Source organism: Pinus tabuliformis, chromosome 7 (genome assembly GCF_031772625.1).
Source record: "Pinus tabuliformis cultivar Carrire ecotype Pingquan chromosome 7, CPIR1, whole genome shotgun sequence".
NCBI classification, from domain to species: domain Eukaryota; kingdom Viridiplantae; phylum Streptophyta; class Pinopsida; order Pinales; family Pinaceae; genus Pinus; species Pinus tabuliformis.
The window spans coordinates 825,992,366-826,280,723 of record NC_142293.1 but is presented as its reverse complement, the minus strand read 5'-3'; the positions used below and the strand labels follow the sequence as shown (position 1 = coordinate 826,280,723).

The 288,358-nt window shown below is 38.9% G+C and overlaps 1 protein-coding gene and 1 non-coding gene across 2 annotated transcripts; both read left to right on the top strand.

Annotated features, from left to right (window-relative positions):
- The first annotated feature begins 57,783 nt into the window (after window positions 1-57,783).
- On the top strand, window positions 57,784-224,270 carry LOC149250164 (uncharacterized). Its single transcript, XM_089456403.1, is given in 14 exon segments — window positions 57,784-58,314; window positions 60,478-60,613; window positions 60,722-60,858; window positions 142,504-142,705; window positions 142,792-143,030; window positions 143,212-143,323; window positions 143,480-143,624; window positions 143,768-143,910; window positions 144,092-144,264; window positions 144,511-144,870; window positions 145,008-145,063; window positions 222,009-222,226; window positions 222,556-222,948; window positions 222,951-224,270. Coding segments are annotated over 14 exon segments (3,390 nt in total). The 5' UTR covers window positions 57,784-58,122; the 3' UTR covers window positions 223,835-224,270.
- Window positions 135,357-135,441, top strand: LOC149250165 (small nucleolar RNA U36a). Its single transcript, XR_016267816.1, has one exon. It is a non-coding gene; the product is annotated as a small nucleolar RNA U36a (small nucleolar RNA).
- Window positions 224,271-288,358: the final 64,088 nt, after the last annotated feature.

Below are 288,358 nucleotides of genomic sequence, written 5' to 3'. Positions count from 1 at the left end.
AGAAACTCAAGATTTCATAGACTTCTTAATTTGGCAATTAAGTCAACTCATTCTTGACTATGTAAACTAATATCTTAGAAAAAAATTAGACTATTCTATACTTTTTAAAACACTTCATACTAAACTAGTTTTGAAAACAAATATTTCTGATTGGAAATAAAATTGGCTCATATAACTTCCACGTATATAATTAAAATTATAAATACAATTGCTAAAAGCATTTATATATAATGAAAATTTTCTTACAATTGTTAATATATATCTATTTAGGACAAAGTTATAAAAATCCCCAAGGGCTAGCTCAATTGGTTGAGTTCTTGTCATTAAAGCACCTTGTTAATGGGAGGTCACATGGTCTATTCTCATCTATGCTCTTTAGGTTAAGCTCTGCTAATGAGCCAGTGGGAAGTGATCCCTTCAAGTGGATATGCTCGAATAGTTTTTGTGGAAGTAGTGGCCACGGATCTCCGATGTTTGTGAACCACATTAAAAAAAGGACAAAGTTATAAATATAATTCATGTAATCCTCTACATATATAATGAAAATTGTTACTATAATTGTTATCAAGCTTATGTATGAAAGTGATTTTTTACGTCGAAGTGAGTTTGTTTAAATCTTTCCTACCATATACAATTTTTATTTTTATATACAAAAATCATTTTTTTTTATTGTAAAGTTTATAGATAGTTCACACACACACACACATATATATATTGTCAATTGGGTTTATCTTAGGTGGCTGAGAGGAATCATTGTTATACTCACCACCTAAGTTCAATTTCCATGAGTGACATGTCGAGCTCAATTGGGTTTACCATGAGTAGTTGGGAGGAAAGATTGGTATCCTCCTTACCCAAGTTCAATTCCTACAAGTGACATGTTGAGCTCATATTGAGTATATTGTTGTAATGGCGTCGAGGCTTGAGCCCTAAAGAATATATTACCCTTGCCTATGGGTTGGATGGTGGGGTGCTTTGTTACACAGAAAAAGAGAAAAACAATTTATATGTAGTGTCATCATCCTAATCTTATTACCTTATATTAAGTTATTAACCTACTTGCTAAATGATTGACTTTTATGACTGACTCTTATAACTATTATTAGTATATGTATGAGGTATGTGTATAGTAGCTACATACCCACACCTCACACAAACACGCTAGTATCTTGTATCCTATTATGCTAGATGATTAATTAACGACTAAGCTTCATTAGTGAACAAGCTATAATTAACCTTGATTATGGTTAGCCTTAAGCTTGCTTAATGGTTAAACTTATTTATTATTTTTTTAACCCTTAAGCCTAACTTATAATTAATAAATATATTTTAACATGATTATTTAATATTTAAATTGATAATAATCTTGTGAATCCATGAGATTGACTAACATGGTAAAATATTAATATTTTATTGTTAATGTTTTATTGTTATTATTATTTTATTATTTAACCCTTCAACGCCCTGACATGGTAGTTCCCTTTAATTAATTTGAGGATAAGAGAAAAGTGGGAGGGGCTTAAGGGGAGGGATGGCGGGGGGGAGTTGGTGACATAATGGGGGTGGGTGGAATTTATTCTAAGAGAGGCATAAGTGCAAGCAGAGTTTGGGAAGAATGGGACTTATCATTTTCACAAGGAACTTGAGGAGGGGGGAGAATTTAAAAATTGGGGGGTTTCTTATGAGAGGTTTGGATGGAGAACTTGCAGGAAAGGCTTTGGAGTGGGACAGAGAGTGAGGAATTGATTTGGACACAGTATAGTTGTGTTTGGACTTAGGCTCAAAGGGATAGGGAACCTATGGAGGTTCTCTAGGCTAAGAAGTCGAATAGACTTTCCTGGTTGACAGAGAAGGAGCACCAAAAACCGAGCCACTGTAGAGAGGTATTTTTTTATTAGTTCTCATTGTCAAGATTTTTGTTAGTTTTCATTGTAAAATTAGTTGAATCGCATTGATATTAAAATTGAAATGAAAGGAAAGAAACAATAGCAGTCACAATAAAAATGTGTGTGTTTTTTTAATCCTTGCTTAGTAGTTCTTTATACAAACTCAATACCCCCATTGAGATGTGGGCCTTTACACTATAGAATAATCGAACACAATACTTGAACTATTAACAGTATAAACAACCTAATCAATTTCTCATTCCAACATAATGTTGATTCATGTATTGATTCAACAAACACACCAATACTTAGAAAATATATTTGTAAGAATTACTATAATTAGTTTTTTGGTTCATTGATTCTTAAATTGCTAGTGTAACTCCTTGCAACAACTTGTTGATCCTTTTAATAACCCACCAGTTAACCATCCTACCAACTCCAACGTGTACTCTTCTTCTCCAAAGACCCTTGAGTTACACTGGGGTTGTATAGAATGTACTTATCTATTAATAAGAGAAGAGTGAAACCACATATTTAGAAAGAAAATTCCCTCTTCAAAGCACTATTCAATTAACCAAGTTTCAATAATCATAAATAGAAAGTTCTCAAAAGTGTTTTCCCGTTAATTCAAACTTTCCTTTTATAAATTATGTGCTTCATACCACTTCTCCAAATCATATAAATATTTAATTTACTAAATTATTATTTTATATTATTCACCATCTCATGTGACACTCATATACACAAGTACACAAATACTTATTTATTTAAAAATATAAAATAATAGATTAATTTGACCCTTTGATATCCTCCTCATGTCCTATTTGAGTGGATGCACATGGAGTTACCACTAATTATTTATTAATTCTCATTGACTTGTGCCGACTCATTCTTCATTTATCACACTTTATTTGATTTGAATTCTTCTTTCTCTTTCTTCTCCTTAATTTGTGGATGTAATAGTAATCAAGTTGACTTAGTTAATAATTATTTTATTTTCATTTATTCTACAATCTTATAATGTATTATTTTTATTAATAAATTTTGATTAATTATATTATTATTTTAATTATATAAAGTACTATTTTATTTATATGGTAATTTATACTACTAACATTTAATTAATTTTTTTTGTTTTTGCTAAAATGCATAAACTATATTATCATTTTCCTTGTATTAATTAGCATATGCATACTAATGCAAGTATTTTTATATTTTTTATACATATTTTACTATATATTTGGTAATATATAATTTATACCAAGGATGTCATGCTTCGTGATGTAGGAGCATCATTTTAATTTGTATTTTCTTAAGTTTGTAATTTCTAGAGATTTATATTTTTTATACATATTTCACTATATATTTGGTAATTTATAATTTATACCAAGGATGTCATGCTTCGTGATGTAGGAGCATCATTTTAATTTGTATTTTCTTAAGTTTGTAATTTCTAGAGATTTTTAGTGTGTTTATGAAGAGAGAAGTTGGTTTCTCTAATTGCCATGTGATATAATAAAATATCACTGTTTGAGTATGTAGTTTGAAGAATTGGGAAATTTTAGGGATAGATAAGAGATTTTATCTATTTTATCTATATTTGGAGGATATGAATCGATCATCCTAGGATTTGAGTCAATTCTTAGATATTTGTATAAATAAACCCTTTTTAGGCTAAAAAATCTAATAAGGAGAAGGTTGAGGAGATTGAGAGTAAGAAAGAGTGTGTATATAGAGGATATTTTTAAGGTGTTAATGAATACAATTTATGATTTCTAGCTCTTTTTTTGTGTGAAAATTGTCCTTCCTAGTTTCATTTGCATACCATTCTTGTACAGATAGTGTGGATTGTCTTTGTGTGTCTTTCAACATGAATCCCTTTGAAATTGTCCTAAAATGTGTATATTTTAGTGAATTCACTGATTGAAGTTGCAAATGAATTGGGTTAATTAGGTTTTTATGGTGAAAGATTGGAAATTGATTAAGTAGGTCAAGAATGGATTGAAGGAAATATTCTGAATTGTGTAGGCGTTATGTCCCATATATTCATAATTTTGTCAGTCATCTTTTCCAAATAAAATAGTTAAGTGATGTTTCTGGATTTTGGATCCTATATATTTGCTCCCTCAAGCATCTAGCTATTCATCCTTGTCCATGAGTAGATCCATGCATAAAATCAAGATTTAATCAAGACAATTGATTATTTTGATATCAACAACTACTACCTCTCTAAAGAAAAATGAACATCAGGCATATAAATTAGTTTTTATGATACCTATAATCATTAAGATTCCATCATATAAATCCAAACCTTTTCTAATTCACAAAGAAAATAATTCCCAAATTTGGAATCCTCTGGACATCTAGATGCAATAAAAAAATAAGAAAAGAACTTGACAAAGGACAAAAAGGGTGAAAGTTTGGAGAGTTGTGTGGTTTCATTGGCATGTTTAACACTCTATATTCAATCTATTGACAGGAAAAGGATAGTAACAAAGGAAAAGGTGTAGGGTGAAGAAAAAGTGTTATTTAACAAATTCGCAAGTTTTGAAGATACATAGTGATAATGGATTCCAATGGCATAAATTCATATTAGGTTATTGTCAATTTTGGTATCATAGTAGAAAAACAATGCATTATCCCAATAGAATTACGAAAAATGTATTTGAAAAATGGCATCCAATGCCAAAGGAAGAGGAGAAAGTTGAGGAGGAAGACCAATTATAATGCATCTTTCTCAAAGAAATGACAAATATTCGAGCACGTATGGAAGCCATGGATACTGAATAGAGAAGAGGTTCTAACACTAGATATGTCAATGATGAAGATAGATAACCTAAAACATAAGAGGAAGTTGAAGAAGTAGAGTCAGAAGAAGATGTTGAAGAACCATTGATCAAAGTAGTCATGGAAGCAAGTTCTAGAGCAAAGATGGAAGTGCCAATGTATGAAGGAAATTTGAATGATAAAGAGTTTGTTGATTGTATTAGTGCTTTAAAAAAAAATTGATTATGAGAATGTGGAAGATGATAAGAAGGTCAAGTTTGTAGTGACCAAATTAAAGCGCCATCCATTGTTCTAGTGGCATTGAGTACAAGCAGAGAAAAAGAAACAAAGGAAAAGTAAAGATCAAAATATGGGACAAAATGGAAGCAACACTGAAAGGTAAGTTTATAACTAAACACTACCAACTTCTTTTTAAACAAATGAAAATCTTAAACCAATGATGATGTCAAAAAAGAATACATGGAGGAATTCTATAAGATAAACATTAGAGCTAGACATGTAGAAGAAGATCCAGAGAAAATAGCTAGATATATTAATGGGTTATTATATGATATTCAAGATTAAATTAAAATATTGCCTCTAAGGAAATTTGAAGAACCATACCATGTTTCTCTTAAGGAAAAAGAGAAGTTTGCTAGGAAGCGAAATCAATGATGAAGAGGTTGAAGTTCAACAAGAGGCAAAGGGAAACATAGTAACAAAGGAATATTTCAAGCATATAGAATGACTCCAACAAAGAATGAGGAGATTAGAAATCATGTGCAATAGTTGTTGGATAAGGGTTTGATCAAAGAAATTCTAAGTCTATGTGTTTTCCTATAGTGCTAAGTCCAAAGAAAGATGATGGAGAAAGTGTATGAACTTCAGGGCCATAAATGAAACTACATTCAAGTAGAGATTTTCCTTACCCTATATGGATAATTTAATGGATTTCTTGAGTGGTGCTAACTATTTTTCCAAAAGAGACTTGAAGAGTGGGAATCATAAAATAAGGATAAAAGAAGAAGATGAATAGAAAACCGCATTCAAAACAAATAATGGACATTATGAATGGCTAGTAATTCCATTTGGGTTAACAAATGGCAAGAGCGATTTTATCAGGTTAAATAATGAAGTGTTAAAAGATTTTATATGAAACTTTATTATTGTTTGCAGTGATGATATATTCATTTATAGTCATTCAAAGGAGGAACATCTCAAACACCTAATATTGGTTTTGAGTCGATTGCAAAAGGAGAAACTCTTATCTAAAGAAATGTACATTTTTGAAGTCAAAATTAGTTTATTTGGGTATTGTGATATCATGAGAGGGTTTGAAAATGGATATGGAGGAGTAAAAGCCATAATAGAATGTCTTACTCCTCAAAGAGTATATGAGGTCAAGAGTTTCCATGGGTTAGCTAGTTTTTACAAGAAGTTTATTAGAAATTTCAATGAAATATGTGCTCCAATCATATAAACCATAAATAGAAACAAGCAACCCTTCCATTAGATAATTCCAATGATACGAGTTTTAAATAGTTGAAACAAAAAAATACAAATCATCCTCTCTTAGCATTATCATATTTTAATAAGTTGTTTCAAATTGAGTGTGATGCCAATGGTACTTCCAGAAGAGTTGTTTTAAGTCAAGATGGGTACTTCCATAAGAGTTGTTTTAAGTCAAGAAGGGAAACCAGTTGCTTATTTTAGTGAAAAAATAAATGATTCTAAACAAAAATATTCCTCATATGATAAGGAATTGTATCCTATTGTTCAAGCATTGAAAAAATGGAGACATTATTTAATGTTTGAAGAGTTTGTCTTATATATTGATAACCATGCTTGTAGATTATTAGTAGTTAATCAAAATTAAATCAAAGGCATGTGAAATGGATTAAGTTTTTACAAAATTTTAATTTTATTATCAAGCATATAAATGGGTGTTCCAATAGAGTTATAGATGTATGAAGCATGGAAAATATGACTTTGCATGAATTTCAAGTTAATAGATTTAATGCTTTGAAGGAAATGTATAATGAAGATATAGATTTCAAATAAGCTTATGCAACTTGTCAAAATCCAGTGAGTAGAGATAGAATTCAATGGATATATCATATAATATAGTGAGGATTATTGTTTGAAGGTAGCCAATTATGCATTCCAAAATGTTCAATGAGGAAAAACTTGTTGAACGAGAAGTATGGTGGAGGCTAAGTAAGACATTTGGGAAGGATAAAACATGTGTTCAGTTAAATGCATATTATTTTTTGTCATGTATGCATGTCAATGTAAATAGGTTTGTTGAAATATGTAGGGTATGTTTACATCCAAAAGGAAGGATCTTGAATACGAGATTGTATTAGTCATACCAATTCCAAGTATACCATGAGATTCAGTGAGTATGGACTTTCTATTAGGATTGTATAAAACTCAAAAAGGGAATGACTCAATTTTTGTTGTGGTTTATAGATTCTCTAAAATGGTGCATTTTATATCATGTAGTAAGAAAAACAATGCAACTAACATTGCAAACTTGTTTTTCAAAGAAATAGTCATATTACATGGATTTACAAGAAGTATTGTTTTGACAGAGCCTATGAGTTTGTTGGTCATTATCAAATTACCCTATGGAAAAGGTTGTGAACCAATTTCATATTTCAGTGCAACATACTATCCTCAGATTAATGAACAAATAGAGGTGGTGAACAAGAGTCTTGGAAATATCTTAAGAATTTTAGTAAGTGAAAATCCCAAGAAGTGAGGTCAGGTACTTGCATGGACTATATTTGCATAAAATTATTCATCTGATAGAAGCACAAGTTTCAGTCCATTCCAAAATATCTACGGAATGCATCCCAAAGGAGTTTATGAGTTGACAAATTTCAGAAAATAAGACATGAGAAATGCAGATGGTGAGGATTTTGTAGCAGCTATGTAAGAATTACATGAGAAAGTCATTAAGATCTTCATGAAAGTAGTAGCAAGTACAAATAGAGAGTAGACTTTAAGCGAATAGAGCTGAGTTTTGGCATTGGATATTTGGTATTGACACACCTAAGGGAAGACATGTTTCCTAATGGGGAGTACAATAAATTAAGACTTAAAAATATTGGACCATATAAAACCTTAAGGAAGTTTTCCTTGAATGCATATGAAATATAGCTTACAAGTGATATTGGAATGTCTCCAATTTTTAATGTTTCATATGTCTACCCTTATAAGGAAGCAAAGGAAATTTCAAAAGATTCACTTGAAAGTGATGAATTTGGACTATAGAATGGGAGAAACAACTACCTAAAGAATCTCAAAGGTGGATTGAATCAATCTTAAATAAAAAGGTAGTAAAGAAGGCAACAATAAAAGAGTACTCTCAATACTCAATCAAGTGGAAGGATCAACCACTTGAAGTTGCCATGTGGATGATAGAAGAAGAAAAATTCTAAATATGGCAGTGGTATTAAAGAACTCATGAGCAAGATCCCATAAACAAGTCTTGTATCCCTAGTAATATAAAGTGGAGCATTATTTTAATTTGTATTTTCCTAATTTTGTGATAGTTATAAAGGTTTTTAGTGTGTTTACGAAGAGAGAAGTTGATTTCTCTCATTGCCATGTAAAATAACCAAATATGATTATTTGAGTATGTGGTAGGAAGAATTGAGTGATTTTAGTGATAGATAGGAGATTTGTTTCTATTTTATTATGAATCAATCATCCTAGGTGTTGAGTCAACTCGACATATTTGTATAAATAAATCCTATTTAGATTGAAAATGTTGATAAGGGGAAGGTTAAGGAGATTGAGAGTAAGAAAAAGTGTGTGTGAAGAGGAGATGTTTTTAGAGTGTTAATGAATACGTGTGTATGAAAAGGAGATACTTTTAGAGTGTTAATGAATACAATATATGACTGTAGACTCCTTTTCTAAGTGAAAGTTCTCCTTTATAATTAAATTTATATATAATTCTTATATAGACAACATTGGTTGTATCTATGTGTGTTTTTGCATGAATCCCTTTGAAATTTTCCTAAAATGTGTATATTTGGGAAAATTCACTAACTTGTAGGTGGATGAGTCAATTAAGTTTTTGTGGAGAAAGAGGGGTGATTAATAGATAAAATTGAATAATAGATTTAAGGAAACATTACAAATTGTGTGGGCATTAAGTCCCATATATATGGAAACATGTCAATCAATTTTTCCAAATAAAAGACTTAAGTGAAGTTTCTAGACTCCAAATTTTGGATATACGCTCCCTTCAACATCCAGTTATCTATCCTTATCCACTAGCAGATCAATGCATAAAATCAATAGTTAATTGAGATCGTCAATTTTCTTGAGATCAATGGTTGCTAACCTACCAGAGAAAGTCAAACATTAGGTATCTGGATTAGTTTTTTCAATATCCAATATTCTCAAAGTTATGACATATGAACTGAAAGTTTTACTAATTCATAGAGAAAATAATTCCCAGTTTCTAAATCCTTCAGACATATGGACTCTATAAAAAAATGGGAAAAGAACTCGACAAAGGATGAAAAGGGTGAAAGTTTGGAGAGTTATGTATTTCCATTAATGGATCTGAACCTTCAAAAATTGTTTATTGACAAGAAAAGGATAATAACAAAGGAAAATATACAACATGAAGAAAATTTGTTATTTAATGAATTTGTAGGCCACACTCAGGAAAGAAGATATAGAGTGATAAGAGGTTTCAAATTGGCATTAGTTTGGATCAGGTTGTTGTCACTTCTTTATGCCCTTAAGAGTTATCTTTAAATATATTACAAGGGTGCCATGTTTTTGCATGCCCTTTACGCATCTAACTTTCTTAGTGGGGTAAATGGTGCAACTACTAAGATTGTTAACTCAATATTTGTTTCCCTTGTTGTGATACTGATGGTAACTAATGAATAAGGTTACCACCTTATTGCATTCCCTTATCAAAACCTTGTAAGTGATTGAATCCCCAGCTTACCCTCACAACAACATACAACCTCTAAGTAAAAGCGTCACTTAGATTTTCAACCTAAGTCATGAAAAATGAGTGTTAATAGGTGGAAAAATTAATGTTGTTCCTCCTCTCTTGATGGTACCTCATACACTTGTATACAACCCCATTACCCATAATTGAATCGATAAACAAAGTTGTTCCTTATGCCTGCAGATACTAATATCAATGCATTAAATAGTTCCATAAAAAGATCAATTCATAAATTTAATCATATAAAATATTATGGTACCCTAAATTAATCCAAATTCCAATATATGTTGACGCAATCCCACAACAATATACGCTTATAGTTTCTTGTCACATTAGGTAAACTATGAGTAGTATCTACAAATTAAAGTATCAAACATTTTCATTTTTAATATTTTATAACCATATGAATCGACAACATTAGTTACATCATATTGATGCAAATATAATTCATTTGCATCACCATATAACATTTAAATAATCGCTTTGAAAATCATAATTTAAAACCATTTAAATAATTAGAGGTTTGAGTTCCGTCATTAAAATATAAGTCGATAAACTAGTCATTTATAAAAAAAAAAATGCCCTCAAATAATAAGATTGAGTATGTCAAACAAGTTGAGCACACCCAACCCCCTAAGTCGCCTTAAGGAGGTGAGGTTATAAAAAAATCCTCTTCTTTAAACCACCTTAAATATTCATTTTTTAAATTATAATTTTCTTATGCTCATCAAGAACTTTTCAACAATGTAAATTTCATCCAAATGTGAGTTCTAGACACAATGTTATGGATTCTTGAATATTTAATCTTCAAATCCCCATGTTAGCATCCAGAAAATACAACATCAACATTATGTGGTTGACACATGGAAGTTCATGACCACATGTCTTCACTTAGTGGACCACGTCCTGATCGAACACATTAGTGCCCCCTTGGATCTTAAACTAGGATTCTTAATAAATTCTCATTAGAATATTTTTTTGGATTCTAGGTCTTTTGAATCACTATAGAACATGAGATAACCATTCCCATCACTAATATATCCTTAATACCCATCATCTTATAAGTTTTTCAATCAACCACCAAGACAACACTCCATTAGGAGATCTTAAAAATGATCTTTGAACCCTTTCCCAATATAGTTAATGGATATCAATTGACAAACATATCTCCATCAAATGGTGGTGATCTAGATTAGAATGAATATGGAAAAACTAAAAAGGTCCATTTCCAAAATATCTACATTTTCATATTTTTGCTAACTGAAAAATCTTCTAATCCACAACACTGCCATAAGGTTGTTGTTGAAAGTGCAACAAGAAAATCCTAATTTAATTTTTTCCTTGAATTAAATTAGGAAAAAAATTGTAATTCCACATCACATGATAACCTTATTAGTTAAATAAGTTAATTTGACTTAGTTGGATCAGTTAATTTGAGTTGAGGGTCTAAGTAGAGTCATGTAGAGTGTCTCCTACATTATAGGAGCCTTGGTTGAGTTTATTTTGAGTTGTAATTAATTAATTCAGTTTAAGTGAGTTAAAGTCAGTTAAACTAGTTTCAACTAATGGAGGAACTAGTAGGAGGTCAGATTGTGGGGAGTTGCTTCATGTGTTCAACCAGTTAACTGATGATTCACTCATAAATAACTCATGCATTTCAGATCTAAGAGTTACCCAGTTGAGATTGGAGTTCAGGGACGGTGTACTATCAGTTGTATAATCATTTGAATTGTACAGGTGGTGCATGCAGTTAGAGGAAGGCCTATTAGGATTGTGCAATTCAAATTGAGGAATTTACCTAATTAATAGGGGCTAATTCCCAAAGAAAAAGCGCAAGGAAATAAGGACTTGGGAAAGCGAGAAATTGGTTAAGTATCAGCCTAGGATTGTCTGGGAAGTTGTGAGACAGATAGAGATAGTGCAAAGGTTTCTCGGGCTTGAGAAACGCATTGTAATCTTCTCATATTTTCTGACTAATGCAATATACAGATAGCAAGGGTTTTAGTTGTGGCTTTCCCCAAGAAATCATTGTGTAATGTGTTGATTGAATTCTTTCTCTTTTATGCTTCGTGATTTCTCGATTGATTAATTGTTTCCATTGATGAGTAGAGTAGATTCATGTATTTTGTTTTAGAAAATCACATAAGCAGTTTGAATCTACAAGGAATTTCTACATGGTATCGGAGCATAAATCACTCTAGAAGAGGAGAATACGAGTTTTTATTTTACAAGTGAAATCAAATTTGTTGTATCATTCTTTAGAGTCAGCAGGATGTCGTTCTATAGATTGAGACTCGAAGATTCCCTTAAGGGTAGTTTGAACTATATTTCTTGGAAGGACATGATGGAGGTAGTTTTGGAAGATAACAGCCTGAAGGAATTCATAAACACTGATATTCCTAAGCCAACAAATGCTTAAGACCTCGAAGAGTGGAGGAAATGTGTTGCAAAGGTGAGAAGGATCATACTAGAATGAGTTTGATATCATATTGTCTCGATCCTCCACGAGAAGGAGACTCCATATGCAAAGTGGAATGCCTTAACAGACCTGTTCCAAAAAAACAATGACCACAGGAAGTTTGCACTGAAGGACAAGCTCAGAAAAATCAAGATGGAGAAGGGTGACACAATACCAAAGTACCTGACCAAGTTCACCCAATGCCAGGATGAGCTTGGAAATGTTGGTGTTACAGTTGTTGAAGATGATCTAGTCAGCCTGGCACTTCTAGGCCTTCCCAAGAGGTGGCACAGCTACCAAGATTTAGTAAATGGGAGGGAGAAGCTAACAAAGTGGAGCGTTTATGGTCTGAATTGGTGCAAGAAGAGATTCAATGAAACACCAGAGATGGATCCTCATCCAAGCATGATGATGAGGAGAATTGTGCCTTACATGGAAAGACAAATAAAGGGAAAGGGAAGTCATCCCATTCCAAATTAGATTCTAGTCAGGGCGGAAAGAAGAAGGACTTGTCAAAGATTAAATTGTTTCACTGTCATGAGTTGGGACACTATGCCATGAAGTGTCCACACAAGAAGGCTGACAAGAAGCCCTCAGGAGGAGTGGCAGGTGAATCTCTTGCTTCACAATTCAAGTTGGATTTCACCCTCATTTCTTGCATGGTGACATCAATGATGGGCAGTGTGTGCTATGTGGATAGTGGAGCCTCATTCCATATGAGTGGCAAAAAATAATTCTTAAGCAACTTGGAGGAGAAACAACTCCACATGCACATCAAAATGGGATATGATGGAAGGTATAACGCGACTGGAATTTTTACTGTTACTTTTCAAAGGGATTTTGGTTCTCCTCTCACATTAAAACATGTCATGTATGTCCTGGGTTTGAAAAAGAATTTTGTTTCAGTTGCTATGTTGGAGGACGTGTGGCTACGATGTGATATTTAACAAAGGAAAGGCTTTACTTCGTCACATAGCCTTAGGACAAGTGAAGTGGATCGAGGTTCGGGTGAAGAACCTCTACAAATTGGATGTAGAAGATTGTGCAACATTGAGAACAAAAGTAGAGAAGGTGCAAAGCCGAGACATTGGTGAATTGTGGCACAGAAGATTGGATCACTTGCACCATGGATCTGTGAAGATCATGCAGCAGATTTATATAGGACTTCCCAAGGGTACACTAGAATAGAGAGACACATGCAAAGGGTGTACATTGGGGAAGTACACCAAAGCCACCTTTCATGATAAGGATAGTTGAGCACAAGCAATCCTTGAAAGAGTTCACTCAAATGTGTGTGGACCATTCTCGACAACCTCCATAGCCAAGCACAGGTATTATGTAATATTTTTAGATGATTCCTCACGTAAGTGTTGGATTTTCTTCATGCAGAAGGAAGATCAGATGTTCTCTAAATTTTTTGAATTTAAAGATCTTGTTGAGAAAGACATTGTTAGGAAAGTGAAGGCTCTCAGGAGCGATAATAGTAGATAATATGTGTCGAATGAATTCAATAAATTTTGTGCATCTGAAGGCATTCGTTGGGAATTAATAGCACCCCATAACCAACAGAATGGGGTGGATGAAAGGAAGAACATAAGTATTGTGGGAGTTTCATGGGTGAGTTACATGATCAGGGCCTACCATTGCACTTATGGGATAAAGCATGCAACACATTTGTATATGTGCATTTCAGGAGTCCTCATCGGATTCTTGGGATGAGTATACCAGAAGAATATTTTTCAAGCAAGAAACCAGATGTGGCACACTTCAGGATATTTGGTTCTCAGTTTATTGTCATGTTACCAAGGATGCAAGGAAAAAGCTAGAGCCAACAAAAGAGTTAGGCATATTTTTGGGGTACGCTAATACACCTCACAACTATCAAGTGTACCTTCCATCTCATGGGATGACAGTGGTTCGTAGAGATGTGAATTTCGATGAAGATAATGCCAGGAGACGCTCCCTTGAGAGGGAGCTTTAGTTACATGCAGATGAGGAGATTTTAGCTCCAAAGGAAGAACCTCATGATGATGTGGAGCAACCACATGCAGAGGATCAGAGAGTGGAAGAACCCACTCATGTAGATACATCCAGAGATGGAAGGAAGTGCACCAGAGAAGCTGACATATTGATGCATGATGCTAGAGAGAATGTGGGAGCACCCACATCACAGTGCAGGTAAAGGAGGTCACCAGATCAGTACACTATCTACATGGATCTGATGAGCGAGAGTGTAGAGATTGAGCCATCCTCATTCGAGGAAACAGTGCAACAACCAGTATGGGTTGATGCCATGGTAGAGGTGTATGACTCCATTATCAGAAACATTTTTTAGGAAGTGGTCCCAAGACTAGCAGACAAGTCAGTGGTGAGTTCTAGATGAATTTATAAAGTAAAGAAAGTAGTAGATGGGAGTGTAGAGAAACACAAGGCCATTTTTGTGGCCATAAGGTTCTCTCGAGTGGAGGGAATTGATTACGAGGAGACCTTTGCTCCAGTAGAAAGGTACTCTTCAATTAGATCTATTCTAGCACTTGCAGCGCATATGGGATGGAAGATACATCAGATGGATGTGAATACATCCTTCCTCAATGGAGTGATTGAGGAAGAGGTGTACATAGAGAAGACGGAAGGATTTGAGTCCTTAAAAAGAGAGTCACATGTGTGCAGACTCAAGCAATCGTTATATGGATTGAAACAAGCACCCTGTGCTTGGTACACCAGGATTGACAATTATTTCACCAGGTTGGGCTTCACCAAAAGTGAAGCAGATGCAAACCTTTACCATATTGTGGTTGAAGGTAAATTTTTTATTATAGTATTATATGTCAATGATTTAATTCTAACAGGTGATGAGAAGTTGGTAAAATCTTGCAAAGAGGATCTTGCAAGAGAATTCGAAATGAAGGACCTGGGGCTCATGCATTATTTCCTCGGTATGGAAGTATGGCAAGGAGATGAGTAATTGTTTGTCTCTTAGGGAAAGTATGTCAATGAGATACTGAAGAAGTTCCACATGGAGAGTAGAAAACCCATGGATACTCCTCTAATAGGGAATTGGAGGAAGGAAGATGATACTTCAGGTGAAGTAGTGGAGGCTACTATTTACAGGAAGCTTGTGGGTTCACTTATATATTTATTGAACACACGACCAGACATATGTTTTGCAAGAACCAACTTAGTCAAGCAATGGTTAATCCAACCAAAATTTATTGGAAGGCATCTAACCATGTGTTGAGATACCTCATAGGAATCACTCAGTTTGGTCTTTGGTACAGACAGATAGAGGGAGTGAAGCTGCAAGGCTTCACAGATGCAGATTGGGTAGGGATTCCATGCAACAGGAAGATCACATCAAGGGAAATCTTCAGTATTGGATCTGCAATAGTTTCTTGGTACGATAGGAAGCAGAGATCAGTTGCACTCAGTTTGGTAGAAGCAAAGTACATGGCTTCTAGTCAAGAAGCTTGTGAGGCTATCTAGATGAGGAAGATCATTCTTGGGTTATTTGGTCAGCAAATAGATCCTACAGTGATTTACTGTGACAATCAGAGTTGTATCAAACTCTCTAAGAATTTAGTGTTTCATGATTGGTCCAAGCATGTCGACATCCGGTATCACCATCTACGGGATTGTGTGCAGAGGAGAATCGTGTTGTTGGAGTACATTCCTACAGAGAAACAAGATGCAGACATCTTAACTAAGGCACTTTCAAGAGGAAAATTCGAGTTCCATAGAGGCAGGATCAGGGTAGCAGATAATCCATTTTCTTGTTGAGTGGGAGTGTCAAAAATGAAATAAGAAATCCTAATTTAAATTTGTCCTTGAATTAAATTAGGAATAAAATTGTAATTCCACATCATATGACAACTTGTATTAGTTAACTAAGTTAATTTGACTTAGTTGGATCAATTAATTTGAGTTGAGGGTCTAGATATAGTCATGTAGAGTGTATCCTATATTATATGAGCCCTGGTTGAGTTTATTTTGAGTTGTAATTAATTAATTCAGTTTAACTGAGTTAAAGTCAATTAAACTAGTTCCAACTGATGTAGGAACTAGTAGGAGGTCATACAGTGGGGTGTTGCTTCATGTGTTCAACCAGTTAACTAATGATTCACTCATAAATAACTCATGCATTTCAGATCTGAGAGTTACCCAGTTGATATTGGAGTTCAAGGATAGTGTACTATCAGTTGTATAATCATCTGAATTGTACAGGTGGTGCATGCAGTTAGAGGAAGGCCTATGAGGATTACGCAATTCCAATTGAGGAATTTCCCTAATTAATAAGGGCTAATTCCCAAGGAAACAACGCAAGGAAATAGGGACTTGGCAAGAGATAAATTGGTTAAGTATTGGCCTAGGCTTGTCTGGGAAGTTGTGATATAGATAGAGATAGTGCAGAGGTTGATCAAGCTTGAGCAAATCATTGTAATATTCTCATGTTTTCTGACTAATGCAATATACAAATAGTAGGGGTTTTCAGTTGTGGCTTTCCCCATGAAATCATTGTGTAATGTGTTGATTGAATTCTTTCTCTTGTATGATTTGTGATTTCTCGATCAATTAATTGTTTCCGCTGATGAGTAGATTAGATTCAAGTCTTTTGTTTTAGCAAATCACATAAGTAGTTTGAATCTACAAAGGATTTGTACAGTTGTCACCTAGGTCTTCACCTCAACACCACTATGCCTCTAATCCATTTCACCTTGCCACATTGCAGGCCACATCAGTGACACCTTAATATGTCATGTCGACACTCATTCACCTATAGAATTGGGAATGCTCATGTGGGCTTCATGTGACTTCCACGTGGTTGGCTACTCTAGTATCAGGTATCTAGGTATTCCATCAAGGCCAATTTACAAGAATTTTTGGATTTCTAGATATCTAGATCTTGATAAACTCTAGATGTGTTGTCCTATCACATGACAAATCTCATTAGCACCCATTAACATTTCTTATCAGTCTCTAATTCTCATCCTTCTCCTCGATTCAACGAATGGTCTACCAGGCCATCTAGGGTTCTTCACCACGTGGTTTCTAATATAGGCTAGTCCAGTTGACGAGCCATCAACTAATAAAGATATCTCTCTATGGTAGATGATATATCTATCAACTATGCCACTCCTCCATTGGCCACTAGGGATAACTAAAAGAGTCTTTAACAGATCTCGCTTGGTATGGTTGATAAACGATTAGCTGTAATAAATCCACTTTTTCCACCAACATACTTTCCCATTAACTAAGTCACCAAGCCACCAAGATACACAATCATCTCCCGTCTGATTTGGGTGTAGTCTAGTAAATGGATCATTAAATAATGGACCCATCTTCGATCATTTGGAATTCCTATTAACCGGAAAATTGGGAGAATTGAGCATTGTCCCATATACCTTGTGGCTAGTGTGGTGCCCTCTGCCCTTGATCCCTCTTGTGGATTTCTCCTAATCATAGCCTCCCACTGGCCCATGTGACTGAGGGATAAGGCTAAAAGCTCCAATCACCAAATTTAAAATTCAATCTCCAAATATTCCAAGGGAAATTAGGCTTCCAGAGACAATTTCTCATCTTGTCCTAAGGACAAAAAGGATTTTTAATGGGAAATGAACTACCAAAAATCTTCTAAAGCTAGAGAGGTTTTTTCCAACCATGAAGGCCTCCAAAATCCTACATCTCATTGTCATATACTAGGCCCTTCTTCAAGTCAAAGAGGCCATTGTTCACAATTTCCCCCTGTTTAAGGCCTTCAAGCCTTCTTCTCCCAAACAGGTATACCTTTTAGTTAAATAGAAATCAAGCAAGGATACAATATGGTTGTTTAATCCCTTCGCTAACCTAGTAAATACTCAACACAATCACTAAAAGGAAACACAGTCCCACTTCAAGTTCTTCAAAATACTTTCCACCAGTTCAACAATTCTTCTGTGAAATCTTTAACATGACATCAAATCTTCTATGGAGACTCTATATTCTAAGATCTCACTTCACAATCAAGGCTTTAATTATGCATTTGGATCCACATCATTATTAGGACCCTCTAATTAAAACAATGAGATTTAGGGCTTCTCTAGTCTATCTAGAGTAGACCAATCTTGATTGGTTGAGACTCACTAAGAGTCTTTCATAACCAACCAACCATCATGGTTATCTAAGAGGTTTAGGAGGCTAACATCCCATATCTTCTTAACAAAATTTACAAAAGGCCTCATACAACCATAAATATCAACAATAAATAGGTATAAATATCTATCAATCCCATGCTTGATTATGAAAACACATCATAAGAGCACATTGAGATCAACAAGCAGACATATGAATGTTTAAGAGCCATCATAGACAAATTTACTATTTCATAGCATAAGCATGTATCACATAGAAAAAAATGTCCATTTAGCAAGCGTGCACATAATTTATAAACATTTTATCTATTTCATTGAAAATATTATTTCAATTACAAAATTAAGTCCATAAGGGAACTTATATGATCAAGGTCAAATGTTTCCCACATTTGATGAAGGGTGTGTCATGTTCCACCCCACCATATGCTCAATTATCTTCTCTTTCCTTTGTAGTTGGCCACTTCCAAGCCAGAACATGAAGCCATGAGGGAAATTCTCACTCAATCATTTATAGAGTGGAGTCATGAAGGCCATTCTCCTTCATAAATTCAAACTCGTTAGTTTATATCAAAATCCCACTTACCCTATATTATTCCCAACTTTATGGGTGGTTTCTCAACTATTTAGCACAACAAGCACCCAAAGGCTATTATCTCTTAGGCTATCAATGGCATTAGAATGAGGCCATTCTCCCTAATCTACATAAAATTAGTGGTTTCCCCTCAAGTCCAAAGACCTAAGAGCCTAAACATATTTATGGGTGGTTTTTTAGTTGCCTTGAATAACATAAAGGAAACCCCTTCACTTTCCATCAGCCCCTCTATGGCCTTCCCTTTCTCAGTGCTAATTTTCCTAACCAACAAGCACCTAGAACACAACTCTACAATAGCTCAAGTTTGGGACTCTTGCCCTCAAAATTCTGAGGCTGGGATTAGATCCATCCAATCCCTAATTTCATTTCTATGTCTTGAGAACCATTTTTCTCTATTCTTCTCCATTTCTCCATACCTTTAACACACATGGGTACTCATCTAAATTATTTCCTCCCCCAACTTTCCTTCATTATTTTTATTCTTTGACGGATTACCTATCCTATCTTCCCATCGTGGTTAGATCAAAAGCTTCTAGTTTGACCCCAAAAGTATGTGAATGGTACTCTGCCCATACTTTGGATGGGAAAGTTGGGGTACAATCCAACCACTTCCATAAATATGGAAGTTATTACCACATCCTTCCCATTAGATATTTTCTTAGAGAAAATTGTAAATCTTATACTTTATGAATATTTGGTTCAACTAATATTTTATTGGCAAGTGCTAATTCAATTAACCACTTAAGCTAGTTTCCCTCCCTTCTCATGGCTTCTCATGACCAGTACCAAGGATCCACCTCTTCATTAGTTGCTATTAGAATATAACTACAATTATTCTATGTATTTTAACTCATTTACATGTACATGCCCTTACATGCATCACTAACATAATTAATTACAATTACAATATCTACGGGGTATTAAAGATTGTGGGTGTCACACAAGTAGGAACAAACGAGGCACTACAAAAGATGTTCCTATTCAAGGAATTCACTAATAATGGGTTATTTTTAAATTATGTGAATTTGTGTTTGATCACATCATGTGTATTTTCTCACACATCATGTGAAATACATTATGGGCATAAACCATCTACTTCAATGGTTACATTGGAATTTCAAATTCATGTGACGGGTTCTTATGAATGATTAGATATGGTCTTAGGATAGGTTTTTGAGTTCTTAGGATATCTTATTATGTTGTTTTCATGCTTTAATAGCTTTCTTATATATATATATATATATATATATATATATATATATATATATATATATATAACAAGAAAACCCTTATTTAATTTTGTCCTTGAATTAAATTAGGAATAAAATTGTAATTCCACATCACATGACAACTTGTATTAGTTAACTAAGTTAATTTGACGTAGTTGGTTCAGTTAATTTGAGTTGAGGGTCTAACTTGAGTCATGTAGAGTGTCTCCTACATTATAGGATCCCTAGTTGAGTTTATTTTGAGTTGTAATTAATTAATTCAGTTTAACTGAGTTAAAGTCAGTTAAACTAGTACCAACTGATGGAGGAACTAGTGGGAGGTCTAGGAGTAGGGTGTTGTCTACAGTGATCAACCAGTTAACTGATGATTCACTCATAAATAACTCATTCATGTTAGATGTGAGAGTTACCCAGTTAAGATTGGAGTTTAGGGATAGTGTTCTATCAGTTGTATAATCATTTGAGTTGTACAGATGGTGTGTGCAGTCAGAGGAAGGCCTATGATGGATTGCGCAATTCCAATTGAGGAATTTCCCTAATTAATAGGGGATAATTCCCAAGGAAAGAACGCAAGGAAATAGGGACTCAGGCAAGCAATAAATTGGTTAAGTATTGGCCTAGGCTTGTCTAATAAGTTGTGAGACATATAGAGATAATGCAGAGGTTGCTCAAGCTTGAGTAAAGCATTGTAATCTTCTCATATTTTTTTACTAATGCAATATATAGATAACAGAGGTTTTTAGCTTTGGATTTCCCCAAGAAATCGTTGTGTAATGTGTTGATTGAATTATTTCTCTTGTATACTTTGTGATTTCACGATCATTTAATTGTTTCCGCTTATGAGTAAAGTAGATTCAAGTCTATTGTTTTAGTAAATTACAATTAGCAGTTTGAATATACAAGGAATCTCTCTCTCTCTCTCTCTCTCTCTCTCTCTCTCTCTCTCGATATATATATATATATATCACTTTTTAGGGTAGTTTTCCTTTGAGTTTATTTCATATTGTAGAATAAATTGCTTACATTTCTTTCCAGTTTACATTTTCATTTTACGTTTCATTCTTTCATGAATATTATCTTATAATGCATTGGATGATGTCATAGTTTCCTTTAAATGTAGCTCTATATTTATAAATTCTAGGCATTTACCTCATATTTACAATATTACACATAAGGCACAGTCACGAATACTTTGCATGGTTTTTAGTTGGCTATGGATTTGAAGGAATTAATAAATTTCAAATGTATCATGAATGATGTAGTGATTAGACCAAAATCCTTCCAAGTGAAGCTTGACCATCCATGTATTCTATATTGGGTGACAAGTTTGGTATGCTGGATGGATCCATCCATATAATAAAGAGGATTATCTTGTGAAAGGTGAAATTGAAGAGTTTAAAGACATAAAGCAAAAAGGGGATTTCTTTAATAACCAAATACTATACAATCCCAACAAAAGGAAATCAACCCTACTTAGCATGTAAAGAGTAATCACTTTCCTCGTCCTTAAACATATAGAGTGATATATCAATTGTACAAAGTAAAGAACTTGTAAAGTAAGCAAAAGCGCAATAAGATAATGTAGATAATATCTACCATGGCTATAAATACCTAACTAGTAATGGAGCAAGGATTGTGATATCATAATCACACAATTAGGACTGTGATTCCTCATGGGTAGTGGAACAACACTCTTATAACCTAGGTAAAATATTCTCACCCATAAATATGATGAGGTTTTGGCAAAGAAACTAGCATGGATCTTTGATTCATGTTATAAATAATCTTCACTATATTCTCCTTCTAGTACAATAGATGAGCTACCCAATTTTTCATGTAGGAATGATCATTGCCTCTCTCATGAAGAAAGATTTCATAAGACTCAATACATATCAAGGTTAGAATTTGCACAAGAGATACAAGTATATCGTCTTCTCTTCTTGATCATAGTTAGCAATTATTAGCATAGATTCATGGCTTCATCCATTGTGTTTATATTTGTTAAGACTTAAACTAAACCTGAGTCTTTAGACTTAGGGACCACCATAATTTTTTATGCATGCCTCAAAAATGGACTTTTCCCTCCATTTGGTTTGTCCTTTAATGCTTGATTGGTAATTATGATTTAGAAGAATGTTTAATGTTGGATATGTTCAATCCTTAATAATTTTTGGGTTTGCGTCAAGTTATATTGTGAAGTTGGCTTATATTTCAAGCATGTCTCCATTTTCATTTCTTTCAATATTTAATTTGTTGTGACTTACTGAATTCATTTATTAACTTGTTTGGTCTTTATTCTCATTATGTAAGGTTTTCCTCCTACGACTAGGAGTAAAATCCTCACCTTATTTTTGCTTGACCAAGGAGATACTCCTCACCATCCGTGTCATCACTAGTTGATGTTCTTTTCAATTAAATTTTTGTGATTTATGCAATTTTCCTATGGCCTCTTTCATTAATCATAACAACTATGATATTTCTATCACCATGGTCTAATCATCCCTTTCTTTGGCCATGCTTTCTTGGTTTAAGTCATCATTTCCATTATTGCATGCAAGTGAAATCTTGAGATTTATTGCAACTAAATTCAATATCCTAGTTTCAAATTGGTTATTAATTATAGGTGTAAAAGAGTTTTTGTGATCAAAATTAATGGTATCACCCATGAATTTTAATTATCAATGAAAATACTTCATAGTTAGCATTGGCATCCACAAAGAAATGATTAAAGTTCATTCATGAGCCAATCACTCTAACTTTATTTCATGTGACTTCAAGTAAGGTACTAAGCATCCATTGACACACCATCATCCTATCACCCTCTTCCATCACAAAATAGTTACATTGCTCTAGCTAGAAAATGCAAGCAAGTGAATTCAATAGTGTGGTCTTTTTTATATCCATGAAATATTCATCTCATTCCCATCATGTTAGTTTCCCATAAGGATAGATAAGTTCCCAAATTGGTGATGGTTCAACCATCACTCATATATATGAGAAGGATGAATAACCATGGCTTCAAGTAAGTGATAATGATGGTTAAACATACAAATGATATAAAAGCCATAAAGAGAAGTGTTTGAGTTTTGTCACCCTCACATTCACAAAAACTGAAGATCTTCACCTTCTAGCAATAGTTCACAAGGGGGAGTTATAAACAAGTTCTCATCACTCTCGTATTCACTAAAGGAAAAACCTTTTCACCTTCAATCTTGTGACCATAAGGAAAATTATTTCATGTTTCCATGTGTGCTTGAAGGAATCATCATTAAGTATTCACCTTGAGGTCTTACTAATCATAGTCAAGTTAGAAAATTGAACCGTCAGTTAACCATGTGATACAAAAATAAGTATTGCATTCAAATTAGGTGGTGATTACTCACTCCTTCATATGTGAAAGTTTTCTACTCTATAGATTTGCATTTAAGCCACAACAAAGGGTCATAAGAGTTCATTTCTCCTTCATCCATGAAGAGCTAAACCTCTCTATCATTCAAGCTAGTAATTATGGAAACAACATCAAGCCATTGTGAACTTGCAAAGGGTGAACCTTTGCCGTTAAACTCTTGAACTCATAAAATGTTAATCCAAATACAATTCATTTCCTCTCCATGGAAATGTTATAAAAAAAATTATTATCATTATCAAGCCCACAAGAATCTTGTATGCTTTATGCATGCCTAAGGTGAGAAAGCATATATCACTCAAGCCCAATGAGGAGATTTGTATTAGTTGTTCGTGAAGCTCAAATTAATTAACTTCCCTTGGTCAACATTAATGTTTTTAAAGATGCATTGCAATCCATCATCCAAGTGATATATTAAGTTGAGTGTCTAGGCCAAGCATATTCCTTACTCTCACAAGAGGCATACTTTGTTACTATTCTGTGTGGGATTCTAATTGTGATTGATATGTGTTAAAGAAGTATTTGTGTTGCTAGCATAATCTATTGGATTTTGATTCTACCAACATGAGTAAGGATACAATGTCAATTAGCCAATCTTGCCATTTTGCATGCATTGAACAAAGGTAAGCTGGGAATAATGTTCGATAGCCTATATTTAAAGTTGATAAATTAATATCACATTGTTATTAATAGTGTACTTTCTTTTGTAGTGATACAATCGCTTCCATGGTATAATATTGTTGTTTGCGCATTTTCATCTTAGGTGGTGTGATTTGGATAGTCATCAATTGTGTTTAAAATAAGAACTATTGGATACATTTTTAGCAATGCATTAAAATAAGGTTTCGTGGGAATACATACCCTTGATGGTCTTATTTATAATCCACCAAAGGATTGTGTTAAATGTTGAACTTTTTATTGATTATAAAGCTAAATTTCATTATCATTTTTTGCTAAATTGCATTACCAGTTGGGTACACTCAAATTATCAAGATAGTATTTTGAACTAACAAGTTAACATGGAATTGTTTGATTATTTGCAAGCATGGTTTTGAAATATAACATCTAAGAAGGAAAACGAGAAAGGAGGTATAAAATATGGTAGAAATAGAACTTGGTTCTATGTATTAACGCAAATCCAAGCATATAAGTCCTATATAACTGCACCTTCAGCAATATATCTGCGACATATTAGAGGGAAGCTCTGCCAATTGATTTATCTATCACCACTTCCAATAATGAGGCCACCAATTACATGGTACATGTATCACTTCTACACAAAGTTGGAGCTAAGGTAGAGATTTTTTTTTTTTAATTTTACCTAATAGAATAGTTAGAATCAAGCTAATATGAATGAATGGAATATTTACTCTAATAGTGGAAATAGTATTGGCTCATATACTTCCTTTAATTTAAAACATTATGTGAGTTTTGTTCTCCGCATACCTTGTTGGATGAGCAATTACTGAAAAAATGTGTCATCAAGCACAAGCTAGTTAAACTAATCAACAAATTTTGGATGTTGAGAATACATTTTGCAAACATTAAAACATCATGGACCATCTAAAAGAACAAATAAAGGATGTGGTAATTCTAGTCATGAAATTGAATGGAGAAAATAATTACTCCTACATAAGTAATGGGTTCCTGTCATAAATTATTTCATCATTAAAGGGGCCCTATTTAATTGGACATAAATTATCTTGAGTAACATCAACAATTCCATAATAAATGCTTGGAAATCCTTGAAGATTAATCTCCCTAGTTTCATATGGCTACATTCTTATTGGATGCAATGTATGCAATGAACGAAATTTTGAAGCTATGTCAGATGTAGTATCCATTGGTCTTACCACTTTCAATCAAATATTAGAAAATATGAAGTACGAGTACTCAAATCATTAATTGTGCAATGTATCTTGTCTCCACTCTATGAATTTGTGGTCATCGAGTGTTGTGCAATATTTTTAGAAGAATACTAATAGGTAGTTGAACCCATAATTTATTAGTACATAGAATGAAATGGAATTACTTGTGAACATACATATGCATATCAATGCATTATATTCTCCCAAAACACATCCCAAAAAAAATGGGTGCTCATGAGAAGTACATACCAAACTGATAATTTGGAGATAACCTGACATTTAAGGAGAACCAAAAGTGCATGCTCCCTTCTTATCCTCTTAACATCTTCACACACATTGATTTTGTTGCAATCTATCATGGGTAGAGGAAATGAGTTTCTTCAAGTTGATAATGGGAAAATCCAAAGTTCATTTCCCTTACGGCAAGGTTGGTTATCACTTCAAATGACAATTAATAACTTCATCAAACCATCATCAAGAATTCCTAAAGGAAGAAAGATGCAAGCATGTTAAGGATTATACTTAGTTTAGGCTAAGAAGCAAGATGTAGTGGATGAAGAAATGATCAAGCTCATTATAGAGACTCATGTAAATGTCATTCAATGGTGTACTTGACCTTTGATAGTCATATGCATAGGAAAATAAAATGTATATAACCTAGGTTTATAGTGTGGAAAACCCTACAAGAAAAGTAGCCATCTGAAAACCAACATCAATTCAAAAGGTCATATTTAGATTATTGTAAAAAATACATGAACTATGAAGATTAATGAACCTGGGAACAGTTATAGAATGAGCAAAGGTCAAGAAAAAAGTGACTAGAGGCACATTTTTCCCCATGACAACATCATGGTTGGATGACTAATCAAAGAAAATGTCTGAGAGCTATGGTGATGATGACCCTCTTGTCATTTTTGGAAACTTTTGAATGATAGGAATTTAAATGCCATTAATCAGTAAACTAAGCATGATAGAGTGGGTGAAAATCAATAGTGATTTTGTAACCACATATATCATCATTATAGACCATCATTTGACGATACCAATTGCATTGGACACTACCAATATTATTATATCTCATGGATCAAGAGAAGCTACTTTCAATATGGTGGAGGAAAATAGGTATATTAAAGAGCATTGTTAACTTAGAAAATTGGGTGGACTATTATAAGGAAAGGAAATATATATTGGTTTTTATTGTAGCTTTTGAGCACTTGTGAGAGGATCAATCAATTCAATACATGATAATTATGTGTGCATAGACTTATTACCTAGCATGCAAGTAGTTAAGTAGCGATTATAGTGGCAATGGGTAGGTCTAGAATAAGAAGTTATAGTTAAATGAGATCACTAAGTGGAAAGTTAAGTACAAGCACATTCTGGTTCTGATAAGACTAGTTTCCCATAGTGAAACAACTCTAATAGCTTCTAGCATGAAATAGGTAAGAACCATTCTTCATGTTGCAATATAAGACTTGGATGTTATGTCACAAGATAATAAGGAATATTTGGAAATGGTAGAATCACACACAATTATGATGTTATAGAATGAGTACATAACCTTACCCATGTGATCTTGTAGAATTGATGTGGTGGTACATAGGGGAGAAGAAGTGAGAATCCTTGCTATTTATGAGGATACACAATTGAGAGTTCGTTACTTTTTTAAAGGAATCAAATACAACTAGGGAGTTCATAATTGATTAGGCACAAAGAATTTGTTTAATTTATAATTGCATTAAATACAACTTTGGCTTTCTTAGCAGGAAATCCAAATATAATTATTAATATCCCTTTGAATTACAGTCAACGTATGAAAGGATTAACGGGTATGTGGAAAACCAAGAAGAAAGGTGAAGAGACATAGTTTATAACTATTTTCTTGATCCGGCCCTATTTATCCTTATTTTGAACATTTTGTAAGGATCTTCTTTTTAATATAGTGAGTTGTTTTCATATGTTAATAAATAGGCCTTTGTTAATAAAAATTTTTATACTCTTACAAATCCAGGTTTGGTTGTGGACTATTCCCATCTTCCCTATTCTCTTGGTGCTTGTGGATTTAAACCTTGTAGCATCCAGCTATTGTCTTACTAGTTGGTTTATTACTTGCTTATATTTTTCTTGCAAGCATATTATTCGAAGCTTGGATTCTTTAAGTATTTTGTAGACAATTCTTAGGTGCTCACTAGGTTTTGTTATTCGCTTTCATTTAGTAGTAGACTATTCTTGATTATGCTATGCAACTAACCAATTTCATTTCAAATTGTTGGTTCCATGGTCATGGAGAATTTTTCCCAACAGTCAAGCCCTTTTGTCATCATGAGGTGAATGTGGTGGAGGGGCGGGGTGGGAGAATATTTGACTCAAGTTTTTTCCTAATGATCATAGTGGACTTTTCCCCTGATTATCGATTATATCACTAGTTTTAGCTATTGTTCCTAGCTAATATTAATTAGATGCATTTCATATTGCACTTTTGCATTTCTATTGCATTTTTATTGTATACCTTAGATTTGAAAATTCTATCACTTATGATATATCCAATAATAAGCTAGAGAATATCTTTTACTTTATTAATATCAAAACCTTTAAGGTAGAGAAACACCTTATAATTGATCCCTTTATGGAAGGAATCCACTCTTGTTCACTTGCCTCTTCAAGGGGGAAACCTCTTAATGAGTTAAGCTCCTAACACAATATTATTTCACACATATCATAAGAAGGACTCCATTATTTATATTTAATCAAGACAACCCTAATTATATAAACCTCTTAACTACTTATTGGACTTTTTTTAATGAGGCTCCGTTACATTTATTCAATACTAAATACCAGAGTGGGCCTTATTTAACAATATAGTGGACCTAGTCCACCTTACATTGAATGGCCTCCACTATTATTAATATACTATAGGTCCTTTGACCACTTATTACACCCCTATGGATGATCCCAACAATCAAGCCCTTTTTTCCACACGAGGAAAATGGTGGGGAGGGGCGCAGGGTGGATGGATTTGGCTCTGGTTCATTTATGATGACAATGAAAAAATTTCCCCTTGTTATCAATTACATTACTAGTTTTATTTTTTCTTGTGGACAATATTAATTAAATATATTTCATATTGCACTTTTACATTTCATAGTAGTTGCATGACATATTTTTATACCCCAAAATTACAATAGTTGGGTCATAATCAGAGGGTTCTTCATTTCAATAAAGGAAGTTCTAATTGAGAATTTTCGTTGGGTACTAAACCTATGAGGTTAACAATGAGACATTTTCCCAATAAATGAAATGAAATGTAATGTTGCATAGAGTGCCCAATGTATCTGTCTTAGTTTAAGACACAAAGTTCATGAACTTTTACCAAATATTTTAATTCAAGTGATCGACACACCACAAAATTTTAGCACAACCTCTATGGATGTGTAGAAAAAAAGAGTGAACTTGGTCATTATTAAAATGTTGTGTATGTGTGAGATGGAGCACCAAGTTTTCCAGCTGATTAGTTGTATTTAGTGATTTTTCATACGATAATAATTAACATCTTGTATAATTGGGAATAAGTCAATTTGAAGCTTTGTATGGAAAAAGATGAAACACAATAATGATTTAGGACAATAAATTAACATGGTTACACTCAAGTTATATATGCCTAGGAAAAGTAATGTAAACAAGAAGAAAAGTGATGAAGAGTTTACAATTGTTGATCCTGTATTTCTTGGAGTGAATTCAAGGAAATCCTTTTGAAGTTGGAAAGTTGTTTAAAGTCCTAAATATTGGCTTTATATAGACTTTCATTGCCTAATAACATTAGATCAAATAATGTATTTCATGTTTCTTTACTTTATAAATATGTAAATGATCAAAAAGTGTGCCTAATTAGATATCATTTTTGTGGAACTAAATCGTAAATTCCAAATAAAGCCCTTTTGCATCCTTGATAGCAAGGTAACCTATAGGTAATTTCCCTTCAAACAGTAATAGGAACCCTTTCCCAATCATTCAAACAAGCATGGAAAATTGGAACATGCAGGTGATATTTCTAACGGGTGCCCCTAACAATTAGACATCTAAGTTGGGAAAACATTTAACTTGGAAAGAGTTAAAGTGTTTCCTTATATAGAGACTTCAAATGACTTGGGCAGTTTGCACATTTTGAGGTGAACACCTAATTGGTTGAATGTTCCTTTCCTTATGGCCATGGAGGATTTTGAGGAGGTACTTGCGACCACCAAACACCTTGAGAGAGGTGATTACTTTTTTTGGGACTACTGTTGGAATCACAATTGTCATTACATTGAAACCCGCAAGTGTCAATAAATGGACGCATCGCTAGAGTTAATGAATCATTGAGAAGTGGTTAAGCACATGTCCCAAAACACACATGGAGCATTGGATTATCCAATGCCCGACAATCTTCCCCCCCCCCCCCCCCAGCACGAGCCAGAGGTGTTTCAAACTCGATATTTTTGGCCCTGATACCACTTGTTGGAATCACTATTTTCATTACACCAAAACCTGCAAGTGTTAGTAAACATACCCACTACTAGAGTTAATGGATCCTTGAGAGGCGGTTAAGCACATATCGTGAAACACATGGGGAGCATTGGATTATCCATTGCCCAATAACCACTTCACATCTAGTATGGTGAAAAGTTCCTTGAAAGGGGGGAAATAATTAAGGGACCTCCCTTGTAAGAGGATGGTGCAAGCATTGTGCATTGGTGCAAGCAAAGTGTTCTATTTTGAAGATGTAGTAAGTTTAGGTTTCAACACAGTAAGCAACTTGGACATTAGTGTTGTAGCTCAAATTGATCCTCCTTGAAACAATTTTTTTGTATTCCCCATATTTCATCAGCTAGTGAATTGATCTTGGCAACGTGACAAAATATCCTTCAGATTTACTTTTTTTCTTTCTTTTTGAATATGTCTGGCCACCATCTTTCAATTAAATTCAAATATTACATTCCTTACTCTTGAAATATAATCTAGGACTTCAAAATTTGTCCCTTACCATGAATGTGTCATTATCAAGCAAATTTCATGATAATTCAATCTATAAATTTCATGATAATTCAATCTATAAATTACTATAAAATTTTTGTAACACATGTAACCATTTTATCCCTAAACTTGCACTATCTATTTATTACCTCATCAAGAAAAATCCTTAATTATAAAATAACTTTTGCAGGCGTTCAATTATCCGATCATAAATTCTTTTATATATATTATATTATATAACTAACATTATAAAACAATAAGTGTATACAAATAATCTTTAAAGGTCTTTCAAACTTTCCTTTGAAATTAGATCATGAATTATTTAGATCTCCTCGATTTCTATAGCCCACATTGCACACGTGAAATTCCAAATTACCTTGGTTAATACACACCTAAATGACCCACATCATAAAAGAGTCAAAGTGCTTTCACCTTGGTATCTAAGATTTACTTTTAACCGTCAATTACGAGAAGCAATCACCATTCAATAACGAGAAGCCACCACCACATGTCCAAGACAAACATTAAATTCTAGTCGTTGATCTGTTTTAATCACAACTGTTTGATCTCACCGGACTCTAGTTATGAGTTAAAACTTGTGCATCTCCAAATATGCTATTAAACATCGGTCGTTGATTGGTTTTAGTCACAACCATCTGATCTCATTGGATATAATTATGAGTTAAATCTTGGGCATCTCTAACTAGACCTTGATCAAGACAAATTTCAAACCTTTGATTATTTTATAACTATTTTCACAATCTTCTTAAATTTTGACCTCTTGGCAATTTGCTTTGGTTCAATCCAATCAACTTGGAAACAATCTTTCTTATTTAAGTGAAATACTTAAAAGTGTCCAAGTAAATTATCTTGAATAATTTTACTTTGTTCTAATTTGGGAAAAACAAAAATTAACAAGTTTAAAAAAATAATTTATACAAAGATAATAAAATTGAACTTTATTTTGGATTAAAAAAGCATAATATAACTTCCCAGTAAAAAAATAAATTCTCATTTAAATAATAATAATAATAATTTTATATGATCCATGATGTTAATTGGAGATGTTTTTTTCTTTTCTTACTAAGTGGAAATAGTTTAACCATATCATTAAAATGGTGGAAATAGAGCTTTAATACTTTATAATTTGATAAAAGAAATTATGAGCTTCAATTTTTTGCAAAAGGTTTTAAACCCAATGATTATTTAATACAGGCAGTTATATAACTGCAAAAAAGAACTAAATCATGGAAAATATAAAAGGTAGCTACAAAGTCATCAAAAGAGGGAGAGGTAGCTACAAAGTCATCAAAAGAGTGAGTTCTTTTGCGGGTACAAGAGACCAACACTCAGAGGGCTTGTTGGAAACTAAAGGAACGCTGAGAGGGGGGGTGAATCAATATTTAGTAACTTTTTACAATTATCTATTCAATCAATCACGTTCAACAATATAGCCATGCACCAATCACATAAAGTTTGAACACAAGATATTTACATGGAAACCCATATAGGAGAAAACCACAAATTCCTTGTTGGAAACCATAGAAATGCTGAGGGGGGGGTGGTGAATCAGTTTTTAGTAACTTTTTACAGTTATCTACTCAATCACTCACGTTCAACAATATAACCATGCACCAATCACATAAAGTTTGAACACGGGATATTTACATGGAAACCCATATAGGAGAAAACCACAAAAAAAATTATTATAATGTATACATGCCAAATTCATAACCCCTTTTTCCTTGCAAGCACCAACTACCAACATTTTTAGGCATCAACTTGCTAGAGTCACAAACTCCTGCTAGAGTCACAAACTCCCTGATATTTACAGGCACTAACCTGAAAGAATCACCAACTCCCTTAAGTTTACAAGCACCAACCTGAAAGAAGCACCCACTTCATGATATGCAGGCCCCAACCTGCTCTTCCTAGTAGATCCATTTTTCATCTCATTTTCAAACTTAGATCCACTTACTCTTTTATTAAGATATTATTGAACCAAATATTTAAATCTTAGATCTATCATCTAAACTTCACCTCTGGCCCTACTCTGATCACAACATTCACTTCTGCTCAACATCTCTTCTCCTCAGACTCCAAATCCGACTTCAGCATACATATCTACTCTCTTTTCATTTATTTTTCTACAACAATATCTTCTTCTCACATTAGCGTTAAAATATTACCAGATAGAAAATAAATTTACCAAGAGAATTAATAATAAACCAACAACAAAACTCAAACATAAACACACTGCACACGATGTTTATCTTGAGAAAACCCCTACTCTGGTGAAAAACCAACCAAATGGAATTTCATTAGTCCCTTGGCCAAAACCAATCCAATCCAACCAAGTGAGCCTCCACTGCTCACCTCCCTGGTGTTGGGTTGTGTTATATTCTTTCCACAACTAGCCCACGCACAGGGGGGGGTTATAGGGAGAGCGGTATCTCCCCCTGAACGTTGCACGGGGCAATGTTGGGGGGTGGCTACCCCCCCTATTGGGGGTATGCAAGGGGGCAGTAGCCCCCTTGCACGAGGTCCGGGGCAGCGCCTCGAGAAAAAAAAAAATGGACCCTATATTAGGTGGGTGGACCTACCTATGGTTTTGTGCATTGATTTCGCACATGGTTTTGGGCGCGATGATTTTCAGTCCATGGTATTTCGTAGATCTGGTCAAGGGAACTACGGTTATGTTCTAATCCAGGGTTAATGGATTGGGTTTATGGATGCTTCGACATGTATATATATGTATTGTAACATTGAAAGGAACATAATGAAAAATCAATCTAGTAGTCCTGATTTTGGGATCCAGGGGAAAATCTTTGTGTATATTTGTTTTATGTGTTATGCTCTCGCCATTGTTTATTTTCTATTTTTTAGAATTTGTATGTAGGTAATTTCTGTATGGAGTTAAAACCTACATTTGTTATCGGAGTTGTTTTGGCTTCAAGGGGACGCCTTTGCTACTCAGGGGTTTTACTCGGGCCTGTGGTAGACCTTGTTCAGTGGGAGATCTGCAGGATCAATTCTTGTGGTGAAAGAAGATGGCGAGTGGTGGAAAGATAGAAATCAAGAAATTTAATGGTCAGAGTTTTGAGTTGTGGAAACTCAAGATGGAGGATCTGCTAGTGCATAAAGATTAGTGGATCGCGGTAGATCTAGGTACTAAACCAACAACAATGTCTGATGAAGAATGGAAGAAGTTGAATCGAAAGGCAAAAAGCACAATATGATTGTGTGTCAAAGATTCAGTATTGTTGAATGTATTAGGGGAAGCTACGACGAAGGCTTTGTGGGACAAGTTAGGGACTTTGTACCAATCTAAGTCTCTGGTGAATAAATTATTCCTACGGAAAAAGTTGTATAACCTAAGGATGAAATATGGAGACTTAGTGACAGAGCATCTGAACGCATTTAATACTGTGATAAACCAGTTATTATCTGTTGATATTAAAATTTCAGATGAAAATAAGTGCATTAGTTTCTTGTGTTCTCTACCAGATTCGTGGGATAGTCTGGTTGTTGCAATGGGTAGCAATGCAACTGCTTTGCAGTTTGATGAAATAGTCTCATCCTTGCTGACGGAAAAATATGGAGAGCTAGAATGGTGATGTCTTGTCTGTATGAGGACCATCCCATAACAGAAACAAAAATAAGTCCTCCAGTGGGAGATCTAAATCTATAGGGAGATCTAGATCTCCAGGAAAACCTGTAAAGGTGTGTTGGAAATGCGGAAAGGAAGGGCACTACAAAAAGGACTGTAAATCTAAAGCTCCAGAGAAAGGAAATGGATCTGATGATGCTCCTTCTGCAGAGGCGAAAACCACCTCAGACAAAGGTGGGGATGTGTACTTGAATTCTTCTTCAAGTACACATGTAGATCATGAGGCATGGTTGATTGACTCAGGTGCATCCTTTCACTTCAGTCCCCATAAAGATTGGTTCTGCGAGTATGAGAAATATGATGGTGGTGATGTCTTCTTAGGGGATAACAGGAAGGCTAGAACCATTGGTCGCAGAAAAGTCAAGTTGAAGTTGCAAGGTGGAAGGATTAGAACACTTCTTGGTGTTCTACATATTCCTGCATTAGCCAGAAATTTGATTGTTGTAATCAAGTTGGATGATACAGGTGTAAAAACAATATTCGAGAAAGATACTTGCAAGATGGTTCGGGGAGCACTCGTATTGATGCAGGGAATTCGGATTGGAACTCTGTACAAGCTGCAAGGTAGCACTGTTATTGATGGGTGCAACAGTTTTGTGGTTCCTGAAAGTGGAGCAGAAAATCTAGTGGTCTCTGGAGAAAAGACCATGCTACGGCATCACAGGCTTGGACATATTAGAGAGAAGGGCCTTCGAATACTTCATGGTAAAGGTATGTCTAATAGCTCTCTGGATTTTTATTTTTGTGAAAATTGTGTATATGGGAAGCAGAATCGGGTGAGTTTCCCCTCTGGTGGTAAGAGGGTGAAACAGATATTAGAGCTTGTGCACAATGATGTGTTTGGACCTGTGTCGGTTCCATCACTGGGTAAGTTTGTGTACTATGTATCATTTATAGATGACTTCTCAACAAATACATGGATATATTTCCTCAAGAAGAAATCTGAAGTCTTTGACAAGTTTAAATAATTTAAGGCTCTGGTGGAAAACCAGACAGAGAAGAAGATAAAGGTGTTGAAGATAGATAACAGTGGAGAGTTTTGCAAGAAGGAATTTGAAGAGTTTTGTAAGAAGTGTGGTATAGCATGATAGAAGACTACTCCATACACACCTGAGAAAAATGTAGTTGCAGAAAGAATGAATAAGACATTGATGGAAAGGGCAAGAAGCATGCTCAGTGTTGTCGGGTTAGGACAGGAATTCTGGGCAGTGGTGTTCGAGATTGCATGTTACCTGGTCAACAGATCACCTTCATCAGCATTGGAGGATAAGACTCCACAAGAGGTATGGATTGGTAAGAAACCTTCTCTTTCACATTTGAGGGTATTTGGATGTGATGCATATGTACATGTTCTAAAGGAGAAAAGAACAAAGTTGGATAGTAAATCTGAAAAGTGCATCTTTATTTGGTATAAGGATGGTTTAAAAGGTTATAAGCTTTGAAACCCAGTAACAAGGAAGGTTGTGTACAACCGAGATGTGGTGTTTAGAGAGGTGAAAGATGTTATTATTCATGAAGTCCTACCCAAGGAACCTGAGAAGATAGAGATTGAGCTAAAGGAGGAAGAATCGGACTCTACAACAGAAGAGGAATTAGAAGATGAAGAACCACAAACTCTAGTTGTTAGAAGATTAGTTTGAGAAAGAAGGCAGCCAGAAAGGTATATTCCATCTGCTTTCTATTCAAATTTTGTTTTATCTATTACTGAGGATGATCCCAAAACTGTGAAGGAAGTAGTAGATTCAAAGGATGTCAAACTATGGAAAGAGGTCATGGTTGTTGAAATGGCATCTTTACACAAAAATGAGGCTTGGGATCTGGTGGAGTTGCTAGCTGGAAGGAAACCCATTGGCAGAAAATTGGTGTTCAAGAAGAAGATGAATGAAGAAGGAAAGGTGGGGAAATACAAAGCTCAGTTGGTAGAAAAAAGTTATTCCTAGGTGCCGGGAATTGATTTTGGCAATATTTTTTCTCCTATTGCCAAGGTAGCTTCTATTAGATTACTTTTATCCGTTGTTGTTGCTTTTAATTTTGAGGTAGAACAGATGGATGTGAAGACAACATTTCTTCACGTGATCTGGAAGAAGAGATCTACATGAAGCAACCTGAAGGCTTTGTGGTGAAGGGTAAGAAAGAACTAGTATGCAAGTTAAAAAAGTCTTTGTATGGGTTAAAATAGTCACCAAGGACGTGGTATCAGAAATTTGATACATTTTTATGGTGACTTGGCTTCACCAGAAGAAAAGCAGATCATTGTGTGTATTTCAAATTAATTGGTGACTGTGTTATTTATCTGGTCTTATATGTGGATGATATGTTGCTGGTTGGAAATGAAAAAGAAATTATCCAGGATTTGAAGACCAAATTGTCCTCCAAATTCAACATGAAAGATCTTGGTGCTGTGAACTATATTTTGGGCATGGAAATTAAATGAGATCAGGCAAAGAGGAAGCTCTAGTTAAACCAGAGGAAGTATGGAAGTATGTCGAGACAATATTGCATAGGTTTAATATGCAGGATAGTAAACTGGTGAAGGTTCCTATTCCTATATGTGTAAAGTTATCTGCTAAATAGTGTCCCAAAACACAAGAAGAGGAAGAGGACATGTCTCGTGTTCCATATGAAAGTGCAATCGGTAGCATGATGTATGCGATGGTCTGTACTAGACCATACATTGCACATGCAGTGGGAGTATTGAGCAAGTTTATGTCAAAACCAGGGAAGGAGCATTGGACAATAGTGAAGCAAGTTTTCATGTATTTGTGCGACGCTAGTGATTATGGTTTGTGCTACCAAGGAAGACTAGGATTGGACAGATTTTTGTACATCCGTGGCTTTGTTGATGCATACTGGGCTGGAGATCTGGATCAGAGAAGATCTACAAGTGGATATGTGTTTAACCTGTTTGGAGGTGCAGTGAGTTGGATGAGTAAGAGACAATCTGTAGTGGCACTTTCAACTATAGAGGTAGAATACATGGCAACCACTCATGCAACCAAGGAAGCAGTTTGGTTGCAGAGATTGTGTTCAAGTATGGGGTTAGTACCACGAGCTATAAGGATAGGCTATGACAACCAAAGTGAAATTTTCTTGGCAAAGAACCCTGCTTATCATTCAAAGACAAACCACATTGATGTTCAGTATCACTTTGTGAGGGATATGGTAGAAGAAAAAAAGTTGTTGCTGGTAAATGTGGACACTTTGAAGAATATTGTTGATGCATTAACAACGTTTGTGAGAATTGAGAAGTTCTCTTGGTGTAGAGAAACAATGGGCGTTGCAGGGTTGGATCAATGACTAAGCTCTCCTGTGGAAAGAAAAAAACCAGTGGGAGAATGTTGGGTTGTGTTATATTCTTTCCATGACTAGCCCATGTGCGGGGGGGTTACAGGGGGGGCGGTATGCACCCCTGTACGTTGCGCCGAGGGGTCACAGGGGGGGTGGCTACCCTCCTTGTTGGGGGGTATGCAAGGGAGTGGTAGCCCCCCTACACATGGTCCAGGGCAGCACTCCAGGAAAAAAAAATTAGACCCTATATTAGGTGGGCGGACCTACTTATGGTTTTGTGCATGGATTTCGCACATGGTTTTGGGTGCAATGGTTTTCGGTCCATGGTATTTTTTAGATCCGGTCAAGGGAACTACGATTATGTTCTAATCCAGGGTTAATGGATTGGGTTTATGGATGCTTTGGCATGTATATATATGTATTGTAACATTGAAAGAAACATAATTGAAAATCAATCTGGTAGTCTAGGTTTTGTGATCTAGGGGAAATCTCTGTGTATATTTGTTTTGGGTGTTATGTTCTTGCCATTGTTTATTTTTTGGTTTTTATAATTCGTATGCTGGTAATTTCTGTACAGGGTTAAAACCTACACCTGGCCGATTACAACGAAGTCTTCTAAGTCTTTTAAAGGCTTCATTACATGTAATCCATGGGAACAAAACTATGGACCCAAAACCACTACTAATGATTCAGTCAACTTTGATTTTTTCCCTGAGTCAAGTTTACCTAATAATCCTCCCTTAAATCTTGACTTGGGGTTCCCTTGACCAAATCCAGCCAAACTATCCAAGTGAGTCAACATTGTCCACTCTAGCCCTTCCCCCCTCAAAGTTTATACCCAGGGTTAACTCGACATGCCCCTATCATCTAGGTCTAACATAAGGGTTTGCTTCCATTCTCTCACTTTAGCATTACTCTAACTTAATTGAGTTCATTAATAATCTATGTGCTTGTCATACTCACATATAGTCATGCTAGTATTCTCTCGAGGCTTGCAACATTACCAACTTTCCTTTCCAACATATTCCTTTTGCAAGCAATGAGTATTATTTATAACCCCATCTACACCACGAGCAGTGAGCATTGCATGGGATCAAGCCACTGAATTTTCTATTACTACCCACCATATATCTAGTGCACAGAGCCAAAACCTCAATCATATATGAAATTTACAGTTTCCTCCATGCCGCCAATGAAAACTTCTATATATCTTCCTACAACAAAAAACAAGCAACTCTTGATCAAGCATCATTGGAAACCTCATACCCGAGAGCATTACACCCATGTAATCCTATCGATTTTACCACCTCTAGAGCCACAAACATTACTTTTTTTTGTTCCAGAAATCTTAGTCATGGGCCCTTCCAAATACTTCAAAGATCTAATCACCTCATTTCTCCCACCTAGAGAGAGCTTTTGCTTGTAATTTTAGGCTTGCAATTTTAGATATTAGGGAACATATCACACTATTCGATGCCCTAGTTCTCCACATCCATAGCCTCTTTAAAATTGAGTATGACCACCTGAAACTCTATGACTGAACTTGAAAATCCCACTTATGATTTGTAGATCCCAACCTCTGTCGCACAACAAGAAATCACTCTTTAAACTTTTTCACAGCTAGTATTTCTTTGAAGCTTTGCCATTTTTGTTGTGGCTCTGGGCGTGCTCCACCTAGTAGTCATTTATGGTAAGTCCCACAATATTGGCACCCGAGTACGTTGTGATGGCCCACACATGCCACACTGGAATCCCAGTCCCTGGGCTTTATTCTCAGCGGATTTGTGATGTGCTCCTCATGCAGGCACGTCTCCTCCTTGTGGGATTTCCCGAAAAATGTAGGTGACACCACACCATGCTTCAAGCATGGGTTGCCTCCATCTCCTCCAACGATGAAAAACCAGTGATGGAAATGAACCAACAACAACACTTTCAAGACACTATGTTACTTGTCTTTAACGTCTTGTCCATCATAACTGAAAAGTGATAGCCCATCCATGTTGATGTCCCATTCTTAGTGAACATCCACTAGCCCCTCCACAGCCTCGATGTGGTAGGCCCATGTGATGCCTCATATTCATTCTCTAACTTCGATGCATAAATTAAATAAACCTATCTCACAAATCATAATCCCTGGTCCACAACTTCAACCTCAGAGCCATTATTAATCCACTCTCATTAGAGATTCCAAGTTAACCTTGGCCACAAAGGCGTCCCTCTAAAGCCAAAACCTGGACCAAGGCTCTGATGCCAAATGTTAAAATATTACTAGAGAGAAAATAAGAAATTTTGAGAATTAATAATAAACTAGCAACAAAACTCAAACATAAACAAAATGCACATAATGTTTACCGTGAGAAAACCCCAACTCCGGGAAAAACCCAACCAATGGAATTTTATTAGTTTGTTGGCCAAAACCAAGCCAAGATTCCCAAGTGAGCCTCCATTGCTCACCTCCCTGGGGCATTACAATGAAGTCTACCAAACCTTTTAAAGACTTTATTACATGCAAACCACATGCACAAAACCATGGGAAACCAAAAAGGCATGGGCCCAAAACCACTATTAATGACCCGATCAACTTTAACTCTTTCTCTGAGTCAAGTTTACTTAAAAATTAGAACTTTACAAGTATTCCTCATTCGAACCAACACTGCCTCTATTATGATACCCAACCATTGTGCAACATGGCACTTATTTTCTATCTTTGATATTTTGTATCAGACACACATTTCATTCTATTTTCATAGCATAGCTCTTCAATAACAAATCTATTTTACAATTTAGATATGTTCTTTTAATTAGATATCTTCATCTACAGAGACCACTCTAGATCTTACATATCTTCACTCTCTACAACATTTAATCACCAACTTTGTTTCATATTTGCAATTGAACTTTCTACTACTCATCTCCTAGATTTCTCATCATTCTCTTCGAGCTTCCTGTGCATCTTTGTGTTCACTACAACTATAGTTATTTAAATGCATGGAAACTCTACTTTATCACGTTGTTCTCCTTCTATTTATAGACACACACCCTATGACCTATCCAATTTTAGACTTTAATTGTTCTTTCCATAAAACAAAATTTAATGCCTGTTGCCACCAAATTTTTAATTGTGGCCCTTTCTGACTAGCTCCTACGACCTGGAGTTGCGACCATGCTCTACTCCTTCATCAACCTACTACTTCGCCATTGTTTTGTCTTAGTATACACCCACTATGCTCTAACTGCTAACGATCGATAGGCCACCGAACGTTTTCTTGTCTAACATCCACGACTGCGAGTTATGACTAGTGCCTAATAGTTCACCGCTCGTCATTGAGTCTCGATTCTCTTCCTCCACATACTACCCCGAGGCCTTGATACTGAGACATATTTTCAGTAGACGGGGATATTCCCAATACTTGCTACCATTAGTAGATGAGACCGCCCACTGCTCACTACTTTGTCGCTAATAGTATTTGATGCTTGTTCTTGTGCCAATGGGTGATGAGTGGTGGCCCATGGCCCCACATTCATAGAAATATGAAAAACACCAAAAATATTTAACACTAAATCCTTTGAAAAACTAGTCCCAGACGTAGATCCCAAGGTTTTTCCACATCACCTACCATGTCACAGTCTACCATGTGTTAATCCATGTCAACCAATTAGAGCATGCCATGTGTTATCTTCTGACATGTACCTTCCACATTCCAACTATTTATTCAGTTGTCCAAAAACAACAAATTCACCTGCCATGTCCCGCACTCACATGCTACCACATCATCATCTATGCCACCTGTCGCACCACCTGGAACTTACTTGGAGACAACACTTGTCCTTCCATGTGTGTCATCCACTGCTCACAACTCATTACAATGTTGAGTGCAACTTAATTTTCGCCTAACAGGCTGATAAGCACCTTGGGGCTTAGGTCGAGCACCCTATAACCATGGGCTATGACCGAGGGCTTTGCCACCCTGTCACCTATCACTCACCACTTTCTACCTTATTTTTTTTTGTGATTTGATAGGACGATATGGTCCAACAAGAACCTAGGCACTTTAGCTTAGCTCCCTGTGATCAGGGGTTGGGATCGATGGGTCACTGCTATGCCACCTGTCGTTCTTCCTCCTAAGATTTGTTCTATAGTTTGGCACCGATCTGGTGAGGAAGGGCCCATGCTGGAACCATGAACCTTGGAACCTTGCTAAAACTTCAAAGAGTGATAACTTCTTGTCCCTTAGGAGTTATACCATTGGAAATATCTCTAAGAGAACTATCCAACTAAGCATTTCTCTTGTGCTTTAGAGCACATCACCTGATGATCAAATTTCCTGACATCAATGACAACCAATTGTCACCTACTCAACAATCTCCCCCTTTGATATTGATGGAAATGCCACCAAACATTAGTGGTAACTGATGGAAACACCATCACTTAGAAACTCTCCGCTGCTAAAGAGATTGTTTCTCACTCCCCATTGTTGTTGTTTACTCACTCTCCCCTTTTTCTTCTAAGAATCCAATGGTTGATCACTCTCACCCTTTCTCACTAACCATCTTCAAAATATTTGTACACATTTCCAATGTTTGCTCACTCACCCTCTTTGACATCAATGGTAAAGGGTGTTGGCTGCTAGAACTATATTGTCTATGCACTTTTCCTTGTGATACCTCACTATTGCATGGGATTTGAGATGCTAATGTATGATTAATCTTCCCCTTTGATCATTATCACCCCTAAAAGGGTTTTAGTCATAACAAACTACTAATATTAGTTGTTGCTCAACATACTTGGTGTTGCCACTAAAATCAAGTGACACCAATTGAAAACAAATAGAGACAGACTTAGGAAACATGCAAACTTTCCATTTCATAATGAACTATAATACACTTTTCTCCTCCTAAACTTGTGCTTCTCTTGTTGATCTAAGTCTTCTACTAAAGGACCATTTAAATGAGTAGTACTACTATACCAATCCACACTTAAATTTGTTCCAAAAATCAAACAACTATTGCACCAATGGTCGATCCAAATACCAAGAGCTCTCCCTTTTTATACCAATTGACTAAGTTGTATTCCTATTGTTGCACACATGTGGCTATTCAAAGAGCCAAATTTTTACGTTGCCTTAACATGACAAGATGCATATATTCATGATTGTTGAACCTAATTGTTCCAGCCACTTATACAAATGAAATAAGATAAAACATATAAGATTTGGAATATTTTCATTTCATGTTCCTCTTGAGTAATCAACTCCTCCTGAACACTGCTACTGCTGATTTTGCAGCTCCCCCTAAGCTTATTCTATTTTCTTCTCTCTGGATTCTTGACATACAATAACTACCTTCTTTCCTTTTGCCTAGTTGATATTCCTGTGGGTCTTTTTTTACTTCACTTCACTTATTCATATTGCTTTCTAGCCAAATGAACTTCATTTTACAGCTCATAACACTTAGCCAATGGTCTTTTCAACTCATCATTCTTCTCTCGTAGCTCACCCTCAATGATTTCTATCCTCTTGATGTGACTAGAGGTTTTGTTGTCCCTCACTTTTCTTATAATAATAAGCAAAGACGGTTAGTACTTCCTTAATGCATTCTTTTGATTTGCCTTTATTAAGGATATGCATTATTTTAGGTCTTGGTTGATGTTGCTACTAGTCTACTAGTTTCTTCTTCCCTTATTTTATAGCCTTTAGAAGAGAATAGGACCTCATGTCTGTTATCAACCATTAGACTTACACTTACGATATTATACTTTAAACGTTCAACCAATAGGACATCTTTAGCCTTAGCCTCTTTATTGTCAAGGCCAACTAATCATTTTCCCATTATTATGGCTTGTGTATTATTTTCAAGAATTACACTGCTACCTTTGACTTCCTTTAGAGAAATGAATTTGTTTTTGTCTCCAGTCATATGATTTGAACATCAACAATCTATATACCACTAGTCATCTTTATCTTGACCACACAAGGCTAAATTGCATTTTTCTTTTGTTTCCTCTTTCTTTTTCCATGTCATTGTGCTTCCTTCTTACTTGTTTTGATTCAAAGGATTAATTTTACTGTTGTTATGATCACTTGCTTGGAGTCCATGACTGTTATATTTGAAACCTTTACATTGATTGGCTTTATCAAATATTGGATGATTGATTGTTCCAATTAACATGCTTCATTTGGTGCTTATATGAATGAATATGTGTTGGTCCTTATCTTGATTTGTTCCTCTGTCTGCATCATTATTATCTCTTTTCATCTTCGTCAAATGACCATTCTCAATATTCCATGGGTTTCTTTGACTTTGAGCATAATGTGAAAATCCACACTCTTCTATTTCTTTATGCCTTTTTTACTTCAATGTCCGAGTTCCTTCTTTTGTTTTCTTATTTTGAAAGGGAGGTATGATATTTCCATATTTACACTCGGCTACTTTGTGCCCATAATTCTTTCAATTATAACGCTCCACATGATTAAGCAAAGGAGCAACAAAATTGTTGGTTCAGGGGTTGTTCCTTTGTGAATTTGTGGACATGATAGCTCACTCCTTGGGATTTGATATAGACCTTTACTTCTATTTCTAATATGTTCATTTTAACATAAGCTCTACAATTAACATCCTTACAAAAAAAAATGGTAGAAGAATAAAAATAGCCATAGAATTGTTTTTGATACCTAGGAAAAAACGACCTTTGAGGGAAAAATATTCTGATTCTTTCTTGGTTGTCTCTTTGGGATTGATGGGGCTTCTGTTGTTTTTTGACTTCATCTGTGTCACTGTTTGGATTGCTACCATTAACCTCCCTTTGTTGTTGTTAATTTTTATCATTTCCTCTGATTGCTTTGATGTTAGATCCCTTGACCTTCTCAGCATAGGACTTAAGCTCTTTATCTTCAGCTTTCCTAGTGCTTGATTCTCTTTCATAACCAAAACAATAGACGAACATAGTGGCTCTGAAATGTTGACAATAAAACTCATATATGTGAATCTTCCTGTATCAACAAACAACTCCATTCACAGAAACTTGAACACTGCAAGACTAGTCTTGATGAGAGGAGATCTTTGATTGTTGATGATATCATCTAAAATTTTGGTACTCTTAGAAAACTTCTAATATTTATTTAGTTGGTCACTAGACTTTTCTAGATCATTTAACAATGAAACAATATTAGCTTCTAATTTCTCATAATGACTTTCTCTCTCAATCAGTTGGCTAGTCATCACTTCTTTCATTCTTTTGGCTTCTTCTAACTTTGTTTTCATAATAATTAATGATGAATCTATACATTTGTGTCCTTGTTTATCATGCTCCTTAGATAGCTCCTTTCTTAGTAATGCATTATCATCTTATAGTCTTTCATAACTCTTTTTCTTGTTCTTCAATGTATCTGATGGAATTTCTTCAATTCTTTTTGCTTCTTTTAGCTTAACCTTTTGAAGATACATGGATTCTTTATGAAAATAATGACTTCCTTTTTCAACATTTCACAGTCCTTCCTTCAATCTTATGTTCTCTTTTTTTTCCTTCTATAATTCATCCAGGGCACTGGTCAACTCTCCTCGAAGATATACTTCAACTTCTTCTTCATCTATCTCATCTGGAAAACTAGCAAGTTCACATCCAAGGTCTATTTCAAATTCAACTCCTTATACTTCTAAATCTCATATCTCATTCTGATTGGCTTTAATTTCTTGAACAACATTCTAATCTTCTATTTCTATGAATATAGGTCCTTCTTCATTACTACTAGGCGTATATATGTCTCTTTCTTCTGAAATTGCATTTGAACATCTAGAATATAGATGACCTATTCTTCTACAATTACAACAGAATAGTATCTTACTTGGTGATTGCACTTCATTAACATCTTCTTCATCTCCAACTTCATTCTCTTAATGACGATCAATAGCTTGGGCATTTGTTGAAAGGGAATCCTCCTAATGATATGATTCATTATTTAACCAGTCATGGTATTCTTTCTTCTTTGAATCTTTTGTACTTTTTCCTTCTTAGAGGAATTCTTAACTTCATATGTAGTGTGAGCATATTCGTCATAGATGCATTGCAACTTATCCCATGTCTCTTTTGTAGTCTCAAAACAAATTACCTTGTTAAAATTTGATTTAGACAACCCACTCAAGATTGCGTTCATAACTTTTGTATCATACTTATTATTCTTCTTTCCATAATCTACATATAACCATACATCCAAGTCAAGAGACATTAACTAAACTTCCAATCTTACCTTCCAGGTTGCATAATCTGATCCATTTAAGAATGGTACTCCATCCAGGGAAATCTAATGCTCGTTAACCATGGTCCTTGACATCTACCTTCCAGTGGTTAAATTGTTCCTGAAGGAACTTGCTTTGATACCAATTGTTGGAAACTAAGGAAATACTGAGAGGAATAGGGGTGAATCAATATTTTATAAATTTTTACAATTATTTACTTAATCAATCACATTAAAAAATATAGTCATGCACATTTGAACACAAGAGATTTATGTGGAAACCCATATGGGAGAAAACCACAAATTATTTTTTATTATGATGTAAATGCAAGCACCAACTTCATATTACATCAAGTTGTGTATGCTACAACCTATTGGAGGCTCCAAACCCCTTTAATATTAATCATTTTCTTTGTTAGTATTAATCTCCATTTAACCAAAATCCTATTATTTTATTATTTATTCAATTTGACCAAAATTAAATTAAATATTATTAATTTATTGTCACTTTGACCAAATCTTTTGATTTAATTCTTTATTAATCTTAGTAATTTTCTTCTTATAATTAATTTTATTTATTCTAATTTCACCTTCCCATCTAGTATTAATAATTATTAATAGATTGTTTTAATGTTCATTATCATTTAGATTCCCTTTACATCCCCTTAAGGCCATTTACTAATTTATTAGATTCCTAATATAATACTTTGTTAATTTAATTCTATTAATTCTATTTTTATAATTGATCTAACTTATTCTAATTTGTCCTTCCCCTCTAAAATTAATAACTATTAATAGATTGTTCTTAATATTTTTAATGTTCATTATCGTTCACATTCTCCTTACATCCAGATCCCCTAACAGTAAAATTCTTTATCAATTTATTCGTGGTCTAGCATTCTTCGTATCAATAATATAGTTTTTTTCCCTGAAGATGGGTGAATATTTTATCTGAAATGTAGGACACGTTTGTGATACTACATTGTATTCCAGAAGAATCTCTCAACATCAACATAATTATGATTGTGAAAACCTACATGCTAAAAGCACCAACTTCCAATATTTGTAGGCACCAAACCACTGGAAGCACCAAACCCTAATATTTATAGGCACCAACCTGAATGAAGCACCCACTCCCTAATATGAAGGAACCAACTTGCTTTAGCTAGAAGACCCCTTTTTCATCTCATTTTCAAACTCAAATCCACTAGCTCTTTTATTAAGATGTTACTGAACCAAATATTTAAATCTCAGATTTGTTTATCTTCCTTGATTTGCTTCAGACATGAACTTCAGCTCTGGCCCTAATGTGATAACAACATTCAGATATGCTCAACATCTCTTCTCATTAGACTCCATATATGACTTTAGCATACGTATCTACTCTCTTTTCTTTTCTTTTTCTACAACAATCTCTTCTTCTCACATTAGATCTTTGCAAGTATTCCTCATTCGAGCTAGCACTACCTCTATATTCATACTTAGCCTTTGCGTAGCATGGCACTTTCTTCTCTATCTCTGATTTGTTACATCAAACACACATTTCATTTTATTTCACAGTGCAACTCTTCACTAACAAATCTGTTCTCACATTCAAACTTTTTCTTTTAATTAGATATCCTCATCACAACCTCCTCATCTACATAGGGCGGTCCAAATATTAACAGATTTGAACTCTCCACAACATTTAATCACCATATCTATTTTGGATCTGCAATTGATATTTATGCCTCTCAGCGCCTAGATTTCTTGTCGCTCTTCGGGTTTCTTGTACGTCTTCATGTTCATTACAATTACAACTATTTGAATGCATGGGAAATCTAATTTATCACGCCATTCTCCTTCTATTTATAGACACATACCCTATGACCTATTTAATTTTGTACTTTAACATTCCAACTGTAGAACAAAACTTGGCACCCATCACCGCCCAATTTCCAATTGTAGCCCTTGCTAACTAGCTCCTACAACTAGGAGTTATGACCATGCTCTACTCCTTCATTGGCCTACCACTTTGCCACTCGTCGACTTTCGTCTACATCCACTATCATTTTAATATCAATGATCGATAGGCCCCTGGGTGCTTTCCCATCTAACCTTCACAACCGAGGGTTTGACCACTACTCCACAATTCATCACTCGCCAATAAGTCTTAAGTCTCTGCCTCCACAAACTCCCTCAAGGTACCGATACCAGGACATATTTTCAATAGATGGGGATATTCTCATTCCTCCCTGCTGTCAGGAGATGATACTACCCGTCGCTCGCTTATCTTCCATTGGTAGAGTCTTTGATGATTTTGCCCATGCAGATGGGGGTGGGTCCAACTTCATAGAAATACGAAAAAAACAAAAAATATTTAACACTAAAATCCTTTGCAAAACTTGTCCTAGGCGCAAATATCGAGGTTTTCCCACATCACATTCCACACCATAGTCTTCCATTTGTCAATCACTTCATCCAATCAAATCATGCCACGTGTTTTCTATCGACATATACCTTCCTTCCATTGTACTGTCATGTGTCACTTTCTAACTATTCATTCAACTGCCCAAAAACACCAAATTACCTGCCATGTGTCGCACTCACATGTCATCACGTCATCATCTCTGACACCTATCATGCCACCTAGAAATTACATGGAGACACCACTTTTCCTTTCATTTGTGCCAACCAACACTCGTTTCTCATTATAATGTTGAGCGTAGTTTAGTTTTTTCCTAGCGGGCCAATAAGCACCTTGGTGCTTAGGTCGAGCACCTTGTAACTAGGGGCTATGACCGGGGGCTTTGCCACCCTATCGCCTGTTTCTCACTGCTTTTCACCTCGTTATTATTTGTGCTTTGACATGAACCGACAGTCTGACAAGTGCTTAAGATCTTTAGACTAGCTCCTTGTGATTAGGGTTTGGGATCGACGACTTACTGCTCTACTGCCCATCATTTGTCATTCTTCCTCCTGAGCTTTGTTCTATAGTTTGGCATTGATCCGGTGAGTAAGATCCCACGTTCGAACCGTGAACATTGGAACCCTGCTGAAACTTCAAAGCATGGTAACTCATTATCCCTTAGGAGTTATATCAAGTTCCACATACCATTGGAAAGCTCTTTGAGAGAAATATCCAACTAAGAATTTCTCACATGCTTTAGAGCACATCACCTAATGAGAAAATTACCTAAAATTAATGACTACACTTGATGTCAACGATAACCAACTATCAATTTGCTGAACAAGGCCAAATTAAAGGTAGATTGAGACCAAAAAGTGAAGTTTCCTCCACTTCATAGATTCAATCCAACTTTATTTCATGATTGTAAATTCTTCTTATGTATTTAAAATATTTTCTTATTTCTATATTACTGCAAGTTTTTTAACTATTGATTACAAATGCTGATGGAGCTTCATTACTTTTGGTTTATGATTATCCTCAACCATTTAGTGAATGAATAATAGTTTTTTAAGAAATTAATTCTTCCCAAACTTTTATATGACTATGATATACACTATCGCTTGTTAGTCGTGAAAGTTGTGTTTTTTAAAGAATGAATATTATAAAGACTTAATGATTTAAGGTTTTAAGAAATGATCTCTTATGGAACTTTTATATGAGAAAGGTATATATTATCGCTCATCAATCATTAAGAATTTGTTTATTAGAGGATCAATAATATAAAGATCTACATTTTAATCTATGGTTTTCACGCATGCCATAAGTTTATTCATGCCAACTTAATACATTTTCCTCTTAATAAATTACTAAGGCAAATAAACATTATTACTTAATATTTGATATATTTGTGTTCCTCTATGCGGGTGAATACTTATATTATTCATTAGACACATTTTTCCTCAAAAGATTTCATGTATTAACTTTTAAGTATTTGTGTGGTAGAAATAAAAGTGATCATTGGAGAGGCCTTAATTCGTAGAATTTATTTTGAGTGATTTATCATATCCACTCTGTTGTAATCCTTCACCTTTGATTTTATCTAGCAACATAAACCTAGAAATCTAAAAGTTTAAATAAATTGTTCCGAGTTAATTCATAATGATTATCTTTTGTGACATATTGAGGGTTACCCCCCGGTCCAAGGGCCAACTTGTGACCTAAATTTTGGAGGTCTTATTGACTTCCATTGGGTGCCTTGGCATTGGCCCTTAATGGGGTCAAGTTGAGGAACAACAACTAGCAGCCTAGTTTGTTGAAGAATGGGACCTATATGAGGCATGACCATGGGTGCTTTAGGGGTTGGTTTGTGCAAGGAGATTGTCAGTAAATTAGTGGTTCCTTATTCTATTTGAACTATTACAAAAAGAGTTGCATGCATTGGTCATACTCCTATATTAACTTTTTTGTAACATTATTCATTAATAAAATATAAGCATCCATCCTTGATGTTGCCTTAACATCTTGTGTTGTTGGTTCTTTGTCTTTTGGATGTTACAATTCCATGGATGTGTTAATTGGCTAAGTGTTAAGTATATTGCTTTGAATGTTTTAATGTCACAGTTGTATGTCAGACCTTGTGTTAGTGAACTTCATTGAAGTGCTCACAACTATATCTTAGAATTAGGTATGGGAAATTTCTAAGTGAAGAGGAATAGTCTAGTTGTAAGTATACACAAGTTGGTTAAGCCCTTGTGGTTGAAGAAAAGCAATATTATAGGATAGAGGATGCTAAAACATAAAATTATAGACAAGATCCATACGAACATGACAAGTGGTATTAAATCCTTAAGACCACTACTTGGTAGAGATGATTATCTAAAAGATGAGTTAATTGTAGACATAATGATTGTTGGAACAACAATACTTCTTAGAATCATCCATAGCAAATCTAGAGATAATTTTAGTCTCGAAGGAATTGAAACATCCTAGAGTTAGATGAACAAGGTTAAGGATGGGAATAAAATTTTATTACAAATCACAACCTACTTGGCTAAAATGTTATCAAGAATTGCACCACAACATAGGGTATCCTTTATTTGTGCAAAGATGTTGGTAGTGCCAATCAAGAAAGTGCTTTAGATAATTTCATCATTAAGTGAAGGTTATCCTAGGTGTTTCCCCACAAAATGAACATACATTCTCGAGATGGAATTACAAGGCACCCAAGGGAAACTTGCCTCAAGAAAAAGTGAGAATTTTGTTTATTCTTGTTGCAAGTTGGTTCAGTTAACAAGTTGTGTGCAATTGAAGTTTTTGGTGATGATAAGGGTGCAACCATGCTTGAAGAGGTGTTTACAAAGAGTAGATGCCTTAGCTAGAAACCAGGGATAAAGCCTAAATAAAATTTGTTATCTGGATCTTATTGTGAAGAAAATAATGGTCAAGGCATTAACGGAAATTGATGCCTCCCACAATTTATTGAAAAATGAATCAGTAGGTGAACTTAAACTTAGGATTGGATCATGTAGTCCTTTTGCTGAGGTGGTTAATTCTGAGGAAAAAAGAAATTAATATCAAGTGTTGCATTTGGAGTTCATATCTAGTTGGGAAGATGGAAGGGTCACGTTGACATTATAGTGGTAAAATTAGATGAATTTAAAGTCATCCTCGAGTTGGACTTTCTAAGAAGAACCAATGTAGTTCTTGTGCCATTTGTGGACAAGTTCATGACATTTTATGGATGGAAGCCTTGTGTTGTGTGCACAATAGCAAAGAATCTTGATGAAAAAGTGTGGTTGGTTCCTGCACTTAGCATGAAGAGAGCACTTTTTCGAACCAAGTTTTTTAGTTCTATATTTTTGCATTGATAGGAAAGGTGGACAAGGGCATAATGAGTACTCTTGTGCTACCTACACTTGTATATCTGTTGAATGAGTTTGTAGACTAAATGACAAATACTTTTCAAAAAGTGCTCCCAGGTAGGTTCACCATTGATCATTTTATTGAGGTTGAACTAGGGTCTAAACCTCAAGTGAAGGATCCATATACGCATTTTGGAATAGACTTTAAAGAATCAAGGAAGTAGATGAGTGAGTTAATTTATTTATGCTTCATTAGACATTCATTGTCCCCTTATGGCACATCTATCTTAGAGGAAGAAGGATACATTAGAGTTGAGGATCTGCTTAGAATACCATGCATTGAACAATCAAACAATCAAGAATAGATGTCCCTTACCTTTAGTCATGAAATATTTTGAAAATTTTGCTAAGATGAAGGTTTTCTGAAACTCACACTCGAGATAGGGATGCTATCAAGTAAGGATTACAGAAGTAAATGTTGTAAAGATAACTTGTGTGACATGGAATAAAAGTTTTGAATATCTTGTTATGCCTCTTAGTTTGTACAATTCTCCTAATAACTTTTTCACATTTATGAATGGTGTGTTCAAACCTTTCTTGTACAAATTTGTGTTGTCTATTTAGACAACATTGTGGTGTTCAATTAGAACATTGAACACCATAACAAGTATTTAAGGCACCAAGAGAGAATTAGTTTTACTTAAAGAAGTCTAAGTGTGTCTTTGGCCAAGTCTAAATTCCATTCTTGGGTCATTAGACTACACAAGTATGCATCTGCATCAATCTCACAAATATAATGGTGACTTAAAATTGGGAGGATTTGATAATAATCTATGACATAAGAAGTTCCCTTGGTTTGGATAGCCATTGCTATAGGTTTATTGAAGTTTATTGTAATATTTTTACACTTCTTAGTGATTTGTTAAAGAAAGGAAGACCTTGGAGTTGGTTTTACAAGTGTTGCACAATGTTTTGTGAACTAAATCACAAACCTGTGAAAATACTTGTGTTGAAGCTATGAAACTTTGATTGATCATTTGAAGTAGAAACAAATACTTTAGAATTTTACACCAAAGAATTTTTGATGTAGGAAGGTCATCTAACAACTTAAGAAAGCATAAAATTTTGGGATCATGAACAAAGGTACTATACTTATAAAATAGAGATGATAACAATTATGCATTTCATAAAAGAATGGAGGCATTACTTATTAGGTAAGCCAACTATTTTGAAGACAGACAATGTGGCACCAAGTTCGTTTACACCTCAATGGAAGTTGTCACCCAAGTAAGTGGAAAGAATTATTATCTTAATTTGGCATGGCTATTAAGTATCAACCAAGAAAGTTAAACATTATGGTGGATGCCTTGTGTAGAAAGGCACATATTATAACAGTAGAGGGGGTTGATGAACCCTTATTGATTCCTTTAGAATTTAAGGGCAAGTCATCTAAAACTTATGGGAAAATATCAATGACAAATTGAAGAATGATCATGTTGCTTTAAGTATCATGCAATAGGTGAAGGAAGGAAAAATAAGGAACTTTTGGGTGGATGATGGATTATGTGCTTTGGTGGTTTCTTGTATGTACCTGAGTCATTAAACCTTAGGAAGGAGGTTTTAAGAGAGTGCAGTGATTCACTTTGGGTAGGGATCCTAAGGTCGATTGCATTTTTGCAATGAGCTTGTTACTAGGAACATATGAGGGAGGACATTAAGGAATACATCCATACTTGTTTTTTTTGCCAACAACATAAGCTACACAGCAAATTACAGGCTAAACCACTCCAAATTTTCATAGTTTTGGAGTGAACTTGGGTAAGCACCTTTATGGATTTTATTACTAAGTTTCTAATTGCAAAAGGCTACGATTGGGTATTGGTTGTGGTCGACCAATTGTCCAAGTGTGCGATCTTCATTCCAACAAAGGTGCCCTTCTTGAATATGGAGGTTGTAAAGATGTTCTTCAAACATGTTATTGAGTATCAAGTTCTTCCTTTGAACATTGTTCTTTATAGGGGTGCAAGGTACATTGGGTGATATTGGACAATTAAATCAATGATGTGTTCAAGGTATCACCATAAATTGATGGGTAGTATGAATATGTCAATGGCCTTTTGGAGGATTGCATAAGCATCACACACATGCAAATCAATTGAATTGGCCAAAGTTGACAGATGCCTCTAACTTTAGTTGCAACTTACATGGGATCTTAGCTTTAAGGTATAGACCATTTGAGTTGGCCAATGGATGGTAACCATTAACGCCTTACATAGTTTTGAAAGGATTCTGTTGAAGAAAGCCATCCACCTTAACATTCCCTAATGGAAAGACATCGTGGAATAAGAATTTGTTCAATTGACAAAGGAAACTAAGAGGATGAAGCATTAGTTATATCAGAGTAGAAGAGAAGTAAAGTTTCAAGTTAGAAACAAGTTCTCACTAAAGTTGGTAAAAGAATGATTCAAACTACCAATAGGCATGTCTAATGCACTAGTACAGAAGTTTGAGGGACCATTCAAAGTGCTTGAGAAGAGAGGAAGTGTATCATATGGGTTGAAGCTATAAGAGAACATGAGAGCCTATCATCCCATTTTTCATATTAATTGGTTGAAACTTTGTATGATTTATGAGAGTGATCCTAGTAGGGAAAGTAAATCTACAACACCTACGATGGTATTAGACAAGTCAAAATTGGAAGTGGAGTAGGTATTGGCCCATATGAATGTTTTGTTTGACAGGAATACCTTTTTAGCTAGAAAGATAAGTTTGAAGCAGAGAACAACTAGGAGTGAAAGGAATCATTATGGAAGAATGAAAATATGATTCAATAGTTAGAATAGTGAAGTCTTAGTGCACTTATGTGAACATTAAATGGGTAGTATGAAGATGATAACAATTTTAGTGGGGGAGGATGTAAGGCCTTTTCCTTGAGACGATACTATACACCCTTTCTTAATCATAGGCAAGTGTGATAGATTCGAATTTGCAGGTGGCAAAGCTAGATGGGCGCACCTAGTAGTTAGATCTCTTGGTAGAAGCATTCAACTTGGCAAGAGTTAAAAGTGTTATGTAGAGATTTGGAACAACTTGGGAAATTAACACAATTTGAGGATAATGTAGATCCAAGTGGCTAAACATTCCTAACCTTATGGCCATGTATGGTTTTGTGGAGGCTATTGCAATTGTGGGATCACTTTGGATGGGTGATCGATTGTTTTGGGTCCAATTGGAATTAGGTGCGGTGAAAGTCACCCTAGAAGGGGGAAATAGGTTAAGGTACCTCTCTCATATAAGGAGGAAACAACCATTATGCAAGCATCTATTGAAGAGGAACCAAAGAGTTTTGTTTCGAAGAAGTGCTAAGTCTAGGGTTCAACATAGTGATTGAAATTGGCATCGTAGTTTGTTGAAGAATGAGACTTATAGGAGGCATGCCCATAGGTGCTTTAGGGGTTGGGTTGTGTAAGTAGGGTGGCACTAAGTTAGTAGTGCCTTATCTTTTTCGTACTTATATCAAATGAGTTATAGGAAATGGTCAGACTCCTCTATGTGCTCTATTGCAACATTCTTCATTAATAATGTTTAGGCATCTGCCTTGGATACTAACTTAACATATTGTGTTATGGTTTTTTGCTTTAGGATGTTATTGTTCCTTATAACATATTAATTGGATAAGTGTTAAGTATATTCCTTGGGATGCTTTAAGGCCACAATTGGGCAATACACCATATGATAGTTAAGTTGGTTGCAGTGCTAATAATTGTAGCTTAGAATAAAGGTATGGGGCTGTTTTTAAGTGAAGAGGTGCGATTTGGTTGCAAATAAGAATTGATTGGTCAAGCCCGTTTAGCTAAAGAAAGACATGGTTGCATGGTTGGGATGCTAAAACATAAAATTCATACAAGATAGCTAAGACCATGACATAACCCTACCCCAGAATTGAGTCTTCATTCATGTAAAAAACCATGGAAGCATTATAAACTAGATGAGCTAACCTAGGAGTTGAAGGCTACCATGATAAAAGGATATCCACCTTTTTTAAGATTTGAAAGTTGGATTGAAGTTGGTGCTATTCCTAGGAGGGGTGGAACCTAATACCCCATTTTGACCCATGTGTTGTACACGATTTGATATATGAATTTAGTGCAAAGCTCAAGGCTAAGGCCCCACTAGAGAATAATTAGACACTTAGGTATTTTAATATTTCTCAAGTGCAGGGATATGAAGTCATCATGATATAAATTCATAAAACACATTAATATAAAATACAAAATATAATGACTTGTTGGGAACAAGAAGTGGGTTGTGATGTGATGAGAGAAGGTGTTCATGGCAGTGTTAACCTATGGAAATATAATGATTGAGATGTGGGTGGACCATACATCACTTTGAGAAACAAACTAACATTGGACATCCCATGCATATACTATGCACCATTTCATCACTTGGAAGTTCTTCTTCCATTCTCTTCTCCATTTGTCATAGTTCTTGCCACTTTCACATTGTTGTTTAAATGTTGCACTTGCTATGTCATTTGTGAGACACATGTGCACTAATACATATAAACACTACATGTTACTGTAAGCATGCAAGTCTAGGAGGGATGTTATAATAAATGAATTACCTTGTGTTGAGTCTTGATCCCTTTGAGTTATATATTATTGAAATTCCCTTGGTAGGAAGTTTTAGCATTGGGATCCCTTGATAAGTAGAGTTTAACTGAGCATAATCCTTACAAGACTCATTTATTGGTTAGAAAATTTATGTTAGATATTGGCCTCACCATGAAGATTTCCTTGTGTAGTAAAAGGTTTGATATTGGAATGTCTAAGTTAAAGTGAATGCGGTAACATGAAATGTGTTTATGCAAAGTGAGTGCTAGTGGAGGGTGATGTGTGAATATGCACTAGTTTGATTGGTGTTGGAATTCATGTTAGTTCATGACTATGTCAATCTTGGATCATGTGACTTTGTTTGGAGTGTGTTAATAGAGAAAGAACAAAGAAGTATGCTCTTACCCTCATTGTCGCATAACCCATCTTGGAGATGGAAATCATAGTGTATGCCCATGGTTGGTTGGTAAATCATTATTATACATCTATTTTATGTGTTTGGACTTTGTCCAAATATGTATTTTTTCACTAATATTCGCATGTTGTTTTTACATGGAAAACTTAATTGATTCATTGTGATGAATTTATTTCCAAAATTTACACTTAAATTAATTTTTTTGTATGCCCTTCATTTGAAATGTATTATTAACTGGTAATTAGGTTCTTGAGAGCTTAATTTAAACGTTTTTAGTAAGATTTTGAGTTGAATTGATGCCTTGCTAACTAGGAGAGGTTGTTAAGTATATGGCAATGATGATATCAATATAATTATCTATGCTGCAAATTAATTGTAATCCTTAATGTTATTAGAGTCTAGACTATCACAACCGTATATTGTTAAAAACATTTTAAATTCCCCACATATGATTATTGTTTTATTATAAAGTGTTGATTATTGTTTTATTATAAAGTGTTGAGAGTTGTTAAAATAAATTCATTTTAACTAGCTTCTTATAAGTTATTAACATAACCACAAAATATATTTCATATACCACGAACATCTAAAACGTCAATTGGAAAATTTAAAAAAACATAAAACACTTAATAAAACATAAATATCCAACAAATTAATTTATACTAATTTATTTTAGTTTAATTAAAATTAAAAATATATTTGAACTTGTAAATAATTTATTTTATTAACTAGAATAACATATTAATATATAATCTGTATAAAAAATTTAAATAATAATACAACTCAAACCGAAAATTTAAAAATTATCAATAAAATAGATTGGTTCCCGGTAATGTTTTTGTTATCCATAAATAAATAAAAAAATATCTGTACATTTTAAAAAATTTCCATAATGTTTAATAAATTTCAAATTTAAATTTAAAATAAGGTGGTTTAAAGGGCAAACTCTCAGACTGAAAAACGATGAAATCAATCCTGATTGGAATGACACAAACTTTTCAAGGACAATCAAATCCTAGGATGTAAAGTTCCTTTCCTAGGCATGAATGGGACGGGTAAGAGAGGTGAACATGTGAAGTAGAAATTGACGTTGCAGGCTTTCTGAAAAAAGAAAAAGTTGGCCATTATGTTTCACATGCAATTTTTTATTCTTTCGCTTCTCCTGCTGCTGACAAAGGGGGCCATTAGGTTTCACATGCAATTTTTTATTCTCTCTCTTCTCCTGCTGCTGTTTCATCTCCCTTCTTGTAAATCAAGTTTCTTCCATCCCTTTACAAATTACTCTTTTTCTTCTCCAGTTTGTCGCTGTCCTCACTGTTGTTTCAATCTTCATACTGTAGATCAAATTTGTCACCTGTGCTTGTGTCCTGCATTTATTCTATTTAATACATTTATATGTAACTACAGACTTTGGTTCCGCAAGACATGCTGTTTTTCCCTCAAACGTTATAATTATGCACGTACCTCTGCTGACTATAGTTTCCAAACTGTCCTTGCTGGAGTTTAATTTTTATCAAAATTTGCACCTGCCACTGCCACATCCATGTGTTTTCCACTGCCAACCTACTCTGTTCAGTTCCTTTTCTCTTGCCTGTCATTTAGTATTGCTTTGCATACGGTCAATACCCACTTACATGGGAGCTCAAATTTGAGCAACGCCCATCAAGCATTTTCCAACTGATTACATTCATCAGGGATACAGTGACACTTTATTTAGTACCCATTTAGCTCTGGAACTGATTCAGGTGGCCTACACATCCACGAAAGTTTTACTCTGCTAAGCAGAATATATTTAGAAAAGGATTTTTGCTCATCCAGTTGCAGATGGGTTTGACTCTTCTATGGCTAGTACTGACGGTGTTTATGTCAGGAGCTCATGGGCTATCCTCTAATGTCGACATTATGTTTCAGACGGCACCTGACAGTGTCACTTCAGCAATGGCAGCTCTATTCAGATTCTCGTTGAGAGATAGCAGAGGCACAGATCCCTGTGGCAACTGTAGCATTAGATGTAAGGTGGGTGGTTACTCTCTAGCCGTAATTTGATCCAATATCGCCGTACATCTCAATAGAATAACGTCCAGACCCAACGCTAAGGACCCCCTTAGGAAGGATTTGTTTTGGTTTCCATAAACTTACAGGCCCAAGTTCTCAGACCGGTTGTTGCCTGATTTAACATTGTTTAAATGGTTAGGCATTGCAGTTATCATCAAAAACCAGTTATTTTGTTCTCTCAGAACTTAAACCTCATTACGATTTGGGAAGCTCAGGCAGGCACATGAGTTTGGCATCGGCCTTCAGACAATTAGTTACCAGTTATATGATCTGCATTTCATTCAAGGGGCAGGATAAACCAATTCATTGCAGGATCTCCAACAGGTGGTAGAGTTTGACTTGCCAAGAGATCATTAGATATATCCTGGATGATGTTTGTGGCTCAGACAGAGGTGCATTTTTCACAAAGTGGGAGAGCAAATTTGCCTATTGAAATACTTTTTGTTGATGTTGAGGTCCAAGCCTGTTCTCTATGAGTCAATACCTGTTTATTATGTGATAATGGTAGGTATCACATATGGTATTTCCTAGTGATTTTAAGGTTCTAAGTTTGGTTGAGAGTACCAGCTCACATAAGGGGCCACTTCGCCCGAAGCAGAAGCACATTTGTCTTTTTCCAATCTTCAATTCAAGAGAAGCTCTTAGGCTTTTCCAACTCTGAAACATTTCCTTAACTGAATAAAAAAGCCTGTGCAAAATACCGAGGTGAGAGTCAGATTCAACTACACAAAAGGACTTCACGGATACTGTCACAAGGACTCTCCTCGACATTGCGCAATTTCTGGTCTATAAGAGTCACCCCATTTAGGTGCACAAAATTTCATGGGCTTGAACATCTAAAATGGACGAGCCTATTTACCAGTCTCCCACCTGACGGCCTCTCTTCCTATTCTTGTTTCATTGAAACCATTGTTTCAACGTACATTTTGATTCCAAATGACTAGTAATTGCATAGTGTGTTGGATGAAGCATACAAATCTTCTTGCACATGCAAATCATTATCTTATGTCCTCTAGACTGTTGGTTATTCTAGGATCTAGATTCTAAATATATGATGATGTGATATGCAACCCTCCTGAGACTTGCTTGTAACATAGATGCTATTCATTATCTTTCGTTTCCATTCTGGAAACGTGGTATTTCTATATAATAATGTGAAGCTGTGTTGCGCATCTACCATGCTTTCGTTTCCATTCCAAAAACGTGGCATTTCTATATAATAATGTGAAGCTGTGTTGCGCATCTACCATGTTTGATACAGCTCTTCTTCAACATGCATTGAGTACAGTTGTCAGCACTCATCTTTAATTTCCAGGGTTTTCGGGTTTGTATACTAGCATATATCTATCTTAACCCTGGCGCTATTGAGCACCCAGAGGGATAAACAAAATTTGAGGTGCAAACCTCAATGTTTTTACACCCCCTAATACAATTTAACAAACTTTGAGGTTTATTTATAGTTTTTTTTAATTAAATGTGGTAAGTAAGATTAGTAATACTTAGGGTTTGTCTTTTGGAAGATATGGCACTTAAAAAATATAAGGCACACTGACAAAAACATTTTCCCCCACTCTGGCTGCAGAGTACCTCGCATTTTCAGTGCAAAAATTATGTGTAATGCATCATTCAATTGTATATCTTCTGTGTTTGACCTTCTTTACAGTTATATAAATCACATGAGATTGTGAACCCTCAACGGAGAATACAATAGGGGGATTTTGCTAATTATCTAGCATGTCACAATCTCTCAAACAATTAGATTGGGAAAAAGTAAAGAATATTGAAACTATGATTTCACCTAGGTTGTTGCAAATGAATGTGATCAGAAACATGAAGAACACACAATTCCACTCAGATGTGTGGAATAAATGTCGTAAATAGGAGAGAGCTTGGGTAAGGCCAAAAAGAAAATGTGACGTGCCCAATGCATTGCCCAAGAAACATACATTGACAAGAAGGCTGGGAGTTAGAATGAATTGAGCTAATCGAAAAATACCATGTACTTGAGCTAACAGAGGAAAATTTTTTTTTGTTGATAAAATTAACTTTCTGTGCTTGCATGCTTTTCTTGAATTTTCATATATCATGAACTTGTCTACCTGTCAATTGGTGTGTATGCTGCAGTTGGATGACCTGAGCTTTACCGATTGTAGCAGTAGACGCAGTTCATATTCCTCCTTGAGAGATGGACAACACACTTTCCAAGTTTTTGTTAACACATTAAGTGGAGTTTATTCTGCTCAATATACCTGGATTGTTGGTGAGAATTCATATCTGAGGAGGCTCTTTAAATTCCAGATACTGCTGAATTCCATCTTTATGAATTTTTGCAGTGATTATGCTGATCTAGCGTGTAAACATGTTACAGATACAGTCCCCCCAACAGCGTCAGTAATTGCAGGGCCAACCTTCACAAATGCTCTAAATGTTTCTGTGAATGTTTCCTTTAGTGAGCCATGCACGGGGAAAGGTGGCTTCAGATGTTCTGCTGGATCAGACTGTAATGTAAGTTCTCTGAATGTACCTTGCCTCACTTTCAGATTAGCTGACATTTTTGTCTTCTTATACCTTTTACTTACTGAAATTGTTGCAAATGATGTAGTATTGACTATTAATAAAAGGAACAAGAGTGGATGGGTTATTTCTTTAGTCATTTTCATGGTCATTATACGAATAGCAGGATTCACAAATCTTTGTTGTTAGAGACTCCAATGATTCAAAAAGGTTGCTCAATGAGAGATAAGTGCAGTTGCATTTTCCTAAATACTGATTTGATATAACTGGCAACATTCATATCATGCATTCCTCTGAAAGATTAAAACAGAAAATGGGAACTGGATGAATCCAATTCTACATGCTCAATCTCCAGTCAAGTCCATCGTTGAGATTTTCAGAGAAAGAATTGCCTGAAGGTTTGGCTGCTGCATTCAAGGATTGATGCCTTTGCTATAAACAAGCAATAGGATCCGTAGTCCTCCCTTCAGGTATTTTATATTCACATAATGAGTTCTACTCATGGAACATCAACAACAAGAGTGTAAATTTTTAATACTTACAAGTTTCCTTAAATAAGCAACAATATAAGTAGGCCCCACCTTCCAAGGCGTGTAACTTATTTTCAAGGCACGAAAGGGTCCATATTCACTTTGAAAATCGGATTCAGTATGATGGTAAACACCAGTTATGGTGGGATTAACTTTGGAAAGGGAATGTGTGAACTGCTTGGAAATCCTTGAGATTATTCATAAATAGTAACAAGTTATAATATCTTAGTTTAACATAGACATGTAGCCTGAAAGAAAATACAATCTTATTCCTATATTGACAGACTTTTGCTTCATGCTTATTTGATCAAGATACCATATATGCACCTTTAGTCATACAGTCTTGCTGTATGAGATACACTGCCCCCATGCCAACTATCCTGCAAGAGACATATCAATTAACCTCGTTAGGTGAAGGCAGGCCTCTCTCTCTCTCTCTCTCTCTATATATATATATATATATATATATATCAGTGTTCCACCAAGTTTCTAGGACAGGGTGATGTGGGAACAAGGAGACACATAGGGGGGATGTGTGGGAGCAACCCTAAATTTTAGGGAAATTTAATACGTGTGGGTGGACATTGGGTTATATATATGCATGTGTGTATGCATATTATAAACATGATTCAAATTGAAATCCAATAATGAAATATATTGATTCATACATTATAAATGATTCATTGAATTAGAAATAGTAAAATATCGTATTGATTAAATTCATCAATCATTATTCTAGAATCTGATTAGTACTCAGCAAAATGGTAGATTTTAAAGTATGAAGACTGGAATAGTAAATTAAAATTACTCAAACTCAAAAATAGTAAAGAGTGACAAGCTGTAATATTCCTAATGGAATTATGCAATGAATAACTGAAGCATGAACTAGAAAACGAACAAAATTTTAACACACAAGGCACCCAAACACCCAATACAAATTTTAGCACAACAGCTGAGCCATTTTATCAAAAATCTGGAATAAATGGGAGTACAATAACAAGGAACAAGTGCACCTGGGCTTGCATAAGCAAGTGGAAGCAAACCCAAGGTGAGAAAGATGCCCCAATGAGTAGAAGTTTCGACCCCCAAACTACCTCTGCACTGCCCAAAAATTGTGCCACTGCAGCTTCCTGAGAATGGTTCGAATCCCTTGTTGGAATGCCTGGATTGGCCTGAAAGTGCTGCTTTAGCTTCCTCTTAAATTTTCCTACAGAATCCAGAAAGGAATTGGTCCCAATCCTTCCCACCGGAAAACCCACAAAATGGTGCCAATTAAGGACAACTGCTGGTAGGAAAGAGACACCTGTTTGGGCCCTCTAGACTGCTCAGTAAATTTTGCCAAATTAATCTTGGCCTCTCCTCAAAAAAACCAGAAAAACCCGAAAGGGGTTTATTCTAGTTTTGATGCTCCAAAATTGACCCCCAAATACTTGGCCCTCCTCCACAGCCATAAAATATAACCTGTAAGGAATGCTTTGTTTTCCACTTGTCCAAGGGCTGGAAACTCTCCTCAAATTCCCTCCGATCAGACTCCCATCAACCTCAGCCCTTCAGTCCTTCTCTCAAGCCTCTCCACAATTAGCTCCACCAATGACTACACAGTCTTGGGACAGATCTACGCAGGCCCAACCCAAGAAATCCATCCCGTTGAGAAAGGTACTCTTTGCTCCCGTAAATTCTCTTCCTTCACCTGCAATTTGGACAAGAAATTTCCCAGCAATGGTATAGCCTCTAATTCTGGCACCTCACTTCACCAAAGAACTGTGTGGCTCTTTTTCTGCATCTAGGCTGAAGCTAAACAAGTCATACAATCTGAGACTGGTCTCCCAAGCCTCCACAAAGTCGTGACAATACCTCCCTAGGGTGGCACTCGTGGTCCACCGAAGAAAAGGGTGATATTTCCCCTTGGAAACCTCTGGTGCTAAACAACACTTGTGACTCCGCTGAACAACCAGAGCAATAATGTGTAAATGTCAAATTATCAAAAGGCGTCCCGTGTTGCCTTCAACCCTCTATTTATAATTGTTGCCTCACCTTTCCTTGTGGGTCACTTAACCAAATATTTCAACCTCCTTCCCACACAATCGATTTTTCCTCCAAGGGGTGCGTATTCCTTGAGGGGTGGCCCCCACATTCCACTAAGGTTGAAATTTTTTATTTCTCCTAAGTCCCATGTACCAAAAATGTCTCCAATGCCAAGATTACAATATTGTGCTGTGCTTAGCACTTCTCCAATAAACTTTGTTAATCCTATTAAATGAAAAATCAAAATTGGGGATATTACAGTCCTCCCCGCCAAAAATTGATTGTCCTCAAGCAATGCGTGGACAAGCATCCTCTCTAGCTGTTGATCCTCACTGTCACTGCAAGATATGCTAGGGTCCCAGATGCGCCACTGAATCATCCTTGACCTCTGCACTGTCCTGACATGAAGGAATCCCTCAATACTAGGATCCCAAGCCATCCTACCCAACATGAAGTTCCCCTTGCTCCACTCACTATCCTGCTAGGCATAAGTACCAAAACCCCTCTACATACCATCAGTGAGTAGGGAATCATGATAATGTGACACTATATCCAACTCCTCATGAAGCTGCCCTACCAAGTAGTCCATCTCATACACTCCAAAAGTAAACTCTTGAAGAAACCACCCAATTCCTGCAGAGATAAAGTCTCGCTCATGTGAGCTTCTCTTGATATTATCCTGCTGACCAGCCTGCCATGCTAATGAAGTCCCCCACTCCATCAATGACTCGCTAAAGCCTAATGGAAGATCTGCATGATCTCCCCCTGTAGTAGCCAACTCATCTCTAAAGGTCGTTGAGTTGTGAAGTGCTCTGATGCTCGGGTCCCCACTAGTCTCATAAGGGTGCCACCATCCTGACGCTGCGCCACTCTGACTATGACATACTTCCCATCGTGCACGGTTTGTATCCTCCTCTCTTGGGACCTGGCGACGAAAAATTTGTGAAGGCCAAGCTCATCCTGCCCAGGCATCTCCACGATGCGAATGTCTACCCCTCCACTGCCAATCTTGGACCTGAGCAACAACAGGATAAGTTTGCCTCACCATGTAGGGAGGTCTTAGTAATCCCCCATGTGTCAAACCCAAGGTGAGCTAGATCACCCTCTGCCATGACCCTGCTCATCACAAAGTGGAGTGATCCACTCGCCAACTGGATCCTTGGATCCCCTGATCATACTGGAAGCTCATAACTCCACTCACAAGATGTCGCTGCATAGTGATGCTACCTGCTAGAACCCATATGGCCCTCATCTTTGACCCCTGTATGTATCCCATAGGTGGACCCCAAGTATCAAGAATCTGTCCCACGCATGCCAGCCTGCCCTACTCCTGCCAGACCATGCAGTGAAATTTGATATCCAAACTCTTGATGATACACTTGGACACTGCTCGGAGTTTGGGTACCCTCCTGTAGATGAATTCTACCATCCACTGTCCCTCAAGCTCCTGTAACACCTTAGACTGTCTCGCCAAAAGTGCATCATGCAGTTCCCTCGCAATTGACTCCCCAATTGTGAGCCTAGGAGTAGAACCTATGCTACCCCGCTAATAAACTACGCCATCCCTAAGCCTGTATCTGTCATCTCGTGCCTCCACCAAATGTCTCAACTGGAGAGTCTCCTCCTCACCCATGACATGCGGTGTCTCATCCAATTGCCTAGGGTGGGCCTCCCATGTCCCACCGCCTGAACGGAAAGCATCAAGGGGAAACAACCAAACGCTCTGCAACCATAAGCAACACTAGAGAGTGATGGGTGGGTAGGTCCCCAAGGGTATGATCAAGAGTTTGCAAGGGTACCGAAGAGTAATCCTATGGATGTCCCTCTCTCTGCCTTGGATCTGCTGATAACCCAGTCGAAGACCTGTCTCTGCTGAACATGGCGTCCCCAGGAGCTCAACCACATCCTCGTCGATCCAGGGTGAGCTGCACCTAACGATACACCTAATGTCCCTGTACATAAGACTCCTTGGAGGCAACACTCCAAGGTCTCGCTGTGCTGCATCATGTGCCACTGCATACCACCACGTATCACTATAGTCCTTGGCATGCCATTGTATGCCACAATTTGTCCCAGTACACCACCGGATAACCCTCGCTACTGCTATACCATCCTGTACTGTCTCATGTCCTGCCTGTGTCACTGCACCTGCCACTCCCCGTGTGTACTCAATGCGATGTAAGACACTCCGATTCCACAACCCAATCCAACACACTACGACATGCCCCCATGGATCTCCATGCCCTCTGATGAATGGATCTCCCCTCCAAATCCTCCCTGAGGGACCCAAGAAGTGAATCTCCCTAGGTATCATTAGTGATGCCACCATAGCTCTGCTCCTCTGTGTCCTCTGTGCCCCACACAAATGTGAAGAATCCCCAGCTCCATACAAGGCACTGTTTGGTGGTCTACCAATGCCACCTCCTCCGACAAACTCCTACCAGAGTATTTTGATCATCTTGTGACCCGATGTACAACCGTCATACCATGACAACCCAAGGAGTATGCCCATAAACTGGTCCACCACTGGTGCTGACCCAAACTCCCCTAGTGAATGCGTGTGCGCCACTGCTAGGTCAACTGTACCATCTAGGTCGTAATCAACCGACATACCTGGGAAAGGATAGGTAGTCCCACCCGAATCCCAATGCTAGTCTAGGCTTTCGGTATCTCCAGTGCTTGGAAGCTCCTGCTAAGCTACACCCGAGTCCACTACCATCTCCATAGCCCACACCAGGTAGCAACTCAGAATCTCTCGCCCTCCAACCCCAACATGCAGATGCTGCACCCTGTGCAACTTAGGTCGTCTCATCTCGCTATCCAGGTCAACACATGAAATCTAACTAGGTAGCTCTGTCTCTCTCTCCCCAATGGGCAAAGGTAACCTAACAGCGCTGCTAGCCCCGTCTATGTGTGCCTTAAGAGGGCTGCTTCGATGCTCCAACGTGGACTCTAACTGTACCATTATGGAATCCAACTGTTCCCCAATGTGAGTCAGTTTGGCCACTAACTTGGCACAAACCGCTCTCTTGCCCTCCAGCTCTTCATTCTGCAGCAGAATAGCCTCTTGCACTGACGTGGCCTTCCTTTTTAATGCTAGAAGGTCGGCCTGAAACTGATGAAACTGTTGTGGGCGACCATCGTCTAATACCTCTATATCTCGTGGTGCCTCATCAACAGATGGCACTACTGGGATATGGTCTACTCTCTCCACTAAGATGTCCACCGGAGCAATCAAGGGAGTCTCCAACAAGGGTGACTTCTGCGTCACACTAGGTGTATCTACATGCTCCCCACAATCCTGTGTGCCATCAACCTCATGCTCAACCTCCTCCTCAGACTCCTGATATCTAAAGCCAGTTCTCCACCAACAATAGCACCCCCTGGTCTCACCCTCTAACTGTCCCTGTCCTGTCTGCTCCTTTTGAGGAGATTCAATGCCCTGATTCTGTCGAATTCCCCACACAGTGTAGATGGTTACATCCCCACGGCTTGTGCAACTCTAGTGTCTCTGTTGTAAGGATGAGGATGGATGTGGTCCAACACCTTCATCAACTGGGCCAAGAATTCCTACATACTAAATCTTCCTTGAGCCATGGGTTGTCTATGGCTTAACCCGTCCGTTAGGTCCCTATACTACTAGTGTAACCCCTTATTGTTATTAGTACAACCCCCTTATTATATTGTTGTGCCCATGTAGTCCCCATATTGTTATTATTGTGCCCCATAGAACCCCACTATTGTTATTTTTGTGCCCTTACATTATTATTGTTATGTCGGCTCTGATTATATTATGACCCCTTAGACTCCTATATATAGAAATGAAGTCTTTTCATTTGTATCATCTAAGAATTGTTCATTTGTGTAATGTAAAGGAGGTTGCTCCTTCTAAGAGGCTTATTTCTAAGGCGTTGATCTATCTTTTCTATCTTTTTGTGAGCTGGTTTCATAACATTTGGTATCAGAGTTGTGGATTCTAGGGTTTCGTTGCCCCAAACAGGTCATCGTGGCATTTTCGCTATAACTTTTTCGCTACGAAGTTTCAGAATCTACAAAAAAAACCTATTTGCAAAGAAATCGGTCTTAACCTCGCGTCCAAATTTTAGATCTTTTCGTGCTATATTTTCGGAGATATGATTTGAGGAAGTTAGGGTTTGTGCAAGCTCCAAAATTTCATCTAAAACAGGTCATCGTGTAATTTTTGCTATAACGCTTTTGCTACGAAGTTTCAGAAGGAAAAACAAAAACCCATTTGAGACGAAATCGGTCTGAACCTTCGCTTCGAATTTCAAATCCTGTCTCGCTATATTTTCGGAGATATAATCTAAGGAAGTTAGGGTTTTTGCAAACCCCCGAATTACATTCCAAACAGGTCACCTTGGGAAAACCGTCATAACTTTTGTTCTGAGCATCAGATTGAAATTTCGTAAGAAGTTTCAGAAAGAGGACTTCCTATATTTTCTGTGAATAAGTTTCAGGTACTAAGGTCGAAACAGTGAGACGTGGCATGTTGTACAAGTTTGCTCTACTGAACTAGTCTATAATCAGGTCACTGTGGGAGATTTGGCATAACTCTTTCTTGGATAATCAAATTTTGATCAGACTTGCGGGGTTAGAAAGAGAACTCAGAGAGCTACCGCAGGAAGAAATTTCAGAACTTGGAGATCTGAAATTACAGAGTTACAGTCGTTTCAAGATTGAGCTCCTAAAATCAAGAAAAATTGAGATGAGGAAGTTTGATGGCAAGGATCCGGTAAATTGGATACTATAGATGGAGAAATATTTTGATCTACATGGTGTACCACTATTACAAAAGGTATGTATTGCATCTTCATATTTAGAACAAGATCAATTTTTATGGTATAAAGGGCTTTGTTCTTGTAAACCACTTGTTACGTGGTCAATTTTCACGGAGGAAATTATAGCACATTATGAGGATACAAAGAGAAACACCTTCTTTAGAGAAACACCACAACAATTGGAAGAAAAAAGAGAAAAAAGGCTTTGTTACAAAGTGGAAAAAAAAATTATGGCAACAAAGAAGTCTACCCCTCACAACTGTAAAGATGGAAGTGTTGTTTCTCCTAGTCTTCCACAACCTACAAGGGTTACACCACAACAATTGGAAGAAAAAAGAGAAAAAGGGCTTTGTTACAATTGTGATAAAAAATACATTAAAGGTCATAAGTGTGCTGAGAAGAAATTACTTTACATTGATTGTGGAGAGGAGGAAGAAAAAGATCAAGAAATGTCAAAAGAAGAGTATATACACCATGAACCAACCTCGGAAAAAGAAGAAATGAATCTGACCACATCTTGTAAAGCATTGGAAATAATTACTACTCAAACTCTTAAGATAGAAGGACATATCAAGAAGAAAAAGGTTCAAGAAGTGAAAGATCACATCAAGAAAGAAGAAATGAATTCAACCATATCTTGTAATGCAATGGACGGAATTACCACTTCTCAAACTATCAAGATAGAAGGACATATCAAGAAGAAAAATGTTCAAGAAGTGAAAGATCACATAGAGCATCAAGAAATGAATCCGACCATATCTTGTAATGCACTGGAAGAAATTACCACTCCTCAAACTCTAAATATAGAAGGACATATCAAGAAGAAAAAGATTCAAGCAGTGAAAGATCACATCGAGCATCAACAACAAGTTCTCCAACTTTTAAAGGATAATGCCACTTTGGTGCAGAATCGAATGAAACAACAGGCAGATCAACATCGCAATGAAAGAAGTTTTGATGTAGGGATTGGGTATTTTTATGGTTACATACATACAAACAAATGTCCCTCAAGAAAGCTATTTATGAGAAGGAAATGTTGGCAATACTACACGCACTTAAGAAATGGCAACCTTACCTAATGGGAAGACACTTCAAGGTAAAAACAGATCATGATAGTATTAAATACTTTTTAGAACAAAGATTATCCTCTGAAGAGCAACAAAAATGGGTCACAAAGATGTTGGGTTATGACTTTGAAATCATCTACAAAAAAGGGAAGCAAAATGTTGTGACACATGCATTCTCAAGAAATGATGAGGATGTGGTTCTGTGGAAGCATTGTTATGCGCCATTTCTATTATCCAACCAGATTGGATAAACGAAACAAGGTATGAATGGAAGAAGGACGAAGAAGTGTGGCCACTCATTCAAAAGTTGCAGAAGATCCCAGTTCAAGCAATATTGCCAGAACTTGACGAGAAAGGAAAATCATATTGGAGCTTGGAGCAGTCACAGAAACAAGAACTCGACAGCTACGGAATCAATCAATTTCAGAGTATCTCATCAAGTGGAAGAACTTAGCAGCTAAAGATTCCACATGGGAGGACAAGAATTTTATACAGGAGCATCAAGAACTACTCAAGCGTTGAGGACAACACTTTTTGAGGGAGAGGGGCATGTTAGGTCCCTATACTACTAGTGTAACCCCTTATTGTTATTAGTACAACCCCCTTATTATATTGTTGTGTCCATGTAGTCCCCATATTGTTATTATTGTGCTCCATAGAAGCCCACTTTTGTTATTATTGTGCCCTTACATTATTATTGTTATGTCGGCTCTGATTATATTATGAGCCCTTAGACTCCTATATATAGAAAGGAAGTCTTCTCATTTGTATCATCCAAGAATTGTTCATTTGTGTAATGTAAAGGAGGTTGCCCCCTCGAAGAGGCTTATTTCTAAGGCGTTGATCTATCTTTTCTATCTTTTTGTGAGTTGGTTTTATAACACCGTCACTGTGAATACATGAACAAATCTTCCATGATCTAGCTAGCTACCCCACAATTGGACAAGATCATGGCTCTGATACCATTGTAATATTCCTAATGGAACTATGTAATGAATAACTAAAGCATGAACTAGAAAACGACCAAAATTTTAACACACAAGGCACCCAAACACCCAATACAAATTTTAGCACAATAGCTGAGCCATTTTATTAAAAATCTGTAATAAATGGGAGTACAATAACAAGGAACAAGTGCACTTGGGCTTGCATAAGCAAGTGGAAGTAAACCCAAGGTGAGAAAGATGTCCCAATGAGTAGAAGTTTCAACCCCCAAACTACCTCTGCTCTGCCCAAAAATTGTGCCACTGTTGCTTCCTGAAAATGGTTCAAATCCCCTGATGGAATGCCCTGATTAGTCTGAAAGTGCTTGTTAAATTTTGATTAACATGTTTTTTGCATAGGACAGTTATTTCAATCTTCCATATAGCCCAATTATCAATCCATTTCTTTTAGTAGCAATCACATCAATTATTATCACATTGACAGTAACTGAGGAAAGAACATAAATAAATAATGCAGAGGACAAGCCAAGACAAGAGGACACATGAATATGGCTCAAGCCAGGGAAAAACCCCATGATGGGGAAAACCCTTGATCAATTCTTCTTATTATTATAATCAAATGTTCAGCAAAGAGAGAGAGAGAGTACAATAAAAGGTCAAGATTGACTTGCCAATATGAACATCTAGAGGCACACCCCTTAGATCAATAGATGGCCCAATCACAATAGAAATTTTGAAGCAGTCAAGTTGTTTTTGATGTCATACAATTGAAGAGGCTTGGACTGGTTAAGGTTGCTTGCAAATCATGTCATTTCTGTACATGCCCTTGCTGCTTCTGGTTAGGGCTTGTGGCATACAACCCTCATAAACACATCCACAACATCCAACTGCTGTAGCCTCTCTTCAAGTCAATCTGTCCTTCTTCTAGTACAAGTCTTCACTTAATTCAACACGCAAACAAACCTGCATGCCAACCAACTTTCATGAAGATGGGTCTGCGGTTAACCTGGGTTCATGATCATCCTCTCGTCCCTCTGATCAACAAGATAATGCCTGCGGCTAGCATGAGGTAGGCCCCTTGAGAATGCAGCCCACCAAGGAGAGGGTTTTCACACCACAAGCTCACACCTAAACCCTCCTTATGCCTGCGGTCATCCTCCATGACAACTCAGATCTGTGATAGGAGATAAAGGAGCCCAAAACAATACTCATATAAGCCCAAACTTGCCTTTAGCAGACTCGGCCTCTAGCCTAAGGAACTCAGCTCATTAGGCAGCCCAAACAAGACGTCAAACTGTCCCTTCCTTCTTCGTTGGAGCTAACCTTCCTTTTGCGGCCATTTCAGAGAGAGAAATGTGTGATATGTTGTGTGTAAATGAGGTTGAAGGCACCTCTATATATACAACTTGTTGGGGTCAAGAGACGTGACCATTGGGCTTGATGAGCCTACATAGAGGTGAGGCTGACCTTGATAATTTACATGTGAGAGAACATAAATTCAAAAATATATTTTTCTTTGACCAAATTTGATGATCTTTAGGTTGATTTTGAATTTAATGCAATACTTTTCTTCATTAAATGAGCTATCCAAAGTGGAATTTGGCCCTAGTTTCAAATTTTAACACTCCCTCTCAAGTTACATATTTCCCCTTTAAATTGGTGCAAATTGTTAATTTTCTTGAAACTATGCAACTACTTAGATGAATCTACTAAAAAAACAAGGCAACTAAAAATTGAAACCAAGTTTAACTTTCACCAAGATACAAAATTTCTTAACATTCAACATGCAGCGGAAGATAATTGAGATAAAACCCATGCACACAAAATTGATACGCTTGTTTTACCTAGGAAACCCAAAAGGGAAAACCTACTTTCTTTGTTGTGGTCTTTTATTGATTGTTCTTTGAGCAAATGGATCTATTACAATTCACGTTGCTACTGTAGCCAACAATTTGTCATTGAGAAAGCGCTAGGCTTCTCCTCACTATTCTCAGCTCTACAATTGTTCTCTGTCTGCTCTTGATCACTGATCTCTGCCCCTGAGAAGATGCTATCGGCCCTACTCTTGATCTCATCCTTGCACACAATTGTTCTTTACTAAAGATAGTCTTGACCTGCTTTGCAAATCCTAATCCTTGCTCCACAATCCTTGCGCACTCTTGCTCCTCAATCTATGCACACTCCACACAAATAACAATCAATTTAATTGTGCGTTCGTCCTTCCATTTCACAATAGAAATTGATGCATGCAAGGAGGCCTAGATGAATGCCAGTTCACACTAGTGTCACGAGTTTCCTTTTGCTAGTTAATTGGAGCAAGTCCCAGTTACACTTGGACTAGCTCTCAGTTAACTAGTTCGAGTTGCTACTTGATCTACTCTACTTGTGATTTGAGTTAACAGAGGACTCAACTCATCCTCTCTTGACTTATCTTTGAATTCTTAACTCAGCCTAACTAAACTTGTCACTGAAGTCTTGACTCGTCCTAACTGGACTTGTCACTGCCACCTCATCTTGTAGTCTAACTGAAGAAGACTCCAACGAATTGAAGCTCCAACACTACGCATGAAAACTTGACCATTCCAATAAACTAGAAATCAACTCATAGTAACTGAAGTCTATCTCATGAACTCGCATTCATGCTAGAGAATGACTAATTCTAGGTCTTTACTCGCTAAGGCACAAGCCAGAAGACCTTCCATCTCTACATTTTCAACACTCCCTCCTAGCAAGGAAGGGATTCTGTACAACTCCCAACTTATCTCTGAAAAACATGGATTTGCCTTTGACTAAGGCCTTCGTCAAGATATCTGCAACCTGCTCATCTGTTGGAATGTACAGTAGATTTACTATCCCTTTCTACATAAAGTCCCTGAGATTATGGTACTTGATCTTGATGTTCTTGGAGCAATCATGAAACACTGGATTCTCAGAGAGCTTAATGCAACTCTGATAATCACAATGTATCACAGTGGACTCCATTCCTTGCTTGAAGAGATCTACAAACAACTTCATCATCTAGATAACTTCACACGCTGCCAAGCTTAGCGCTTGTTGAACTGAGTGCAACTGATCTCTGCTTCTCACTGAACTAGGAAACAACTGCTGACCCAATGCTGAAGGCACAACCTGAAGTACTTGTTGTTGCACAAACTAGCAGGCCTAATAAATAGGCTAGAGTTAGAGGGAACAACAACAATTTGGGATAAAGGACCATTGTCACCACAACCTATGTCCCTTCTCTTCTTGGATTTTCATCGACGGGAGGAGTCCCAGTCTCCCTCACTTGTGATTAATATGTCAATAGTAGGGTTCAAAGTGAGGCAAGAATGGCTCATTCAATGAAAAGGCTCAATTGAGGTGTGAGCTTTGGGAGAAGCTAGGATGGCTTTCCACAAAAAACCCCTTGAAATAAATTACTAAATGAGACCTAGGGTTGAGATATTCGACGAGACAAGAGTTCATCCAAGGTCAAGCTAGTCAAGAGAAAAGGTTTCTAACGATATGCCAATAAGGTACAAACCTTCCAGAAATCCCTAAGTAGAAGGGCAACTTCAAGGGTTCCCAGTTCCCACTTGGTATGATAACTAAGGCATTAAATAAAATGAAATTCTATTGTCGAAATTCGTTCAAAACTTGAGGATGCCTAGAGGAGACACTAAGGAAGAGTCCTGTTTGGACGAAATCCAAAAATTCCTCCTGTTAATTTTTGCAACTAGGGTCAAACTCCACCTTGGACAACTCAGATGACCGAGATAATGATTGCGTTAAATTCCTCTTTTCGAGAGGACCAAAATCAACCTAAAGATCACCCCATTTAGACAAGCGGAAGTCGATTTTTGAATTATTTTATTCATTCATGTATAATGGAATGGGTCGGCTTTAAGCACATGTGAAATTGGTTAGGTCGGCCTCAACCCCAAGTGGACCCTCATGAAAGCTTATAAATAGAAGGGACCTCAAGCTCATTTCTACACATTTGATCAAGCCATCTTCTACTCTTCTCTTTTGTCTTGGTTTGCACAGGTCTGACGATGAAGTTCGCGCAAGGGTTCGAAATCACAGGGGTGAAGCTCGCACAGATCTAAGGTTTTTGTTTCTCGGACACAGGTACGCAATTGAGCTTTTTCGTCCCCAGACGCACACATAAAGTAGCTAAGGGAGTGTCTAGGAAGTCTTGGATGCTCGCAGAGAGGCTTGAAGGGAGCGTCCAGGGATTCAGAGGCAGATTAGACAGTATTAGTCCCCGGATGCTCACACAAAGTGGTCAAGGGAGCGTCTGGGCAGTCCTAGACGCACGCACAGTAACTGGAAGAGAGCGTCTAGGGGTTTGGAGCAGATCTGAGTGAGTTTGACCTCAGACGCATGCACACAATCTTCCTGAGAGCATCCGGGCAGACACAGACGCCCTCACACAGTGGCTGAGGGAGCGTCCATGGTTTTTGATCTAGGGTTTAACAATTGACTTCAGTTGGCTTCAGTGGTCTGATGGATCAAGGTTTTCTCTCTACTGTTCTATAGATCTGCAATCTGTTTTTGTAAATCTCTATTGCAAATTTATGTATTGGGCTCATTGTACTCTCTGTTGAAAACTTTTTATGATGATCTAATAAAGAAGAAGATTTGAAAGGGTTTTCCCCCTTGTGGGGGTTTTCCTTGGTCTTGGACCAATTTGCTGTCTCTTATGGTTGTGCTGTTGTCTTCTTTGTCATTGCATATATTGTTCTATCTTCAATTATAGTTTATGATTGGTTACATTGCTAATAATTGGATGCATTATTAATGAAGAAGTAAATTGGGCTAAAGTAATTGATACAACATAGAACAATCTGAAAAATTAACATGGTATCAGAGCTGAGGTGAAGGACAAGCCCAAAAGAAGACAAGCATTGAAGCCCTCATCATTAGAAAGAAGATTGTCTAGTCAAGGTCAAGATGTCTTCCTCTACCTTCAAGGAGCATGAAAAGTTGGGTGACACATCAAACTTTGCTGCATGGAAAGTCAGGTTGGAGATCATAGCTGACAACAATGATGTGCTGGAATACATTCAAGGAAGGATTCCTGAGCCTCTAGAAAATGCTTCTGCTTCCCTAAAAAACAGGTACAAGAAAGGTGAGTCCAAAGCAAAACAAATTATAGTTGATGGTTTACAAGATCATTTACTTGCATATGTTGGGAATTTAAGAAAGTATAAAGACATGTATGACAAGATAGCCAACATGTATGAAATCAACAATTTGAATGAGATCATCACCTTGAAAGATCAACTCAAGGAAACTAAGATGAACAAAGGAGAAGTTGTTCAATCCTACATTATGAGGATTTCTCGCCTTAGAGATCAATTGCAGAGAGTTGGAGAAAATGTGCCTAACAGGGAACTAGTAGTTGTGACTCTTAGAGGTCTCCCTCCTATTTGGGAAACCTTCATTACTACAATCAGCAACAACAATGTCCTTTCATCATTTGATGAAATTGTTGGGAAGCTTACTCAAGAAGAATCAAGGATGATAGCAAGAGGAAGGATTCAAAAGCATGAAGAGGGAGAGCTCGTTGCATATATCACTCATGAAAAAAAGAAGAAGGGAAAAGGAGGTCCATCAAGGAAGCCTCCTTCTCAAAATGCAAAAGGAAGAATGACAGATTGTTATCTCAAATTGAATGCTACAATTGCCACATGAAAGTTCATTATGCACGAGACTGTCCCGAGAAGAGAAAAAGACCATGTTACAACACCAGAAGCAACAACAATAATAAAAGAAGAAAAGACAATCAAAGGAATAATCGCGATAGAAGATATGAAAGAAGAAGAAGAGATTCCTCAAGCGACAATGGAGAAGATTATCCTCCTCAAAAGAAGTCAAGAGCTCCCAGGTATGAAAGTAATGCTGTAAATAAATCTGAATACATTCTTATTTTTGCCCTTACTAGTTCTTCTCCACTGGATTCGTGGGATAATTGGTTGGTTGATAGTGGGGCCACTCATCATTTCTCTAGATACAAGGAAGTCCTCTCTAATTTGGTAGAGAGGGAGACTAAGCTGAAGATCATTCTTGGAGACAACTCCACTCATCCCGTGAAAGGCTTTGGGTCCATCAAATTTCAGTTGAATTCTAGGGAATCAGTTCTGCTGCATGATGTTATGTATGTGTCGGGATTAATGAAGAATTTGGTATCTATATCCGCATTGGAAGATAAAGGGATGAGGGTTGCCTTCATCAAAGGAAAAGTTTTGACTTGGTCTGTTGATTCACCTATGAGAGATGCATTCACATTAGGATCAAGATTTGAAGGACTCTATAGAGTCACTAGAAGGCCTCTCCTATCATTGGTTCATAATACCAATCATTTGAGCGAGTTGTGGCACCGTAGACTGGCTCATATACACTATGATGCTCTTCCAAAATTGAAGAAACTGGTCTTAGGTATTCCCGATGTTCAAGCTCATCATGATGGAGTTTGTCCAGGTTGTGTGAGTGGAAAGAAAACAAGGGGACCATTCCCCTCTAGTGAGAACAAGACAAATGACATCCTCCATCTCATTCATTCCGATATATGTGGTTCGATGCCTGTGCATTCTATTGGTGGTCATCTCTACTACATCACCTTCATTGACGACTTCTCAAGAAAGACATGGATATACTACCTTAAGCACAAGGATGAAGCCTTTGAAATGTTCAAGGAATTCAAAGCCTTGATCGAAAATCAAACAGGAAAGAGAATCAAAGTATTCAGGTCCGACAATGGAGGGGAATACATGTCAAACAAATTCATAGCATTTTGCAAGAAAGAAGGGATCAAGAAGGAAACAATTGTGCCATATACTCCTGAACAAAATGGTTTAGTTGAAAGGAAGAACAAGTCTATATTAGAAGTTTCCCGTGCCATGCTCCATGATCAAAAGGTGCCAAAGTTCCTTTGGGCTGAAGCCACACATGTTTCTGTATATGTTCAAAACAGGGTGCCTCATCAAGCATTAGAAAACAAGACCCCCGAAGAAATATTCATAGGTGTCAAGCCCGATATTAGCCATCTTCGTGTATTTGGATGCCCCGTATATTTTCATGTGCCGAAGGACAAAAGGAACAAGTTGGAAGCTACAGGAAGAAAAGGTACGTTTGTGGGTTATTGTGAAAATTCTAAAGCATATAGAATATATATTCCTGGTCAAAGGAAGGTCGAAATTAGTAGGGACATAACATTCGATGAAGATGCAACTCTTGGAAAAGCGAGAGACCTTCCTCTGCCTCCTCCTCCCAAGAAGGAGAATGTTCTAGATGGTTCTTTCATGCCCAAGTCTGATATTGTTGATGATCCCATGGAACCTATGGATCCTTTAGATCCTTCTCCAAGTGATCCTCCTACTAGGAAGAGACCACTTTGGCTCCACAATACTCTACAGAATGCTAAAAGAAATGTTCCCATTCGTAGATCATTTAGAGAAAGGAAGAAACCATGCAGGTATCAGGGATATGTTGCAGCCATGAGCACTATGATTCAAGCTGAACCGTCCTCATTCGAAGAAGCTGTAAAAGAACAAGTTTGGAAGGATTCTATGGCCAAGGAATATGAATCGATTGTGAAAAATGATGTATGGGATGTTGTGCCAAGACCAAATGGGAAGTTTGTCGTGACTTCAAAGTGGCTATTCAAGATCAAACATGGAATTGATGGCAACATTGAGAAATACAAAGCAAGGTTTGTAGCTCAAGGATTCTCTCAGAAAGAGGGAGAAGATTATGATGACATATTTGCTCCTGTGGCTCGATATACAACCATTCATTTGATAGTTGCCCTTGCTGCTAGTCAAGGATGGACTCTTCATCAGATGGACGTAAAGACCACATTCCTTCATGGCATGTTATAGGAAGAAGTATATGTTGAACAACCACAAGGATTTGAAGTGGAAGATCGAAGAACGCATGTTTGCAGGTTGAAGAAGGAATTGTATGGTTTGAAGCAAGCTCCTTGAGCTTGGTATGCATGCATTGATAGTTACTTAATGAAGTTGGGATTCACAAGAAGCAATGTCGATCCCAACCTCTACTTCAAGGTAGTCCAAGGTATGCCATTGATTTTGGTTTTATATGTTGACGATCTATTCTTGACAGGTAGTGAGCCTCTGATGATCGAGTGTAAGAGGGAGCTAGCCTCTGAATTCGAGATGAAGGACCTTGGTCTCATGCACTACTTTCTAGGCCTTGAGGTGTGGAAAAGGCCTAGTGAGATTTTCCTTTCACAAGGAAAATACGTTGTGAAGTTGCTAGAAAGATTTGGAATGACTGAATGCAAATCCATGGCTACACTGATGGAAATGAACTTCAAGAAGTTATGTGGAGAAGCTGCAAGACCTGATTTGGCAAATCCATCCGAGTATAGACAATTGATTGGGGCTCTGATGTTCCTTGTGAACACTTGTCCAGACATATTCTATGCAGTAAACACATTGAGTCAATTCATGACTGAGCCCCTCCATGCACATTGGATCGCTGCCAAACACGTATTGAGATATTTGCATGGGACGATCACACTTGGTCTGAGATATTCTGCCGGAGATGTTCAACTTCATGGATAAACTGATGCTGATTGGGAAGGAAATGTTATCGACATAAAAAGTACATTTGGATGTTGCTTTAGCCTTGGATCTACCATGATATCCTGGATGAGTAGGAAACAAAAGTCTGTAGCATTGAGCACTGCTGAAGTAGAATACATTGCCGCTAGCATGGCTAGCTGCGAAGCAGTTTGGTTGAGGAAGCTCTTTGGAGAGCTATTTGAGCAGGTCCTATAACATTTATGTCGATAACATTTCCTTCCCAATCAGCATCAGTGTATCCATGAAGTTGAACATCTCCGGCAGAATATCTCAGACCCAGTGTGATTGTCCCATGCAAATATCTCAATACGTGTTTAGCAGCGATCCAATGTGCATGGAGGGGCTCAGTCATGAATTGACTCAATGTGTTTACTGCATAGAATATGTCTGGACAAGTGTTCACAAGGAACATCAGAGCCCCAATCAATTGTCTATATTCTGATGGATTTGCCAAATCAGGGCTTGCAGCTTCTCCACATAACTTCTTGAAGTTCATTTCCATCAGTGTAAGCATGGATTTGCATTCAGTCATTCCAAATCTTTCTAGCAGCTTCACAACGTATTTTCCTTGTGAAAGGAAAATCTCACTAGGCCTTTTCGACACCTCAAGGCCTAGAAAGTAGTGCAAGAGACCAAGGTCCTTCATCTCGAATTCAGAGGTTAGCTTCATCAGATGGACGTAAAGACCACATTCCTTCATGGCATGTTATAGGAAGAAGTATATGCTGAACAACCACAAGGATTTGAAGTGGAAGATCGAAGAACGCATGTTTGCAGGTTGAAGAAAGAATTGTATGGTTTGAAGCAAGCTCCTTGAGCTTGGTATGCATGCATTGATAGTTACTTAATGAAGTTGGGATTCATAAGAAGCAATGTCGATCCCAACCTCTACTTCAAGGTAGTCCAAGGTATGCCATTGATTTTGGTTTTATATGTTGACGATCTATTCTTGACAGGTAGTGAGCCTCTGATGATCGAGTGTAAGAGGGAGATAACCTCTGAATTCGAGATGAAGGACCTTGGTCTCATGCACTACTTTCTAGGCCTTGAGGTGTGGAAAAGGCCTAGTGAGATTTTCCTTTCACAAGGAAAATACGTTGTGAAGCTGCTAGAAAGATTTGGAATGACTGAATGCAAATCCATGCTTACACTGATGGAAATGAACTTCAAGAAGTTATGTGGAGAAGCTGCAAGCCCTGATTTGGCAAATCCATCAGAATATAGACAATTGATTGGGGCTCTGATGTTCCTTGTGAACACTTGTCCAGACATATTCTATGCAGTAAACACATTGAGTCAATTCATGACTGAGCCCCTCCATGCACATTGGATCGTTGCCAAACACGTATTGAGATATTTGCATGGGACGATCACACTTGGTCTGAGATATTCTGCCGGAGATGTTCAACTTCATGGATACACTGATGCTGATTGGGAAGGAAATGTTATCGACATAAAAAGTACATTTGGATGTTGCTTTAGCCTTGGATCTACCATGATATCCTGGATGAGTAGGAAACAAAAGTTTGTAGCATTGAGCACTGCTGAAGTAGAATACATTGCCGCTAGCATGGCTAGCTGCGAAGCAGTTTGGTTGAGGAAGCTCTTTGGAGAGCTATTTGAGCAGGTCCTAGACACTACAGTGATATATTGCGACAAGAGTGGGATCCATTTGGTAGAGAATCCTGTATTTCATGACAAGTCCAAGCACATTGAGATTCGATATTACTTTATTCGATACATGGTGCAAAGAGGAGTTATTAGACTCCATCACATTTCAACAGATGAACAGATTGCAAATATCCTCACCACGACATTAGCGAAAGGAAAGTTCTTGGTCTTCAGAGAGAAGCTTGGACTGATGGATGTGGCCCCTCCAGATAAGGGGCAGCACTGATCGAGGACACTGAGCCAACTCTTCCCACCCTGTTTGAGCTCCCAAGGTGAGGAATTGAGATAAAGGGCTCCTAGGGTTGAGGGATCTTTGGACAATAGGGTACTCCCCTATCTGTTACCCATAGGGTTGGAGATGCTGCTCCCCTATCTTCATAGGGTCGGAGATGCTGCTCCCCTATTTGGTCTATGCAGAGTATACCCCAGTTGGCATCATACCCTCAAGCAAGGCTTGTTGGGAATACCGCTCCCTGTTTGGCCAACGGGTTGAGAGTGTACTTGGGGTGTACAACCAAGTTAATTATGATGCAGGTGTTCTACCACATGAATATTGAGGGTCATTGATGGGAAGATTGGTAGGCAATAGGATTGGGTTGAGACTTGCTCCCCTTTTGAGATTCCGGGTTGAGAATGAGCTCCCCGATGAGATTCCAGGGTCGAAGATGTGCTCCCTTGTATGATTAAGTTATCCTATTGCTCGATATGGGTGGAAGCTATTGCTCCCCGATTCTTCTTCTTTTAGATCCGAGAAATTTTCAGCAGATAGAGTTGAGCAGAGACAACCAAAGCATGACGACAACATGACAGGATGATGTGATGATCAACAGACAAATATTGGCAGGTGGAATTCTTCCTAGTTGAGAGGGAGTGTTAATTTTTGCAACTAGGGTCAAATTCCACCTTGGAAAACTTAGATGACCGAGATGATGATTGCATTAAATTCCTCTTTTTGAGAGGACCAAAATCGACCTAAATATCACCCCATTTGGACAAGCGGAAGTTGATTTTTGAATTATTTTATTCATTCATGTATAATGGAATGGGTCAGCCCTAAGCACATGTGAAATTGGTTAGGTCGGCCTCAACCCCAAGTGGACCCTCATGAAAGCCTATAAATAGAAGCGACCTCAAGCTCATTTCTACACATTTGATCAAGCCATCTTCTACTCTTCTCTTTTGTCTTGGTTCGCACAGGTCTGACGGATGAAGTTCGCGCAAGGGTCCGAAATCACAGGGGTGAAGCTCGCATGGATCTAGGGTTTTTGTTTCTCGGACGTAGGCATGTAACTGAACTTTTTCGTCCCTGGATGCATGCATAGAGTAGCTAAGGGAGCGTCCCAAAAGTCTCGGACGCTCGCACAGAGGCCTGAAGGGAGCATCCAGGGTTTTAGAGGAAGATCAGACAATATTGGTCCCTGGACGCTTGTACAAAGTGGTCAAGGGAGCGTTCAGGCAGTCCTGGATGCACACACAGTAACTGGAAGAGAGCGCCTGGGGGTTTGGAGCATATGTAAGTGAGTTTGATCCTTGATGCATGCACACAGTCTTCCTGAAAGCATCCGCGCAGACACAATGCCCTCACACAGTGGTTGAGGGAGCGTCCGGGGAGTTTCTAACGCACACAATCAATCTTGCTGAGAGCATCATGGGTTTTTGATCTAGGGTTTGACAGTTGACTTCAGTTGGCTTTAGTGGTCTGATGGATCAAGGGTTTCTCTCTGTTGTTCTGTAGATCTGCAATCTGTTTCTGTAAATCTTTGCTGCAAATTTATGTATTGGGCTCATTGTACTCTCTGCTGAAAATGTTTTATGACGATCTAATAAAGAAGAAGATTTGAAAGGGTTTTCCCCCTTGTGGGGTTTTTCCCTGGTCTTGGACCAATCTGCTGTCTCTTATGGTTGTGTTGTTGTCTTCTTTGTCATTGCATATATTGTTCTATCTTCAGTTACAGTTTATGATTGGTTACATTGCTAATAATTGGATGCATTATTAATGAAGAAGTAAATTGGGCTAAAGTAATTGATACAACATAGAAAAATATGAAAAATTAACACCTCCTCCCTAAAATTTCACACCAAGCTCTAGAGAGGCCCTCTTAGCCTTGAGGAACAAGGAAAAAGAGAGAGAGGAAGGTGAAGAAAAATATATTTGTCAATAAGAAGGTGATCAACAAGCATTTCTATATCAATGCCTGCCTATTGGGAAAAATGGAGTCAAGAATTACTTAGATTTGATGATTTCGCTCTTCAAGGAGACCTAATGCAGCTTCGCTAACCCTAGAGGAGGTAGCTTCACAACTAGAAAAGAATTCTACACTCCATAATTACTATTTGATGGAGTTTTTCAAGGTGGCAATATGCAAAACTAACCCCTAGGAATATTCATTCATCATTCTCCATGAGTAATGCACGCAATACTTCCTAAATTTTTAATGTTTTCACAATTTCACATTGTCTAGGGTACATTAAAAATCATGAAATGAAATTCCATACATTAGACATTAATCAATGTAAAATATAGCATCAAAATGTACTTACTAGACAATGCGAATATATCCATCCATCAACACTGTAAAAAGAAGCTCCAAGAAAAGATGGTGAAATTTCCAAATGTCAAAGTGCATCCCAAACATCCAAAATTCGTCCAAAATTGCAAGTTTGAGTTTCTCAAGAGGAGAGATAGAAATCCAAGTGATGATGAAATACAAATGAGGCTCTCCTTTATTTATATGAGCCTCTACAAGTTCGAATTAGCCTAATGAGCCCCTAAATTTACTTTAATGTGCAAAATAACAATAACTTTGGTGACAAGCCCACCAAATAGCTCAAATGTGTAAAATAAGCCTTCCTAATGAGGCCAAAATGATAAAATAATGGTGCAAAGGGCCGTTGGAAGTCTAAGATGAGTCCTCAATGTGCCATGATGAAGAGAAGGGCTCCATAAATGATGATCAAGGGGGTGGCCCCTTGATTTCCAAGCAAAACATCTTGTGGTGCTCCCAAGTGGCTATGGGGCACAAGCAATGGTCTCATGGGCTCCAAATGGCTCCACAACAAGTCGATGCTCCATCAGTGAGGGCTAGAAGATGACACATGCCATCCCATGTCTCTCTGGAAAAGGCAAAACCTCATCTAAGGCTCTGGTTCAGTTGCGAAGTGTCAGGTGTCAATGTGTGGTCCACTGGGCAACGTGGTCCAAGTGCATCATCATCTTTGTATGACTGGGCTTCAAACAAACAATGTGTGGTATTGAAGAGGCCCATGGTGTGGTAATCAATGCTCTGCTATGGTTGAGGCCCATGGCTCTCAACACTCACCCTACAAGTGCCATTATGACGCTCTAGAGGGCTTATACCCCTTAGAGGGAGACCAAGTCCAAGTGTAAGACACACATGCAATCTTGTATAAGATCCAATGCATCTCCTCACCGTCCAGTACAATTAATCATTAGTGCAATTGAGTAAATAAACTTGCTAATCAAGGGCAGAAGTGCACACTTCACAGTTGCATCCCTTCCAAATGGGCTTTAAAATGTACAAGTGCTACCTCGCTCGACAAGAGAGGTTAGTGAAGGACCTATTAGGCTATTTCAACCTCTAAGGGGGTGACAGGTCCATGGAACATCCATCAAATGGCAGGGGTCATGTGAAATAATGATGGAACGGAGTGGGGGCGAGAGGAAAGGCTCCAAGCCACATGCCATGGTACAAGGGTAGCTATAATGAAGAAGGTCCACACCTTGGGTATATGAATGTAGGAGGGAGAAATCATGGTACATGACTTACCTTGGCCTTTGTTTTTCCACCCTTATTCATATACCTTTTTCCTTTTATTGATTTTTCTTCCTTTAACTGCTTGGGGCTCCAGGGGATGAGAGCATGATGTGTATGATATAGCAGTGATTACCCCCTCAAGGTTGGGTAGTTCATCGCCCACCAGGGATTGGGACAATCATGGGTTCCGTAATGATGCAGGGGGCACTCATAGGGACCCTAGGAACTAGGGTGATGGCCATAGTGATATGGGGTAGAGCTCATGTTTGGCTTTTGCCCACACGCTAAATTTTTATGTCCGACCATCTTTTGCGTTTTCTAGTACATTTCCTGTTGTAAGTGGCCAAATTATGGTTTTATCTTTCTTTTTAGCTGCATCAACCTCTGGGACATCATTCCAGGCCTGATCCAAAGTGTGGAGAAGGGGAGGGGGACACTAACACTTTGTGGACCCAATGGACAAATGTGGACCTAGATGGGGAAAATGTGAAAAAGGGCTTGTAATGAGTGGAGGGGAGTGAAATATATTGTATCAAGAAGCGGGACCACGCAACCAAAATTAGGGTTTCCCAGTTAATGCCACTCCTAAATCTAGTAGCCAATAGAGGAGATCCCATGAGACTGGGATACAAGATTAACCCCTAAGTTGAGGTAAGGGAACAAGAGTATAGTCAAAGCCCGTTCTTTTCGCTGAATCCCCCTACTAATCCATGTCCAAATGTGCCCAAGAAAATTAAGCATAAACATTGAATTACATAATGAAAAGTCACACCTTTGGGGTTTGAAAGCCAACCTTCAAACATACAATTATAACAGATGAGAAAGGTCACAGTGGCTAGCTCAGGTGGCTTAGAATAATGGTAGAGTGAGCTATTTGGTTGCTGCAAGGGGCCGTTGGCTACCAATTGAAGACAAATCTAGGAGAAAATTTCTCATATAGGGATCACCCACTGGTGGTGGGTAACAATACTCTTCTGATCTGTGGAGCTCCTTTCCCAATCTGCATCTGTGAAGATCTCAAACCTCACTCCATCAACTTGTCTATACCAGAATCCATAATCTTTCGTGCCACTGAGATACCTCAAAACATGTTTCGTGGCAACTAAGTGAACTCTGGTAGGATCTATCATGAACTGGCTCAATTGGTCCACTACAAAACATATGTTAGGTCGTGTGTTGACTAAGTACGTCAACGACCCAATGAGTTGCCTGTACAATGTAACATCTACTCGCTCTGTTATGCTAGCGTCCACGTTCCTCCAGTTTGTGACTAGAGGCGTGGTCATGGGCTTGCAATCCTGCATACAAAACCTCTTGAGAATATCTGTAGTGTACTTCCCCTACCCCAAGAAAATTTCCTGATCACCTTGCTATACTTCCAGCCCAAGGAAATAGGCATAAGCCCTATGTCCTTCATCACAAACTCTCTTGCAAGTTCTGCCTTGTAATCCTAGATCAAGTTGTCTACTCCAGTCAATATAAGATGATCAACATAGAGCACTAGAATGAGCGGAAGCCCTCCAGGCTCCAACCATGATGCAGTACAGGTTGGCATCTGCCTCACTCTTAGTGAAGCCCAATCCTTGTAGGTAGCTATCAATGCAAGGAGTGGGCTGCTTTCCTCCAATATATTACTGGATGAGATATGCTACCCAGATGGGATCATTTATGGTCAGATTTCACGCAGGAGGAGATGCGACTTGCTCTAGTTAAGAGTAGTCGCAGTGGCAGCAACAGAGGATCGAAGGAGAACGTAGCCCTTGCATCAAAGGGAAAGGAAAAGAAGGGTCCTAGTCAGGGACAAGGCTCACAGGGAGGAGAGAAGAAGAAGAAGGACTTGTCGAAGGTCAAGTGCTTCAGATGTGGTGAGTTTGGTCACTACAGTACCCAGTGTCCTCAGGAGAAAAGGACAAGAATGATAAGCAACAACTTCGAGAGAGATAGATCAATTGTCCTCCAAGTTGGAGGAATATTTTGTTTTGTATTTGTTGGAAAATCAGAAAGGCAAAAAGATTTTCTTTATGTTGATAATTACTTGTGATATTCTTATGTTCTTATTAACTTTCTTGTGTTCTTCTTTTAACTTAGTTCATCAAGCAATTACCAATAACCATAACACGAAGATCAAAGACACTAGATGTAGGTAGATAGCCAGGGAAAAACCCCTATCTAGGGGAAAACCCAATCAACAACTCTTCCTTTAATAGTTTCACGAGATGATCCAAGACTCCTTGACCTAGACACAGACTTCCTCCAATCACCAAGTCAGCCCTTCCTTTCTTCTGTAGATGATAACCTTCCAGCAACAACTTCGACCTAGTACTTTGATCTTGCAGCAGTAGAATTTCAATCTCCCTAGCAATAGAACTTCGACCCAGCAGCAAAACTTCGATCCAATAGCAGAACTTCGACTTCTCCAACAGCAAATCTTCGATCCCAGTAGTAACCCAGTAAATTCGTATGAATGAGGGAGAGAGATAGCCCAAAACTTTGACATTTATCCTTCTACAATTCTCCTTCTTCTCTTGGAATTTCGCACTTTTCTGCTTCTACTGCTTGTATATTGAACTTGTGTGTGTTCTTCAAATGAATCGAACTACCCTTATTTATAGCCTCTTCTGGAGTTCGAATTACCTTGATGTAGGCCAACTTGATCAGGTAAGGGCCGACTTGGTGTGGAGGTGACAAATGACTTATTTTACTCAATAATAATTCTTTTTACATGATCCAAAAGCCTAAGAAGGGTCTCATTAAATGGACAATGACTCTAATGAATTGATATAAAACCTAGAAATTCTCAATGGGGACTTTGACCTAAAACATGATGACCCAAGCATGAAACCCATGCTTTAATAAGTCATAATAATAATAATAAAATTTCTTTTTCTTTCTTTTGATAAAATACATTTCATTATGACTCAAATACAATTATGAAGACCAAACCTATTTACATTGTTTAACACTCCCTCTTAACCAGGGAGGTATTCACATATATACAAGTAAATCGAAGATCTCAAAACACATGAACCATGAAGAGTTTAGGAACTTACGGTGCCATGGACTAGAATCTTGACCAGTGCAATCTATCTGGGTGGGACTAAGATGGACTAAAGCTTTCAGCCTCCCTAGGTACCATTAGGCTTGCTAACCACCAACCCAAGGAACTAGGTGTGTAATGCAAGGTCAGAGTTCTATACCAACACCACCCTCCCTACTTTGGTAATTAGACATCAACATACAAGCCGACCAAATGTCCTCCCAGGCAATGTGTATTACACATCTTGAAGATTATGTACTTGCACAACTTAAACAACAAGTACAACCAAAATACATATATAGAAGCGTGAATTTAACTATATCAGAATCATGGAAGCATTAGACTTTAGACACCAAATACCTAAACTTAGTTATAATCAACAAAAGACACATACTTTTATACTTCAACTTCTTGCTTGGGTTTTGTTACGAACCCTAGATCACATTAGTCTCATTATATCTAGGGCCTCAATATTTCTTTCAGAGATATGACAAACTCTACTATAATGTATTGCAAACCCTGGAAGCAATTCAAACAAGTATAGTTCTAAAATGCATCCAACAACTTTAGAACTCATATGTTAGACTTCTACTAGGATTTAATGCAAACCCTAGATTCCATACACTAAGCTTCAACAATCAAAACCAATCACAACACAATCTAAGGTTTCAACAATATGACCAACCTTTTGTAAACCCTAGATTTTATCGTCATAATGGAAACAATATCCCCATCTCCTAGAATATCAAACTTCTACTAGGGCTTAGTTACAAACCCTAGAATTTATACATTGAGCATCAACAATTAGGTTAGCACATATACATATCTAGGATTTCATAATCATACACAAGCATATTAATATCCATTAGGTAAGCCCAAAACACAAATTTAAAGTCCGATATATAACAATCTTGATTGGGCTAGGGTTTTGATCAGACAAACAAACATACACCTAGGGTTTCATTCCTAGGAGCTTACTCTATATATTATAAGGATTTTGCTCATAAACCCAAAACCTCAAGGTCTAGGAATGCATTACCATCTAACCTTGGAGGACTAGGGTTTCCACAACAATACTAAAGCCCCAAACATCAAAAGAATAGTATTTTCTAGATTTCATCAGTAACCCTAAGTAGGCTAGGGTTTTTCACATTAGCATTGACATACCCTTAGGTTAGGGTTTTACAAAGAACCTTTTAGGGTTCCACAAACATGATGATTTTAATGAGGGTAGATTCAATCTAATGATTAATCACCCAAATAAGAATCTTTATGATTCAAAGGTCCTAGACATAACACTTGTTAGTAATGTAAAGCAGATTTATTAGAATGAATGAATATACCTTTATCACAAAGAGAACAAAGCTTATGGTCTAAAACATACCTTTGAGTTGTTTAGACAAACCTTACAGGACATCAATTCCAATAGAACTTCTATCATGCTTTGTCTTGTAAGATCTTCTTCATATCCCTTGAGCATATCAACAAGCTTTTCCTAAACAAAGAAAATATGAAAAGAAATGTTATTAGCATCTAGTACAAACACATCTAGATAAAAAAAGGAAAACCAAATATAAAAGATAATACAAGGAGTAATATACTTATCTTTGGAAAAATGGTGAGGGGTCCCTCTTGATCCAATCTTGAGGGATACCTATAACTTTAACAAAACAATTCAAAAATGTTTTTCCACAGCATGTTAAACCTCTAAGTACTAAAAATCAAAGTACAAAGGAAAACAGTTCAAAAACTTAGAGTAGAGGGACTTGGTAGTGTAAGTCCTTTATTTCCAATTATTTGGTCTAATTTTTCTTTGGAGATCCTTCTTCGGCAACATTTACTTGATCCCTGTTTCTCTTTTTGTTCCTCGGATTGTCAGGACAATCATTTCTATAGTGACCCATCTTGTGACAATTGTAGCATTCTATCTTGGATAGGTCTACCTTCCTTCTAGACCCTTTAGACTTCTTGAAGGTTCCTTTGTTCTTGTGATGAGTGGAATAGGCATTTGAAATTTTCTCCTCTTCATTCTCTTTGTTGCTTACTAATGAAATTCTGACTTCTTCTTGACTAAATGCATCCCATAATCGTTCGAATGTAGGAGTTTCCTTCCAATTGTTGATACCTGATGAAAAGGCACTCCAAGATGTTGGTAATCCTAGAAGTGCAGTGATTACAAGCTCTTTTTCAGGTACTATCTCATCTATTGCCTGGAGTTCATCTCTGATTCTAGCTATCCTTACAAAGAAGGATGCCACAATGTCCTCCTTTGTCATCTTCATAGTTCTTAGTTCATTCTTAAGACTTGCAATTTGACCAAGATTCTTGATTGTGAATAATTTGGATAAGGCCTCATACATCTCTTGAGCGGAATCTATGTTGGATATATATGGGATGAGGTTATCCTTTATTCCATCCATGCTTGATCAAAGCATCTTCTAGGCAGTGTGCATGAGTGCCTACATAGAGGTAGCGCAGAAGGATGACGCAGGGGTTTGAGCAATCTAGTTTGTGCCAGATTTGGAGCTAGATCAGTGTCAGGTGAGGCAAGATTTATCTCACTAATTTTTGTGGCCAGATTATCTTGTAGAGGATTGCCAGTTTTGGGAATCTAGATTGTACTCAAAATTTCACTCCTGCATAATAATAAAACCCTCATCCGCTGCACCAATTTTCCCTTATTGGGTTTTTCTGGGGACAATTGTCCAAAAATAACTGTGTCAATTTTATTTTGTGTGTTCTAGCATTTTCATAGTTTCTAGTCTATTTTTCGTAATGCTTTATTTGTGAAGAAATTGCTGTGAATTATTTGTTATTTTTCTAGTAACCAAATAAATTGAATAATAATTTTATCAGTTAGAAGAATATTTTCCAGTCGCTACATTTTGAGTGAATTTTCACAAGGAATGTTGTCTTCACGTCCACCTAGTAGATCTTCCACCCCATCTGAGCTGCAAGTACTAGAATCGTCCTGATGATGAATAATGAGCCACTGGGTCAAACATCTCATCATAGTTAATGCCCTCAACCTGCGAGAAGCCCTTGGCCACAAACTTGGCCTTATACTTCACACTCCCATCTGCTCCATGCTTCACCTTGTACACCCACAGAGTGAGCCTACCAATGATTTTCCCTCTGGTCATAGCACAATCTCCCAGACATTGTTCTTCGTGATGGAGGAATATTCCTCCACCATGATATCCCGCCAAACCTGCTGAGAGGTTACCTCCTCATAACAAGAAGGCTTTGTGTCCAACAACTCATTCATCAAAGCCATGTAACTGGTGTACCTCTAGGGCTACTTGCTCTGATGGAACATAGAGCTGGGAGCCTCAACTCTCTCTTGGGCCTCCTTAATCAACCTCTCGGCCCACTTGACTCTCTTGCTCCCTGCTCTGGGAGTCACTGATTGAGTGGCTGCCTCCACTTGTCCTGGTCTCTCCTCATCCTGCAATGACTCCTTGTCATCTTGCTGTACGACCTGTTTGCCACTTGGCTGAGAATCAATTTGTTTTATTGGCTGAGGTGCCTGCTTGGGAGTGAGAAGCTCCTCCTCAAGCCCTCCCTCCTGCTCTTGCTCCAAGGAATACCTCAAAGTTTTTTCCTTCACAAACTTCACATCCCGCCTGATAACTGTCTTCTTGAGTGATGGTATGCAGTGTGTACACCTTGTATGCTTGAGGTGTCTCACAGTAACCCACGAAAATTCCCTTTTCAGTTGTGGGCTCTAGCTTTTTCCTGCTCTCTTTGGACACAGGCAACAAACTTCTGTCCCGAAGATGCAGAAGTGAGAAACATTAGGCTTCTTCCTGTGAAAGCTTCCTCCGGTGTAATTCGTCCAAGCACCCTATGTGTACTATTGTTCTGCACAAATACTGTAGTGTTGCATGCCTCTGCCCACAAGAACATGGGTAGCCCCTGGGCATTCAACATGGCCTTGGCCGCTCCAACTATGTTGCAGTTCTTTCTTTCAGCCACCCCGTTCTGCTAAGGGTTATCGGGTGTTGTAAGCTCTCTCCTAATGCCCTCCTTAGCACACACGTCCTTGAAAGCATTGGAGACATATTCCTTGCCTTTGTCACTCGTCAATGCGTTGATCTTCTTCTCGATCTGATTTTCTACTAAGGCCTTAAACTCCATGAACTTGGACAAGGCCTCCTCCTTCTTCTTCATAAAGAAGATCCATGTTTTCCGAGAATAGTCATCTATGAATGTAACATAGTACCTATGCCTCATGAGGGAGGGAGAAGAGAAGGGCGCACACACATCTGAAGGTACGAGCTTTGAAATCCCTTTGGCTCTATTGTCTCGGCCATGAAAAGATGACTTGGCATACTTTCCAAGTGTGCAACCCTTGCACACTTCATGCTGGTCAATATTACACGGTGGTAGCCTGTGGTTATCTGCTGAAGGATCTTCAATGCCCCATGCATTTGTGCCGAAGCTCCCCCACATCTCTGCCATGCTCACGCCTTGCCTTGATGCTCAACGCTGCGTTTGACTCAACCTGTAGCTTGTAAAGATTCTTTACCCTCACACTAATTTGCTTCATGGCTCCAGAAGCTAAGTGCTTGAGGTAGGCCTTACCTCTGCGGAAAATGACATCATAACCCTTGTCCTCTAGGGTGGAAACAAAAACAAAGTTCTTTTTAAGTCTTGGAACATAGAGGACATCCTTGAGATAGAGAGAGTTACTAGACACCCTCTCAAAATTGACAGTACCCACACCCTTGGTCAAGTACCTGCCTTCATCTCCTAGCTCAATGTGAAACTGCATGTCCTTCTCCTTCAACTGGCTAAAATTTTCCTTGTTCCCGGTCATGTGAAAGGATGCTCCAGAATCAATGTACCATACGTTGTTGCCACACAAGCTATCAATGAGAAATCCTTCTCAAACTGAGAATTAATGTGATATTCCCACTTAGCATTTTGCTAAGTGAAATATCAATTTTGGCCAATTCTGCTATAGTGCACGACTGTAGTTAGGAAATGCGGGATTAGAGGCTCCACATATGATTTTTGACTTAGAAGCACCCCAAACATTAGAGCTGGGGGGGAAAATTGCGGCTTTAGTGGAGTGTGGGGGCCACCTCATGGGAATTATGACCCACATGAGGAATACTCTCCCATTGGAGTGGAATCAGTGTGGGGAATTCAAGGTGGGGCCCACATTAGAATTTTGGAGGCCCCTTGACAAAACGAGCAAGAGATTCTCAATTTGGCATTCATTCATCATTTGCGAAACTGTCTTTTGACATAGTATGCTTGAGCTGAGCCAAGTACGCAAGTGTTGTTTAGCACATGAGTGTTTCCGAGCAGAAATCTCAACCCTTGCTTCGGTGGACTTCGAGTGCCAGCCCAGGGAGGGATTCCTACCCTTTTCAGTTCAAACCAGCAATAGAGAGTTTGATTCCAGTGAGAGGTTCAGCTACAGCAGCGCAGGGATTGCATAATTCATGGTGGAGGCACTCTGGGAGGTTGAGGGGTGAAGGGTGGTTGAGGCTGAAACTTGGGGAGAAGGTCAAGGAAGTATTTTAGTGGGGATTGCAGCGATTTTGGAGGCCATTTGTAGTAGGATTTACAGGTGGGTCGAATCACCTAGCAATTGAGCCATTAAGGGAAAATAGGGCCAAATTTTTCGAGGTCAACCATTGGACAAATCCTTCGTTGGTTATTTTGGGTATTTGATGGAGAGGCCAGGATTAATTTCCCAGAGTTTTCTGAGCACCAGAGAGGGCCCTAACATCAGTTCTACTCAGTCAGTAGCATATTTCTGGGCAGTTTTAGGCTTTCAGCGTAGAGCCAGGGCGGGGCAGTAGCATATTGGAGAGGGGTGACATATCCTTCATTTGGGGCTTTGCTAGCTTGCCTTGAGCAAGCCCAAGTGCACTCTTTCCAGCATCATATTGTACACCCTTGTTTATCAATAAAATGGCTCAACAACGCAGTTTTTGGTGCAATTTCTTGGTTTGATTGTGTGCTTACTGTTTTATGGGTTTTTATGTCTATGCATGCTTTGTTATTTACTGTAAAAATTCCCTAGGAATATTACAGTGGTATCATAGCTCATAGACTTGTCTTAGCTTGTGGGAGTAGCACGATCTATGACACCAGAGGATAAGCAATACGTGACTTATCGGAGGAATAGGAGCAAAGAAAGGCAGTTGCAGATTACCCTAGATCCTGTGACAACTGAATTGGAGATTGTGGAAACAAACATGGGGGACAATGAGGGAGGCAAAAGGAGAAAGGATGAGGATTTTGCTCATCTTTTGTTGAAGGCAGTGCAGGACTTGTCCAAGAACATTGAAGAAATGGGCCAGCGGAATAACAACGACAACAAGGGTAAGGGAGTCCAAGGGGATTTCCAATTGGGGGAAGGATCTGGCACTTCGCAGCACCACACATCCCTTAATCCCAACATGCCTCTTATTCCAAACAAACCCCCTAGGTCCACCATTCCCACGTTCCTAACATCTGGAGTTGGTGGGAAACAGGGGCAGGAGGATACGCCTTATGGGGACTATTTGTTGGAGTATCAGTCCTATGGACCTTATTTTGGGAAAACCATCACTTTTAGGGATTTTTGCCATTTGAAGGGCAACAATAGGCCCAAGGGACAAAGTGGAGGAGGCTACACGAATGGGACAGACTTGCAACGCACTATGAGGAGGTTGTTTTTGCCAACTTTTTATGGTTCTTCCAAGAGCTCAGCGAAAGTGTGGGTCGAAAAGTTGGATGTCTATTTCCAGTTGAATTAGATGATGGAGGGAGAGGCAATTAATATTTCTAGGTTGCATTTGGAAGGGGAAGCTCAAGATTGGTGGTTCCATGGGCTGACCACGTTGGGACATGCAGGAGTGACTGCTTATGATGATTTCACTAGGAGGGTGTTGGAGCGGTTTGAGAGGAAAGATCTTGAGGAGTACTTTGGGGAGCTGACGAGGCTCAAGCAGACCGGGAGTGCTGAGGCATATATTTCAGAGTTTCTGAGGTTGTCTGTGATGGTGCCGGATTTGTCGAAGGCTAGGAGGATCTACATGTTTGTGGAGGGGCTAGCAGAGCCATTACGTGGATTAGTGAGGTCCAATAGGCCCACTACGTTGTAGGACGCAGTAGGGAGAGCCCGAGACCTACAGGATGCCCTACCTAGGGCTCGAGCACCACTACCCCCCAAACAGGGTTTCCAACAGAGGGGAAGAGACACCAGGGCTCCACCACTGAGGGTTAATCAGGGGAGTGGACAGATGGATGAGGAGACCCGGAGAGACCTCCGAAGGAGGAAGATGTGTTTCACTTGTTAGGAGCCGTGGGCACCAGGCCTCAAGTGTGTAGCAGGCAAGGCCCATTACATCAAGGTCTTTTTTGATAGCAATGTAGAGGATGAGACATATTTTGAGATGGGTGGAGATAACAACACAACACATCAGGAGGGAGGGCCACCACCACCACCACCACCAGAAGGGGGATTTTCCTTTGCACCTTCCAAAGGGGTCCTTGCATCACTGCGTGGGGTACCCAATTTTTTGACCCTGAGGATCAAAGGCACTGTTCAGGGGCAATGTGTATTAGTTATGGTGGACAGTGGGGCTACCCACAATTTCATTGATGCCTAGTTGGTTCAAAGGAGGGGCATCACAACTGATGAGTTTGAGGGATTCTCAATTCTTGTGCCCGGGGACAGGACCATGTAGTGCACACGCTACATTCCTACCTTGATAGTGACCATGGAGAACTACTCCATGACAATTCACTTCTTTGTGGTGGATGTACCGAACACCAACGTGGTGTTGGGGGTCTAGTGGCTCTATTCACTTGGCAGAGTCATGACCGATTGGAGGAAGTTGGAGATGGAGTTTGTAGGGCCAGATGGCAAGCCAGTGTTGCTACAGGGAATGCACTCCTACCCACCACAAACTGTTTCAGCCCACAGGATGGAGGCTGATTTGAGACATGGGGACATTGAGTGGGCTGTGGAGTTGAGGATCTCAGAGGCTGGGGGCAAGCCCAAGCCACCACATCTGAAGATACAGGCCATTTTGGACAGGTACCCAGTAGTGTTTGGAGACATACCACTGGGTCAACCACTTGACTGGGGGTTTGAGCATACTATTGAGCTGGAGTTGGGGGTAGAGGCTGTGATCACCACTCCTTATCGACATCCCAAGGCATATCGAGATGAGATAGAGAGGGCTATCCACAAGCTGTTGGCACTTGGGCACATTAGGCCCAACTCCAACCCTTTTGCTTCATCAGTTGTTCTGGTGAAGAAGAATGATGGGTCCTTGCGCATGTGCATAGATTATTAGGCCCTCAACAAAAAGACAATGAGAAAACGCTACCCCATCCGCGTATAAATGAGATGATGGATGAGTTGAGGGGGGCTAAGTTCTTTTCAAACATTGATTTGCGTTCGGGGCACCATCAGATCAGGGTGAGGGACTAGGATGTCCCAAAGATAGCGTTCTGATGCCATTATGGGCATTTCAAGTTCTTGGTTATGCCCTTCGGGCTGACCAACGCACCGACTACCTTCTAGTCATGCATGAACCACATATTTCGTGGGCAGTTTAGAAAGTTCATGCTAGTGTTCTTCGATGACATACTGATCTATAGTCGGACCTGGGAGGAGAACTTACAACACGTTGAGGCAGTGTTTCATATTCTGGAGGAGCAGCAGTTTTACGCTACACTGTCCAAGTGCGAGTTTGGGTTGATCGAGTTGTATCTAGGGCACATCATTGGGGTGGACAGTGTGAGAGTCCATGAGGAGAAGATTAGAGCTATCTGGGATTGGCCAGAGCACTAGAATGTGATAGAGCTGAGGGGATTCATGGGCATCTGCACTTATTACAGGAAGTTCGTGAAGGGCTTCTCTCAACTAGCAGCAACCCTCACTGACTTGACGAAGAAAGGGGCATTTGAGTGGATGACTACAACGCAGGAGGCTTTTGAGTGCCTCAAACAGGTCATGAGTAGCTGTCTAGTGTTGGAACTCCCAGACTTCACCCAACCCTTTGTGCTAGAATGTGATGCATCCTGAGTGCGTGTAGGGGTCGTGTTGATGCAAGGAGGGCACCCCAGAGCTTTCGATAGTCGGAAGCTGCTGCCCCATGAGATACTATACTCCATATATGACAAGGAGATGCAAGCCATCATGCATGCACTAGCTAAGTTCAGACAATATTTCATGGGAACAGGTGCAGAGTCAACACAAACCACAACAGCCTCAGGTTTTCCTTGTAGAAACAATTGCAAGATAGACAGAAAAAGTGGGTGAGCAAGCTCTAGTAATCCGGATTTAAACGGGAACGCAACAAATTACAAATGTAACCATAAATACGAAGATGCACCAGAAATAATACTTCATTTCATTAATGGAAAATGCTGAAATATGCTTACAAAATAGAAATGGAAATAAACTAGCTCAGGCGATGGTAGCTTATCTCTGAGAAGAGATCTGGCGGCTACATGCCTTTGAATTGCGTTACAATGAGGCTCGAGGGCCTTTTTATTATTGAACAATAAGAGAAAACCCTAAACAACCAAAACCCTAACCTGAGGAGATGTAACACCAAGAGTTTATGGGCCCCGTTGGGGTTAGTTGGACAGCCAACTTCTCGGGGTCGTGACTTGGTCATATTATCTCCGTTTGACGCGCATGATACCTCGTTGGAAAGATATCTTCGAGGAATATGATGGAAAAGACGATTTGAATAAAAATTTCGTTGGTACAAGATTGCCAAAAAAACGTCGTTTAGGGCATCAAAACGGCTCCGGAAGTTTAGGACCCGAAAAACTGCTAAAAATAGTAAACTGTGCTACAATTAAGGAAACTGAAAAACTAAAAGAGACAGTTGTGGGGGTCCATGTGGGATAGGTGGGTGACCACCAATATCCACCTGGATCATTCCTCCCCCCTTAGGAAGCAATGGTCCCCATTGCGTTGAGTGCCTCCATGAGATGGGGAAACTTCTGCTGAACTTGGTCCCTGGTGAGCTGTTCTGCAATCTCTAATGTGTCTAGTAATGGTGGAAAGTATGGTCGAGGGTGGTCCACATTGAACACTCGGTGCAAGCCAAGGAATGGGGGAATGTTGTGCTCCAGAGCATTGTTTCCCACATCTTTGTTAATGGTGTAAGGACCATATTGGAGTGGTCTGAGCTTTTGATGGGCTCTTGTAAGGCGTTCTTTCTGCAAATGCAACCGGACTTTGTTGCCCACTTGAAACTTGTGTGGCACTCGATGTTGATCATGTCGCTGCTTGTACTTGGCATTTTCCACCATGGAGCGACGATATATCGGCCCGTTGGGTAGAGGTGCTCTGGGAGTCAGATTGAACGAATGCTTGACTTGACAGTGCAACGATACCACCGTGGGTGAGGAGAAGATGTTCCTGTCTTCTTTCATGACCGTTTCCACCTCCTTCTGCTGCGTGGAGGAACCCTTCCTGGGGGCCATGGATGTGGCTACGATCTCCCCCTACTTTGAGAGCGAATCAGAAAGAAAATAAATTTCCTAGTCTGGGAGATGATCTTACTGCCTTTCTTAGCAGAGATAAAAGAAGTGGCGGTAGGTGGGGCTACCTTCGGTATCTTGTATAATGTATTACACAAAGAAATAATAACAGCGCGAGGCCTTGACTCATACACAGCATGTCCCTTCCACAAGTATGGTTGGCCTAATAATACATCACAAACATCCAGAGGTGCAACATCACACAATACCTCATCGGTGAAGGGCTTGATGCTATAGGGAAGGCAACACTGCTGGTGGACTCGGAGATCTTGTCCTTGGTGAAGCCACCTGATGCTGTACGGTTGCAGGTGTGGTATGGTCGGTAGTCCCAGCCGCTTCACGACCTCTGCTGAAATGAGGTTCTTTTGGCTCCCACTGTCAACAATGAATTGCAGCAGCAAACCCTTCACCCACATCTGTGAGTGGAAAAGACGCTCCCCCTCCTCTGGATCTTCGGGCTCATTCTTTTGGATCTTGGCGGTGGCAATAGTGGTGTTGGGCTCCACATCAATGATCTGTTTCCCTTTGTCATTCCTCTTGTCGGGTTTTGACTCAGGGTTGGAACATGCATCTGATTCTGAAGCCTTCAACTCGGCCACCAGCGACTACTTGGTCCGACACTCACTTGTGTTGTGAGTAGGGCTCTTATGGAACTCACACCATTTTCCTGTGTCCTTCTTTGACTTTGTGGTGTTGTTCTTTTCTTGCAGCTTCAACGAGTTGTCTTGGGTCACCCCATCTTGGCGTTGTCCTTGGTTCTGCGGTTTGGGGAAGCCTTTCCCTTGCTTCGGATTCACGGATCCAAAGTCTCTCTTCGTCTATTTAAACTTCTGCTCGATCTTGACAGCGTATCGGTACGCCGTGCGAGCAAGGAGATGTCCAGGAACTCCATCTCGTCCTGGATGTACCTGTGTAGGCAGCCGCGTATTTGAGTACCAAATGCGCTTAGAATCCTTGATACCCAACTTTGTGCAAAGGGTATGAAAAATGTTGGTAAACTCCGGCACATCTTGGTCCCTTCCTTGCCACAGCGTTGTCCACTTTATGTATTTATCCTCATAGCTTCTGACAGGGTAGTACTGCTCCTTGATGGCATTCCGAAATGAATTCCAAGTGGGTGCAACTGAACACAGTGAGGCCGTACTTTCATCCTTCTGCTCGCAGTAGGTTTCCCACCAGTGCTTGACGTGGGGGGCTGCTTTGAGAAGTGCAAAAGTGATCTTTTGCTGCCTGGAAAAATCATGAACAGAAAAATACCCTTCTAGCAGATTTCACCATTTATCTACAACATCTGCATCTATCTGACCCTCAAATATAGGGATTTCAAAATTAACTTTTACCTTAAAGGGTGTGGCATTTCCAGAGTAGCTGTTGGACGTAGATGCGTCGGCCCTGGGTAGCCGCTGAAGGCTCTGGGCAAAGTTTTCCATCATCACGTTCCTTTGTCGCTCGAGGGCTTCTTCGAGCAAGATTTTGATAAGATCTCCTGCCCCCTTGTCTTTCTTTTCATCCACCATGGGAGGCCGTTGGGATTTGCGAGGCTAGTCTTGCAAAGGTTTGACTAGTTCAAGCCCTAATTCCTTATATTCCAACCTCATTGGGGACAAGTAAAGAAAAACAAAGAAAGAGCAAACCGCTCTGATACCACTGATCCAGATTTAAACAGGAACACAACAAATTACATATGTAACCATAAATACAGAGATGCAACAGAAATAATACTTCATTTCATTAATGGAAAATACAAAAATATGCTTACAAAACAGAAATGGAAATAAGCTAGCTCGGGCGATGGTAGCTTATCTCTGAAAAGAGATGTGGCAGCTACATTCCTCTGACCTGCGTTACAATGAGGCTGAAAGAGCAAACCCTAAACAACCAAAACCCTAACCCGAGGAGATGTAACACCAAGAGTTTATTTGCCTCGTTGGAGTTAGTTGGACAACCAACTTCCCGGGTTCGTGACTTTGTCATATTATCTCCGTTTGACGCACATGATACCCCGTTGGAAAGATCTCTTCGAGGACTATGACAGAAAAGACGATTTTCAAAAAACATCACTGGTACAAGATTGCCAAAAAAACGTCGTTTAGGGCCTCAAAACAGCTTCGAAAGTTTAGAACCCGAAAAACTGCTAAAAATAATAAATTGTGCTACAATTAAGGAAACTAAAAAACTGAAAGAGACAGTTGTGGGGGTCCATGTGGGATAGGCGGGTGACCACCAACATCCACCTGGATCATTCCTCCTCCCTTAGGAAGCAATGGTCCCCATTGTGTTGAGTGCTTCCATGAGATGGGGAGACTTCTGCTGAACTTGGTCCTTTGTAAGCTGTTTTGCAATCTCGGATGTGTTCAGTAATGGTGGCAAGTATGGGCGAGGGCGATCCACATTGAACACTCGGTGCAAGCCAAGGAATGGGGGAATGCTATGCTCCAGAGCATTGTTTCCCACATCTTTGTTAATGGTGTAAGGACCATATCGTAGTGGTTTGAGCTTCTGATGGGCTCTTTTAAGGCGTTCTTTCTGCAAATGCAACCGGACTTTGTTTCCCACCTGAAACTTGTGTGGCACCCGATGTTGATCATGTCGCTACTTGTACTTGGCATTTTCCACCATGGAGCGGCGATATATCGGCCCATTGCGTAGAGGTGCTCTGGGAGTCAGATCAAACAAATGCTTGACCTGACAGTGCAACGGTACCCCTGTGGGTGAGGAGAAGATGTTCCTGTCTTCTTTCATGACCGTATCCACCTACTTTTGTTGCGTGGAGGAACCCTTCCTGGGGGCCATGGATGTGGCTACGATCTTCCCCTTACTTTGAGAGCGAACTAGAAAGAAAATAAATTTCCTAGTCTGGGAGATGATCTTACTGCATTTCTTAGCAGAGATCAAAGAAGTGGCAGTAGGTGGGGCTACCTCTGGTATTCTATATAATGTATTACACAAAGAATTAATAACAACGCGAGGCCTTGACTCATATACAACATGTCGCTTCTACAAGTATTGTTGGCCTAATAATACATCACAAACATCCAGAGGTGCAACATCACACAATACCTCATCTGTGAAGGGCTTGATGCTGTAGGGAAGGTGGCATTGCTGGCGGACTCGGAGATCTCGTCCTTGGTGAAGCCACTTGATGCTGTACGGTTGCGGGTGTGGTATGGTTGGTAGTCCCAGCCGCTTCACGACCTCTGTTGAAATGAGGTTCTTTTGGCTCCCACTGTCAACAATGAACTACAACGATGAACCCTTCACCCACATCTGTGAGTGGAAAAGGTGCTCCCCCTCCTCTGCATCTTCGGGTTCATTCTTCTGGATCTTGGCGGTGGCAACAGTGGCGCTAGGCTTCGCATCAATGATCTGCTTCCCTTTGTCATTCCTCTTGTCGGGTTTTGACTCAGGGTTGGAACATGCATCTGATTCTGAAGCCTTAAACTCGGCCACCAGCGACTGCTTGATCCGACACTCACTTGTGTTGTGAGTGGGGCTCTTATGGAACTCACACCATTTTCTTGTGTCCTTCTTTGACTTTGTGGTGTTGTTCTTTTTTTGTGGCTTTGACGAGTTGTCTTGGGTCACCCCGTCTTGGCTTTGTCCCTGGTTCTGCGGTTTGGGGAAGCCTTTCCCTTGCTTCAGATTCGCAGATCCAAAGTCTCTCTTCTTCTGTTTAAACTTCTGCTCGATCTTGATAGCGTATCGGTACGCCGTGCCGAGCGAGGAGATGTACAGGAACTCCATCTCGTCCTGGATGTACCTGTGTAGGAAGCTGCGGTATTTGAGTACCAAATGTCGCTCAGAATCCTTGATACCCAACTTTGTGCGAAGGGTATGAAAAATGTTGGTAAACTCCGGCACGTCTTGGTCCGCATTGTCCACTTTATGTATTTATCCTCATAGCTTCCGAGAGGGTAGTACTGCTCCTTGATGGCTCCTGGAATGAATTCCAAGTGGGTGCGGCTGAAAACAGTTAGGCCGTACTTTCATCCTTCTGCTCACAATAGGTTTCCCTCCAGTCCTTAACGTGGGGGGTTGCTTTGAGAAGTGCAAATGTGATCTTTTGCTGGCTGGAAAAATCATGAACAAAAAAATACCCTTTTAGCATATTTAACCATTTATCTACGACATCTGTATCTATTTGACCCTCAAATAGGGGGATTTCAAAATTAGCTTGTACCTTAAAGGGTGTGGCGTTTCTAGAGTAGCTATTGGAAACAGATGCATCGCCCCTAGGTAGTCGCTGAAGGATTTGGGCAAAGTTTTCCATCATCGCGTTCCTTTGTCGCTTGAGGGCTTCTTCGAACAAGATTTTGATAGGATCTCCTGCCCCTTCGTCTTTCTTTTCATCTGCCATGGGAAGCCGTTGGGATTTGCAAGGTTGGTCTTGAAAGTTTCGGCTAGTTCAAGCCCTAGCTCATTATATCCCAACCTCGTTGGGGACATGCAAAGAAAAACAGAGAAAGAGCAAACCGCTCTGATACCATCGATCTGTATTTTAACAAGAACGCCACAAATTACAGATGTAACCATAAATACAGAGATGCAGAAGAAATAATACTTCATTTCATTAATGGAAAATACTGAAATATGCTTACAAAACAGAAATGGAAATAAATTAGCTTGGGCGATGGTAGCTTATCTCTGAGAAGAGATGTGGCGGCTACATGCCTCTGAACTGTGTTACGATGAGGCTCAAGGGCCTTTTTATTATTGAACAATAAGAGCAAACCCTAAAGAACCAAAACCCTAACCCGAGGAGATGTAACACCAAGAGTTTATGGGTCCCGTTGGGGTTAGTTGGACAACCAACTTCCCGGGGTTGTGACTTGGTCATATTATCTCCATTTGACGCTTATGATACCCCGTTGGAAAGATCTCTTCGAGGACAATGACGGAAAAGATGATTAAAAGGACAACATTGCTGGTACAAGAATTCCAAAGAAACGTCGTTTAGGGCATCAAAACTGCTAAAATAGTAAACTGTGCTACAATTAAGGAAATTGAAAAACCGAAAGAGACAGTTGTGGGGGTCCATGTGGGATAGGCGGGTGACCACCAACATCCACCTGGATCATTCCTCCCTCCTTAGGAAGCAATGGTCCTCATTGCGTTGAGTGCCTCCATGAGATGGGGAGACTTTTGCTGAACTTGGTCCCTGGTGAGCTATTTTGCAATCTTGGATGTGTCTAGTAATGGTGGAAAGTATGGTCGAGGGTGGTCCACATTGAACGCTTGGTGCAAGCCAAGGAATGGGGGAATGCTGTGCTCCAGAGCATTGTTTCCCACATCTTTGTTAATGGTGTAAGGACCATATCAGAGTGGTCTGAGCTTCTGATGGGCTCTTGTAAGGCGTTCTTTCTGCAAATGCAACCGGACTTGTTTGCCCACCTGAAACTTGTGTGGCACCCGATCTTGATCATGTCACTGCTTGTACTTGGCATTTTCCAACATGGAGTGACGATATATCGGCCCGTTGGGTAGAGGTGCTTTGGGAGTCAGATTGAACGAATGCTTGACCTGACAGTGCAATGGTACCCTTGTGGGTGAGGAGAAGACGTTCATGTCTTCTTTCATGACCGTATCCACCTGTTTCTGTTGCATGGAGGAACCCTTCCTGGGGGCCATGGATATGGCTATGATCTTCCCCTTACTTTGAGAGCGAACCAGAAAGAAAATAAATTTCCTAGTCTGGGAGATGATCTTATTGCCTTTCTTAGCAGAGATCAAAGAAGTGGCGGTAGGTGGGGCTACCTCCGGTTGTATAATGTATTACATAAAGAAATAATAACAACGCGAGGCCTTGAATCATACACAACATGTCACTTTCACAAGTATGGTTGGCCTAATAATACATCACAAACATCCAGAGGTGCAACATCACACAATACCTCATCTGTGAAGGGCTTGGTGTTGTAGGGAAGGCGGCACTGCTGGCGGACTCGGAGATCTCGTCCTTGGTGAAGCCACCCGATGCTGTAAGATTGTGGGTGTGGTATGGTCAGTAGTCCCAGCTGCTTCACGACCTCTGCTGAAATGCGGTTCTTTTGGCTCCCACTGTTAACAATGAATTGCAGCGGCGAGCCCCTGATCCACATCTGTGAGTGGAAAAGACGCTCCCCTCCTCTGGATCTTCGGGCTCATTCTTTTGGATCTTGGCGGTGGCAACAGTCGCACTGGGCACCGTGTCAATGACCTGCTTACCTTTGTCATTCCTCTTGTCGGGTTCTGACTCAGGGTCGAAACATGCATCTGATTCTGAAGCCTTCAACTCGGCCACCAGCCACTGCTTGGTCCGACACTCACTTGTGTTGTGAGTGGGCTCTTATGGAACTCACACCATTTTCCTGTGTCCTTCTTTGACTTTATGGTGTTGTCCTTTTCTTGCGGCTTCGACGAGTTCTCTTGGGTCACCCCGTCTTGGCTTTGTCTTTGGTTCTGCAGTTTGGGGTAGCCTTTCCCTTGCTTCGGATTCGCAGATCCAAAGTCTCTCTTCTTCTATTTAAACTTCTACTCGATCTTGACAGCGTATCGGTATGCTTTGTAGAGCGAGGAGATGTCCAGGAACTCCATCTTATCCTGGATGTACCTGTGTAGGCAGCCGCGGTATTTGAGTACCAAATGCCGCTCAAAATCCTTGATACCCAACTTTGTGCAAAGGGTATGAAAAATGTTGGTAAACTCTGGCATGTTTTGGTCCCTTCCCTGCTGCAGCGTTGTCCATTTTATGTATTTATCCTCATAGCTTCTGACAGGGTAGTATTGCTCCTTGATGGCATCCCGGAATGAATTCCAAGTGGGTGCGGCTGAAAACAATGAGGTTGTACTTTCATCCTTCTGCCCGCAGTAGGTTTCCCACCTGTCCTTGACGTGGGGGGCTGCTTTGAGAAGTGCAAAAGTGATTTTTTGCTGGCTGGAAAAATCATGAACAGAAAAATACCCTTCTAGGAATTTCAAAATTAACTTGTACCTTAAAGGGTGTGGCGTTTCCAGAGTAGCTGTTGGAAGTAGATGTGTCGCCCCTGTGTAGCTGTTGAAGGATCTGGGCAAATCTTTCCATCATCGCGTTCCTTTGTCGCTCGAGGGCTTCTTTGAGCAAGATTTTGATAAGATCTCCTGCTCCCTCGTCTTTCTTTTCATCTGCCATGGGAGACCGTTGGGATTTGCGAGGCTAGTCTTGCAAAGGTTCGACCAGTTCAAGCCCTAAATCTTTATATCCTGACCTCGTTGGGGACATGCAAAGAAAAACAAAGAAAGAGCAGATCGCTCTGATACCACTGATCCGGATTTAAACAGGAACGCAACAAATTACAGATGTAACCATAAATACGGAGATGCAACAGAAATAGTACTTCATTTCATTAATGGAAAACACTGAAATATGGTTACAAAACAAAAATGGAAATAAACTAGCTCGGGCGATGGTAGCTTATCTCTGAGAAGAGATGTGGCGGCTACATGCCTCTGAACTTCGTTACAATGAGGCTCAAGGGTCTTTTTATTATTGAACAATAAGAGAAAACCCTAAACAACCAAAACCCTAACCCGAGGAGATGTAACAACAAGAGTTTATGGGCCCCGTTGGGGTTAGTTGGACAACCAATTTCCCGGGGTTGTGACTTGGTCATATTATCTCCGTTTGACGCGCATGATACCCCGTTAGAAAGATCTCTTCGAGGACTATGGCGAAAAAGACGCATTTCCAAAAATATTGTTGGTACAAGATTGCGAAAAAAACGTCGTTTAGGGCCTCAAAACGGCTCTGGAAGTTTGGGACCCGAAAAATTGCTAAAAATAATAAATTGTGTTACAATTAAGAAAATTGAAAAACTGAAAGAGACAGTTGTGGGGGTCCATGTGGGATAGGCGGGTGACCACCAACATCCACTTGGATCATTCCTCCCTCTTAGGAAGCAATGGTCCCCATTGCGTTGAGTGCCTCCATGAGATGGGCAGACTTCTGCTGAACTTGGTCCTTGGTGAGCTGTTATGCAATCTCCGATGTGTCCAGTAATGGTGGAAAGTATGGTCGAGGGCTGTCCACATTGAACGCTCGGTGCAAGCCAAGGAATGGGGGAATGCTGTGTTCCAGAGCATTGTTTCCCACATCTCTGTTAATGGTGTAAGGACCATATCGGAGTGGTTTGAGCTTCTGATGGGCTTGTTGTCGCACGAAGTGTCTAGGCACCGCAACAACGCTCAGAGTAAGGGCTGTCACTCTTAATGCTTACTCATTCCGTTTAGACTCTCTCCTAGGCAAGTCAAGGGGGGTAGTCCCTAGGTAAACTGATGAAGATAGCCTGTGAAAAACAGACTCTAGGAGATTTTAATGATGGACAACTCTGATGAAAGTAAACAAATCTCGATTAACGTAGATGAATAGATTAAACGATAATGTAACCAAGACACGATCACGAGATAGAAACAATTATAGACCAGTGCCTTTATGTTCAATTAATTGCAGATTGAGTAAGAAAACAAGTTATCGAGAACAATTTTCAATATGTGACGAATAATGACAATCATGACTAATCAATATAAATGCCCAACACTGTATCATGCAAGAGATTGCAGACTTAAAATGATTATTGTTAATGACCAAGATTTGGATTCAACTCTCTGACAATCTATATGATTTACAACATTTATCGCAATTACAATAGAGAAATATCAAAGACGCATTCAATCACCAAAAAAACACTAAGGAATTTAAATTTTCATTATCCCTCGGGCAATAACCTAAAGAGGTAAAACAAATCAACGGGTTAAAAAATTGAAGATTTTTAATGGGCCATAGGCCACATTAAAAATTTTAATGCTTAAGCTAAAACCTCGTAATTTATTTCATTTTAAATCCTTAGTCACAAATTTAAAATTTTTAGAATCTTTTAATGTTTTTTTTTTAATTTTTAGGATTTTAAAAATTCTTTTTAATTTTTTTTTTTTGGATTTATAGGTTTTCTCAAAAAAGTTACGAATTTTTAAATTTTTAGATTTTTTTTTATTTTTTTTAAATGTTTTTAGATATTTTTTAAAGATTTTCAAAATCAAAATGAAATTAAAAATAAAAAAGGTGAAATGAAATGAAAAAAAAAGTATTAGAATCTGAATTAATATATATACAAAAATAAAAATAAAAATTCGAATGAGTGAAATATCACATGAAAACCAAAACAAAAATAAAAATAAAAATAGAACTTAAATCAAAATCAATGAAACTAAAAAAAATGCATATACACTAACCCTAAGTCCTAAGTCCTAAATATATATACAAGTGAAATAAGATAAAAGAACCAACCAAAATTAATGCAACATACATAAAAAAACGAGGGTTTCGAATGTTTTTTGTGACTGCAGGTCAGGCGGAAGGAGAACTCAATGGAAGGAGCAGGGAGTAGGGACAGCGTCGAGGGAATACGTAGGTCTGAGGGATAGATTGATGGCTTGAATGGTGAATTGATGGAGGGAGCAGCAGATTGCAGGTCGAGGAAGGGAGAGGAGGTAACGGATGGAGGGCACACTGGCAGCTCGACGGAGGATGGACGACAGCGTGGGATGCAGCTTTTGTGTGGAAAATGAAAGCAATATGCAAATGGCAAGGGGAGCACGATGAAGGGGAAAGGCTGCGAATGACGCTGCACGGAGCTACGTGAGGGGTTGAGGGTAGCACGCAGGGTATGGAGAGCTGCGGGTATAGATGGAGAAGGCAACGAGGAGGGAAAAGAAACCGCAGAATGAGGGCTTGATAAGAGGAGTACAACGTGGATGGGTTTTCATATAGAGGAGAGGGTTTGCGTATAGAGGAGAGGTTTGTTTGCGGGGAAGGAGCAGCGTATGTACTGCAGGTTTCTTTTTTTTATTGTAAGGTTTGAGGGCAACCTGGGCGCATTTGATAAATGGACGTGTGGGGAGCCACGAAAGGGAAGTTCGATGAGGGTCGAATGGAGGGTTTAGCAGGTTGGAGCAACGATGAAGGAGCTGAGCGATGCGTGAGGTTTCTGAGCAAGGAAGAAGACAGGTAGTACGCAGGTTTTGTAGGCAGAATGGAAACAATAAATTTGATGCCAGAGGATGAGAAAATATAGGGCTTGGTGGTAGCGATGGTCTTGTAAAAAAAAAATTCGAAATTTTGCAACGAGATGAAAACCCAACCAGCAAAACGATAAACTTAGACAGATGATACCCAGAAAACCCCAGAAATTTCCATAAAACCTTGATCAAAATGTTGTATTTCTGTTTCAGATTTATCAGTGAACCCCTTGAAAATTTTCCAGATTAAAAAAAATATTAAATCCACCTGCTTCAGATTTGACCCTAAAACCCTAAAAAAAAAATTAGATCTGAATTTAAATTATTTAAAACACTTGGACTGCAAGATCTGGATATGATTTTGCAGAAATGATGCTGATGAACCCCAAAGATCTAGATCTTACCCTCTAGGGCCTAGATTTGGACTCTGCACAGCTTTTAGCTTCAGATCTGTAGCTACAGGACAACAAGAAACACCCAAATGATATATATAATGACCCAAAAAAACTAAAACCCAGAAAACCCAAGTCAGAAAATTGAAGATAATTACAGATCTATGTACATAAATGATAGATCTATCAGATCTAGGGAGTGTGAGTCCGACTCTACTCCCAGATTTGATGATCTGAGGTTCTCAACCGCCAAATCTATCTATTTAGCTCAAAAAAATTTAAATTTTTCAATTTTTAAAGGAGGTACTGAGCTCAAAACCCTTCATGCATCACCCATAAAAGATATCGTATGATAAGCTCGGGATCAAATTTAAGCTAGGCTCTTAAAAAAACATGGATCAGGAGTTGGCTGGTTCAACTGAGAACTTCCCCGAACGCCCAATGATCTAAAAATCAAGAATTTCGTGCAAACTCAATTAAGCCATTAACATAGAGCGAGAAAACGATAATAAAATTCAGATTTAATAGAAATACCTGCTATTATATTCAAAACTTAAATTATCATTCAAACCCCAACGACTGAGCAAGATACCTGTACTCAAATCACTCTTTAGAAAGCTATCATCAATGGCTAAAAAGAAATCTATGCATGAAAATGACACATCTTACAGTATTTCCACAAAGAGTAACACCAGCAGAAATTAACCCCAAAGTCTTTCTTTATTGCTCATAAAAAAAATTACAAGAGAGCTTTTCGCTTAGTACACGATCGAAAGATCATATGATCTCAACTGACAACTGACCTCCTATTTAAAGATAAATCTTCCAACAACTAGTTCGAGTGATCCTTGTCAAAGTAATCTCGACCGTTGATGAGGATCAAATTTTTTTTAATCTCGTCCGTCGATTTTTTTTTTTTGTTGACTAGCGGAATTGGCAACGGTGGTGGTATCGTACTCGCGTTACACGAGGTCGAATCCCATCGGCTGCCACTATAACCTCTAGGAGGAACCGCCCAACCCGCAAGAATGGCCCTCGGTTAAGACGAGACTCGAATTCGTGACCTGCATAGCATCACGGACGACTTAGCAGATCGTCCGCTGGCCACGAGACCAAACCTCTGCGGGCTCATCCGTCGAAATTTTAACTATTGAGGAAATTTCGAATTTTTCAATTAAATGTATTTTAATTAATTCAAAAATTAAAATTTTGAATTAATTTCCTCAAAATTTTGACTTTGACTTAACCCCAGGGACCAAAGGCCTAAAATTTAGCAAAATAATCAATTTACCTTAGTTCCCGAGCCTTTTAAAATTTGAATTTTAAGGACCCACGAATTTTTCCTTTGGAAAATTTAAATTTACCTAGGACCTATAATTAATTAAATTTCTGGCTTAGGATTTTAATTAATTTTGGCTAGAAAATTTAATTAATTAACCTATGAGGGGATAAATTATTTTTCCAACCCTCAAGACACTTTACATCATTATTTTCATATCTTTTACATCACAAGGGGGAAAACCCATCTGAAATAGACCCTCACAGACTACCCATTTCTGCGACACAAATATAATCCAACAGACTAAGCAATTTGTAATAAAATAACCTAACCAAATAGTTAGGATTATTCCCAAATCACTTTTACACAGACTCGATCTATAACATTAGGACTCGCCTAAGATCCTGGTGACAAAATTCATTCCGGCTTTGGGGTAAGGCTGAAGGAAAACTCTGCCGACCATCTGAGAATGGATCGGTGAGACAAAAAACCTTCCAGAATGTATATCGTTACCAGAAAAGTAGGTTTACCTAGGTAATTACATACAGGACACGGATCTGCTGAAATTATTTACATTATACACAAGCAGAATGGGTTTACATTATCACATGATCCTCAGGCTGACGATGATAGCTGGATGGCAGGAACACATTGATCAGGCGCTATCCCTTCTGCAAAAAAGGGAGTGTACTGCTATGGGTCATTGACATGTAGTGGTCAACAGGGCTCTTGTAAGGTGTTCTTTCTGCAAATGCAACCCGGACTTTGTTGCCCACCTGAAACTTGTGCGGCACCCGATGTTGATCATGTCGCTGCTTGTACTTGGCATTTTCCACCATGGAGAGGCGATATATCGGCCTGTTGGGTAGAGGTGCTCTGGGAGTCAGATCAAACGAATGCTTGACCTGGAAGTGCAACAGTACCCCTGTGGGTGAGGAGAAGATGTCCCTGTCTTCTTTCATGACCGTATCCACCTGCTTCTGTTGCGTGGAGGAACCCTTCCTGGGGGCCATGGATGTGGCTACGATCTTCCCCTTACTTTGAGATCGAACCAGAAAGAAAATAAATTTCCTAGTCTGGGAGATGATCTTATTGCCTTTCTTAATTCTTAGCAGAGATCAAAGAAGTGGCGATAGGTGGGGCTACCTCCGGTATCCTGTATAATGTATTACACAAAGAAATAATAACAGCGCGAGCCTTGAATCATACACAACATATCGCTTCCACAAGTATGGTTGGCCTAATAATACATCACAAACATCCAGAGGTTCAACATCACAATACCTCATTTGTGAAGGGCTTGGTGTTATACGGAAGGCGGCACTGCTGGCAGACTCGGAGATCTCGTCCTTGGTGAAGCCACCCGATGCTGTACGGTTGCAGGTGTGGTATGGTCGGTAGTCCCAGCCGCTTCACGACCTCTGTTGAAATGAGGTTCTTTTGGCTCCCACTGTCAATAATGAATTGCAGCGGCGAGCCCTTCACCCACATCTGTGAGTGGAAAAGACTCCCCTTTGGATTTTCGGGCTCATTCTTCTGGATCTTGGCGGTGGCAACAGTGGCGTTGGGCTCCACGTCAATGATCTGCTTCCCTTTGTCATTCCTCTTGTCAGGTGTTGACTCAGGGTCGGAACATGCATTTGATTCTGAAGCCTTCAACTCGGCCACCAGCGATTGCTTGGTCCGACACTCACTTGTGTTGTGAGTGGGGCTCTTATGGAACTCACACCATTTTCTTGTGTCCTTTGACTTTGTGGTGTTGTTCTTTTCTTGTGGCTTTGACGAGTTGTCTTGGGTCAACCCGTCTTGGCTCTGTCCTTTGTTCTGCAGTTTGGGGAAGCATTTCCTTTGCTTCGGATTCGCAGATCCAAAGTTTCTCTTCTTCTGTTTAAACTTCTGCTCGATCTTGACAGCGTATCGGTACGTCGTGCCGAGCGAGGAGATGTCCAGGAACTCCATCTCGTCCTGGATGTACTTGTGTAGGCAGCCGCGGTATTTGAGTACCAAATGCCGCTCAGAATCCTTGATACCCAACTTTGTGCGAAGGGTATGAAAAATATTGGTAAACTCCTGCACGTCTTGGTCCCTTCCTTGCCGGAGCGTTGTCCAATTTATGTATTTATCCTCATAGCTTCCGACGGGGTAGTACTGCTCCTTGATGGCATTCTGGAATGAATTCCAAATGGGTACGACTGAAAACAGTGACGCTGTACTTTCATCCTTATGCTCGCAATAGGTTTCCCACCAGTCCTTGACGTGGGGGGCTGCTTTGAGAAGTGCAAAAGTGATCTTTTGCTGGCTGGAAAAATCACGAACAAAAAAATACCCTTCTAGCATATTTAACCATTTATTTACGACATCTGCATCTATCTGACCCTCAAATATGGGGATTTCAAAATTAGCTTGTACCTTAAAGGGTGTGGCATTTCCAGAGTAGCTGTTGGAGACAGATGCATCGCCCTTGGGTAGTCGCTGAAGGATCTGGGTAAAGTTTTCCATCATCCCGTTCCTTTGTCGCTTGAGGGCTTCTTCGAGCAAGATTATGATAGGATCTCCTGCCCCCTCGTCTTTCTTTTCATCCACCATGGGAAGCCATCGGGATTTGCGAGGCTGGTCTTGCAAAGATTCGACTAGTTCAAGCCCTAACTCCTTATATCCCAACCTCGTTGGGGACATGCAAAAAAAAAACAGAGAAAGAGCAAACCGCTCTAATACCATTGATCCGTATTTTAACAGGAATGCAACAAATTACAGATGTAACCATAAATACAGAGATGCAGCAGAAATACTTCATTTCATTAATGGAAAATACTGAAATATGCTTACAAAACAGAAATGGAAATAAACTAGCTCGGGCGATGGTAGCTTATCTCTGAGAAGAGATGTGGCGGCTACATGCCTCTGAACTGCGTTACAATGAGGCTCAAGGGCCTTTTTATTATTGAACAATAAGAGCAAACCCTAAACAACCAAAACCCTAACCCGAGGAGATGTAACACCAAGAGTTTATGGGCCCCGTTGGGGTTAGTTGAACAACGGACTTCTTGAGGTCGTGACTTGGTCATATTATCTCTGTTTGACGCGCATGATACCCCATTGGAAAGATCTCTTCGAGGATTATGACGGAAAAGCCGCATTTCCAAAACGATCGCTGGTACAAGATTGCCAAAAAAATGTCGTTTAGGGCCTCAAATGGCTCTGGAAGTTTAGGACCCGAAAAACTGCTAAAGATAGTAAATTGTGCTGTAATTAAGGAAACTGAAAAACTGAAAGAGACAGTTGTGGGGGTCCATGTGGGATAGGCGGGTGACCACCAACATCCACCTGGATCATTCCTCCCCCTTTAGGAAGCAATGGTCTCCATTGCGTTGGGTGCCTCCATGAGATGGGGAGACTTCTGCTGAACTTGGTCCCTGGTGAGCTGTTCTGCAATCTCTGATGTGTACAGTAATGGTGGAAAGTATGGTCGAAGGCGGTCCACATTGAACACTCGGTGCAAGCCAAGGAATGAGGGAATGCTGTGCTCCAGAGCATTGTTTCCTACATCTTTGTTAATGGTGTAAGGACCATATCGGGGTGGTCTGAGCTTCTGATGGGATCTTGTAAGGCGTTCTTTCTGCAAATGCAACCGGACTTTGTTGCCCACTTGAAACTTGTGTGGCACCCGATGTTGATCATGTCGCTGCTTGTACTTGGCATTTTCCACAATGGAGTGGTGATATATCGGCCCGTTGGGTAGAGGTGCTCTGGGAGTCAGATCAAACGAATGCTTGACCTGACAGTGCAACGGTACCCCTGTGGGTGAGGAGAAGATGTTCTTGTCTTCTTTCATGACCGTATCCACCTGCTTCTGCTACGTGGAGGAACCCTTCCTGGGGGCCATGGATGTGGCTACGATATTCCCCTTACTTTGAGAGCGAACCAGAAAGAAAATAAATTTCCTAGTCTGGGAGATGATCTTACTACCTTTCTTAGCAGAGATCAAAGAAGTGGCGGTAGGTGGGGCTACCTCCGGTATCCTGTATAATGTATTACACAAAGAAATAATAACAGCGCGAGGCCTTGACTCATACACAGCATGTCGCTTCCACAAGTATGGTTGGCCTAATAATACATCACAAACATCCAGAGGTGCAACATCACACAATACCTCATCTATGAAGGGCTTGATGTTGTAGGGAAGGCGACACTGCTGGCGGACTTGGAGATCTCATCCTTGGTGAAGCCACCTGATGCTGTACGGTTGCGGGTGTGGTATGGTCGGTAGTCCCAACCGCTTCACGACCTCTGCTAAAATGAGGTTCTTTTGGCTCCCACTGTCAACAATGAATTGCAGCGGCGAACCCTTCATCCACATATGTGAGTGGAAAAGACACTCCCCCTCCTCTGGATCTTCGGGCTCACTCTTCTGGATCTTGGCGGTGGCAACAGTGGCACTGGGCTCTGCGTCAATGATCTGCTTCCCTTTTTCATTCCTCTTGTAGGGTTTTGATTCAGGGTCGGAACATGCATCTGATTCTGAAGTCTTCAACTCGACCACCAGCGACTGCTTGGTCCGACACTCACTTGTGTTGTGAGTAGGGCTCTTATGGAACTCACACCATTTTCCTATGTCCTTTTTTGAATTTGTGGTGTTGTTCTTTTCTTGCGGCTTTGACGGGTTGTCTTGGGTCACCCCGCCTTGGCTTTGTCCTTGGTTCTGCGGTTTGGGGAAACTTTTCCCTTGCTTCAGGTTCGCGGATCCAAAACCTCGATTCTTCTGTTTGAACTTCTGCTCGATCTTGACAGCGTATTGGTACACTGTGCCGAGCGAGGAGATGTCCAAGAACTCCATCTCGTCTTGGATGTACCTGTGTAGGCAGCAGCGTTATTTGATTACCAAATGTTGCTCAGAATCCTTGATACCCAACTTTGTGCGAAGGGTATGAAAAATGTTGGTAAACTCCGACATGTCTTGGTCCCTTCCCTGCTGTAGCGTTGTCCACTTTATGTATTTATCCTCATAGCTTCCGACAGGGTAGTACTGCTCCTTGATGGCATCCCGGAATGAATTCCAAGTGGGTGCAGCAGAAAACAGTGAGGCTGTACTTTCATCCTTCTGCTCGGAGTAGGTTTCCCACTAGTCCTTGACGTGGGGGGCTACTTTCAGAAGTGAAAAAGTGATCTTTTTTTGGCTGGAAAAATCATGAACAAAAAAATACTCTTCTAGCAGATTTAACCATTTATCTACGGCATCTGTATCTATCTGACCTTCAAATATGGGGATTTCAAATTTAACTTGTACCTTAAATGGTGTCGCGTTTTCAGAGTAGCTGTTGGAAGCCGTTGCGTCGGCCCTGGGTAGCCGCTGAAGGATCTAGGCAAAGTTTTCCATCATCGCGTTCCTTTGTTGCTCGAGGGCTTCTTCGAGCAAGATTTTGATAGGATCTCCTGCCCCCTCGTCTTTCTTTTCATCCGCCATGAGAGGCCGTCGGGATTTGCGAGGCTAGTCTTGCAAAGGTTCGACCAGTTCAATCCCTAACTCCTTATATCTCGACTTCGTTGGGGACATGCAAAGAAAAACAGAGAAAGAGCAGACCACTCTGATACCACTAATCCAGATTTAAACAGGAACGCAACAAATTACAGATGTAACCATAATTACAGAGATGCAGTAGAAATAATACTTCATTTCATTAATGGAAAATACTAAAATATGCTTACAAAACAGAAATGGAAATAAACTAGCTCGGGCGTATGGTAGCTTATCTCTGAGAAGTGATGTGGCGGCTACATGCCTCTGAACTGCGTTACAATGAGGCTCGAGGGCCTTTTTTGTTGGGTTGTGTTATATTCTTTCCACGACTAACCTACGTAGTGAATCGGGGGGTTAGAGGGGGGCGGAGCCCCCCCTTCGTTGCGCCGATTGCGCAGTGGGGGGATCACAGGGGGGGCGGTAGCCCCCCCTGTCCGGGGGGTTTGAGGGGGGCGGGTAGCCCCCCTCTATGGGGTCCAGGGCAGCGCCCCGGGAAATTTTTTTTTGGACCCTATATTAGGTTGGGTGAACCTACCTATGGTTTTCGGTCCATGGTTTTGGACGTGATGGTTTTCGGTCCATGGTATTGGATGCTTCGGCATGTATAAATATGTATTGTAACATTGAAAGGAATATAATGAAAAATCAAGCTGGTAGTCCCGGTTTTGGGATCCAGGGGAAAATCTCTGTGTATATGTGTTTTATGTGTTATGCTCTCGCATTGTTTATTTTTCTGTGATTTAGAATTCGTATGCAGGTAATTTCTGTACGGGGTTAAAACCTACATTTGGTATCAAAGCTGTTTTGGCTTCAAGGGGACGCCTTTGTTGCTGAGGGGTTTCGCTCGGGCCTGTGGTAGACCCTGTTTAGTGGGAGATTTGCGAGATCGATTCTGGTGGTGAAAGAAGATGGCGAGCAGCGGAAAGATAGAGATCGAGAAGTTCAATGGTCAGAGTTTTGAGTTGTGGAAACTCAAGATGGAGGATCTGTTGGTGGATAAAGATCAGTAGATCGCGGTAGATCCAGGTACTAAACCAATGGGAGTGACCGATGAAGAATGGAAGAAGTTGGATCGGAAGGGAAAGAGCACAATACGATTGTGTGTCTCAGATTCAGTATTGCTGAATGTATCAGGGGAAGCTACGGTGAAGGCTTTGTGGGACAAGTTAGGGACTTTGTACCAATCTAAGTCTCTGATGAATAAACTGTACCTGCGGAAAAAGCTGTATAACCTGAGGATGAAAGATGGAGACTCGGTGACAGAGCATCTGAACGCATTTAATACTGTGGTAAGTTAGTTAGCGTCAGTTGATATTAAAATTTCAGATGAAGATAAGTGCATCAGTTTGTTCTGTTCTCTACCAGATTCGTGGGATAGTCTGGTTATTGCAATAGGGAGCAATGCAACTGCTTTGCAGTTTGATGAAATAGTCTCAGCCTTGCTGACGGAGGAGATGAGACGGAAAAATATGGAGAGCCAGAATGGTGATGCCTTGTCTGTATGAGGACAGTCCCAGAATAGAAACAAAAATAAGTCATCGAGTGGGAGATCTAAATCTCCAGGAAAACCTGTAAAGGTGGTGTGTTGGAAATGCGGAAAGGAAGGGCACTTCAAAAGGGACTGTAAATCTAAAGCTCCTGATAAAGGAAAGGGATCTGATGATGCTCCTTCTGCAGAGGCGAAAACCACCTCAGATGAAGGTGGGGATGTGTACTTGGCTTCTTCAAGTACACATGTAGATCATGAGGCATGGTTGATTGACTCAGGTGCATCCTTTCACTTCACTCCCCATAGAGAGTGGTTCTGCGAGTATGAGAAATACAATGGTGGTGATGTCTTCTTAGGAGATGATAGGAAGGCTAGAATCATTGGTCGCGGAAAAGTAAAGTTGAAGTTGCAAGGTGGAAGGGTTAGAACACTTCCGGGTGTTCTGCATATTCCTGCATTGGCCAGAAATCTGATTTCTGTAAGCAAGTTGGATGATGCAGGTGTAAAAACAGTGTTTGAGAAGGATACCTGCAAAATGGTTCGGGGAGCACTGGTATTGATGCGGGGAGTTCGGACTGGAACTCTGTACAAGCTGCAAGGTAGCACTGTTGTTGATGGGTGCAACAGTTCTGTGGTTCCTGAAAGTGGAGCTAAAAATCTAGTGGTCTCTGGAGAGAAGACCATGTTGTGGCATCAAAGGCTTGGACATATTGGAGAGAAGGGCCTTCAAATACTTCATGGTAAAGGTATGGTAGAAGGTATGAGTAATAGCTCTCTGGATTTTGATTTCTGTGAAAATTGTGTATATGGCAAGCAGAATCGGGTGAGTTTCCCCTCTGGTGCTAAGAGCGCGAAACAGATATTAGAGCTTGTGCACAGTGATTTGTTTGGACCTGTGAAGGTTCCATCACTGGGTAAGTCTGTGTACTATGTATCATTTATAGATGACTTTCCAAGGAATACATGGATATATTTCCTTAAGTAGAAATCTGAAGTCTTTGACAGGTTTAAAGAATTTAAGCCTCTGGTGGAAAATCAGACAGAGAAGAAGATAAAGGTGCTGAGGACAGATAATGGTGGAGAGTTTTGCAGCAAGGAATTTGAAGAATTCTGTAAGAAGTGTGGTATAGCACGGCAGAAGACTACTCCATATACACCTCAACAAAATGGAGTCGCAGAAAGGATGAACAAGACATTGATGGAAAGGGCAAGAAGCATGCTCAGTGGTGCCGGGTTAGGACAGGAATTCTGGGCAGAGGCAGTGGATACTGCATGTTACTTGGTCAATAGGTCACCTTCATCAGCGTTGGAGGATAAGACTCCACAAGAAGTATGGACTGGTAAGAAACCCTCTCTTTCACATCTGAGGGTATTCGGATGTGATGCATATGTACACGTTCCAAAAGATAAACGAACCAAGTTGGATAGTAAATCTGAAAAGTGCATCTTTATTGAGTATAAGGATGGTTTAAAGGGTTATAAGCTTTGGAACCCAGTCACACGGAAGGTTGTGTACAACCGAGATGTGGTGTTCAGAGAGATAAAATATGTTATTAAACATGAAGTCCAACCAAAAGAACCTGAGAAGATAGAGTTTGAACTAAAGGAGGAAGAATCAGACTCTGCAGCAGAGGAGGAATCAGAAGATGAAGAGCCACAAACTTTGGCTGTGAGAAGATCAGTTCGAGAAAGAAGGCAGCCAGAAAGGTATAGTCCATCTGCTTTCTGTTCAAATTTTGCTTTGTCTGTTACTGATGATGATCCCAAAACTGTGAAGGAAGCAGTGGATTCAGAGGATGGAAAACTCTGGAAAGAGGCCATGGTTGATGAAATGGCATCTTTGCACAAAAATGAGGCTTGGGATCTGGTGGAGTTGCCGGCTGGAAGGAAACCCATTGGCAGCAAATGGGTGTTCAAAAAGAAGACAAATGCAGAAGGGAAGGTGGAGAAATACAAAGCTCGGTTGGTAGCAAAAGGTTATTCCCAGGTGTCGGGAATTGATTTTGGTGATATTTTTTCTCCTGTTGCCAAGGTAACTTATATTAGGTTACTTTTATCTGTTGCTGCTGCTTTTGATTTGAGGTAGAACAGATGGATCTGAAGACAACATTTCTTCACGGGGATTTGGAAGAGGAAATCTACATGAAGCAACCTGAAGGCTTTGCGGTGAAGGGTAAAAAAGAACTGGTATGCAAGTTAAAGAAGTCTCTGTATGGGTTAAAACAGTCACCAAGGATGTGGTATCAGAAATTTGATACATTTATATGGGGACTTGGCTTCACCAGAAGCAAAGCAGATCACTGTGTGTATTTTAAATTAATTGGTGACCGTGTTATTTATCTGGTCTTGTATGTGGATGATATGTTGCTGGTTGGAAATGACAAAGAAATTATCCAGGATTTGAAGACCCAATTGTCCTCCAAATTCGACATGAAAGATCTTGGTGTTGCAAACTATATTTTGGGCATGGAAATTAAAAGGGATCGGGCAAAGAGGAAGCTCTGGTTAAACCAGAGGAAGTATGTCGAGACAATACTGCAGAGGTTTAATATGCAGGATAGTAAACCGGTAAAGGTTCCTATTCCTGTAGGTGTGAGGTTATCTGCTGAACAGTGTCCCAAGACACAAGAAGGGGAAGAGGACATGTCTCGTGTTCCATATGCGAGTGTAGTCGGTAGCCTGATGTATGCAATGGTCTGTACTAAACCAAACATTGCACATGCAGTGGTAGTATTGAGCAGGTTTATGTCAAAACCAGGGAAGGAGCACTGGATAGCAGTGAAGCGGGTTTTCAGGTATTTGCGTGGCACTAGTGATTATGGTTTGTGCTACCAAGGAAGACCAGGATTGGACAGAGTGTTGGATATTCGTGGCTTTGTTGATGCAGATTGGGCTGGAGGTCTGGATCAGAGAAGATCTACAAGTGGGTATGTGTTTAACCTATTTGGAGGTGCAGTCAGTTGGATGAGTAAGAAACAATCTGTAGTGGCACTATCAACTACAGAAGCAGAATACATGGCAGCCACTCATGCAAACAAGGAAGCAGTTTGGTTGCAGAGATTGTGTTCAAGTATGGGGTTAGTACAGGGAGCTATAAGGATAGACTGTGACAGCCAAAGTGCAATTTTCTTGGCAAAGAACCCTGCTTATCATTCAAAGACAAAGCACATTGATGTTCAGTATCACTTTGTGAGGGATATGATAGAAGACAAAAAGGTGTTGCTGGTAAAGGTGGACACTTTGAAGAATACTGCAGATGCATTGACAAAATCTGTGAGCTCTGAGAAGTTCTCTTGGTGTAGAGAAACAATGGGCGTTTCAGGGCTGGAAAAATGATTAAGCTCTCCTGTGGCCCCCTGTGGAAAGAAAACAACAAGTGGGAGATTGTTGGGTTGTGTTATATTCTTTCCACGACTAACCTACGTAGTGAACCGGGGGGTTAGAGGGAGGGCGGAGCCCCCCCTTCGTTGCGCTGATTGCGCAGCGGGGGGGTCACAGGGGGGGTGGCAGCCCCCCCTGTTCGGGGGGTTTGAGGGGGGCGGGCAGCCCCCCTCTACGGGGTCCGGGGCAGTGCCCCGGGAATTTTTTTTTTGGACCCTATATTAGGTTGGGCGAACCTACCTATGGTTTTCGGTCCATGGTTTTGGACGCGATGGTTTTCGGTCCATGGTATTGGATGCTTCGGCATGTATAAATATGTATTGTAACATTGAAAGGAATATAATGAAAAATCAAGCTGGTAGTCCCGGTTTTGGGATCCAGGGGAAAATCTCTGTGTATATGTGTTTTATGTGTTATGCTCTTGCATTGTTTATTTTTCTGTGATTTAGAATTCGTATGCAGGTAATTTCTGTACGAGGTTAAAACCTACATTTTTATTATTGAACAATAAGAGATAACCCTAAACAACCAAAACCCTAACCCGAGGAGATGTAACACCAAGAGTTTATGGACCCTGTTGAGGTTAGTTGGATAGCCAATTTCCTGGTGTCGTGACTTGGTCATATTAACTCAGTTTGACGCGCATGATACCCCGTTGGAAAGATCTCTCCGAGGACTATGATGGAAAAGACGATTTTAAAAAGAATATTGTTGATACAAGATTGCCAAAGAAACGTCTTTTAGGGTCTCAAAACAGCTCCGGAAGTTTAGGACCCGAAAATCTGCTAAAAATAGTAAACTGTGCTACAATTAATGAAACACAACGTTGTGGTTGATGGATTGTCTAGGAGGCCTGGTGCTCTCTCTTTGATGAGTATTGCCCCGGATTGGAGGGCGCAGCTACGAGTGGAAAACTCTAAGGACCGGTTCGCTTGTGAGGTCCTTGATGGGATGGTGGAAGATGACCAGTACAGGGTGATGAACGAGGTGATCTATTTCAGAGACCAGATTTATTTAGTACCCAACTCCCAACTGAGGGAGAAGATTTTACAGGCTGCCCATGAATAAGCACTAGCAGGGCACCAAGGGTTCACGATGACATACATGGCCATTAGAGAGCGTTTTGCATGGAGGATCCTTAAGGATGATGTTCTGAGGCATATCAGGGAGTGCGACACATGCCAGAGGAACAAGGGTGACCAATCACACCTTGCAAGCCTGCTGTAGCCACTTCCTATCCCTGAGGGGAAATTGGGAGAGCATATCGATGGAATTCATCACTGGGTTGCCCACAGTTCAGGGCAAGAACTGCATTTACATGGTGGTGGATCGCCTGACGAAGTTTGCCCATTTCTTCGCCATCTCAGCCTAGTACTCGACCTCACAGGTGGCCGAACTGTTCTTTAGGGAGGTGTTTCAGCTACATGGTCTCCCAAAGACCATTGTCAGTGACCAGGACAGCCGGTTCATGGGTGGATTTTGGCAGGAGCTATTTCGGTTGGTGGGCATTGAGCTCACTCCGAGTACTAGTTATCACCCTCAGATAGACGGGCAGACGGAGATAGTTAACAAGTGGTTGGAGGGCTACTTGCGTAACTATTTTATAGGTCAACAACAAGCATGGATACGGTGGTTGCACTTGGGTGAATATTGCTACAACACCACATACCACATGTCCATAGGTATGTCTAGAGGTGTGTATGGTTACGATGCATTGTCTTTTGTTGACGTTATGTTTGGAGACAGTAAGGTCCGAAGGGCCAAGGATTGGATACAGGAGAGCCAAGATATTTTGCAGGTTCTCAAAGACAACATGCAGATGGCCCAAAACCAAAAGAAGCTTTATGCAGACAAGGGCAGAGTTGAGAGGCAGTTCGAAGTAGAGGACTTGGTATTCTTGAGGCTTCAACTGTATTGACAGTCACCACTCAAGCACAAGGGGGTCGAGAAGCTCAAACCTCGCTTCTATGGACCATACCGTGTCACTCGGAAGGTTGGGGAGGTAGGATATGAGCTGGAGCTACCCCCGGGGAGTTGGGTGCACAACATCTTTCATGTGTCTTCCTGAAAAAGTCGTTGGGGAAGCAGCTACAAAACTACCCCTATGGATGATGAGGGGCATTTAGTGCTGGAGCCAGAGGCCATTTTGGATACCCAGGAGAGGCACTTGAGAAACCGGGTCATCAAGGAGTTTTTGATCAGATGGAGGAATCTGCCAGATGAGGATGCCACCTAGGAGGGGGAGTAGATACTTCAACATCCTTCATTGCAGTTGCTTGCAGACAAGCAATGGTTTCGCGGGGAGGACTGTGATATTCCCACTTAGCATTTTGCTAAGTGAAATATCAATTTTGGCCAATTCTGCTATAGTGCACGGTTGTACCTAGGAAATGTGGGATTAGAAGCCCCACATATGATTTTTGACTTAGAAGCTCCCCAAACATTAGAGTTGGGGGAAAAATTGTGGTTTTAGTGGAGTGTGGGGGCCACCTCATGGGAATTATGATCCACATGAGGAATACATTCCCATTGGAGCAGAATTGGTGTGGGGAATTCAAGCTGGGCCCACAAGGGAATTTTGGAGGCTCCTTGACAAAAACAACAAGAGACACTCAATTTGGCATTCATTCATCATTTTCAAAACTATCTTTTGACATAACACACTTGAGCTGAAGCCAAGTCTGCAAGCGTTGTTTAGCACACGAGTGTTTTCGAGCGGAAATCTCAACCCTTGCTTTGGTGGACTTTGAGTGCCAGCCCAAGGAGGGATTCCTACCCTTTTCAGTTCGTACCAGCAGTAGAGAGTCCAATTCCAGTAAGAGGTTCAGCAACATCAACATAGGGATTGCGCAGTTCATGGTGGAGGCACTTCGGGAGGTTGAGGAGTGAAGGGTGGTTGAGGCTGAAATTTGGGGAGAAGGTTAGGGAAGTATTTTAGTGGGGATTGCAAATATTTTTGAGGCCATTTTCAGTAGGATTTACAAGTGGGTCGAATCACCCAGCAGTGGAGCCATTGAGGGAAAATAGGGCCAAATTTCTGAGGTCAACCATTGGCCAAATCTTTCGTGGGTTATTCTGGGTATTTGGTGGAGAGGCCAGGATTAATTTCCCAGAATTTTCTGAGCACCGGAGAGGGCCCTAGCAGCAGTTCTACTCAGCCAACAACATATTTCTGAGCAGTTTCAGCGCAGAGGTAGGGCAGGGCAGTAGTAAATTGGAGAGGGGCGACATATCCTTCATTGTGGGGCTTTGCTAGGTTGCCTTGAGCAAGCCCAGGTGCACTCTTTCCAGCACCATATTGTACACCCTTGTTTATCAATAAAATGGCTCAACAACACATTTTTTGGTGCAATTTCATGGTCTGATTGTGTGCTTAATGTTTTATGGGTTTTCATGTCTATGCATGCTTTGTTATTTACTGTAAAAATTCCCCAGGAATATTACAATTAAACGCATCTACGTCCGCTGATGCGGCCATATGATCCTTATTAGAGCCCTTCTTTCGGTTAAGACACTTAGTAGCATAGTGTTCGAACTGGTGGCAACGGAAGCATTTGATCTTGCTGGGATCGTTCTTCTTCTTCTCGCCCTTTTATTGTACTCAACCTTTCCTTGGCTCTTCTTGCCATTGGCTTTGCTTCCTTTGCCTGCCAAGGCAAAGTTCTCCTCGTCCTTTGTCTTTGTTGAACCTACGACTCCGTTCCCCCTTTGGATTTCTTCTCAGACATAGTCTGCCTACAACATTTCCCAGTTGGGACGATTATCTCCGTCACTGACTGCATCTTGGAAAATTTCCCAAGACTTATGAAGTCCCACTAGTGCAAGACTCATAAGCTCTTTTTCTGCTACAGTCTCGCCCACTCCAACTAGCTCTTCCCGAACCTGGATGAACTTGCAAAGGTACGTAATAATGGGCTCTCCTTTGCTCATATGGATAATTCTTAGCTTGTCCTTCAATGCAAGCTTCCCGGCATCGCTAGATCCATGATACAAATACAAGAAGACTTTCCACATCTTGTTTGCTGTCGTCTTCCCATGGAGATGAGGGATATAATGTGGTCTTTGACCCCCTCAAGAATGATCCTTCTGGCTTTGGTGTCATTCTTGTTATGCTGGATCAATTGTTGGGCATTTGTGGGCGCAGTTTGTGGGTTATTTGCAAAATCTAGCACGCCATTATCTTTAACACTGTTAAGATCCACTCCCTCCATGAGCAAAATTTAAAGGCTCCCTCTAAATAGTGATCTAACCTTAGTCCTTGGAACGACATATTGTTATCCAAATATTGCGCTGATTTGCGCTCTTCACGGACTAAACAATTCTGGTGTTGGTTTTTATATAGAGTGTGGCTCTGATACCATGTTAATTTTCTTGAAACTCTTTAGTTACTTAGATGAATCTACTGAAAAACAAGGGAGTTGAAAATTGAAACCATGTTTAACTTTCACCAAGATAAAAAATTTCTTAACATTCAACATGCAGCAAAAAATCATTAGAGAGATTTTGATGTCTAAAATGGGCCTTCTAAGGAATATTATAAAATAATAGTGGAAATAATAAAATAACTTTATATTACATCATTACACTTTAGAGGGAAGAAAGAAAAAACTACTTTTTCAACTCGTATTTTCAAGTTTCAACTCATCTCCCATTGTTATACTCAATTTCGCGTGGGATCACTCAGATGCATAATTTGATTCCTCATCCAAGGAGTACCCATGTTGCATACTTTTGATGGACCCTGCTTCACGAAAAATGAGAAATACATGAAAAAACGTGATTGCAATCACGTTTTTTCATGTATTTCTCATTTTTCATGTAGCAAGGTCCATTGAAAGTATGCAACATGGGAAATCACGTTTTTTCATGTATTTCTCATTTTTCATGTAGCAGGGTCCACCGAAAGTATGCAACATGGGTACTCCTTAGTTACATTTTTTCATGTATTTCACATTTTTTGTGTAGCAGGATCCATCGAAAGTATGAAATATGGGTAATCCTTGGATGAGGAATTAAATTCCACATCCAATGAGTGCTCCCGCTTGAAATATAAATAAAATAGTAGGGAGATAACTTAAAAATACGAGTTGAAAAAGTAGTTTTTTATTTTTTTATCTTTTTACGTTTTTAATCCAAAAATGGTAAATCACCCCCCATGGTTGACATCATCATCTTGAATCCTATTGGTTTTCATCAAGTTGATTTTGCTTGTACATTTTTGTTTTGAGGCCCATTTTAGGCCTCACAATTTCTCTAATGAATAGAGATAAAAACACATGCACGCAAAATTGACACTCTTGTTTGAGCCAGGAAACCTAAAGGGAAAACCTACTTTCTTTGTTGTGGTCTTTTATTGATTGTTCTTTGAGCAAATGGATCTATTACAATTCGCGTGGCTACTGCAATTTTGTCACTAAGAAAGCACTATGCTTCTCCTCACTATTCTTAGCTCTACAATTGTTCTCGTACTGCTCTTAATCACTGCTCTCGGCCCATGAGAAGATGCTCTTATCCCTACTCTTGATCTTGGCCCGCACATAATTGTTCTCTGCTAAAGATAGTCTCGACCTGCTCTGTGAATCTTGATCCTTGCTCTACAATCCTTGTGCACTCTTTCTCCTCAATCTATACATACTCCACACAAAGAATGGTCAATTTAATTGTGCTTGTGTCCTTCTCTTTCACAATAGAAATTGATGCATGCAAGGAGGACTAGTCGAATGCCAGTTCACACTAGTGTCACGAGTTTCCTTTGCTAGTTAAGTGGAGCAAGTCCTAGTTACACTTGGACTAGCTCTCAGTTAACTAGCTCGAGTTTCTCCTTGTTCTCCACTAGTTGTGATTCGAGTTAACTAAGGACTCAACTCATCCTCTCTTCACTTATCTCTGAAGACTGAACTCGTCCTAACTGAACTTGTTACTAAAGTCTTGTGTTATTCTAACTGGACTTGTCACTGCCACCTCATCCTATAGTCTATGTGAAGAAGACTCCAACGAACTGAAGCTCCAACACTACGCATGCAAACTTTATGGTCATTCCAATAAACTGGAAATCAACTCATTGTAATTGAGCTTGCGTTCATACTAGACAAAGACTAATTCGAGGTCTTTACTGGCTAAGGCACAAGCCCTAAGACCTTCCATCGCTACATTTACAACACATATAGTTGATTAATGTAGCGTTTTTTCTTCAACTTTAATTGGTCAGAATTTTTGCTCAGTGAAATAATTTTCCCGTGGCACTATCTGGTGCAGATACAATGATACAACAGATCAAAGTAGTTGATGAGTAGTGTGTCTAGGCACGAGCTTCTAACAACTATTGGTCTGATTGAACTACTTCCTCTCAACAAGTTTGGAGTGTACAAGAATGAAATTTAATTATTTACTACATGCATATGGCACTTTGAACCACTTTGGTGTGGGACCACATGCTTGTGTCCAATGGACATTCCCAGATTCTAGAGAGCCTTCAACATTGTTGCAAATTGTTACTTGCAACTTGAAACCAATATAATCTTGTTTTCCATAGTGCACTGTAGGGCACTATTTTTTTGGGAGATCTACAATTTTTACTGATTGAAGATTTAATTATACATACAATGACATTTTAAACACAATTTGTCAATTTAATATACAATACATACCGCCTTTCACTTTTGATCGATCCCAGGCTGTTGTCGCTCCGAATTCATTCTTGTTACCAAAAGACCAAATCCTCCCTGCCAAACTGGACACAATCCTTGGTACCCAGTTCCAAAATACTTCACAATTGAGGTGTTCTAGCCCCTGTTCCCAAAAGATTAAAAAAAATTCCTCAAGTCTCAAGTTCTGATTCCATTCGCCAGTTCTTCTCCTCCTTCTCCCCCTCAATGTCTCTGTGTACTTGGATAAATACCTCTTCTTAGGCGGTCGCCGCCTTCTTCCACCACCCTCATCCGATTATATGTACTAGTCACATGGTTTACGTGTAGCCTCAAGGTGAGGTACGTATATGTTAATATACTTGATTGTTTGTGTTAAATTAATAAGTTTAACATTTAACTTTTTAATTATAATATTTAAATAAAAGTTTAACATTTAACTTTTTTTATAATATTTAAAAAATGAATAGTTATCATATAAATATATCAAGTGTTTATTGCATTAAATTGATAATTTAACTTTTAAAATTTTTAATTATAATATTTAAATAAAAGGAATATTTAAACATATTTACATTAACATAATTGAAAGTGTTAATTTTATTTAATAACCTTATAATTACGAAATATTTAATATGTATATTTGAGAGTGTCAAATTTTAGGTAATACTTCCTTTCTTAATAATTTAGGTATTTAAACATCTTTCATAATTATTTAATAAGTATACTAGTGCAAGGCATGCGATGTATGCATATGTAGCTATTATATGCATACATCGTATACATGCTAATACCCTTTTTCCTATAAATCGAAATGGGTCATTACATACTCCCTCCCTTCAGAAAACTTTGTCTCGAAGTTAGGATTTATATAATATGTCAGTGATTGCTTTAGTGACTAGTGTGATCAATTAAGGATTGCATCTTAGGATTGAATTTTTTTTGTTTTTTTGAACACTCATGGATTTATAAATTTAATAGTTATGCCCTGTCTGAATTAGGCTCCCAAGCTATTCTAGAATCATGTTATCCTTCCTAATCTCTTCTGCTACCTTCTTATCTGTCCTCTACTAGAATATGCCATGGTGTCATCTATACTGATCTAACCATTCATAGACTCTAAAGAAGACAGTGTGGACTATATCGACCTGATTTCCCGATAGGCATCCGACAATCATCATCACACGTCTAAGGGAGCTTAACTCGCACAGTCCTCCCATGACTCTAGGTTTTGGAGGATAAATGGTGAGAAACACCTCCACCTCTCCTAGTAGGATCAAGGTTAACACCCTATCATGGAATCTCATTGAGCCTCAATTGTTCTCGAATCTTTTGTCATCACGTGGTCATTTGGTAATGATGTTATCTGTAATGTAAACACTTGTCCATACATTATAACATATCATTAATAAATTCAAGATAAACAGTTTCTGTGTAATTCATATATGTTGCTATCTATGGTATAACATACTTGGCCATATCCAACCCATATATCAATAAGTTAGCTTTCATATTAACATGTAATTATTCTTTTATTTCTATCTCATTAATCTTGTCGATATGCAGAAATGAAACAAAATTATAGATAACTTCATCCATAGCATAATTCATGATTTAGATTTCATAGCAATGTTAATTAAATAACATAGTTCATATTGGTATCCATGTACTAGCAAAATAAAATTCATTTTTACATGTGATAATCTTAAATAATAGTCTTAAGTATCAACTCAGAAAATAAAGTAAATATATACAAGATGGGGTTTTAAATTCCTCAAAATCGGCACAAGTTGGGGTATTTTCGACATATGGTCTCTATATCTTCCCAGGTAGCTGATCCAGGGCTATACTTGTCCCACTGGACCTTGACTTGGTCTACCAGGCGGTTTCTCAGTTATCGAACCTTACGTTCCACTATACGTAATGGTCTGACTGAAATGGTTCCCTTGTCCAATACTTGCAGTTCCTTCCATTGAAGGTTATGAGATTTGTCAGTTATGTAATGTCTTAATATAGATACATGAAATACATTATGAACTTTATGCAAATGGGCCAGTGCAAGACGATAGGCGACAGGTCCGACTTTTTCTAGAACTTTGAATGGCCCAATAAATCGGGGTGATAAATTTGATTCTTTTCCAAACTGGATGGTGCTTTTGTTGGGTTTGATGCAGATGAAAACTTGATCTCCTACTTCATAATTCTTATCTATCCTGTGAGCATTATCATAACTTTTTTGTCTATCTTGTGCCTCTTTCAATCATTGTCTAATTTGTTTTACCTGTTTCTCCATCTCTTGAATTAATTTTGGCTGTACTATCACCCGATCTTCTAACCTGTCCCAATTTAACGATTTCTTGCAAGGTCTACCGTACAATGCTTCAAATGGATGCATTCCAATTGAACTGTGGTAACTGTTATTGTATTCAAATTCAACTAAGGGCAAGTACTTTTCCTAGTGTGTCTACTGGTCCATAACATACATCCTCAACATATCTTCTAGTACTTGGTTCACCCTTTATGTTTGTCCATCAGTCTCAGGATGATAAGCTGTACTTAAATTTAGCTGAGTTCCTAAGGCTGACTGCATACAAGTCCAGAATCTTGAAGTAAATCGTGAATCTCTATCTGATATGATTTTCTTAGGTACTCCATGAAATCTGATAATTTCATTTATAAATACCCGAGCTACGTCAGAAACTTCTTAGGTATCTCTTACAGGGATGAATTGGGCGCTTTTCGTTAATTTATCCACCACAACCTGAATGGAATTATGCCTTTGTGGAGTAAGATGTAGCCCGACGATAAAATCCATGAAAATTATCTCCCTTTTGGTCATAGGAATGTCGTGAGGTTGTAGGAGACTTGTTGGATAACAATGGTCAGCGTTCACTTGTTGGCATTTGAGACATTTTGCAACGAATTGGACAATATCGCGTTTCATGCTTGCCCAAAAGAAGAGTTTCTTTGTATCAACGTACATTTTTTTACGCCAAGATGTGCACAATACAATGCTCTGTGGGCTTCCTTAAGGATGGTGCCTCGGAGATCCCCATTATCAGGAATGTACATCCTTCCATGGAATCGCAAAATTCCATCGTATTTTAGTTCATACCCCTCAAACTTCGGTTCTTTTGGATTTTCACTGTCAAGCCCAAATCTCACTTTTAAATACCAACTCTCTCTTAAGAGATGTTCTAGTACTTGCTTCCTCAAATCTACCTTGATAGGTATGAGGGAAAATATGCGTGGTCTTCTACTTAAAGCACCTGCTACCACATTTTCTTTTCCTTTAATGTATGAAATTCCAAAGTTATACTCACTTAGGAATTCACTCCATCGTCTTTGCCTTGCATTCAAGTCTCTTTGGGTAAACAAATATTGTAGACTTTGATGGTCACTTTTGAGCATAAAGCTTGTCCCTACTAGATAGTGTCTCCATATCTTTAATGCTAACACTATAGCGGCTAACTCTAAATCGTGTGTGACGTAGAGTTCTTTATGAGGCTTTAACTTCCTTGAGGCATATGTTATTATTTCTCTGTCCTGCATTAATATTACACCTAATCCTTGCTTGGATGCGTCAATACACAGTAAAATCTTTGTCCATATCAGGCACTTGCAAGATTGGTGCACTGGTCAACAATCTTTTAATTTTAGAGAATTCTCTATGACATTCTTTATTCCATTCATACCTAACTCCTTTACGCTGAAGATTTGTGATAAACTTTGCAATTTTGGAGAATCCTTCTACAAACCTTCGATAGGAGCCAGCTAAACTCATAAAGCTTCGTACTTAATGTGCATTTTTCGGTATTGGCCATTTCATGATTGCCTTTACCTTCTCAAGATCTACTGAGATTCCTTCATCAGATATGATATGACCCAAGTAATGAATCTTCTTATGAAAGAAAGAACATTTGGATAACTTTCCATATAATTGGTGTTCTCTGAGTCAAGATAATACTTTTCGCAAATGTTCTTCATGCTCTTTCTCATTTTTGGAGTAGATGAGAATATCATCTAAGAAGACTTGTACAAATTGATCGAGATATTTGCGAAAAATGTTGTTCATAAGGTTCATGAATACTGTTGATGCATTGGTCAACCCAAATGGTACCACAGTGAACTCATAATGCCCGAAGCGTTTTTGGAATGCAATTTTAGAGATATCGTTTTCCTTAATTCTTAGTTGATGATAACCAGACCGTAGATCGATCTTTGAAAAGACAGAAGCTCCTTTCATTTGGTTGAAGAGGTCATCAATTCGAGGTATTGGATACCTATTCTTTACTGTAGCTCGATTTAAATCTCGATAATCTATGCATAGTCATAAGGAACCATCTTTCTTCTTGACAAAAATTACAGGTGCACCCCAAGGCGAAGCACTAGGTCGGATGTGTCCTATATCCAGTAGTTCTTTCAGCTAGATTTGTAACTCTTGAAGTTTAGGAGCTGTCATTTTGTAAGGTGTTTTAGAGATTGGTTCTGTACCAGGTTTCAATTCTATTTTGAGATCTAACTCTCTTTCTGGAGGCAATCCTGGTAGTTCCTTTGGAAAAACATTTGGAAATTCGGATAACACTAGATATTTCTCTAAGGACGGTCATTTCTCTTTATTTACTTCCTTAACTACATATAGTTGACGACCTTTCCTTAAGCAATGATTCATTTGCATTGCTGAGATGAAGCATAAAGATACCTTTCTTTTGATACCTTGGATTTAGATAGTCTCTCCTTCATCATTTATACAGAAAATTCTTTTCCCATAAAAGTCTACCCAAGCTTGATGAGCTTCTAACCAATCCATACCTATGACGAAGTCATAAGTCCCTAGGGCTATGACATAAACTTTTAACTTAGTCTAACAGATCCCTAGATCAACTTTTCATTTTTCCACACTTAAGTCTATGGAATTAAGTTCTCCTGAAGCCATTTCTATCTGTCTAAAATCGTTTTGCTTGCAGGCCGCCAACCCCCATTTATGTAATGCATATAATGAAATGAAACTATCAGTCGCAACTGCAAATAAAATTTTGAGTTTTATACCGTTAATAGTACCTGAGGATTCCACTACAGTGGACTGATGTTCTGCTTGGTTATTGTTGACTATTGCATGGATTCTATGATTGCCTTGGGTATTTGATGATGGTTCTTTTCCTGCTCGATGCATTACATTTGACGAGGCTTCCGGACAATCACGCTGAAAGTGCGGTCCTCCACATCCCCAACAATTAACCTGGGATGGTCCCCTTGAGTCAGATTGTGAGTTTCTAGACAAGGAACTTCGTCCTCTTGTGCTACTTCCTCTCACGTTTCTTCCTCTATTAGTAGTTCCTCGAGATTTCCATGGACTTGTGTTTGACGATTCAACAGTTATAGTATTAACTATCATGGGAGCTCTTGCTCCTACTCTTCTTGGGGTAAATCTATTACCATAAGGAGGTGGCCTTAAGCTACTTCCCCTGAAGAAGTTTCGGGGAGCCTTTCCTGGAAATTCTGGCTGCGAAGGTCCTGTCAGTCTGACATCCATTTTTATTCGCAGATGCTCCTCTGCATAATGGCCACATTCAACTGCCTCGACTACTGATGATGGCTTCCACATCCTAACCATGGCCCTGATTCGAGGATTTAATCCATATACGAAGCGCTCAACTTGATGTTCGTCAGTATCTAGATAAGGAATATATTTCACAAGCTCCATAAACCTTATCTCATATTCCTCCACTGTTTTGTTACCTTGGACTAGCATATGAAAGGCCCTGACTTGCTGCTCTTGATAGTAAGGTGGCAAGTATTTAGCGTGGAATCTTTCCTCGAACAACTCCCAGGGGACATTATCCGCTGTGAGGTGTAATTGTTTTTCCAGATTTCCCCACCAAACCAAGGCACTTTCCCTTAATTGAAAGATGACAATCTTCGTCTTGGAGGTAGAAGAGTACTCTCTTAGCGCAAAACATCTGTTCATTCCTTCTAGCCATGCTTCAACATGTTCTCCCGCTCGTCCTCCTGAAAATTCTGGGAGTTTGATCTTTTGCAGCTCCCTAGAAATATCTTCTTTCGGTTGTCTATAATCAAAACCCTTGGGCTCCTCTGGGTTTCTTTCCTCAAGTTGAGGTTGCTCTTCCTTGGTATTAGCTATTGGTGGCCCTTTTAATGTTTCCAAGATGGCTTCCAATGAGTGCATTATAACGGTTAACTCAAGTGCTGAAGCGGTTGGCGCTGATGATGATCTTGGTGGTGGCAATGGTGATGACGATGCTAGTGGCGTTAGCGATGGGAATGCTACCCAATGGTGGCGCCGTCGTTGATATGTATTTACCATCACAACTTTTCCTGGACATATAATAAGATTATGAAAATCTGAGGTACACTTTTTAGATTTAATATATATAATTTCATAAATTCAAGCTCACAAATGGGTATAGTCTTTTTGCTATTCTTACCTACAAGTAGGTCTTACTGGTACCGAGGTCAAGGAGGGTGGTATCGTCACCTCCTTGTCCTAATGCATGGTGTTTTATCCCGATGTGTAATAATTCTTAGCCAAATGCATGGGTCTTCATAGACCATAAGATCAATTCATAATATTTGCCTAGTATTTTCTAGTCCTAACTGCAGTTATGGAAGGGGTTATTACTTTGGATATTTTCATTAATGACATGATTATTTTTTCTGAATTTCCTAACAAATATGTATAGACCAAGAAGTATTATGAATAAAATACAAAAGCTTATAGATACTAATTACATAAACTCCAATTAACACTTTAACTAGTACTGCTTTCTACATTTGTATCGTTAATTTATTTCATCCATATAATATATAGCTATTTGATTCTTTCTTGATTTTGTATATCTATTGCGTGAAGCTTTAATTATAAATTTCATATTTCTCTTTTATTGTAATTAAAAGAAAAGAATACCATGCTACTATAACGTGATAGCGATATAATGAAAATGCCATGTTTTAACTAAACCTATATGAATTTTGGAATTCATGATTTTACCCATTCTATTTATACATGAATTTAAAAAATAATTAAAATAAGCCATATTAAAAAAATACCTATATCCTATATACTCAAAATTAAATTTATTCATTTATTAACTTACCTTTTTCTTATATAAATACTAAACCAAAATATTAAATCAAAACATTTCAAAATACTAAAGCAATTAAATTATCAAATTTATCATTTTTTTTTATTCCAACGAAAATCTATTAGAAATTCTTGGTTACTTGCAAAATTACTATTTCAATGATATTCAACTTTTGACCTTTTCACCGCCTATATGTCTAATCTTTCATCACTTATATGTGAACTTCTCCAACTCTCAAACGACTTGAGGAAAAAGGGAATCTAAAAAATATAGGGAACACAATATCAATTAATTGTCATTATCAAGAGATGACTGATAATGATAATGAATGGACTGCTCAAAACACTAGGAAGAAAATGAAAGATAAAGCTTTGTCTTTTCAAAGCAGAGTACTCTTCCTCGAGTGCTAGCGATTCCCAATGTGGGTAAGAGGACGAGTGCTAGCGATTCCCAATGTGGGTAAGAGGCCGAGCTGAGCATTGGAAAGAGGAATATCATCGATGATCTCCACGGCTTCTTGTGTTAATGTTGTTATTGTCCTTGGAAGCAGGGGATTGTTTGAGTCTACCCATTAAGATGCCATTGATAGCAGAGGTATTATGCTTCAAGGCAAACAATACAAGTTTCACATAGGCAGTCTGACTTATCTCATATTTGGACTCCCCCATTCTGCCTTGTCGAGTTCTAATTCAAAGGGGATCTCAATCTAGTATAGTGGAAGATTAAGAACGCTGCTCGTGCACAAAATACAAAGTTTTCCAATAATTCTTAAACTGTATTTGTTGAAATATCATTGAGATGAGAGAGGATGCATTGCTTTCCACATGCCAAATGTACACCAAATTCTCCAGAGCTTTCTCTGCACTTGGGTTAAATCTATTCCTAAATGAAGACAATTGCATTTTTCGCCATATGAAGAGATGTCGACTGACACAACAAAAAACCCTAAATAGGATTCGATATAGGGTAGGATTCGAAACTCTAAATCGAAAAGTGGCCCAGTTGGGACCTCAACTACACAAACAGGTTACTCTAACAATATCGAACCTTCAACCTTACGAAAATCTTTCGAAGTTTAACCATCTGATAATCATAAAAACAATATTATAGAAAAATTATGTGCACATCTTGAATGAAGAATAAAATTTACCTGTAAGAAGCCCGACCAACCTAAGGAATACGTCAAATTAGAGGGAGACGGACCTACTGTGAAAAGCCCAACTCTTGACAGTAGTATTTTGATTATTGATATGAAAAATATGTTGCGTAACAATTATGTGGGAGAAGAAATGCTCAAACTTCACGTGGCTTGCCAAGAATAGGGATGTTTTTCAGCTAATAAATCCATGCGTTTGTCGAGTTTACATTAAAGGAAAAACAGAAGTATGCTTTACAACCCAACAACATTCAAGGTTACGACCAATATGAAGTGGGTGACCATAAATAGGAGTGGGGAGAGGAAGCACCATAATTAAAAACCCAAATCTGATGACCTTTACAATATGCTAGCCGCCTGTAAATACAAATCCTAAAATATGCTAGTTATTACACTTACCCCAATTTAAATACAGAAAGTGTTTCATTAGATTTAAAAACTTAAGGCACTGTTTTATTTTTTGGGCAACCACTCATTTCCACCGATCCAAGATTCAAATTCAGGTACGAGAGTTAATCGCCAATGAATATTACTAGGATATGACATCAATGCTAAACTCATCCACGCCTCTAATGCTTCATGCACTGAAGTAAAAATGGATGGTTGAATTTCTTGATATGAGCCAATGCCGAACAATGGCGTAGGAGATTGGTTGTGTTGGATCGTATCTCGAATGAATGAAGCGTAGTTGAGAAAAGCCCTCGCACCGCTGTAATATGTTACAATTCCTAAATAAGTTGTAGGATTTAACAAAACAAACATATTTTCTGATTATGTAGGGCCTGTAAGGTTTGAAGCGTTTGAACTTCCTCTGATACCAAAGTGTAGGGCACAATTTTTTTTGGGAGATCTACAATTTTTACTGATTAAAGATTTAATTATACATACAGTGACATATTAAACACAATTTGTCAATTTAATATACAGTACATACTTGGCTTTCACTTTTGATGTTGATCCTAGGCTGTTGTTGCTCTGAATTCATTCTTGTTACCAAATGATCAAATCCTCCCTGCCACACTGGACACAATCCTTGGTACCCAGTTCCAAAATACTTCACAATTGAGGTATTCTGGCCCTCATGCCCAAAAGATTCAAGAACAATTCCTCAAGTCTCCAGTTATGATTCCATTCTCGAGTTCTTCTCCTCCTTCCCCCCTCGATGTCTCTATGTACTTGGATAAATACCTCTTCTTAGGCGGTCCCCGCCTTCTTCCATTGCCCTCATATGATTATATGTACTAGTCACATGGTTTACGTGTAGCCTCAAGGTGAGGTACGTATATGTTAATATACTTGATTGTTTGAGTTAAATTAATAAGTTTAACATTTAACTTTTTAATTATAATATTTAAATAAAAGTTTAACATTTAACTTTTTTTATAATATTTAAATAAATGAATAGTTATCATATAAATATATCAAGTGTTTATTGCATTAAATTAATAATTTAATGCAATAAATTTTTTAATTATAATATTTAAATAAAAGGAATACTTAAACATATTTACATTAACATAATTGAAAGTGTTAATTTAATTTAATTTTATTTAATAACCTTATAATTACGAAATATTTAATATGTATATTTGAGAGTGTTAAATTTTAGGTAATACTTCCTTTCTTAACAATTTAGGTATTTAAACATCTTTCGTAATTATTTAATAAGTATACTAGTGTAAGGCATGCAATGTACGCATATGTAGCTATCATATGCATACATCGTATACATGCTAATACCCTTTTGCCTATAAATCGAAATGGGTCATTACATGCACAATGTTACAAATGGATTAGCCTTAAACAACAATGTGCAAACTCATTTCTGGTTTTTCTTTCTATATCACACTTCAGTTGTTATATGTTTTGTTTGGATATTAGGCGATTCTCTCCATGGCACCTTTAGATACGATGGAGGGATTGTGAAAATTCCTTAAATGCAACAACTGGATATTTATCTTCTAACTATTAGTAGTGTATTTGTCTTCTGAATTAAATTCGGAAAATAACAATAAATTCACTGATGTATTCTTCATAATAAAAATGTTGTGGAAATATAAAAACTGGAATTGAGAAATAGATGCACACACACAAAAATTGACACTGTTATTTTTGGACAATTGTCTTTGGAAAAACCTTGAAGGGAAAACTAGTGCAACAGATGAGGGTTTTATTATTATGTAGCAATTTGAGAGAAATATTACAATTGGTTGCCTAACTGGCAAACCTCCGACAATTTATTGGAAAAATGTAATGGAGACACCCTTGTCTCTCTCTGCAATTGATCTGGCCCCTTTTTGGCAAACTCACACTCCTGCCGCTGCTCACTCTGCAGTCTAGAAATGCGAACTACCTGCACAGATAAATTCGTACAGCCTCAGAAATACCTCCAGGTGAGACGTTTAGCCTTCCTCTGCCTTTGAAACCCACTCGCTCTGCCTCCTGGACACTGATCCAACAACTAGAAATTGAAACGAGCTCTTCTGGAAACTCGCACTAGGTGAACTGGCTAACACGCACTATTGTATTCGCCCTCTACAGATAATTCGACCTCCCTCTTTCTTGTCTCTTGGACACTGGAACTACTGAGGAAATCTTCCTTTGGAATCTCTGCACCCAAATCTCTATTGCAACCCTCTCTCTGATGCTTTCCCTTGATTCAACTACACCTTGTTGAATACCTGCAACTGGGTAAGTCAAACTACTTGACTCTCTCTTGTATCTTCCCCAATCCCTTTGACTTGCTCTTATAATCTCTCGTTGGAGTCTCAACGGCCAATTAACTTTCAACTGATGTCTAAGATCAATTTGACTTCATCAATAGAAGTCTCTAGAGAAAAATCAATCTACATTAATTAATTCACTTTAATTTATCACTTTTCCTAAGTTAGACTTAGGAAATAATTAATTATGGAAAATTATTTTAATTAAGGTGTTTCTGAGTCTTATCTCGCGAAACCTTTTTTGGGTTTTGGAGATATCGTGTTCCTTCGCCTCGTAGACATGATCCGAGACTAGAAAACCTATTTGCTACTACACAAACTAACACTCCCTCTTAGCGAGGAAGGTGTTCTCCACTATACCCATTTGTTCTCTGAAAGAGATGAACTTTTCCCTCCTTAGGACCTTTGTGGGTATATCAACGACTTGCTACTTTGTTGGAACATGTTGTAGCCGAAATGATCCATGTTGCTAGTGTTTGACATCTGTGATACCTCCTTTCTTCACATCTTCAAGCTGATCTGACTCCCTGTCACTGGAAATCACTATGAAGAAAACACCCTGGCAATCATTATCCATCATGCTACTGTGCACACTTTGATTCTACTGCTAATTATGTAGCTGAACTAATCTGATCTCACACTGTTGATGCCCTTGCGCTGTTGCTATCACTGCACCGTCGCTGCAACCACTACAATAGTGAGTCTCGATTTCCCTCTGAATAAGACGGGGAAATCTCCTAGCTGGAAACCCTCTCATGGAGTCTCTCTCTGGCTGGAACTGTGCCTGTTGCAAACATCGCAAACTCATCCTCCAATATTGCGAACAAGTATCAATCTCTGTGGAAGTTGTTGTCTGCTTCCCCTGCTTGTCCTTCCTCTTCAGACATTGGCTAATTTAGTGACCAAGCTCAGCACATCCAAAGCACTTGACCTTCAACAGGTCCTTCTTCTTCACTCCTTTCGATCCTTGTCCCTGACTGGGACCTTTCTTCGCTTTTCCCTTCCCTGCAAGAGCTATGTTTTCCTCCTCATTCTCTACCTTCGGTCCCTTGTTACTGCAGTTGGTAGCACCATCAATGAGACTTAGCTTCAGCTCCTTCTGAGTTAAGTCACTCCATAGGTGCTCCAAACTAGGAAGTGTGTCTAGCCCAAAAATTACTTGGACAAATGTACGCCACTCCTTGGTGAACCTGTTGAGTATTGTGTGCACTAACTCACTTTTTGATGGTTTCTCTCCAACAACTGCAAGTTCATCTCTGACAGCCTGAATTCTGGTGAGATAGGATGTAACGTTCTCGCCCTTCTACATTTAGACCGTCCTCAGCTTCTCCTTGAGAATCATTTTCTGATTCTCAGATGGATTTGCTACAACTTCACGATGACATCCCACATTTCCTTCATTGTGTTCTTGTCTATGATATGCGGGACGATATGATCTTGAATCCCATCTAGGACCATCCTCTTCGCTTTGGCCATGTCCTTCCTAAAATGATGTAATTGGATAGGATTTGTTGGTTCAACAATAACTGTTGTCACGAACTCCTTTAGATTGTGCTCATCCAATAGGAATTTCATCTTGGACTTCTAGATGCCAAAGTTGAAGGCTTTGTCCTACTTGTCCTAATCTCCGAGTCCTGATGTGCTCCTCTCCTCTTAACACTGCAAAACTCAAATAAACTGGAGAAATTTACCTCACTACTCCTACTGGCAAATCGATCTACAAAACTGACTCGACTTCCTACTACAAACTCGCACCCCTCTGTAGCTCACATTGGATCTTGCACCTTGCACTAGATCCTGCAACTCTCACTGCTCATTGAGAAATGCTCCCAGAAATTAGTTTCGGTGAATACACTGCCTCCCTCCGGCTTCTGAAGCTATTCGCAATTCATCCGAAAAATAGATCCAGTGACTGGAAATGAAATTACTGCTTTAGATCTACGAACTGGGTAATATGGCTATGCATTCTGCTTGCTTTAGCCCTCTTCTGCAAATAAATTTCTCTTTTTCTGACTCTGAGAATACTGGAGAAATGAAATCCTCATGTGCTTTTCTCTTCCTTGCCTTGCGCTGATCTGCCACTACAAAACCCTTGCTGCAAAATCACTACGTTGGATCTGCTCATAGGAATCCCTTTCCGACAATCCTACTGCTTGCTGCTATTGCTCCTGAGACAAATCAAACTTTTCCTTTGACCTGGACTAGAAATCGATCTGTTGTCTCTCCTGCAATTCACACTGCCTAGTTGACATGTGCAGATCTGGAATTAGTGCTTCAGATCTCCCTCTGAATCTACACAAATGTCGTTTCCTTTTGCTTAGAGCCTTTGATAGAATCTTTGTTGCTCTTATACCATGTGAAAAATCCTTGAATGCAACAACTGGATATTTCTATTATAATTGTTAGCAGTTTATTTTTCTTCTGAATTAAATGCGACAAATAATGATAAATTCACTGATGCATATTCACAATAAAAACACCACGGAAATATAAAAACTCAAATTGAGAAATAGATGCACACACAAAAATTGACACCGTTATTTTTGGACAATTGTCCTCGGAAAAACCCTAAAGGGAAAACCAGTACAACAGATGAGGGTTTTGTTGAGAGAAATATTACAATTGGTTGCCTAACTAGAAAACCTTCGGCAATCTACTGGAGACACCCTTGTCTCTCTTTGCAACTGATCTGGCACCTCTCTGGCAAACTCGCACTCCTGCTCGCTCTGCAGTCCAGAAATACGCACTGCTTTGGTAGATAAATTTGTACAGCCCCAGAAATGCCTACAGGTGAGACGTCTAGCCTCCCTCTGTCTCTAAAACCCACTCGCTTTGCCTCTGGCACACTGATTCGACAACTGGAAACTAAAACGACCTCTTCCGGCAACTCGCACTAGGTGAACTGGCTAACTTGCACTACTATATTCGGCCTCCTCTGCAAATAATTCGACCTACCTCTTTCCTGTCTCCTGAACATTGAAAATACTAAGGGAATCTTCCTTCAGAATCTTTGCTTCCAAATCTCTACTGCAACCCTCTCTCTGATGCCTTCCCTAGCTTCAACTACACCCTTGCTGAATATGTGCAACTGGGTAAGTCGAATTGCTTGACTCTCTCTTGTATCTTCTCCAATCCCTTCAACCTGCTCTTATAATCTCTGTTGGAGTCTCATTGACCACGATTAGCTCTCAACCAATGGCTAAGATCAATTCGACTTCATCAATAGAAGCCTCTAGAGAAAAATCGATCTACCTTAATTAATTCACTTTAATTTACCACTTTTCCTAAGTTAGACTTAGGAAATAATTAAATTGTGGCAAATTAATTTAATTAAGGTGTTTCTGAGTCTTATCACACAAAACCTTTTCTGGGTTTTGGAGATCTCGTGTCTCTTAGCCTCTTAGACATGATACGAGACTAGAACACCTGTCTGTTGCTACACAAGCTAACAGGGATAGACTCTAAGAAATTATCAACTAGGTTATCTTACTCACCTGAGTTTTCTTTCTTTGAGTTGGAATGGAATCAGACATAGTACCTTTCCAGATTTGTAGAAAACATCTGTTTGCCTTTAGAAATACATTCGGATCAAAATATTAAGGAAAACCAAAAAGGAAAACCTCAAAGTGAACTTAAAATCCTGTGGTCCTACCCTGAAGCACCAAACCTAGCAAGTTGCAACAAAAGACAATTGAGACTTTCCATTAGTACGTTTGTAACCTTATAAGTGAAACATATTTCTGCCTCACTCGCATCTTATATTGATGTCTCTAGCCTTTTTGTAAAAGGAAAAGCAGTTCTAATTCATAATATCAGGTGCCTTAATGGAAACCATGATACTCCAAAACTAGAAGTTCCACACACATTTTTCCTTATTGAATGACCAAGACTTTCAATCTGCTTTTTATGCTTTAGACATCTATGGACCAACCTATATTGAATCCCTTGCAAAGTGCTAAATAGGCAGGTTACGTTCTAACAGATTGAAGTTGAAGTGTGAGGGTAAAATAATAAATGTGTGTTATAGGATGTGTAGCTGCAGTGAGAATGCTCCAAAATATTTCATACTGCAATCTTTAGTCACTAGATATCATCTAGATATGGCTTAGAAATCTAGATTATAATATTGTCAATTCATGCTCAATAAGATGATTATTAAATCTCTAAATTTGTTCACCAAAATAGCAAATCACCTTTGTTGACTTGCAAATCTTATATATAATATTTTAGAAGGGCAGGGAATGTAATTGCTTATCAGATCTTGATTGCACTTATTTGTTTTGTAAATATGCCAAAGAGTTTTGTATAAAATTCCCTAGTCAAATTATGTTTTGAAAAATTATAAGCACACAATTGTAGCCATATGTGTCAATTTTAGTCTATATTGAACCATAGGATGTCTCTTCAACCTTTGGTGAAAACCAAACTGGATATTCTTTGTCATGTGCCGTAACTCTTCCTTAGCAATGATATTTCAATGTACTGGTTGTCAAATGTACAGCTTTTAAGTTTTTGACTCCAAAACGACATTCCTTTTGGAGCAATCTAGATCTTGAATGCTAACATGAGACAACTCTTGGACATAACTGGGCATGTTTCATTACATTTTTAGATGATTCCAACATACGTAATACATGTAGATTGTTTTGACTGTTGAGCGCTGAATTTTTGCAACCATTGTTTTTTTGTTGCAAATTGATAATTATGTCATACACCACATTTGACAAAATTGGGTTAATCTGAGTGGTGGCAAGGTATGCTTCCCTCCAAATGTTGAATTTGAATGTTTAAAGTCATAAGATGTATTTCGTATCAACTTAAGCAACAGTTTGAATGCTGAATGGCAAGAGGTTGTCGACATTGAATAAATGGTATCTATTTTTAAGTGTATTTAGCTGTAGATGGAGTTCAATTGAGAATATGTTCTCTATTGAATACTAATTAACTCGATATACTTTTGACAGCTCCTTGTCTACGGTCCTGGCCAAGTGATACCAGAGACATTAAGAGTGATTCAGCCTGACTTGAAATACAACATAATAGTCAGTTTGTCTACTAGTATACAATATGGAAGGGTGATTTTGGTGATGGACAGAAGTTTTTGCACTGACTCTGCAGGAAATAGGTTCCAGAGAACTGGAAATTCTAGCGCTATCATTCATTATGGTAGTAGCATTCCCCTATTTCATGTTAGTATTCTCTTTATGCTATTGTTGCTCTAAATACAGACTCCTACTGTTCTACATTTTCAGATAGAAGAAATGTCTTTTCAAATCTTTGGACTGCGATACCCGACATCCAGCTTGAAGTTAACAATGAAGTTAGAACAGTTGAAGCAACCAATAATAAGAAGTCATTGAAAATATATGTGGATTTTACTGCACCTTTGTTGAATTCATCTGCTGAAATTCTAAGGGTTCTTCAAACTACGGCTGGTGTTCTATATTCCACAAAAAGAAAAACCCATGGAAATCGTCGGTTTGGATATGTGGTAAAATACCTCTCTTAAATAAGGACATTCTTATTGAATAGGTATTGGGTTCTTGGGGACTAGTGTTAATTATAATGGGTTGGAATTATTGCCACCAATTCTTGAACAACTGCTATCTTATATATGGACCAATCTAATCTTATGATGTCATTCACTGTTTTTTCGACTTTCCTTCATGTAGCTAAAAAATCTTTCAAGTGTCTCCGTGGTGAATATAAATTTGGAGACGAGTTCTATAATTAGTAGACAAGGAACCCCTGTTGCACCAACAATTCCAATTGCTTTTCTTTATGGTATGCTCCAATCAACTCCTTAAATTTAACATTGTTATTTACAAATGACAGATCAACTGAATTTCAATAACTCATTGACCTGTTTCTGTAGTTTAGTTCCCAATTGATTTCATGACCATGTTTCGAAACTAGTAAAAAATTACTTTGGGATTCCAGATTCTGAGAGACCTACAGTGAAGTTGAGTATCATATCCACTGCAAAGACAACGGAGCGAACAGTGCCTATATTGATACAATTTATGAAACCTGTATTTCATTTCAACTCTTCAGCTATATCAATATCCGGAGGTTTACTGAAAAGGTATGAGCTTGCTTATTGGCCTGGCCTCCCATTTGAACAGCAGCCTCGGGAAAACAGCTGTTTGTTTTCTTTGAGCGAGAGGCGTATTTTGTAGAGGTTTCCAGCTTTCTGTTTCTTACTTTTACATTTTTTATATGATGCAGCTTTAGAGAGATAACCCGGAGTGCCTATGTCATTGAAGTAAACACCAACGACAGTGTAGTATCTGTGAAAATTCCAGAAAACGGAACTGTAGATGTTGCAGGGAATCCGAATCTTGCTTCAAACCTTGTGCAAGTGAGGCATTGTAAGCATGCACTCACTTTCCTTTTTCAGATGCGCTATTTCACATACGTTCAAAACTAGCTGCTAGTGAAGTGTCAGCATGCAAAGTGATGCGCCTGAAATCTTAGACAAATTAAACATTTACAATAGTCAAAAGTACAGTAAAAATGAAAAATATTTCAATTGCAATTGCTGGTTCACAGATACTGCACCGACAATTTCAGTGTTCCTTTATTCTTTCACAACTGCTGCTGTACTGTCAACATCTTTAGCTGCTGGAGCACTTACTATTTCCACTGCAAGCCTAGAAGCTGCAGGAGTACTATCGAGCCAATCAGCGAGTTTGATTGTCTCCGATCCATCTAGAAATCTGTTGGTAAAGTGCTAGATTTTAACTAAATGTGTTTCTCTTGTCCTGAAAAATGTTCGTTTTTTCTATGAAAAGTTTTGTTCGACATTATTAATTCCTTGTTACCTTAGAGTTTTTCCCTCTAAAAATTAGGAAACAACCAATCAATAGTGTTTGAGAATTTCAATATCTTTAATTTTGAAAATGATTTCTTTAGTTTTCTGTTTATTGGATACCCTGGTCAGGCTTACTGATGCGAGCTGTTTTTCTCAGCGTATGGTATGCCATCTTCAGGTCTATGCACTGTGTAAATGGTTGGGTGTGAAATTGCCAATTAAGTTTCATGAAAGTTTAAAGGGATTGCAGTGGATTATCCCTCATCTAGATTTGCCATGGGAGAGGTCACACGTGCATTCACATTTGGTAGATTCAAGCATTCTGGTTACACCACCTTACAATACAATGAACCAGATTGCCGGTTATGCTCCAACAAGACACAAATCAATGATTTTAGGCAACTGCAGCAAAGACTTGTTTTCAGAAGGCAGGCAGAGAAGAGAACGTAAACTGGGAATAAATGCTTCCATGTTTGGGCAACCACTTCTTCCAATGGAGTATAAATTGTTTTTTGAAGTAAATACCTTTTTATTATTTATTTTTCAGTCTGGAATCTGCTTATAAGATTTTCAAAGTTTAGTATGAAGTTGTGTTCCATGAGAAGCAACGCATGTTTAAAGTTTAAACAGTAGGTATTTTTTTGAAATTTGCAGAGGCAGGGGATAAAACCTGTGGCAGACTTTGCCCTGAAGGCAAGCAATTTTGATGGGTAAGTGAATCAAGAATATGCCATTTCGTCAATTCTTTTTAGATTATTAGTGGCTTGTGGGTACTACTACCTGATCTCTAAATAGTATAGAAGGTATACAGCACTTTATCCAGCAAATTAATCTGGCTACCATACTTCTGCATGATATCTTCTAAGATCTTCCAATTGATATTTCATCTTTGGTCAGTGAAAAAAACATAGATAATGGATTAAACATGGACTAAATTCTCAGTTCATATATTCTCATAAGGATACAGCAAGCCTAGCATTTAATATGAAGAGAGTTGTATTGGGACTAGGTAGACCAGCGAAGCAGATGGGATTTGACTGCACAATCAATTTTGACTTTTCTGGTGGAGAGAGGACTGAGGAAAGGGTTACATTCATGAGGAGATTTGTGGGACAAGGACTTGGTTAGATGGCTCTCTTGGAGAACTATTAACTGATCTCAAAAGATCTAGGCTATGGATAGGACCACTTTCACTGCAGTTTGTCAAATTATCTCAGAACATAACTTGTTAAAGGATACTCGTGCATATTCGGTAAGATTGGAAACGGTTTTTAACTTATCAGAGGAAGCCATATATGGATTATAGAAGCGAGGAAGTTTATTCTAAGATTCAACAAGCTTATCCCATTACCAACTGTTTAACAAGGAGTTGAATAATCAAGAGAATGAAACAAAATGGCTTAGGAGGTTTAAAGGTATGTGTAAATCCCAGTTTTCTTTTAAATTTCAAGGGACTTCAGCGTCTTTTCCTCATACTAATTCAACAGGGAAAGATAGGCTACATTATACTAGCCTTACAAATGGATTCTTTGTGGTGTGAAACAAGTGGTTAAGCATATTTTGTGGAGTTGCAAGGTTGCCGAAACTTTTTGGCTATGAATTGCCACTGAGGAGAATATGCTCTTTGTTGTCTGTCTTAATTCAAAAAGGGTCTTTTTTGGCCACAAATGGATTATTTGATAGGCAATCAGAGTGTATGGTGTGTGATTAGACTGATAACCATGCCCTTCTTATGGAAACAATGGTCATGTGGTGTTACTCAACCTTCGGGCAACTACTTTGTTCAAATCAAGTTTGAACGTTTACATCAACATTAGCTATGCATATCAGTTTGGTTTGACATCTTTAGAAAACATGTAGATGCCCTTGACATTGGAGCCAAAGTAGACATGCTAGCTCTCCTTGCTTTTGTGGGTACTGTTACCCACCACCTGTGGGTAGTATATATGCGAGAAATTTTTTCTCCTAGATGTTCCTCAGTTGAGTAGACATTCTTATTGAGTTAGAAAATTTTTACATGGTATTAGAGCATCATCTCTAATTGAGATCCTCAAGGGTTTATAATTGTGGATCAACTGCTGAAAACCAAGACTAGTAGTTAGAGGGTTTTATTATTTTTGCTTGAAGGAATGAGCACTCTTCTGGGGTCGATTTTTTGTTTTATTTTCATATATGGGAAGTTTGTAAAATAGATATCAAAGATGGCAGTAGCAAGCCTAATATTTGAAGACATATTAGATGGTGCCTCCAATTACTTATCCTAGAAGCTAGGATCAAATTTCTACTGGAAGAAAACGATCTCTGGGATATCATCAAGGATGTTGTGACTTCGCCTACAGATCCACAAGAATTGGTAGCACATAAGAAGGAAGTGAAGGCTAAGCGAGTGATCTTGGATGTTGTGAAGGATAGTTTTAAAATCCAGCTGATTTGAATCGGTAACCAATCAAATAGACCGGTTAGCTGGCCTTAGGCATCAACCTGACAGAAAAATCCAATTCGGCCAAGTAACTTTTATGATTATAACGTAATTTACGACAATATTGTTTAAAAGTGTTTGTGATGACAACATTGGCTGGGTGTAGATTGACGTGTAAAGTCAGTTTATTTGTAATATATTTTAGAAATAAAACTTGCATGAAACTTTAATGAAATTGCTTTTGGGTTTTAAAACAAATACTATCATTGATGGCTATATCGTGTAAAGGGTAGTATGTAGACTTGGATCAAATTTGAAGAAGAAGATAATAATTTATTTAAAGTGTTATTTTTCACTTTAATCTTTACATTTATAAATTAAAATTAATAATATTTTTATTTTAAAAATAACCTTATTGAGATAAATATAAAATAAAAATTATCTTGGAAATATTGTTGTCATTGATGGGGAGCCTACTTATGTCCAATATAAATATTGGAAAATAAAGATTGTTGGAAATATTGTTTTTGGATTTTTCATGCCCCATTTGGATACCCTATCTTTAAATGCATTTTTACTCCAATTGTCTAGCTCAAATGGGAGCATAAAATATATGCTTGGAAAACTTATTCCAAGACCTTTCCAATGGTATATGGCACCCTCTCCAACTCCATAAGAATGAGTAGATATGAAATATTTTGTCAAGATGACCTGACCAAAGTACAAATAGGACCCATTTGGATATCCTATCTTTGAAGTCATTTTTACTCCAATTACTTAGCTCAAATGGGAGCATAGGATATATGGTTGGAAAACTTATTCCGATACCTTTCCAATGGTATATGACACTCCCTCTAATTCCATAGGCATATCAAGATATGAAATAATTTGGAAGGATGACCCATCCAAAGTACCAATAGGTCAACCCAACCAGTTTTACAAGTCAACCACATAAGTGTATGTACAAACACTATAAATAATGGGCATATGAGTTCGTTTTAACACCAATTCATCGAAGAACAAATCTGAGGTCGCAAGAGGAGTTGAGGAGTAACTTTGGGGCGATTCTTGGAGTCCAAAGGTGGAATAAAAAATGTGATTTACAGATGAATGAGTCGTCTTGGAATTTTTGCTATCTATTTTCATCTGTGTGATGTTTTGGACAGTGAAACTTGGAGGAGCTATAGAGAATATCTTCATGTACCTGTTGTTAAAATCTCAAACCTTGATTCACTATAATTTTGGAGATATGGCTAAAGGAAATTAGGCTTCTTGAATGCTCCTGAGTTTTTTTTTCATACAGGTCAGCGGGGCATTTTTTCCATAACTTTTGTTCTAGGATGTTTCAACTTGTGAAGCAAGGAGGATACAGATAAAAGATCTTCATGTATGCATGGTTTAAGTTTCAGACCTTGATTTACTATAATTTTAGATCTGTAGTTGAAGGAAATTAGGCTTCCCGAATGCTCCTGAAATATTCTTAAAATAGGCTAGCTGGGTGTTTTTGCTATATCTTTATTTTTATGATGTTTCAGAATCTGAAATTTGGAGGAGACGAAGGAGATATTTCAAGGTACCTGTGGTAGAAATTTCAAACCCTGTTTTGCTACAATTTCGGAGATATGATTTGATTTGAAAATGGAGGAAGAGGTCAATTTCCTCTTCCTAAAAACAAGGATTGTTCTTCGACACTTTGCAAGGAAAAATGGGTCTTAACACAAAACATGTTTTCCAAAAGGTCTCTTCAAGTTATGAGTTAGTTTTCACATGTAAACTTAAGCATAAGCAACACAACATCACATAACTCATACATACATTCATGAAGAGTAGAACAAAGGATTTGGTGATGGAGTTCACCCCTCCTGGGCTACATCTCCAGGCCTGCCAACATAGCTAGACCGCTCCATATATTCAGTGGAAAAGGAGTACATAAAAGTTTGTTGATAAAACATGTGGCTATTTCCCCTTCAAGGAAATATTCTCCTGCAAATAACTCTCACATAAACATCATGACAACCTACAGTCAGTCATGAAAACATCAACAACACAAGGTGTCTCCTACAAAGACCCTGTACTCCATCTAAAAATGAGCATACATGAGCATATAAGCACTTCAATTCCACATTGAAGGACAAATAGAAAACTTTCCTCAACAAGACATAGTGAGAAAAGTATAGAAGAGATGAACCCTGCAAGTAACAGCTACTACAGTAAACTTTTGAAGGTAAGAAAACCCCTACAAGGCCTTCTCCATGCTCAAACACCTTCAAGAACTGCTCCAAAACATTGATTGATCCATACACCCATGGAATTGAACCTGCAAAAAGTTCCTTTAGATGTGCTCAAATCAAAAAATAGAGGTCACCATTGGATCCAGAATGTCCAAAAACCCCTAGGTAGACTCTTCTTGAGCTCCAAAAGGCCAAAAACTCACAAAGATATGGCTCTACAAGCTCTCCATGTAGTTTTGTTGTTATCCGTCCTACAAATCGGACCAACAGTCTAACTGTCCTACAAATCTGCCCTATTTTCCGCTGCGGAGGCGACAAATTCACCCTCGAAGGTGCAATTTGTTGGATACTTAAATTGCCCAATAACCCTTAAAGGTGGAAATTTTGGCCACATGGGCCATGCGGTCAGGGGCCAGGGCCAATGGCCCGCCCCCGCCAGCTTAGCCCCTTAAATTCGGGCCCGTGGTCATGTTGGAGTTAATATGGCCGGGGTCGGGGCTAACCGCCCGCCCCCACCGCTGGAGCACCTGTTAACACTACGCCAGGGTCTTGTCGGCGTAATAAAACCAGGGTCTGATCCCCAAACTTCACTCCCTCTGCCGGGCACCTTCCAGTTAGTGTCGAGGTCATGTGCAGGTCCATATGTCCAGAACCTACGGCTAAATTCTCATCGACGCTCGGTCTCATGAATGATGATAGTACTAGGGGTTGGGCTAGTCCTAAGCCCCCCCTCTGTTGGTGCCTTCTGGTCTTCCACCTGTGGTTCTGTCAGAGGTATGGTGACCAGCGGATGGGCTAGGTACCAAGCCCCACTTCAATGTGCCCAGGGTTACGTGGAGTAGCGGTGACCAGGGGCCGGGGCTGACCGCCCGACCCCTCTTCCCAAAACGCGTCGAATGCAAATTCAAATAGCACCTGTGCCATATGGCATTAAGAAACACCATGAGGGCATAATGGTAAGTCGTTGGAGTGTTAGACGAGAGGTTGGGGGTTTGATCCCGCCCGAGGCCTCTGGCCTAAACTATAAAATTTTAGTATGCTCTGGAAGTACCACGTGGCATCTTTCCATTGATCCACACAAAACCAATCAAATTCGACCACTTGCATGAACAAGAGCATGACACTTGGCACCACCTGATTGGTCCATACCTGCATAGTCACCTTGGATGATGTCAGCTATATGGAAGCCCAGTCAGCAGACCTGCTCATTTTTTTAGTTGTTGGGCCAAACGATCAGAACACAATAACTTGAGCATACGGTGTCGGATTGAGGTGAAACGAACGTTGTTGTATTTATAACGGCGAGCACTTCGAATTGACACTGTTTTCAAGACTTTCTGGGCACTTTCATTTTTGAGCTAAAATTTGATCACCTGATCATGGTTTGAGGAAGTTAGTGTTCATGAATGCTCCTGAAACATGCTTCAAACAGGTTAGTTTGTCATTTTTGCTATAACTTTCTTTTTGAGATGTTTCAAACTGTGAAATTTGGATGAGACAGAGAAGAGATCTCTAGGTACTTGTGGTAGAAATTTCAGAACTAGATTTGCAAAATTGAATATGTGGCATGTTGTGCAAATTCATTCTTGGGAAGAAGCCAAAAGAAACAAGTTTTGGGAGAAGTAGATTTGGTGAAGGAAGAAGCAGCAGGTAAACCTGGTGAAGGAAAAAGCAACTAAGATATTTGGTGAAGACAAAAGCAGTAAGCAGACTTGATGAAAGTAGAAGCAACTAACAAACATTGTGAAGAAGCAAATAAGCAGGTTAGTGCCAGAAGAGGGGATTGATGTCTCCTGTAGGCTAAGTCACCTAGTTTGAGTTTGTGTTTGAATTCAACAATCTTGAAATTCAAAAAAGAAAATCGCCAATAAAAATTAAATGATAAAATTCGACTTGAAGTTTGACAAGTTATATATATATATATTCAATTTTAAATTATATTTTTATTATATAACATAACATTCATAATGTAATAAAAGTACTAAACAATTTTAATATTAATTATATATTATAATTCCAATGTGGGATGAAGTAAGAGATGAGCAATAGCTAGGGTTTCCACAACTCACTAATCAATGGTGAATTATAGTGTTTCAGAGAAGAAATCCGTTTCTATTGAAGGAATGGTAGCTCAAGCCATGGTTTTGTATAGTGCCATCCTGAAATCCATAGCTGTTCTTCTAGTTGTTCAAGAAGCTCTGACCCTTAATGTTCCTTTGGAAGAGGATGCCTTTAGCTGTGAAAAGTTTTTTTCAGATTAGGGTTTGGTCTACAGATTTAATGGGTTTTGGTTGCAATTGACCGATCTCCTCAAGTGGAGTTCTGATACGTGGAAACCCCTCTTGAATATTGATCTGATAATATTGAGGATAAGAAGAATATTTGTGAATCTGGGCCCTGGTTCTAGGGTAGTGTTGGCCTTTTCATGCATCCCTGGTCTCCCACCTTTGATCCGATTACGACGTCAATCTCCACAACTCCCCTTTGGATAAGGCTCCTGAACTTTCCTCTCTATCTTTGGAACCTCCCAACGTTAACTTCCTTTGGTAATCCATTAGGGAATTTTTATTTCTGCAACCTAGAATCTATTTTTTTTTATAAAACTACTTATGCTCAAATATGTGTTCAGATGGATTTCAACAAGAGATTTCCTGTTGAGTTAAAACTGACAGCTTCACACTATGTGTGAGTTCAAAAGCTTGATTATAAAAATGTTTCATTTCGATGTCAAGCGTGTTATGAAACAGGGCATGTTATAAAAAATTGCCCCAAGCGTTTGCAGAATAACAAAGTCTGGAAAAATAACCGAAGGCCCAAATGGTGGGAAGGAGCTTTAGAGCGAACATAATACAGTATATAGAGAGGAAGAGACTCAGGGTAAGAAAGAAGCAAAGGAAAAACAGGAAGAATTTATTGTCAAAGTAGATTCACCAAAGGAAACAAAAACTAGTTAAGAAGAAGTGTATGAGGACCCTTCGGATTTAGTAACAGTGGGAGTGAAAAAAACTCCGGTGAATGCCAGATCCCCCTCTGAATTCCCAAGGAATAAAGTTAGAAAAGCAACTTCTTGGGCAGTTCAGGCAGATGAGGAAGAACCCGAAGACAACAATGCTCACGCATCGAAGGGTAATCCATTGGATACAATAGGAAATGTGGGTTGGATTCAAGTGGGGAAGATGGAAAAAATATTTCGGCAAGGAAGACTAGAAGCTAGTCAAATTTAAATAAAAAAGTAGTGAAAAATGGAATGTAAATGTATTTGGATCTTGGGAGTATTTTTGAAAATTTTTAGTTGGAATGGAACCGAAATTTTTGTATCATGGGTAATCGCTTGAGGAATTGGATTGAACCTTTGTGCTCAATCTCAATCCTGCAAGGAATATTGGTAATTTTGAAGGAATGTAACGGTACTGGCCGAATCCCAACTTTCTTTTTTAATAAAATTCTCATACCCATTTTTTTGAAAAAAAAAATATATATTATAATTCAAATTATTAACATTTATAACTTAATTTTATAAATATATTAAAATTTTAATACTACTATATATAAATATAGTGATGAATATATAAATGATATAAATTCAAATTATGATTATATAAAATTTTAAATTATTGTGAAAATTTTATATATATAACTATATTAAAATTTATATATCATTATATAACTATTGTGGTAATTAAATAAGTTATATTAATTTAAATTATGATTATTAAAAACCTTTTAATTTATGTAAATAATTTTTTGCCATATATCTACGTTTCGATTTGAACTACAAAAAATGGAGGCTTCAAGAATTGATGTCTCTATTTAAAAAAAAAATATTAAACCCTCACTGAACCCATTTGAATATTAATTTTAGGTTTGTATTTGTGTTCAATTTGAAATTTTCCAGCAAATTTAAACGAGCAAATTTTAAATAGGATTAAACTCTCACTAAAACCAATTGAATATTGTTTTTAGGTTCACGTTTGTGTTCAATTTGAATTTTTCCAACGAATTTAAAAGAACAAATTCAATTTGGCTTTAGGTTCGGTGAATTTCAATTTTCAACATTAAAATTCGCCAAACCTGGTGACTTAGCCTGTAGGTTGGTACCTGTAAAGAAACAGAGGGGATTGGTGTCCCCTGTAGGTTGGTACCTACAAACAAGAAAAGGGGATTGGTGTCTCTTGTAGGTTGGTGCCTACAAAGTAACAGAGGGGGTTGGTGTCTCGTGTAGGTAGGTGCCTACAAGATCTTTCATATAAATAAGTTTTGTGGTTTTCTCTCATAAGGTTTTCCATGTATATCTTTTGTTACTTGTTCAATTTATGATATTGATGTTTTATGATGTTTGAATGGAATTAAATAAGTAAAATTGTAATTATACTAGTTCATCCTCTCTCTCAATATAATTGTGAAATCCAGCAAATTAAAAATTAATTTTAATAAAATAAATATTGTATGGTAGTTTATATCTTTCTTTTAAAGACAGAATGATGGCTGAACCACGAGAGTTGAGTAAAAAATAAGAAAAAAAATGTACATAAAAATACCAAAACAAAAAATTAAAAGGTTAAAGTTAAAAGGAAATAAAATTGAATTTAAAAAAAGAAAAGAAACAAGCAAAAAAAACTTGATTAATGAAAAAGTAAAAATAACATATTAAATAACTAAGTATTTAACTCTTTGTTAATGTAAAATATTAAGCAAATCAATTTTTATTTTATTTTTGCAAGACATTAAAATTTAATTTTTGTATTATTTTATTGATGTAGAGACTTGAAGCATTATTGTTATGAAACATAGTTATTGCTATCACCAACGTAGATCCATCTTAACCCTAGATCTATCAAGTGCTAAGAGGGATCAAATCTCTTGAGGTGCAAACCTCTTTTAGATTACAGAACTTGAAGAAAGGCTTGCACCTTAAGAGATTTTGATCTCTCTAGGTGCTTGATAGATCAAGGGTTAAGATGGATCTTTTATATAATACATAAAATAATTAATTTTTAGTGAATATATATATTAAAAATTAATTATTTTATGTATTTTTTTCAAATCCAATTCATTGAATCTAGTTTGATCCTATTTGATCTAGTTTCAATTTGAATCCCAGTTTGATAGGTGGCCTAGTTCAAAACCTAGTTTTGGTTTTTAAAATTATGTTGTGAATGATCATTTGATTTCTCACATATGTGAGAAGACAACAAGGAGATGTTCGATGCCCTGGTTAGCCTCTACTAGGGTGAGAACATAAACAAAAAGATGATATTGTGCAACAAAATTATATCCATAGAGATGACCAGATCAAACAATGTTATTAGTTACCTGACAAATATAATGTAGATTCATGATCAACTTGTAGTAGTTGGGGAGAAGGTTGATGAGGCAGAGTTGGTGTACATGACATTGAATGAATTCCCAGTGTCATGGGATCCATTTGTCAAATGTATGCTCATGAAAATCTTCTTAACTTTGAAAGGTTGTGGGATGACTATATGCAGAAGGAATCTTGGATGGAGTCAAAGGCTAGCAAGAATGGTGGTGACAAGAACCTATCCCTATTCGGTCACATGAAGAAGGGAAAAGGAAAACCCAATAATGGTAAGGGAAAGAGTGTAGAGCTCTAATTAATTTAATGAGATTTTTATTCTAAACAGAATATGAAACCCGTTTTAAGAATTTAACCAGAATTCATAATATCAGAATTTTGTCTTTGATGTTGAGTACCTACCTGGGTTTCTATGGTTGAAGATGCTTCTGATTTTCTCCCGCTCCCATCACCAAAAGATCAAAACCCCCCCTGCCAAACTGGGCACAACCTTGGTACCCAGCTCCAAAATACTTCAGAATTTCAGTACCCTGGCCCCTATGCCCAAAAGAATCAAGAACAATCAAGGCTCAGTAATCTTTGCTCAGTTTATGACTCTCTGTTGTAAATTCCTTCTCTGTTTTCTTCATCCTCCAAAGAAAATCCTCCCTCAAAACTCCCTTATAAACTCTTTCTCCCACCGTCTCCACTTCTCCACCACTCTATGTATCATCTCCTTGACCCTTCTTCATTACATGCCACTTGCAATGTCTCTGTGTCTCCTTTACGTTATATGAGTGTATATTTATTACGTGAGTCATTGAGGTTGCTGACTTTGCTTCTTTTTATTGAATTGATTTTATTATGGTTTTCTTCTATTTAGTTTAAGAAAACGTTTTATGGAACATATTACCTATTTTATTTATAATTTTTAATAATTCACTTTATTCTTAACATATAATTAAATTAAATTATACATCAATTAAATTTAATTCATAATTTATTATTTTTGTTGTCTATCTATATATCTTTGATTAAGGACTTAATCATATATATAGATATATATACGGGTGGTATATATATATCAAAAGGTCCCATTCGCTATATATATTATGGTGAGTTAGAAATTTACTTCGATAATTGATTTATTAACTTAAGCATAGATAGAGTCCAACATTAGTCAGTATGTATACTATTGCACTACTTGCAGGTCATGCATATGTAGCTATCATATGGATGGCCCATATGTGTGCTAATATCCACATTCTATTTATAATTATAGTTGGGTCATTGCATTATAGTTTTGGATGGACTATAAACCTATGGCCACATCTATGATCACCAATTTGAAAAAGGTGACACTTCAAATTTGAAGTTGGTGGATCCCATGTATAGACAATTGATAGGTCCCCTGATGTATTTTATCAACACCAGACCAGATATATGTTTTGCGGTGAACAACTTGAGTCAATTCATGGTGGAGTGGAGGTAGGAGCATTGGTAGCAACAAAACATGTGCTTATGTATTTAAGAGGCATAATGGAGTATGATTTGAGATATCTTGGAGATGGGGAAGTGAAGTTGCAGGGGTACACAAATTCAGATTGGGCAGGAAATGTAGCAAATAGGAAGAGCACCTCAAGGTGCTAATTTAGTTTGGGATCAACAAAGATATCTTGGTTCAATAGGAAGCAAACATTCATGGCACTTGGCTCAGTAGAGCCAACACATGTGGAACCTAGTATAATGAGTTGTGAGGTCATCTGGCTTCGCAAGTTACTTGCAGGATTATTTGATCTAGAGTTGGATCTCACAATGATCTACTATGACAACCAATGTTGTATCAAATACTTTGAGAACCCACTATTTCATGACCGGTCCAAGCATATAGAGATCAAGTATCACTTCATTCAAGACAAGATTTATAAAGGGGCAATGAAGCTTCAATATATTCCCACCAATTAGTGGGTAGCTAATATTTTGACCAAGACCTTAGCAAAAGGGAAACGTGAAGCATTTAGAGATAAAATTGGATTGGTGTAGAATTCCTTCCTCACTAAGAGGGAGTGTTGAGAAATATAGCTTAAGCAAGAACTTATTGCAAAGGTTAGGTGTGAGTGTGTGAGAAGTAGTTGGAGACAACTTCTAGTGACCACTTAGTAAAAGTGGGGTATAATTGTTGAAAATTTTGTGAGCAAGGTCTTTTGGCTTATGCCTTAGCCAGTGAAGACCTTAATTTTCCCTTCTCGCAGTTTGAGTGCGATCTCATAGGATAGACTTCAGTTGTGGTGAGTTAATTTCCAATTTATGGGAATAACCATCACGAGTTCATGCGTAGTGTTGGAGCTTCAATTAAGTGGAAGTCTTCATAAGTTTGACTACAGGATTGGTTAGCAGATCAATTTTAGTTAGAACAAGTTGGGTCTTCAGTTTTGATTGAAGGAAGGAAGAGTTATAACTCCAGTGATGATTGGAGAGAGAACCGGTTCGACTCAGTTAACTTGTCAATCACAATTCAAGTTCTAAATTTGTACTTTCCTAATTTAGCATGGAGACGAAGGCACAAGTAAATTACAATTGTTTTGTGCACAAAGGTTTGTGACAAGACAAAGCTCGTGAGTTTGTGAGAGAGCCTTGATTGTGGAGCGCATAAATTGTGTCCTAAGAAATAGGAGCCACAAGTGCGCTAACATTTAGGAGTTGGTTGTGCGCAGGAGAAAGGACTTGGGATCCTAAAGAATAGGAGGCTCAAGTGCACTATAAAATAAGAGATCAATGCAAGGAATAAGGGGCTCAAGTGTGCAAGGAAGGACGAGCAAAATTGAAGCAAGACAACAGAGTTTCATGAAAATTTAATAATAATACCATCTTGTAATTTCACATATAAATAAAAATGAAATTTTAATTTCCCTAGATATCGTAAATATGAGAAATATAAATGAAATATTCTATAGATTCTAGAATATTAGTGAATTAGGCTTGTTCTAATCTTAGCCATACAACTCATTGTGGAGATATAGTGGTTGTTAAGATTAAGGAGATTAGTTTCTAAGACATGGGAGATTAGTTACTTAGATTGAAGAGATTAGTTATGTCGCTTAAAGCATAAATAGGACTAGATGAGAGAAGTTGTACACACATACACACATTTTGGACATCAAGAAGACTTAGGAGACCAGAGAAAGATCAGTTGAGCAGATTCACAACATAGAAGAGGAGCCAAGGTTAGATCAAATCGAACAATATTATACAATAGTTTAGTAAAGTACAAATATGAGTATCCAATAGGAAGATCTAGCATATTTGAGTATCTAGCAGGCAGATTTAGCAAATTTAAGTGACCAATAGGAAAATATAGTGCAGATCTAAGTGTCTAATAGGTTAAAAATCTCATTTTTTGTTGGACATTGGATAAATCAACACTCCCCATGTGTTTCGCAACATGAACTAACTGATTCTCATGGATCCTTATCTCTAGCGATATGATTGTTGACTAACACCTACGGGTTTTGGTCTACCAACAATCATGATTCCCAACAAGTGGTATTAGAGCATAGGTCATGAGTTTGATACACACCTGACTCACATTGGGGGGAGATTTTTGGACATTGGATAAACCAATGCTCCTCGTGTGATCGCGACATGGACTAACCGCTTCTTGTGGATCCTTATCTCTGGCGATGTTATTGTTGACTAACACCTACAGGTTTTGGTCTACCAACAATCATGATTCCCAACATTTTTGAGGTGTCCTTATAAGTTTTGATCATTAATGATAAGCTGATTTGAAGGACAAAACTTTGTGTGTACTTGAAAAGTTATTTTGCTTCTATTGTTTATCATTTCCAGCTATATGCGTTTCTGTTGCATGTTCAAATTTTTTATTCTATTATTAACGTAATTCAAGATCTGAGTTATTTGATAAAGAAACATAGGACAATAGTCATCTTGAGTTAGAAAAATTTTACATGAAAAGATTTCTCTACAGGGTTGAAACTTATAAAGTCACCTTAGTATGTTTTCTACTAGGATGCCTAGAATATTAGACTATTAAGAATTGAAGTATTGTTCATTTCCATTTCTATTTTATTCTCTATTTCATAGAAGCCCTGTTACCACTCAAATTGTACTTAATGATAAAAGACTCACTCCACAAGGTACAACACAAGGGAAATTGTTAGAATGGTCACCACTGGCACCTCAACAACCCATCTTTTGCACTTTAGATCAACTCTTTTTTAGCCCAAGGGTGGTATCCCTAGTAGGATTACTAAGACCAAGTAGTGAGGTAGAAGGTGAAGTTGAGAGTATCCTTAGTAATATGAAGTTTTTAGGGTTTTAGGCTTTAAAATAAGTGATAAAAGGAAGTAGAGATCTGTTAGCTCTGCTATAAATTTCAGTGTTTAAAGGTCAACTTCAGGACTGATGATTGGTTTGTGCCGAGAAGGGTGCTCGCAGTTGTTGGTTTCCTTTGCCCCCTCGTTCTCCTTGTAACTCCATAGCCCCTGCTTTCCCTGTTCTCCTTTAAAACTCTGTTTAATCCCGTGTTTTCTCTGAGCCCCGCTTTCTCTGCTTTGTTTCCAAAATTTCTTCTTTCCCCGCTAGCCTTGTTTTCCTTCAAATTTCAGTGTAAACCCATGTTGTTTAACTCTCGGGCGCGAAGTTTAAATCGCATGACCACGCGCCTTATCCATTTATTCCTCATCGTTTAACCGTAGCCGTTGATCGTCCCGATCCAACGGTCAATTTTCTTTTTCCCACACATTAAACTCTACGCTCGTTCCCCGTCATCTGGCCGTCCGTCGCAAGCCTCGATCGCGCGATTTGCACGCGCGTTAACCCGTGGGGGCGGTGGTTTTTGGCTGCCACGTGTCGCAATCTTACGGGATCGCACTGTTGCATACGGAAACCACCGTTGCTCCGTGGGCGGTGTGGGGAATACCGCCCGCCTGCGAAACCGCCGGTCCCCCGGCCGTTAACCTCCGCGCGACTTCCGCTCCCAATCACCGTCGGATCTGCCGCGTCCAGATCCGACGGCCCTCGTTGCTCCGTCTACGTGTCCTCCCGATACCTCCTTTCGATGCGTTCTCCACCGTTGATTTATATGATCCGACGGCTCACGATGCACTCCACCCGCTTCTCCCGATAGCCCCTGCAATTCATCCTTTGTCGTTCATCTGTGGATCCGACGGCCATTAATTGTTCTCGTTCTGTGCCCACCTCCGCCATACTGTCTTAACTCCGTTGACTGTCTTGAGCTCCTGAGGGACAACAACAATCAGCTACCCTGTACCTGCACAGTGATATCTCAGCAACCGCATTTAACAAGCAGCATGGCCGAGGAAGAAAAATACAAGAAAGAGCAGTTAAAAGCATTTATCAGGCATGGAATTTCATCCATAATTTACTCCAGCTACCCGAGAAGGACATCAGAATATCAGAAAAGGTCGATTTGTCCATTAAAGCAGCAGATCATGGTAGAGGACCATTCCAAAGAGTTAATATGGTTGTTGGCCCATTATTATCCTTCCTCGTATAACACAGCAGAGTGTTTTTGTAATCAACTTCTATATATATCTAGAAGACAAAATGTAATAGGGTTGATGAATGTTATTTTGTTGTAAGGTTCAACTTCTGGAGACTGTAACTACTGTGATACCTGCAGCGTCTGGTCTTCATTTTCAGCTAATGCAAGCTTCTTTTGCTGTTAATTGCTCACTTTCCACTTCTTCTTCTTTGTTCCAGGCTGTGCCTGTTATGCATTTGTTCATGTGCTGTTGATGTTTAGCATTAGAGGGGCTGTCATCCCACCTCTGTGTTAGAATCTAGCTGTATCATTGAATTTGTATGCAGGTTTCTGTTGTTTTAATGCCAGAGAGCTGTCATCCTGTCTGTGCATTAAGAAATAGATTTACAGACCTTTAAACTGGTTGCAGCTGGCCATCACAAGGTCCTGTGGATCTGTTGGTGTGATTGGTATTCTCCATTATCACATTTTCCTTAAACTGTGAGTAATTGGTGGTCTAAAGCCTTGCAGTCTGGGGGTATTCACCCATGTCTGGGGTTAAGCATAGTAGAAGTGGTTATCTGGCTTGAATATGCAACATTTCTTTCATTCATCCACCATTTTCCAACATTTTGTTGAGTTTGTAATGTTCCTGAGCATCTCTGATATACAACCTAGGAGAGTTTCTTGGGGTGATAACATTAATTGGCGCCGTTGCCAGGGAGAGGAGAATCGAAGCTCAGCTTCCCTGGGAGAACGACACAGTTCCAGATTTTGATGATAGACAAGGTCTGGGCACATAATTTGGTTGTAATCATCTATCTGGCGACTCCATTGGAGGAAGACCATCCTTTGGCGACTCCACATTGCAGTTCTGGCGCAGTTGGTGAGGCATGTTCAGAGATATCTTCAGAAATCATCAGCTGAACCAGTGCCTGATCCTGAGAAGATCGGTCAGCAGAAGAAAATATCGCAGTAAGGAGCATCAGGATCAGGTAAGCCTTAAAAGTTCCATGTATCTCTGCTAGTGAAAGTCACCTTCAGAGATTCATAAAGCTCCTTAGTTATTCATTTCCCTTTCGAATCCCAGTTGAAAGAAAGAAGCATCCATGTTGTCCATCATATTCCTTTGTTTCTGTCATTCTTTTCATTGATTCATACAACTCGGTCTACCAGTATCCTTCCATTTACCTCAACCATGGCAGGTCAGCAAGCCCTTACAAAGATAGAAAGAATAGTTGCTGCTAGGTATGGACCCTTAGTCTTGCCTACCCCTTTGAATGCCATGCCTGCAGGAGATTATCAAGAATTTATGCCAAAGTTTACTGGTGCAGAAGGAGTAACAGCTGAAGAGCATTTAGAGGCCTTTTATAACTATGCTGATAACCTGGATATCAATGAAGAGGATGTTTGGATGAGGGTTTTTGTCCAAAGCCTAGAGGGAGGAGTTAGAAAATGGTTTAGAGAATTACCCCCTAGGTCTATTGCAGACATTGAGGCCCTAGATGATGTGTTCTTAAAGCACTGGGGGAATAATAAAGATCTGCTCTTTTATCATGATGAATTTGGGAACTTGCAGAGAGAAGATGGTGAACTACTGTCTGATTTCAACATCAGATTCAATCTTATGTACAACAGAATGCCAGCTGAAGTAAGACCTACCCCTGCTTCTGCTATGCTCACTTATGCTAATGCTTTCGATTCTCAATTCTGCCTGCTGTTAAGAGAAAGAAGATGTACTTCTTTGGCTGATATGCAAAATGCAGCCTTTGAGGTAGAAGCAAACATTATTGTTGCAGAAAGACTCGAAGGTGATGCTGAAAGGAGAAGATAGGGAGGTGAATCCTCATCATCCTCAGAGCCTGAGATAGATGAATTAGCTAGGATGATTGAGTTTTTGGCCTCTGAAGTTTCCAAACTAAAGGCTGAGCAGTATTCTCAGGAGGAAGAAGCTCCTTGTTCCTTTACTCTTTCAAAGCCAAATCCATATAAAGGAACACAGGAGCAGTTGCAGATTTTGCAAAGAAATAAATTTACAAACGAGGATCAAAGGGTGAAGACCCTTTGTCAAAATATAGTCATGGAAGAAGAGCATCTTGATGAAGAGGAAGAGGTCCATGGTTTGGAAGGTGCTCCTTTCCTAACCAAAGCTGCCTATGAAGAATCATTATCTAGAGGTACTGCTTATGAGTTTGTTGTAGCTGCAGAACAACAAGCTGATCAGCAGAAGCAGTCAGCAGCAGGTCCTACCAACCTCCAAGAATTGGTGCTCGAAGCCAGCTCATCTTCGCATGGCTATGAAGATCTGCAAATTTTCCAACCTGCTTTTGTCCCCTGCCCAGTGATCAATAAGGGAGAAGAAAGCTCCCCATCACCTTATGTTTCTCTGTCTGCTCAAGTGACAATCCCTCTAAGTTGCCCCCTGAACTCTGAGGCAGAACTAAATTCAATGCTCAAGGCTGAAACTGATCATCTCAGTCTTGATATTCTGAAACTTGCTCAGGTGGCCTCTACACAGACTGAAAGGGCAGCTTATCAGATGATAGAAGAAGAGGATGTGCAGTCTTGGAATTCCTCCTTGGATGAGGATTGTTCAAATAAAGATTCAAGAGCAGATAATGTCTCTGTGTCCTCCACACATGAACACATTGGTACACCATTCATATTTATTGTGCAGGCCATAGGTGACAAAGATAAGTACACAACAGCCATGATTATTCAGCAGGTGTACAAAGGCTCCTGTAAAGAACATCCAAGGAGGAAAATACACAGAAGGGAGATGAAGGTTGATCCATTTCTACCTATTAAGCTCAAATGTCCTAAACTCTTTGAGGTAGAGGATCAAATAAATCCTGTCTTGCTGATCTATGATGAACCGGATGACAGGCAACAATTTTGGGTGGCCCAGCAGATGGGAAGTTTTTTTTTTTTTTTTAATTATAAGTTTTCAGGCCTTAATGATTGTAAGCAGTTTCTTTTTCAGTTTTTAGAGCAGACTTGGTGTGACTCCATGCCCAATGGATACTAGGCAATGTTTTTAAAGCTGGTTTTGTATGAAGGCATTGGTCTGCAGGTTCTTGAGACCTCATAGGGAGGATCTCATCCCCAGAAGGAGCCAGTGTTAGCTCTGCTATAAATTTCAGTGTTTAAAGGTCAACTTCAGGACTGATGATTGGTTTGTGCCGAGAAGGGTGCTCGCAGCTGTTGGTTTCCTTTGCCCCCTCGTTTTCCTTGTAACTCCATAGCCCCTGCTTTCCCTGTTCTCCTTTAAAACTCTGTTTAATCCCGTGTTTTCTCTGAGCCCCGCTTTCTCTGCTTTGTATCCAAAATTTCTTCTTTCCCTGCTAGCCCTGTTTTTCTTCAAATTTCAGTGTAAACCCATGTTGTTTAACTCTAGGGCGCGAAGTTTAAATCGCATGACCGTGCGCCTTATCCATTTATTCCTCATCGTTTAATCGTAGCCGTTGATCATCCCGATCCAACGATCAATTTTCTTTTTCCCGCACGTTAAACTTTGCGCTCGATCCCCGTCATCTGGCCGTCCGTCGCACGATCGGACGGCAGTCGCAAGCCCCGATCGCGTGACTTGCACGCGCGTTAACCCGCGGGGGCGGTGGTTTTTGGCTGCCACATGTCGCAATCTTACGGGATCGCGTTGTTGCATACGGAAACCACCGTTGCTTCGTGGGCGGTGCGGGAAATATCGCCCGCCCGCGAAACCGCTTGTCCCCTGGCCGTTAACCTCTGCGAGACTTCCGCTCCCGATCACCGTCGGATCTGCCGCGTCCAGATCCGACGACCTTTGTTGCTCCGTCTACGTGTCCTCTCGATACCTCCTTCCGATGCGTTCTCCACCATTGATTTATATGATCCGACGGCTCACGATGCACTCCACCCGCTTCTCCCGATAGCCCTTGCAATTCATCCTCTGCCGTTCATCTGTGGATCCGACGACCATTAGTTGTTCTCGTTCTGTGCCCACCTTCGCCATACTGTCTTAACTCCGTTGACTGTCTTGAGCTCCCGAGGGACAACAACAATCAGCTACCCTGTACCTGCACAGTAATATCTCAGCAACCGCATTTAACAAGCAGCATGGCTGAGGAAGAAAAGTACAGGAAAGAGCAGTTAAAAGCATTTATCAGGCATGGAATTTCATCCATAATTTACTCCAGCTGCCCGAGAAGGACATCAGAATATCAGAAAAGGTCGGTTTGTCCATTAAAGCAACAGATCATGGCAGAGGACCATTCCAAAGAGTTAATATGGTTGTTGGTCCATTATTATCCTTCCTCGTATAACACAACAGAGTGTTTTTGTAATCAACTTCTATATATATCTAGAAGACAGAATGTAATAGGGTTGATGAATGTTATTTTGTTGTAAGGTTCAACTTCTGGAGACTGTAACTACTGTGATACCTGCAGTGTCTGGTCTTCATTTTCAGCTAATGCAAGCTTCTTTTGCTGTTAATTGCTCACTTTCCACTTCTTCTTCTTTGTTCCAGGCTGTGCCTGTTATGCATTTATTCATGTGTTGTTGATGTTTAGCATTAGAGGGGCTGTCATCCCACCTCTGTGTTAGAATCTAGCTGTATCATTGAATTTGTATGCAGGTTTCTGTTGTTTTAATGCCAGAAAGCTGTCATCCTGTCTGTGCATTAAGAAATAGATTTACAGACCTTTAAACTGGTTGCAGCTGGCCATTACAAGGTCCTGTGCATCTGCTGGTGTGATTGGTATTCTCCATTATCACATTTTCCTTAAACTGTGAGTAATTGGTGGTCTAAAGCCTTGCAGTCTGGGGTTGTTCACCCATGTCTGGGGTTAAGCATAGTAGAAGTGGTTATTTGGCTTGAATATGCAGCATTTCTTTCATTCATCCACCATTTTCCAACATTTTGTTGAGATTGTAATGTTCCCGAGCATCTCTGATATACAACCTAGGAGAGTTTCTTGGGGTGATAACAAGATCAATGCCAAATCCGAATAGAACAATGGAGTCAAGGTGAATCCAATGGTTTGTTTAGGCTTTAAAATAAGAGATAGAAGTATAGATCAATGAAAAATCCAAACAGGGCAATGGAGTCAAGGTGAATCAAATGGCTTATGAGAACAAGAAGAAACCTCCAAAGAGTTGGCCTATTTCTTTCATGGATTAAGGCTTGGGGATTATAATTTAGAATCAAAGGAAGAACAATCCTTCACCCAATCAAGATCAACAATGGATATCAAGGTCTACAAAATGGAACCTTAATGGAAAACCTTCACCAACAAGATCATCTAGGGCTTGAAAAATTTAATTAATACTTTTGTTAGGGATCCACAAGAAACAAGAAAGCATGGCATCAAATAATCAACAAACCAACAAGGGAAGAAGGAAGGAAACCCTAGAACACCTTCCTTGCAAGTGGTAAACTTACCCCTCAGATGGATTGATCATGAAGGCTTGTAGAATACTTGAATGTTTCATTGTTAATGCTTATGCAACGAATATAATCCAAGATAGAGAAGCTTCTAGAGAAAACAACAATTATGAACAAAGAAAGAAACCTTTACACCATCTTATGCTCCAAGAAAGATACGTCAATTAAGCTCTAGGGAGTGAGAGGTCCAAAAATTTAACCATGAGTACAAATGAGGAAGTGCATCTCTCCATATAGAGTGATGCTATAATTCTTTTACAATAAAATAATATTGTAAAATCATAGACTTTAGCAGTGAAATTGTTGCATGGAGGTGGGTCCCTTGTCCCACAAAGAAGGGGGTCTCATACACCAATTTGGTGTTTGGCTTGGCCATGACCTTAAAATTGGATTATTTATTATCTCATGAGATTCCTTAGATCCAAAAAAGTAAAATACCATTCTCCTACAACAAATTACTCTAAAATGATAACAAAATAAGGTGGTCAAGCAAAATGTACGATGATCGAGGTAACATAATAAAATAAGGTGGTCAAGCAACATGTACGATGATCGAGGTGACATAATAAAATGAGTTGGTCAATCAGCGTGTACAATGATCAAGGTGACATAACACCCAAAGAGGGGTGTCCCCACTAAACAAGGAGTGAAGTGACTCCAAGATGCAAATTTGGCCTCCCAAGGATCTCCCAAAGGTGTGTAGATGCTCCATAAATGCCTCAAAGTCAAATGGAAGAGTCCTAGGCTTCCTTAGACATGGGCTCCTGGTTAAGAACAAAACTTGTGGAAGCAAATTGAAAGTATAGAAGGAGAAGTACCAATGAAAAAATATTGCATTTGTTGTAGGACCATGAACAAAAGGAACTACACAGGTAGTGCTGTACTAAAAATGGTTGAGCACATTTTTCTTCATAACTGAGGCATGTGGGAGGAAGGAATTGAAAGAATTGTTATTTGAAGTAGGACGAGGAAATGGAGGATTGTGTGGTGCAAGGAGTCTGCCTTTGCTTAAGTGGGAACTTCCCATGAGCTAAATTTGGAAACCTATTGCAAGAGTATAAGAACATCGGAACAACTCCAAGTGGATGAAAAGAGAGATCTCCATTGAGAGAAACAAATCCTCAAAGGATGATGTGGAGACAAATTATAGATGATTCTTCAATGCCACAAACTTGGGGAAAGTAGTGGAGCTAGAGTAGTTTGATGCATCTCAATTGTTTGGGCAATTAGAAAAGATGATGATGAAGATAATAGGCATAGGAATGGACAATAGATTGAGGTTGCCTTGGTTCATGATATTCTTCATGTGTGTTGGTTTTGGGAAGAAAATAGTTAAATCAGACAAAAGATGCTAAAGCGTGATAGCGAGCATAGACAACTGCAAGAGGTGTGGAAACCTCCTGATTGTAGACATTTCTACGAGGGGAGGGACAAAAATTTCACAACGGTGGAAACCTCTTGCTTGTTGCCTTATGGTTGTTAGAGAACCTATTGTAGGGTCTGAAATGTGGCCCTCACATCTTCTATAATTTTGGTACTAAACTCTTCTTGTTATTGCACAAGGGTTTTCATGAAAAGCTGGTTCTACCATTATTGAGATCCCAAGAGTTGAAAAATGTTAAGATCTTGGGAGCCAAAGAGTCTACGGGACAATTGTGTGGATCCATAGTGTGGGTTCAAATGAAAATTTGATGTCGCTTTCAAGACAAAATAGTGATCCATGGGTTACAGTGGCAAAATGGATCTTTGAAATTGTATCTATTGCAGCTACTGGAAATTATTCTTCTAACTCAAAAATTAATTATGTAGTTTATTTGCTACGACAATAATGAATAAAATCACAGCTGCAATTTTCACCAAAAAAATATTACGGAAAATAAAACATTGGAAACTGAGAAATTCTAGCGCACAATAATTTTGACATAGTTATTTTTGGACAATTGTCCCCGGAGAAACCCAACTTGGTAAAACCGGTGCAACAGATGAGGGTTTTATTATTAATATTTAGCAGCAAATCTAAGTACAATAATTTAGATGCCAAGCTGGAAATCTAATTCGAGGAAAATATTGGCAAAAATATTGTGAGATTTTTTTTCTCACCCCACAACTATTTTCTTCCTCCGAAATCGCTTCCCAAACCTTTGCGCTGAGCTCCCTACGTCACCCTTTGCGCGAAGCTTATGCTGGCCCTTTGGAGATTTCGGTCTTCCTTCCTTTCCCTCTTTTGAGAACTGGAAATCTTCCTCTTGGAATGCTACTGGCCTCCTCTTCCACCAGCTACTCACCCTCTAGCTCTATCTTCTCTATTGAGCTGCTGCTTCTGAGAAAATCAAATTTCCTGGGCAACTGAGTATCTACACTAGATGATATCTCCACCACTACATCGACTTCCTCTTATAATCCATTGTTGGAGCACCAACGACCAAGATTAAAACTTAATCAATGGCTAGGATCATCTCTGGATCGATCTGTGTGAGTTTCTAGATGATTCTCACCTTATCTCAATTAATACTGATTAATTAACCATATTCCCTAAGTTTAGACTTAGAAAATATTAAAAAAATCGGTTAATAATCTAATTGAGACACTTCTAGGCGGAATTTCCAGAAACGATTTCTGGGTTTTGGAGATCTCATGTATTCTATCCTCTCCACAAAATTTCAAGGCTAGAACACATCCGATTCTACAAAAACTAACACTCCCTCTTAGCGAGGAATATGTTCTAGTGCTACTGCTCACCTTGTAGCAACACCCTGTCTCTTTATCATCTCCTGTCATGCTGCTAATGTTTGGCCAAGCTGCTCACCAACTACTGCGCAACTCTAATATACGCTGCATCTATGCTGCTGCTGACACTGCCATATTGCTGCCAACACTGCATCTTCACTGCAACTCCCTCTCATTTGTTGTTGCTGCAACTGAAAAGCATCCAAAATAGCCTGTCCCTGCTACTGAAACGGGTTCTCTACCATACCCATATGTTCTCTAAAATAGACAAACTTAGCTCTCCCTAGAGCTTTTGTGTATATATCTGTGTGAAAATTTCTGAATAGAAATCCAACTGCAGTGACTGATATTATTTCTTCTACTTATTAATTCAGAAATAAGTTATTCACAGTGTTTCTACAGCAAATATCCAAATAACTTATACTGCAACCTTGACAATTAAAATACTGTGAAAAGTAAATGTAAGGAAAAATACTAGCACAAGTATAATCACAATGACAATTATTTTTGGACAATTGTCCCCGGAAAAACCCAATACAGCAAAATCGGTGCAGCAGATGAGGGTTTCTTTATTAATCTTTAGCGAAAATCTCATGTACAAGATACAATCAGTAGAATAGAAGAGGAATCTCTGTGAGAAATTTAATGACAATTCTCTCACACTTCTCGGTGAGATTCTAATCCAGGAGAGGACCTGCTGCCCCCTCTGTGTCTCCTTGCGTCAGCTTTTGCATGGGGACTACGCAGTCCCAGCGTCACAGCCTTTGCGTTGTCCCTCTGTGTCACAGCCTCTGTGCTGTCCCTTCTCTGCTCTGCATCTTCTACTCCTGCACTCTCGACTGATGTAATATTCCTAATTAGCCATGGCTAATTGGAATATTGGATTTTGCTCAATTTTGCCTTCTATAGCTATTTATAAATAAAAAGGTGAGGAGAGGAGGACATACTCACTTCATGAATAAAGACACTCCCTAGTAGCACAACGTTGTAACTTAAAAGGTGAGCCAAGGGGGGCCAAAGAACCATGTAGAGGAGGGGCCCACGTAGACACTTGGAGTGACTGCGCAGATGGTGAGAAACACGTGGCAAGAGGAAAGCTACGTTGGAGGAGGTGAGCCTTGGGATTGAGAGAGGCCAATGCTATAAAGGAGAGAGGAGCCTCCTCATTTTGGCATTCGATTATGTGCATTTGAGCTAGTCACTTCGACTTAGAGCACGCTGGCTATTTAGCTAGTCTGCAACACTGTTTAGTGCATTGAGTGTCTCTGTTCGGAGATCTCACCCTTAGCCCTGGGGGACTTCGAGTGCCTGCTTGGGCAAGGTATTTCCATCAGTATTTTTGCAGTAGTTTCATCAACATTTTGGCAGGAGGATTGAGCATCTTGGATGACTACACAGTCTTGAGAGGGATGATGCAGTCCTTTCTGGCAGGGGTTTTGGATTGAGGTTTTGCAGGGGGATTTGTGCTGGGAGGTTGAGCAGGGGATCAACCCCTGCATATTGGAGGATTTTGGCTGAGTTTCAGGCAGAGTTGTGGTGGGTTTATTTCAGTAGCAGCGCAGAGCCTTGAGGGATTGTGTGGGTCCTCAAGGGGGCGATTTTCAGGGGTTGGCCATTTCAGAAAAGCTTTCTGGGTTTTTCTGGGTTTCTCGAGTAGAATCTGATTCCAGAGTTTCAGCATTTTCTGAGGAGGGGAACAGCCCCAAATGCTCATTCGATTTCCAGCAGCAGCAGCAGCAGCACGACAGTTCTCCAGCAGCTTGGACGCAGTTTAGAGAGAGGCCATTCCTTGCTATTTTGAGTGTAATTCTTCACTTGCCTTGTGCAAGTCGAGGTGCCATCTTTCTGATCACCTCCTGTACTCATTCTATTGCTCAGTATAATAAAATGGCTTAGCATTTCTCTCTGCATTTCTTGAGTAACTGCTTATATTTCATGCTTATATTATTATATGTTACACCACTGTTATTTTTATCATTTTGAGCTTCCCGGTTATTATATCATTTATACGTATTTGGTTGGAGTTTACTGGGGTTTGGGGAATATCTTGGAAACGGGATATTACAATGGTATCAGAGCATAGATCTGGCTCAGCCTGTGGAGCTAGCAATCTATGACACCGGGGGAAATTCCGCCAGGACAGCCACCAGACCGGGGGTTTGAGCACACCATTGAGCTTGAGCAGGGCATACAGGCAATGATTACTACCCCCTATAGGCATCCAAAGGCCTATCAGGATGAGATTGAGTGGGCCATTCAGGAGTTGCTGGCTCTTGGGCACATTCGGCCAAGCACGAGTCCTTTTGCTTCTTCCGTGGTGTTGGTGAAGAAGAAGGACAACACATTGAGGATGTGCATTGACTACAGGGCCCTGAACAAGAAGACCTTGAAGAACAGGTACCCCATACCCAGGATCGATGAGTTGAGAGGAGCCTGGTTCTTCTCAAAGATTTATTTGAGATCTAGGTACCATCAGATTTGCGTGAGGGAACAGGACATTCCCAAGACCGCCTTCAGGTGTCACTATGGGCACTTTGAGTTTTTGGTGATGCCCTTCGGGCTAACCAACGCCCCAACTACATTCTAGTCTTGCATGAATCACATCTTCCGCAGTCACTTGAGGAAGTTTGTGTTGGTATTCTTTGATGATATACTCATTTATAGCAGGACTTGGGAGGAGCATCTCCAGCAACTTGAGACAATGTTGCACATCTTGGAGGAGCAGCAGTTTTATGCCAAGCTCTCCAAGTGTGAGTTTGGATTGATGGAGATGTTGTGCTTGGGACACATCATATAGGTGGACGAAGTGAAAGTCCACGAGGAGAAGATTAGGGCCATCAGAGATTGGCCGGAACTGAGGAATGTGACGGAACTTCGGGGATTCATTGGTATCTGTACTTACTACCGGAAGTTCGTCAAGAGTTTCTCACAGCTTGCTGCACCCCTGACGGATTTGACGAGGAAGGGGGCATTCAGTTGGTCGGATACAGCGTAGCGAGCCTTTGACAGGCTCAAGGAGGTGATGAGCAGTTGCCCAGTGCTTGTATTGCCAGATTTTTCGCAACCATTTGTTTTGGAGTGTGATGCGTCGGGAGAGGGGATCAGCGTAGTATTGATGCAGGGAGGTCACCTTATAGCCTTTGAGAGCTGGAAGCTCCTTCTGCACGAGAGGTTGTATTCTATATACGACAAGGAGATGCTGGCCATCATGCATGCATTGGCCAAGTTCTAGTAGTATCTAGTGGGTAATAGGTTCAGGGTGAGGACTGATCACAACAGCCTCAGGTTCTTTTTGGAGCAGAAGCAACTACACGAGAGGCAGCAGAAGTGGATCAGTAAGATCCAAGCATATGACTTTGACATTGAGTATGTCAAGGGTAAGAACAATGTGGTAGCGGATGCCCTTTCACGTAGACTAGCCACGTTGTCTCTTATGAGCTTGGACGCAGACTAGAGGGCTTGACTCTCAGTAGAGTACTCCAAGGACGGATTTGCATGTGAGGTTCTGGATGGGCAGGTGGCGGATGACAGGTATAGGGTGGTCGATGAGATCATCTACTACAGGGACCGGATCTTCTTGACTGAGAGATCTCAGCTCAAGAAGAAGATACTTAAAGCATCACATGATTCACCATTGGCAGGCCATCAGGGGTTTACCAAAACCTACAGGGCCATTAGAGAGAGGTTCTCATAGAAGGGCCTCAAGGAGGACGTACTCCAGCATGTCCAGGAGTGCGACGTTTGCCAGAGGAACAAGGGGGAGATGAGCCATCCCGCAGGATTATTGCAGCCTCTTCCCATTCCGGAGGGGAAATGGAAGAGTATTTCGATGGACTTCATCACAGGGTTGCCCATGGTGCAGGGCAAGGATTGTATCTTTGTCGTCGTTGATCAATTGACAAAGTACGTACTTTTTTCGCCATATCCGCACACTACACAGCAGCACAGGTGGCTGAGCTGTTCTTCAGAGAGGTCTTCAGGCTACATGGTCTTCCTGAGACCATCATCAGTGACAGGGGCAGCCGTTTCATGGGCGAGGCAGGAGCTTTTCCAGTTGGTGGGGACGGAGTTGACACCAAGTACCAGTTATCACCCACAGACGGATGGGCAAATAGAGATAGTTAACAAGTGATTGGAAGGTTACTTGCGTAACTATGTCAGTGGGCAGCAGCGAGCATGGCTGAAGTGGCTGCATTTGGGGGAGTACTGCTACAACACTACTCATCACATGTCCATCAATAAGTCACCATTTTATGCTTTGTATGGGTATCATCCTTTATCTTTTGCTGACGTGATGTTTGGTGCTAGCAAGGCTCCGAGAGCCAAGATTTGGATCCAAGAGAGTCAGGATATTCTCCGAGCTCTCAAGGATAATATGGCTACAGCGCAGAACCAGCAAAAGCTGTATGTTGATAGGGGTCGGGTGGAGAGACAATTTGAGGTAGGGGACCTGGTCTACCTACGATTACAGCCATACCGACAGTCATCACTGAAGCAGAAGGGGGCTAAGAAGCTCAAGCCCCGCTTTTATGGGCCATACAGGGTGATACGCAGGATTGGACAAGTTGCATATGAGTTGGAGCTGCCCCAAGGTAGCAAGATTCATAACATTTTTCATGTATCATGCCTGAAGAAGGCATTGGGGCAGCATGTGACAGTGACAGATGAGATACCACCCATGGATGATGAGGGGCATTTGGTGTTGTAGCCAGAGGCTATTATTGATACCAAAGAGAGGCGGCTGCGGAGCAGGACAGTCCGGGAATTCTTGGTGAGGTAGAAGAATTTATTGGATGAGGATGCCACTTGGGAGAGTGAGAAGATCTTACAGCATCCATCACTTCAGTTGCTTGAGGACAAGTAACATTTTGCCGTGGGAGAGTGTAATATTCCTAATTAGCCATGGCTAATTGGAATATTCGATTTTGCTCAAATTTGCCTTCTATAGATATTTATAAATAAAAAGGTGAGGAGAGGGGGACATACTCACTTCATGAATAAAGACACTCCCTAGTAGCACAATGTTGTAACTTAAAAGGTGAGCAAGGGGGGCCAAAGAACCACCTAGAGGAGGGGCCCATGTAGACACTTGGAGTGACTGCGCAAATGGTGAGAAACACGTGGCAAGAGGAAAGCTACGTTGGAGGAGGTGAGCCTTGGGATTGAGAAGGGCCAACGCTATAAAGGAGAGAGGAGTCTCTTCATTTTGGCATTCGATTATGTGCATTTGAGCTAGTCACTTTGACTTAGAGTACGCTGGCTGTTTAGCTAGTCTGCAACACTGTTTAGTGCACTGAGTGTCTCCGTTCGGAGATCTCACCCTTAGCCTCTGGGGACTTAGAGTGCCTACTCGGGCAAGGTATTTCCATCAGTATTTTTGCAGTAGTTTCATCAGCATTTTGGTAGGAGGATTGAGCATCTTGGATGACTGCGCAGTCTTGAGAGGGATGACGCAGTTCTTTCTGGCAGGAGTTCTGGATTGAGGTTTTGCAGGGGGATTTGTGCTGGGAGGTTGAGCAGGGGATCAACCCTTGCATATTGGAGGATTTTGGCTGAGTTTCAGGCAGAGTTGTGGTGGGTTTATTTCAGTAGCAGCGCAGAGCCTTGAGGGATTGTGTGGGTCCTCAAGGGGGCGATTTTCGGGGGTCGGCCATTTCAGAAAAGCTTTCTGGGTTTTTCTGGGTTTCTTGAGTAGAATCCGATTCCAGAGTTTCAACATTTTCTAAGGAGGGGAACAGCCCCAAATCCTCATTTGATTTCCAGCGGCAGCAATAGCACGACAGTTCTCCAGCAGTTTGGACACAGTTCAGAGAGAGGCCATTCCTTGCTATTCTGAGTGTAATTCTTCACTTGCCTTGTGCAAGTCGAGGTGCCATCTTTCTGACCACCTCCTGTACTCATTCTATTACTCAGTATAATAAAATGGCTTAGCATTTCTCTCTGCATTTCTTGAGTAACTGCTTATATTTCATGCTTATATTATTATATGTTACACCACTGTTATTTTTATCATTTTGAGCTTCCCGGTTATTATATCATTTATATGTATTTGGTTGGAGTTTACTAGGGTTTGGGGAATATCTCGGAAACGGGATATTACAACTGATGCTGCTACCCTATCTCTCCTCCTCACTTGCAACTTTCCCTTTGAATCGATTTCCTCTTGCCAAACTTCGACCAGTGAGAAAATTGATCTTACTGGGGTAATTGAGTATCTGCCTAGAGTGTCTTCCAAATGCCTATTGAAGTCCTCCTTTTAATCCTCCAGTTGAGAACCAACGGCCCAGATTAGATTCTAATTAATGGATCAGATCATTTGGACGTGATCTTTGTCTTCTTCTAGAAGTTTCACCCACAGTTAGATTAATACCCTTAATTATTTTAATTTCCTAAGTTTAGACTAACGGTCCCATTAAAAATAATTAATTATTTTAATAAAATTGTCTCCGGGTGGAATTTCGCAAAACGATTTCGGAGTATTGTGTAATGCATGTGTCCAAGCCTCCCTGCAAATTTTGAGACTTAGAGCACATCCAATGCTACCAGAAATCAACACTCCCACTTAGCGAGGAATGTGCTCTAGCAATGCACCCTGCTAAAGCATCACCCTGTTCTGTAACATGTCCCTCTGCGTCGCTGATGTCTGAAAACACTGCCCACCAACGATTGCACAAATGTTGCATCTATACTACTTTTGGCCCTGCTACTGACAACACTGCATCAGTATTGCAAATTCCTGCCACTGCAACTGAGAAACCACCTATTTTTGCCATTGAAACGGATTGTCTACCATACCCATCTACTCCCTGAACTGGATGAACTTAGCTCTTCTTAGAGCTTTTGTGAGTACGTCTGCTATCTATTTCTTGTGGAGACATACTGCAATTATACTACTCCACGCTGAACACAGTCTCTAATAAAATGACATATGATATCAATGCGTTTCGACCGATCATGAAACACTGGATTCTCAGAAGAGTTTAATACAACTCTGATTATAGCATAAAACATTGTTCGCCTCCATCCTTTTCCTGAACAGACTCACAAGCAGTTTTCTAAGCCATATAGCTTCGCACATAGCTGTGTTGGCCACCATATATTCTGCTTCTGCTGAGCTTAGAGCTACCGACTTCTGCTTCTTGCTGTACCAAGAGATCATTCTGGATCCAACACTGAAGCAATACCCAGAGGTATTTTTCCGGTCTACTGAACTACCTGCCCAATCTGCATCTGTGAATCCATTCAATCTGACGTCATCTTCTCGGGTGTATTTCAATCCATATCCGACCGTTCCATGCACATATCTAAGAATGTGCTTAGCTATTGCCCAATGCGACCTTTTTGGTTCCACCATGAACTGACTAAGGGTGTTGACAGCAAAGCAAATGTCTGGCGTAGTGTTGACTAGATACATGAGTGACCCAATGAGTTGTCTGTACAAGGTGGGGTCCACCTCCTTGTCTCCTGATGCATCTATTTTCTTCTAGTTGGTGATCATGGGTGTAACCATGGGCCGACAATCCTGCATTTTGAATCTTTTCAGAATCTTTGTAGCATATCTTCCTTGCCCAAGGAAGATCTCCCCATTCTTCTGCCAAACTTCCAACCCTAGAAAATAATGCATCAACCCCATATCCTTCATGTCGAATTATCCTTCAAGGTTCTTCTTACAATCCTTTATGAACCTAGATGACCCTGTTAAAAACAAGTCATCCATATATAATACTAGAATAATGTGAAAATTCCTAGATCTAACAATCTCTGGAATCCTACTGCAACTAGCTGAATCTACTTCACCTAGATCGTAAATTATATTACAAACTTATTTCAGATTTCTTCTTGAAATATTGAAGCAAATTACTGAAGCAGCCTACACCAAATTAAATATGATTCTGAAACATAGAAACTGAGCAAGGAAATACAAACACATAGGACACCGTTATTTTTGGACAAATGTCCCTGGAAAAACCCAATGCGGGAAAACCAGTGCAGTAGCTCTGAGGGTTTATTATTATTAAGCAGTAGCAAATTCTGAATACATCTCTGAATACCTCACAGGGTTATTCAGTTACAGAGAGAAATACTAGCAGAAAGAATTGTGAGGTTACCTCACACTATCACTGGAAATCCTGGCTGATCCAACCCTAGACTAATTGCCCTTGACTTTTTTGGCTGCCTCTGCGGAGTATCTGCGTTAGCCCAACGTCAACGTCAAGCTCTTTGGGGACCGCGTCACTCATTTGGCTAGTCGACTTGCTGCCCAGGAGATTCGATTTTGGCCTCCTGGTCTCACACCCCAGCTCCTGCCTTCTGAAACTCGAATTCCCTCTGCAAATTTCGGACTCCTCACTAGCTTCTGTGTTGCCTCTACGTGGCTCTGCGTCAACCCCTCTGGCTTAGCACTGCCACTGTTGGATTACTCTCTGCCTCTCTCTGTTGATGATTCTCCGGTTGAGAAAATCACTCTCTTTCTAGAATCTATCCCTACCCCTCAACTGCAAGAAATCTCCTCAATCGATTTTTCCTCCTGAGAAATTCTCACTTCAGAAAATCGATTTCTTGATCTCTCTTGGTGTGTTTCCCAAATGACCCTCAAGCCCCTTCTTATATCTTCCTGTTGAACAACCAACGGCCTAGATTAAGTCCTAATCAAAGGCTCAGATCATTTTGACTTGATCTTTGTCTTTTTCTAGAAGTTTCACCCACAATTAGATTAATACCCATTAATATTTTAATTTTCCTAAGTTCAGACTTAGGAACCCCATTAAAAATATTGATTATTTTAATATAATCGTCTTTGGGTGGAAATACCCAAAACGGTTTCTAGGTTATTTGGAATGCATATGCCCAAGCCTCCTTGCAAAATTTGAGGCTTAGAGCACATCTGATGCTACCCCAAATCAACACTCCCTCTTAGCGAGGAATGTGCTCTAGCAATATACTGTTGCTGCAAACTGCTCTGACTCTGAAGCATCGTCCTCTGCGCTGCTGATGTCTAACATGCTATCCACCAACTATTGCGCTGCTACTGCAACTGTACTGCGTCCTTTGACACTGCCATTGTCAATGCTACATCTATACTACAGCTCCCTCTCAAATGCTGCATTTGCTATGCTGCTAGCACTGCCACTGCTAACACTGCATCCGTACCGCAACTCAGTTGCCGAGAGAAACAACTCAAAAACATCCAAAATTACTGAACTAATCGTGTTCAGTATGATACCACGTGAATGCTGGAGTTGACTGCTGCTAGTCTTTGCGCTGACCCTTTGAATCTATTGCGCTGCTGTTGACCTTTGCTCTATGCCATCTGCGCTGCCAACTCTGCACTGTGATGTTCAGTGTGTGGCACTCCTAGCCACTGCAACTATCTCCCCGTCACTCCTCGGCATTATCCGACACTACTCTAGAGTCCATCCTGCTACTGCAAAATTGGGCTCCCGTAGCAAGGTATTGATCCAAGAGGTGGACTCCTCAAGGATCCTGCCCATCTGTAGCTCTTTCGAACTACAGTTCTAAATTAGCCTATCTCCCTCCTGGAGATATCTTGGCTATCATGGCGAACTCCTCTTCCTATTCGATCTTTACGGCTACAACCTTGGGATCGTGCTTCACATCCTTGTCCTTTTTCTTCAAAGGACACTGGGATGCATAGTGGCCCATCTCGCCACATCTGAAACACTTCACCTTGGAGACGTCCTTCTTTCGTCTCTGTTGCCCCTGCTGCCCCTTCGATGCAAGGGCTGCATTATCCTCCTCCTCCTTGGGCTTCGACCCACTGTTGTTGCTGCTTTTGTCAAGTTTGACCTTGACCAGGTCTCTCCTCAGCTCCTCTTGTTTTAGAGCTGCCCACATCTCATCCCAATTAGGCAATGTTGCTCTGCCCAGGATACTCTAGACAAAGACTTACCACTCATCTGAGACAGAATTGAGGGCCAGTCTCACTAACTTTGAATCCTGAGGTGTATGCCCCGCAGCCGACAACTCATCACGGGTCTCCTTCAGCTTTGTGAGGAATGGATCCACACGTTCTCCCTTCTGCATCTGAGCAGATCTCAACTTCTGCTCCAAGTACATCTTCCGCTACTCGGAAGATCCCTGATATAACGTGGCCAAGGCATCCCACATCTCCTTAGCAGTTGCTCTGCTAGCAACGTGGCATACCACGTGATCCTTGACTCCATCTAGGATCATCCTCTTGGCCTTTTCCATCTCAGCCTTGTACTTTTTCAGCAAATCTGCATCCGCAAGTTCAACCATCACTCTGTCGATGTACGTCTTGAGGGTATGCTCATCTAGAAGGAAAGACATTCTAGCCTTCCAGATGACGTAGTTGGATGCTTCGTCCAACCTATCCTGATCCCTCAAGCCACTGGTTGCCATATTCCCCGAAAACTGTCGAACAACTCCCTCTTTTTCCCTACTGCGTAGCTTCTAGGTTGGCTTACGTACTCCCTGATGAAGCTGGTAAGTATGCTGCTCCTCTACTGCCCAGAAAATGAGAAGTACTAATTTCCTTGGCAAGAAACCACTGAGGAATTATTCCCTCTCTATGCGATCTGCTTCCTTCTTTCGACGGCTTTTCTGCCCAGCACTCAGCTTGCAGAAAACTGTGTCCCTCTAGCTCCACGTTGAGGCTCTGCGTGGCTCCCTCTGCCTTGGAAAATTCTCGATCCGACAGTCTTACCTCTTTGTCGACTCACTCAGAGAGAGACAACCTTGAAAATATAGCCCTCCTCGCTAGAACTGCACAATCCCTCAGGGATTTGAACTGCTGCTTGCTGCAGCAAGTTGGCCCTTGCTTCAGTGCGAGATCTTCTCTTCCTGTTTCACATCAAAAGCTCTGATACCATGTGAAAATTATTAAATCTAACAATCTTTGGCATCCTACTACAACCAGCTGAATCTACTTCACCTAGATCGTAAATTATATTACAAACTTATTTCAGATTTCTTCTTGAAATATTGAAGCAAATTACTGAAGCAACCTACACCAAATTAAATGTGATTCTAAAACAGAGAAAATGAGCAAGGAAATACAAACACATAGGACATCGTTATTTTTGGACAAATGTCCCCAAAAAAACCCAATGCGGGAAAATCGGTGCAACAGCTCTGAGGGTTTATTATTATTAAGCAGTAGAAAATTCTGAATACATCTCTGAATACCTCACAGGGTTATTCAGTTATAGAGAGAAATACTGGCAGAAAGAATTGTGAGGTTACCTCACACTATCACTAGAAATCCTGGCTGATCCAGCCCTAGACTGATTTCCCCCGGCTTTTCTAGTTGCCTCTATGCAGTATCTGCGTCAGCCCAACGTCAAGCTCTCTGGGGACTGTGTCACTCCTATGGCTGGTCAATTTGCTGCCCAGGAGATTCGATTTCCGCCTCCCGATCTCACACCCCAACTCCCGGCTTCTGAAGCTCGAATTCCCTCTGCAAATTTCGGACTCCTCACTGGCTTCTGCGTTGCCTCTCCGTGGCTCTGTGTCAGCCCCTCTGGCTTAACATTGCCACTGCTAGATTACTCTGCCTCTCTTTGCTGATGATTCTCCGGCTGAGAAAATCACTCTCTTCAGACGCTATCCCTGCCCCTCAATTGCAAGAAATCTCCTCAATCAATTTTTCCTCCTGAGAACTTCTCACTTCAGATAATCGATTTCTTGATTTGTCTTGGTGTGTTTTCCAAATGACCCTCAAGCCCTTTCTTATGTCTTCCTGTTGGACAACCAACGACCTAGATTAACTGCTAATCAAAGGCTCAAATCGTTTTGACTTGATCTCTGTCTTTTTCTAGAAGTTTCACCCACAATTAGATTAATGCCCATTAATATTTTAATTTTCCTAAGTTTAGACTTAGGAACCCCATTAAAAATATTAATTATTTTAATATAATCATCTATGGGTGGAATTTCCCAAAATGGTTTCTGGGTTCTTTGGAATGCATGTGCCCAAGCGTCCCTACAAAATTTGAGGCTTAGAGCACATCCGATGCTACCCCAAATAAACAAATAAGTGGTTCATTCTACACCTTAGATAGTAGAGATTGGGATTAAAATCACTCTTGACGAATCCCAACTGCTACAAGTAACTATCAATTCGACCATACCATGCTTTGGGTGCCTGATTGAGCCCATACAGAGATTTCTTTAACCTGTATACATGAGTTCTCTTTTCATGAGTTTCAAAGCCTTGGGGTTGTTCTATATATAACTCTTCTTCTATCACCCCATTCAAGAATGGTGTCTTGACATCCATTTGGTGAATCTCCTATCCCATTTGAGCTACTAGGGATATAACAGATTTGATAGAGGTATATCTGGCTACTGGGGCAAAGGTCTCCTCATAGTTTATTCCTTCTTTTTGCGCGTACCCCTTTGCCACGAACCTAGCCTTGTACTTCTTTATACTGCCATGTGCAACATAATTGATCTTGTAGATCCATCTTGATCCTACAACTGATCTATCTTCGGCTTAGGTACCACTTCCCAGACATCATTCGTCATGATAGAACTATACTCTTCTACCATAGAATCCACTCATACTTGGTGTTGTACAGATTCATGAAAGCTAGAGGGTTCTTCAACCTGTGCTACCTGTTGAAGGAAATATAACTAGGGTCGGTCTTCATAAAATGTACTTTTGATATTTGTACTTATTCAAGAAAAGAAATATTATTTTTATAACATATGTCATTGAATTTCTTGCTCATTGAAATAGGTCTAGCACATGTTAAAGTGCTATAGGTGAGTCAAATGGTCAAAAGAAAATGTTGAAGACCTTAAGGGCATGTTACACAATGTATATAATTGTATTAGAGTCAAAAGAAATACCTCCAAGAAAAGTAAAAGTCTCCTCCTTGCCACGACATCCTTCAAGCAACAAAATGATGAAGAAATAGACAAGTTGGCCTACTGTCCTCAAGTCGGCCTAAAGGAGGGACAATCCTCTATATATAGAGGTTGTCCACTCCTCCAAAGATAATGAACTCACCTTTGAAATCAGCGAGCAAGAGAAGTCAAGAAAAGAGTGAAAGAAGCCGAGTATAAGGAGCCTCTAGTGCAATGAAGAAGGAGAAGACAAGACCGAAGGTTAAGGGGCTGTTCTAAGGGTCAAACATAGTCACACGTGTGAAGAAAAGAGGCCTCTCTGTAGTCATAACAACAACATCACATCAGTCCCATATCTCTCATTGTTTGGGCTAGAAACTAAGGCCTATAAGGCCTCCCACTATAGCGAAGAAGAGACTCTCTCAAGTGAAGAAGAAAAGGGTCAAAACCTAAGGGAAACCTCCCACACGTGCAAAAAACTAGGGTTGTAGTGCTGTCACATCAAGTCTGCAACCTCACATCAAGAAGGAGCTCGGTTGGTTAAGAGAAGGAAGGCATCATCTTATGTGAAAGAGTTCACTAAGGATCAAGGAGAAATATCTCTTCTAGAACTAAGCATAAGAAGGTCTATCACTAGTTGCCGAAAGAAGTAGGAGGACGAAGTGTCGGGGAACAAAGTGCTGGAAGGAGGAGGATGAAGTGCCGGGAAACAAAGTGCAAGAAGAAGGAAGGATTTGACTTGTGCTTGGAGGATATTCTTGTCAAGGGTCTAGGGTTTGGCATTGATCAATAAGAAGCTTCAATAAGAGAAACTTACTAAAGGGTTTTCCTCTCAAGAGAAGAGAGGTTTTGGCCCTGGAAGAGAGCCAACATCTTGTGTTCTTGTTCTTATGTTTTTGGTAGCAATTTGATGAAGTACACACACATGCATTAAAAATAGTAAGAAGAAGATTAAGTAAAAAGACTCCACAAATTGTTATCAAGTAAAAGAAGAATCAAACTACACCTAATTGCCCTAGATTTTTCAACACTACCAAGGTTTGGTACCTGTTAGGTTGTCTACGCTGCCTCTTCTCGGTTCTAGGAGCTCCAACAAACTCCTTTGCATCCCTCAACATTTGTCGTACTTCTCTACTAGTTTTTCAATTGGTGGTGGGAGGCTCGATCAAATCCCCCTCTTGTTCCTGTCGTTCCACCTGCTGAGAACTACTTGGATTTTCTTCTTTTGAGGAAATACTGGTGTTGGTCACTGTGCTTGTTCCAGGTGTCTGTCCTCCTGCTTGTCCTCCTTGCGGCCCCTATTGTTGCTGGACTAAAGGAACATCTACTGACTGATCTTCTGTTGGCATCTCTCGGGATTCCCTGAAATCTCTATCCTCCATGAACTTCGCATCCCATCTTACTACAATCTTTGTTAATTTTAGGTATGTTCTATGCTTAGAGCAATTTATTTCAATTTTCATAGTTAGCTCAATATCTTTTCCAGATTAGCAATCACATTAGCATTAAAGTAAACTGCAGATAGAACATAAACATAAATCGCAGAAGACAAGCCAAGACAAGAGGACACAAGATGTGACGCTAGGCAGGGACAAACCCCAATGTGGGGAAACCCTTGATCAATTCTTCTTTTATGTTCTTCAATAGTTCAACAGAGAGAGAGAGAGAGTACATTTACAATAGAAGTCAACACTTTGACTTATCTAGATAAGAGCATAGATCATCTCTAAGAAGATGATACGTGAGATCAGTTGAAGACATGCTGCTTCAACTGATTCTCCAAGGTGACTCCTTCACCTATCATTGTGCTGAATCTCGTCATCATGCTGCACCTCACCGTGTTGCACCATGCTGCACCCATCATCACTATGTTGCATCTCATCATGCTTCACCAATCATGACTGTACCATGTACTTGCTGCACCAAGCATCATTGCTGTCCCAAGTACTATTGTTGCACCTAGCTGCACCATGTACTTGCTGCACCTTGTTGTTGCTGCTATCCCATTGTGCCACTGCTGCACAATGTCATTGTTGTCCCATCATAGTTCTGTCCCAACATGCTGTTGTCCCATCAATGTCATTGCTGTCCCATCATAGTTCTGTCCCAACATGCTGCTGTCCCATCATTGTTCTGAAGCTGATCATGTTGCCACACAGCTGTCCCAAGTGGTATGTTGAACCATGTTGACACACAACATGTCTCATGTGCTTGCAGCACCATGCTTGCCATGTTGTCCATGCTTGCCATGCTTGCCTTAGCATTCCTTTGCTGTCCCATTTACCATACAATTGTCCCTTGCCATTTCTGCCTAGATATATAGGCGTAGCTGCTGTCCCTAACAGTCATGATATACCTTGCCGCTGTCCCATGTGTCTTAGAAGCACCATGTAGCCCAACTGTCCCATTTATTAGCATTGCTGTCCCGGGCATGTTTGAGTCCTCAAACTCTCAAAACAGGGTCACCTACAACCCACCTTTTCAGTCGTATTAGGCTTGCATCTAGGGCACTGTAGGTTAGCGTTAGGGCTCCCTTCAGACTGCGTTAGGGCTGCCTTTGGGCAGTGTTTAGGGCTGCCCTTTAGACAATGTTTAGGGCTGCTCTTAGACTGCGTTTAGGGCTGCCTTTTGGACAGCGTTAGGGCCTCTCTTAGACTACATCTAGGGCTTCCTTTTGACAACGTTTAGGGTTGCTCTTAGACTGCGTTTAGGGCTGCCTTTTGGACAGCGTTAGGGCCTCTCTTTATTGTGATAAGATTACTCCAAGACTGCGGCTAGGGCATCCTTCCTTGACAGTGTTTTTGAATTCTTCTTTGACAACGTGTAGGGCTAGGGCATCTCCTCTAGGGCAGCTCCCTTAATCTTCTTTCCTCCAACGTCTAGGGCTTCCACTCCTAGATTTCTCTTCCACTAAAACCCAAGACAAGTGGAGAGAAATCAAGATAGAAGTGTGTGTGAGAAATGACTCTCAAGTCATCTCCTTTTATATTAAAACGTTGAGCACATGTGGGGTTTATTTGGTTGTTGGTCGACCTTGATGAATTGTCTTATAACACAAATAAATTCATAACTCCATGAATACTTATCGGAATCAGATGATCTTTAGATCAATCCTACACCTCTTGATGAGAGGGATCCAAGAAAAATATCAGCTGCCATAAATAAGATGACCCACATGGAGTTTGGTCCTAGTTGCCAATTTTAACAATCTTCTTGCTGCTAGGAATGTAGATCTTGTATGCCTTCGAAGTCTTGCTATATCCTACGAGGTACCCCTTTTCTACAGTCTGATCTAGTTTACTACGCTTCTCATTTGGAATGTGACAATATGCCACACTTTCGAATATTCTGAGATGACTGACTTCTAGCTTCTTCCCTGTGAAGACACCTTCAGGCATTTTCTTCCCCAAAGCTTTGTGAGGAGTTCTATTATGGATATATACCGTTGTGTTGCATGCCTCTGCCCATAATAATCTAGGCAAATTCTGATCATACAACATAGCCTTTGTCGCCCCAACAATAGTTCTATTCTTACGCTCTGCTACTCCATTCTGCTCCGGATTATATGGAGTTGTCCATTCTCTTTTGATGCCCTCCTTTGCGTAGAAATTTGTGAAGTCTTTGTTCATATATTCTCCACCATTATCTGAATGCAATACCTTTATCTTTTTCCCTGTCATGTTCTCAACGAGAGCCTTAAACTCTCTGAACCGATCAAAGACCTCATCCTTGGTCTTTAAGAAATAGATCCAGGTTTTTCTAGAGTGATCATCAATAAAGGTGACGAAGTATTCGCCACCACTAAGAGCTCTTGTGGACATTGGACCACAGATATCTGAGTGTATCAATCCCAATACACCCTTCGCTCTATTTTTACTCCTGGAAAAAGTTGCTTTAGCGTACTTCCCTAGTACACATCCTCTGCATATATCATCATGCTCAGTACTAAGGATTGGAACTCCTGTAACAGTCTCTCTAAGCATCCTCAGTGCTCCATGGTGTAAGTGTCCCATTCGCCTGTGCCATAGCTCATTTAGTTCCTTTTCACCATTAAGATTACTACCTATTAGTGCCATTGGAGACTCGAGCTGCAATCTATACAGTTTGTTGCTTCGAGCTCCAATTTGTCTCTTCTTCTTCCAGCTTGGATGTTTGACATATACTTTCTTTCCAATGAAGTATACCTGGTATCCCTTGTCCTGTAACTGGGACACTAAAATCAGATTCATTCCTAACCCAGGCACATGCAGTGCATTCGTAGATCGGACGCTGGTTCCTACTTTTGTCTGAAATGCTATGGTGCCTCTCCCTACTGGAGTACACTTCGTTCTGTTTCCCATAGTAATCTTGAAGTCCATTTGCTCTTCTTGATAGCTCGAAAAATATTCCCGTACTATAGTCATATGGGATGAAGCCCTGCTATCAATGTACCAAACATCTGTTGATGCTAAACTTGACAAACATGTGAATTCTTCTTCTAATCTCGAAGATAATCCAAAGACATCTTGATTTTCCATCCTTCTTTGTGCTATTTTCCTATCGATCTTGGATGCTTTTCTTCCCTAGCAATTGCTATAGAAAAGACTGCATCTTCACTTGAAGACTGCGTTGCGCTGAAGCTTCTGCATTGCTCCCTCTGTCACTAGCAATTTCAACCTGGAAATCTTCCTCTTTGTCGACTCACTCAAAGAGAGATTTTCTTATGAAGAATTTGCCCCTTCTAGACTGGATTGTGTAATTCCTTTGGGGATTCGATTTTTTGCTTATATAGTAATTTCGAACTCCCTCCTTCTCTTCAACGCTGGCTCTTCCGGTCTACACTTCTGCTTAACTCAGCTCCGATACCATGTGAAAATCTCTAAATAGAAATCCAATTGCAGTGACTGGATTATTTCTTCTACTTATTAATTCAGAAATAAGTTATTCACAGTGTTTCTACAACAAATATCGAAATAACTTCCACTGCAGCGTTGACAATTAAAATATTGCGGAAAGTAAATGCAAGGAAAAATACTAGCACAAATATAATCACAATGACAATTATTTTTGGACAATTGTCCTCGGAAAAACCCAATGCAGGAAAACTAATGCAGCAGATGAGGGTTTCTTTATTAATCTTCAACAAAAATCTCATGTACAAGATACGATCAGCAAAATAGAAGAGGAATCTCTATGAGAAATTTAATGACAATTCTCTGACACTTCTCGGCGAGATTCTGATCCAGGAGAGGACCTGTTGCCCCCTTTGTATCTCCCCGCGTTAGCTTCTGCGTGGGGACTGCACAGTCCCAACGTCACAACCTCTGCGCTGTCCCTTTGCGTCACAACCTCTGCGCTGCCCCTCTGCATCACAACCTCTGCGCTGTCCCTTCTCTGCTCTGCGCCTTCTGCTCCTGCACTCTCGACTGATGCTGCTACCCTCTCTCTCCTCCTCACCTACAACTATCGCTCTAAATCAATTTCCTCTTGCCGAACTTCAACCAGTGAGAAAATCGATCTTACTCGGGTAACTGAGTATTTGCTTGGTGTGTCTTCCAAATGCCCATCAAATTCCTTCTTATAATCCTCTAGTTGAGAACCAACGACCCAGATTAGATTCTAATCAATGGCTTAGATCATTTGGACTCAATCTTCATCTTCTTGTAGAAGTTTCACTCACAGTTAGATTAATACCCTTTACTTATTTTAATTTCCTAAGTTTAGACATAGGGTCCCATTAAAATAATTAATTATTTTAAAAAAACTGTCTCCCGGTGGAATTTCCCAAAACGATTTTTGGGTATTGTGGAATGCATGTGTCCAAGCCTTCCTACAAATTTTGAGACTTAGAGCACATCCAATGCTACCAGAAATCAACAATTTGCAACCTGCTCTCCTGTGGGAACATACTGTAGCTGGACTGCTCCTCGTTGTACACAATCTTTGATGAAGTGACACCGAATATCGATGTGCTTTGACCTGTCATGAAACACTGGATTCTCGAAGAGCCTTATGCAACTTTGATTATCAAAAAAGACATTGGTTGCCTCCATCCTCTGCCTGGACAAGCTCATTAGTATCTTTTGAAGCCGTATAGCTTCGCACATAGCGGTGTTGGCTGCCATGTACTCTGCTTCTATAGAGCCTAGTGCTATTGACTTCTGCTTCCTGCTACACCAAGAAACCATCCCTGATCCAACACTGAAGCAGTACCCGGAGGTACTTTTCCTGTCCATTGAACTGTCTGCCCAATCTGCATCTATGTACCCACAAAATTTGACATCATCCCCTCGAGTATATATTAATCCATACTCGACTGTGTCGCGAATATACCTCACGATATGCCTCCCTGCTGCCCAATGTACCCTCTTTGGTTCTACCATGAACTGATTGAGGGTATTGATTGCGAAGCAGATATGTGGCTTAGTGTTGACCAAATAAATGAGCAACCCAATGAGTTGTCTATACAAGGTGGGGTGGACATCCTTGTTATCTGATGGATCTATCTTCTTTCAGTTGGTGATCATGGGTGTAGACATGGGTTTGCAGTCCTGCATCCTGAACCTCTTCAGAATATTTGTAGCGTATCTTCCTTGCCCAAGGAAGATCTCCCAATTCTTCTGCTACACTTCCAATCCTAAGAAATAGTGCATCAACCCCAAATCCTTCATGTCAAATTCTGCTACCAAGTACCTCTTGCAATCCTCTATGAGCCCTAATGATCTTGTCAAAAAGAGATCATCCACATACAAAAATAGAATGAGTGGCTCACCCTCTACCATCAAATATTAAAGGTTGGGATCTGCATCACTTTTGACGAATCCCATCTTTTGCATGTAGTTCTCAATCCTACCATACCATGCCCTGGGAACCTTCTTGAGTCCACATAGAACTTTCTTTAATCTGCACACATGAGTGTGCCTCTCATGAGTCTCAAAGCCCTCTAGTTGTTCTATATACACTTCTTCCTCTATCACTCGTTCAAGAAGGTTGTCTTGATGTCCATATGGTGAATCTGCCATCCCATCTGAGTTGCTAGAGATATAACTGACCGGATAGAAGTGTATCTGGCAACTAGGGCAAAGATCTCCTCATAATCTATCCCTTCTTTCTGTGCATACCCCTTTTCCATGAACTTAGCCTTGTATTTCTCCACGTTGCCTTCTGCAGCATACTTGATCTTGTACAGTGTTACTTGGGAGCGGGAGCGAAAGCGGGGAGCGGGAGCGAAAACGAGAGCGGGAGCGACATTTTCAGAAGCTCCCGGTTTGGGAGCGAATCCCGGAGCGTTTTTTATATAATATATATATTTTTTATATTTTGATACATATATGTCAACAAAAACATGTAGAATAATGAATTAGATATAAAAAACATAAAAAAACATAGATTGAACCATACAACAACAATCATCTAGAAGTTATAATCTTCATCAACCACGTCCACAAGTTAGTAACATAGTAACATACAACATATTGAGTCTCATGATTCATCAATCTTAAAGTTTCAAGCTTTCAAAATTCAATATATCACATTTATCATCATTGATCACCAAAGTTGTACTTGTAAGCTAAGTGTAACCATTACAACAAATAATATCTAACATGAAATGAAATGTTATAAAATGAAATGAAACGAAACAACTTTCATGAAGCATCATATTCATAATTCATTACTAATGAGTTATAATTGCCAACTTCAAACTTAAATTGTCATATATTGTTTTAAAAAATATCATAATAAATATGAAAGAGTCAATAGTTATAAAAGCTACTAGAAACTAGAAAAGAGAAGTAAATCTATTATCTATTTCTTATGCTTGGGCCTCTTGCCACCACCAGAAATGTCTAATTTTTTAGTCTTGTTGGAAAATCAGGATCTTTGTCATTAATATCACCCTCTAAGCATTAATATCCAGAGGTATCTTTGTCAACCTCTATATCTGTATAGGGATATTTGTCATTAATATCACCCTGTAAGCATTAACATAAGATAGAACAAGCATAGCATGTCAAGTCAAGATTTTGTTTGAGTGATGCGTACATTTTTAGGAGGGTCATGATAGAGGAGTTCGACAACCAATGTCACTAACATCAAGGTACATAGAGGGATTGGTGCTCTTGATTAAATACGAGTTCCATACCCTAATACATGACAAAATTCAATGGAAACGTTGCAATCCCCCAATCCTGAAATCCTGAAAAACTGATAAGTCTGCTGGATTTTGAATGAAATCTAAAATTCTACTTTCTCCATATGAAATCCAATGAGGCTAGAACCACTCTCAAACATCCTGAGTCATTTCATGGTAATGTTAAAAATTTAAGTAAAATGATGAAAATGAATATTAAGGAGAATGTCACTTTTACATTAAGAATTTAACATTACCATGAATAGCATATCAATACTAGGGCCTAGACTTGATTATTAAGCTGCCCCACTCAAAAATTATTTGTTTCCTTAAAAAAAAATTGCATTTTACTACAAAAAAAAATTACAAAAAAGGCAAAACGCTCCCGAAAAGGTAGGGAGCGAATTTTTTTTAGGGAGTGCGCTCCCGAAATGGGAGCGATTTCGGGAGCGCGCTCTTGACCTGCTCCCGAGTCGCTCCCGCCCGGAGTGTGGATTGGGAGTGGGATCGAGGGGGGGGGAGGCACTCCCCCGCAACATAGATCTTGTAGATCCACTGAGAACCTACAACTGACCTGTCCTCAGGTCTCGGCACCACCTCCCGAACATCATTCATCATGATAGAGCTATACTCTTCTACCATGGCATCTACCCACACCTGATGCTATGCAACCCCCTGAAAGCTAGAAGGTTTTGCAACTTGAGCCACTGATGCTTGGTACTTGTCAGGTTTTCTACGTTATCTTTTGCTCATCCTAGGAGTTCCAATGAACTCCTTTGCATCTCTCAATGTCTGGCGAACCTCTCTATTGGGTCGACCACTAGTCGTGGGAGGTTCTGCCAGCTCCTCCTCATCCTGTCTCTGCTGCTCCATCTGTTGAGAACTCCTCAGATTTCCTTCACTTGATGAAATACTGGTATTGGTAACAATACTTGATCCTTGTGACTGTCCTCCTGCCTATCCCACTGGCTGCCCCTGTGGCTGCCCCTGATGTTGGACTAGAGGAGCTTCTGCGGATTGATTTTGATCACCTGTAGGCATCTCACGAGATCTCCTGAAAGCTTGGTCCTCTATGAACTTCACGTCTTTTCTTACTACAATCTTCCTATTGCTGGGAATGTAGATTTTGTATGCCTTTGAGGTTTCCCTATACTCAACGAAGAACTCCTTCTCTGCATTCTGATCCAATTTGGTCCTTTTATCATCTGGCATGTGGCAATAAGCAATGCTGCCAAAAATTCTAAAGTGACTAACTTCTGGCTTCTTCCCTGTGAAGACTCCTTCTGGCGTTTTCTTCCCCAATGCTCTATGAGGAGTCCTGTTCTGAATATACACTGTCGTGTTACATGCTTCTGCCCATAGAAATCTAGGTAGATCTTGGTCATATAACATAGCCTTTGTAGCTCCAACAATGGTTCTGTTTTTCCTCTCCGCTACACCATTCTGCTATGGATTATATGGAGTTTTCCATTCTCTCTTGATGCCTTCCTTCGCACAAAAATCTGTGAAGTCTTTATCAATATATTCTCCACCATTATCTGAGTGAAGCACCTTGATCTTCTTCCCTGTCGCATTCTCCACGAGAGCTTTAAACTCTCTGAAACAATCAAAGACCTCATCCTTGGTATTCAAGAAGTAGATCCAAGTTTTCATGAAATGATCATCAATAAAGGTGGTGAAATATTAGACACTGCTGAGAGCTCTAGTGGACATCGGACCACAAATATCTAAATGTTTAAGTCCTAACACGCCTTTAGCTCTGCTGTCACTTCTTGGAAATGTTGCCTTAGCATACTTCCCAAGTACGCATCCTTTGCACACATCATCGTGCTCTGTGCCAAGTTCTGGAACCCCTGTTACCATTTCTTTGAGCATCCTGAGTGCTCCATGGTGAAGATGTCCCATTCTCCTATGCCATAACTCATTCATCTCCTTCCCACTGTTACTGTCACTACTTATTAGTGCCATTGGAGAACCGATTTGTAACTAGTACATTCTGCTACTTCAGACTCCAATCTGTCTTACCTTTTTCCAGCTCGGGTGTTTGACATACACTTTATTCTCTACGAAGTGAATATCATACTCCTTATCCTGTAACTGGGATACTGAAATCAGGTTCATACGCAACCTTGGCACATGCAATACATCTGTAGTGTTGGGGCTTGCTCCTGACTCCCCTTGAAAATCTATAGTACCTCTCCCTATTGGAATACATTTTGTTCTGTTTCCCATAGTAATCTAGAAGTCCATCTGCTCCTCTTTGTAGCTAGAGAAATATTCTCTAACCCCTATCATGTGAGTTGATGCTCCACTGTCTATATACCAGACTCCCTGTGAAGTTGATACTACTAAGAAAGAAAATTTGTTGTCCAATCTGGAAGACAAATCTGAAGTCTCCTGAATGTTACTTCTGTCCATGGCTATAGTGTGTTGTTCCTCTTTATCACATTGATGTTGGCTCTACTCTAGCGAACTACTACAAAAACCCTTTGCATCCAGCTAGATATTTGCTCAGCAAGAAAATTTTGAGCTACTCCCTCTGCCTCTGAAATCACTTGTTCAGGAAAAATCGTATTTTCCTGCTCCTCTCTCAAGAAAATTCGTCTTCCTCAAGTAATTCATCCTTCTAACAGACACACTACGTTGCTCCTTGAGAATTTCGACTTGCTGCCCACACTGAGCAGCGAAATTCCTTCTTTTCTCTTCTGAGCTCTCCGGTTGATCAATGAAGCTCTGATACCATGTGAAATTTTATCTATTGTAGCTACTGGAAATTATTCTTCTAACTCAAAAATTAATTATGTAGTTTATTTGCTACAAGAAATAACGAATAAAATCACAGTTGCAATTTTCACCATAAAAATACTACGAAATATAAAATATTGCAAATTGAGAAATTCTAGCACACACACACAATAATTTTGACACACACAATAATTTTGACACGGTTATTTTTGGACAATTGTCCCTAGAAAAAACCCAACTTGGGAAAATCGGTGTAGCAGATGAGTGTTTTATTATTAATATTTAGTAGCAAATCTGAGTACAATAATTTAGATGCCCAGCTAGAAATCTGATTAGAGGAAAATGTTGGCAAAAATATTGTAAGAATTTTTTCTTACCCCACAACTATTTTGTGCCTCTGAAATCGCTTCCCCAGCCTCTGTGCTAAGCTCCCTGCGTCACCCTCTGCGCATAGCTTACGCTGGCCCTCTGGAGATTTTAGTCTTCCTTCCTTTGCCTCTTCCGAGAATTGGAGATCTTCCTCCCGGAATGCTACTACCCTTCTCTTCCACCAGCTACTCACCCTCTGGCTCTATCTTCTCTGTTGAGTTGCTACGTCTGTGAAAATCGAACTGCTTGGGCGACTGAGTATCTGCAATGGATGATATCTCCACCACCACATCGACTTCCTCTTATAATCCACTGTTGGAGCACCAACGACCAAGATTAAAACTTAATCAATGGCTAGGATCATCTCTGGATCGATCCGTTTGAGTTTCTAGATGATTCTCACCTTATCTCAATTAATACTGATTAAATAACCATATTCCCTAAGTTTAGACTTAGGCAATATTTAAAAAACCCGTTAATAATCTAATTGAAACACTTCTAGACGGAATTTCCAGAAACGATTTCTAGGTTTTGGAGATCTCATGTACTCTAGCCTCTCCACAAAATTTCAAGGTTAGCACACATCCGATGCTACAAAAACTAACAGGATCTTATTTGGATAAATCGTGAGTGTAGGACCATCCTGCAGGTTTAATTAATGAAATAAACTCATGGAAACCTCTTGATTGTAGACATATAGCTGTTGGGGAACCTAATGTGGGGTCTGAAACATGGCCCTCGTGTCTTCTATTGTTTTAGTACAAAACCCTTGTAGTTATTGTGCAAGGGTTTTCATGAAAAGATGGTTCTACCATTATTGAGATCCCAAGGGTTGAGAAATGTTGGGAGCCTGGGAGCCAATAGAGTCTAGGGAATAATTGTGTGCAGCCATAGTATGGGTTCAAATGAAAATTTGATGTTGCTTTCAAGACAAAAAAGTGATCCATGGGTTACAGTGGCAGAATGAGTCTGATTAGGATAAATCGTGAGCATAGGACCATGCTGTAGGTTTAATCAATGTATTAAGCTTATGCAAACCTCTTAATTGTAGACTTATGGTTGTTGGAGAACCTACTGCAGCGTCTGAAACATAGCCCTCATGTCTTCTATCATTTTGGCACAAAACTTGTTATTGTGCAAGGGTTTTCATGAAAAGTTTGTTCTACCATTATTGAGATCCCAAGGGTTGAGAGATGTTGGGAGCCCGGGAGCCAATAGAGTCTATGGGAGAATTGTGTGGAACCATAGTGAGGGTTTAAATGAACATTTGATGTTGTTTTCAAGACAAAAAAGTGATCCATGGGTTACAGTGGCAGAACGGGTCTGATTAGGATAAATCGTGAGTGTAGGACCTGTTAGTGTCAGTCTTTCCAGCCTTCCTCCAGTGATCAAATATGCTCTTACAAAGTGGTCTCGGAGTGTCAAAGTCAAATTTTGTCATTTCAGTGAGTCTTCATGCAAAATTTGGTCACTAGGCATTAGGTTTAGGGTTTGTTTTCACTCTTTTCAAAGTTGCCCAAATGTCAGTCTATGTTACTATTCAGCTGAGTCTATCATCATTCATAGGGTTTTCATTATCATGTCAGTGTCTAATGGGTCATTTTACACCTAGTTCATGTTTCAGTTGCACCTAGGCAAGGTTCATTTCCCTCTCCTAGGGTTTTGAAGGCAATTTCTCTTGGATGGTCAAATCATCGACAAAACTTGTTTCCTGATGTTCATACACCTTCCCCTATCCTTAAAGTACCTTATAAAACACTTCCCATCACTGAGATCCCCCAAATTCCTCATTTTCGCGCAAACCCTAGTTTCTTGCTACAACCTGGCAATTTTCTAGGTTGGGCCTGTGTTTTGACCTTTTGGACCCCTTCCCCTCACTCAATATCTGAGATTCCACTTTTCCCTGCTTCCTAACATCCCTCCCTACTTCCAAAAATTTCCCCAAGAATTTACAAGCCCCTCATCCCCTTCATTTCGCTTCATTTCCACAAAATTCCTAGTTTCACACATCGGGATAAGTTTCGTTCAAAAGATGTTTCAGAGCAATCAAAGATAAATTTTGGAAAACTGAGAGAGGTTTTTGTCCAAAACATGCCAAGGAAGAAAAACCTCCTTCACTTTTTACACAGGTGTCATGGTTTTAGAGAAATGTCAAAAATACCGTTGCCTCAGGAGAATCAAATGCACCTCTGAAGTGACCTTGGGAAAATCAAGTTTTCTCCTAGCTTGGTTGGCCAAATGATTTTCTTGATGAGTCAAATGATAACTAGACACAAAGAGCTTTCTAATGAGCTATCATGAGCTCAATTTGGAGTTGAGGAAGGCATTCAAAAGTTGACTGCAACAACACTCTGCCTTGAGGCAGCCTCATTTGGCACATTTTGACCAGTCTTGGGAGATTTGATTTTTGACAAGGCAAATGAACTCCAAATTGAAAAATTCCAGTTGTGTTGGAAATTAGACTCAAAGACCTTTCCAACGAGCTATCCTGCGCCCAATTTGGACACCGGGAAGGCCTCCAAAAAGCATCTAAAATTCGCGCTACGTGTAGGGCTCAGGCGCGCTACGCGTCAGGGTTTTGGCTCAACGCGTAGCGCGCCGCGCGCTACCCTTGAGTTGGGGAGGTCCAATTCAAGAAAGGTTTGCATTTTTGGATTTGTCATGATGAAATACACCTGCTTAGCCACTGCCAAGACATTTCATCAAGTTTTGGGCCCCCAAAAGGTCAAAAAAATGCAAAAAATGACCTCACTGCCCTTTTTGGACACACAGGAAGCAGTCTTGCGAGATTTGATTTTTGGAGGGGCAAATGGCCACCAAATTGAGAAATTCCACTTGGGCTGGAGAGTAGACATCCAGACCTTTCCAACAAGCCCACTTGTGCCTCATTTGGATGCCAGGAAGTGCCCCAAAAGTGGGCTGAAAGGCGCGCTACGCGTTGGGAAAATTTGCCAGTTTTGCACCTTCAGCTCAGGAAAACGCAGCATTGACTAGTTTTGACTTTTTGGTGGGATTTTTCATCCTCCTTGATGTAATTGATGTAATTTCATGTTGACATGACATTTATTTACCTATTCTAGAAGATTCATTCATAAAATAGCAAACATTTAATGAATGAATTGGTTTCCTAGCTTATAGAGGCAAGTTGTTTTGACTGCCTAGATTATAGTGCTTTGTTTAGAATTGGTTGAAACAGCTCCTAGGATGATGAGCTCGACCCCTAGAGGCTAGGGAATGGGTTGGCATGGTCTATATTATGTATTTTCCAAATCATTTTCATGGTTGGAGAGGTTGGACTCTTGAGGGAGTGTCAGGCCAGGGTAACTCCAGGTTGAACGGGAGAAAAGAACTGATATCATATTCATTAACTAACTCATGTTTATATACAAAAATGAAACGGATCAGTTCATCTTCTAGATGATTGTCCAGTTCACCCATCCGTTTCGGATTAGGTGTCAACATTCCCCCCCTTAATCTGAAGGGATGTTGGTGAGTCCAAGCATCGTTCTGAATCTTTCAAGCTTTTCTCTTCCAAGCGCTTTGGTGAAGATGTCTGCAATTTGCTCGTTTGTGGAACAATGACGGAGATGGATTGTTTTGGCCTCAACATGATGTCGGATCAGATGATATTTAGTATTGATGTGCTTAGTACGATCATGGAACTTTGGGTTCTTGGCCAACTTTATTGCAGATGTGTTATCAATCATGAGTGGAGTTGATTGTATTTGTTTTACTTGCAAATCTTCAAGAATTTTCCTGAGCCACACAATTTCTTTCGTTGCTTCAGCTGCTGCCACATATTTTGATTCTGTTGTGGAATCTGCTGGTACTGATTGTTTGTGTGATCTCCAGGAGACAGCTCCTGATCCAAGACTCATAGCATATCCTGAAGTAGATACCCCAGTTTCTTTGTCTCCATCGAAGTCTGAATCAGAGTATCCAATCAAGTTGAAGTCGTCCACCTGTGTATACTTGATTCCAAGGTCTTGAGTTCCCTTCAAGTACCTTAGAACTCTTTTTGCAGCAGACCAATGTCCCTCACAAGGCTTTTGCATGAACCCGGAGAGGATTCCAACAGCAAATGAAATGTCTGGTCTGGTAGTAGTGAGGTAGATGAGACTTCCTACAAGCTGTCTATACTTTGTTGCATCCTCAAATTCCTTTCCTTCAATAGATGTGAGCTTCAAGTTTTGTTCCATTGGAGTACAAAGGGGATTGCACTCTGTCATGCCAAATCTGTTTAACAAATCTCCAATGTATTTCTTTTGAGAAAGAAATATGGACTTTGGATGTTGGGTTACTTCAATGCCAAGATAGTAATGAACATAGCCCAAATCAGTCATTTCAAATTTTTTTCCTAATTCTTTCTTTATGGATGCAATATAGCTTTCATTGTTCCCTGTCATTAAAAGATCATCTACATATACCACAAGATATACAACTGTTTTGCCAACTTTCTTGACAAATAAAGTTGCATCATCAAGATCAAAATGTTTGAAGTTGAGTTTCAGAAGATGCTCAGTTAGTTTTTCATACGAGGCTCGTGGTGCTTGTTTGAGGCCATACAAGGACTTCACAAGTTTGCATACTTTGTGTTCATGTCCTTTCACAGCAAATCCTTCAGGCTGGGACATAAAAACATTCTCTTTTAGGTCTCCATTCAAGAATGCAGTTTTTACATCCATTTGATAGACTTTCCAACTGTTCTGAGCAGCTAGTGCAAAGAGTGTCCGGATGGTGGCCCATTTTGCTGTGGGAGCAAAAGTTTCCTCATAATCGACCCCTTCCTTCTGTGCAAAACCTTTTGCCACAAGCCTAGCTTTGTGCTTGTCAAGTGAGCCATCAGCTTTGTACTTGTTCTTGTAGACCCACTTGCAGCCAATTGGTTTGATTCCAAATGGAAGATCAACCAGCTTCCAAGTGCCATTCTTTATGAGGGCATCATACTCCTTCTGCATCGCTTCTTTCCATTCATCATGAGAAGCAGCTTCTTTGAAGGAAGTTGGTTCAAAATCTGTAGACAAGTTCAATTCACAATCATAAGTAACATCCATATCAACAGGTGAATTAGAGTTATCTACATCACCTCCATCTTGTCGGTTTGTATTTCTGGTTCCTGTTTTTCCAATTTCATCAGGATGAACACTTTCAAGTGTCTTTGTCAGCCACTTTGGGGGACCTTTCTGAGATGGTCCAGGCTGTTCTGTTGATTGAGTTGGGACTGAATCAAGATTAAGTCTCCCAATTCTATCAATTACATCACTTAAAGCATCATCCGTTGTTGGAGTGTCATGCAGGGGAGATTGTTCTTCAGAAGGAGATTCCACATGTTGATCTAGTATAGGAATCCCCCCTTCAAGATGTGGAATCTGATTATCAAACTCTTGGAATGATTTCGGTTTTGTGAATCTATCCAAGCAATCAAGTTTCCGCTCAACAACACTGTCAGATTTGGATGATTCAAGAAAAATGACATCTCTAGATAAAACAAATTTTTTATTTACTTCATCATAGAGGCGGTATGCTTTAGATGTGTTTGAATACCCCAGGAAGATACACTTACGACTTCTAGCACCAAGTTTGTTTCTATGTACCTTTGGTATTAAAGCATAACAGGTGGAACCAAATATCCTGAGATGTTTTACCGAAGGAACATGTCCATACCACAATTCATAAGGAGTCTTGTTTCTTATAGCACTAGATGGACATCTATTCTTTATATATGCAGCACATAGAACAGCATCAGCCCAAAACATTGTCTTTACATTTTTGAAGAAAAGCATGGATCGTACCATATTCAAAATTGTTCTGTTCATTCTTTCAGCTACACCATTCTGTTGAGGATTATAAGGCACAGTTGTTTGATGTTTAATCCCATGTTGGCGAAGATAGTGTTCAAATTCATTTGATGTATATTCTTTTCCATTATCAGTGCGAATAGACCCAATATGAGATTGTGCATCATTTTCAATCCATTTATGAAAATTCTTGAATGTTTGAAAAGCATCAGATTTGTTCTTCAATAAATAAACCCAACACATTCTGGTGTAATCATCAATAAATGTCATGATATATTTATTTCCATTTGCAGAAGAAACAGGCATTGGACCACATAAATCTGAATGAATGAGTTCAAGCTTCCTATGTGCTCTTGAATGTGAATCATGAAAAGACTGTTTGCTATGCTTTCCTAGAATGCAAGCATCACATTGCTTATGTTTTCTAGGAATTGTAGGCAAACCAGCAACACCATTTTTCTTCAACAAGCGGAGACTATCATAGTTTAAATGTCCAAATCTAGCATGCCATAATAAACTTGATGGAAGTGTACCTTCTTCATGATGAGAAATATATGAAAAATGTTGTGCATGAGCAGATGTTCCTTGCAGTTTAAGAAGTCTTTCTTCTTCTATACCCCTCATGACAAGTGAATGGTCAGATGCCTTTCTTACCTCAAGCTTTCCATCAAACATATGAATGGAGTGACCTTGCTGGCGGATGTGGACCAGAGACAACAAGTTTCTCTTGAGCTGTGGAAGATATAGAACATGATCCAGAAGAAAGTCTGGAAGACCAGGCAGTTTAAGCCTGATTGTGCCAAGCCCTGATGGCTTGATTTTTGACTGATCTGCAAAGTATACTGCTCCATCAACATTGTCAGTGAACTCTTCAAAAAAATCTTTCCTATGAGTCATATGACAGGTTGCTCCTGAATCAAGCAACCAGTCATTTTTCGAAGAAGCAAGTGAAGCATTAAACAAATCTTCATTTACTCCAATGTTACATTGTGCCTCAATATAGTGAGCGGATTCAGGTGCTTTACCTTTGTCTGTGTCATCAGTTTTACCTTTCTGCTGATTTCTTCTCTGCTCAATCTTGTCCCATGGTAGCTTGCATGTAGAAGCATCATGTGATCCATTTCGTTTGCAGCGAATGCAATGCAGATCTGCCTTTTCTGCTTGAGGATGTCTGCCCCCCTGCCTCTGAAGTATCTTCCTCTTCCTCTTCGTCCACCTCTTCTCTTGTAGAATCTTGAGCAGGATGCTTTTCTTTATGAGCAAGGCAAACAGTCTCTTCAGAAGATTCAGGGACTGTTTTCTTTCCAAAGGCTTTCTCTCTTTCAGCAAACTTTTTCACAAGAGTGTCAAAGGTTATATCTTTAAGATTTCCATTTGCTTGTAAAGACTCAAGATAATTAGAGTAGGTAGGATAGAGTGCCTTGAGAAAGGCAATAAGAGAGATATCCAGCTCAACTTTAGTGGATTTAATATCATGCATTATAGACTTTATTTCAGATGCAAGAGCAAGAGGATCATTATTTTTCAGTTCAAGAGTGAAGAGTTTAATCATAAGCTGAACAACTTCAAGTGCAGAATGTGTATCATAGAGTTCTTTCAGCTTTTGTAAAGCTTCAAAGGCAGTGGAATAGGATGAAATATGACGTCTTACTTCCTCATTTACAGATGCTGCGATCAATGCATAGGCTTTGCTGTTCTTGTTTTCCCAAATGGCGAGTTCTTTGTCTGATGTAGGCTGCACTGGGTCTTTGTCTTCTTCTCCGACACACACTCCTTTCCACAACTCGTTGTAGATGAGGGTGTGTTTTACCATCCGGGACCATTCAGGATAGTTCTCCTTGCCAGTGAGAACTATCCCTACCATAGAGATGATTGAATGCATTCTGTAAAAACACTTCTGCTGATAGAAAAATGTTTCTAATGGCAAAAAGTATGTGCTTTTGGGAAAAAAAAAAACTTTTGCTGCTACAAAAATAATTCTGATTCTGTTACGCCATTTATATTATTGACTATTGAAGTGAATGTTGATAACATGCTGTTACTGTAACATATATCACCACATGCACAGTTTGGGCGCTTGTGTTAAACGCTGCCACTGTAATATGTGAGCACTGCTATCACTGTACTATGTATTAGAGCATATATGTGTCATAAAATATTTGAGCGCTTATATCAGAGCGTAGAACAGAGCGCATAAAATATTTGAGCGCATATATCAGAGCATATAACAGAGCGCATATATATATATCACATGAAAATTTAAACGCTGCACCGAATCATCATAGCATCAATTCATTAAAACTGCATACCAAATCCCGCTCAACTCATCCTTAGCCCAGTGCTCTAGTTTACAGCCAAGCCACAAAGGGAAGAGCCTTCCAAACGACTTTTCAAACCACCGTTCCAAAGCAGGCGGACAGAGGCATTCTCCAAAGTTCGAGCTTCAGTCTTTAGCCGCTCTGATATTCAGCAGTTTTTTTTTTTTGTGACGGAGGAGTTAACGTTCTGGTGTCTCTTCAGATGCTCGAAGTATTCTCGAACAGCGGCAATGGAATGAGCAATACGGAGAAGTTAACGGCTTCTCATTTCTCCTTTTCATGCGGTCTATCGAACTCGTGACCTCCTTTTGATAAGTCACCACAAACGGCCATCAGAGTAGCGAGGACCACCCACGCTTCCGCTTCAGGCAACTCTGATGTATATCACCAGTTCAGAGAACAGATCCATCGGAGAATATATCAGTATTACATAATTACAAATGTGAAAAGCATTTCATTATCACAACATGAACTTCAAACATAAACTGCCCGCAACTCTGATCGTTCTTAAACTATTCATCAATTCCGATCATTGTTGAACTATTCATCGAGGATGGCCATCAGAATCTTCTCCCTCACCCTTCCGTCTTTCTTTTCTCTCGCGCTTCCGCAGACATAAACCTCCAAACGCATAAACCTGCCAGGAGAATTTCACAAATAGCAAGTAATCATAATACTAAAGAGGGCATTCGAAGGTTTTCCCAAAGACGGAGCTTAGTATGTCAGGCCAGAACGCGCCTGGACCAACAATATTCACTCAACCAGAACGGTTTTGGAGTCGGCTTCAGGGAGCTGACACCATCAGCAGCGCAGCGTTTTATATGGAAAATTGAGCAGCGTCTGGCAATGAAAACTGAGCAGTGTGGAGCAGGTCTGAGACAGGCGTTACAAAGGCAATTGAGCAGCGCTCAGGAGAGAGTAGCGCTCAGGTATGAGCAGCTCTCAGAACAGCAGGAGTTACAACTATTTCTGGGACCTGTGCTCTGATACCATGTCAGGCCAGGGTAACTCCAGGTTGAACGGGAGAAAAGAACTGATATCATATTCATTAACTAACTCATGTTTATATACAAAAATAAAACGGATCAGTTCATCTTCTAGCTGACTGTCCAGTTCACCCATCCGTTTCGGATTAGGTGTCAACAGGGAGAAAGCTTCTATTGTATTACTCATTGTATCTCTGCATTTTTGGCAAAGGAAGAAAGACCAGGGTTTTGCAGTCCTTTTTGGGATTCCTGTGGTTACATGTATTGATGGTGTGTTTCTCTTTGTACTTGTAAGTTTGTTATGTGAATCATCTTCTTACTTTTTCTTCTGCAAATTAGGCAAATGAAGTGTTAAGGTAGAATTCATGGTTGCTATGCTCTGCCTTTAAGTTTGCTTAATATCAATGTTTTCAGCTGTTTAAGGAGAATTCAAGGTGATTGCTTGCTCTCCTTAGCTCCTCACCAGTCATTCTCATCCATCCAAATCTTTCAAAGGCATCAATACAGTCTCCTACCTCGCCCCAAAGAACCCCCTGCGAAAACTGTGTCCAATCCCCGCACCCAAAATTGCCTTTCCTCAATTTTCCACCAAAACCCTAAAAATCCCAAATCAAACCTTTTTATATCGGTTTACTAGCCTAAAATCAGTGTTCTTTATTGGTTATCTCTGCCCGTTGAAGATCTTTGTCGAGATAGACCGGAGAGAGCCCTCTCCTGCCCCGTAGGGCTAGCTACGAGGCTAAGTGGCTTGATGTTGCCTTGGAGTTTACCTTTTTCAGCCTGAGGTGAAATTTCAAGCGCTAACAGGACCATCCTGCAGGTTTAATCAATGGAATAAACAAAAAACCAATGGAATACACCAAAAAGGACTAGTGATTCTCACAATCACAAACAGAAACTGCAGAAGCAAAGAAATTTATAGAAGTAGACTCTGGAAAAGAAAAAATGGAGAGGGCTGACCAAACAAAAATATGTTATGTGCAAGTTGATGGCTTGAAGAAAGAAACTGGTGATGTGGGCATGCCGACAAGTTTCTTGAATCATTTGGAGTTGAGGACTCAAGCATAATCTTGGGAAAGAAAATAAGTTCCAGAGGATGCTGGAACTGCAGAATTCAGAAGAGGTCCTAATCTAAAAGCTCTAATAGAAAATTGATACAGGCACAATGTGAAACAAAAGAAAGATATTCACACACAAAATAAATACACGAGAAACCAAGTATGCAAGTATGAGCTGATTGTTGAAACTGTACGCGTTATACACTTGTGTGTGTATATATAAGATCACAAAATTGTGGGAAGGTGATCAAGTTTGACCAAATCACTAATAAAATAGGTGAGTTATCAATTTGGACCAAGTCACCCAAAGTTCAAAAGTTATAGTGCCAAAGTACAAAATAGATAAATGACAAAAGTGTACCAAAATACAACTATAATACATATTCACCAGACTCAATCTCATCATGCAGGGGGGAGAATACTCATAAAGAATGTCAGCTACAACCACATGCAGTTATATCAGAAAGATAAACTAGAATTGTAACACTGCTTCACTTATGGAAAGTTGCTAAGTTTAAATCTAAGCTAGCAATTTAGTTTGCAGCTAGGATAGGAATTTTTAGAAAAGACATTAACTCTCTTGATGTGTGAACCAAAGAGGACATGTTCACTTTTTTCCTTGCTCATATAAGGAGGAGAAATGCTACTTTAGTGGGCAATGTATGAATTTATGATGTATTTTCTCCTGTGTATTAATGAGATATATAAGATGTATTTGTTTCAAAAAAACATATGCAATATCATCTTTGATTGGTTCGGTTTTCATGATCTAGTATATTTATGAATTCGTTTCAAGTTAATATAAGAACTACTGCAGCTGTGTAAACGTATTAACTTTGATTCAAACATTATGACTGGTCTCGACTCTCATCTAGGTTGGGCCTTTAAAATATGTATTACCTAATTTATAAAATGGCTTGAACTATATTGCAAATTCCTTTCCTACAATACATAAGAAAATGAATATACTTATTTTAATTAAAACCTTCCATAGTTGACATTGTTAGACAATGCAATTGGAAACCAAACTCAAACGTATATTAAGAATTGATCTCAATGAATGATGTACAATGTGTACATATAAATACATAAAGAAACCGTTGATTCAATTTTTGGGTCTTCTTGGACTCTAATAACCACTCACCATAACACAAACCTAATCTCGAGGATTAGCTGTCTAACATTCTCCCCTTAATTCGAAGGGATGTATAAAAAACCAAGAATGAGAGCTCAAAATGCAAAAATGCATCTCATCCAAGAGCTGAATGTCTCTTAGAAATGGTTTTCAAGGATAACCACAAACTGAAGATGGTGGTTTTTAGGAGAAAACCACAGACGATACCCATGTCTGGAACCTTTGTAAGAGTTCTCAGACCAATCAAAAATCTCAACTCTAGAATCTTCAATGTAGTTCCTCAAACAATTCCGAATCTGGAAGTTCCCATTCACAAAGAACTCATTCAACAAAAACTGAAGTCTCTCTGGCTACAAATCTGGCTCTAACTAGTACATGTTATGGTTCAGGCTCACTTGTGGATCTCTGACTCAAGGTTGCTTGACAAAATATTCGAACTTGTAGCAGACCATCAACAATTCCCCCCTTGTTGGATACAAGGTGAGAAGATGAAGTACTCTTCATCACTGCAAGGTTGATCAACACTCTTGAACATATCCTGCGGTATGACCTGTAAATCTTCTTGGTTGTTTTCGACCAATCCCAAGAAGCAATCCATCCAAAATTTAGTTTCTTTCTTGTAGTAGTCTTCTTTCTAGAACATTTGTTTGAATGGTGATTTTGCTTTCCACAATGCTCACATGGGTGAAGATCAAAACACTAATCTTTTACATGTCCAACTCTATTACACTATTGACATCGATCAATTTGTTCTGGAACAACACTATCCAAAAATCCAACACTACAAAATTGTATAGGTTTAGAAAAATCAGGAATATGAAAAGATACATCCAAGACATCTTTGTTATATCCCAAACCAGTTTTGTGTTTATTATGCGTAATTTCTTTCCACGATCTTATAAAGGTTTTGGGAACGACAAGCTTCACATCTGTATGCAAATGACTCTTGCATACCTTTGCCTGAACATGACTTTTCACTGCATCCAAATTTTCTTCTGAAGTGGTTTCATTACACTTCAACTATTGTTAAGAATTAAGATTGTCTCGCTATACTTGAGACTAAATCTTGAGAAATTCAACTATCTCCAATGCATCATGTAAACAAACTCTAATATCAACAAGGTTTACTTTGCTGATATTTACAGTTTTATCAGCAGTAGAACTAATGAGATTGTTTAAAATTTCTAATACATTTTTAATTTGATCCATTTTACTCAATCTCGAGTGTCAGGTTCAATTGAAAATGTACCCAGTTACATGGAATTTAACAAAGAAAAATAGATGCCACCTGGATAAAAGAGGACTCTCATTCTTGTTCTAATATACTACGTGTTAATTTTTGCAACTGCGGTCAAATTCCACCTTGGACAACTCAAATGACTGAGATAATAATTGCATTAGATTCCTTTTTTCGAGAGGAGAAAAATCTACCTAAAGATCACCCAATTTGGTGTTGATTTGGGGTAGCATCGGATGTGCTCTAGCCACGAAATTTGGTGGAGAGGTTGGGGCACATGAGATATACAATACCCAGAAAGGGTTTGGGCAGATTCTAAACAGATCAGGAGATATTAAAATAATTAATATTTTTAATGGAGTCCCTAAGTCTAAACTTAGGGAAAATAAAATATTAATGTGTATTAATATGAATCTGTGTTAGAATGGTCCAAAAGACATAGATCAAGCTAGATCTAATATTAGTTGTTGATTAGGGACTTAATCTCGGCCGTTGATATGTCAATAGGAAAAGTATAAGAGGAGGCTTGAGGGTCACTTGGAGAATACACGAGATGATTAGTCATTCTATTCTCTAGAGCGGGGTTTGCTAAGAGAGATAGAATCAGTGATCGGGAGAGCAGCTGAGGGGCATTGAGTACAGAAGAACAGAGAAAGCAAAGATTGTGCTGGGAGAGCAGCGCAGCAGCCAAGGAGGGTGACGTAGAGCCAGCAGGGGCTCACGCAGGGCCACGCAGAGGCAACCAAGTGCTGCGCAGAGCACCAAATGGGTCAACGTAGCTTGATGTAGAGGCTCCCAGAGCTGACACAAGGCCTCTTGGGGCTGATGTAGGCCAAGAAAGGCTGACGCAGGGCCAAAGTGAGATAGAGAGGTGCTGACGTAGTCCAGATTGGGTAGACGCTGGTGTTGCAAGAGCAATTTTGTGCTGAAGAGCCGCCGGAAGGATTTTTCGGGGTTTCAGCCAGGAGATTTCTCTCAAACTGTGAGGTATAGCTGCTAAGGAAATTCTCTGTTGGGTAGGCCAGTTTCGGCACCCAGATTGTACTCTGATATTGGTTAATAAGAAAACCCTCAGATCACTGCACCGGTTTTCCCGCATTGGGTTTTTCTGGGGACATTAGTCCAAAAATAATGGTGTCATGTGGTGTGTTTGTTCTTGTTTCTTTTAGTCGCTGATCTGTAATATGTTGAGCATGCACTGGTGTTTATTTTTAGTATTTACTTTGTAAATAACTTGTTAAAGAAAAATAACAAGTAGGTAGGAATAAATCAGAAAAAAGTGCATGAAGGGTTTCTAAACTAAGTAAATTTAGAAATTTCAACATGGTATCAGAGGGTGATTGCAGATCACAGGAGGACTAAAAGACATCAGCCGAGTGGAGCAACAACAGCAGAAAACAACTGTCCCGAGGTGATAGGAGCTGTTTCTAGCAGTGCAGAAGCCAAGAAGTGTGATGCAGAGCTAGCCAGAGCCACACAAAAGAAGTCGGGAGCTGCGCAGAGCCTTAGAGAGGCCAGTGTTGCTGACGCAGGGCATCCGAGTGCTAACGCAGTTCACAGAGAGGCAGTTACTGGAGTCTAGAAGGTTGCAGAAATATTGCAGAGTGGAGTTGATGAGGTAATGTAGTCAGAACAGTACCTGACAGAGCAGGGCTAGAGGAGTTGTTACCGAGGGTTTCTAGCCAAGGAACCCGGATCAGCAGTGTAATTGCACAAGACGATCAGAGTAGGGGGCATCTTGACAAGCGGCAGAAGGATTTCCAGGAGGGAAATCAGGACTTAGAGGGAGTCCAGAAGAGAACTTCCACACAGGAAGTAGAGACTCAGAGGAGTCAAACAGAGAACTTCCAAGAGGGAAGTAGAGGAGCATCATGGCACTTCACGGGGTAAGAGACCAGGATAGACTGGCCAGAGCATCGAACTTCGCAGTCTGGAAGGCCAGAATCTTATCAATGCTTGACAAGAATCGTGTCAAGAACTTCGGCTTGAAGACAATAGCTATCCCAGTCGACTCAAATGATAATGACAAGTACGAAGAGGCGATGGCGAGGGACAAGTGCATTATCCTTGACGACGTCAAGGATCATGTGGTACCACATATAGTCGAGAAGGAAACGGTAGTTGAGATGTGGGAGGCTCTCAAGAACCTGTACCAGCATACTTCTGTGCAGAGAAGAATGCTGCTCGAGAACCAGATGAGGTCGTATCAAATGAAGAAGGGTTAAACGATTGACTCCTTCCTCGGAGGACTGAATGAGATCCGAGATCAGTTGACTGCCATAGGAGTGACACCGGATCAAGAGCTTATGGTAAGGACAACCCTGAATGCTGTCTCAGAAGAGTGGGAAGTGTTTGTCCAGAGCATCCTAGGCATAGGGACTCTCCTACCTTGGGACGAGATGTGGGTAGCTCTTCGCCAGGAAGAGATCAGACGACAGTCCAAGACACATAGCAAAAACAAAGGGATCAAAGTTCAGCAGGAGGAGGAGGATGTGGCCCTAGCATCTGAGGGAAAGCAGGAGAAGCAAAAGAAGAAAGATCTCTCCAAGATCAAGTGCTTCCACTGTGGGGAGATGGGTCATTATGCGACCTAGTGCCCAAGGAAGAAGAGTAAGGGAGAGTCTTCCGAGACTAAGGCAGCGCCAGCACGGGCAGAGAAGAAGTTTTGATAGATGATGACTGTGCCATGAGTGCACACACCACTTGAGCGGAAGTGGGGAGACATCGAGTTGTAGTCAGGCGGACTATAGGCGATGAGGGGCAGGATCCTTGAGGTACCCAGCCTCTTGGATTAGACCTTGCTACGGGAGCCTTGACGAGGAGTAGCAGGACTGGCTGAGTGGGTAGAGACGGATGCGGATGGAGCGGCAGAGAGAGCTACAGTGCAGGATTCCCAAGACAGCGTAGAGCTAGCAGGCTGTAGTAGTGCGAGAGGCACAAGAGTGTTGCACCAGTGCAGGAAGGCATAGAGAGGTGTGCAACGGTGCGAGATGTAGGGAGGTGTTGCAACAACGCAGAGGTCAGAGAGAGGGAGCACTTGTCAGCGGCAGAGGGAGCTTCAACATTAGTGGGTGTTTCTAGTTCAACAGGGAGGTCAGTTGGGAGATCAGTTACTTACTTCTCAGTAATTGAGTTGCAGTGCAGCAGTGGGTAGCACGATGCAACATGATGAGAGGAGGTGCAGTGCGGATGCGGTGCTGGGAGAAAGGACCAGCAGCAGCACAGATGCAGAGGGAGCTGTCGTACCGATGCAGCAATGGCAGTGGCGGAACCATGGGTAGCAGTACAGGAGGTAGCAATGCAGAGGATGTTGGGTAGGAAGGCCTAGCATCAGCACAGGTACCGATGCCGGATGATCAGAGTAATACTCAATGAGGAGTATTGCTAGAGCACAGTCCTCGCTAAGAGGGAGTGTTTATTTGGGGTAGCATCGGATGTGCTCTAGCCACGAAATTTGGTGGAGAGGTTGGGGCACATGAGATCTCCAATAACCAGAAAGGGTTTGGGCAGATTCTAAATAGATTAGGAGATATTAAAATAATTAATATTTTTAATGGAGTCCCTAAGTCTAAACTTAGGGAAAATAAAATATTAATGTGTATTAATATGAATTTGTGTTAGAATGGTCCAAAAGACATGGATCAAGCCAGATCTAATCTTAGCCGTTGATTAGGGACTTAATCTCGGTCGTTGATATGTCAACAGGAAAAGTATAAGAGGAGGCTCGAGGGTCGCTTGGAGAATACACCAGATGATCAGTCATTCTATTCTCTAGAGCAGGGTTTGCTAAGAGAGATAGAATCAGTGACCGGGAGAGCAGCTGAGGGGCATTGAGTACAGAAGAATAGAGAAGGCAGAGATTGCGCTGGGAGAGCAGTGCAACAGCCAAGGAGGGTGATGCAGAGCCAGCAGGGGCTCATGTAGGGCCATGCAGAGGCAGCCAAGTGTTGTGCTGTGCACCATAGGGGCCAGCGTAGCTAACATAGACGCTCCCAGAGCTGACGCAGGGCCTCTTTGGGCTGACGCAGGCCAAGAAACGCTGATGCAGGGCTAGCGTGAGACGGAGAGGGGTTGACGCAGTCCAGATTGGGCAGACGCTGGGGTTGTAGGAGCAGTTTTGTGCTGAAGAGCCGCCAGAAGGATTTGCTGGGGTTTTAGCCAGGAGATTTCTCTCAAACTGTGAGGTATAGCTGCTAAGGAAATTCTCTGTGGGTAGGCCAATTTCGGCACCCAGATTGTACTCTGATATTGCTTAATAAGAAAACCCTCAGATAGCTGCACCGGTTTTCCTGCATTGGGTTTTTCCGGGGACATTAGTCCAAAAATAATGGTGTCATGTGGTGTGTTTGTTCTTGTTTCTTTCAGTTGCTGATCTGTAATATGTTGAGCATGCACTGGTGTTTATTTCCAGTATTTACTTTGTAAATAACTTGTTAAAGAAAAATAACAAGTAGGTAGAAATAAATCAGAAAAAGTGCATGAAGGGTTTCTAAACTAAGTAAATTTAGAAACTTCAACATTTGGTGAAGCGGAAGTTGAGTTATGAATTATTTTATTCATACATGTATTATGAAATGGGTCGGCCCTAACCACATGGGTAATTGCTTAACCCCAAGTGGACCCTCATGAAAGACTATAAATAAAGGAGACCTCAAGCTCATTTAGACACATTCGATCAAGCTATCTTCTCTTCTCTTATTGTCTTGGTTCGCACAGGTCTGTCGGAGGAAAGTTCGCACAAGGGTTTGCAATCTCAGGGTCGAAGCTCGCACTAATCTAGGGCTTTCTAGCCCTGGACACTAGCACAGAACTGGGCATTTTAGTCCCTGGACGCTGGCACACAAGCCTATGAGAGTGTCTAGAGACCCATAGACACTGGCATAGAAGCTTATTAGAGCGTCTAGGGTTCTAGAGGCAAATCTGAAGGTGTCGGTCCCTGGATGCTCGCACAGAGTGGTCCTGAGAGCGTCTGGGAGGTCTTGGACGCATGCAAAGTAACTATAAGAGAGCGCCCAAGGGTTTTTGAGCAGATCTGGTGAGCTGGTTTTCAGACGCATGCACAAAATGATTTGGGGGCGTCCGGGCTGCCATAGACATTAGCATATAGTTCACAGAGAGTGTCCAGGTTTGCTATAGACGCTCGCACAACTCCTCCTCCCTGCGTCCGAGACTCAAAAATGAAATTTCAGTATTCCAAAGTTTCCGCTGAGTGTTTAGCAATGTTCGACACAGTGACAACAATGTCCAACAGTCATCTACAATCAGTGACAACATATTACAGTCATCAGTATGAGGGTTTTGATTTCAAGCATGATTAAATATGTTTCATGGATATCATAGTTGTTTTGTTACATAGATAAAGTTATGGATCATTGTACTCTCTTTTGCTGTATCATTTGATGACGATCTAAGAAGAAGAAGATTTGCAAGGGTTTCCCCATAGTGGGTTTTGCTTCGGTCTTGAACCAATCGTGGTGTCTCTGTGTATGTGCGTGCTTTTCTTCCATTGTTCCTTTATGTTCCGCTGTATTGATGATGATGATGTTGTTCTTTCTATATAATTGCACATGCTAATGGATAATGGTGTAGATCTGAATAATGTAATGATGATATGGAGTGAAATTAATGTATTAATGATGAAATGCAATTATCAAAGCAAAGAACAATGTAGCCCTATGAAAATTTAACATGGTATCAGAGTTGGGTTGAAGAAAAGCCATGGAGATCACCCCGATGTTGACACCTTTGATGGAAGCCAAAAGAGGATGGTGGAGACCTAAAAGAATTCCAGGGTTTGAAGAAAGCCTAGGCAATGTGATTATTAGGATTTGATGGATTTTATGAGGTTAGGGTTTGAGAGAAACCCTGGACTATGGTTGAATATGAGATATGAAACCGAGTTGGTCAATGTGAAGATGCTCAAGCACTTATGGATGATTTGATGAAGCCCTAGATGGGATAATCCCTAGGAGACCTGGTTGGATACTTGAAGGCAACATTGGTATATGGATCATGGACATTGATTGGTTCAAGAGGGAGAGGATCACCTCTCATTGAAGATAAGTATTTCTTGACTTATGATGCTTCTTACTTGTTATACTTATAGATCTGATGATTATGTTTTGTACTTCCTGCATATATATTTGAGTATATGGATGTTTCTAACCCCCTTGATGAGATGTGATGAGTAGATCCTTCTTGAAGATAATTTTGAGATGCAAATCTGGAAAGAAATAAAGAGGCACTTGATGAAAAGATGACAAAGTGCTTCAAGCGGCCTATGTCTAATGAGAAGATGCATAGGTATTTGAATACCACAAGGTATGCATGGTATGTTGTGTTTCAGCTATTGGCTTGGTAAGCCCTAAGGTATGATGAGAATGTCTCTTTCTTTAATGGCTCATACATGCATATGAAAGTGACTTGGATCTATGTTTCCTATGATGAAAAGATGCACTTGGTGTTGAAAATTTTGATCTTCTTGAATTCTATGAGGCTATCTAATGTTGATACATTGGTACACTTGATGTTTGGCTAACATCTATCTGTTGGATATCTTGATCCTAGAAAGAAGGCTAGCACCTTGACTCTAGTAAATGATACTCTTGATACTTGTCATGATGGATTTCATATAGAAGGATAGCTCATTGACTCCTATACTTGAGTCTACTGATAATGCTTGTGATAAGCATGATGAAAGCATATGGAAAGAGAGATTGACACTCTCATTGTTTTGGTAAAGTTTTATAGAATGACCTAACTTGATCTCATTGATCATGGTAACCTTGATATGAGAGGTATAAGTGTAAGATTGATATGAAGATCTCTTACTATCTGTGGTCATGTCTTGATATCATATGGTAAAGCTGAATGCCCTAACTTGATGAAGTGACTTAATAGAAAGTGTTATCATGTTCATAAACTCTAAAATATGATGTTGCATCTATTTGCTGCTTTGAGTCTAAACCTTTGATGAAAGATTGATGTCATGATGCTAATAGCCATGATAGATATATGTTTATGATCTAACAGATCTGTTGTTGCTTGACTCTAGTAGAGACAGGTTGATGACATGAATAAAGATGAATGAAGTAGATCCCCAGTCAGAGGGAGAATCTCTTCTCAAGACTCATACTCATATTACTATTTGCATTCTATGTTGCTGAAGTATGATTTATGTGCATTTGATAGTATTGATCTGCAACAGAGTCTCAGATTTGAAGCTTGTACAGAAATTAGGATCTCTGCTCCGGACGCAGTCACAAATCTGGGAAATCTCATCCCTAGACGTACGCATGCTAAGGCTCAGAGAGCGTTCAAGGAGCTAAAAACTCTCCCATGCTAACCTGAAGGGACTGTCCAAAGCTTTGACTACAGTTGACCATCATCTGAAGCTTTCTAAAGATATCTGAACTCTGAATCAAGATGTTTCTGACATATCCTGCCACTGTAATCTGATTTCTGAAGTTGTTGGGTTAAATTGTTGATCACATAATGAAGTATTGTGCATGAAATCAGATGTTCACCTGGAAGATGTTAGTACCACAGATGTGTTGTAGATAACAACAAGATCTACAAGTAGGAAAAGCTTGAATGTTTGCCATAACATGAACATGTAGACTGAAGTTGTGTTTGCAGGTGATCGGGACATACATATAGATATGTCACTATATTTGTGCTACAAGAGGTTGGCCTGATTTGGTTGATTGATATAGATGAATAGTGTTTTGTCATGATGCTTGACAATAAATTTGAATTGATGATTGAGATATGCTTTGACTATAGATCTCCTTACGATAGAAAATTTGGACTTGACTTGATGTCTAATGATCTGATGCTATGTGGGCATAATGACTTATGTAAATATTTGGAAAAATGATTTTGTATTGGCCTCCTCATTCCTAGCACAATGATTGAAGTAATGATAGTTGTGATTCAGCATGAAAATGGAACTTGCATGACTCATCCTTGGTGTATGCATTTGCACCTAGTCACAAAAATGACTTGTATTATGATTATGAGAATGACTTGATCAATTTCAGATTGATAATGCATGGTTGATGGCAACTTGTTGGCATGTCAAAGTCATGATTTGATATGAGTTCCACCTATCTCCTGATTGAAAGTATTGATACTATGATATTGATGACTTTGATAATGATCATGATCTAGCTTCTAATCTCTGATGAGTTGACTTTGTTGTTGTGATGGTACAACATTGATTTATGTAAGGATGATTATGTTGGATAAGCAAGGCAGTATGCTTAGAGCATTGCATGAAGCAAGCTCCCTGATCTAGATATGTCTATATTTGACAGTTATCTGATGAAGTCAGGATGATGAGTTCCAAGGTATGGCTTTGATATTGATTATGGTTTTGGTTTTATATCTTGATGATCTACTCATGACAGATGATGAGCCTCTAATGATCTAAATCAGAGGGAGATGGCTTCTAAAGCTCGAAATGATGTATCATGGCATGATGAATCGATTTCTGGAATTTGGGAAAGAAATTCCATATTGCAAAGCTATTGGAAAATGTTTTTGAATAATGAAAATGCAAATCCTTAGATACTCCAATTTGAAGTTCAAGATGTTGTTGAACTTGACATGGCACCTGACAGTTGATTGAAGCATTGATGTTATGTTTTGAACATCCATCTGTATATGTATGATGTGCATAGAACCTGAATAAATTCATGATTGAGTTGCTTCACTCACATAGAGTTGCCACCAAGCATCCTTTGAAATATCTACATGAGGTGTTCTATTTTTGAGAATGAGATATTTCTCCTATGATATGTGACTACATGGATGCATTGTTGTTAATAGAGATTATTGTTAAGCACATTTGAATGTTGCTTGCCATGATATCTTGGATGAGAGGTCCATAGTACGATTAAGGATGAGTACGATGTTGCTAGCATGGCTAGTTGTGAGGCAGGATGAAGAAGCTCCTTAGAGAGCTATCTGAGCATGATCTGGATATGACATGGATACATTGAGATCTGATTAGCAGAAAGTCCCATATTTATAGTTGGGACCGAGATACTCTCATATATTGAGACAATGTAGTTGTTCGAAATAAGCTCAGGCTTGTGGTTGGCACCTCCTTGAGAGGGAGGATGATTATGGTATCCTTTTGTGATTTATATGATTATTTATGTTCTGACATGATATTTGATTTGATGTTCTATATGAACATGAAATATATTATATTGAGACAAGCTGATACCATATACGAGTATGATGAGAGCAGCGCTGATCGAGGACATTGAGCCAACTCTTCCCCCCTGTTTGAGCTCCCAGGGTGAGGAATTGAGGGAGAAGGGATCCTGGGGTTGAGGGAACTCTGGACAATAGGGCATGGCCCCTATCTATTACCCATAGGGTTGAGGGTGCTACTCCCCTATCTGGTCTTTACAGAGTATACCCCAGTTGGCATCATACCCACAAGCAGGGCTTGTTGGGAATATCGCTCCTCATTTGGCCAACGAGTTGAGAGTGTACTTGGGGTGTACAACCCAAGGCGATTATGATGTAGGTGTTCTACCACATGACTACTGAGAGTCATTGTTGGGAAGATCGGTAGGCAATAGGATTGGGTTGAGAATTACTCCCCTTTTGAGATTCTAGGTTGAGGGTAAGCTCCCCGATGAGATTCCGGGTTAAGGGTAAGCTCCCCATGAGTGTGAAAATTCCTAAGTTGGAATCCATACTGCAACAAACTGATTTTACTTCTCCTACTTGTTTAAATCATGCAAGTTATTTACTGTGTTCTACGGTAAATATCAAAGCAAATACATTTGCAGCCTTCACTTAATTAACATATATGCAGAAACAAAATACTGAGCAAGAAAGAAAAATACAACACATAGGACAGTTATTTTTGAATAAAAGTCCCCGGAAAACCCAATGCGGGAAAATCGGTGCAGCAGCTCTGAGGGTTTATTATTATGCAGGAGAAATTCTAAGTACAATTCTAGGATGCTTCAACTAACAATCTGATACAGAGAGAATACTGAACAAAAGACTCGTGAAATGATCTCACCCTGTCATTGGAGAATTAGTGACTGATGTTGCTGAAATGGAGGCCCTGTGTCACCCTTTGCGTGGTCTCTACGTAGAACTGCTTCACTCCCGACAGTATTTGCGTCACCCCTCTTGGGTATTACGCTGCGCCTCTTCTCGATCCTCTGTTGGCTGAGAAAATCGATCTTCTGCCTCCCAGACTCACACCCTGGCTTCCAGCAACTGAATTTCGACTTCCCTCAGCAGGAACTTGACTTCCCCTCAAGGACTGTGTTGCCTCTGCGTCAACACTGCGTAGGCCAGCGTCAACCTTCCTCTGGATGTCTTTCTGTTCTCTCTCTACCTTGTACTCTCTGTAAATTCCTTCTCTCGGATTCTCACTGCCCCTCTGCTGCAAGATCTCCTCAATCGATTTTCCTCCTGAGAACTTCTCACTTCAGAAAATCGATTTTCTCAATCTCTCTATGTGTTTTCCAAATGACCCTCAAGCCCCTTTTTATATCTTCCTGTTGGACAACCAATGGCCTAGATTAAATCATAATCAAAGGCTCAGATCGTTTTGGCTTGATTCGTGGCTTTTTCTAGAAGTTTCACCCCTGATTAGATTAATACCCATTAATATTTTAATTTCCTAAGTTTAGACTTAGGAACCCCATTAAAAATATTAATTATTTTAATAAATTCACTTATGGGTGTAATTTCCCAAAACGCTTTCTGGGTTCTTTGGAATACCTGTGCCCAAACCTCCCTGCAAAATTGGAGGCTTAGAGCACATCTGATGCTACCCCAAATCAACACTCCCTCTTAGTGAATAATGTGCTCTTGCAATACATTGCCTCTACATACTTCTCTGGCTCTGGAGCATCGTCTCTGTGTTGCTGATGTCTAACCTGCTGCCCACCAACTACTGCGTTGCTACTTCTACTGTACTGCTGCCTTTAACACTGCCACTGTCAATGCTACATATGTACTGCAGTTGCCTCTCAAATGTTGCATCTGTTATGCAGCTAGCACTGCCACTACTAACACTGCATTGGTACTGCAACTCAGTTGCTGAGAGAAGCAACTGAAAACACCCAAAACAGGATAAGTATCCTGTGGGTACTCCTCGATGCTGAAATCCTGATTGCTGCTAGTCCCATGCTGCCTTTGAAGCCACTGTGCTGCTGAACCTCTGCACCATGCCTCCTCACACTGTTGCCCCTCTACTCTGCGCTGCTCAGTCTTTGGCTCTCCTAGTCACTGCATCTGTCGAACCAACACTCCATGGCACTAACTGAATCTCCACCATCCCGCTACTCTTGATCATGGGCTCCCGTAGCAAGGTGATGATCCAAGAGGTGGGCTCCTCAAGGATCTTGCCCATCTACAGTCCTCTTGACTACAACTCTATATCAGCCCACCTCCCTCTTGGAGGTATCTCAACTGTCATGGCAAACTCCTCCTCATCAATCTTCGCGGCTGCAACCTTGGGATCATGCTTCTCATCCTTGTCCTTTTTCTTCAAAGGACACTGGGATGCATAGTGGCCCATCTCGCCACATCTAAAGCACTTCACCTTGGAGACGTCCTTCTTTCGTCTCTGTTGCCCCTATTGTCCCTTGGATGCAAGGGCTGCATTATCCTCTTCCTCTACTTTGGGCTTTGACCCACTGCTGTTGCTGCTCCTGTCAAGTTTCACCTTGAGCAAGTCTCTCCTCAGCTCTTCTTGTTTCAGATCTGCCCACATCTCGTCCCGATTTGGCAATGCTTCTCTACCCATGATACTCTCAACAAAGATTTGCCAATCATCTGAGACGGAATTTAGAGCCAGTCTCACTAACTCTGAGTCCTGAGATGTGTTCCGCTACTGACAGCTCATCACAGGTCTCCTTCAGTTTCGTGAGGAACGAATCCACACGTTCTCCCTTCTGCATTTGAGCAGATCTCAACTTTTGCTTTAAGTACATCTTCCGCTGCTCGGAAGTTCCTTGATACAATGTGGCCAAGGCATCCCACATCTCCTTAGCGGTCCCTTTTCTTGCAATGTGGCACACCACGTGATCCTTGACTCGATCCAGGATCATCCTCTTTGCCTTAGCCATCTCAGCTTTGTACTTCTTCAGTGGATCTGCATCCATCGCGACAACTACCACATTATCAACATACATCTTGAGGGCATGCTCATTTAGAAGGAAGGTCGTTCTAGCCTTCCAGATGGCATAATTGGAAGCCCTATCCAACTTGTCCTGGTCCCTCAAGCCACTACTTGCCATTTCCTCTGAAAACTGTCAAACAACTCCCTCTTTCTCCCTACTGCGTGGCTCCTAAGCTGACTTACGCGCTCCCTGATGGAGTTGGTAAGTTGTTGCTCCTCTGTTGCTCAATAATTGAGAAATGTTGATTTCCTTGGCAAGAAATAACTGAGGAAGTAATCCCTTACTATGCTCCTCTTCTTTCTTCTGACGTCTTTTCAGCTCGGCAAAGCTGCCCACTGAAAAATCTGCATCCACCAACTGCTCCTCACGTTGAGGCTCAGTGCTACTCCCTCTGCCATGGCAAAATTTGAATTGGAAGCTCTTTCTCTCCGTCAACTCACTTGGAGAGAGACTACCTCAAATTTTCAACCCTTCGACTAGAACTGCGCAAACCCTCTGGGGTTTCGACTTGCTGCCTCCTACAACTTTTCGATTTCCCCTTCTACTCAGCGCTGGGGTTTCTGGTTCTGCTCTTCTTGTCTCACCTGCACTACCTCTGATACCATGTGAAAATTCCTAAGTCGGAATCCCTACTGCAGCAAACTGATGTTACTTCTCCTACTTGTTTAAATCATGCAAGTTATTTATTGTGTTCTATGGTAAATATCGAAGCAAATACATTTGCAACCTTCACTTAATTAACATATATGTGGAAACAAAATACTGAGCAAGAAAGAAAAATACAACACATAGGACACAATTATTTTTGGACAAAAGTCCCTGGAAAAACCCAATGCGGGAAAACCGGTGTAGCAGTTCTGAGGGTTTATTATTATGCAAGAGAAATTCTGAGTACAATTCTAGGATGCTTCAACTAGCAATCCAATACAGAGAGAATACTGAACAAAACACTGGTGAAATGATCTCACCCTGTCACTGGAGAATCAATGAGTGATCTTGTTGAACTGGAGGCCCTGCGTCACCCTCTGCATGGTCTCTGCGCAGAACTGCGTCACTCCCGGCAGTATCTACGTCACCCCTCCTGGGTATTACACTGCCCCTCTTCCGGATCCTCAGTTGGCTGAGAAAATCAATCTTTTGCCTCCCAAACTCACACCCTGGCTTCCAACGACTGAATTTCAACTTCCCTCAGCAGGAACTTGACTTCCCCTCAAGGACTGCACTGCCTCTGCGTCAGCACTGCGTAGGCCATCATCAACCTTCCTCTAGATATTTTTGTTTTGTCTCTGCCTGGTACTCTCTGGAAATTCCCTCTCCCAGATTTTCATTGCCCCAATCCTCAATCGATTTTTCTCCTGAGACTTCTCACTTCAGAAATTCGATTTTCTTAATCTCTTTGTGTGTTCTCCAAATGACCCTCAAGCCCCTTCTTATATCTTCTTGTTGGACAACCAACGGCCTAGATTAAATCATAATCAAAGGCTCAGATTGTTTTGGCTTGATCCGTGGCTTTTTCTAGAAGTTTCACCCCTAATTAGATTAATACCCATTAATATTTTAATTTTCCTAAGTTTAGACTTAGGAACCCCATTAAAAATATTAATTATTTTAATAAAATCACTTCTAGGTGGAATTTCCCAAAACGCTTTCTGGGTTCTTTGGAATACCTGTGCCCAAGCCTCCCTGCAAAATTTGAGGCTTAGAGCACATCCGATGCTACCCCAAATCAATAGTGAGATTCCAAGGTTGAGGATTTGCTCCCCTGTGTGTTTGGATACCCTATTGTTCGATATGGGGTCGTAGATGTATCGCTCCCCTATGAGATTCTAGGTCGAGATGTGCTCCTTGATGATATGCTCTCCGATGATGATTGATGATATTCCGAGCAGTAGCCTGATGGATAGAGGGTGGTAGCTTAAGCTCCCCTCTAGTAACAAATTCTTCTTCTTCTAGATCTGAGAATGTTCAACATACGAGCAGGAACAATCAAGAGATAAGCAAGAATAAGCAAAGGATAGATCGAGATGTACAATGATGATTTGTGATGATGAGACACTTGAGATGACATGGCACGATGACTACATGACAGAGATGATACGTGATGACACTTGAAGATTCCAGAATGGCATATTGATCGATGGACAAATATTGGCAGGTGGAATTCTCCCTAGTTGAGAGGGAGTGTTAATTTTTGCAACTGCGGTCAAATTCCACCTTGGACAGCTCAAATGACCGAGATAATGATTGCATTAGATTCCTCTTTTTGAGAGGACCAAAATTGACCTAAATATCACCCAATTTGGTCAAGCAGAAGTTGAGTTATGAATTATTTTATTCATACATGTATTATGGAATGGGTCGGCCCTAACCACATGGGTAACTGCTTAACCCCAAGTGGACCCTCATGAAAGCCTATAAATAGAAGAGACCTCAAGCTCATTTAGACACATTCGATCAAGCCATCTTCTCTTCTCTTATTGTCTTGGTTCGCACAGGTCTGTTGGAGGAAAGTTCGCACAAGGGTCCGCAATCTCAGGGTCGAAGCTTGCACTGATCTAGGGTTTTCTAGCCCTAGACGCTAGCACAAAACTGGGCATTTTAGTCCCTAGATGCTGGCACACAAGCTTATGAGAGCGTCCAGAGACCCATAGACGCTAGCACAGAAGCTTATGAGAGCGTCCAGGGTTCCAGAGGCAGATCTAGAGGTGTTGGTCCCCGGATGCTCGCATAAAGTGGTCCTAAGAGCGTCCGGGAGGTCCTGGACGCATGCATAGTAACTATAAGAGAGCGTCCAAGGGGTTTTGAGCAGATCTGGTGAGTTGGTCTCCAGACGCATGCACAAAATGGTCTGGGAGCGTCGGGCTGCCATAGACGCTGGCATACAGTTCACAGAGAGTGTCCAAGTTTGCTATAGACACTCGCACAACTCCTCCTCCCTGCGTCCGAGACTCAAAGATGAAATTTCAGTATTATGAAGTTTCCGCTCAATGTTCAGTAATGTTCGACACAGTGACAACAGTGTCCAGTAGTCCTCTATAGTCAGTGACAACGTATTACAATTATTAGTATGAGGGTTTTGATTTCAAGCATGATTAGATATGTTTCATGGATATCATAGTTGTTTTGTTACATAGATAAAGTTATGGATCATTGTACTCTCTTTTGATGTATCATTTGATGACGATCTAAGAAGAAGAAGATTTGCAAGGGTTTTCCCCATAGTGGGTTTTGCCCCGGTCTCGGACCAATCCTGGTGTGTCTATGTATGTGCATGCTTTTCTTCCATTGTTCCTTTATGTTCCATTGTATTGATGATGATGATGTTGTTCTTTCTATGTAATTGCATATGCTAATGGATAATGGTGTAGATCTGAATAATGTAATGATAATATGGAGTGAAATTAATTTATTAATGATGAAATGCAATTATCAAAGCAAAGAACAATGTAGCCCTATGAATTTAACACTACCTTCCAATATTTGCTAGTAATCTTGTGTTGTTCCCAATGCCCATGACAAATATGTTTTTAATAATATCATCATTCATCCATTCATTTAAAATTTAACTCTTAAAATTTTTCATGCTTTACCTTTTGATGCAGGCATGCACATTTGTCTTTGGTCTGGGCGTATTAATTTTTTTTAACAGAACTGAGTTGAAGTTCCAAGCATCCTTTTCTTGACGACTCCTCTATGGTCGGTCTTGATCTCGATCTGATTCAACTTTTCGTGGGATCGGAACTAGCCATTGAACTACTACACGACACAACCAATCGCTTTTGATTACTGACGAAGAGAAGGTCAAAATCATACAGATTAAATTAGCACAAAATTCCCCCAAGTAAAAGCAGTTTATTCTTTGCTGTTCAAAACTCTACGCAGCGACTTAAAATAAATTATATACCAACATCAATTGCACAGGTTGTCAAATTATATGTTAATAAACAGAAATTGGTGATCAAAACAGTTCAACGAAATTTCTACTAATACCCACAACTCTTCTTATTCTTACAGACCCATTAGACTGACCCCTCTGGTCCTTTTCTTGCTCTGATCGTCCACGGAACTCAGATTTTGTATTTAAGGAGTGGATTTGTAGATATCTGGAGCAATGAAAAATCACAAGAACCACTGCCAGCAATAGCAGAAATGCTACAAACACGCGTGCTATCTGTTCCCTATGATACTGGGCCACTTTGGTGCATGGCAATAAATCTTTCTGTGTGTGATAGCTTTTTTTTAACAGTAAATCTTTTGTAACAGATTATCAAAAGCTCCAACGGTCTCTACAGATTCTTTCAACTATGAACCAATGCAATAAGACAGCATGATGAGCGCACCTCCATAGGCTGATGACATCCCAAATTTCAAAGTTGCTTGTCCATCAGACGGTGTTGTAGATCAGTTTTGCAGTGATCGGCCAATTAAGGATCATACCTCGCAAAATCTTTACGCCAGAAAAACCACTGACCCTCACTTGGTATTTAATGTGCAAAACAAATAAAGCTTGATTAGTGTCTTCGGCGTCCCTCTTATGGCTCTCAACAGTCGCAGATCCTCCTTCAACATTCAAACTGGCACCATTCAGGGATGCAGAAATCCATGGCTACAAAACTAGTGGCACGATTCAATCAACAGGGCGGATGAACAACCCACTTTGATACCACTGTAAGACAACAAAATTGGAAACCAAACTCAAACATATATTAAGAATTGATCTCAATGAATGATGTACAATGTGTACATATAAATACATAAAGAAACCGTTGATTCAGTTTCCGGGTCTTCTTGGACTCTAATAACCACTCACCATAACACAAACCTAATCCTGAGGATTAGCTATCAAACATAAATTTCCCCCTTTGTTTCCATTACATTGCTCTGCCATATAATAGAGATACAATAGCCCAGTTGCAGAAAGAACTGAAAAGAAAACTGACAGACACAAGCTTTCCATTGAATAATCTCGATGGAACAAGATATGCTGGTTCACTTTTTGTCCAAATTTTGATCAGAGAAGGGCTTTTTAAGACTGATGAAAAAGAGTGTTTGTGACGTGTGCTACTTTGTCATGCTGTGGTTGTAATGGAAAATTTTAAGATGATTTTTTAGGAAACTAACTCGTTTTCTAAGTTATAGCACAGATTTTGTTTTTTTTTTCCTGAAAGCACGGTGCAGTGTTGTTTGATTAAGCTGGTTAAATCCATGCTTGTTATTTCATAAAAATGTCAGCTTATTATCTTAACCAAATATACAGATACTAATGCCTTCTGGCCTCCTTGGAACTTCAGATGGAAGGAGTTTAAGAGGAACATATTCTGGTTAATTGTCATTGGAGGTGGCTTGATGCTTGTCCACATCTTGATTCTTTTACTTCTGCAATTGAGAAAGTGGATATGGCGAACAGATAGGCCCAAATCTGGTGCTCTGGTGATACCGAGATTTGAGATGTTTTTGTTGATACTTGCACTGCCATGTATGTGCCAGGCAGCTGCATTTCTCATAAAAGGTAACTGCTTGCTGACTCTAATTAGACAATACATATTTCCTGGACTTTTATTAAAATGCCTCATTTCTTTCTTAAAATGCCATAGATAAGATGTTATGTTCTTGCAGACCCACCCATGTTTTCCCCTAACCAGACATGCAACAGTGCAAACATTTTATGATCAGATCAATAGGCATATTTTTTCATGTCATGTTCTAGAAGATTTTGATCCTTTTTTTTGTGAGATGATACTCAAATTTAACCATTGAGGTATCTGTTCCACTGATTTGATCTCTCTTGTTTTCAATAGCTATTGCTTGAATACTCAATAATTGTTGTTCTTGATTCAGATGGATCAATTGCTGCAATAATTATTGGTGCCCTGCTGCTAGGTATCCCCACAGCTATTCTGTTGTCAGCATTGGTTGTCATTTCAGTTGCTATTATTATGGGTGTGTTTTTGCAATACAAGGAAGTTGATCAAGAAATTCAAAAAGATCATGGGTATCAAAACATAGTTAAAATGTTAATTGGACCCAACAAAAGAGCAGTATGGATCCTGAGGAGTAATTTGAGATCATCATTTATAATTAGATTTGGTCTGTTGTTTGAGGATTTGCGAGGACCATCTAAAGTCATGTTACCTCAGATAGAAAATGTAAGGGCTAAAAATGGCAGGGATAGAATATTAACTTCTAATGGTGGAGAGGATGCGGTTGTACCTATGCTTCAAAATCTTTTGGGATCCTCAGAATTTATTACACAGTCTTAGATTTAGCAAGAAGAATGGCACTAGGGATCATTGCTGGTGCTTATTGTACATCTGAATCTTCGAGGAAACAGATTTTAGTTGTATTTTCCATTACAACTTTCCAACTTTTATTTTTGGTTGTGGAAAGACCTTACATTAGTAGACGAGTCCAGATTGTGGAGATCATCTCTGTTTCATGTGAAGCAGGATTTTTTGCTTTGTGTTTGGTTCTTCTGGCTGCAGATCATGCTGCTTTTGACCATAAGAATATTGGATTTTTCATGATTTGTCTCCTCCTTCTCAGCTTTATAGCCCAATTGATAAATGAATGGCATGCTCTCACAAGACAGCTTTTGAGGTTACCACCAACAAATGCGTCAGTCATATCAGGCTTGAAAATGATGGGTTGTGGCTTGCTGATGGTCATAACACCTCAAAGGCTATGGAAAAATTGTGCCTGCCTTTCCCCCTCGTCTGCAAAGAAAAGAGAATCAAGTGAAGCTCAGCAGATCTCCCTCCCATGCAGAGAGGACTTGACTATGGATAATGATTCTTCGACTTCATCAGTTCCAACAAAAAACAAAGTGTTTGATGCATCACCCGAAAAGGCTAGGAGATCAGAGGGAAAATGGTGTAGCACCCTGTGGCCTCAATCAAGATCAAATGAGATTAAAATGTTGAGAGAGCTAGCCAAAGCAAGCTTCCCAAGTGGCAGAGGAGATGATTCACCTAAACCAGATTATCTGCCAAGTACCAGTTCTAGAAATGAGAGGGAGAAAGTGGAAGGTCAGAACACTGAGGATCCAAATGATAGAGCCAAAAAATCTTTGGTTGAAGTTGATACTTTCATCCAGCAGTCCACAAAACTCCAAAGGTGATTTCCCTGCAGCCTTATGACCATCTAGATCATGCAACATTCAAAGAAATTAGACTACAAGTGATTCTCCTGCAGCCTTACAATCATCTAGATCATGCAGCATTCAAAGAAATGAAACTCCAAGTGAATTTCCTGCAGCCTTAAGCTCATATAGATCAAACAACCTGAAAAGAGAACTGGGACATGTTTTCTGCTTGAAATTTATTAACCTATTAGCACAACTATTCTTCCAGAATGCATGCAGAAACTATCCAACACAATTTTTTGTCCAGAGGAAGATCCGAGAACTCTTGAATTCAAAATTTTTGCCAGAAAAGAGCTAAACAGTTCGGGAGACTGTTATTCTTCTTTGATCATTCAAGTGTTTATTCATTCCTTGTTCTTTAGATCCATTTTTTTCTAAAGATAATAAGAAAGAATCTGTGATTCAGTATGTATTGAAGTCTGAAGATCTATTTCGAAATACAAAACATTTCTCAATTAATTCTTCATGTTTTTTCATTTTGTATTCCCACGTCGATACATAGTACATATTCTAGCTTATGCCAAAGTTCCTCTTCAATAATGTTCTCTGTTTATGTTCATCTGCTTACTGAAAGATTGTATTTAAGAATTTTTAAAATTTATTACCATGGCTTTTCAATAACTGTAACCTATAATCCAAAAACAAGTTGCACTTAACCACATTGTGTTTAAAATTTGACAATATCCCATGAAACTGTAACAGATTTCATAATCATATACACCATACTTAACTGTCTTTATAATATGCAAAGGGCTTTGGTTCACTGGTAGGTTACAGAGTGTTATACCCTGTCAATCAGGGTTCCAATCTCACTGTGGTCTGTCCCACCTGAATGGAACACTTACACAAATGGCTGAGACCAGAGTTAAATTTATTAAAGAGATTCAAAATCAGCAGGATCACCTGTACAAGACCTCCCCAGCCAGAGAGAGCGAGGGTGCATAAAGAAGCACGGAGAATGAGTGCTGAGCTTTTCTAGTTAAATTATTTAAAAAAACACAAACAAGCAAGAAAGGGATCTCATAGATCCGTGATCAGTATATATTGATGGTAGCCATGTGATAATCCACAAATAAATTTGAACAAGAAATCAAGATATCTGTTCAAATTGAACTGAAATGTAAAGGATCAAAGGGAGAAGTATCTGAATTGGATTGGGGCCCTGAAAGTCCAGAATCGGGCATGAACAACAATGAACAACGTAAAGAAGGCAATCATTGGCAAGTAGGTCATGGCAAGGGAAAATTGGACAATTCCTTCTTGGCAAAACATTAAATGGATGGTTTTGGCCGATAATGTGAATAGCATTGCTTGAATAAGGAAAGCATTTTTGAGCAAAGCCATACGTTGAACCTAAGAGACATTTCTTCATTAGAAACCAAAATTAACTATAACATCTCAGCCATATCCATATTTTGCTGAAAATCTCACGTCTGCAATGTAAATTCCAAGTAAAAGAATTGTACAAACTAATTGATAATTATTCAAAAAAGGATATCACACATTTTGAAGCCACATCACTAACAAAGGAAGGATGTATGTAAATTATTGTACGTATATATACAAGGCGTATCTTAAAGATACACTGTTATAAACATGCATAATGCCAATGCCAAAGCCATTGACCATACTCAGATTTTGAGTTGTTATGCATAGTAAGACATGTTCTGTAACCCATAGTTCACAATTTCTGTATCCTATTAAAACAGAAATATGGGTTAATAAAATCATCTTAACCACTCATTTAGCAAAAATCAAGAGTAAACAATTATCTGAAAGTACAAATCCTTTTTACAGTGCAAAATTTAAATAAATAAATATATATATATATATATATATATATATATATATATAATTTTTTATTTTTTAAATTGCATTTTTTAATGTATAAATAGATTCAACCTCTTCAAAATCTTCCTTTGACTATATGGAATAAAATAGTTAAACATGCAATTTCAAGAAATAGTTGCTCCATTCAAAATTAACCCTTAATAAAAAGATACAAAAATAAAATAAAGATACTTGAAATGCTATAACAATAAGAATTTAAATTTTCAATTACATTATTATTGTTATTATTTAAACCATGTTGAAATTGAAATAATTTAGTTAATAAGAGCATTGATATGTTTTATTTATGAATTACATTGACTGGATTTTTTTAGCATGTCTCCTCCCCCTAGCATAGGACATAACCACCCCTCGTGAGGTTTGATCTTGGGTCACCTACCTGATGAGGCCCATCCTCAACCAGTTGTGCTAGTGGGACTTGACAATGCACATGTATATTAATTTTATATTAAGAATTGAATTAATTACACATCTCTCTTATTACTGTTATAAGGGAGGAATTTAATCTTTTTACTTTCAATTACCTCATCTCTTTCCACATTGAAATATTTTATTGAGGTTAGTATATGTATGTTTATGTTTTTTTATAAAGTTGATGTTAAAATAAATGAATTAACATTACTTATCCTTAAAAAAATATAAATAATATCAACTTTATTTGTTTTTCATTTTAATTACTTTAAAAATAATTTTAAAAATTGATAAAATTTTTTATCTTATTTTATATGGACATCTAAATATTTTAGAGTGAAACAACATTCAATAAAGCAAGCACAATTCGAGTAAGACTATGTTATATAACATTTTAAAGTAAAACTAACTAAATATGTATATTTATTTTTTATTTTGATTATAGGCAACACAATTTTTTAATTTAAAGTTTTATTTTTATTTTAAAAGGAACACATGTCAACTTCATGTTTAACACAGATGGAATTACACATAGCCCTCATAATAGGCAGTAGAATGAGTCTCTTGGCTCAATTATCGTTCTATAAAATTCTTGAAAGAGTTCTACAACACTTCATAGATAGAAATTTTTAATTATTTTTATGGTATATGTAGTTTGCTTTTTTGAAGATCCATCTTCTTTCTTTTGATTTTTTTTGTATTATTACTCTCAAAAAATTAATTTGCCTAAATAGAAATACGAGCATGGATACCTTAAAAATGTTTAGATACAATATGGTTAGAACATGTGATATACAAAATTAAATGATCTGTTTCAAGAGTTTTGGATGTGGGCAGTGAAAGACAATACTCTTTCGTAAGAGGTTTGGAGGACAATGAATTTGAAGCCATGGCTTTCAAGATTTTGCTAGCAGCACAGAAAGATGACACAATTGGAGGACAATGAATTTGAAGCCATGGCTTTCAAGGTTTTGCTAGCAACTGAGAAAGATGACACAATTGGGCGTAGGAAAACCAATCCACAATTTGCATTGCCTACATTTACCTATAAAGTCCATGAGGCCCGTGACAATTTCTTAGTTGAATTTAAAGTGGTGACTAGAGGTTAGCTATCTCTGACGAGCCAGAGTTGAAATTATTTCCATCCCTTTTGGAAGGTTAGAGGATGAAATGGTTCATGATCTTGCAAGGAGATTCAATTAAAAGTTGAGGCAAAATGAACATGTTTACCTCTCTAAATATATAGTATTGTCAGATGGTGAACCCAAAGGAAGAGATTTTGTGTTGAAGTAGCAAGAGGAGACCTAATATCTTTAGAACCTCGAATATGTGCTGAGAAAATTCCCTCGTTATGGGCGTGATAAGTAGACAATCAAGATGGTCATTTTGGTGGGCACACAGGATAACTTGTGTGCGACTTGATCTTATTGCTGATGGGGGCATTTCCACTCAATCTTTGGAGGAGATAAAAGACGCGTGTTTCTGATGCTTAAAGTGTTCCAGGAAATGGCAATGTAAAAATCCAATTTTCCAAAAGCAGACAAGAAGCAATTATGATATTTCAAATGTATGCAACATTAAAAAAATGAAAGTGAGCAATTTATTGGGTGGTTTAAAAGAAGATATCTTGACCACAACCCAATCAACAAGCTTACATTGGATGGCGATGAAGAGGGTAATGAAGACGCATTCAAAATTTCTTACCCCAATATTTTGAAGAAAACAGGTTGTTAACAATTTGCTTATGGGGAGTGGTAAGTGTTCAATGCAATATCGGTGTTGAAGAGCATGAATAAAAAATGACTGTCCAAATATTCATCATATGAAAACTGCACAACCTAAATCCATCCCAACTCTGGATCTACCAAGAGGGGTCAATTCTCTTACCTGATCTACCAAGCACCGAGAGGGATCAAATCTCTTCTCAAGAGATATGATCCCTCTCGGCACTTGGTAGATCCAGAGTTAAAACGGATCTAGGTTGGTAGCGCACACACACACATATATACACACACATACGAATACCATTGGCAAAACCATGGATTGTTAAAACCTGAAGCCAAAAACTACCAATAGTAAATTGACTAGTTTACCTCAATTTTATTTTAATTATTAATTATTAATTATTAATTATTAATTATTAATTTTATATTTATTTTTATGTAATCTGATCGATACAAAATGTTTATAGGACAAGACATGACAAGGCAGGGCAGGACATTACAAGATCTCTTCCGTACTGGGTTGGAGAGCGCCTCTTGGCACAACAATCCAACCTTTGCGGTGTTTTGTTATCTCCAAAGGAAGCAAAGGAGCTCTAAAAGAGTAACAAATTACCCTACTGTTTATGGTGTTGGAAGTCCGCCAACACAAGGGGGTCTCCTCGGTATGAAGTCCCAACTAGACCTCACACTGTTTGGAGTAGGGGCCCCATCTGGATAATAGGATCGGTCATCATAAGTTAGAGATTCATCTTGGCTGCAATAAACAACACAAGAAAGTATGCACATAACATTTGAAACAAGCAAGTAAGTTGATACTATGAAGCATACAATTACAACATATATAAGGTACTCTCACGGACAAGAAAGAAAGAGTGAGCATATAGAAGGAAAGTAATAGTACTATCCTAAAAGAAACACACAAGAGCATAGAAACAACCATTGATTAACCTGCAAAATAGTTCACAAGATAACAACGATCATAAAAGCAAGTAACAACGCACATTCAACAAGATGCATACCAAAGCCAACAAAATAGTTCATTTTCTTTAGTATGTATGAACACAAACATATACCACAAACATTAAAAGAATAGCATTACTACGTCCATGATACATTGATGAAAGTGTGTCGACTCTCAGAGCTTCATATGTTAAGTGAAAGTTCCAAGATACACAATTACCATTAGGGGAATTTTGAGGTCTAAAATGGACCTCCTAAGAAAACTATAAAATAATAGTGGAAATAATAAAATAAAATTAGATTACATCATTAAATTTTAGAGGGAAAAAAGAAAAAACTATTTTTTCAACTGGTATTTTCAACTTATCTCCCTAAGAGTTTACTCAAATTTCGAGCGAGAACACTCGTTGGATGTAAAATTTGATTCTTCATCCAAGAAGTACCCATATTGTATACTTTCAATGGACCCTGCTACATGAAAAATGAGAAATACATGAAAAACGTGATTGCATCACATTTTTCATGCATTCTCATTTTTCGTGTAGCCGGGTCGATCGAAAGTATGCAACATGGGTACTCATTGGATGAGTAATTAAATTTGCATCCAACGAGTATTTTTGCTTGAAATTTGAGTAAAACATCAGGGAGATAAGTTGAAAATATGAGTTGAAAAAGTAATTTTATTATTTTAATATTTTTATTTTTTTACTCCAAAAAAGGTGAATCATCCCCCATGGTTGACATCATCATCTTGAATCCTATTGGTTCTTATAAAGTTTATTTTGGTTGTACATTTTTCTTAGGAGGCCCATTTTAGACCTCAAAATTCCCCTAATGAACGCTGCAACACTACCCCCAATAGTGGAACATTAAGTCACCACTTGCTCCTCCAAAGAATGATATTCTCCCATATGCCAAGCTAGAGAAGCCAAGGTGAAAAGTCATTTTCTTGAGCTATGATGGTGTATTTATAATAAATGAGGTGACTTTCCACCTCCCTCCTGACCCTTGACCTTCCCTCATGACTCTTGAGCTCCCATGTGACTTTTCGAATTCCTATGTGACCTTTGAGCTTCTACATAAATATAAGACTTTCTAGTGACTCTTCATGTTCCATGTGTGACCCTTGGGCTTCCACACATTTTACATTTTCTCATTTTTTGAAATTACATTCCACAAATAATGTGGAAAGAATACATGGGAGCAAACAACACTCTTGTGTTGACACTTTGAATGACCATAGATTTTTCGTTGTGACATGAGACTTGATGGCAATGTATTGATGTGAGGTTCTTTTCTCTGCTATCATGTCTTCAAACCTTGATGATTGATCTAGGATGTGTTTCATCTTCACCCTCCAAAGGGTCTGGATAAGGTTTGGACCTTCTAAGTGAACATGAGTTGACATCTCTCTGTAGTGGTCCAAGATTCCTTTACTCTTGCATGACAACGTCTTCGTGTCTCACTTCCACAAGTGTCCTTGAAACTCTCCTTGATGACTTTCTTGACATCATCTTGTCATGGTAAAATAATATCACCTACGAATAAAGATCATTTATGAAAAGACAACATCAATCCCATAATCACCTATTCTATATGCGTTTTTTCATGTAACATACCGATTGTGATGGGGCAATGTGCAAGGTCTTTGAGAGAAAGGGTCTAATAATTGCGTAGTTGAGCACTGTAGGGGTTGAGGGAAGACCACACTGTCCTCTGGAACTACAAAATGCACAATTGATGAATGATTATCAAGGCTTTGTGCAATGGGCAAGTCCAAAAGACAAGGGTGATGAGATTGCTCACTAAGGATGCACAGTGCGCAATGTTCAAGGAAGAGGAAGCAGGGATTACGTAGTTGATATCTACAATGGGGGATGACCCCACTTCCCACTAGAACTGTGCAATGCGTAGTAGGAGGAAAGGCAGGACAAGGTACTGCGAAGTAGGCGGATTTAGTCAGCGAGAATGACAAGACTGGGCACTGTAACTACACAATGCGCAGTGGTTGAGGAGAAGACTCCAGGAATTGCATAGTTGAGCTAAGTAGTGGCCTAGAGATGCCTATTGTCCATTATAATTTCACAATGTGCAGTAGGAGGCATACTTGGTGAAGGGATTGCGCAGAGGGCTAATGTAAGTAGCATAAGGTTAGGTCACTTTCCCTTGAGGGTGCTTACTGCACAATAAAGGGAAGGAAACCTTTGTATTGCGCATTTTGTCATAGCAAGGAGATAAAGAATTCCTCATTGTCAACTATATATGCTCAATATGCAGTATAGGGAAGAACTGTTCAAGGCTTTGTGCAATGAGGCAGTACAAGCAGCAAGGGTTCAATGACTGTACTTAATGTGCAGTAATAGGAGTTGTTCTCAAGAAAGGTTCAATGCCCAATTCTAGAATGTATGGGTTTCATCACCGGGGCTTGTGAATGCACGATATTGATCACTTGGTGGAGGGTAAGTGCTTTTATAACTTGTGTCTGATAGGAGGACCAAGAAGAGTTCCAAAATGGCTAAGTGTGATATCAATGGAACAAGAGAGAAAGACATCCAAACAAGTCCCAAATAAAGATCACACACATTTATACCGTCAAATACAAGGTAAAAAAATGTACAGTAGTCAACACCAACATGTATGGGCCTTGAAATGATAGTAAAGCAACACTTGTTTTTGAGTGCAACAATTAAAATGTAAGATTTGCGACACTTGAAATACAAGTGTCGACTGCGGTTGAAAGATGTACTATGCCATGGGAAAGTGTCTACCACATATTATAATGATAAGTAGCATCAATTAGTGCAAGAAAGTTTGTTGGAGCTACCTCTAGGAGGTGTGTCATGGTGCTCTTAAAATGTGTGAAAACAAGTGAAAGCAACACATGCAAGAGTCAAAATGACACTTGCAAACACAAAGAAAACCCAAGAGGAACCTGCAAGAATGAAAGTAGGCAAAAGCGACACTTCTAAAATATAGAGCAAGTAAAAATGACAAATGTAAGAGCAAAAGAAAGCAAAACTGCACTTGTGAAGGCAAAAATGACAGTTGAGTAACTTAACCAAATGATGGAGAATTTTCAACCATGGGTGATAGAATATAGTTAGTTTTTGTAGCATCAGATTTGTTGTAGTGGAGAGGCTAGAATACACGAGATCTCCAAAACCCATAAATAATTTCTGGAAATTCCACCTAGAAATGACCTAATTAGATTATTAACTAGTTTTTAAATATTTCCTAAGTCTAAACTTAGGGCATATGGTTAATTAATCAGTATTAATTAATTCATGGTGAGAATCATCTAGAACCTCACACTGGTCGATTCAAAGATGATCCTAGCCATTGATTAAGTTTTAATCTTGGTAGTTGGTGTTCCAATAAAAGATTCAGAGAGCGGATCGATGTGGTGATGGAGAGAACACAAGAGACACTTGAGCAATTCGATTTCTTGGAAAATTGATTTCCTAAGTAGTAGCATTCAGTTGTCGGAGAGAGTTAGAGATCAAAGCAGTGAGTGAGGGGCATAGAAAGTGAGGTTGGAGGAAGTATTCCAGATCCAGTGAGTGCATTTGTAGAGAGGCAGAAGAGCCATGAGAAGTTGACGCAGGGGAAACACAATAGCTTTTAGAGGCAAGTTCGATTTGCTGAGAGGGAAAGACGTTTTTAGTTCCAGAGGTTGGGAAGGAGTCTCAGAGTGCCGAAGAAGCATCTTTCCCAACCAGTAGAGGGCAGAAAGACTTCATCAAAGACCAGTCAGAGGCTTGACGTCAAGCAGGTTGCATAGAGCAGTGCAGAGGTTGACGTAGAGGGTCAGAGGGCCGAGTTTCTGAAGGCAAGTTGTGTCGGGGATTACCTATGGGGTGAGGAAATTACTCATTATATTTTTGCCAATATTCTTTTCTCTGTGGGATTGCCATATTTCAACATCCAATTGTACTCAAAATTTCTCACCGTTGCATAATAATAAAACCCTAAACTGCTACACCGGTTTTCCCAAGTTTGGTTTTTCTGGGGACTTTTGTCCACAAATAATTGTGTCAATTTTATGTGTTTGTGCTAACTACTTTCTCAGTTTCCAATGCATTATTTTTTCGCAGAATTTTATTTGTGAAGATTGTAGTGTATTTATTTCAATATTTTTCATAGCAGATAAATTGTTAATTGATTAACAATTAGGCAAAATAATATCATTTGCTGCAATAGGGTTCCAGTTCGGAATTTTCACATGATATCAGAGGATAGTTGATTAGAAGGAGAGCTCAGAGATGAAAAGAAGGATTTTCGTTGCTCATTGTGGGCAACAGACCGAAATTCCCAAGGGCAGCGCAATCTTTTTCCAGGAGGCCGAGTTTCTTGAGGAATACCGATTTTTCTGAGAGAGACAAAAAAATTTGATCCTTCCAGATAGAGTGATTCTAGAGGCAAAGGGAGCAACTCAGTCATTTCATTGGGAAAATCTCTACCTGGACACAGAGGTTTTTGCAGTAGTTCACTAGAGCTGATCCAACGAAGTGCACACACAAAGGGAAAATTTTCCTCAGGGAATATCTAGTCTCAAGAAGTTCGATTTTCCTTGCAGATAAGAAGTAGCTGTGAGCAAATATTCTCACTCCAGAAGGGAGTGCGAATAGCAGAGTAACAACCGAGCAGAAGGAAAGAGGAAGTTTTAGACAGTTTGTTGAGATGACTGTAGTAGGGCTTCATGATCAGGATATGTTAGATGGATCCTCCAACTACGTCACTTGGAAGGCAAGGGTATCCTTCCTTCTAGATGGATATGGCTTGAAATCCTACAATGATGCTATAGTGGCGGTTCCTTGGGATGCAAATCAGCATAAAGAATACAAGAAAGAGATGGTGTCGGTGAAGCGATTCATCTTGGATGGAGTCCGAGACCATGTTGTCTCACATCTAGCTGGCAAAGATACTGCCAAACAAATGTGGGATGCTCTCTCCACATTGTACCAGGGTACTTCCGAGAAGCAGAAGATGTACCTAGAGGATAAGTTGAGACTCAAACGGATGCAGAAATGGGAAGGCATAGACCCCTTCCTTACCAGGCTTCAAGAGGTTTGAGACCAGCTGTTAGTTGTTGGGGAAGCGCCTCAACCCACGGAGCTAGTGCGATTAGCACTCAATAGCATCTCAGAGGATTGGTAGGTCTTTGTCCAAAGCATATTAGGCAGAGATAGGCTACCATACTAGGATAGTATGTGGTTCGATTTGCAGCAGGAGGAGTTGAGATGAGCTTTGCTAAATAGCTCCATCAGTGGCAACATCAGTGGATCGAAGACGGTGAAGGAGGAGGAGAATGTGTCCCTTGCATCAAAAGGTACCATTCAGGGACAAGGGGAACATAGGAAGAAGAAGAAGGACATGTCAAAGGTAAAGTGATTCAAGTGTGGTGAGATCGTTCGCTATAGTACCCAGTGTCCTCTCATGAAGAAGGACAATGAGGAGAAGCAAGACCAATAGGGCTTTCCTCCAGTATGGAGGAATACTTCACTATATTTGTCGATATACCTCTAGGAGTGAGGTGGGGTGACTAGGTTTTGTAGCCCCAAAGTGCTACAGTTGGGCAAGATTCTTAAGGAGTCCACCTCATGGATCATTACCTGGCTACGGGGACCCACAGTATTCAGTAGCAGGATGGATCAGTGGTAGTTGATGCAGTAAGATACCAAGTGACAATTACAGAAAGTAGCAACAATCAGATGTTGGGGAGCGCAATGCAAAGTTGGAAGTAGTGCAATTGGCACATAGAAAAGTCAGTAGCAACACAAATCATTCATTGACAGTGCAAATGCTAGTAGCAGTCAGAGACTTGGGAGACAAATGCATCATATTGATCACAATTGATTTAGTATTTTAGATGCTTTTCAATTGCAAATGTTGCAGTTACAACAACAACAGATGAGAGGGAGTTGCAGTGCAGATGGAGTGTTGGCAGCAGTATGACAGTGTCAGCAAAAAAATAGAAGCAATGTATATCAGAGTTGTGCAGTGGTTGGTGGGCAATATGGCCAGACATTAGCAGCATGACAGGAGATGATGTAGTGACAATGTGTTGTGGCAAGATTGTGCAGCACTATAACATATTTATCGCTAAGAGGCTGTGTTATTTTTTGTAGCATCAGATATATTCGAGCCACAAAATTTGGTGGAGAGGCTAGAATACATGAGATCACCAAAACCTAGAAATTGTTTCTAGAAATTCGGCATAGAAATGACTTAATTATATTATTAACTAGTTTTTAATTATTTCCTAAGTCTAAACTTAGGGACTTAGGTAATATGGTTAATTAATCAATATTAATTCATTCATGGAGAGAATCATCTAGAAACTCACACGGATCGATCTAGAGATGATCCTAGCCATTGATTAAGTTTTAATCTTGGTCATTAGTGCTCCAACAGAGGATTATAAGAGGAGATCGACGTGGTGATGGAGAGAACACAAGAGACACTTGAGAAGTTCAATTTCTTGACAGATTGATTTCCTTAGTAGCAGCAGTTAGTTGCCAGAGAGAGCTAGAGATCAAAGCAGTGACTGAGGGGAAGAGATAGTGAGGCTGGAGGAAGTATTACAGATCCAGTAAGTGCATTTGTAGAGAGGCAGAAGAGCCATAGAGAAGTTGACGTAGGGGCAACACAACAAATTCTAGAGGTAAGTTCAATTTGCTAAGAGGGAAAGACGTCTTTAGTTCCAGAGGCTGGGAAGGAGTATCAGAGTATTGGAGAAGCATATTTTCCAGCTAGTAGGGGAAAAATGACTTCATCAGAGACCAGTCAGAGGCTTGACATCAAGAAATCTACGTAGAGCAGCGCAGAGGATGTTGCAGAGGGTCAGAGGGCTGAGTTTTCGAAGGCAAGTTGTGTCGGGGAATTCTTGTGGGGTGAGGAAATTCCTCACTAGATTTTTGCTAGTATTTTTTTTCTCTATAGGATTGCTAGATTTCGGCATCCAATTGTACTCAAAATTTCTCACTATTGCATAATAATAAAACCCTCAATTGTTGCACTAGTTTTCCCAAGATGGGTTTCTCCGAGGACTTTTTTCCAAAAATAATTGTTAATTTTATGTGTGTGTGCTAGCATTTCTCAGTTTCCAGCACATTATTTTTCTACAGAATTTTATTTGTGAAGGTGATGCCAGCCTAAGCTGCAAACACCATAATGATGCATCTTAAGCCGCATATACCCACAGTATGCATATAAAATGCATGTCGTATACATGTCCCAGGAATTCAAAGATTCCATACTTAGGAAACCTTCCATAAGTCAAGGTTTAACTCTTTTAATTAAATTCTTAAGCGGAAACATAACATCTGATGGAAACTTAATTTATCAAAGGTTAATTCTTTAAGTGGAAATATATTCGTCTAACTATCCCAAGTTAAACTTTAATTAACCCTTTGGACGGAACCTTATACAATCCTTCATAATCTTTAAGGTAAGATTTGGTTAAGTCTTATTACTCGTGCATATTAACCATACCCTTTTAACTCTAGTTTTAATCACCCGTGCTTATCAACCATATCATGGTATTTAGACTTTGGTTAACTCGAACTTAACCCCTAATACATTAAACCTGCTCATTTCTATTATAATACCCATATAATAGAAATATACCATAAGCCTCACTTAACCTTACCTTTCCGCCATTCTTCAAACTTAGCACATATACCGATGCTCAACCTCAGTGCGTTAAATCTCGTCGTCGATCTCATTCTTGTAGATCCGACGATTATCGCGTTGTCCGCTCACTTCTTCAGACTGGCCCTTGAGCGCATTAGATCTCCACCGTTTATTTCTCCGATCTCAATTCAACGGTGATCACGTAATCTCGCGTGGATTACACACACGACTGATATTAGCCCGAGAGCATGCGAGAAAAGTGGTTTTCTCTTTCCTTCGTGTGCTACATGTTAGCCTCTAAGCTTAATCGCGTGAACTCATAGAAATACCGTTTACCGCTTTGAGGGCGCATAAGAAACTACTTATCGCCTATGAAGATCGCTCCACTATTTTGCATGTGGTTTAAATCTCTACCGTTCATCTTCTTACTTTATTCTATGTGACTTAACCCTGGCTGTCTATCTCCATCACTCTCATTCATTGATCTATTTGATCCAATGACTATGCTTCGCTATTACATTCTTTTATTTCTTACTGTGTAATAGTCCATTTGTTCCTCTGACTGTGTATTAATTCTCGCCTTATAGTCTTCAACGGTTCTAATTCCGATCTTCAGCCCCTCGCACCTTTACGCTTTCGCTGCGCAACTCCTTAGGTTTTAAGAACCTTATAGTATACCTTCATTGTAACATTAAAGGTTTCCTCCAACACTGTCTACGTGTAAACCCGATACACTCTTCCCTGCACTTGATCTTTGATTCTACATACCTGCAACCTATGTTACGCAAAATTACTCTAGTCCACACACAGTTTACAATTCAATTACTCACCACACCACACAAACTCAGAAATCGAGTTATCTGTATTAATAAGCAAATAATTACAAAAGGATTCCTTTCTGGCCTGATCTTCACTATTAGCGGCCTTTTCCTTTCGTGCCCATAGGCTTACATTCAAACTCTCTAACTAATTAACTAGTAACTCTCTCACTAGCTAACCCTCTTCTATGCCTTTTAGGCTTACATTTATACAAAAGGATTCTATAACCAATTCTTGGTTTAGATCCATAACCTTCTCAACAAAATACTAAAATCTCTTCTTTATCTCTAAGGATCCTCTCTAATCCACAAAATCATGAAACCAATTCCTAATCTAAGATTTACAATTGATTTTCAAATCTCTCAATCCCTATGGAATCTTAATTGTCCTAATTCTCTCATGTTCCCCAACATTCAAGAACATTTACAAATATGCCTCACAATACTTAATTAATCCCTATTCTAGTTTCTCTCATTAAAATCACTCGAAACCTTAATAATTACATTAATTTAATACTCAGGAAACGAACTTCCTTGAAACACAAGACCCCCTATGTCAACTAAAATACAATGATATTTCTGAGTTGAATGTTCCTGCATCATACTCTCAAGGTTGAAAACATTCATGATCTCCTGATCATGTGTTCTCATATGTTGATAGAAAACCTCCAGGGTCCCAAACTTTAGTTTGTAACTGTCCAAATGTTCTGCACCTTTGTTGTTGTTGTAGTTCTGTTGTCTTCTGTTTCATATTCCTCTCCTTGTCCATCAGTTTCAAATTCTGATTGATCATTCTTCATGTTGTTGTCAATCTCTTCCATTTGGATTGCTTCATCATTAACTGCCATAATTCTTCAATCTCTATCTCCAACATATCCTTGAGTTGGTACATACTCTGCCATTTACTGCTACCTCTTTCTCTTTGCTTTAGTTTGTTGTTGTACTCTATCCACTCCTCTTCATCCTGTTGTTCATTATATTCTCTTTGAAGTTGTCAAATTCTTACTACCGCCCTTTTATCCTTACCCTCTTTCATGATTATCTCTCTCTGCATCAAATTCTGATTTTCTAGCATTCTTTCTAGCAACATAATATCTTTGTTCCATGGATTAAATACTTCCACATAATCTTCCTCTTCCATCTTTACTTGGCTTCTCATCTGTGCCAAATTCCCTCCAGCATCTGCAACAAAACCTGCACTCACAAAACAATTATTAAAATTAAAAACATAAGGCCTTAGTGTCTCTTCTTCCTTTGGCAACAACTCAGTATGCTTCTCTAATTTTTCCTTCTCTATCAGCACATCAGTATGCTGATTCAACCTCTTTAAAGAATCCTCCAAAGGACTCTCAAAACTGTCAACAAGTTTTCTTCCACACCATCTGCTTCAATGATGTATTTCTGCTCTTGTCCACTGTAGTGAACTCCTTCTTCTGCAATCACGTTGTCATACTCTGAGTTTTCCAACAAATATTCCAACAATTCAATTTCTCTATGACACTTCATCATCTCTTATAATTCCTTCATTTATACACAAATTTTCAGTTTGAAAATTACAAGGTTCAACAGTGTCAACTGTTGCTTCACATATCAGCTCTTCAGACTGATTCTCATCTCCTTATTTCAAAAGAAATTGTTCCTGTGTTATAACTGTTTCAAACATCAATGCTATGCTAAATTCTTTCTGCTGCAATAATTCACTGTTTTTCTCATTTAAGATACATTCTCCATCCTTCTTTACTTCAGGGTATTTATCTTCTGAAAGATACTCTTCCATACTTTTGACAGCTTCAAAAGACTGCTCATCCTTTGCAAAACCTGTAATCACATCAAAATTATCAGATTCAAATATACAAGGTTTCATATCCTCCTGCTGATCTAAATTTGTCCAACAGTTCAGAAAATCATCAATAATTCCTTCCTCAACAAAGTAAACTTCTTGATGTCTTGAATTCTCAAGATCTTTCATAGATCTCCAGTCTTCATCTTCACCCATAACTTCACCTTGTTCTGCTTCACAAATGGAAACTTCCATTTCCAACTCAGCTTCTCTGAGTTTTTCCACCAGCCACTTCACTTGCCTCTGTTGTAGCCTTCTCTGTAATTTAGACCACTTCACTACCTTTTTCCTCAAGACCCAACCTTGTCTTTGGTTTTCCTCTAGTATCATCCTTAATACATTGAGTTGTTATTTTAATTCTGCAATCTCCTTGTCAAGCTCCTCTTGACTCATCCTCTTGCGATTTGCCTTGGCATCCTCCTTCTTCACTTTTATTCTACTGTGGTCTTCCTCAAAATCTCTGTTACCTCTGTTATGACTATCAGTAGTAACTTCTTCTCTATATTCATGAGTTCCTCACTCACTTACTATGAGTTGTATTAAAGCCTCTACAATAGCAAGTCCTCCCTTCTGCCACTTACCTCACCAAGCTTTCCTCTATACTTGGTCTTTTGGCAAGCACTTGGTTCTCTATCTCTGTAACCTCTTTGAGCACTTCTCTCTGCTCCTTCTAGGTTTCAACTCAACTGCACCTTTTAAGAACACAACTGTCCTCTTTATCCAACCTCTGTTAGAATTCTTCAAGTTTCTACCACATTCTGCTTTCATTCAGAAACCCTTACCAACTTCCTTCATCCCTTAGCACTTCTACCCACATCCTCTATGGAATTGCCTTTATGATCTTCCTGTGAACTGCAACAATTCCTCTGCAGTAACAAGTCTCTCTTGCTACATGATACCTCACTAAGATTCTCTCCTTTGAGCTCAGTCTTTTGGCATCTCTCTGGTCTTTCCTTTGGAACCAATTAAGCACTCCTTGCTCTAGGTTGCTGCAATCTTCTCACCTTCTTATGCCGCTACCTGTGAAACAATATAAAGACGGAAAACTATCCAATCTTCAAACCAAATTAAAACAAAAACATATCATCTCACCTTCAAGACCTCTGCGTGATCTTGTTCTACCATTCACCTGCACTTTGAATGGATTGTTCTCTGTTTCTTTGCATCTGTAAATTCTCCCAATATTCTGCTACACTTTGTCTCTGTGTGCCTACTATTTGTCAAATTTAAAATTTGATCTCCTCTTGCCTGTATACACACCTTCAAAACATAACTCTGTTCTAAATTTTCTCAAAGAAATTTTCACGTAGAATTTCTTTGTTCTGCTCTAATACCAAAATGATGCCAGCCTAAGCTGCAAACACCATAATGATGCAGCCTAAGCCGCATATACCCATAGTATGCATATAAAATGCATGTTGTATACATGTCCCAGGAATTCAAATATTCCATACTCAGGAAACCTTCCATAAGCCAAGGTTTAACTCTTTTAATTAAATGCTTAAGCGAAAACATAACATCTAATGAAAACTTACTTTATCAAAGGTTAATTCTTTAAGTGGAAATATATTCGTCTAACTATCCCAAGTTAGACTTTAATTAACCCTTTGGATGGAACATTATACAATCCTTCATAATATTTAAGGTAAGCTTTGGTTAGGTCTTATTACCTACGCATATTAACCATACCATGGTCTTTAGACTTTGGTTAACTCAAACTTAACCCCTAATACATTAAACCTGCTCATTTCTATTATAATACCCATATAATAGAAATATACCATAAACCTCACTTAACCTTACCTTTTCTCCATTCTTCAACCTTAGCACATATACCGATGCTTAACCTCAGCGTGTTACGTCCCCGTCGTCGATCTCATTCCTGCAGATCTAACGGTTATCGCGTCATCTGCTCACTTCTTTAGACTAACCCTTAAACGCATTAGATCTCCACCGTTTATTTCTCTGACCTCAATCCAACGGTGATCGCGTAATCTTGCGCAGATTACATGCACGAAAGATATTAGCCCGAGAGCACGCAAGAAAAGTGGTTTTCTCTTTCCTCCATGTGCTATGTGTCAACCTCTAAGCTTAATCACATGAACTCATAGAAATACCGTTTACCGCTTTGAGGGCGCGTGAGAAACTACTTACTGCCTATGAAGGCCACTCCACTATTTTTCATGTGGTTTAAATCTCTGCCGTTCATATTCTTACTTTATTCTACACGACTTAATCCTGGCTGTCTATCTCCATCACTCTCGTTTGTTGATATATTTGATCCAACGACTATGCTTCACTACTACATTCTTTTCTTTCTTACTGTGTAATAGTCCATTTGTTCCTCTGACTGTATATTAATTCTCTCCTTATAGTCTTCAATGGTTTTGATTCCGATCTTCATCCCCTCGCACCTTTACGCTTCCGCTGCGTAACTCCTTAGGTTTTAAGAACATTAAAATATACCTTCACTGTAACATTAAAGGTTTCCTCCAACATTGTTTGTGTGTAAACCCGATACACTCTTCCCTGCACTTGATCTCTGCATACCTGCAACCTATGTTACGCAAAATTACTCTAGTCCACACATAGTTTACAATTCAATTACTCACCACACCACACAAACTTAGAAATAGAGTTATCTGTGTTAATAAACAAATAATTACAAAAGGATTCCTTTTTGGCCTGATCTTCACTATCAACGGCCTTTTCCTTTCCTACCCATAGGCTTATAGTCAAACTCTCTAACTAACTAACTAGTAACTCTCTAACTAGCTAACCCTCTTCTATGCCTTTTAGGCTTACATTTATACAAAAGGATTCTATAACCAATTCCTGGTTTAGATTTATAACCTTCTCAACAAAATCCTAAAATCTCTTCTTTATCTCTAAGGATCCTCTCTAATCCACAAAATCATGAAACCAATTCCTAATCTAAGATTTACAATTGATTTTCAAATCTCTTAATCCCTATGGAATCTTAACTATCCTAATTCTCTCATGTTCCCCAACATTTGAGAACATTTAGAAATATGCCTCACAATACTTAATTAATCCCTATTCTAGTTTCTCTCATTAAAATCACTCAAAACCTTAATAAACACATTAATTTAATACTCAGGAAACCAACTTCCTTGAAACACAAGACCCCTTATGTCAACTAAAATACAATGATATTTCTGAGCCGAATGCTCCTACATCAAAAGGTTGTAATGTATTTATTTCGATATTTGTCGTAGTAGATAAAATGTTAATTAATTAATAATTAGGAGAAATAATATGAGTTGTTGCAATAGGGTTCCAGTTTAGAATTTTCACAAATACTCTGTATACTCCAATAGTGCACAGACCTCAAGAGAAAAAGATGAAAATAAAGATGAAATTTGGGCTAGATTCTTTATATGGGAGAGCAACCATGCAATAAGAGTTAAGATTGGTGAGCGCACTTATAGCATGTTGGGAAACTAGGAGGGAAAAGTACACTCTCACTATTGACAAAGAGTGTGCAATCACTATTTGCAAAGGATGCCCTCACATTATCTCTGTCCATAGGGATTGCACAGTCTCTATCACTAGGGAATGCACAATCACTGTTATCAAGCACTACACAGTCATTGTGGTTAGGCATTGCACAATGCTTGATTTGCAAGGATACACGTTGATGACTATTAGGCTTGCTCAGAAGAGGTTTGTTATACGTACATAACAAGATAAGCATGTAAAATCAGTTTTCTTAGACACTTAGAATTCTTGAAGGAATGTTAATTTTCCACTGTTCTATGCCATTACAATCACTTAGTCCAATTCTTTCTTCAATTAGCAATCACTTTTAAACAAAATTAATCTTCTAGTAACAAAGAGAAATTGTAGATAGAACAGTATATCCAAGATTCAATAGAAGACAATCAAAATCAATGACAAGAGACATAAGATTTGGTCAAAGACTAGGGAAAACCCCACAAGGGGGAAAACCCTTTCAAATTCTTATTCTATTAGATTGTCATCAAATGTTTAGTAGAGAGATACAATAATTCAATTCATCAACAAAAGAGTCAAAGTCAATTCTTTGACTATCCAAGAGATCAACCAACCAATCTCCAATAGATGAACCTCAAAGTCAAATCTGGTCAAGTCAAAGTCTGCAATTCTACCATAGTCAATAGAAGTCAAAGATGCCCTAACTAGTCCACAGGTCAACGGTCAAACTGCATCAAAGGAGTTCGGTCATCAGTCAAAATACTCAGCCTTCCCAGCTGGTCAAACTTCAGTCAAAACATTCCCAAACAACTCGGTCAAACTCGATCAAAGGAGTGAGAATAACTCCATAGTCAACTTCAGATTTCAGAAGTCAAAGTCAACGGTCAACAAAAATCAAAGTAGCCCAAAAAAACTCGACCTCCAAAGATCAAACTTTTGGAAGTCAAAGAGAGTCAAAATACCAAGTCAAAATTGGTCAACAATTTCCCAACCAAAATTTAACGCATAAATTTCAGAAACTGCCCTTGAACCTTCACATTGTGAACTCAGCTGCCATTCTTCAAACCTGTATGAACCAATCACAAAAGGAGAGAAAATATGTGTGTTGACGTGTTTTCCAAATGATGTTGCCTTTATGTGTACTTATATGTGACTTTGGGGACCCAATTTTTCCTTTAAGTCGACTTGTACTTTTGTGCATATGTGATTTTTCACAATAAAAATATATATTTTCCCTTGACCAAATTAAATTCTTCCAAGGGAAAAGAGAGTCTTCTCTGGATGAGGAAGGTTTTCCAAAGGAGGGAATTTTTCCCTGAGCTTCTAAATTAACACTCCCTCTTATATAGGGAGAAATTTCCGACTGCATCATAAGTCTCATCTCAAATGTATCATCATTATCAAGTCAAATGTAGTCTCTGCTCATTTTTTGAACACTCTTGAATCTAAAGAAGAAGAATTTGACATCATAAGGGAGCTCAAGCTACCACCCTCTATCCAAGGACAATAGGAAGGATACCACTTAATGTGAGGTAAGGATCACACTCTATCCTATTGACTTGTGACAAAAGGCAGGGTACCACTTACCATAAAGGTACGGATCACAAACTATCCTATTGTCTACTCATCTTCCCAACTTGACCCTCAAGAGTCAGTGGTAGAAAATTTGCATCCCATCACTTGAGCAAGATACTGCTTATCATGAATGGTAATTATCATAGTCTATCTCAAGTTAGCTCATCCATTGGACAGATTGGGAGAAACAATTACAACAAGCCTAGCTTGTGGGTAGGATTCCAATTGGGGTATACTCTATCAAGGCCAAAGAGAGATAATAGGCAAGATACAAATTACCGTAGAAGGTAAGGATCATAGACTATCCTATTGCTTGATAATAGGAAGGATATGACTTATTGTAGAAGGTAGGGATTACAAACTATCCTATTGTCCAAAGTTCCCTCAACCCCGACACCTCTTTATCTCAATTCCTCTCCTTATGAGATCAAACATAGGGGAAGAGAATAGGTCAATTTTCTCGATTAGCCGAGACCCTTACCTAGGAGGGTCACATCCATTAGTCTAAGATACTCTTTGAAGACCAAGAACTTCCCTTTAGACAAAGCCTTCGTGAGTAGATTTTCTATCTACTCATCACTCAAAATGTTATGAAGTCTCACTACTCCTATTTGCACCATATATTGAATATAGTGATGCCTGATCTCAATATGCTTGGACTTGTCATGGAACACAGGATTCTCTACTGATCAGATCCCACTCTTGTTGTCGCAATATATCACTGTTATAATCGTGGCCTACTCAAACAAATCTCCAAATATCTTCCTCAACCAAACAACCTCACAGCTTGCCATGCAAGCAGCAATTTACTCAGCCTCAACAATACTATAGGAAACATACTTTTGTTTCCTTCTCATCCAAGATATCATGGTAGATTCCAAACTAAGCAACATCCTAGTGTGATCTTCCTTGTCAATAACATTTCTAGCCCAGTCAGCATCAGTGTACCCATGAAGTCTCATGTCTCCGGTAGTATATCTCAGCCAAAGATTGATTGTCCCATGTAAATATCACAACATATGCTTGGCATCAACCCAATATGCATGAAGAGGCTCAGTCATGAATTGAGTCAAAGTGTTAATTGTAAAACATATGTCTGGGCGAGTGTTTACTAGGAACATTAATGCTCCAATCAACTGTCGATACTCATAGGGGTTTTCCAAGTCAGGTTTGGTACATTCGAGCATTAGAGTCTCACTACCAGTCAAGAATATATTGTCAACATATAAAACTAAAATCAAAGGTATACCTTGGACCACTTTGAAGTATATATTTATATCACCATTGCTTCTTATGAATCCAAGCTTCACCAGATAACTATCAATGTGGACATATTTGGGGGCTTGCTTCAAACTATATAGTGCTTTCTTCAACCTGCAAACAAGATTCTTCTTGTCCTTTACTTCAAATCCCAGAGGTTTCTCAACATATACTTCTTCTTGTAGTATGCCATGAAGGAATGTAGTCTTCACATCAATCTGGTGAAGGGTCCATCCTTGACTAGCAGCACGAGAAACAATAGACCTAATACTGGTATATTGGGCAATAGGTGCAAACATATCAGCATAATATTCTCCCTCTTTATGGTAGAAACCTCTAGCCATTAACCTTGCCTTATAGTTCTCAATAATTCCATTAGCTCCATGCTTGATCTTTCATAGGCACTTCAAAGTCACGATAAACTTTCCTTTGGGTCTCACAACAACATCCCACACATCATTCTTCATAATAGACAAATATTCTTCGGTCCTGGCATCCTTCCAAACCCACTCTTTCATTGCTTATTCAAAAGTGGGAGGCTCAACCTAGATGATAGTGCTCATGGCTACAACATACCCTTGGTATCGACATGGCTTCTTGCTTTCTCTAAAGATACCTATGGCAACGACATGTCTTTCAACATCCATTAAAGTATCACGAAGCCAAAGGGGTCTTTCCTAGCATTGGGATGACTTAGAGGAGATTCTGAGGGGTCCATATGCTCCACAGGATCATCAATAATATCCTTCTCAGATTCTGGCATAGAAGGACCTTCTAATAGGCCCATGTCATTGTCCTTCTTCTCAATAGAAGGAGGCATAGGAATGACCCCTACTTTTCCAAGGGAAACATCTTCATCAAAAGTTACATCTTTGTTAAAATCGATTTTCCTTTAACCAAATATATATATTCTAAAGGCTCTAGAATTTTCACAATATCCAACAAATTGACCTTTCTTTCTAGTGGCTTCCATCTTGTTCCTCTTGTCCTTTGGCACATGAAATTACACGGGGCAGTTGTTGGAGGAGCTAGTCTGGTTGACCGACTAGTTAGATGGAAAAAGGTTTAGTCAGCCCTGTCGACTAGCCCTAGTTAAGTCAGAAGTTTGTAATGTGATGTAAAGTTAACTAATAACAGTTTAAGTAGCATAATTAGTGCGATAGTTAGACCTACATAATTGTCTCGTTAGTCTATATACATCTACATATATAGAAATGTAATATGATAGTTTGATACGTAATAAAGAATATATCTTTGTGCATCTTAGCTACCTCTCTATTACTGTATTTCTCATATCTTTATATGCTTAATGTATAATTTCTTGATGTTTGTCTAATGGTAACAATGTATGCTTTTCACTAGATTACAACATTGGTTCCGTTGTCAGTAGTCAGAACTTGAGTCACATATTATGCAATTATAAATGTTAATGTTAGATGAGATATAGCTATGGTGGGAAACAAAGATTAATAATTATTTGAAGAACTACACATGAAGGAATAAATTGTCACTCACAGAAGCCAGAGCTAAGCTTTTCATAGAAGAACATGAACGCTTTATAGAAGGTTCCCCAACAGAGATTAAAAAGTTCCTCGACGGTGTCGCCCATGAAAAAACCTAAAAAATGAAACGGATGCCCAACTATTACTAAAACTGTCGAATGATGGTCAAATGAACTTACATGAGTGGCTTGAGTTGATTTTGGTAGATTAGTGCGAAGAACAAGCCCTAGAAGACCGAACTTTTGTTGAACATATAAAAACCAGATTTTATGATGACTTACACAATGGTTTCTTCTACACAATTCCAACCTTACTACACAAATTTATTCTTAAAAAAGGTGCAGGCCACATCGTTGAATACTGAACACCGTTAGGGAAACCATCCAACACTGACTGGAGAAAGGAACAAACAAATTGGCATAAATTCCTCAATGCCCACTGTAAAGATAAAAAAGAAGGATGGGATTACTTTTTAAGCAAACAATTATGGGTGACATATACTCCCTTACAAACCGACACTAGTCGAGTCGGCATGGGGGGGGGGGGGGGTAATAGATCGTGAGAAATAAAGAAGCAAAATGAAAAAAGAAGAAGTAAAGTTGGAGAAGTACTTGTAACCAACAAAGATGGAAGGAAGGAAGTTGTCTATCAGGAAACAACAATAAGAAAATAACTGACCAAGTAGTGATCGACAATACAAACAATCGACTGATATACAAAAAGTAACAAGGGATAAAAGACAACAACGACAAGAGAAAATCAGAGAACAAGAATACTAGAGGAAAATAATGAACAATCAGCAGCGTGAGAGTGAAGTTGCATGAGACTCCTTACAAGAATTGAGAGGTGTAGCGCCCCCTGCATCGATGGAGAATGAAGGTCTACTAATAACCCCTAGAGAACAAGTAGACGCTATGGAAATTAATGACTCTGGTCCAACAATAAGGAACACTGCAATTAGATCTATATCAAGTCCCAACATTAGATAATTTCTTCAGTCACGAAATTATTCCAAAATAATTGCAGTCTGACATACTGAAGGCCAACAAAGAGAATATAAATAAAATTAAAATATAATCTAGGATTGATCAAATAATAATAATGGATTATAACAAGTACTTCTCCAATTGACTAATCTCACGATCATAACCTCCCTGTTACAGCTTGTATCCATTGAAGAAACCAAAAGTTTAGAATCAATCGATGAAGAGTCACGACTGCAAGTAAGTCGGTTCATAGAATAAATAGATAGGGCTTGTCAGACCAAAGAGTCATTATACCAAGCCATCAACAATAGAGAAGAAAATAAAGACATAAGCTCTGATGAAGAAACTAACAAAAACAACCAATCTCACCTGACGCTACCCCAGACGAGCAAGATGGCTCTGAATCATATACCCATCTATGAAGGTGATGAAGACCCAAAAAGAGATTAGTTTTTCTGTGAGAAAATTTGGACTGCGAACAACATTAATGATGAAGATAAACAAATAGCACAACTTGTTGCATCCTTAAGGAAACATTCTCTAACATGATTCATGAACTTAATAGAAAAACAAAATAAAACAAAATATGAGATCAAGTCTAGCTTCCTGACATTCTTCAAAGCACAAGATGTTAAGAATTTGGCAGCACAAAAACTAAAGGAAATCAAGTAGAGACCAAATGAATCTATACGAGAGTACGATAAACAATTCAAAGAATTACTAATCCAGATCCCATATACTATCGACGAGAATCTTCTAGTACAATGGTATGTGGTTGGCTTACTTTAGAAAATTCGTGGACCGCTACGAATGCATGAAGTCAAAACATGCGAGGAAGCCCTTAAATTAGCATAATGAATCAAACAAGATGACAAAGTTCAGTCGATCGTCGCACCAATCAACAATAATATTGAAGATAAATTAGAAAAACTACAAAAAGATTTGATGCAGTTATCACTTAGAAAGAATCATCTATGGTGTACCAATTGTCATATGGAAGGCCATATGAAAGACACCTATAAGTTTGTAGACTATTTTGATCAAGATGTTAGAAGAATACAAGCTGAGGTATATTGTGATATTCATCAAACTTCTTCTAGTCACTCTACTAAAGATTTCCATTATAATCTACGAAATTCCAAACCAAAATGGTGTGCAATTTGTGAAGATAACGTACATTCCACTCAAGAATTCCCATTAAATAGGAAAACTAAACCTAATTACCATGATCTCTACCATACTCAAGCTACCAATGAAATTCCACAATCATCCTCATTAAGTGGAAGAGGACAAGGCTAAGGAAGCTACTGAGGACATCAAGGTGGTTATAATAACAGAGGTCATGGTCGTGGTCAACGATGAGGAAGATTCTATTGCTATACATGTTGGAAAGAGGGACATATTGCGAATGAATGCCACTTAAAAGATAAGACTGATTTACGCTTATGTAAAATGTGTGGCATGGGCAACCATTCATTGGAAGATTGTCCTAAAATTATAGAAAAATTCTTAAACAAAAGATCTACCAATTTACTACAAATCATTCTGAAACATGAGATTCTAAATTCTAAGAACCTTCATGTAATCACAAGGTATAGCGCAGGGAGAAATAATAACAATCAAGACCACTAATTAATTCAACCAATCAAGAACACGACGAAATACCCTGATATGCAAGGTCACAATGATTCAATGAAATAAGCTGTTGAATTTTTTATGAAATAAAATGAAGAAAAAAATTCTATATAAGTATTTAATCTTAGAAGAATTCCTTGAACCGTTATAGGAAGGACATTTTGTTTCTCGTCTTGCCAAATTGCTAAATATATTGAAAAACTGCAATGAAAATAGAGAAAGAGGAAAGAACGTCAAACAAATATCACAAGGAAATCAGATAGAAGATCATGATCCCCAGGTGGATTTGGAAATAAATGGTTTTATGGTTAAACAAGTTGTTGTTGATTTTGGATCGCAAGTAAATATTCTCCCAAGGGAAACATGGAAAATGGGGCAACCTAACTTGCACAAAACATCGAACTACCTTAAATTGGTCGACCAGAGATTTATTGAACCAATTAGCACATTGTGACAAGTCTAAACATCTATAATGGGGATCTGGATGATAGTCAATTTTGAATTCATTGAATTAGTCGACGAAATTCCTTCCTATCCAGCATTATTCGGTCAATGTTGGGGATGAAGAATGAAGGTGACAATATCATTAGAAAATGACTTAATCAAACTAAAAGAAAACAATAAAAATGACTATTATACCCTTAGACCCTTGAGAAGGTAAACTATGGGTGGAACCTTCTAATGAAGAAGCTGAAATAAGGAAACTCTACCAAGTCTTACATGATGAACGGGACAATGTCGAACCAAATTCTTCTGGTGAAATTTTAGTTGGATCGCTTCTCTCAATCGAAAAAAACTTGGACGCCAAGCTTTATGAATGGTAGATTGAAGATTATGAATCAAAGACAAAAGAGTGTTAGAAAATCCAATCTATTCTAATCTCAAATATTCAACTGTGTTATTCTATCAAAGTGGTACCAATTATACGAGAAAAAAACTGTCAAGAAATGCCATCTTTACTTCCAGCAAATCTAACGAATGATTGTAGTAATAATATATGTTTTGAATAAAGAGCCTCCCCTTTCAATCACATAGAACAAGTTACAAAATCTACTGGTGAGCAGGGACAAATGCAAAGTTTAGTACAAACTTTTACCGGTTAGGCAGCGAGATGGTGGGACACCCACTCATCCCAACTCCAAACATGGATTACTACAAAAACCTATTTTATTGAACGGTTTGGAGGGGAAAAGTTATATGCACAAGCAAATATACCCAATTTGAGTGTTGGTCAATATCCTGTCAAACATATCAAAAACTACGAATCAGAATGGCGAAGAATTAGCTACAAAGACTAACGTGTTTGGCTACATATGTTCCCAAATACTCTAGATGATCTACAAAAATAAGTGGTATAAGTTAGAAGAAGCAAGTGGCCAATCACTCCAATGGAAAGAATTAAAGGAAAGCTTTACTAAGGATTTTGACTTCAAATCAAAGGAAATATATTTAAGAGATGTAGTCTAGAAAATTAAAGAGTTCATCATAGAAAAACTAGTTGATCAATAGACCTTGTTAATGGTTAGGTAACTTGTAACTATATAGCTCGCACCATAGACCAAAAACTAGCTAGTTGATTGCAAATGGAAGAAACACCCATCGACGACCAAATATTTTCTTTGAATAAGCATCATCCTAAGTATCAAAAGAAAATTCAATCAGTCTACAAAGTTGTGGAACAAGACATAGAGAAACCAGATAAGTTAGATTTTCCACTAGCTTATCAAGAAATGAAATTCAAAGAACAATGACTTGACAAATCCAAAGCACCTGACTAGATGGCTACAACAATCAACATACAAGAAGTAGACATATCAAATGATGACTGGTCGAAAATTGCTTGACTGGGTGATTATTGGTCGGAGAAACAAATCGCAAAATTCATCGACTTACTTAAGGAGTATCAAGACACATTTGCTAAATACTATAAAGACTTAAAAGGGTTAGTCAAGGAAATGGGAGAAATGAAGATCAATTTCATTCATGGAGCTAAACCAATAAAAAAAAATACCATACAAATTAGCGCATAAATATAAACCCATTATACAGAAAAAAAAATTAGAGGGAATGCTTGTTGCTGGTATCATATAACCCATTGAAACATTGGAATGGGAAAGCCTTATGGTGGTTCAACCAAAAAAAGCATGATTCGACAAGGCTACAAATTTGTGTTGATCATCGAGGATTTAACAAATTAATAGTTACTGATCCATTGCCGACTCCCTTCACTAACGATATTATCAATGAATTTTTGGGACACAAATGCTACTTTTTTACAGATGGGTTCTTAGGATACAACCAAGTATCCACAATAGAAGAAGATCGATAAAAAACAACATTTTTTATTGAGTTCAACCCTTTTTCATATAGATCAATCCCATTCAGACTAAAGAATGCACTTGCAGTATTCTCTGAATCGTTGTTAAATCATTTCAGGAGTACATTTATAAAACCATGGATGTATACTTTGATTACTAGACAATCTACACGATGTTAAATGATCATATTTAATGACTAAGACTAATGCTTGAAAGGTGCAGACAAATATGACTATCCCTGAATATAAAAGAATGTATCTTCACAACACCGAGTGAAATATTGTTGGATCATGTTGTTTCAAAGGATGGAATTAAAGTCGATATGGGAAAAATCAAGGTAATTTTAGATTTAAAGCCCCGCTTAACCAAAAGAAAATTAAAATATTCTTAGGACATATAGGGTAATGTAGAGAATTTATTAGGCATTATTCTGATAACACATTCCTAATCGAAAAACTTTTAAAGAAAGAAATTCCTTTCATTTGGTCTGATGAATGCGATGAATCATTCCAATTATTAAAAAGGAAGTTGGTCGAGGGACCAATCCTTAAATTTTCAGATTGGTCTAAACAATTTCACATTCATGTCAACGCATCAAATGTTGCAGTCAAGAATCCTGCGCACAACCCAACGATGAATTAATAGACCATCTAAATGCTTATGCCAGTTGGAATCTTAATAAATCAGAGCAAAATTATTCAAGGACAGAACGTGAAGCTCTACCAATGATATTCACCCTGCATAAATTTTGGCACTACCTCTTGGAAAATCCCTTTATATTTTACACGAACCACCAAGCGCTAAAATACCTTGTAAACAAATTCGTTCATTAAGGAATAATATGTTGATGGCTACTCTTATTTCAAGAACTCGAATTTGAAGTTGTTGTTTGACTTGGTAAAAGCAATGTTGGCCCTGATCACCTATCCCTATTGAAATTGCAAGAAGAGATGTTGGACATCGATGATGATCTTCCTGATGCATATCTATTTAGGATTGAAGAAGTTCCAGTTGAACTTGCTGAAATAGTGGAATTTATTCATACAGGTAAAGCACCATGAGGATTATAAATAATAAAAAATAAAAATAAAAATACTAGCAATCAAAGCGATACCATATACATTGATAAATGGTCAATTATATAAATTAGGAATTGACGAAGTACTTCAAATATGCATCCTGGAACATGAAAGGGAAGCGATTATTGATGAAGACCGCAAAGGGAGAGTTGGAGGCCATTATCAAGGAGACACGACTGATCGGAAAATAATGCAAGCCGGTCTTTAATGGCTGACAGTATTCCATGATTTTCGACAACAAGTACAAAAATTTGATATATGCTAGAGAACAGGTTGACCTCTACCAAAAAATAAAATGTCATAACATTCCATAGTTCCATCATTACCATTAGAAATATAGGTTATCACCTTCATCAGTCTGTTTCCTAAAAGTGCTAAAAGAAAGGTGCAAAATACAACATAATTACAGTAAGATATGTAACAAAGTGGGCAAAAGCAGAGCACAAAGCATCATGTACTAAAGAAGTAGCAGCTAAATTCATATACAAAAATATAGTGACACATTTGGTTGCCTCTTGGTCCTCGTCAATGATAGGGGAACACATTTTGTTGATAGCACGATTGAAATATTAACAAAGAACTTTATGATAAAACACAGGAAGACTACAACATACCACTCTCAAGGAAACGGTGTCATTGAATCGTTCAATAAAACTTTTATAAAGGATTGTTGAAAATATGTAACATAAACAAAGATGATTGAGATGATAAAATTCCAACAATTTTATGGGCATGTTGTACAACATCCAAGCAGTTGATGGGGTCGACATCATTTAATCTTGTCTATGTTCAGGAAGCAGTCATATCATTCCGCTACTTAGCAAACGCACAAACCATATCAACTATACTAAAATACAACACAAAGTTACAAGCACAACGCATCAGACAGTTACATCAATTAGAGGAAGATCAAATGTACACATTATATCATCAACAAATTAACAAAGACTAGTAAAAATCATGGGACAACCAGAATCTTGAAGATAAACATCTTCAAGATGGTAGTCTAGTCCTACTGTACAAAAAACGAGTCAAAGGAAAACCAAAGAAACTTGAAATTTCATGGCTTGGTCCATTTGTCATTGAGGATATTCGACCATCAGGAGAAGTTCAATTAAATATATTACAGGGTCACCTTTTCAAGTCTCTTGTTAATGGTGCCCATTTAAAAAAATACATTTCATAAAAATAATTATTATAGGTTAGCTATAAGACTGATTAATGAAAAATCTAACCAACTAATATGTAAAGTATTAATTTCTTAATAAAAAAGAATAAATAAACAATTATTATATTATTATGTTCTTTTCGTTTTTTTATTAAAAAATCAAATTAATAAAATTAACAAAAAGTAGTTACAAATATAACTGACATAACAATCGACATACCAATAAAAACCAATTATAGGGATACATTAGGAAATCAAACCAAGTGACATTATGGAGCGGGAAACCGACCTACGCAACCTCTTAATAGAAAAACAAAGTTTATAACAACAACAATATGGAGATGATCGACATACAAAATATAGAGGGAGAAGTTGAATTGTGTCTCAGAAGCAACATTCAATAGAACAGACACATAGAGTACGATTTCATAAATCAGTAAACCCAGAAGAAGATGATGACTACTTATCGAGAAGCATTTCAAGAAAACCAGTTGCACAGAAATACCTTATGCATGCCTTTGACAGAGTTATTTATAAAAGACAAAAAGAGCGACCCATTAACCAGAGAAATCAAGTATTGTGATCCCTCTCTAACATGTTGAACACTTCGCACATCCCACCATCATCAAATAATCAACAAAAGTCATTTCAAGATATTCCACAATTACTACCCACTCCATGGGAAAGGTGGTAAACCAATGGCATGCACGAGTGAGATGACGATCGAAAAATCAATCAAAAACTAAAGATACATTATGAAGGAAGGAAATCAAGTGATAATAATGGTGCATTTAATGCCACCTCCATAAAAATCAAGGAGCGCCTTGGGTTATTAAAATTATTTCCTGAAATCCCAAGTGACATCCCCTGCGACTTGAAATATATCCCTGATATTCCCAAACCTGTAATTTCTGATTCCAAGCTCTTAGATTTCCTCCAAACAGAATAATTTTGGGACAATTTCTCTATGGAGAAGAGGAAGGTCAAAACTGATGAAGAAGAATTCACAGTGGAGCCTTGAACCAAAGCACGTTTCAACCTCATTGGTAAAACAGAGCTATTGATTTGCATGCACAATATCAAGCAGGTGAAGGTTGACAAACCTGCATGGGAGAAGCACTTTGAAACATACCTTAAGTGGGACAAGACAGTAGATCAGTGGAAAACTTAGACAAACTTCTTAGAAAAATTGGAATCTGGGACATTCTAGGTGCTCCATTAGCTACATACTTCTAGGGTATGAAAGAGGAGGTTGCCAAATACCTAGTAAGTAGTTACCACAATTGAAATTTGTGGCTAGATCAACCACTTTCTAATTTCAGTACTACTTTACATTTGATAACTGGATTTCTCTACAAAGGAACCAAGGTACTGACCATAGCTGATGTAAATGACTAGCTCACAAAGCTCATTGGAGGTGCCTCTGGGAAGAATTCAAGAGGTCTGGTCATTAGTCAAGTCCAAGACCCTGTGGCTAGATGGATATGCACAATTTTCTCCTTATGTCTTACCTCAATAGGTTGACCCTCAAACGTGAAGCTCGCAATGATTAAAGTCATTGGCAAAATAGAAAAGTCTGGAATTCAATACAATTGGGCAGATCATGTAGCTGATATCATTAAAACCAACTACCACAAACGTCAGAATGCCGATAAGGCTATTTGATTTCCCTCTCTGTTGATCTATATAGCTATGAGGTTGAACCCACCAATCGGGGAATTGAACTTCACAAAGAAGGACACACCCCTTATGTCTAATTTTGGAATCTTTTCTAGTACTTGGTCAAGGAAACCCCAGTCTATAGGCCCCAATGAAATTTTTCAGGAATTGGCTACTGAATATTAAAAACATCTCTAATAAGTGGAGAGTGCCTCAGCACATCCGTCGATCCCTCCCCCCATGTTCACATATTCAACTTTGCCTATATTATACCAAAGTCTGGTATAAAAATTCACCTCAGGTCGATCCCTAGGAACTCCCCTATCAGCCCACTATCGACCAAATATTTGATGAATTATGTTGTCAATTGAACACCAACTATATCATTCCACCTGCAATCTTTGAACCATCCCATGACATCATCGCCCCCTTAAGATATGTCGAAGTCAAAGAGGAATTCCATGTCGCTATGTATATGCAACCTTTCAAATTTGAATTGTCAATACCCTTGTTTGATTCCTCACATAAGTCTGTTTGTAAAGAGTCCAATAGCCCCAAGTCCACTCCATTGAAAACCAAGTCATCCCAATGGAAAAAAGTTCTTAAGACAATTAAACTAGATGATCCTAAGAAGCAACAACAGTTGGAAGAGGACATTAAGCAACCGTAATCTGAAGAGAAAACAACAAAGAAACCTTGCAAGCCTAGAGCTCCCTCCATCAAGACATAAATTTGTGATGCATTATAAAATTCCAAAGGTGTCCTCACTAAGGTCATCCAACACAAAATGGATGAACTACTTCAAAAAGGCAAGCATAATGATGGCTCTTCTTCATGATAGTTTCAACTTAATCATACTACAAACCAATCTCAGAATCAAATATTCCAATCTGTTATAGTCAGAGAGTTCAACTTGACAAAGGATACTATTTTCCACTCGCCAACTCATATTTTAGAAGAACGCAATAAATAAGGCCATAAGAAATCTCAACAAGAGCACTCTAGAGAAAACTGACAAAAAACATTCTTAAAAAGAGTAGTATGAGAGTTTGGATATTTCTGTGGTGAGGATTTTGATTTCGAGATCTCGGAGCATCCACGATATTCATTTTTTTTCGATGTTTCCAGTCAATACCATGACTCATCATCGGGAAAAAACGTGCAAAGAAGAGAAGGTAAAGGAGGAGATAAATAGGGTTTGGAAAGAGGAAAAGATAAAAAGGATAGAGTCGACCAGCAGACCTAATAAATTGATGAAACAAAGGCATAAAATAAATTATTTAATTTAGTTAAAATTTTAGAAAGGGAACAACCTGACAAAGAATAGTTTGTGAGACACGAGTCAGAGTGCACTCAGTTAGGGAAATACTAGTTAGAGGAAAATCATTCAAAACTAAATCAGTTATATATTCAGAATAATTCATAACATAATTCCAAAGATAATTCATTTGAGAGAACTCAATCAAATGAAATTATCAGAGACTACAATTAGAAAACCAACAATGCTTTGACTGAGTGCCAACAAGAGAAATAAAATGAAGTGACTTTCATTAATACAACAACTGAAAACAATCCAGGCACCACATTCATCTCGACTACTCAAACAACCGCAGAACCAGCTACAACATCCATTCCAATAACCAAAGAGAAAAAAAATCCTATTGATCTTACTTGCAAATATTCTGACATTGAACTTTCCAATGACAAACAACTCTTTCAATTTATTGAATAGTCTATTAAAGTTTCCAAGAAGTGGTTGCATAAGAGAAAGAAAGATATTGAAAATATTCAACATTTATAGGAATGAGAAAGGGAAACTTGGCTGGTGTGTCAAAGCGAGGCAACAAAAAAATTAAACATACCAGGCCAACCAATATTAAGAATCATCTCATTGGTAGACCAAATGATCAACCAGACTATCCAGCTTGAAGCGCAAGTATCAGAGTTGTAGACCCGACCCATAATTTTCACAAATCCTAGTTTCACACAAGCTTTGTAGAAAGCCTGTGGCAAGTTTTTAGCAGAAAAACAAACTTTAGAAGCCACATTGGATAGAGGATATGTTATTACTACTACATTAAATAATTGGCCTACCTAACTAGATTTTGTTGATTCAAAGATAAGGGATCAATAAATGCTTATTAGAGATCTATCGGCTAGACAATCTTTAGATCCTAGAGTCCAGAAAACAATTAGCACCCAACTGGAACAATAAAGGGAAACCTACTCACAACTCCTACAACAATATCACCAATGATTATGGGAAGGGAATAAGTCTCAACATGAAGCTTTAAACACTTCTGAATTCCTGCAACAAATTCTTCATCAAGTTGTGAGTATTGAGGGAGCCAAGCTTTTCAGTCAGAGGATACCAGATCACACATATGTCAAAGAAAATGTACAACATTTGGAAGGTTGTCCAAAACGGGGAATTTTTCCCTGAGCTGCCAAATTAACAAGAAAGAATTGGAAACTTAAGAAACTTGTAGTATGAAATTAATGGCTTGAAACAAAGGATGGCATGACCATAAGGAGGCTCCAAAATTTGGATGTAAGAAAAATTTTGGAGGGTGTTGTCGCAGCGACAACACTTGGTGACACACTAGAAGAACTCCAACTTATTTGTTTAGGTCTAACATTAAGCACGAGGTCTATCCTTCTGGGAGTATTGTCTCATATTATTGATCATCTTAGTTTCCTCACTTAGCTTTATTACAAATGTATTCCCTTATATTTCCCTCCTCGGCTTAACACATTTCACAAGATTAGTCAAACTTCGGTTGTTTCGATTAAGGAGTAGGAGTAAGTAAATTCCACAAGTTTGAGATGTTAGAGTTTTTTAACGTCTCCAGTGTTGCTCCACTGCTAGCAGGCCTATTTAGTATCTTGAGGGAGTCACTTCAAGGAATCACAAGCATTTCTCCATTGCCAATAAACTTATTCAATGCCCCAACGAAGTTGCTTGCTTCACTTCTCTTTTTAGGACGCCTTTATATTATTTATCTATTGTATTACTTTACTCTCACTGGAATCTTATTGGATTTTATTTTTCCACAGGTGGAAGAGGGATTCCAACTTATTTTATGGGAAAGAGAGGTTGTTCCTTATTTTACAGAGACTCTTATGCATATATCTCTACAATTAATATGCTCACTAAAGTTTCTCCTCCTTCCCTTTTTTTACTCAACTGAGATGGCACGTTAAAAATAATTAAGGAAAGAAGATCATGTTATAGATACGAGCATCATAGACCCACTTGAGCTGTCACTTAGGATGAAACATATTTTTCGTACATGCATCATTGATCTTAAAATATATCTAGACCCAAACAAAGAAGTAAACCAAAGATAAGCCAAACGTTTTCAGTTGTCATATCTCCCCTTTCAACTTTTTCCACGTTACCATAGAGCCAAACAAGACGACTTTCATACATGGTCTTATTAAAACAAAATGCGAGCAAAGATATGAAAGGAAACATGACACAACATAAAGGACAAAACATAATAAATCAAAGCATTATGTATAACCAGTAAAGAACATGCAAAGAACAAAACTCAAAATAAAAAAAAGAGGAATACAGGAACAATTGTAATGCAATGAAAAAGTCACTTAAATGTAAATAAACATAAAAACAAAAATAATCCTAATCTTATTAAACTAGAGGTACAACATCATGTGAAATGAAATTTCCAAGATAGTCATTTAAGTTGTTCTCGACCTGCAAGGATAAATATATAAATGATTAGAAACAGTATAAAACAATGTGCAAAAATAAGATGTCAACCTGAATACCTTGCACAAGAAATTGAAGGCCTTGACTATTGTTAGAAAGACGTGTCAGAACAACTAGCTTTAACCAATTGGCAACTTTACCTTTTTTATTAGAACAATGAGCATACAACCCTTAAAGGTTGCTTGTGAATATACATTCATCTTTATTTTCAATATCAGCAAACATCAAGAAAGATCAAAACTTATTATTAGCAACAAAACTCAGCGAATAATATTCTTGTATCCAATCATAGATTCGATCATAGTATTCGAAACAACCAAGTTGAAAACTCTGAAATTCTTGGAAAGATGAACTTTCAATTAACACACTTGAATTACAAATATAATCTCGTGAGGGAGATTTAATCTAATCTTGTTCAGAAACTTTGTCAATATCGTGAGGACCTGACTTATCCATCAATAAAATCTAAATTTCCTCAACTATTCGATAGGTACCTAAATAGTAAAATGATGAATCATAAATATCAACTGATGTAAAACAACTATTATAGGATGGACTAGTGGGAAAATGATTAATTAAGCGACAATTGTTAAAACCATTTTTATGATTAGATTGGAGGATCAACATATAAGATTTTCGATTCTCTATTGGTTCCCTTTGTATCCCATTACAACCTATTTCAACAAGGTGAGAGCTTTGGGGATTAAAAACAGTCGCTAGCAACGAAAATATGGGAAACCAATTAGGATACTAGGTTGAAAAAATATTAGAAACATATGTTAAATCAAATTCAGTATCCATATCAGCATGAGGGTTTTGATCTTCCGAATGATTCAAGCTTTGAATGATACTCAAAAGGATTGATTGTGCTAGAATAATGATTAACTTCATAGCATACACTAGAGAGATAAGCAATTGTTTATTCACTAAATAATTTGATAGGAAGGAATCTTTCAGTTGGTGATGATATTTGTCTTGATCATTATATTTATAGGCTTCAATTTTTTTTACATCTGATAAATATATGAATTCCAACCTTGGGTTAGATACAAGAGATTTGCATGAAGAAGAATTATCCAAACATGAATCCTTCACCCGTGTTGTCGCTGCAACAAACACCCTCCAAAAGTTTTCCTACACTTGAATTTTGGAGCTTACTTGTGATCCTAGGATCTGTCATTCCTTGATTTCTCGTAGTTGCTTCATGATAGATCGATGTTTCCTTGGATTTAAAGTGTTAAAGTCTCTTTCTCACACATGTTCATTCATTGATGAATTCACAAACACACAACTTCCTATGAAATGTTAGATAGGAATTGCACAACTCTTGAAGGTAAATCTTATGAAATCACTAGTGACAGTGACTACGAAATCCATAAGAACAGTGTATTGTGAAACACATGATGACGGTCTATGTACACCCTTCATTGACAATCTTCCTCATTTCGATTGCAATTCTACTTCTATTTCAATGAGTTTTCTCAACTGTCGCTTTTGTGCACCTTTGTTTTCGCAAGTGTCTCTTTCAATTTCACAACTGTAATTTTTTCTTACTTTCATTTTAACAAGTGTCATTTTCATGTTATCTTCATTCTGGCATGTGTCACTTTCACTTTCTTTAGCTTATGCAAGTTTCGTTTTCACTTTTTCTTATTGTCGAAAAATGTCGTCTTTTGGTAAGGAAAGTGTCACATCTAGTCAAAGGGTAGTTATGACGCATTATTCTACATTATAATGTTATATATATCAAATAGAAATTCATTAGACACATTCCCCAACTCTTGATCATTGGTTCACTAGTGTCGTCAATTGTGTCACAAAGTGTATCTTAAGTGTCACACTTGGAGATAAGTATTGTAATGTTGTCATTTCAACATGAACATGCTAATTTTGGATGGTAAATGCTTCATTATTGAGCGATTTATCATTTATGAGTGTGTGATCATGTTTGATTCATGTTTTGGTCCCAACTCTTGTCTCTCAGATCCCACACTTAGTCATTTTCTGCAATTGATCCTTCTCCGGTCAACATCCTCCCAAAATGCTTCCCTAAAATACGCATTGCGCAGTCTTGGCCACAGTAAGTTTTTCCTTCCTCTTGGAACTATGCAATGCATGGTCACTACCTCCAATGATTGTGCATTGCGTATTCACAGTGCTCAACTGCTCCCTCCTTACCCATAACTGCACAATTTTTATTCCCAGCTAGTCTTTTTCTACGCATTGTGCAATCCTAATTTGCATTCTATCTCCTTGGCTCCTTAAACTATGCAATTGTGATATCCAGCCGCCTAGTCTCCCTCTAGAACTGCGCATTGTGCAGTTACAGTGGGAAAGTATACCCCACTGTGACCCTAAATCATGCAATATTTCTCTCCAAACCTCCAGTTGTTTCACATTATGCAATTGCAAGCCTCAGTCCCTCACTCCTGTCCTCTGAAATTGTGCGTTGTGAAATCTATTAACCTTCCCTTCAGTAGTAATTAGTTCCAAGCCAATCACTAATTTTCATGAAGAGATTTAGACTAGGATATTTCCAGACTGAAGTCGTCTTATCATGAGTGAATTTCACTTGCAAGTACTGACATGAAAGGATGATGTTTATAAAGGAGGAGAAGGAGACTATTTTGAAAAACACTTATGAAGTTGTAAAGACCAGATGATCATTGAATAAGAAGATGAAGGGGCACTATATTGTGACAAAGAATGAAATACCAAGATCATAGTGGAGACTCCCTATCTTAAAGCCTTTGGAGGAAGAAGTTGAAGAACATGAAACACCTTTCATGAAGACATGAACATAGCATTAAAGAGTAGAATCTTTACATTGACACATCATCATCAAGTCCATGTCATAGGTGTCAAGTCATGTCATGTCAAAGTGTCATCTCAAGAGTCATATGAGTCATCAAGTGCCACATCATTTATGGATGTAATTATATAATTTTCAATGAAATTAGAAATTTAAAGCAAGTGGATTCCAAGAGTCATGGGACATGAAAGTTATTCCTTTTGTTATAAATACACCCCCATAGCTCAAGCAAAGGGATTTTTGAGGCTTATCATTTGGAAATCTAGCCTCAGATTCTCTAGCTTAGTAAAGGAGAGAATATTATCCTTTGGAGAAGCAACAAGTGACTTAATGTTCTGCTATTGGAGCTAGTGTCTCACCATTGTAATTGTGTACTTGGATATTTCACTTAATATTTGAAGCTTGTTGAGCCAAAACATTTTCATGCATGTATCTTGAATATGGTAAGACTATTACTTTGATGTTTGCAATATGTGTTATGCTCATATGTACTAAATAAATTGAACAATTTCGGTGACTTTGATACTTATCTTGTTGAATGTGAGCTGTATTTGCTTTCATGAATCGTTATTATCTTGTGAACTAATTTGCAAGTTAATTAACAAATATTTCCTCACTCTCATGTGTCTCTCCTAGGGTAGTACTATTACTTTCCTTCTAGAGACTCACTCTTACTACCGCCCCTCATGAATTGCCTCCTTTTACACATTCCAATTGGTATTTCACAGTGTCAACTTAATTTCTAATTTCAAAGGTTATGTGGATATTCTCTTATGTGAATCATTGTAGCCAAGGAAAATATTAGAGCTATGATGATCATGCCGATACTCCATATGGGGATTATACTCCAAATTGTGTGAAGTCTAATTAGGACTTCATATCGAGGATACCCCCTAGATTTCCAGCACCTTCAACAACCCAATTAGAAACTTTATCTTGAGGAATAAGAAAATAAACTTAAAAATGATGAAAATCCTTCAAGAGTAAGCTTACATCTAGTGAAAAAAATGTTGAGAGAAGAATTTTGTTAGGTGATCAACATTTGACCTAGTTCGGGGACCTCATTAGAAACACAAGAACTTGACATAGCCATCAACAAGAGATGGAGTGCCTGGACTTCCTAAAAAGTCCTAGATCCTTCAAATGTTGAATGATAAAAACTTGAGGGTATAGTCAGATCATCATTTGTGTGAAGACAATTGTCAACAATTATTTTAGCAAGATCATTATGAATCATATGGCAGTTGTTTGAATCAACAGTTCTTTTAGATGTGTCAACATCAGCAAATAGATTACCCAAATTGTAAGAAATATTTTCAACTACATCATCTCCTTCATCATTGGAAACCTTAACACCTTTTGTTGACTTCAAATTTGATTCATCAAATTCTACATTTAAAGAACATGATATATTAGTTAATTCATTATACCCATTTCGACACAAGGGTGGGGTGAGCTGAGGAAGAAATTCCTATGAGAAACTCTTCTATGATCGAATCAAATTCTAGATCAAAGCTTTGCAAATCCAAGTATTCTTATGAAAACAAGAGATAATCCTACGTGCTTGGGAATTCATGACCATATATAGTAATGGAGTCATCATCATTAGGGTGATATTTGCTTAAGCCGTCGTCTTGGTCAAGAGCTTTGGTTTCATTTGAATGATTACCAGTATTACAAGATTCTTGATCAACCAAGAATGAAGGAGCAACATCTTTACACAGAGGAACTTAAAAAAGGGAAGAGATATTAAAATCATATTCACCCTTATTCTCCCCTACCTATGGAATGTGACCACTTTGTACATGATCGCCATTTGGACCAATAAATTAAGAATCAAGAGTACCTGAAGAACTCGCTGAAGGGGTGGATTAATCTAGTTATTCAAGGTACAAAGAGCCATGAGATGTAGATGATATAGGATGACATGTATCCTTTGAAGAAAAAATTATTTCAATCAGATTAGATTCAAGATTTAAATTATGTGCATTAATCATCATCTCAAGGAATCAAGGGATCAACCTTCACCTCAGGCTCCATGAATTTATTAGAACATTCAAAGTTTTCTTGGGTGAGATCCTGTCCATGGGGAGGAAAATAGGGTGGAATAAGTGGATCAACAATTTGACTTTCAAGTTTCCCAAATTCAAAATTAGTACATGAGTTTACTCTGTTTTGTAATTAAAAAGGAAGAGAAGGAACAAAAGGACTAGCAAATTCCTCTTATGAGATTTCAGATGTCTTGTGATTGAGAAAAGTTAGAAAACTCAAAATTGGGATTATACTTGCTTGGTTTATGCTTTCAATATTATTATCATTATAAGATGATCCACCATCAACAGGGAATTAAGATTCAAATTGATTTAAAGAGATTTGAACCAAATCCTGAAACTTTTCACCCATGAAATCCCAATCCATATCCTCTTTGGGAAATTCATAACAAAGATGAAAGAATCTATCAAAATAATCCCCTAATGATTCATTATATTTCATTCTAAGTTGATTTATCCTCTTATATGTATCTTTATAATCGTACCTATCAAAATCTTCATGAATCTCCTTAACAAGTTGTTTGAATGAAATAATAGAAACGATTGGTGATGTATGACACCATAGTTTGGCACAACCCTCAAGGGTGAGGGTGAAAAAATTGGCCATGACATCCTTAAAATATATTCAATTAGAAAGACAAAAATGAAGAAATTGAATCGCGTGTCCAATGAAAGTTAGTTCACATTTACCATCAAACTTAAATTGAGACAAGTTATAAATTAGTTTCATGGGGATTGTAAGATTTGATATATTCAAAAAACATCTCGAGATTATGATTTGGGAAGAAGCCATTGAAGATAAGAGATTCAAAATACACTTGATGGGCTCAAATTTTCATCTAGCCTTCTTTCTAGTGCCACTTGTTGATGATACTGGAAGTCTGCCAACACAGGGGGTCTCCTCGGTATGAAATTGCAACTAGACCTCACAGTCTTTGGAGTAGGAGCCCCATTTGGATAATAGGCCCAACTTCCATAACTTAGATGTTTGACTTAGTTGCAATAAAAAACATAAGAGAGTATGCACATAACCTCTTAAACAAGCAAGTTACTTGATACTGTGAAGCATACAATTACAACTAAATAAGCTACTTTTACGGATGGGAAAGAAAGAGTGAGCCTCTAGAAGAAACGTAATGGTACTATCCTAAAAGATACACAAAAGAGGATGGAATGAATCATTGATTAACCTGCAAGATAGTTCACAAGATAACAATGATCATAAAATAAAGTAACAACACACATTCAACAAGATGCATACCAAATCCAACGAAATATTTCATTTTCGTTAGTATGTATGAACACAAAAATATACCACAAACATTAAAATAATAGTCTTACAACATCCACAATACATGCATGAAAGTTATCTGGCTCTGAAAGCTTCATATATTAAGTGGAAGTTCCAAGATACACAATTACAATGCTACAACACTAGCCCAAATAGTGGAACATTAAGTCACCACTTTCTCCTCAAAAGAATGGTGTTCTTTCCTATGGCAAGCTAGAGAAGCCAAGGTGAAAATTACTTCACTTGATCTATGAGGGTGTTTTTTTAACAAATGAGGTGACTTTCCACCCCCTTTGTGACTCTTGACCTTCCATCATGACCCTTGAGCTCCCATGTGACTTTTCGAATTCCTACGTGACCTTTGAGTTTCTACATGACTCTAGGAATTTCTAGTGATTCTTCATGTTCCATGTGTAACCCTTGGGCTTCCACACATTTTACATTTTCTCATTTTTTGGAATTACATAATTGCATTCCACAAATAATGTGGAAAAAATACATGGGAGGAAACAACACTCTTGTGTAGACACTTTGAATGACCATAGTTTGTTGACCGTGACATGAGACTTGATTGCAATGTATTGATGTGAAGTTCTTTTCTCCATTTCCATGTCTTCAATCCTTGATGATTTATATAGGATGTGCTTCATCTTCACCCTCCAAAGGGTTTGGATAAGTGTTGGAACCTTCTAAGTGAACATGAGTTTCCATCTCTCTATAGTGGTCCAAGATTTCTTTACTCTTACATGACATCATCTTTGTGTCTTGCTTCCACAAGTGTCCTTCCTGAAACTCTCCTTGATGACGTCTTTGACATAATCTTGTCATGGTAAAATGATATCAACTACGAATAAAAAACATTCATGATAAGATGAAATCAATCCCATAATCATCTATTCTATATGTGTTTGTTCATGTAACATACCAACTGTGATGGGGTAATGTGTAATGGATTTGATAGAAAGGGTCTAAGAATTGCACAGTTGAGCATTGTAAGGGTTTTGGGATGACAACACTATCCTCTTGGACTATGCAATGTGCAATTGAGGAAGGCTTATCAAGGCTCTACACATTGGGCAAGTCTAGGAGACAAGGGTGATGATATTGCCCACTGAGGATGCACATTGCATAGTGTTCAGGGTAGAGGAAGCAAGGACTACATAGTTAAGTTTTATAGTGACTAAGGGATGACCACATTGTCCACTATAATTATGAAATGCGAAGTAGAAGCAAAGGCAGGACAAGGTATTGAGCAGTAGGCATGTTCAGTCAACAAGAATGACAAGACTAGGCACTATAACTGCACAATGCGCAATGGGAGGAGAAGAATCCAGGAATTGCACAGTTGAGCTAAATAGTGGCCTAGAAATGGACCTATTGTCCACTAGAACTACACAATGTGTAATAGGATGCCGACTTGGTGAAGGTATTGTGTAGAGGGTTGATGTAAGCAACAGAAGTTTAGGTCACGAGGATGCTTACTGCACAATAAAGGGTAGGAAGCTTTTGTATTGCGAAGTTTGTCACTACAAGGATAAATAAGTCCTCAATGTCAACTAGATATACTCAATGCATAGTGCAAGGCAGAACTGATCAAGGCTTTGTGCAATGAGGCATTAGAAGCAACCTGGGTTTAGTGATTGTGCTCAATGTGCAATAATAGGTGTTGTCCTTAAGAAAGGTTTAGTGCCCAATTCCATAAGGTATGGGTTTCATCACTGAGGCTTGTGAATGCACAATTCTCATCACTTGGTGCAGGGTTAGTTCTTTTATAATTTGTGCTTGATGGGAGGACCAAGAAAAGCTCTGAAATGGCTAAGTGTCATACTAGTGTAACAAGAGAGAGAAAGACATCCAAACAAGTCTCAAACAAATATCACACACATGTATACCCTCAAATACAAGGTAAAAAAATGTATAGTAGTCAACACCAACATGTATATGTCAAAAATACTGAGAGGGGGTGATTCAGATCTTAGGGGCTAAGATCCAAAACCAAGAGAGAGAAGTAGAGAAACCAACACAAGAACAATGATAAATAATGCATGAACTGAATACATCCCAAAAAATGAAAAGAGAGAAAAAAGACACCATAAAACCCAATTCTTTATTAAGCGTGAAAATGTTGTTACAACTACATAGTGTGGACCAATCTGTCCCATTACAAAATATGGCTCCTTATTTATAGCCTTATTGAGTTGTGAAACCATGGGTAAATACCATGGGCGAATACCGTGGGTAGATACCATGGGTGGATGTCATTTTATTTCAATTTATTTTATTTAGTTGTTTATTTATTTACTTATTTTGGATCAATCCTTCCCCCTTAGGAAGCAATGGTCCCCATTGCGTGAATTTCCCTCCAGAGAATCTTTTTGTTGAGGATGAGTTGTGGGTTTGTGGATGACCCAAAACCAATTGTTGTTGAAGACAAGGGTTTTGTGTGGTTGACCCATAACCATGATGTACGAAGGTTTGAGGATATAGATACCCTGTAATGCTTGTGAGCCAACTATGATATTGAAAATGTGTGGCCTAGCCAATGGACTTTGATGGCAATGGTTTTGTGTTGTATACACATAATCGTGAAGGATAGAGATTCAAGGGTAGAGATACCCTATAATGTTTGTGGCCAACTGTAATGCTGATAGTGTGCAGCCTAACAATGGACTTCAATGGCAAGGGTTTTGTGTGGTTGAACCGTAACCATGGGTTTGTGGTTTACCCGTAACCATGATGAGATAGCTCACTTTCTGGTTAGTCTGGTAAAAATATGGTGGCTTATATTTTTATATTCTCAACGGACCCATCACAATAAATTTGTCATCTGCTTTTTCTCGCTTGCCACTATCACAAAGGGTTTTTATAAGGTTGGTGAGAAACTCCATGGTAGGGAAAACACCCTTACTACTCATGTGTTTCCAAATCAATGAGAATATATTTAGTTCTTACATGAATAAGGCTATTGTATTTCTATCACTATCTAGATCAACTCATTTCTAGTCTTCTCACAAAATGTGTTGGCAACTTCCTCCATTTTTCACATCTTGATAAGGGTTTGAAAAATAGTATTGTAAGTCACCAAATCAATAAATGCACCATTAAACACCATTCTGTTGAAAAGACGATAAAAATCATCCATTCAACCAGCATATCAGTATGTGCTTATCATTGAATTGTAAGTGGTGGTGTTAGGTATATGTCCACATCACATCATAGTTTCAGAAACCATGACCACTTCATTTGTTTTGTTCTAGAGAAAAAGAACATGAACCACAGTGCTGAAGAAGCAATTATTTGTAGAGAAATTTATGATCCTCATGACATGCAGGAACTTCAAAGCCTCATTGACCTAGCCTAACTTGTAGAGGGTTCCTAGGAAGTCATTATAAGCATCCATATTGAGAGGATCCCACACAAGTCGCATGATCATCTCGCCAAAAGTATTTTTAGCTTTCGCAACATTTCCTTCTGATCCAGATTTATGCAGGAACGAATTGAAATACAGATTTAAACAAAAACACAGAGCTACAGTGAAAATTGAACTTCAATTCGTTGATAACAAAATACTAAAAACCGTTTACATGCAGAATGGAAATAAACTAGCTTAGACGATGGTAGCTTATCTTTGAGAGATTATGTGGTGGCTACATGCATTATGAGTTGTGTTACAATGAGGTTCAAAGGCCTATTTATTATTGACAAATAATAGAAAACCATAAACACCCAAAAACCTAACGCTAGGATATGAAGTGCCAAAAGTCTGTGGGCCCTATTGGGGTAAATTCGTACATCAACTTCCAAGGGTCATAAATTTGGCATATGATCTTCGTTTGACGCATATGATACTTCGTTAGAAATATTTACATGAGGAATATAAATTTTGGCTGCAAACCCATACCCAAATCTACATATTTTCCAATTTTCCAAAAAAAAACATCGTTTACAGCCTCATAACAAGTTTGGAAGTTCAAGGCCCAAAAAATGCCAAAAATAGTAAATTGTGTTACAATTAAGGAAACTGAAAGAAACAATGGTGAGGGTCCAAGTGGAATAGGTGGGTGGCCACTAATATCCACTTGGATCAGTCCTCCCCCCTTAGGAAGCAATGGTCAACATTGCGTTGAGTGCCTTCATGATATGGGGAAACTTCTGCTTAACTTGGTCCCTAATGAGCCACTTTCCTTGGTGCAGGAATTGGATAGCTTTGACAACCCCATATAGTTGGATTTTTTTGGCGAGTGTTCTTGATCTACATGTCCATGATCTGATTAGTTTTGGCCTTTTCCATATAGTATGGGTTTAGCTCTATTGGTGTGAGTTGTTCTGTAATGTTTGATGTGTCTAGTAATGGTGGAAAGTATGGACGAAGGCAATCCATATTGAACACTGGGTGCAAGCCCAGGAATGGAGGAATGTTGAGCTCAAAAGCATTCTCTCCCACAAACTTGGTGATGGTATAAGGCCCATATCAAAGTGGTCTGAGCTTCTGATGGGCTCTATTAAGGCGTTATTTCACCAAATGACACCAAACTTTGTCACACACCTGAAACTTTTGTGGAACCCAATGTTGATCATGTTGTTGCTTGTACTTGCCATTGGATTTCTCCACTATGTCAGGAACCTATTAGAATATGTGTTGGATGTGTTCAATAAACCTAGTTGATTTATCAACCTCAGACTATACATGTGGATTATGTCTGTGTAGTCACATGACACATGGAAACATCAATCAGACACAATGGTTGAAATCCCAGACCCACTTGAAACAGATTGTGACCAGTACTCGAGCTATGGAGAGCTCTTTTATAGTTGTGCTCACATAAGGAAGTCTCTCATCACAGGTTCATGGATTCTTGGAATTGTGCATGCAAAGTCCGTGTTGGACATTGGATAAACTAACATTCCCCATGTGTTTCACGACATGGACTAACCGCCTCTCATGGATCCTTATCTCTGGCGATGTGATCGTTGAATAACATCTGCGGGTTTTGGTCTAACGGAAATCGTGATACCTATTACCTCTTAAATCAATTGTTGGAAATACTAAGAGGGGGGTTGAATCAATATTTCTTTTTCAATTGTTATTTTTACCAGTTAGATCACTTATAATTAGAGCACAAAATGAACAATAAGAATAAATATTTTTATTAATCACAGATAATGAGGACTCAAATCCTCTTTATAATAAATCCAATACAATAATGTGTAGGGCTCCAACCATAGATGAAGACACAAATCTTCAATCCACCAGGCTCCAACCTGTAGTTTACCAAGCACCAACTTGGACTTCCCAAGGCTCCAACCTTGTCATTTTGAGGCAGAAACCTCTAGGGCTCCAATCCTATCTCTAATACAGGATCCAACTTGGTCTCTTGAGGACTTCTATCCTCTAGGGCTCCAACCATATCTTCGGTACAGGCTCCAACCTGGTCTCTTGAATACTCCTATCCTTTAGGGCTCCAACCCTGAGCTGCAATTCATCAAGATAAGTTTGATGATTATTTTTGGCTCCCAATATCTTCTTCAATGAGCCCTATCTATCTTCAGCAATGCCTATTCCAAATCACTTCATAGGTGACAACCTTGTCTTCTAAGAAGGTGTCACCACTACCCTTCATGGTACCCAAAAAATTATCTCTAAAGTCACCTCATGATTGCTTCAATGCATCATAGGCTCCAATAATATCTCCAATTCCTCCAAGATGTCTTCAATAGGTAGCCAAGTTTTGCACCTGCTCTAATGTTTTCAACAGATTCTTCAAGAAGTCTCCAAGAAAGTCTTCATAATGCTTAAACAACAAGATCTTTCTAAATGCTACTACTGTAATTTGAGTTTCTTCAAAGAAACATGTTCGAGCCTTCTTTCAAGACAACTGTCTTGAGTTAACTCCAAAGGATGTCTGTCTGAGCCCTCCACAATTGACATTGTTAATCTGAGTCTCTCAAATTGTTTACTGGTCTAGGATCTGCACAAGTCTGAGCTCTCTATTCGTTGTAGTATAGTTTGAGCTCCCAATAAACACAATTGATTGTCCTTAAAGTAATCACAGATTCGATGTGTAGTCTAAGCTCCACAGGTTACTGTAACTCTGAGCCTTTAAGCCATTTCCCCTCCACAGATGCTCTGAATATTACTTTACCCTTTTTATCGCTAAGCCTCCTCTGATAGTATTAAGATATCATAGTCCTTCACACTTTTATATTAAGATTTTGGCTCGACCAAGATTGCACTACCCACGAATCTGTGCTCTGCCAAAACTTAAATGTCCCACAGATCTGGGCTTTACCGAAACTGAAATGTTCCCCAATCCGAGCCACAACTTTTCTACAGATCTGATTTCCGAGCTCTAGAATAGATATCCCCAAACAATTTAATTCTTCAATTCCTTCTCAATGTTCCTAGTTCACAAGTTGTGAACTGTGTATTTTTCTCTGTGATAGATCTTCACCAAATCGATACTTGAAATGAAGTATTTGACTTGTGTTTATACGAGTTATTCCAATAAACGAACAAACAAGTTCATTAGAGGAGAGGTTGTCTTGTGCATGAGATGGCACATTGAAAATATATTAAATAGGTGTTGAAAGGGGTCTTTGTTAATAATCGACCAAATATAACATAGTTTCATTGTTACGGAAACCATATTATAATAACAATATAGGAGGGGCCATAGTTTTTAATCAACCAAATACATTTAAACAATGCGAAACCATATTATAATGGATGTTGGGATGTCCCACATTCCACATCATCACTTTACTCTCGTACATCGGGACCACATAGATATCAGGTATTTGTATCAGAAGCTTTAACATGACACAACCTTCGATATTGCGATATAGGACAGTTTTGACTAGGCAGACACGATATTATATTAAAATCATTGTGATACAACCAATTGGGTCTGTGACCAATATTGACAATCGGTAATCGGAGGGTCTTATCAGAGGTGTCATTCAAAAGTTATGATAAAGTGGTAGATGTTATTTAAGAATTAAATCATTAACTTAAATCAAGTCGAGTCCACATATCGGAAGTCGGAGATCGGAGGTCCATATCGCATATCGAAGATCGAAGGTCCATATCGCCCATCGGATATCAAAGGTCCATATTGCGCATCGAAGATCGGAGGTCCATATCACATATTGGAGATCGGAGGTCCATATCGCACATCAGAGATCAAAGTCGAAGACCAGGTCTTGTCATAGATCGGAGATCAGAGTTATGAGTGGTGACACACAATAAAAAATGCCAATATAAAAACGCCATTATGGTATTTCTCTGATAGGGTTCTTCTTTGGCTTTCTTCTGAAATATCATTTCTCTTTGCTCTTCTGATATCACTGCTTTTTCCTTTTGGCTCTTTCTTTTGGGCATATCTAGTCTTCTCTTGGATTTTCTCCTCCTTGGCTTGTCTTAGCTTTCAATGGCTTTCCTTTGGATCCTGATGGCTACTCTTTGAACTGCTTCTCGCTCTTCTCTTTGGTACTGCTCCTCTTGCTCCGTGGGTCCAATGCTTCTTGGGATTATACATACATACATACATACATACATAAATACATACATACATATATATATATATATATATATATATATATATATATATATATATATATATATATATTCAGTGCTTATGCTATATTTAATCCATATGCCCATCAATGACAACACTGACATCTTAACAACCTCCCCCTTTGTCATTGATGGAAATATACTCCTTTTTCTGGATCCTCTCCTTTCTGTATTCTCTCCCCCTTTGGCATCAATGGAAAATGGGGCGCTCAACAATTTCTTAATGAATTTTACTGCCTATTTGAAGGACATCTCAACAATAGTTGTGTTTCCTTAACCTGTTGTTCGTTCTTATCATGTTGTTTTTTATGTTGTTGCATAAACATTTGCTTGTACAACTTCCCCTGAACTTGTGCTCCTTTTTATGTCATCATCATGATACTCAATCACCTCTGTCAATCTATTCTATAGTTCTTGAATGGTGCTATACTGATTTGGGTCTATTTTACTCCATCCATCAAGTATTATAATATTTGGTTGTATATTCTTCTTTGATTCAATTGTTATCTGTTATTAGTCTGATCTCAACAGCCCGTAATTTTCCAAGATAGTGACTTTTCGCAATTCAATTGTAGATGGTTAATTAGCTCCCCTTGCCTGCATAAAATACTCTAGCTCTTTTTTTTTCTTCAGACAAGAAATATTGCTGCAAGTGGAAGGTATCTTCAATCAATGGATGATTTTCTTTAATGGAGTTACTTATGAGAGATGATCCATCGAGAGATATGCCTCATAGCACGATTTTCCATGTGTGACTCATCAAGTGTCTCATAGGTATCTTCACAGATAGCTTCTGCAAGAATGGTCAAGCTCCCCTTAACAGTATGCAAGATATCCTTCTTCTTTTTTGCAGAGTCTTATCATCCAAAACACTTGGAATATCACATCTGCCAAGTTTGTACTCATTATATCAACAACATGAGTGGATGTCTTGAGTGTTCAAGAGACTTCCAGATCCAAATTTCTTTCTTCTTCAAACTTGTGTGACCTTCTTCTCTTTCTTGGTAGTCTTGTTTTTAGCTTGGTTATGGACCCAATTTAAATTACAACTGTAGAAAATCTACTGGTAGGTTAACTCGATAATGCAATATGAATCAAAGCAAAATACTATAACCTACTTCTACTATCAATTTGCGGAAGCTTAAATATTGAGTTGAAAAATATAACCAGAAGAAGAAGAATCAATGACACAATACACATGAAAATACTTTGGGGAAAGCCTCAGCTAAAAACCCCCCACTATTGTATTATCATACATGGTGGAAATACATAGGAATTATACAAAGCCTTAGCTCTCACAGCTAGCCAGCTCTCAGTACAATCCTCAGAGATGCTCACAAGACATCTTGGCTTCTCTCCAGCCTTCCTCTTTTCCCTCCAAGCTCCTATTTCCTTGCGTTTTTCCTTGTGGATGATTCGCCTCTTACCAAGTGGATGATCTCCTTTAAAACTGCGCAATCCTCAAGGATTTATCCTTGACTGTATGCATGAGTTTTATCCATGAGAAAACACGTGCAACTCATAGTACATTGTCCTTGAACATTTATCTCAACTGCGTCTTTATCAGAATAGACATGCATGAGTTTCTGATGAGGGAATCTTCAGTTAACTGGAGTAGCACTAGTTGAGTGCATTAATGCATCAACTGACTATTAACTCACTATTAGTTCCTCAAACAGTTTGGAACTAATTTAACTGGACTTAACTCAATAAATTGAGTTAACTAATTACAACTCAAATATAACTCAATATTATCTCCTTAATTTAAGGGATAACTCTTGCATGACTTTAGAAAGACTTCTAACTTGAATTTATCCAACTAATTAATTTAAAATAAATTAATTAATTATTTCCAAGTAGCTGCTAAGACTAAATTCGATTTTAATTCACAATTTAATTCAAGGACAAATTAAATTGGAATATTCTTGTTGCCATATTTCAACACTCCCTCTCAACAAGAAAGTCATTATCTACCACCCCGATCCTGTCTCTATGGAACTCGAATTTACACTTTGACAATGCCTTTGTCAAAATGTCAACATCTTGCTCCTTTGTCGAAATATATTGTAGCAACATGATCCTCCTCGCTACCTATGAAAAGCCACGGGTAACAAATCTTGCCTTATGCTTCTCCACACTACCATCAGCAGCTTGCTTTACCTTGTAAATCCAACAGGAACTCACAACTGACTTGTTCTTTGATCTCAGAACCACATCCCAAACACTGTTACGAACTATGGAGTCATACTCCTCCACCATAGCATCAACCCAAATCGGCTGCTGCACTACTTCCTCAAAAGGAAGATGGATTGGTCTCAATACATTCCCCAACAAGGGCCATGTATCCAATATACCTCTCAAGTGACTTCCTCTATTTGTGTTGAGAAGATGGTGCTCCCACATTCTCTCTTGCATCCTCCAACAATCTGTCAAATTCTTTTGTGCGCTTTCGTCCATCTCTGAAAGACTCTTCTTGAGTGGATGTCTCCACTCCTGGAACCTCTACATGCAGCTGCTCTGCATCAGTATGAGGCTCCTCCTCCTTAGTAACCGATAGTTCCTCCACAGCCTGTAGCTGGAGCTCCCTCTCAAGGGAAACTCGCATGGCCTTCTTCTCATCGAACTTGAGATCTCTGCGAACCACTGTACTTCAACTGGTAGGCAAGTACACCCGATAGTTGTGAGGTGTATTAGTGTACCCCACAAATATCCCCAACTCTGTTGTCAGCTCAAGCCTCTTCCGTGCATCCTTTATCACATAGAAATATACCGATGAGCCAAAGATCCTGAAGTGACCCACATCTGGTCTCTTACCGGAGAAAGCTTCCTCTGGTGTCTTCATCCCAAGTATGCAATGCGGGCTTCTATTCTACAAATAGACCGTTGTGTTGCATACCTTAGCCCACAAGTGAAGTGGTAGCATTGGTCATGTAGCATTGCCCGTGCTGCCCCTACAATAGTTCTGTTCTTCCTCTCGACCACCCGATTATGTTGTGGGTTATGAGGTGTCATCAACTCTTGTTTAATTCCTTCCACTGCACAGAAGTCCTTAAACTCTTGAGAGACATATTCTCCACTGTTATCACTTCTCAAGGCCTTGATATTCTTCCCTGACTCTTTCTCGACCAAAGCTTTGAACTCACAAAAATGTGTGAAAGTTTGGTCCTTATTTTGCATGAAATAAATCCAGCATTTACAAGAATAGTCATCAGTGAAAATCACATAATACCTTTGCTTCATTGTGGATGCTGTTGAGAATGGTCCACACAAATCAGTATGAACTCATTCTAAGATAGCCTCTGCTCGACTGTCTCGATCATGAAAAGAAGACTTGGTGTACTTTCCTAAGGTACAACCTTTGCATGTGTCAACTTGCTCAAGTTTACCTTTGGGAAGTCCTGTAGATATCTGTTGCATTATCTTCAAAGCCCCATGATGCAAATGGCCCAACCGCCTATGCCACAACTCACCAATGTCTTGGCTTTGCACCAATTTTTCTTTCGTACTCAATGATGCACAATCATCTACATCTAGTTTATAGAGATTCTTCACCTGAATCCCTATCCTCTTGGTCTAACCCGTGGCTATGTGTCTTAGGAATGCCTTTCCTTTACTGAAGACAACATCGTAGCCTTTGTCCTCCAACATCGTGACCGATACCAAGTTCTTCTTCAGTCCAAGCACATACTTCACATCTGTCAAGGTGAGAGGAGCTCCATGCTCCCTTCAAAAAGAATTTTTTCCCACTCCTGAAACATTATACCTTTCGTCGTCACCCATCTCTATGTGCATCTTGAGGTCTTTCTCCTCTAAGGCACTGAATAAATTTTTATTACCGGTGATGTGGAATGAGGCTCCACTGTCAAGATACCAGACACAATCCATCATCAATGACACCATGCATGTGATGAGGGTAAAGTCAATTTCGAACAAAGAGGCTAATGCCTCACCTTCTGATCCTTCTGAGGATCCCTTCTTGGACTTCTTCGATGGGAAATTAGTCACATAATGTCCCATCTTGTGACAATTAAAGCATCTTACTTTAGACATGTCACCCTTCTTCCCTCCATGAGAAGAATTCGATTTGAAATGGGAAGCCTTCCCCTTCCCTTTCCTTGCCTTACTTGCTAAGGCCATATTTTCTTCATCATCATTCTTGGATGAAGAACCATCTCATGTGCTCCTCCTAATCTCCTCCTGCATAAGATCCGACCACAGTCATTCCCAATCCGGCAGTTTCTCCCTTCCATTCACAGAGTCCTGGTAGCTATTCCAACTCTTTGGAAGGCAAAGGAGAGCGAGGCTCACCATATCATCATCGACAATAGTTATTCCCACACTGCCAAGCTCATCTCTGCAGGTGGTGATCTTGTTCAGATATGTGGAAATAGTATCACCCTTCTCCATCTTGATTCTTCGAAGCTTATCCTTGAGCACCAATTTCCTCTGGTCGCTACTGTTCTAGTAGAGGTCCTTCAATGTCTTCCACATTGAAAATGGAGTATACTTCCCATGGAGACTCAAGACAATATGGTCTCGAACTCCTTCAAGGATGATCTGTCTCACCTTCGCCACACACTTATTCCACTCAGCCAACTCTTGTGCATTAGTTGAAGCTAGATTTGGGATTTCTTGATCAATGAATTCCTTTAAGCCATTGTCTTCTAATACAACCTCCATTCTATCTTTCCATGCTATGTAATTCGAGCTACCTTCCAAGGCATACTCGAGTCTCAAGCCATAGAACGCCATTGGCCAACCTTGAAGTATGATATGAATTCGATTTGCACCTGCAACCCCGAACTTAAAACTTTGAATTCTCTTCTCAGTATACTATTCACAGCTCCGATACCATGTAGAAATTTTCTAAAAATCTAGCTTTGATACCATGTAGAAAATCTGCTGGTAGGTTAACCCGATAATGCAATATAAATCAAAGCAAAATACTATAACCTACTTCTACTATCAATTTTCGGAAGATTAAAGATCGAACTGAACAATATAACCAGAAGAAGAAGAATCAATGGCATAATACACATGAAAATAACTTGGGGAAAGGCTCAGCTAAAAACCCCACACTATTGTATTATCATACATGGTGGAAATACATAGGAATTATACAAAGCCTTAGCTCTCACAGCTAGCCAGCTCTCAGTACAATCCTCACATATGCTCACAGGAAATCTTGGCTTCTCTCTAGCCTTCCTCTCTGCTCTCCAAGCTCCTATTTCCTTGCAATGTTACTTGTGGATGATTCACCTCTTACTAAGTGGATGATCTCCTTTAAAATTGTGCAATCCTCAAGGATATATCCTTGACTGCATGAGTGAGTTTTCTCCATGAGAAAACACATGCAATTGATAGTACACTATCCTTGAACATTTATCTCAACTGGATCTTTCTCAGAATATACATGCATGAGTTTCTAATGAGGGAATCTTCAATTAACTGGAGTAGCACTAGTTGAGTGCATTAATGCATCAACTGACTGTTAACTCACTATTAGTTCCTCAAACAGTTTGGAACTAATTTAACTGGACTTAACTCAGTAAACTAAGTTAACTAATTACAACTCAAATATAACTCAATCTTATCTCCTTAATTTAAGGGATAACTCTTGCATGACTTCAGAAAGACTTCTAACTTGAATTTCTCCAACTAATTAATTTAAAATTAATTAATTAATTATTTCCAAGTAGCTGCTAAGACTGAATTCGATTTTAATTCACAATTTAATTCAAGGACAACTTAAATTGGAATATTCTTGTTTCCATATTTCAACAACAACTATGAGCCATATGACCAATATTATGACATTTGTAGCATTCATTTGTGTACATAAATGAGGAAGCATAATTTCCTCTTGCAAAATTGCTTCTGGGAAACTGATGGGGATGATTATATTTTCCCTTGCGGTATGCCCTACAATCCTTTTCCATGTGCCCAAAATTTGTACAATAACAGCAATAACCATGAAATAAATTTTGGTATGTGGGAAATGATGATTTACATGATGGACTTCTGAAAGAAGTTTGTCTCAGAATTTTTTGATGATATGCATTTCCTCTTTGCATCCTTGATACTTTTTGCACAATTTTGTCTCGATGTACTTCTAAATTTATTCTGTCTTGGAAGCCTTTGATCAAATTTATTACCTCTTGCAGTCTTAACACCATTTTCACATCTTCTTGAATTAGGGTTTCTTCCAATGTCATCTTGACTCTTCTCTTTTCCTTTGCTGGAACTAAGGACATCAATATTTCTTCCAAGTTTCTCCACATATTTGTTGTTTGAAGCAATAAGAGTTTCTTTAATTTTATTTCAGGATTCAACTACATAACTGAGACCTTTTTTATCAAATGGAGATCTCTAATGGCCAAGCATGTCATCCAAGGTTTCAGAAATTTTCGCGATTTTGTTCAGCAATTCAACTTCTTTCCTTAGTGAAACAATCTCTTCTTCCATTTTTCCACAGTCATCATTTTTCCTAGCTAGTTGTTTCTCAATTTATTCCTTGACTCGTGTTGCTTCATTAACTTCTACTTTAAGGGAGATGATATCTGATTTCATCCTGAAGATTTCTTCATTCTCCTTTTATGGATTGATCTCCATTTCTTCCTTCATCCTTGTTGCTTCACATGTTTCGGCCTTGAGAAATTTGATATCTGATTTCAATTTGAAGATCTCTTCATCCTTTGCTTCTAGTTGGATTTTCATGACATTTATTTCCTTTTCTGCATCATCAACTTGTCCTTCTATGAGTGCCAAATTTTCCATCACCTTCTCATCTCCTTGTGCTTGTTTATTTTTTTCTTCTAGTTGAGATCTAAGGGAGGAGAGATCTTCCTTGTATTGACCAATTTCTGCTTCAAGTTTGTTCAAGATCTTGTTTCTTTGCTCAAGGTGGCTTGACAAATTTTATTCCCTTTTCTTTGCCTTATCTAATTGATTTTTCATGGATATGACTTCTTCATGATGCTTTCTCTTATTTTGATGAAATTCCTCCTTAATCTTGGTGAGCTCCTCATCTCTTTCTTGAACTTGAAGCTTCAATAAGTTAACTTCCTTCCTTCTCTTGTCAAGGTCATGGTCACCACTTTGTGATTGCTTCTTGAGCTTCTCATTCTCCTTTTTCAAACTTCTTACCTCTTCTAGGGCAGCTACAAGCTTCGTCATGAGATCTTCTTTGAAGTCATCTTTTCTCTCTTCATCTTCTAGGTCTTCCTTGGTCTTGATGTATTCACTCATGTTTTCAACTTTCTTAATGGATTATGGGTTTCCTTCTTACTTTTCATCATATTATTATCTAGCAGTCATGGTCAATGCTCCTTTTGAGTGAATATCATGAAGTTTGTCCCACATATCTTTTGTTTATGAACATTTTTCCACTTTGGCCTTTATAGGATCTGGTAGCCGATTAAATATTTCCTTCATTGATTTTGTATTATATTCCTTGGATTATCCTTCTATCATGCTTTCAGAGGTCATTGATTCCTGTACTTCAATGCCTTGAGCCATTAATAAATTTCTCATTCTCATCTTCCATATATCAAAGTTTCCATTGAACAATGGAACTTTCCTAATTTGATTGTCTTTAGTTTTCATAGATGAGGAAGAGACATCATTAGAAGGATTGGAGGCTTTCTTCCTTGGCTTTGCCATTTGTGTTCTAAGGATCAACCTTCAAGTTGTTAGGCTTTGAGTGAAGGTATTAGCTCTAATACCAATTGTTGGAAATACTGAGAGGGGGTTGAATCAATATTTCTTTTTCAGTTGTTATTTTTACTAGTTAGATCACTTATAATTAGAACACAAAATGAAAAATAAGAATAAATATTTTTATTAGTCAGAGATAAAGAGTACTTCAATCCTCTTTACAATAAATCCAATACAATAATGTGTAGGGCTCCAAATCTAGATGAAGACACCAATACTCAATCCACCAAGCTCCAACATGTAGTTTACTAAGCTCTGACTTCAACTTCCCAAGGCGCCAACCTTGTCAGTTTGAGGCACCAACCTTTAGGGCTCCAACCCTATCTCTGGTACAATCTCCAACCTGGTCTCTTAAGGAATCCTATCGTCTAGGGCTCCAACCCTATCTTCGGTATAGGATCCAACCTGGTCTCTTGAGGATTCCTATCCTCTAGAGCTCCAACCCTATCTTCCAAAGCACCAACCTTGTATCTATGAGGCTCCTACCTCTAGGGCTCCAACCCTCAGCTACAATTCATCAAGATAAGTTTTATGATTCTTTATGGCTCCCAATATCTTATGCAATGAGCCTTGTCTATCTTCATCAATTCCAACCCTATCTCTGGTACAAGCTCCAACCTGGTCTCTTAAGGAATCCTATCATCTAGGGCTCCAACCATATCTTCGGTATAGGATCCAACCTGGTCTCTTGAGGACTCCTATCCTCGAGAGCTCCAACCCTATCTTCCAAGGCACCAACCTTGTATCTATGAGGATCCTACCTCTAGGGCTCCAACCCTCAGCTACAATTCGTCAAGATAAGTTTTATGATTCTTTATGGCTCCCAATATCTTATGCAATGAGCCTTGTCTATCTTCATCAATTCCTCCTCCAAATAACTTCATTAATAACAACCTTGTCTTCGTAGAAGGTGTCACCACTACTCTTCATGGTACCCAAACAATTATCTCCAAAGTCACCTCATGATTGCTTCAACACATTATAGTCTCCAATAATATCTCCAAGACCTTCAATATGTCTTCAGTAGGTGGTGCAAGTTATGCACCTACTCTAAGCCTCTTCAAGGGATTCTTGAAGAACTCTCCAAGGAAGTCTTCACAATGCTTCAACAATAAGATGTTTCTAAATGCTACTACTATAATCTGAGTTTATTCAAAGTAACAGGTCTGAGCCTTCTTTCAAGACGAATATCTTGAGTTAACTCCAAAGGATGTCTGTCTGATCCCTCCACAATTGACATTGTTAATATGAGTCTCTCAAACTATTTACTGGTATGGTATTTGCACAAGTCTGAGCTCTCTATTCGTTGTAGTATAGTCTGAGCTCCCAATAAACATAGTTGATTTTCCTTAAAGTAATCATAGATCCGATGTGTAGTCCAAGCTCCATAGGTGACAGTAACTTTGAGCCTTTAAGTTGTTTCCCCTCCACAGATAGTCTGAATATTACTAACCCTTTTTATCACTAAGCCTCCTCCAGTAGCCTTAAGAGATCACAGTCCTTCACAATTTTTTATTAAGATCAGGGCTCGACCAGGACTGCACTACCCACAAATCTACGCTCCACCGAAACTGAAATGTCGCACGGATATGAGCTTTACCGAAACTGAAATGTTCCCTGATCTGAGCCATGGGTTTTCTACAGATCTGATTTTTGAGCTCAAGAACAAATATCCCCAAATAATTTACTTCTTCAATTCCTTCTTGGTGTTCCCAGTTCATGAGTTGTGAACTGTGTATTTTTCTTTGTGATAGATCTTCACCAAATCGATACTTGAAATGAAGCAATTGACTTGTGTTTATACGAGTTTCACCAATAAATGAAAGGAAAAGTTCATTAGAGGAAAGGCCGACTTGTGCATGAGGTGTCACATTGAAAATATATTAAGTAGTTGTCGGAAGGGGTCTTTGTTAATAATCAACCAAATATAACATAGTTTCATTGTTACGAAAACCATATTATAATACCAAGATAGGAGGCGTTGTAGCTTTTAATCAAGTGAATACATTTAAACTATGTGAAACCATATTATAATGGATGTCGGGAGGTCCCACATGCCACATCATCACTTTACTCCCATACATTGGGACCACATGGATATCGGGGATTTGTATCGGAATCTTTAACATGACACAACCTTCAAATATTGCGATATAGGAAAGTTCTGACTAGGCGGACGTGATATTATATTAAAAACGTTGTGATAAAACCAATCAGGTCCGCGACCAATATTGGAAATCGGCAATTGGAGGGTCTTATCAGAGGTGCCATTTAAAATTTCCAATAAAGTGGTGGATGAGATTTAATCATTAAACTGTTAACTTAAATCAAGTTGGGTCCTCATATCGAAATATAGAGATCGGAGGTGCATATCGCATATCATAGATTGGAGGTCCATATCGCACATCAGAGATTAGAGGTCCATATCGCACATTGGAGATTGAAGGCCTGTATTGCATATTGGAGATTGGAGGTCCATATCCAACATCAGAGATCGGAGTCGAAGATCGAAATCAGAGCTTAGGTCTTATTGGAGATCAGAGATCGGAGTTATGAGTGGTGACACACAATAAAAAAAACACCGATATAAAAAAATCGATATGATATTTCTCTGATAGGGTTATTCTTTGGCTTTCTTCCGAAATATAATTTCTCTTTTCTCCTCTGATATCATTGCTTTTTCCTTTTGGCTCTTTATTTTGGGCATCTGCGGTCTTCTCTTGGATCTACTCCTCCTTGGTTTGCCTTGGCTTCCGATGGATTTCCTTTGGCTCCCATCGCTCTTTGAACTACTTCTCGCTCTTATCTTTGGTACTGCTCCTCTTGCTCCTTGGGTCCAACGCTTCTTGGGATTGTTTGTATCTATATCTATATATCTATATATATATATATATATATATATATATATATAGATATATAGATATATATATATATATTCAATGCTTATGTTATATTTAATCCATATGGCCATCAATGACAACACTAACATCTCAAAAGTATGTGCACTGTTATCCTATTGACGACCTCTATGTGGCCATTAGTATGGGGATGGAATGCAGTCAACTTGGTGAGCTTGGTTTCTAATAATGTCCATAGGCTCGACTAGAATGTGCTTAGGAACCTACTATCCTAATCTGATATAATACTCTATGGGATCCAATGTAACACCCTCCTCCCACATCCACCCAAGTAACCATATCAACCAGGTAAACATGAGACGATAGGCTACTATGATCAGATTCAACCTCCTATCTGACCTTAAGGAAGTGGAATCATCGGAACATCACACACAATAATTCAACATCATCAACAGAACCCTCAGGAGACAAGTCAACCACTCAGGCTACCTGTCCCTGGGTCCCTCTATTTTTATGGATCTCTTAGGCCATAGTCTCTCTCATTCTATAAGCAAGGGAGCAACCAAAAACCTAAATTCTCTCTCACAGGCTTTCCTGCTAGCTACCAGAGACCAAAATTGCTAGCTTTGTGCCAGTGACCCCAGGATTTAAGCCGCTTTTTTAGGCCCATAGCCTAGGCCACTACCCAAAATGGAGCGATAGCTTCAAATCATTAAAAATACAGGGAAACAATGATGCAAAATCAATAATCTGAACAAGACCATAACTAGACCCCTACTAGCCATACCAGGTATTTCTTCAAACATATCATCAAAATGTAACCTACAGGGGTAAACAACATAATTAAGTGTAGGGATCTCATACTTATCTAAGAATCTCTATGAACCATTGTTCCCTCATGCCATTATCATCTATTAGGTCATAGACACATTATCCATTCATATAAAAGTAAAAACATGTTGAGAGTCATACATAGTTATAAATATAACCAACATAATAGGAACATAATTACCACAAACATATCAGCCATCAAAATCCACATATACATCAATACATTTGCACATGGAAATAAAGGGAATGAATTTCTCATTAATGAATGCAATGAACCAACTGGAGATGGGACTACCACATTCCACCAAACCATAGAATGGTTGAGCCAAATATATCTTCATTCATTCACCTCCATGCCATATTCCAAGCATGAATGTGGGGCTCAAACCAAAAGAACCAATCAGGGCATACCGAGGCTAAACCAATCAACAGAAACCAGTCTTTACCATAATCCATCCTGAATCACTAGGCCAACACAATGAACATGTCATAACAGGATTTACTGTGATCTCCACTCGATCACTAGGCCAAAAAACCATGGATGCCATCGGATTTCTCCACCTACACTGTGAGGAATTTTCACGTCTCCTAGTCTCTCAAGCTTTACCGCAATCCAAACCCGGATCACTAGGCCCTAAACCGAGGCCCACTCTCTAAGCTTTACCGCATATCCCAAACCCGAGATTACTAGGCGGAACAGAGACAAAACCAACTCTTGGCTTTACCGTATATCCTGTCATTCACCAACAAGGATTCCTAGGCACACCGAGGCAAAACAATCATGGTTGTACTGCAACCCACGGTCTATCTCAAGGGTCACTATGCCATTGGCTTTACCGTGATCCACATTCCATCTAATGGACCACTATGCCATGTGCTCTACCACTTGGAGATCCACCCCACTCATCTTCGAATCCATCTAGAAATCCAGCTCAACCAAGACATGAGAAACCCATACGAAAATGGAAAAGTTTGGCTGAAAACACTATTACACCTGGAAAGACCCACATGCAATGCCATACATGCCAAATCTAGAAATTAAAATACACATGCAAGTCGATACCTACTTGAAATTTGCTTCCTCTTGCCTTCTTTGCCTTTCTTGCTCCAATGCCAAAATTTCTCCAAGAAACTCTAAGTGTCCATGAGTATGAGAGAGAGAGAGAGAGAATAATGGGAGAGCTCCAAAACTCAACTGAGAAAAGGTTACCAACTGATCCTCAAAAGCCTTTTTATGAATGAGGCCTCTATTTTCTTCATTTTCCTCCTCACATGCAACCTGTGACCTTTCACCTCCATTTTCTCCTAATTTCCATTATTTTCATAAATAATTATGCCAAAAATTCCATTTTTCCTTTTCAAAGCCTTAGCCATTTCCTTTGCCAATTTCCTTAGCCATAAACCGTCAAATGAACACCCCCTAGGATGTCTTTCCCAACATTCATCTTGGAATAAGTGTCCCATCAACCTTGTTTATTGTTTTTAACCTTTGTTACATGGAATTTTCACCAGGGTTGTTACAGAACCCTCCCCCTTGGGGGACACCATCCTCAGTGTTCAATCACACATATACTTCAGTAACCTCCTGAAAGAAGACATACTACTCATGGAGCTTTATAATATAGCTCGATGCAGTATTTACAATGAAAGAACTGCTCAAAATAAAAACATCATGATAACATACCACATAGTGGAGCTTTATAACACAACTCATTACCGTATTTACAATGATCATCCTGCTAAGTTCCAATCCACATGAAATTATAACATCATGATAACATGACCACATGATAGCATAGTAACATGACAACATAATCATAATAACATGACACCCATAACACATAGTGGAGCTTTATAACATAGCTCATGGAGGTATTTACATTCATACACATGTGTACATATAGCAACATTACCAAAAATATATACCAAAAACATATACCAAATCATATACCAAAGCATATATCAAAACATCATATATCATATACCAAACCATCATAAAGCATATATCAACCACCATAAATCATATACCAAACCACCATAAAGCACATATCAAATCACCATAAAACATATACCAAACCACCATATCTAAGTTGCTTTGCCTCAATCGGCAAACAAGGAAGGATACATAGCCCGCATATGATCTAACATCTCCCATGTAGCTTCATTGAGCCCAAAGTGCTTCCATTTCACTTAAACTTGCTTGATTGCTCAATTCCGGAGCATGAGCACCTTTTTCTACAATATACATTGAGGCTCCGGTTGGAATTCTCCATCTAGTTCCACCTACAATACAGACCAGTCAATCACATGATCAGCATCCTTAACATACTTCTTAAGCAAAGACACATGGAAAAAATCATGGACTTTCACTGTCAGAGGTAGTGCAAGTCGACAAGCTACTGGTCCAATCCTCTCAGTGATACTGAAGGGTCCACAAAACTATGGTGTCAGCTTAACACATTATCCAATCTGCAAGGAGCTCTTCTTTGGTTTGATGCACAAGTACATATGTTCCTTGACCTGGAATTCCTTGAACAAATTGTTCCTACCTACATAAATCTTCTGCCTATCTTGTGCTACCTTTAGATTCTTCTTGATCACCTGCATTTTATGTTCCATGTCTGCCATCATCTCTGGTCCAATCAACACCTTGCTAACTAGGTCACTCCAACTGATAGGAGTGTTACAACTCTGCCCATACAATGCCTCAAAAGGACTCATCCTCAATGATTCCTGATAATTGTTGTTGTACGCAAACTCTACCAAAGGAAGATACTCTTCCCACTTATGTTGTTGATGCATCACATACATCCTAAACATGTCCTCCAATATCTTGTTGACCCTCTCTGTCTATCCATCTGTTTATGGATGATAAGTTGTACTGAAGGCCAACTTTGTGCCCAAACCTGCAAATAACTCCTTCCAGAACTTGGAAGTGAACTCCACGTCCTTTTCTGACACAATCTTCTTTGGAACACTGTGTAGTCTAACCACATATCTAATGAATACATGTGCCACATCACTAGATAAGAATGTAGACTTCACCGGAATGAAATGTGCAACCTTTTTTAGCATGTCCACAATGACCATGATGGAATCATGTCACTTCACTGTCTTAGGCAACCCTGTGATGAAATCCATGGAAATAAACTCCCATTTCCATTTTGGAATCGCAATTGGCTGTAGCAATCTACCTGGATGTTTACACTCTCCTTTCACTCGCTGACAGTGGAAACATCTAGCCATGAACTCTGCTACATCTCTCTTCATATTTGGCTAATAGTAAAATCTCTTCACTATAGTTAATGTCTTATGATAACCTGGGTGATGTGAATAAGGTTTCACATGAAACTCCCTCAAGATCACCTTCTTGAGCTCACTATTTTATGTTACATATATCATGTCTCGGAACCTGACCAATCCATCTATTGTAAGACAATAATCCATACCTTGTGTGCCTGTACCTATACTTGTACCACTACTTGTACCTGTACCTGCACATGTACATGTACCAGTAACCTACTGCAACCTGTGCACAATCTCCATATACCTGATATCTTGTTGACATGCCTACAAGATCCTATCCTATAAGTCTGTCCTGTAGGAGCTCATAGCTGCTAAATGATGTATTGTACCCATATGCTAAGAGAATTTTCCATCCTGTTCTCTTTACCTTCGATGTACTTGATCTCGGAATCAAACTCGTTGATCATGGCCAACCATCTAGCTTGCCT